Below are 288358 nucleotides of genomic sequence, written 5' to 3' on the forward strand. Positions count from 1 at the left end.
CTCACCTTTCTGAGCTACCTCCAGCTTCGGTGAAACCTGCAGGGCGGGGTGGGGGGGCGAAACGCGCCTCTTGGAACAGGTTTGTCTTTTCCCTGCTGACGTGTTACTGCCCCAGATGAGCGTTTGAAACAAAACCACCCTGTCCGCGCAACGGCAGCCTGGAAAAACTGGTCACGTCAGGGGCGAGGGCTGCATTCCTGGCGGCGGCGGCTGCAGGGGACGGCAGGGAGTTGGGCAGGTATATAAGGGGCCAGCTCAGACAGTCTGAGCAGAGAACGGAGCCTGGGGAGTGCGATGGGCGACGGAGGAAGAGCCAAGCCAGCCCGAGGAGCAGAGGGGCTGCCCGGCTACCTGCCTTCCTCCAGGCAGCTTGGCGCGTGGGGAGAGCTGGGATCCCCGCGCTGCCTCCTGCACCAGCTCTAAGGGCCCAGCTGGCTGCAGCCAAGCTGGGAAACCCCAGTGCAAAGGGGGGTGGGAGGAGGGATCCTCCCTGGACCGTGGCACCAGTAAGTGGCCAGCTGCGTGGGGCAGGCCGGGGCGGCGCGGGTGTGTTTCTCTCTTGTTTGTTTTGTCTCGCACGTAGGTCTGTGCGGCGGAGCCAGTGCAAGCCGCGGCGGGCGGCGGGCGGCCTCCTTGGTGCAGTGGTTCTTAACAGTTCAACAGTTCTCTAGCATAATTGTGAAATGTTTAGGACCACTTGACCCGGGAGGCCCGGGCATCTGGCGAGGAGGAGAGAGCGAGCAGCGGACGGCGGAGCCCTCGGCGGCCCAGGTGGGAGGGCAGCCGCCCCCTGCCAGGGGGTAGTCTGCGCCTGGGACGGGCCAGGCTGGGGGTGGGGGGCCCTGGTGCGCAGGAAAAGGGATCGCGGCTCGAACTGGATCGCTGAGAAAGGGCTGCCCATGCCCCGCTCTGAACCGAGCAGTGACCTGCTGGGGGCTGCCTCGGAAAGGAGCTGGAGTCGGAGCCCGAGAAGCTGGGCTGGACGCTGACCCCCCAACCGGAGCCGGGGCACTGCAGGGTGGGAGTGGGAAAATCCGGCAGCCTTTCTCCAGGATCCCAAGTGGGCGCCTCCCGAGGCGCCTGTGGGTCACTCCAGCCCCAGAGCGGGGAGGGATGCAGCCAGCCGGCTGCCCAAGCGCGACTTTTCTTTGTTCTGAAGTTTATTCGAACGCCCTCCTTTAACCGAGTTCTCCGCAGGCGGGGGTGGGAGTCCGCCCATTCCCCCCCGCCGCGGCGCTGGGGGTGGGGACTGGGCTGCACAGGGACCCTGGTTCACTTGGCAGTTCTTTCGCAGCTTGCCTGGACTGCTTCCCAGCGGCGCTATGCACATTACTGACAGGTGCTGGGTGGCTGGGAGGGAGGGTACCTGGCACATGCAGAGTGAAGCTATAGGCAAATGGACTAGCTTTAATTGCAGAAAGAAGAGCGCACACACAAAATAGGCTGCAAGACCAGCTTATATGGCTATATTTCCCCCTCTGTACATGCCAGATATTCATACATTCTAATATATAGTTATGGATAATGCCCAGTGAAAATGAGAGTCACAAAGAGTAATACTAATGGAAATGTTTTTAAAACGTTATTGTACCATGTGTTGTAAGAACTGAAATGTGGCTAATCGATAAGGAACAACTGGGATACATGCAGAAACGAAAGGGTTTCTGTTGTCTTTCTGTTCTCTCTTAATTCATATCCATGTTCTGTTTCACAGCCATTACGTGATTTAAAAAAAAATTAAATGAATGTACTGCCTATGGAGGGTCTGTCTTCAGAAGTCTGATCTTTACATGCATGTTGGTGTTGGAGACCTGCCAGTCCACCTGTTGGTTCTTTAGCAATCTTAATGTTGTTTTGGACTCTAGCGTCACCTTTCTACTGCTGTACTTCATGTGGTCTTATTTTCAATATATACTGTTGTTTTAGAAATGTAGGGCCCAATCCAACTTTAGTCACAACTCAGGCAAATGACTTCAGTGGGAGTTTTGCTTGAATTAAGACTGCGGCACTGGGAACCCGATCCAAAGCCCATTGAAAACAATGTGTTTCATTGACCTTGTCTGCCTTTGGATCAGGCCCTGTATTCTTAGAATTTAGCTGCAGATTTCTCGGAGTGGAAAATCTGGCAAAGTTTCAGTTTCTAAGACATCATTTTAATTTCAAGACAATTATTTCTGTCATAATTAAATTCTAAGGTTACTCCTCCATATCTCCCACCACCCTCCTTTGTTCATATACATCTAAACAAAACAAAAAGAGGAGGCTTTTATTTAAAATGCAGTGTTACCATTTCTAAGTCTTTTATGGGAAGGGATATTTGCCTGTGGTTTTTAAAACCAAACCAAACACACACCTACATCTGTGGCACTCTGCTTGCTTAAAAAGTTGCCACTGTTTTATAGCAAGCACGCTAGGGTCCCTGTGCTATTGCTGGGGGTGAAATTCTGGCCCCATTGAAGTCAATGAGAGTTTTGACATTGATTTCAATGGGGCCAGGATTTCACCCCTGTGTTGTTTCGGTGGGACAACATCCAGGGGAAACAAGATATCTGAATGTGGATAGGCAAAAGTGCCACGAATGTGCTGCTCCGGGACAGTTTAGAGCAGTAGGTAAAAATCATACCATCTCTTACTCAGAACAGGTTGGGCAGGGTTAATTATGACATAATGGGGTTTAATATAGCTGGAAGTCAGGGAACGGTGGCCCTCTAGCAGTGTTTCTCAAACTGTGGGGCTGGCCTCCTTAGGCAGGCTTAAACAAGCCCAGGTAAAATGGAAAAACAAATTTTGTACAGGACTTGGCAAAGATTGAGCCCCATATTCATTAATCAGGAGATTCCTCATTCACAGAGACAAAAATTGAAATGATCTAGCAAGGAAAAGATTAGCAGTCTATCCCATTTAAAGGTCTGATGATTCAATGCTATTCTATCTAGGTTCTAATATTATGGCACCCATCATCACAGTCCCCAAGCACCTGCCAAATATTGAAAAAGAAACAATAGTACGATTCTGTGCACCCAGTTCTCTTTAACTTCAGCGCGTGTTGTGAATGTTTAAATAGTGCAGGGCTGAGCCTTGAAGTGGTGAAATTATACTTGCAAAACATCGTGGGCCAGGTTCCCTGGTTGGTGGAAATCAGTGTAACTCTGTTCATTTCAGTGGAGCTACACTGATTTACATCAGCTGGGAAATCTGGCCGAATGTGTTTCCTCACCACCACAAACAATGGACCTGATTCTGTCATCCTTCCACATCCAGCCTGCCCACTGAAGTCAATAGGAGTATTGAGTGCACAGAAATGTGGGATGAGACCTCTTGATATCAATGAAGATGCTTCCCTCTTGCTCCATTTAAAAAATATTACCATATAGGTCCAGATGAGTATATTTTTTCTCTGCCTGAGCACAGAATGCTCTGAGACAGCTTGAAAAAAAACCCTGCTGCCTGGTAGAAAAGTGGGTGTTTTGTTTTAAAAGAAAATCTCTGTAACAATGGCAGAGTGAACCTGGGGGAGTTTGTACACACAGAAAGAAAGAGAAAACTTAATGTCCTGTTTTGCTTTGTCAAACTAATGTCAAGACAAAGCTTTCCTGATTACTCATGGGAACTGATGCTTTACTCTAATCCTTTCGGTGGAATCCGGGAGGGTCACTGCTTTATTGGAATGTCTTTTCCATGCATGTTTTACTGTGCATGACATTTTAAATGTTCTGAATTGGATTGATGCTAACCATTGTTCTTCTTTTGTCAGACTCATTGAGCTCCTGATGACAGGCTTGTAGTTTTCATAAACTGGGCAACAAGCCATTTGGATAAACAAACAAACAAAGCTATGCAATGAAATATTAAAATATGCTGGCAACTAGCTCTTCCCTGTGATACGTTGCCTGAGCTAAGTGAAAACTTGAGGGGCATAAGCGAGGGAAATCAGACAGCTACTGCTCTTTTCTGCCTAAACTAGTAAAATGTTGCCGCACAGCATGTCTTCAGCTCGAGCCATTAACATGTAATGTTTGAGACTTTAGGGCAAAACGTAAGCTCACCCTGCTCTGTAGCCAACATTTTGGCTTCATATAATGACATCTGATGTTAAGCACCTGGCTGAAATGAATAGTGAAAATATTAAAAGGCTGGTTATGGCCAGGATAGAAGCAGTGGCAGAGTAAACCTTGGTGCTACCCTGGGCTCGGACTAAAGATGCATTTCTCCTAGCCTGCTGTGCCAAAGAGCAGGAAGTAAAAAACATTCCTCCTTTCCTCCTCCCCCTTTGTGTGGGCTGCTTTTGCTACTGGCGCCTAATATTTTCAGTATGCACAATAATGCATTGGACATGATAGCTAAGTGGTCAGAGATCCAGCTGGCAGCCCATAGCAAAGCTCGCCAAGCCAAATAAAAATAGAATGCCTGAATGAAGAAATCTATGTATTCTCTCTCTCTCTTTCAATTTCTGGATGCTACCCCATGTACGTGGATGACCTAGGCCTTGTCACACTCTGCTCATTCATTAACATTTTGTTGAATGCAAGGCATCCTTGATAGCATCACACTTAAGTTCTTAACTAAGACATAGTCACACCTCTTCAAGCCCTTGAAGTAATCGCATAAAACCATTCTGTTGTTGTTAAAGCTAATAAAAATATTTTTACTTCAAAGCATCTATGAGCAAAATTTTCAAAGGGGACTCAGCGTGGCTGCTAACTCACACCTGCGGTTTTGTGTATGCAATCATTTGCAGGAATAATGATAAAACTTTCATCGTTTTACTGCCTATTAGTGGCATGAATTGTTAGGCCCAATCCAGTTCCTGTTTTCTCACTGGCTGCAAGAAGAGCAGGATTTGACCCATGGGTGCAAAGTCAGTAGGTAGTTATTGATGGCCAGATCCTCAGCTGGTATAACTTGGCCTGTCTCCTTTGACTTCAGTGTAGCTACATTGATGTACAGCAGCTGAGGATCTTGCCCTGAAATTCTCTTTCTCTACACAAATTATTACAAACACAAAATTATAGATGCAAATGGTCCGAGTGTATTCCATTTAAAATACATGAGAGTGGATGCTGACAATTGAGAGCAATGGGGCGGCCAAGGCCTGTCAGCATGATGATGATAACGAGAGAATGCACAGTCAATCTGTGGAACTCTTTGCCAGGGGATGTTGTGAAGGTCAAAACTATAATGAGGTTCAAAAAAGAACTAGATAAATTCATGGAGAATAGGTCCATCAGTGGCTATTAGCCAGGATGGGTAGTGACGCAACACCATGCTCTGAGTGTTCCTAGCATCTGTTTGCCAAATGCTGGGAGTGGACGACAGGGGATGGATCGCTTGATGATTATCTGTTCTGTTCATTCCCTCTGAAACATCTGGCATTGGCCATTGTTGGAAGACTGGATACTGGTCTGACACAGTATGGCCGTTCTTATGAATGATGTGCTGATGAAGTGGGCTGTAGCCCACGAAAGCTTATGCTCTAATAAATTTGTTCGCTCTAACGTGCCACAAGTACTCCTGTTCTTTTTGCTGATACAGACTAACACGGCTGCTACTCTGAAACCTGAGGGTTAATATGTTTAGTCAGGAATGTGGCAATTCCCTGCGTTGGCATCAAGTCATACAAAAATCCAGCCATTTCAGAATTCATATGAGTCTCATTTCAAATGTGCTTATGATTTTTAGACACTATTAATGGCAGCCAATGTGGCAGTGCCCACATTAAGCATGACCCCCAATGCTATCTGGCCTGCCTCCCTCCATCCCTGCCTGGCAGTTAGACACCCCTTAGTCACTGCTATCCTCCTGCCATTCTGGCTTCCCTTCATCTGTATAGTCCCACAGGTTGCAGCTTGCTCTTTGATGGTGGGTATCAGAGTCTGTGTTGGACACTTGCGAGCACCAATAGCTGGTATGTATGCAGCTAAATCCCAAATAATTTGATTCTTCCTTTCTCCAGTTTTCAATCTGATTTCTTTTCCCTGTTCTTTAATGTCAGACTAGTGACTCCATCTTTCTGCAAGGTACAGAAAGCTGGAATGGAAATGTTCTGCACACTGTATAGTATGATGTATTTTATAAGACAGTTGGTTAGAGTCCCCATGTGATGACTCTTAACCTGAGATGATCATATCTGGCCAGAGCTGTAACTCTTTAGTCTCCTTTATGGTAAACATCACTTGTTCCTCGTGTGCTGGAGTTACTTGAATTACCTTTGTCTTTCTTCCTGGAGTGCAACAGGAAGCAATTTTAAGAACATGAGGCACTAAAATTAGAAATACTTCAATGACATTTTTGTGGTAGCCACATGCAGGGAATTCATTTTCCTACCTTGTTTAACCTTCACAATATCATAAAGTAGCTCTAAAGTCTTTTTGATGTCAAGATGAAATATATTTAAAATAATGTTTAGTTCCTGCACTTCATTAATCATGCAGCAAGTTACATTTCCAGTACTGTTATTTCTGAATTCATAAGGAAGCTGGGAGGAAGGAAAAAATGAACCAATACATAGCCCATATACTGTGAGACTGTCAGGAAATGCTGCAGGTAAATGATCTAAGATATCTACTAATACACAGCACTCTACTGTCTCTTATTCCATTCTTTTCCTTTATGCTACTCTGGCAAATGTTTCAACTTTTCCCACTGTGATAGAACAGTAGTTAGAATTACTTCATCAAGCTGGTTAGTGTCCATGGTACATTGTGCTGCCAATTCTTGCAAGTTTATGGTGAGTCTTGTGATAGCAGGTGTTTTTCCTAAAGCCCTGGTTCTTGGATTCATGTGAATAGTGGAGAATTTCCGCTGTATTTTGTCGCAAGTGCACCCTAAAATCTCAGTGACCAGAAGGTAAATAGGAAGAATTCAAATTGCATTTTATTTTTTTAATCTAATGATTTTTAAGTCAATCTCATGATTTGGGGAGGGGTCCTGCCTCATGATTTTTGAATGTTTGGATTTGGCAATACCAAATTATAAAAAATCTGGTAAAATGTAGCTCATTAATGTTAGGAAATCAAGACATTAGATCAGTTCTTTTCTCATTTACACAGGTGTAATTCCAGAATGACTCTAATGGCTTGTGTGCACTGGTGTGACAGAACCAGAATAGAAAGACATTGATTTTGTAGCAGTGATCCATGTCTTTGCCATCTAGACTATTGCAATGTGCTGTATATGGGGACGTAGCTTAACTCTTTTTAGAAATCTCAAGCTAGTGGAAAATACGGCTGTCTATTTATTAGGTGCTGTTTCATGCAGACAGCATGTCATGCTGGTACTTTGGGGTGTGCACTAGATTCCAGTTAGTTTCCAAACTGAGTTGATTCATAGATTTTAAGGTCAGATGGGACCCTTATGATAATCTAGTCTGATCTCTTCCACGACATAGAAAGGCTATAGAATTTCATCCAGTGGTTCCTGCACTGAACCTAATAACTTGTGTTTGAGCTGGAGCATCTGTTTTAGAAAGACCGGCAGTCTTGATTGAAAGACTCCAAGTGAGGGGGTTACAAACATTAGGTTTACCATGGAAGTTCCAAATGGTTTGGGATCCAGTTGCCTTAGAGACTCTCTCACTACCAGCCCCAAGTGAGATCAGCAGGAGTAGTGGAGCTAACAGAGCCCAGGTTTAAAAGAAAGGGAGCACTTGGTGGGGGTTTTCTCTAAAGAATCTTTCGTCTGGAATTCATGCCCTACGTGGTCCACCAGTGTCAGACTTTGTTGATCTTCAGGTCAAGGTGCCAGGCTTATCCATTTGCCCATGCTTTCTGAGTAGGCTTGGTAAGTAGGGGAGGCTACTCCTTTCTGTAGGTTGATTAGAGAGGCAATTTGTATTCTGGAAGATGAAATTAGTTTTGACAGGGATGGCTAGGTCTTCTGTGTTGGATATTTAACCTTTTGGTTCTATGTTTTGAATATGTACGAGTACCTACAACTCTGCCTAAATTTACATTGCCTCATCTCTGTAGTAACGGAGCATCTCCCACATATTGATGCATTTATTCACACAACAACCCTGTGAGGAAGGAAATTATTACCTCTCTTTCACAGATGGGGAATAAAGGTAGTGAGAAGATAATAGCTCGCATCACACATGAAATCTGTGGCAGAGCTGGGAATTGAATCCAGGTGTTCTGAGATCCAGTCCAGAACATTAGCCATAAGAGCATTCTTCCTGACTTTTAAACATATATGAGAAATACTGAGAATAGTGGGTTCCTCTAAAATGCTTTAATGAGTTTAATCTTTCTACTTGCCAGAATAATATTAATTATAGATTAGGGATCTGAGCCCATGGTCCTTACCAGGCAAAACTCCCATTGATTTTAGTAATGTAACAGGATAGAATAGAAAAACATTGACCATGAGCCAAATGTAAATGGTTAAATAATTATTGTAATTAAAACAATACAGGCTGTCTGATGTCTTTACTATCAATATGCTCTTTTCAGTATCAATGTGACCCATCTGCATACTCTGTGCTGACAATTCTAGGAGACAATTGGCCACATTCCCCTCTGTCACAGCTTTGCAACACACGTTGAGTTCAGTGGAATTGTGCAGATGTGACTGAGAGCAGATGTGACTGAGTGCACTGAAGATTCACATCCCAGCTTGCTGTGCACTAACTCACCATGTAGACAAGCCCTTAGGAACTCTCCAAAATCCCACCCATTGAAACCAAGCTTTTCAAATCTGAGTGCTTAAAATTAGGTTCCTAAACCCATATTTAGATGCCTAAATATAAGTGGCCTGATTTTTAGAATCACTGAGTACCAAAAATCCAACTGAAGTCAATGGGGTGTTCTTAGAAATATCAGATCATATGAGTGCTGAAATATGGATTTAGGAACCTCACATTAGGGACACAAATCTGTGTTTGGCTTGGTCCAAATCTGGAAAGTTTGGCTTGGTCCAGTAGAATCTTCAGGTAAAACGTCAAACTCTACTTTGCATCCTTCCAGACTTACAGGCCAAAACTCTTTCACGCATTCTTTGGAATAACATATTCCTTATATGTTCTGTCTAATCTTGTACACACTCCTGTGTCTCCAGTGTGTGACTGAACCTGTGAATTCTTAACAAATAAAGTCAACATATGAGACCATTAACAAACAAAAGAATTATATAAATTCATGGAGGATAGGTCCAATCAATGACTATTAGCCAAGATGGTCAGGGATACAACCCCATGCTCTGAGTGTTCCTAAACCTCTGACTGCCAGAAGTTGGGACTGGGTGACAGGGGATGGCTCACTCAATATTTGCCCTGTTCTATTCATGCCTTCTGAAGCATCTGGCACCCACCGCTTTTAGAAGACAGGATACTAGGCTAGATGGACCATTGGTCTGACCCAGAATGGCCATTCTTATGTTCTTACCATATTTTAAAGAGTGTCAGCATTCACTCATATGGGCACCTATTATTCACCCCTTGTTCAATAACCAGCACACATCTGGCCTGGTGTGAGCTTGAGCACTGACACATGACTGTAATTGTAGATGCTAAATATTATAGTGCTCAATACATTTTGTTTTCTATTATGCCAAGTTTATCCTATGAATTTCACTCCAAGGTGCCATAAAGAATTATTCTTCACTACTTGTTGATCCATAAATGTACCACAGAAAGAGTTTGTATCACAGCATATAACTATGGCAAGATATTTCACAGAGAAAATAAGTAATTTGATGGGTTGCTTAACACTCTGCAGTTGAGTAAATTGATAATCTATAGGAGTTCATTTACAGATTAATCCCAGAGATTATATGTAGTAATATGACAATTGCAGGGTCTAAATAGTGTCTTCTGAGATGCACTTTAAAGCTAAATTTAAAAAAAGTTGTAATCTACATTCCTGCATGAGGTGACTTTGCAGAAATTTTAGATGCTGCATAAAATATGTCCCCATCAGATTGGCTCTCACTGTGCTGTCTAACATCCCAAGGCAGAAAGGCCAACATTTTCAGGTATCTACATTTAGGCTTCTAAATCCACATTTAGGCTTTGTCTACCCTTGGGCCTTGTCTGGCTTTAAAAGATTTTCCACTTTATGCCAGCATAGTTAAAGTGGTAAAGCCACCTTACGGTGGCTGTAGTTAAACCAATATACAAGTGCTTATGTCAGCATGACTTATTCTGGTTTGGTGAAGCAAAATAAACTATACTGACATAAAGTGCCTTACTTGTATAACTATGTCTACACTAGGACTTTTACTGGTATAACACTGTTGTTAAAATAATTTTACCCCAAGAAACATAGTTATATTGGTAAAACTTAAGCGTAGACTAAGCAATAGGTACCTGAATAAATGCCCCTATTTTCACTCATGGGTATTTGGGTGATAAGTAAAAACCAGGCCATTTATTTAGGGCCTTTGGAACCCACCAGTAAAGTTCAGTAGGTAATTGTTACTCTCTGTGTCCAGGCCACAGAGGATGTGCATCATTACACCCCAGATATGGAGGGTGGCTCTTGAGCTCGGTTTGTGCACACTCATGTCTTTGGTTCCCTGGTTCAATCCCTGGTGTTGGACAAGTCAGTGGCCATCACACCTATGTGTGGATATAAGTGCTTAACTTTAGAAACACAAATCTGAACAACTGGACTTAGCCTTTTCTACAGTCACCAGCTCTGCCTGGGCCTTAAAGCCAGAGCTCCGTGGACCTTAACCTGGGTGTAAATTTGACCTCTGCACCCTCTGTGTTGCCTGACAACCCATGGCCCTGCAGGAGCTGATGTTGCCTCTCCCTTCCTTGGCTTGTGTAGTGGAACTAGGGAAAAAAATATCAAGGAGCACAAGTGGTGAAAGCAAAAAATACAAGACTAGAGGGGGCAGGGAAAGCTGCCATACACCCACCCACAGATCAGATCAACTCCCACTGTGCCATGGATTAGGGAAAGTGGTGGGTGGTTCTTTTTGCTCCCCTCAGCAGCCAGGGAAATTTCTGGAGTAGCTTGCTGCAGGATCAGCAGAGGATGGGGAGGTAGCTAACACCCCACCTGGGGACGTAGCATATGGTGACAGCAGACTGTTTGGCCCACAATCAGCAGAGGGGTAAATGGGAAGGACCACTGGATATGAGTCTGAGGAGAGGGACTGAACCAAAATTAATGGGCAGTTTGGTTAAGAGGGACATGTTAGGGAATGGGGAGTGGCATAAAGCCCGTCTGTGGCGACAGTGTTAAGCTATCATTAATTTAGGGTACGATTCATGAAGATACTTAAGTGCCTAAGACCCATTGTTAGGCGCCATTGTGATCCACAAAACTCATGCTCAGCTGCCACCTAAACCTTGTAGGTGCCTATGTTTCTGCCTCTAGTGCCTAGCTCTGGCCTAAACCCCAGAGTGATTCACAAACTGGTGAAGTCAGGCCTAAGTCATGTGTTGGGGCCCACCCGTGGGTGGGCTCAGAGGGTGCCTACTGGATCAGGCCTTTCAGGCAAGTTCATGCAAAGCAGCTGGTGGGGTGAGGCAGGAATAGGGCATCCTTTATAAGCTTTAGCCTAATGGACAGGGTATTCATCCCAGAGGTGAGAGACCCTCAGTTCAACCCCCATCCTCCTCCTGAGAGGGAGAAGAGATTTGAAGGAGCACTGAGCACCTCTCAGGTGAGTGCTCTAACCGTTGGACCATGGGACAGCCTGATGTAGGGTTCCCTCAATCCCTTCTGTTGATATTGTTCCACTTTAATTAAATGATGGTGTAACTGAACATTAATCAGGCCAGAGAGTGAACTCTATAGACCAATGCTACATCACTCACCTGAGAAGTACCCAAGTGCTGTTCAGATCACTTCTTCCTCTCAGGCAGTGTGAGTGTTGGGGGAATGGGGACCTGAACCTGGAGGCTCTTTGTGCTGTGTGAGTACCCTATGCACTAGGCTGAAGGTTACAAGGGAAGGCTTTTTTCTCCCTCTGCCCAGCTACTTTGTTTTGGGAACCGCAAGTGACTTAGGTGGCTGAACGCCTATCTTCCCTTGATTGGTGGAGCTCAGGTACAAATAGGCACCTCCTTGCAGCCTAGACTTAGGCATCTCTTATCAGTGGCTCCCATTGGCTAGCTAATGTGCTGGTTTTGTGGATTGCCATCTAAAGTGCCCAGCTCTCCCCATTCATTACCTAGGTACCTAACTGATACCATCCACTCAGAGCTTGTGGATTGTAGTGTTGTGCTGGTGATTGTCTAGGTGCCACAATGCCTTAGTGCCTTGTTGTCATATACCGAGGGGAACCCATTCCCTGCTAGGAACACTGCTGTTTCTCTCCTTTGTTGTTATTTCCTTGTATCCCTTTCTCTGTTTCTCTCCCTCTTCCTGTCATTGTCTCTCTCCTTTCTTTCGTATGCATCTTCTTCCCAGCTACAACTTGGAAATCTCACCTGTGAGCTTCACTCCCACCTCTTACTCAAGCCTATCTGGAGCATGAATGAAATAGTTAATGCTGACATTAAAAAAGTGATTGTGAGGCTTTAGAGTTAAAACCTCGCTAAAATGAATAGGGTAGAATTAGGGGGAGTTCACCTCTCTGAGACACTGTTTGAGTCTGTGAGCAGACTTAGGTAGCCATCATTGTATCAGTTCATACTCATTTCCTGTTAAGAAGGCTTTTCTTCACAACCACTGGAGCTTACTTTTATTTTGAATAAAAATTGAAATTCTGATGAATGTGTCATGTGTGCCACAAAAATACACCACATGGGTTAGATCTGAAAAGCAAGTAGGTGTTTGACACATCTAACCTAAAATGTTTTAACTCTCTGCATTAGATGCTAGATGCCCACCAGATTATGTGAATGTCCATAGGCAGAGGTGCAAGAACATAGGAAGCCATGCTGTTTTCAAGTGCACATGTCTGTAAACATTGACACAAATAAGCATTTGCAGCCTGAAAATATCTGGGCAAAAGTGGGTGCAGAGTGAGTGGATCTTCCAGTTGAATTGACCATTTGTATGTTTCAATGGCAATATTATGCAAGAAACTCTAATTTATGCTTGTTCATGTCATAGATTCTCTTTATGTGTTTTACCATGCTCCAATGATACCATCACTCCATGTTTCTCCTTTATGGGTTTCATGTAATATTATATTCATTATACTTTGTCTTTCTTTCAGGCTATCAAAGCATCATTCACTGATTCATCCTTTGTCTCATAGGGAAGAGTAGAAGGTATGAGGAAATGGAGTGAATAATGTACACCTGAACTTCAATGTAAAAAGTTAGTAACCCTGAAAAGAGAATTTATTGCTACTGATGCCATTAGAATGAATTCTGATTATTACAGTTAAAAAACATACTTTGTAAAGCCTCTTGGCAGACTTCAATAAAAAGCCACTACATAAATACAAGCCATTATTAATGTTACTGTTATTTCATTTGTTTATTTTATTTTGTATTTTATCCGGACTTTTTCTTTCAAATTCTGATATTTTGGTAGCAAAATATATGATTAAGCAGTATTATATATTCATACGAAGATCCTCTTGCCCATTAAATGATATGGCTTAGGGTGACCAGTCGGCAAGTGTGAAAAATCGGGACAAGGGGTGGGGAGTAATAGGGGCCTATATAAGACAAAGCCCCGAATATTAGGACTGTCTCTATAACATGTATGGATGATTTAGTTGGTGTTGGTCCTGCTTTCAGCAGGGGGTTGGACTAGATGACCTCCTGAGGTCTCTTCCAACCCTAATCTTCTATGATTCTATGAAAATCGGGACATCTGCTCACCCTAAATTGGCTTAGAGGCAAATATCTTACTTTCCTTTTGTGCCTAACTATTCTCAGATAGAAAAGGAGTACTTGTGGCACCTTAGAGACTACCAAATTTATTTGAGCATAAGCTTTCATGAGCTACAGCTCACTTCATCGGATGCATCCGAGTCTCTAAGGTGCCACAAGTCCTCCTTTCCTTTTTTGCGGATACAGACTAACAGGGCTGCTACCTGAAACCTATTCTCAGATATTATTTTTAAAAGCTTTTTGCAGCCCTACAGTCTAAATCGTTAAGAGTTTCAGTGACAGTAATTGATGGTGCAGCGCCACCTGCTGAGAAATGCGAAGTGTAAATAGTAACTCAATACAATAGCACCTCAGATTAGTAACACATGGGGGAACTGAGATTATTAGCAACTCTGAAATGTTTGTAACTCTGAACAAAACATTTTGGTTGTTCTTTTAAAAGTTTACAGCTGAACACTGACTTAATACAGCTTTGAAACTTTACCATACAGAAGAAAAAATGCTGTTTGTAACCATCTTATTTTAAATGAAACAAACACAGAAACAGTTTCTCTCTCTCTCGCTTCTAACTGTGTACTTCTGGCTCCAAATGAGGTGAGTGGTTGACCAGTCAGTTGGTAACTCTGGTGTTCCTCAGGCTGAGTTTCTACTGTATATACATTAAACAGAGAGCTGTCATAAAACTATGGTGATTGGATGTTGATCAATAACCTTAGTTCTAAATTGAGTAGCAAATTGAGATTCAAGTTTCTCTTTCAAAATTAACAACATTGCTGTGATAAAAAGACCAGTCAAAAATCCCCGTCCCTTGCTGGGAGTCAAAGCCACTTGTCTCATATAACTGATAGGTTCTTTTCAGAGGGATAATTTGCTGTTAAAAAGTAAGAACCTGCTCTATTCTTTACCTCTTTATGACAAAGCAACATAATTTTAGTGGAATTGTACACTTTTCTCATTCCAATCAAGTATGTTTAAATATTGAATTAAGAAAATGGAATAGTTCTGTTTGTTCAAGGGATTAACAATGTACAAAGATATGGACAGAACAGCAAATAATACACGTTCCTGTTCAGATGCAGTAAAAAGAATTGGCCAGTCCCTCAAGGGGGACAATGCATCGGATGAGCAAGACAGACATTTCATGAGAGGACCGTCTGCGAGATCTTTCTGGGAGGCGTCTGATGACTTCGTCCCGTGCAATACAATCTTGATTGTAAAAAGTATGTGGACAAAGTAGTCTCTCTCGCTGAGCCTTCCCAGGATCTCACATTCTGTGTTACGAGGTCACGAAGAATAGGAAATGTTTCCTTTATGTGTGACTGGCAAATCTGCCTCCTTCTGTTGTAACTTTTTAGAGCATCTCATTTGATAAAGACTTTTTTGTGAAATATCTGTAGTAATCGTTTAATAACAGACCTCAGGGAATGCCCTCCGGTCTGACCGGTGTTATAGGGAAAGGGGAACTATTTGATTAAGCCCCAGTAAAGAACATCATGTCTCATCCCTATGAATACAGTCTACGCTTACCCCATCTGCTACATATGCCTATGGTTTCCTGGTGAGAGGGTCTCATTCAGCTCTCAGTTAAAAAACGGGATCATCCTAGGGCTGTGAATAGGAGTTACTCCTGATTTACACCTTTGTAACTGAAAGCAGAATTTGGCCCCGGTGACATCTGACATCACAGCCCCCCTTTTAGCTCTACCGCTTTAAACAGTGGGCTTCACAAGCCTGTAGGGACCATTCAGAAAGGAAGTAGATTGCAAATCAATTTGCATTTGCCACATCCAGTTCCGAACCAAATTGTCCTCTAGTTTAAACTTGGACTCGTTGGCAGAGCAAGAACATCAACACCGCGATCGCCGCAGCCCACAGAGGAGAGTTGTGGTCTGGTTCTACGGGCAAAAGAGCTGTTTTAAAATACCGCATGACCTAAAGCCTCCTGCCAGGCTAGTTGGCACCATCTTAACATTCATTGTGTAATATAGAAGTGATTTTGACGTCAACCATTTTTTTCGTGGATACAGTTGTTAAAAAATAAAGGGGGAAGAGCAAAAGCTTCCCCCAAGCTCAATAAGAAGCTGGCTTTATTACCACGTCAAATTAGGAGGTGGTCTCTCTTTGGCCGTTGCTGACTGGATGCATGGGGAACGGAAAGTCCCTCTTTCATAACTATTGTAGTCTTGGGGCTACCTTGTGCCCTCGGTTACAGTCAGACTTGGGTACAGAGTAGGCACTGTTCATTTCTACCTGCTTGGTCACAACTACCCCTTAGAGAAAGTCACCTGGAGAATATTAGAACTGCCAAAATCTCCTCAGCTCCTGAAAGAGGCTCTTTACTGAATGAATCCCACTGAAGTAGGAGGGTGCATTGTACTGAGCTAATGTTTTTCTACAGGGCATGAAAAAGGGCGACGGAATATCCCAAGAGGGAGACGCCACTTTGCCTAGAATGTATTACATGAGCTCTCTCCCTAAGAGGCAGATAAGTACCTGCCGTCAAATTAATACCGTGATTTCCTTTTCTGCCCAGAGGTTAGCTGCCCGTCTATAGCAATACGGAGATAAAGGCAGATGTTTCCTGCGCCAGGGGCCACCTGTTTCCATCCCAGCTACAAGAAAAGGCACCTTCCGGCGGGGCTGTAGGTGCTCTGATGAATTCTCGCCTGGCCAGTCATGTAAACGCCCATGAATGTGAGGTGGGAAGCAGTAATTGATTGTTCCAACCATTCTGATCTGGTCGGATCGTTCCGGGTTACAGGGCCGAGCGCTGTGTCATTAAATGCTCCAGCTGACTCTGGGCAGCGGGAATCCCCCCGGGTCCTACAACCAAGCGCGAGGCAGCAGCTGTGGCCGCAGCGCTGGGACCTGTGGCGCTGGCCCAGGTGCTGAAAGATCACCAGGGCTGCTCCCAGCTCCAATTAGAGTAACTCTCTGCCCCCCGCCCCCGCTCACACGCACACTCTGACTCTCTCTTCCACAACAGGCCCACGCTCGCACTTCTTGACTCTCCCTTCCTCCCTGAGAAAATGAGATCAGATTAACAGGAACCCTTCCTGGAGATAAATATGAGAATCCTGTCCCATGCGCCTTAAATCCTGCCATGATCCCCTGAGCTGCGGATAATCTTTGCTGTTGGGATCTCTTGCGACGTGCGGAACCCAGCCCCAGTACAGGCAGCAAGGCAGAGGGTGTATCCAGATGTTTCAGGCACCGCAATAGTTCTGACCAGTGCCGCGCTTAGGTAAACCTATAGAAGTAACACAATTGAAATAAATGGACCTTCGGACAACACTGGAGAAACCCGTGGGATCTTTACCTCTTTTATTTCCCCCAGTTTCCTATGGGCTGATGCTCAAAAGCCATTTGGTCAGAGGTCATTTAACTGTTAATAAAACTCAGCCTCTTTAATGGTGGGCGCGGTGAGAGACAGAGACTAACACCGTTTGAGTAAGTAGCGTTTAGCTGCCCAAGCGTGAGAGGCATTCAGGCAAGCAAGTGAGGGTTAAACTGGCATGATTAGGGTGACAAGAAATTGAATGGAAGAGCGTGGATTACAAACTGTCTCTCTTTATGACTTGCAAATTAGAATGGAAATTAAAAAGCTCGAACACAGCGATCCCCACGCCTCCCTGACACGGCCAGCTGAGCAAAGGATGGCCCACAACTGTCTTACATTAGGAGATGTCAGTCTTTCCTAACCCTGACCTTCACCAGTTGTTTACAGTAGGAATTTCAATCGCTTTCCTAGTAGATCAGGGCTGGCGACGACATGGACTGAAGCAGGGACTTGCTTAGGAATCTACTTTGGCAAAACAAGATGTAGTGAGACTGGGGTTAGGGATCAATGCTGGATGCCAATTTTAAAAAGAGCCCCTTGAAACTGATAATTGAAAGAGACTCTCTTTGAAGTCATATGTACTGAAACCCTGAGAGAATTGATGGTCCAGGGGTTAGGGCACTAAAATGGGATTTGGGCAACCGGGCCACACACTCCCTGTGCGCCCTTGGGAAAATCACCTAGTCTCTCCGTTCCCCATCTGCAAAATGGGGATAATAGCACTGCCTTACCTCAAAGGAGGGGTGTGAGGTGCTCAGAAGGGGTCATAAAGGTATCTAAGATATTCAGAGGGGCCAGCTTTCATGATGGGTGTAAACTCTAACACGAGGATTGAATCCCATTCACAGCCATGAACGACTGGCTTGCAAACAGTAAGCTAAGGAGAGGAGCGGGAAAATGAGGTAACGGCCATATTTCCAAGTGGAAAGGGGAAGTGGGGAGGTTAACAGGCTAACCCCAGAATTAAATGAAAGGATAGAGCAGAATAACAGCATGCTTCTCTCCAGACTCGCTGACGGATAGTGGTGGTGGTGATGAGTAGTTTACTGTTAATATAATCCTTCACTTTTATTTTTATTTTTACATATTTTGTCAGTGCTAGAGATCCTTGGGTGACACCAGAAGAGATTTTTTTCCCTCCTGGGAGGCAGTTACAGAGAATTTCTTCAGGAGAACCCCCCAAGGAGCTCCTTCCGCCCCTACTGGAGTCAGGGAGAGCTTTGCCTCTGATTTCATCTGGCGCAGAATCCTGAGCCATGAGATTAAATCACCTCTCAGCCATTTTTGCCCTCACAGATTGTCCTCTTACATACAGTCCAGCCATTCTCCTTGAACGTCTTACTGCCAAAAAAGTCTGCCGCTTGAAACTTCAGAGCGTGCGTTATTGAAAATTAAAGACTAGCTAGTTCATCCTCTTACCGGCCTGTCTGCTACTATACGGTAGGCTATTTTAGGTATCTATGTGGAGTGGAGTTTTGGTGGGCTAGGTTCAAACATACCCTGAACAGTTAGGTTTTTGAAGCCCCCAGGAGGAGGAAGATGATATGGCAGGAAGGTTACAGTTGTGTACATGCATCGTAATGCCTGATACTAACTACAGATCACACTGCTGCTCGCGAGTGATTTCTGGCACAAGGGGTGGTACAAAAGCGCCAAATGCCTTCACAATCTTGTGACTTGCTCTGAGAGGAGTCCAAGCAACACGTGGTGTGGGAGTTTCTAGCTCTAGAAGTTGTGCATTGTCGTCTCAGATGTGGTGAGCTTCCCTCCCCCCCCTTCAGTGTCCCTGCAGGAACTTTATTTCTCTCAGGGCCTAACAACCGCTGAAGGCTTACTTTTTTGTCTCAGCAGTTGTAGCATTACAGGCCAATGTTTCTTTTAAAAATCGAGCATAGACTCGAGGACAAGCTAAAAAAGCAGACAGATTGTGAGATTCAGACTTACTGGCTCTTTTCTTACACGCCAGGAAAGCTGCAGTCCCTCGTTATTAAACAAAACATTTATAAACAGTGGAAACAAGCAATGAGAACTGACTGGCCTGTTCTAGATTCCAGCCACTGGGAAAAAACCAACAAAGCAGTAGTTTACTGATGAGGAGACATCAGAGACATTACATCCTGGATCAATAGCTCTTGCTCCATTACACTGCGCCTGTGTATTATATAGATGTTTGTGGTGGTGCGTGCATGTTTGGGCTATATTTGATTAGAGAGAGAGAGAGCGATTAAAATACTGGAGGATAATCTGCTCTAGGAATATATGTTAAATTTTCTGGTTCTGTTGTAGTCGTTAGTAATACTGCCATATGTCACCGATAAATTGAAGCCTATGGTGGCTATAAAATTCTATTCGACCATTGAATTTTGGGATCATTTTGGTATGCTTAGAAAGAAGAGTTGCCTGCATCCTAAGGCAGTGCTTCCAACCTGCTCCGCTTCCTGTAACTTCCATTTCAGTATCTGTTTTTGTATTTTTCACTCCATGCATCTGATGAAGTGGGTTCTAGCCCACGAAAGCTTATGCCCAAATAAATTTGTTAGTCTCTAAGGTGCCACAAGGACTCCTGGTTATTTTTAAGGGATTTGTTGAGTTGTTTTCCTAATTGTGCTTTATTTAACTATGTATGAGCTATAAGTGTCTAGGACTAGTCTTGTTTTGCTTTCCTTTCTTTCCACTTGCTCTGATGTCCTTTTGAATAGCATGGGAACAAGATCAAAGGATACTTTTAGCACCTCCATCCGCCCCATGCAGCATTTGCTACAGGGAAAAGGGTGATTCATTTTAAAAACTCTAACAGAGAGAGAGAGACAGAACATTCCCTCTGATTGAAAACAAACAAACAAAAACAAACCCCGCAAACACCCTACGTGAACTTTAAAGTGAGCCCTATTATCACGTTATTTAAAGGTCTGATAGTGTCAGGTATCATACCGGAGAAAAATATTATGTCTGACAAAATGCTTATATTTTCCTGTGGTATTAATGAGAAACTTGCCCTGGGCTATTTCCCCATCTCAGAGGGCAGCAGATGCGGAAAGTCCTTAGGGATCAGATCTTTGAAATTTCATCAGCATTCATGGGTGACCTAGCCTTTTGAAGCACAATGATAGACATGATAAATCATCTTTACAACGAATTCTAATTATCCTTTATGTGGCCTGGGTGCCTCTTGAAAAGCAGAAATCTAACACTTTTCCTTCATTGCTTCCAGATTTCTATGTGGGTGTCAAACGTGGTTTGTTCTCCTCCTTTCCCTCTGTGGATTGTATGAGTCCCAAACCGGTAAGTGTGCAGGAGTCAAACTACTCTATTAAGTTACACGATTGCCTGTATTGAACTAAATTTAATTCTCTCCCCACTCCCAATGAAATTACGTGGCGCGGTGTAAAATAAGATTAGAAGTATACCATTATAGCAATTAATACTATAATGCCTCCATGATTAGTGTGCTACATTGAATTTCATGGATTTTTGCTCACTGTTGGCTAGATTTCCCTTGGGTCCTCTAGGCCAAACCATTGTATTCTTAGTAAATTAAATGTGAAATCACAGCGATATACTTTAAAAAATCCACTATAACCTGTATATCATATTAATAAATAAATCCAATATAATCTGTATGGCATAACATTATAGCCCTATATGATCGGGGGGCGGGGTGCCTTTTCTATAAGGACCACTGTTAGGTTATGGAAGTCCTGGGTGTCATGTGCCATAAATGGCTTGCTGGGTTTATAAGGAAAGTGTGTGCTCAGTGAATGGACCTTACAGCCATTTAGCGAGAGACAGCACTTTGCAAGGCCAGCCTTTCAGATCCCCTGTGGTGCAGTGCTGGTGGGGGGGGGGGGTGGCAGGCGCTGCCCGGCTGGGATGGGGGCTCTCTGTGCCCCGAGATTCCAGCGCTGCCCACCCATATGTGCCGAGCAGAGGAGACCCCAAGGGGGCTGCCCTGAGAGGAGCGCGGCTGGAGAACAGGCTGATGGGGACGCACAGTGCGGAGAACAGTCAAAGCGCCACGTGCCCAGCGCAGCATTTTGTATCCAAGGGCCGGTCCAGATTCTTTCTACCGACCGGCTCTGGCTCCAGCGGGCCTTGGATCGGGCCACGGCTGCCTTGTGTTTTGCCAGAGCTCTCTGGCACCCCAGTTCTTGTAGCAGGGACACGTTGCTGGAGGGTCATTTTGCACGCGCCCTTCCGGACAGCGCCTCGCCCGGCCCAGCAGCGCAGCGCCCGCCTCCCGGGGATGGAGCTGGATTGCAGCCAAGCTACATAGCCTAGGGGGCGGGGCGGCGGAGCAGAGCCCCAGCCGGCGGCCTTGCCCGCCGAAGCATAACGGGGGCACAAAGCGGAGGGAATGGCAAGGATGGGCCAGGCCTGTTCCTGCTACACACCGGAGTCACGGACTGGGGGTGTGGGGGTCCCGCACATAGGGTCCCATGCTGCTCTCTCCTACTGATGCGGCCACCTCTTAGGTGTCACCTGTGTAACGCGGGCACCCGCCTCTAGCGTTGTGCAGGGGCTCTGGGGCCCTGCATCCGTGCGAAGGTGCCAGGGAATGTCACGCCCCCCGCCCCAGCTGGGCGAGTGCTGGGCTTTCTGCGCCATCCAGACTCTCTTGCGCGTCCCCTCTCCGCGCGGCGTTTGATCCAGAACTATTCACAATGCGGGGCCCGCGCACCTGTGGGAAAGGGGGGCTGGGCTTCTGGCCCTATAAACCACACCGTGGTAACTGGGGTCACGTGGGGGTGCTCCCACTCCTCCATTCCACCGGGACCAGGGGCTTCCCGGGCTCCAATAGTCTTGCAGACGGAGCGGAGTTTACCCGAGGTTGCAAAACTTGAAAGGCGCCAGCGCAGTGGCAAGGTGCTAATCGGTGGGAAACAGCGTCTGCGGGGCTCTGCTTTGGCTACAGAGCTGGAGGGGAGAATTCCTCTGTTCTGTTCCCTTCTAACACTTGCCAGCCCGCAGATGCTCTCCCCCTCCGCCCCCCGGAGTGCCTTTAAAGAGGAGCATGTTTGAAGTGGCCCGGCCCCTGATGGAAATGGGGTTATTGCCGAGGTACGGTAATGGCTGTCTGGTTATCTGCAGCCAGGACTCTGTGGCGAGGAGATAAGATGGTTATTAAGAGACCCGTTTTAATGCTCGGGGATCGCTTTCAGAGCGCCCAAGAAAAATGGACTTTATCTAGTCTATTATTATATACAATCGCGCCGCTGATGTTTCTCTTCAGTTTAGAGCCCATGAATAAAAGCTAATAACTTTCCCTTCTGCCTGTTTATCGCCTGGACACCTGGGGGATTTTTCACTTTGTCAGAGCTTATTAAAGGGAGACTTTTAGGGGTTAGAGCTGGGGGTATTGGGGCTCTCGCCTCCTCAGGGCTCACTTAATACCTGCCATTAATTACTGATGTCGCACACAGGACTTTCAGAGAGCGGCTGGCTAAGCCAAGCCTGGGAGAAGGGCTCATGGTTACTGCGGGTGTAGGGATGGGGGTGGAATTAATTCCTGCTGGGGCTGAGGTTTTCGCTGGCAAAGGGGGTGAGGCTGAACTCCGGTAGGATTGAAGACATGGGGGACTGAGCAGTGGGAGGGAAGCGCATTGCAGGTGGGACTCAGGACATGGAGGGTGAGTCTACACTGCACTGTTAGCCCATAACTGGAACTCATGTTCAAGCCTACCCCCCCCCTTCTGTCTACACACAGGACCTCACAGGGTGGAGGGTCTGAGCCTAGGTCCCAGGGCTCAAACCCTATCGCTTTGCACTATCTATACTTTGCAGCCCCGCTGGACTCATGCTCTGGGAGTCCCCCAAAAGCACTTCACAATCCCACAGGCTGACTTTCTTTGTCCTATGGACAGTCAAGTTTTCCCACACTGCACCATGAACGAAGGGCTAGAAGGCCACATTTTGGAAGGGCGCTAGGAAGTCTGGGGTCTGGGTGGTTGGACTTGGGCCTGAAGAATGTAGTATAGATGCTGGAGCCACAGGTTGTGACCTAGGATTCAACAATGGATTGCAAATGAGTGTAGCCTACCTTAACAAACTCAGGCGCTGCTAACTTTAGTTCTGCTAACTCCGGGCTTACATTGCAGTGTAGACATACCTGGAGAGGCCGTTGGAAGGAGACCTAGGGTGAAATCCTGGCCCTTTTGAAGTCAACAGCATAACTCCCATTGACTTCAATAGGGCTAGGAATTCATCTCTGTTTCCCTGTGGCAGTGAGGACATGGGGATTGTGGTTATGGCAGTAGCCAAGGGACAGGGGCATGACTCTGGATGGAGGGTATGGGGCACTGGAGTAGTAGAACTTTGGAAAATTCACTACCCTGCCCCCTAATAAATGTCCAGCAACATTTGTTACCCTTTCAGGGGGTTTAAACTTCCTCCTTCTGCCCTCAATTTACTTAGATTGTAAGATCTTTGGGAGCAGGGACTGTCTCTTTATTTGAGTGTACAGTACCTAATACAGTTGGGGCTGGGACCTCTAGGTGCTGAGCAATACCAACAATTATAATGTTTATTTATTTATTTCACCGTTCTGATGAAATTGCTTCTCTCTCTTCCCCCCTGGAAAACTAGCAATATTGCCCATGCTCATGTTCCCAACAGCAACCTCATCTTCCTTGGGGAATGGGCCCATGTTTCCTTCCAGACATTTCCCACCAAAACGGGCCCCTGAAAGCATTTGTAAGGAGAGCCAAGGAACCTTGACTGGTGAGATGTTTGGAATTTCAGGAGTATTTCACAGGGAGAAGCGACCTGAGCCTGGTGGGACTGAGGACCTGGGGGGATAGGATGGGCTTGGCAGGGGGCTGATTCTGGGTGAAATTGTGGAGGTTGAGAGAGAGGCTAGACTTGGCCTAAGGGCAAGGGATTGATTCTGGGTGGGAGGACTGAGGACGTGTTCTGGGCTGGAGGGGGGGCTTAAGGCTCTGACTCCTGGAGGACTGGCTTGGAATTAATAGTTTCGGAGCCCATTGAACCACCTCAGTGCAACTCTGGACTCAAACATCTCCCTGAGGAGGAGAGGCGATAGGAAACCCCACATGGTGGGTTTTTCCTTTCCCCAGACACGTTTGACTATTTTGTCCTCATTCAAATTTCCATCCAGCGCCTGCTTCTGGATCCCAGATTCCATAGCCATTATACAAGCCGCTGCATTCATTGGCTGCTGCTGTCTAAAACAGTGATTTTCAAGCTATGGTCTGTGGGGGTCCGCAGACTATGTCTAAGATTCCCAAAGGCGCCCCCCATTCGAAATATTTTAGGGTTCCACAAATGGAAAAAAAGTTTGAAAACCATTGGTCTAAAATATATGCTTTTTAATCAGCTGGAAGCCTGAAATGGGAGACCCCGTATATTTTGGGGGTAACCAAGAGCCAGGATGCTTTTTAGTGCCATTTCCTTTGGCAAAACTTTTGTTTATACTAGCAATTGATTAAACCCGGCAGGACCCAGGGTAGATCCGGTGTCCTATGGCTTGGCAGATGTGTGAGCTCTTACACAAGGAATCACTTTAGGCAGGCGCAGCTCAGTGTAAACTGGGCATCACTGGACTGGAGACTGGCTTCCAGCATTCATAGGAAGGTGTCAAGAGTGTAATTTTGGGGGGGGGGGGAAGAGAAAAGCAGAGTGGTGACAGTTTGGATCCCTTACGGAATCCCGCCTCTGCGAAGGCGTGAATCTCGGGACTGCGCTGCTGCTCCTAAGTACTAGAAATTAAAGGCGCGTAGACAAGGCTGAGCTCGGCGACTGTGGGCCCCCTACAGAGCCGGGCTGCATAGCTTATTCTGCTCACTTGCGCCGGAGACACGCCGAAGCGGGGACAACGCTTTGGGAGTAGTTTGCTTAGGGGGAGAAGTACAGGGAAGGGGATTAATGCGCTGCCTAGCGCCCCTGCCCCCTTGGCCGCTCGCTCTCGCCGCCGCGCGCCGGGGCGCTGCCTGTCCGCCCGTCACCGCAGGCTGATGTCACCGTGGCTGCGAGCCCCGGCGGGGTTGGCTCGGGCAAGGCGTGGAGGGGGCGCGGGGCTCCTGCAGCCCCAGGCAGCGGCGGCAGCAGCCCGCGCCGCTCCGGCAGGCAGGGAAGCTAGGCTGGTTCTGGGTGAGACCCACCCCGCCCGCAATTAGCCTCGCTTTTTATACGGCGCCCGTGTAGGCAGGGCACCCAGGCAGCCGTGCCAAGGCAGCGCTAGGCCTGCCTCCCTCCCTCCTCCCTTCCCTCCCTGCAGGCGACTTTTCAGGAGGAAGCCACCAAATGCAAAAGCTCTGCCTCCAACTTTCCTCGTTAGCAGCAAAGCCGGGGGGTGGCGGTGCGGGGAGCTGCGGGGAGCACCCTGGCTGCACCCCGGGAGCCAGATTTAGGGGCGGGCGGGGGGAGCCTGCAGGGTTTCCACGTGTCCTCTGGGTCTGCTGGACAGGGCTTCCGAGAGCCAGAGAGGCCGAGGGGGGATGCATCTGCCACCGCTTGCCACTGAAGTCGCTCTGAAGGCAGCAGGCACGCGTCTGTGGCGGAGGAGAGGCGCTCGCCCCTTCAGCCCAGCCATTAGAGACCCGTTCCTCGCCCCCGATGAGGAGCGGAGCCAGCTGCTTGTGTGTCTCGGGCTCTCTGGTTAATAACAAGCTTTTAGGGGAGCGGTAGCCCCGGCTGGAAAGTATTTCCTCAGGCGTTTCCCTTCATCCCTTGCTAACTGTCATCACAGACTTCACAGGCAGCCCTGCCTTCCTGGCACTCCCCCGGAGAAATCACCAGTGCATGGGGGAGGCAGGAGAGAGGCGCTCTGGGTCAACGGCAAGGGCATCCTCAGACGAGCCCGATGCGGGCTGGGCGCTGATGGCCGGCAGGAGCGAAGCAGGGGACAGAGGGGAAGAGGCTGCGGCTCTGATGGGACGCTGAGCGGAGCTGCTGCTGCTCGCCCGCGGGAGGAGCCCAGCAGACCAGGTGCGCTAGAGGGGGAAATAAAAAGGAGCGAGAGATATTGGTGGGTTTGCTGCCTGGCTACTGGCTCCCTAACCCCCAGCCCTGCGCAGCCTGCCAGTATGAAGGAGTAACTCGCACCCAGCGTGGTTCTTGGCCATCGCTCAGGGAGCCGGATATTTCAAACCAAACGATGGCTTTTCAAAAATCACCCGATCCCTCCAACGCCACCAGGAAAAACCCCAGCCTGCTGGAGATAGGCGCTCTCTGCCTGGACTCGGACATCATCTTCGGCTTCACCAGCCACCTGCTGCGGAGGAAAGGCAAGGTAAGAGAGACCACCGCGGCTGGGGGTTGTTGGGACAGGAAAGCGCTCGGGGCCAGGGGCAGCAGTGGGCGAGTTGGGTTTGGCTGCAAGCACCGATTTCCGCCCCGTTGTAGACCGAAGCTAAAAGAAAACTTGGTAGGGTTTAAGTGTCTCCTAGTTCCTACGTATAAAGTAAATTCCGAAACGTGCAACGAGCCCACGTGCAGTTTCAGCACCACGAACAGTCCAGGCTGCACAATAAAAGACCAGCAATTAAATCCGGGAAAGACACCACTGCTTAGAAACACCCTTCCCAGGGCTCCTCTATGTCCGTCTCAATGGTAAACGCGCGGAATACAGCAAAGCCACTGAATGATCCTTTCTGAAAGGGATCCGGGCGGCTCCCTCGGATCACCTTGCGTAAAGCGTGGAGCGGTTGGCTTCAATCTACAGGAAACCTTCGAAATGGGGGTGTCTTAGAAATACCTGTGTCTATCCAAGGTGTTTTTAAAAAAGCGCCTGATTAGTTCTAGCAGCATGACTCGCAGCACAGAACCGGAGCTGGAACCAGGGCCCACCCCCCCTTTCCGCTGCAATCCAGCCCGACAGTGTGAGTCGAAGGAGGCTTTTGCAGCCATTACTCAGTCTCATGAAATATTTAAGCAAGTTACTGAAGACCTGCAGAGCGCATTGAGTAGACACGATAAGGAGACCGGGCACATCACTCAGAATCATGCGTGTGTCTTTGTCTCCTCTGCCCCCAGGTTAATGCCAGGGACAAGGTACTAATGAAGCGTTCCCAGCTGTGCACAGTGCAGTGCCCCGGCAGCAGGGCAGCTAAAGGTTCGCAAGGGCGGGCTGCTTGGGGGCCAAAGGCATTGAAGTTTGCCATGGGCATCCCTGAGGCGGTGAGTGGCCAGGTGGGCTAGTTACAGTGGAGGGTCTCCGGCCAGGATCTTTAACGGCTGCTGTAAATTAGGCCTGGAGTGTCACATTTTCCGATTTCACCAGCCTCCCCTGATGGTTGCATTGTTTGGCGTGTGCGCGCTTGTGATTTGCGCGCATAAACTCCGCGGGGGACCTCGCCTGCAGCAGGAGGTGATGGGGAATGGCGGTCATCAGAGGCACATGGAGGGATGCTGGGCTCCCACGGGGAACAAGAGTTTGCAGAGCTGCTTAGTGCACGCGTGAGCCAGCTGGGGCGCCGGAGCTCGCAGGGGAACCGCTGCCGCCCGAGAGAGTCTGGGGAGGTGGCGCATCAAGCGGAGCGTAAGGGAGCTAGCGCGCAGTTGACAGAGTTCAGAGCCATTAAGCGTGCATTTAATAGCTTTCATTACGGATTAAGCGTCTGGGATAAGTCTGCCTGGTAAAGGCAGTCTCCCTGATGAGGCGACACGCATTGTAGCGCACCCTGATCATTGCTTGAGCGCCTGAAAATGCAGGTGCAAATCTGCGGGAGCTAAAGAGCGATTAAAGTTACGCGGCCAAAGAGACTTTCCATTTAAAGACCTTTTATCGGCAGCCCGCATTTCGGGCTGTGGCTCTTCACTCACCTGTGTCCAAAGGTGAGCTGCAAGAGGCGCAGCGCGTTATTATTATAACCCATACTGAGTCAAACACAAATCGCGCGAGTGTAATGCTGGTACATATCGTTGTCCTGTATTTAATGGGGATTATGTGTGCGCAGAGGGGAACCAAAAGTTTCCAACCTGCCTGCCCAAAGTCAAATGCACGCATGCGAGGCAGTCTAGCGGCTCTGCAATGAGGCACAATAAAGAAACCACTTGTGGCTGTGTGTTTCCGGAGCGAACCCCCTCCGCCCCTTCTAAGTGGGTCTGGGGATCGCAGAGTGAGAGCGTGTAGACTGAATTCGCGGGGGACCTGTGCAAGCACATGGCCAAGTCTCTGCCACCGAAGTGCGGAGTAGCACGGGGCCAGCAGATGGCGCTCCAATCACAGGGACCGCTCTTAGCCTGCAACCGGAGACCAGAGTATATTGCCCCAGCTCTCGCGGTTGCTTCATTCAGCTACTTATGCACTGGCAGGGCTCAGACTATCCGGTGCGAGAGCAGTAGCTGGACAGGGCAAGCAGGTCTCAGACACATAAATAGCAAAGACCCAAGCCACGCAACTACCCTGCCTGCGAGAGTGAAGTGTGAAGCCACTGCCCGTCACACTCTTGCAGGTGTAAAACGCATCCAGATCCACTCCGCGGGTCAGAACAGAACCGGCGGGATGCTTGTTGTCCGGGGGGGGGGGGGGAGCGTAGCAATCAGGGGCAAGGAAGGGTTCCACCCGTCTGTCTGCCTGCAACAGAAGTGCTAAGGACAGGAGGCGGAACGGCAGCCGGGGAGACAATTAGCTGCGGAACGGGGATTTCTCCACCTGTCGGGTCAGTTGTCACATGCACATTCCTAAAGAGCTGATGGGAACGGGCGGAACGGTACACAGACTCCAGCATGTGTGTGTGTGTGTGAGAGAGGGGGCGAGAGCGCGGAGAGTCACCTGTGCAAGGTGCGCGAGGCTCTCAAACGCCACCCGAGTACACGTGGCTGGGGCCAGACACCGAGCTGCATCGGGAGAGATTCCTCGAGCGAGCGAGCTCTCCAGGCACGTGGCATAAAACAAACGGCGAGAGGAACTCAAAGGACGAGCTGTGCCTCCTTTCTTGCTAGTTTGAAGTGCAGAGCCCAGGGTTCAATCCCATTTCCTTCGCAGGCACCCTTCCCCCCTCCCATGATGTAGCAGTTTAAAAGCCTGATCGTGAGAGTTGTTTGGAAAGTTTGGCTCGGGCTGCCCCATGCACACTCCCAAAAAGCAACCCCCTTGTCACTGTTGGGGAAGTTTTTATTTGAAGGGACTCGCGTGGCAGGCACCCCACGCACGCTCCGGAGAGTTTGGAGCCGAACGGAGCCTGCAGGGTCAGTGTGGCAAAGAAACGCTCAGACTGTAGCGGCTCCCACCTCGTTCACCCCACCCCACGCGGAGCCCCTCCTCCCCTCGGAGCAGTTTTTCCTAACGCGCTCCAGTGCGCTCGGTCCCTTTCTGCCCCGAGGTGGGGAGCTCACTTCTCCTCCGCCTTCTCCTCCCGCCTGCTCCGCCCGCTGGCTCAGTCCGGGGCTTCTCTCGCGAACTTGCAACCCAAACTTTACTCCTTTGAGTTCCAACAACATGGGAGGAAATATTACGTAGCTCCAGGCCGCCGCCCGCCGCAGCAGCCGCCCTTGCAAGTGGAAACCAAGGAGCCGGACTTTGCAGCCCCCGGTCCCTGGACTTGGCAATGGGCAGGAAGGTCTTTCAGGACAGCTCGGGACTGCGCAGCCCAGTGTAGCTGCAAAGAGCTGGGATCTGGGCGAGCGGGTGGGTCAGGGTCCAGGTGACAAAAACGTGCCTGGTCCGGAACCATGATCCGGGCTGCAGAGAATCCAGGGGGGAGAAGGTGTCTGGGCTCGGAACACCGGGCTGCGGGGGTAAGTTGGGACGGAACTTTTCAGGGAAGGTTAATGGAGCCTGGTGCAGAGCGCGAGAGCTTTCACCCCTGCCCTGCGCGCGCGGATCCCCCGGGTGCTCGGAGTTTGTTGCTCCTGTAGTTGGCCGCGCGCTTGGGAGGCACGAGGGGACTTTGCACGGGAGGCTGTGCGAGCAGCGTGCGCGGGAGCCGGTCAGTGCACCCGGCCGAGGGTTACAGAGTTGACTTTTTGCACCGGTCCGGCCCGGAGGCTGCTCTTTGCAGGGTTCCCCTCCCAGGCGCAGGGGCCCCTCTTTGCAGGCTGCCCCAGATAACGGGAGCTGCTGGCTCCTTGCACCGTCCTGAGTCGTTCTCTCTTTGCAGATCGCGGAGGGAAGCTCTGGGCGAGAGCCGGCCCCGCTGTCTCTGGAGCTCGCCCCTAGGAAGAGGCTGCCGCCTGCCGCCGATGAGGACCGTTGCGGCAGCCGCCCCGCTCCGGAGGGAGCTGGGGCCGTCTCGCTGGCCGAGCTGGGGCACTTCGAGAGAACCGGGAAAGGAGGGTGGTGCAAGAACTGCCAGGTCAAACTGGCCGAACTCAAGAAGCAAGCCGTGAAACTGGCCGCCAGCAGCAGCCCAGCTAACTCCCTGCCGGTAAGCCAGGTCCTTGCCCCCTGCCCGGGCACAGACTCGCGCGGAATGGGGTTGCGCAATCGCATCTGGAGCACACACAGCTGGAGAGCTGTGGGGCCCTTACCTAGAACTCTACACTGTGGCCACCCAGTACCTGGCTACAGCTAGATCTTTGTATACTACGCAAATCTGCGTGACGAGGGCTGTCTAACACATAGCATGTGTAGAGCTGTGCACCCAAGGTTCCTGGTACCTGTCTAGAGCTCAGCATCTGCAACTCAGTGCTCCTGCTATCTAGCTTTCTGCATAGTACTTTTCTGGGTCTCTGCGCTGTTTTAGAGTAATAGATCTAGTTGCTATGCTGCAGAGCTAGATCTCTGCATAGTAAATACCTGTGTCTATACATAGTGCAAGTCTAGATCTTTGCATAGTGCTGATCCAGAGCTGCAAGGGGAGTAGAGGGGGCAAAAAAACCTAACTAGTTTTAAGACTGAGCTTGATAAGTATATGGAACGGATGGTATGGTAGGATTGCTTTACAGTGGCATGTGGCCCATCTGTGACTGCTAGTGGCAAATATCCCTAACAGCTGGAGATGAGACACTAGATGGAGAAGGCTCTGAGTTACTACAATGAATTCTTTCTCAGCTGTCAGGCTGGTGGGTCTAATATATTTGGGGTCAGGAAGGAATTTCCCCTCAGGTCAGATTGGCAGAGACCCTGCAGGTTTTCACCTTCCTCTGCTGTGTGGGGCACTGGTCACTTGCTGATTTAAACTAGAGTAAATGGTGGATTCTCTGTAACTTGAAGTCTGTAAATCATGATTTGAGGACTTCAATAACTCACCTGGAGGTTATGGGTGTATTACAGGAGTGTATGTGGGGGGGAGGAGGTTCTGTGTTCTGCAATGTGCAGGAGGTCAGACTAGATCACAGTGTTCCCTACTGGCCTCAAAGTCTATAAGTCTATGAGTACAGATCTAGGGCTCTGTATAGTATACATCTAGATCACTCTATGTCTGTACTATTTAGCATGTGACTTGAGTCTAACATGAGTGATTTCAGTACTAAAAATGGTTAACATTTCAAAGACTTCAGATTTCAAACTCTTCTTTAGCACAATGAAATTGCAGCCATTGCAAACTCACCCAGTACATACAAATAGCTGATTGCCAACATTACTTTTTGCTGACAGTGTGAGCTGGAAAGTAGATTAAACATTGTGTGGCATGCAGTCAGGAACACACACTGTGTCAGAGATCAAAGTCAGTCCAGACTGTGCAGTCTTTCCTCACACTAAGAACATGAAGTGCCAAAAGTGCCCTTTGTCAAACTTGGTAGAAGTTGGTGTAAGTGGCCTGTGTCTCAGAGCCCCAGTCACATAGTTCTGGAGATAGTCTGAGCTGAAACGGCAACTGTGCTTTACAGGACGTTAATTTGTTCTATTGCAAGATCACTAACAATTGGCAGTAGCACTAAAGTGGCACTAACAATTGCTCATTTCACGCAGGCCATAAAATGCTACCGAACGTTAAACTATGATGTTCCCGATGTGTCTACATATTTCATTAACATAATTTGGAAAGAAAGTTTATGAAGGATGGTTTTGCTGGGCCCTGAATGTCTGGATGCTTGAATACACATCTCTGCTTGGTGGGTTGACTCCTGTTCTTAATCTCACAAGGGCAAATCTTGGTCACATCATATTCTCATGCATTTATGCCTTCTACTAGACATTGATGAATATCTGATAATGAATGAGTGTATAATGCATGAGTGTTCTGGGGCTTTCATTTGCCATATGCATTGCTTTACCTATGGGTAGTGTGTTTATCTGCACAGTCGTCTTCTTCCTCTGTGTATATGATATGCATATGTTAGTTGCATTATATTATTAATATGTTCTTCTAGCAAAAGTATGTGAAACATCACTCTTAAAAGCTATTATAAGTAAAAAGCATATACAATCATGACTAGACACATTAACAGATCACAAAGATTAGGTAGTGGGACAACATAGAACAGAAAACCCTAGTAGTTCATTTACAAGGCAGACAAAATGTGTATTACATTTTTGATAGCATTGGAAGTAACATTGTTTTCCAAACAATGCTTATCTGGATGTTTGCAAGAAGGAGGGGAGAGGTCTGCAGAGGAAGCCAAACCCTCTTGACCTTCATTTTCATTCAAAGAGTTCCTGTATGATCTGCAGAATTCCCATTGAATCTAAATATAGTTTTGTTTGGAGGTGCATTGTACTGTAGTGTCAGTATGCAAAGCTCAGATTATAGTACCTTCGGGCTTGATCTAAAGCCCTGTGAAATCAATAGGAGTCTTTCCATTGACTTCAGTGGGCTTTGGATCAAGTCCTTATTTCTTTAGTGTAAAATGTCATGTGCTTTATCTCAACTGAAGGCAGCACTATTGGACCTCCTGTTGTCTGGATCCCCATGAATGGTGAATAGAAGTTTAATTTCCTATTGTTAAGTGTATGTGATATACTGGCTTTAACCGAAGCATACAATGCCTGAATCCTTATTATTCTTATAGGAGTTTCTGCCTTTATTGGAAAGTAATGGGTTCCTATCTTTAGATAGAAAAGTAAATGGATCTTTGTCATGGGAAAAAATACATATGCTGGAAAGTCAATGGGTCTTGCCCAGGTGTTCAGGTGAAGAGACCTGTCTCCAAAGGCCTGTTTGTGTGGTCTCATTTGTGTAAGTCTCCGGGGAACCTCCCTGATAAGTACTTGATGATGGGTAAATTAATCCCCCTTTTCTTCAGGGTTCAAAGCATGCACAGGAAAGTAATAATTTAATAGCTGTCGCAGTGTTAAAACCTTGACAAACTTGTTCTTAGAGTAATAGATACAAAGAGTGGTTAGTTTATTGAGTAGAGTATGATAATCTCAAAGAGCTGAAGCTGTAGCGTAAAAGGATATTTAATGGTTGAAACTGTATTTTCAAATGCCCACAATACATTTAGTTCAGCAAATAAACTACTTAGTACAGAGAAAGACAACACAATCAACAGCAAGAGTCCCTATTAATTTACTGTACACCAGTGCACTTTGAAGGCAACGGGAGATAATGGTCAATGGTCCCGATCCTCAGCTGGTGTAATCTGGCATTACTCTGAAGTCTGTGGAGCTATGTTGATTTACAACAGTTGAGGATCTGAACCAGTGTGTTGGCAGGTTGAGCATTTTATAATGTTTTATAATGTGCTAGAAAGGCAGCTTTTATTTTGCTTTCTTGTTTAATTACATAACAATATTTGAAAAAGCAGCTTCTCTTCCAGACAGTGGCAAGTCCATACATTGAAAATAAAGATAGAACTAATGACAAGGAACTAACATACTATGGGATGAGTAAACACAAGAAGGCTACTTCTTTGAACTTGCTGTGTGCTCAAAGGATTTGTGGCCTTTGCCATGATAATTAAGGAATCTTTCAGCACAGATTCAGAAAGGTCTCTATACCTGGTACAGAGGCTCTTTGGGAAGGTGGGTGGGTGGTTTATAGATGAAAGAAGGACATAATTATTGATGAAAGAGGGAAGTTGCATTCTCATACATGGTGCAGCTGATAAGAGTTTGAATTCAAATTAGAGTAAAAAGTCAAAATATTGTTTGCTGTCCAAAGGATGAGTTTCTGTAACCTGCCTTAAAGGATAATAATTGCTTGAGAATACTATGATTAATTTAACTTTTGTGTTGCTGCCCTTTGAGTAAAAGGTAACTTAAAATGAGGTTTCAGTGCTAGAGAGACATTCAGTGTCTACTGGTACACATTTGTTGTGTTATCTTTTTAAAGTCCTGAAAGTCCACTGACCATATATGGACAACTGATAAGAAAAATATTAATCTTAGCCTCGGTTAAAACTCCAGAACCAAGTTCTTAAACAAGAAATTTACTACACTCTACACTATCAATTCCCTTCTTTCTGTGTTTTCTTTACTATTTGCTGTCACAATGATGCCTGAAAGTGAACTAAGATGTAGTTTCAATCAAGCATGTGTAGAAGCAAGCAAAGTTTAATGTGGAAGTAACACAGATTAGCATTAAATATTGCAGTATCAGTGTCCGTTTACTGGGCCATGTACTGATTCTGTGTAAAAAAATAAAATAAAAAAGAATGAGTCTTGGTTTATCTCTAATAAAAAGTTTTGTATTTGTCTGGCAGACTAGATGCCTCAGGGAATTGGTAATGGGATACAGAGTCTTTTACTAATGGCGTTTTGGTTTGAATTCAGACCCGGTTGGTAGTGACTGAAAGTTGTTATAATTTGACAGCTGTTTGCTGACCTATAGGAAAATACTTGGTGGTCGCAGTCTCATTCTCATTTGGCAGATATCCTCATCACAAAACCACAGCACAACAATTAGCACTAATTGGCATAGTCGTTGGCAGTCACACAAGAGAGGCCAAGGATTGAATGGGCATGTAGATTTAAATAATAATAATAATAATAATGCTTAGTGTTTAAGATCTTCACAGCACTTGACAAATGTTAATTAATTAATCCATTCAGTGCCCCAGTGAGGTAAGTAAGTCTCATTTCTAAAGAGATGTCAAAGCAGCGTATGGACCTCAGAAAGGAGGGAAACAGGCAGAGGGGTTAGTGTTGGCCTACACACAACAGTTATACCTCTTTACTTATATTGGTATAGTTAGAGCAGTACGGTCCCCAAATGTGGATGCAGCTATATAGATGTAAAGGTGCTTTATACTGTCTATCTATCTATCTATCTATCTATCTATCTATCTATCTATCTATCTATCTATCTATCTATCTATCTCCATTCCTGTATGGGAAGAGGGATAAGCTATACTGGGTTAAGACACCATTATGCCAGTATAACTATGTTCACAATAGGCCCGTAGTTATACTGGTATAGTTAACTCTTTCAGTAAAAAATCACTTCCCTAGCCCAAATAGTTATATTGGTACAAACTATGTGTTTAGACCAAGCTTAAGTGAGGCCAAGAGCACAGGAAGTGCCAGTTTCAGAGCTGGGATTGAAACTGAGGCATCCTTAGCTCCTTTAATGGTAAGAGTGAGTCACTGGAGAATGCTGAGTACCAGCTTCTTGTATTCAGCCTCTTGTATTCTCAAGAGGTGGGCTAGCTATATGTTGCACAAGTTACAGTCTCTGAATGGCCATGACTGTTCTCTCTAGAGGAGGGAAATATAGTAGTCCAGTATTGAGTTGATGAACATTTGTATCATGGTTGGTAGGTCCTTGTCTGAAAAGAAGGGCTATAGTCTCCTGACAAGCAGGAGCTGAAGCACATTATCCTGATTACTGTTGATATCTAGTTATCAAGTAACGGTGATGAAACTAAAAATACTCCAAGGCCTCACACTAATTCAGCAAACAGAAGGAGATACCTTCCACAGAGAGTGTTGTCAGGGTCTTGGCTAGCTCCTCAAAGTTTGTTTTCCTCTTCCTACTAGTAACTCTTTGGCTCTTGCCTGGACTGAGCTCCAGCCAGCTTGGTTTTCATCCAAGTGATTATTTCGTGCAGGTATTGTGACACCTTTGTGATAGCATTAATCATAGAGATGAAGAATAGAGTGTCATCAGCATATTGGTGACACTAGAACCTGGGGCATCACATGACCTTTCCCAGGGGTTTCACATGTATGCTAAAAAAATAGAGAGGGTACAGGTTTGAAGCTTGGGGGCTCAGTATGTGAGGGCGCTTGATGACCAGTTGCCCATCATCACTTTGGGTGCTATCAGAGTATGGTCACAACCACTTATTCAGTCAGTTTGCCAGGGACAGGAAGCTTGGAGATGGGGTAGTCGTTTGTGAGATCTCTGGCTTCTAGTGTTAGTTTCTGAAATATTGGTTGGACTATTGCATGCTTCAGGGATGTAGGTTAATAGTCTTCACTGAAGAAGGTTTAAAGGAGGTCATCAGTAGTGGATCCAGTTGAGCTTCCTTGGATTTCACTCATACAATTGAGCTTACCTGGATAAGCAAGGATCCAATTCACATGTGAATGACCCTCACAACTTCTAGTGCCTCTGAGTGTGTAAGAGATCTGAACTTCTTAAGGAGGGTGAGGTAGCCCTTGTTCTCTGTTGTGAGTTGGCTTTCTTTCCCTCCATATTCAGTTTATCTTTTGAGCTCTTTAGAATGTGGGGCAGTTGGGTCTGGAATTTGGTGAAGTCAGCTGATTATTTGGAATGACTTACCAGGCCTTGACTAACCCGTGATTCATCTTTATTTTGCTGTGGGACTATCTTAACCCCGCAAACTGGCCCCGCTGTAATAGCGTTACCACACATTGGAGGAATGGCATTGGGGAAGCTTGTGCTAACACTCTGTACTTACACGGTGGAGAATAGGGAACTCCAGTTTTGATGTTCCAGTTTTCAGTGCCTTTTATGAGCACTAAATTCCCTTTAAAATGTTTCATATTTAACATTTCAAAAGATGCCTCAGTGTAGAAGGTGCATCTTTGTTAGTAAATATGAGCTACAGGGCATTTTTTGGATGCATCTTTAATATTTAATTCTGCAACACGGAATCTTGCATAGACTTGGCTGTCGAGTGCTTCAGGCTATGAGTTCAGATGTGGTTTTCAGGTACATGTGGAGCCTAATAAAGGGGATAGTGACAATGTCAGATCAAATGTACTGAAATGAGCAACCAGGTAAGCTAGTGTGTCCTCAGCCCTGCAGTAGTCCCCATGCTGTGTAAAAGGCTATGAAAGCTCATGGGACTGAAGCAGGGTTGTAATCAGCTTGCCTAAAACATTTTGGATTGTCAGGCATGCCCTTCTAAAACACAGGTGAGCAGGATTATCATGCAGCGCTGATGCCTGAGGCAACTGGTCTTCTCACAGGGGGATCTGAAATGGGGGAAGTTATGATTCCACAATTAGCTCCTGAGACTGCAGCCTCCTGGGCTGGTGGAGGGTCATTAGTATTGCTCTTGCTCTTTCTTGAGCTAATTTCTTCAACACCCTGGCCTATTAGACAGAAAGGGAGGAAACACATAAACCAGTTAAAAATTGCAGGGGGTGTGAAAGAGCATCTGCTCCTAACATCTGAGGTTACTTTGAACCTGTTGAAATATGTAGTATTGTTTTATTGTTTTTGCCAAGAGTTCCACCTACGTGATCCCAACCAACTTCTGACATGTTAATAGCAAGACTGTGGGAGGCAGTGCTCATCTCTCCTGCTGCTGCAGATTGTGACTGATTCTCTTGACTTGACAGTTCAAGACTCTTGGAATGTGGGCTGACAAAATCACCAAGAGATTTTTCTATACCCAGAGCAGGATCCTCCTCACTTCTTTCTCCATACCCTTGATACACGGACCTCCAACCCCATGGAAATGGCATTGTCTGAGTCCAAATTGCTCTACCTACTGAGAACACACTGAAACAGGAGAGGGCAAGCTTAAACTGGCCTGCTCTTGAACAGATTTTTCCTATGAAGAGACCACTATTTTACACCATCCTTTCTAGAAGGAAGAAACTTTCTACCTGGATTTGTATACAATTCCTGCATGGAATAGTATTTTAGAAAGGCTCTGTTTTCCTTCTTTGAACTGAATTACCTTCATGAGCTAGATCTGGTTGGATGTTACTCAGGTTAAGAGTGAGGGAGGTCTGTGTAATTAAGGTTACCAGGCTCTCTTTTTTTAGTATAGGTGAAAATCTGTGGAACCCAACTTATCATACATACTATCCCCATCCTCTGACCTGGAACCCCTAGTCCTAGAAGGAGTATTCCCTACTTACATTGCCAGTGTAGTCGAGTAAAGAATGTACTGATCAAGAAACTTGAGTTCTGTTCCTGCCTCTGCCACACTCTGTCATCTTTGGGAAGTCACTTAAGTCAGAGTTTTCATATGTGTCTGCTAATTTTGTGTGTCTGTTTTTGTGTGCCCAACGTGAGAAAACTAGGACTTTATTTTCAGAGCTTCTAAGCATCCACAGCTCCCATTGAGTTCAAATGAAGGAAGAATGGTCTATGGTTAAAGCACTGGACTGTGACTCAAGAAATCTGGCCTTAATTCTCAGATCTGCCACAGACTTCCTCTGTGAACTTGGGCAAGTCATTTAATCGCTCTGTGCTTTCATTTCCCATCTGTAAAATGGGGACAATAGTCTCTTTTCCTTCCCTTTGTCTGTATTGTCTTTGGGGCAGAAACTGTCTCTTACTATTTTTTGTTTTCAGTGCTTAGCACAAAGGGGTCTGATATTAGTTGGGGTATCTAGGTGTATCGTAATACAAATAGTAAATAGTAATTAATAATAAAAACTGGCACTGATGCTGACAATCGGATGCTGCAATAGGGAATTTCTCACTTGCAACTGGGTTGCCAAGTCTGGTAGTTTTAAACTGGGGGTGAGGGTGGGGGCTGTCTAGCTAGTGTCACTGGTTGCAAGTGGGTCACTATCATTTGAAGAGAAAAAATGCTTTAGGAACCGGAAACAAAGCCAGGAATCTTAGGAAATAATCCATTAGAATTGTAAAAATGAGTCTGACTTACAATAACTCTGAAACTTGACAGCTAACTAGCAGGGACCCGGCGAATCTGTGGAACAGGAAGTATGGGGTGGTGCAGAGTGTGTCAGGGCCAAGTGGAGCGTGTTTAGGGAACAGATAAGAGCTCAGAAGAATGAGAATGGATTAGAGGTTTAATGATGACATGGTAGTACCTAGAAGATGCTTATCTGCATATTGCAGTGGGCTCTTACTGTTGTATCGTTAGACTACTGTATTGATGAACTATGGTGGATCCTTGCCAGATTGCAGAAACTATTGTACTGTTGTATTCATCCAGTAGCAAAGTGATGCTGTTGTGGAAATGTACTAAAAACGGGTTATCTTGTTTTTTCTTAATAAAAATGTATTATTAAAAACATGAAAAGAGGAAAATATTTGTAGAGATGCACAAAATATTGTTTTCAAATGAATATTACCAGCAAGGGGTGTATGTAACTTTGCATAATAACTGATTTTTCTTCTAAGTAAATTAAAATGAATATAAACTGTTGGTGTAAATGTTATTTTAAAAGATGCTCTGGGTGATGCAGTAGCATAAGTGGAATAGTCTGTATTGCAGGGGGTTGTGTTTGAAGGTATAATGCATGCTTTTATTGAACAGCACACACATCAAACTTGTTTAACTTTATGGTTCATACTTAATTATTGTTGTCCCAAGATTATAAAACCTTGGACACCATCCTTTCTTTAAAACACATCTGTATCTACACACACACAGGCAAGTAGTCCATTTTGACTGACTTTTCTCTAATGTTGAAGTTGCACAAGCTTTAAGGCAGGGGTAGTCAATTATTTTTTGTCAAGATCCAAATTTCTTGGTCAAGGTATACTCAAGGTCCAGACTCTAGAGAAAATAATTAAAACATTACAATAATGATAACAAGTAAATAAAAAGATTTCAGGGTCCGTTCAAAAGCATCTGGCGGTCTGGATTTGGCCCGCAGTCTGCTTATTGACTACCCCTGTTTTAATGTATATAATTAAGAGATGTTCATTTGCATGTAGGAAAAAATGTTTAAATGATATAAACAAAACCGTTCATTTTAAACAGCAACATTTCATGTTCATTTTTGGGTGTTTACTTTTAGCACTTAGAATCAGGCTTTGTTGCTTACATATTGTGCTAATGCAAATTGCATTAATGCTTATGGCAGGATCAGAAGATGTGCCAACACTAAAGGTTAAATATACAGAAATATTCCTCTTCCCATGAATCCTGCCTTAAATTCAGGCTTTGTTCAGTATTCTTGGAATTTAGTAAACTGATCTGAATTTCTCATTGAGATGGAGGCCAGTATTACCATATGTCGTCAGTACTTGTACAGAATTGATTAGAACACGAGACGGGAGTGGGAAAATGATCAATTTTCATTTAGCTCTTAGCAAATCTTCTGCTAACGTTGTTGGGGGATTTTACACTACTCAGTGACTATGACATGAAAGCATTCTGAACAAAACTGAAACTTGATACCTCTATTTAGGGTGAACATTGAAAGGCTCTCAGCATTAACTGTGGAAGCAAAGCATTAGTTCTAGTTTTCACAGCATTCAAAGGATTATGTTTAAAGTGTATCCGATTTTACCACAACATACAAATGTTGAAATGTATTTTGTGCTACCATTAAGGCAGGTAGAAGACTTGTAGAGTTAATATATTGATCAATACTGATCTCACTGAGAATGGACTGATTTTGCTGGAGTGTTTTAATAGGCATATTCAGTTTGTTTTACCCTCTCTTTTTAAGCGTAGAATCATAGAATTATAGCAATGGAAGAGATCTCGAGAAGTCATCTAGTCCAGACCCTTGTGCTGAGGCAGGACTATGTAAACCTAGACCATCCATTGCAGGTGTTTGTCCAACCTAATTCTTAAAAACCTCCAGTGAGGGGGATTCCACAACCTCTCTTGGAAGCCCATTCCAGAGCTTAACTATGCTTATAGTTAGAAAGTTTTTATTAATATCTAACCTAAATCTCCATTGCTGCAGTTTAACCTGATTACGCCCTTATGCTACTTTCAGTGGACCTGGAGAACAATTGGTCAACATCCTCTTTATAACAGCCCTTTACATATTTGAAGACTGTTATCAGGTTCCCCCCTCAGTCTTCTTTTCTGAAGACTAAACATGCCCAGTTTTTTAAACTTTTCCTCATAGGTCAGATTTTCTATATCTTTTATAATTTTTATTGCTGTCCTCTGGACTCTCTTCAGTTTGTCTGCATCTTCCTTAAAGTGTGGTACCTAGAACCGGACGCAGTATAGCAGGTGAGACCTTGCTAGTGCAGAGTAGAGTGGGACAATTGCCTCTCATTTCTTACATACAATGCTCCTGTTAATACTCCGCAGAATCGTATTAGCAATTTTCTGCAACTATATCACATTACTGATTCATACTCAGTTTGTGATCTACTATAACCCCCAGATCCTCTTCTGCAGTACTGCAGTCTAACCAGTTATTCCCCATTTTGTAGCTGCACATTTGATTTTTTCTTCCTAAGTGTGGCACTTTGTACTTCTCTTTATTGAATTTCATCTTGTTGATTTCAGACCAATTCTCCAATTTCTCAAGGATACAGTTTGTCTGATGATGCCCTAGCTTGTGATATTTTATTTACTTGTTATTGATTTTGGGTCTGATGTTGTGAGATGTGAAGCCTCCTACACTCCCAATGAGAATTTGAGGGCACTCAGCACTTCTCATTGTGGGAAACAAGGGTGATGTCATGGTAGGGGGTCTACTACAGGCTATCTATCCAGGAAGAAGAGGTAGAAGAGTCTTTTTTTTAAACAACTAACAAAATCATCCAAAGCATAGGACTTGGTGGCGGTGGGGGACCTCAACTACTCAGACATCTGTTGGGAAAATAACACAGCAGGGCACAGAGTATCCAACAAGTTCTTGGAATGCATTGGAGACAATTTTTTATTTCAGAAGGTGGAGAAAGCTAATAGGGGAGAGGCTGTTCTAGATTTGATTTTGACAAATAGGGAGGAACTGGTCGAGAATTTGAAAGTGGAAGGCAGCTTGGGTGAAAGTGATCATGAAATGGTAGGAGGGAAAACAGCACAATAAAGATAATGGATTTCAAGAAGTCAGACTAGCGTATTCAGGAAGTTGGCTGGTAAGATCCCATGGGAAGCAAGTCTAAAGGGAAAAGCAGTTCAAGAGCGCTGGCAGTTTTTTATTAAGATATTATTAAGGGCACAAGAGCAAACTATCCCACTGCATAGGAAAGATAGGAAGTATGGCAAGAGACCACATTGGCTTAACCCGAAGATCTTCAATGATCTGAAACTCAAAAAAGAGTCCTACAAAAAGTGGAAACTAGGTTAAATTACAAAGGATGAATATAAACAAATAACACAAGTATGTAGGGACAAAATTAGAAAGGCCAAGGCACAAAATGAGATTAAACTAGCTAGAGGCTTAGGGTTAGTGCGTCTGGTGAAGACATGCTATACCAACGGGAGAGCATCTCCTGCTGACATAGTGCAGTGTAGACACTGCTTTAAGTCGATGTAACTTACGTTGCTCAGGTGGGATGACTTTTACACACCCCTGAACAACGTAAGTTACATCGACGTAAGTGGTACTGGAGACAAGCCCATAAAGGGTAACAAGAAAATAGTCTACAAATACATTAGAAGCAAGAGGAAGACCAAGGACAGGGCCCATTATTCAATGGGGGTGGGGGGGACAATAATAAAAAATGTGGAAATGGCAGAAGTGCCAAATGACTCTTTTGTTTCAGTTTTCACCAAAAAGATAAATAGCGACTGGACGTCTAAGATAGTGGATGCCATTGAAAATGAGGTAGGATCAGAGGCTAAAATAGGGAAAGAACAAGTTCAAAATTACTTAGACAAGTTAGATGTCTTCAAGTCACTAGGGTCTGATGAAGTACCTCCTAGAATATTCAAGGAGCTGACTGAGGAGCCATTAGCGATTATCATTGAGAAGTCTTAGAAAACAGGAGAGATTCCAGAGGACTGGAAAAGGGTAAATACAGTGCCAATCTATAAAAAGGGAAATAAGGACAACCCAGGGAATTACAGACCAATCATCTTAACTTCAGTACCCAGAAAGATAATGGAACAAATAATTAAGCAATCAATTTGCAAACATCCAGAAGATAATAAGGAGATAAGTAACAGTCAGCTTGGGTTTGTCAAGATCAACCTAATAGCTTTCTTTGACAGGGTAACAAGCCTTGTGGATGGGGGAAAGCAGTAGATGTGGTATAGCTTGGCTTTAGTAAGTCTTTTGGTACTGTCTTGCGTGACCTTCTCATAAACAAACTGGGGAAATACAGCCTAGATGGAGCTAGTATAAGGTGGGTGCATAACTGTTTAGAAAACCATTCCCAGAGAATAGGTATCAGTGGTTCACAGTGAAGCTGGAAGAGCATATCAAGTGGGGTCCCACAGGGATCAGTTATGGGTCTGATTCTGTTCAACATTTTCATCAGTGATTTAGATAATGGCATAGAGAGTACACTTATAAAGTTTGCAGACGATACCAAGTTGGGAGGAGTTGCAAATGCTTTGGAGGATAGGATTATAATTCAAAATGATCTAGACAAACTGGAGAAATGATCTGAAGTAAATAGGATGAAATTCAGTAAGAACAAATGCAAAGTACTCCACTTAGGAAGGAACAATCAGTTGCATACATACAATATGGGAAATGAGTGCCCAGGAAGGAGTACTGGGGAAGGGGATCTGGGGGTCATAGTGGATCACCAGCTAAATAGGAGTCAACAGTGTAACACTGTTGTAAAAAAAGCGAACATCATTCTGGGATGTAATAACAGGAGTGTTGTAAGCAAGACACGAGAAGTAATTCTTCCGCTCTACTCCGCGCTTATACGACCTCAACTGGAGTATTGTGTCCAGATCCGGGCACCACATTTCAGGAACGATGTGGACAAGTTGGAGAAAGTCCAGAGAAGAGCAACAAAAATGATTAAAGGTCTAGAAAACACGACCTATGAGAGAATATTGAAAAAATTGGGTTTGTTTTGAGAAGACTGAGTTTTCAAGTACATAAAAGGTTGTTACAAGGAGGAGGGAGAAAAATTGTTCTTCTTAACGTCTGAGGATGGACAATAAGCAATGGGCTTAAATTGCAGCAAAAACTTCCTCACTGTTAGGGTGGTTAAGCACTAGGATAAGTTGCCTAGAGAGGTTGTGGAATCTCCATCATTGCAGATTTTTAAGAGCAGGTTAGACAAACTCTGTCAGGGATGGTCTAGATAATACTAAGTCCTGCCATGATTGCAGGGCACTGGACTAGATGACCTCTCACGGTCCTTTCCAGTCCTATGATTCTGTGATTAGGCCCTTTCTGAGTACCGGCTACCAGAGCTTTTAGGTACTATGACAGAACATATCAATGAAAAGCATAAAAACTACTACCCATGCTGCAGCTACTGCATAACAGAAGCCAAACTACTATGAACATCAAGCACAACAGCCAGAAAAAAAATAGCCAGGCTAAACCAAATACACGTGCCTGTCGTGATGTTCACATAGGCTTTGGTAGACTTCCAGAGCTAGTTCCAAAGGTGAAGACCTTCTACTGTGAAAGTGCTATTGCTTGTCCTGGGGAATTCACTTACAAATGGAAACCAGAGCATCCCAGATGACCTTAACTGTTATGATGAGAAAAGGAGTACTTGTGGCACCTTAGAGACTAACCAATTTATTTGAGCATAAGCTTTCGTGAGCTACAGCTCACTTCATCGGATGCAGCTCACGAAAGCTTATGCTCAAATAAATTGGTTAGTCTCTAAGGTGCCACAAGTACTCCTTTTCTTTTTGTGAATACAGACTAACACGGCTGTTACTCTGAAACCTGTTATGACGAGGTATAGGCTGAGAGGCAGTCACTTGTAGCTGGATTCCCAAATTGGCCTATTAAATACCTTCCAGCCTCTGTCTAAAAAACTCTCCTTTATAAGGCTTAATGATGTGGGGTCAGATCCTCAGCTGGTATAAATGGCCATTGAAGTCAACTGAACTTGTCTCATTTATTTGGGAATAATGTGTTACTGCCCCTTGTATCCTAACTGTAAGAAATTGTTGTATGGAAGCCAGTAAGTGAGCTATTTCCATGTGGTTCATGGTAATGGCTATCTAGTATCTCACACATACTACATTCAAAATTATTTTAAGAAACATACTGACTTCTTCCTGTATTATGCCGTCTTCTGTTACTGTTTTTAGAGCGTCAGAGCTGAGTTTAGTTTCTAAGCTGAAATTGGGAAGAAGAAATGTTGAGCAATAGAAATATAGGATGCTCCTCAGGATGACTTTATTTTAAAAGTACTAGCAATGCCACCACATTTTGTGAGCCTTGTGTTAACCGCATACACCGGTTGCAGCAGGGTGTTGACTGCTTGGAGTATAAAAACTATGATTCCAATAAAAGAGAAGGGGCTGAAGACAATTTAGCTTCTGATGAGAAAGTCAAGTAATCCAAATTGAAGGCCAAATTCTGCATGCATCGGTAAGAGGAGCAAAAGTCCCATACTGTCTTGTAAGCCTGTTCTGCACTGAGCCAATTGGTCCTGAGACTGGTAGGAACTAGTCAGTAGAGTGGAGAGAGGGATTTGCTCCTGATCCATGTTAGGGAGCCACAGCGTGGTTTGAAGGATTGGGAGAGAAGATGTCATACAAATGTGCTTCCTCCCTCTCTCTGCAGGCCCCCACAGATCCTGACCCTATGTCTTTGTTGCTGGGGCCACAGAGGTTACTACTAGGCCTGTATTAACCCATGTGGATCTTGTGCTGGGGGAGAAGGTAAGGAAGTGTCTGGATTAGGATCCCGGCAATCTCCTTGCACGAGGGCTGGGGGTTCACTGGAGGACTCAATGCTACCCTCCTATCCCATCACCATGGACTGGGAATTTTCAGATCAAAAGATCCATCTTCTGGCTGAAAATCCAGGTTTAGAATGATCACCTAGGAGTTTGCTGTTCGGGCCAGTAGACGCATTTGGTGTCCAAGATGTATTACTCACTCATGGAGCAATCCACCTTCATTGGGACATCAGGTAAGCACTGCTTTTCTTGATATGACCTCCAGTGCCCCAACTACCATATATGATTGTTGGCGACAGGGAGTAGACTCCACTTCTTGAGACGTGGAGGAGTTGTCTGGCCCCACATGTGCTATACGCCCATCCACCTCCAAGGGGAGACCTCTCTCAAGATCCACATTAATCTCTGGTGAAGTGGCACATCCATTGGCTGTGAAGATCTGGAAAACTCCATGCTGCAGATGGACCATGGGCTAGGATTTTGCCCATAACTTGCGGTTAAAGGTTGGCTCACAACCTCCAGTTAAAATGTTGAGAATGGTGGTGCAGTTTGCATAATTGTGATCAGAGCAAGCAGTTTTTCTGTTTTGTTGTAATAAAGGTTTTGTTGCAAAGAAAGAAGAGTGTATTTGACATTCCTCAAACAAGCTTTCAAAAGGGGAATTTTGTGTGTATGACTGAGTAGCACTGAAATGCTGTAAGATATTGTCCTTTTGTGGGTTTTGTAAAGAGGAGACATAGTTGGAGTAATTGATAATATGCCCAAGGTCTCACAGTCTTGTAGAGAGAGCTTCCTCCAGCAATTATCTCTAAAAATAAAATAAAACCCATTTATTATTGATAACCCATGTTCCACATAAAGAAATACTTCTTTTGATAATGTTAATTTTTTATTTGTAGGCTCAAAAAGAGTCTAGAGTAAGCCAAATGTGGAGGATGAAAAGAATATATATGAGTTAATGTATTAAGTTTACATATTTTTGGTTTGATGGATTTATGGCTTTTAATTACATCTTTATGCCCAGTCACTTGAATTGGGATCCCTTGGGGGCCTTTCTGTAGAATTTCATGCTTATGTTCTTACATCTACAAGATTCTTTAACATATAACCTTGTGTATTCTGACAGCCACTTGACTGGCCTTTGCTGAAGTTGCCTTTTATTCATTAGTTTTAGGTTTCAAAACGTTAACCAAGAGTAAAATAGGTGGAAAATACTTTTGTGATTGAAAGGTTGCTCAATATCCATGACACTGAAGCAGTTTGATGTACTATAGCTATGAAATATAGGCGGTGAGTCGCAGCTCTTCCATCGGGGGGAAGGGAGGGGTTTGTGTTTCCCATATTCTCAGGCTATTCAGGGGGTCTTTGTAAATCAGAGCAGCCCCAGGCTGCTCTTAGCTTATGCACTGGTTACAATAGCTCCCATTGGCCTTCTGCTTGCAGAGAATAGCCAGAACACGATGTACCCACCCCTTCTCTGACATGCCCTTCCTGGGCTGTGAGTGGGACTGGGTAAGAGCCTCTAAGTTTCACAGGTCTATAGTTCTGAATCTTGCAGTGTACATGCTATTACTTCCAGCTGCTGTCAGATATAGGGCCAGGCCTCATCTCTTGACAAAGTAAATCAGGAGTGATTCCACTGAAATTGGAGTATAGAACCAAAGTAAAATGAGGAGAAAATCAGGCCCATTGACTTCAGTAGAGTTACTATTGATTTACACCAGTGTAACCGTGACACGGAGGCCCATTGGTAGGTCACTATTCTGTGTCAGCAATTCCTGTGAGGTTTGACATACTGGTTTCAAGTTAGGTATTTAAAAAGTGGCATGTAATATATCATTTGATATCTGATAACACACTGGTCATTAATGTCACTGTGAAATGTTTGTAACAGGACGGTAGGTGAAGTTATGGATACTCTCTGATATTATGTTTTGGAGACTGAACAGATAAAGGAGGTAAAACAGGGTTTTTCCATATAAAGGGGAAAAAATATGGTGGCAGATGCTCTGCCCAGGAAAGAGGGTTCTGACCTGCTGCCCCCAGGTCAGTCAGTGACTAACCCTCCTGCAGTTTTGTAAGGAGGGCGGTGTGATCCGAAGAGCACCCCATGCCATCTGGTAAGGGATTCCCATATGTAGCAGTGAGTTTCAGTGGGCTGACCAGCCCAGTGTAACCCAACTCACTGTTGTCTTAATCTGTATCTAAAATGTGTTCATGTAAGGTATCATACGCAAACTGGTGACACACAGGTGAATAGTATCATTGTGAAATATATGTATTAACACTATGTGAGGCATTAAAGGTACTCACTAATATTATGCTTTAAAGTCTGTGACCAAACAAAGGGAGTGAAAAAGGTTTTATCCCAGACAGGAGGGAAGGCAGCTGTCTACTTGTCTTCTCTTAAATTAAGCAATGGGAGCCCCATTGACATAGAAATCAGCAGGGGGATGGAAAGTCCACAGGAACAGAAGAACAGCAGAGGTCACCCTGCCTCTAGAAACAGGGTCAATGAACTTTGGGAGATATAAGCAGAGATAGAAAGCCATTTTGGCATCTTTTACCTAGGAAGAAAGGGAACCAACACCTTGTACTTCTGTGGAAAGTCCTGACTGAGAGAAAGTCAGCCATAGCTATAAAGAAGAATGATTGATAAGAAATCTACCTTGAACAAAGACTGTAGCTTGGTAAGTTAAGTCTTACCCAATAGAAAGCGCATTTGTACTTTTTATTTGCTTGTAACCATTTTTGTCTTTATCCCTTTTACTTGAGCTCACTTAAAACCTCTCTTTTTAATTTTGTTTGATTAAATAAACTTGTTTTATTTTTAACCCAAACCAACCCAGGGCTATATTTGAATTGAAGTGGTGGTTAACTCCAGTTAAAGTAGTAAGCTGTGCTTTTGTGTCTTTAAAGGAGCAACGAACCTTATGAACGAAGTTCTCTGAGTGTTCCTGAAGAGGGCTGGACACTTGCGGGGCAGACAGCTTTGTGGAAATTTGGGACTGGGATCATGTTGGGGTCACTCTTCAAGTAGTAACCAAGGCTGGTGGAGACCAGGGGCTGTTGTGTGGTAGGCAGGCTGCTGGGGTCAGAGTGCTGATCCTGGGTGGCACAGCACACAGACCCTCAGGAAACTGCAGGCTTGTTTGCTGGCTGTTGGTGTCCGGGCTGGGAGCCCTAGCAGGAGAGCATTTGAGGCACCTATAGGGCAGGTGGTGACACAGCCTCTTACTGGACTGGGTTGAGCCCCAAAATGTTATCGTAACTGATGGGGAAATCAGACCCATAGAACTGAATCTGTGTCTATATTCCATATTGGTCTCTCCTTATGTGCGTTTGTGTCATCTATATGCCTCATTTTGGCTAATCCAGAATGATTTTCATATTAATTTTTTCACTGGATGAGGAGCATGGTAAGTGTGATTAGTTATATGCAAAGAATAAAAAATGGAGGGTCTATTAGATGTATAGCTGTGAAACAGCTGATCCAGCAGGTGTACAACCAAGAAATGTAAAATACAAACCTTCTGAAAAAAGTTAACCTTTGGACTGACACTAGGCATGTGAAGTTTCAGCCCCCGTGAGACATTTTAAAAAAAGCTGGAATGAATGAATATGGGTTCCTAATGAAAGTGGAATGTCTCTCTTAACCATAGCATCTGTAACTGTGAATGTTATAAAAATTCTCTTTGTCTGTCAACTAGACTGAGTGAATAAGTGATATTTTTGGTTCAGTGGCTGAATGAAAATATCTGATATCTCTGTGGGAAGACATGGCTTTTCTGACGACTTGAAAAGTCTTTAGTGAGCAACACGTTACTACAAAAAGGCTTGATATCAGTGGAGATTCTGCCTTGGCAATAAATGCAGAATATGTAGAAGAGACCCTTAATGTAGAGCCGAGATAAGTATTTGGTCCTTAAAAATGAATACAAATCAAAATATCAAAGTGTTGTTTGTAGAGTTGGGGCTTTCAGATATCTATAATTTCTAGTGTTTTTCTGTTATACTCTGATTTCCATTTTAATTCTTTTGTTGGTCCAAGTTTCATCTGACTTACTTTCTTCTTCACTACTGCAGTGGTACTCCTATTTGCCAGTGTGGGAAACTAGCCCAGCGCATCTCCTCTACTTATAAAGGCTGTACTCCTGCTTTCTTTGATTCTGAGTAGTGAGAGGTGTGGAAGAGATGATTATCTCATTAAGTGTAATGGTACGGAAGCCGCTGATCCACATCCAAGTGAAGTGAGCTGAAAAATGACTATGACTGTGCAGAAAAAAAAAATGCAAACCAGCTAACTGGACAGTCAGCTTTTTTCATCCTGGTTAACAAGACCCTTTAAGCCTATGCTGGAACAAGGAAAAGAGGCAGAGTCTGATCTTGGACTGGTGTAAGCCAAGAGTGCAGTAGCTCATCTGAAGGCAATGGAGTTACAGAAGAGTGAAATCAGTGTATGATCAGAATCAGCGTCAACATAGTCAAAGCATGATGCAAGTCTTTAGAAGGTCGTGAGGGTTGCCTAATGGGTCAGGAGTTGCTGTGTTTGCAGCCAGGTCTAGAGAATGACCTCAGGCAAGCAGAAGTTGTTAGCATTAAGGAGATCGTCAGTGTTTCAGGTGGAGTATTGTATACATTTTCAATGTGATTCTCTGTCAGTTACGCTCTTTGGCCAGATCAACCCCCTTGCTTTTATGCATATAGGGTATAGAAACAGCAGAGGATATGCAGAAATTGCCTATATGATTTTGGAGGGAAAGGACTGACCTTAAGCAGCATCATTCTCTTCTGTTGCCAACTTTGAAGAAGCCATTGCATCTTCTTTATGCTTCTGTTCAGTATTATCTTGTGTCCTGCCTGGCACTTTCAGCCCCTGAGGGTGAGAAGGAAGTACTTGCCAGGTGAACAGGCAGGCGACCAAAGGAAGCATGACTTCTGAGGGAGACATATTGCCATGGGGGATGGGCACCTCAGGAAGTAGCATGAAGGTGAATTCCCTGATATCACAACATTTTCCTGGTGCTCTTGGGATATTCATTCCGTGCATTAGCAATGCCACTCCCTGACAGAATGAAGCCTACCACCCATGAAGTTTTCTGTCTCCATTTTGTGCTTCCATGTTTTTTACCTCAGGAGGACATAATTTAGCCCTAAATTCCTGATAATTTTCAGGGCAGCTATTCATGAAGGGTAGCTCATGCTACTGAAAATATACCCCTAAAGCTTAATGTCCTCTAGTGGGTGATTCAACACAATGACATAGATATAAAGGGAGAATGAAATTGGGCATCCTACTTTTCTGGCTATCTGGTTAGTACTGCAGCGCTGGGCAGAGTATAAAGTATGGTCCTCAGATGTGTGACAGGAGAAGAGAGACTTTGTCACCATATGCTCCATCTCCACTATGAGTTAGATCCTTGAGGGGGAAGAGTCAATGCTCATGTCCGAAATTTAATGGGCGATGGAGAACCCGAGGAATCCAGGTTCTTGAAGTCCACTCCTACTTACAGATCTTGGGACAGTATCATTTATATTTTTCCTACCTTTTAAGAACTTGGTTTGATAAACTTCAAATGTGCTCAGTCACAGACAAGTTAGGTGGGTTTAAAATCACAGGGATAAGTGAATACTATCCATACCAAAATGTTGTAGGTATCACCCTCTGTTGGAAGACCCTATAACATTGGTTTGGACTGTCAAGAGTTCCTCATATAGGGGTTGATTCTTCTGTCACTTTTTAAATTTATATAATTCTATTTGACTGCAGTGGAGTTACTCCTGATTTACACCAGTGTAAATGAGAGGAGAATCAGTGTATAAAATGCTGTGTAAAAGACTCAGTTAATTTAAATGTAAATCTGTCACAGTCTAAAAACACATTCTACAAGAAAATGTATAGCTCTTCGGTTTTCCTTGCTTCTATAAAAATACTCTTGAAAGCAAATTTATGTCTCCTCAGCACTTTTGTTTAAAGACAGGGAATAGAGATATGGAGTTCCAGACAGACATATTTTTGTTATGGGTTGTTTTTGAGCACTCATTTGATGGTAAGTCTTTGTTCAGTCCAGTGCTTTGTCATTAATAACTGTAGAGTAACTAGATATGCAGAGCTAGAGGAAATCCTGTCTTATATGTTCCTATTCTAAGGGAGCCTTAGAAAGGATAACAATAATGCCACTTAGGTTTACTTAGTGAGGTAATGTGTAAACATAGTTACAAATAAAAACTTGCATGATCTCTACAGAAATAGAAAAATAGCTTATGAAGCATAATGTTGCCCCTGCTACATGTAGATAATCAGGCCTGTTAGTGCATGTGGAATAAAATACAAGCTAAAGGAGCTGAAACAATTTATTGCAAGTTACCTGTCTCTGTGGGTGTAGGATTTAGGAAGTTGGCAGCAAATGTTAATGTCAACTGAAAAGGTGCAGGGGCCTGACCTAAAGCCCATTGAAGTCAATGGACAGACTCACAGTGACTTCAGCGGGCAGCTCATTGCTGTTTGGATTGTCTAGGCTCCTGTAGCATGCTATCAGGATTCAGCCAGCTCACCAGATCCTGTGAAAGGGATAGCACATTGGAAAGTGTTGTTGGGGCACTCTAGATTCAGGCCCATCCTCAGTCAGAATCTCATTGAGTCCCTCCCAAGATTCTCTGGGAAAGGGAAAATAGAACTCTCTCCGGCTCACTTTCACTTGCTGAAAGAATGGAATTTAGTAATAACTTTTAAAGAGAGGAAGAACCTAATGATTTTTAAAGGACTGTGGGGTATTCAGAAAGGGTCAAACCTGAAGTTCTTACTCAGCTCTTACTGCAGTCAATGAGATTTTTGACTGAATAATGGCTTTAGGTCTTGGCCAATAGATGGGGAACTGACAGGTGGAAAAATAGGATGAATTTTTCGCAACAATTTTTGCAACAAATTTGTCCCTGTTATTCGTCAAACATTTTTGAAATTTGAATTGTTTTGACCAGCTCAATCAGCAGCATTGTCGAGAGGAATGAGTGGGGCGTGAGAGTTAAAACTCCAGTGTATTAGTACCAGCTCTGCCACAGATTTCTTGGGGGACCTTGGGCAGGTAAAATAGGCTCACATTTTTAAAAGCATCCACTTACTTTTGCATGTGCACACTACTCAGTGCACACATGCAAGTCAGTGAATTGCATGTGCATATACCTTAGCTCACATATAGCCCCTCCATACATGTGCTCATTGGCTTTTTGTGTGCTCAACTTGGATGTGTGCTCTTAAAAATTGGGGCATTTATCTCTCTGTGCTTCAGTATCCTTGATGGTAAAATGGGAATGATAAACTAATGTACAGAGATGTTGTGAAGATCATGTGTTAAAAGTATTCGAAGATATAACGCTCTATATAATGCTTATTATTTATCTTGTTTTATTTTACTCGCATCCCTAAATGGCACTTTAAACTATCTCCCTAAGGATTGTACCTTTTCTTTGGGAGGGAGACCGATGGAGTGAAGTCTCTGTGATTTTCTTTCCTGGGTCCAGGATTTGTAAAGAGACAATCCATCAAAATAGATCACTTAAATCAGTACATTAAAAAAAGAATATAAAGGAAATTATTAAATTGCTCTTGCTATATGCAAACTTTGGATCTGTTTGCCCTGTGCTGAAAGCATCACTCACTTAAGAATTTTGTTTGTAGCAATTTTGACTGGGAAACGAGTGTGTGGCAAGAGTTGCGCTTGGTTTTCTTTTTGCAACATTAGCTTGTCACCAGGCTCTGTCAGTTAGAGGAGTGAAGAATGCTCTTATATGCTTTTCAGAGAGAAATAGTAGCAGTTCTGAGGAGGGTGGAGAAGTGTCATTTGTGCAGGGTAGACCGCCCAGGAATGAGGGAGATTCCATGTGCATGATGGGCTAGTGATGCATCAGTAGAATAGTTGTTAGACCTGTGTACTATCTTGATCCAATTGATATTTTTCCATCTGTGTGTGCCCAGTATTATCAATCAGTCACTGAAGAGAGGGCTGGGCTGGGAGAGGCTTTTGAAAGAAGATCTGGTGTAGAAGACTGTACTCCCTGTTGTCTCCCTTCTGTGTTTGTGTGTGTATGTGTGAAAGGTCAGGCTCTGATAAGCCCCACTTCTCATTTTCTCTTGTGAGGATGGGGTTACACCCATTTCTTTCCTTCATTGTGTTGTGGGAAGGGGGTCTGCCTGGGGAAGGTTATCCCACAAGGGGCAGGAAGAGTGATGGGTGTGAGGTTGTCCGGGATGGAGTGAACATGGGGAATTGGGTGTAACATGGATAGGAGGCAGCCTAGGGAAAGAGGTTGTATGGGTTTTTTTGGATTGTGGGGGAGTGCTCATGCTGGGATATGTCTAGAGAGAGCAGGCATATGAGGGATGACCATGTGTCCGTATGCCAAGCACATGATTGCATGGGGTTGAGTGCAAAGGGAAGATATAATTTTGCGTTAGTGTAGCGTATCAGCTTCTTCTCCTCCGACCTGCTAATAGTTATGCTGTTTCCAGTCATATGGAGGAGAGGGAAGCTGTCCATCAACAGCCACCCTTCAAAAAGCCCTCAGATAGGCCCTATTTGTGTGTAGCACCTTTTGTATATCTTGTTCATTTCATGTTATGTTATGATGGAAATCCTGATTATTTATCTTTGATATTTTCAAGAGCATGATGTCTGTAGGTGCACCTACTGCACTCTGAGATTTGTCATCAAGATTAGAGATGTGTTTAGGAAATTTGTAATGAGAGAAAAATGCTTAATTAAAAATTTCACTTTGGAAGGTAATCCATCTTCAGTTAGTTTGCTGCAAATTGAAAGGAGTCTTACACAATGGCAAGTGGTGGGAAAATACACTTGGCTTTCTACATTTTAAACAGGAAGGAACTTTTTAAATGCTAGACTCACAATAGTAATCAGGGCAGTTATTTGGGAACATTATATTGCATATTGTAGCTGCAGAGTGTTGGGGGTGTATGCTTAGTCTATATAAGATGGTATTCTGCTTTCTGTAACGAATATTTTTAAAACAAAAGAAGAGAGGCTTAGTTGTGACTTTTTGGATCTACAGCAAAAAAATTGATTTCTTTTACACTGAACAAGACTTCCAAATGTAACAGCTAATATATTCTGAGGTCATGGCAGTCACACAGTTAACAAATTCTTCGTTTCCTGAGAGGTACAGCTTTATGTGAAAAGTCTTAAATTCAGAGTCTGCAATAGAATTTTAGCTCTTCATCCCCAATGACCATTATAAAATTGCCATATGCCTAAAAATATGCTCAGCACAACTGTGATTGTTCAAACTCTGAATTCACTCTCATTTTATGACATGATCCTTAGTTTAAAATAAAATTATTCTTCTTCAATAGAGGATGAAAGCCATTTGGTTATATATGGTTCATTATAAAATGTGGTAACTGTAAGTATTTCGAACAGTACACATGCTTTATTTGAGTTTTTATACCACTTTTGGTGAACAGTAAACTATAACATGTTGTCATTTTTGTCATGATCAGTCCATAAAATCAGTTATCTTTCTCTTTGGTCCAACTTATAAACACATATAAAACTGAAGCAGATGTCAGAGCGATAGCCAGGTGTACATTGTAGTGCTTTGCAAAGTTTTAATTGCAGCATGCACATTAACATGTTTAATGGTTTTGGTTAGTAAGTGTTTCTGTCAGTTGTGTCTTGTACAGGTTGTTTAATTATACTCAATATTTTTCAGACTGAATCTTACTATTTCATTCAGACAGTTTCTGAATAAGCTTTCTCTCTGTGAAGTATTTTTTTTGTCATCATGCACACAGCACTGTGGACTTCAGAGTTGCCGTAGCTCTATATGGTACATTGGGGTGAAATCAAAATGTTTTAGATTGTAAATCCCCTGGGACAGATATTGTCTCTTTTCTAGGTTTGTATAGTTCCCAGCACAATGAAGCTCCACTCCCAGTTGGGCCTATGGACAGTACCATATTATAAATATTTACTACTACTGCCAGGTTAGTATAAGCCTCAGCACAGACAGTGTGCTGCTCCCCTGTGTGGTAGGGGAGCAGAGCCAAATTGCTGGTGGAGCCCTGGAGGAAACAGAAGCTCATGCCCCTCCATTGGGCCTCTGGTGATCCTGGCCCTTGTCTCTCCCCTTGTAGGGACATGGAGGCAACTGTTGCATGGGAGAAAGGAGGCTCTGCGGGGAATGTGTGTCTGGAGAGGGGTCTGGGATTTGAGAGGGGCTCAGTCACAGAGCTCAAAAACATTACTGTTGGGTGGGGTGGGGAGCTCTTTGGGATAATGAAGCTGCTGACAGTATGAGACCTCCATGTCAGAGCTGTCAGCCAGCTGCAGCTTAAACTGCACTGAGTGGGGGCACCCACAGCTTCCACATTGTCTCTTCGGTTTTCACTTTTTGCTGGAGACCCCGCCTCCAATGCTTAATTTGTAAGGGAAGCGGTGCCAGGGCTCAAGAAATTAGGTGCCAGGGCTCAAGCCATTTTTTAACGTTCGTAACTGATGTAGCAAGCCCAGAGGTGCCGGGGCTATGAACTGCTAAGCCCAGAGGTGCTGGGGCTCAGCCCTGGCAAGGTCTGGCACAGAATAAGCCTCTGTGGCCACTCCTTGGAGACCCCACTGCCACACACGGCATTGGAGAGACAGATTCATGGACTCTGCCTCTAAAGGCAGGTGGCCTGGCTGGGAGGTCTCCAAGTGGCTCTGTGGCCACTGCCCAGAATAGTGACATGGCAAGGAGTGGGGTGCCCATACCTCAGGATCTCATGACTGTGCCAAGGGCTTGGTGCCTCGCTTTTCTACCAAACACACCATGTGTTGTAGAAATGCCTGTTTGCCTCTGTTCCCTGCACTTACAGTAACTGCATTAATTTTTAAGGTTTTTGTAAGTCAGTGGAAAACTGCATATCAATCTGTCTGTATGTGCTCAATTGTATTTAACTCTTTATAAGCCCAATACCCAGTAATGGTGTTTTGGTGCTTTCAGCGAAGCCATTCCAACAGCAGTTAGCATACAGCACAGATTTGGATTTTGTATAGTGGGGCCTTTGTTAGTTAAATAAAATAAAATAAATAATGGATAAACATCCAGCCTGTCTTTTCTATCAGTACATTTTCTCACCATACAGGTGCCCAAATATGCTCAGCTGCTTTCTGGAGCTCTGAGATGTGAGTGCCTGCGACTGATTGGGTTGTGATTAAAAAGCAGTGACTTTTAATATGCGGTGCTTCAGGGTGAAAAGGAGTCACTTTCATTAATGGTTTCTGGTGTGGGAGAGCAGAAGAGCATTAAAGCAGGGTTTTCAAGGACAGTGAATTGGCTGAGGTGTTAGTGCATAGAGATGTTTTGATCCAGTTGTAACTAGTAGCTGCCAGTTCCTGTTGTTGTTTCTGTTTTGATCAAGAGCCACTGTGTGTGTGGCAGGGGTAGGAGGTGAAGGCAAGGAAAGGAAGTAACTGTTCAAAGTGCATCTCCTGTGGGAAGACAAAAACATGAGTAGCGTGGTGGAATCAAGGTTAAAAAAATTACTTATTTTCCTTTGGTCTGCATAGTGCATCCATCATGTACAGTTTTCCACATGTTGGGTAATGGAAAGTTGAGCCCCAAAGGAAGTTCTCTTTGTAAGTCAAGATGGGATCATAAAATCAATCATTGTTGGGTCACTAATTGGTGTGCAAGATAGGAATTTCCTAAACTGTATGATAAGTTCATTGGCTTTTTGGCAGGGAGCTCTTTAGCGAATGATATTCTTTCCTGGTTCTGTTGTTAACGCAGGAAAAGCATCAGGTCATTTATAGTTACACCCAGATCACCGCTTGTTTTTAAATAGAAGGGAGAAAAAAAGAAGTTGGCTGTCAAAGAGAATCAAAATGTTTCTGACGAAGTTTGTTTTCATGTCTCTGTGGCATAGTAGTAAAGCTTGGCAGCCACATGATAATCGTGAAGATTGATTGCTCTCTCTCTGTTAAGCATCTCACATCTCTGAATTTATGTTAACACAAGCATTATTCCAGCGGCAGCATCTGGCTCATTGGCAGGTTCCACAGACAGTTGTTCTGATGGCTCTGGAGATGCCTTTGGGCTGTCATGTAGTTAGGTGGCTGAGTGGGCTGGCTGTGCTGCTTTGTCATTCCCTTTTTTTATTTGTTTGTTTGTGATGAATGGCTCTTCAGAATATGGGCTTTCGCCACTCTTGCCTAACCTTTACATGCAGGAGCTTTTATGAAATACCCAGGTTAATTTATATACCCGTGCTTCTTTGCTGATCAGAGCTGGAGCTACAACGTCCCAGTCCGTAGCTTCCATGCAAGTTTTCCCTGTGAATCATGGCCTCAGTCTTGTGCAATAAAATGCACATTTTTGAGCATACTGCTGCATAATGAGTTTCTCTGAGAACAGAACTACAAGGATAAATCAAATATTACCATTATACAGTCAGTGTCCTGAGGGGGCTATGTTGGGAGCTGGGAATTCAGGAAGTCATTCAGATTTCTCAAGACGACAATATTTGTGTCTTAGGTAGTAAAGTTTTGGGGTCAGAGCCACAGCTCATGTAAATTGGGATGGGACCATTGACTCCAGTGGAGCTATGACAATTTACACCAGCCGCGGATCTACCCAGACATGTTTTTATTGTACAGTATTCACATTCGCTGTACGTAAAAACACCACTCCTTTAAATGCACTTTGTTTTTTGAGGGTATGCAGGTGTGAATACAAGTGCAATTTTAAGAGATAGTGAAGTGTCCTTTTTATTAAGTAGGATCATTGGGGTCACTGGTTCTTCTGGATGAAGTTCTTTGGCCAGACTAGATGATCATAATGGTCCCTTCTGGCCTTAAACTCTGTGGATCCATGGAACAGCTACGCCATAGCCACAACTGGAGCTGTCTTAGCGACGTCTACATAGCAGCTGAACGGCGTAATTCCCATCTTGGGTAGACATACACTCACTAGCTCCGCTTGAGCTAGCATGCTAAAAATAGAAGTGTGAATGCAGTGGCATGGCTGGTGGCTTGAGCTGGCTGCCTGAGTACAGATGCTCCCCAGGTTACGCAAACCTGACTTACGCAAATCCGAGCTTACGGAAAAACTTCTGTAAGATAGAAATAGGAGTGGTTTTTTTTTTTTTTTTTGGCGTAATGGCTGGAGATACGTTTCTGACTTACACAAATTTCAACTTACGCAAGATGTTCTGAAACGGAACGCTTGCATAAGTCAGGGACCGTCTGTATATACCCAGGAGTTGGGTAGGATTGTACTTGGGCAGGTAGTAGGGTTGCCACCTTTCTAATTACTGATAACCAGGCCCCCATGGTGATGCTCCTCCTCCGCCTTTTCCGCCCCGGGCCCCTGTTACTCGCTCCTCTCCTTCTCCCCTCCCGTTGCTTGCTGGATAGTCTCAAGGAGCCTGCCTGCAGGTAGGAGGTGGCCCCGCCTGAGCAGGGCCGTTGCGAGTTAATGACCTGGTGCCTCCCTCCACCCTGTGGGACCTGGACATTTAGTTTGGGTGCCATTTAGAGTTGCCAGGTTCCCTTTTTGACTGGACTTTCCAGTCGAAAACTGGGCACCTAGCAACCCTAAATGGCAGCTGGACACAGACACCAAAAACTGACTTTCGGGGTAAAACCTGGATGGGTAGCAACCCTTGCTGGTAGCCTGAGCTGCTGCGTTTGCTGCTGTGGCCATACTGCTATTTTTAGCACGCTAGCTTGAGGAGAGCGAGCATATGTAAGTCGATCTGCGCTGGGAAGCACACCTCCTAGCTCCTGTGTAGACGCACCCTGGCTTTCAAGTTTTATCATAACCATATTAGCAAGACATATATACACAGATTTTCTTTTTTCAATGTATATTTCCTTTTTATAATAGCAATAAAACATAGATCATTGAGTTTTTTATTGAAAAATTGAGACAATAAAATCTAGTGCCACAGTATTTCAGTTTTAAAGTGGGAGGAATTTTCCACATTAATTCAACTCATCATCCAAAAACTCTGCATACATTTGTTGCATGAACCTCCACCGAAATAAATAGACAGCTCAATGAAATAAAAATGTTCATAGCTGATTTTGGGTTAGGCTAGGGATGCTTGTCTCCTTTGTAGTCGAAGGAGTTTTGCCGTTGTCTTCAGTGCGACCAGGATTTCACTCTGAGGCTGTAATTTCTCTTCTTAAAGAAACCCTCCATTCACTAATACCGACTGTTTCTTCCTAACATGTGTTGAGTTAGGTTTCTTTCTTCCAGAAGGGCCTAGAAAACAAATGATGATAAAAACATTCCACTGTAATTCAGGGGTTCCCAAACTTGGTTCGTGGCTTGTTCAGGGGAAGCTACTGGCGGGCAGCGCCACTTCCCACAGCTCCCATTGGCCGGGAACGGCAAACCGCGGCCACTGAGAGCTGCGAGCGGCCGTACCTGTGGATGCTCAGGTAAACAAAGCATCTTGTGGCCCACCAGGGGATTACCCTGGACAAGCCGCAAACCAAGTTTGGGAACTCCTGAACTATATGATAAATTCAGGCTTTGAGTAACACAATTCTACACTATGGTATCAGACTATAAGGTCTCCATGCCCCATCCTATGTATTTATTTTGTGTAACGTTTATAGAAGCTACATTAGATAACAGAATTGTTTAAAAATCCTGTAAGAGTGACTAGATGGCTCAGGAGAATGGTAATTCTCATTCTCTGGTTTTAATATGACCCGGGTCAGTTTGGATTGAAAGTAGTTACCAGTTGTTTGGTTGCCTATGTGAAATGTTGGAAGTCTTCATGGAATTCTTTGTGGTCAAATGTCCATGTCACAATAGGCACACCCATTTCAACAATACACATCCTGAAGTGGCCTATGTTATTTTATTCTTTTCCCTCTCTAGCTTACTTTATTGTTGGTTTAAGCAGTCACTGTCACATTTGGTTGTGGCCGTCTTTTCTTTTTCAGGAAGGCTCTCAACAATGGGTTAAATGTTAGTTCCCATAAAGATTGGGTAGCAGCCCTCAGTAGTGTACACTTTGTCTCAGTTCCTTTTTGGAGTTGTTTATCCCTAGACGGTGTGGGGTATTTTAGAGCAGCTAACAAAGAAATCACAGAAATGTAGGGCTGCAAGGGATCTCAAGTGGTCAACTAGTTCACCCCCTACGCTGGGATAGGATTAAGTATCCCTAAAACAATCCCTGATATGTTGCTTCCATTGGAAGAACTCCTGTGCCTGGTAACTCTTTCTGGTTCTGAAAGACTTGATGGATCAGCTTTTGAGCCTCAGAGAGGTTCTTATTTTAAAGCCAATGGGCGAGAGCCTCAGCTGGTGTAAACTGCATAGCTCCTTTACTCCAGCAGAGGATCTGGCTCTGTGCTGTGAATGGGTTCTTCCTTTGGGAGAAGTGTAGGGGAGTTGTATGGGATCCTTATTTCACTTTTCATGAAGACCAAGTCTTATCTAGGGCGCTTCCTTTTTTCTCCCTAGAACGCCCAAAGATGCTGTGTGCCCACAACTGCTCCCATTAAACTCAGTGGGAGTTGTGGGTGCTCAGTTCCTCTCAGGACTACACCCTCTGTATGGCAGTCCTGAAAAGATCCTGGTGGAGTTCTAAAGGATGCTCTGCTGTTGGCTCATGTGTGGCATCAGGGAGACTTTGCAAAGGGGAGTCACTCTGCTTTGTGTGGGACTAGATTCCATTCCACAGAGACTGTGCAGGGTAAGAACTTGAGCTTCTCTACAAACTTTGAATCAGCATTAGTGATAGCTGTTATCCACAAAGGTATTGCAGGTTACCACTCCATGATAATCCCACCTATATAATTTTGATTTACTTCGGCTGGCATAGGAGAACAGCCAATAAGGTAATTTTTTGTCTCTCAGGTAGGTAGGTTCCTTAAAATAGTCCAGACAGCCCGGACACCTCAGTCAGTAATTTGAAGGGGTTACAGCTGAAATTTGGTTTATTGCCCATAGTTATTGTAATTATTATAATTGCTCCTAGACTATGCAGCTGGAGATTAGCATCCAATAAGCTTCTTATGTAAGGATAGTGTTTTTTTTTTCCTCCTGCCTTCACCTGCTGGAAGGGAGAAGCAAACAGCCTGTCTGACCTGGCATAGGATAGAAGTACTAGAAACAGCTTTATTTAATAGGTAAGAAATTATCCTGTGCTGTTCAGTTAAGTGCGGATATGTAAATAAATAATGATAATAATTCTTTATTATTTTATTACCATAGCACCTGGGATCCCTAGTCATGGGTCAGGACTCCGTTGTGCTAGGAGCTGTACAAACACAGAAAAAAAAGAAGAGTTAACAATCTAAGTAAATAGTAATATAACAATCTGGGATTTTTTTATTTTTTGGGGGGCAATCCTAAAATGATAATGAATCCCATTATCCCTTGTTTTCATCCTAAATGAGAGATTTTCTGATACCTCTGTCTACCCATCCTATATGTATGATGGAAAACTTACTTTTGTTACATGGTATCTGTTCCTCCTGAAAACATGGAAGAAATGTCTCTGGGTCTGCTGAGCAATGTGTTTACCTAGTAAACTTTTCATGAAGATGTGATAAAATCCACAGTAGGGAGATAAGCCTGCAGATGGGTGTCATGCCACCCTGTTGTCACCATAACTGGTGCTTCATTAGCTCTGTTGTGGATGTCTTTCCATTTATAATCAAATACTGCTGGTTTACTTTCTCTCACAGAGCATCTGACTTGGCTTTTTAATGAGCCCCCTACAATTAGCTATTCTAGCTGAAGGTACTGAAGTTGGCGCACTTTTATCAATTCTGGTGCCTAGTTATTTGTAACTTGGAATATTGTGTTCAGTTCCAGCTAGTTCCAGACAAACTGGAGAGAATGAAGAGAAGAGCAACAGATTTGAATAGGTGGCTGGAAGGATTCATTTGTCTACATGTGTACATCTTGGCTAGGCAACTGTGAAGGAGTGTGGGGGATTGTGATAATAGACTATGTAAACATGTAGGAGATGAGGAATTATTTAGGGTGTACAACTAGGAGTAAAGGCAGAAACTTAAGGCAAGAAAAATGCAGGCTGAAAAACTTGCTGACATTGAATTGCATGGGTTGTGAATAGCCTCCAAAGGGAAGTAGGGCATTTAAAATCTATCCTGTTGGCGCCTCTGTCCTCCCACCCATGGCACCTGAGCACAAATAGCAGGTCAGTCTGCAAGACTGTAGTCTTCCCCTGGCATGGTGCTGTGCAGAGAAAGTATGTGTGGTCAGTATCCTGCTTAACGAAACTGTAGAGAACAGTCCTGCTCTGAGAGGGGAGAAACTGGGTTGTTTAATAAGTCTTTTTCAGCTCCCATTTGTGTGACTGAGATCATTATCTCCTGGCCAAGAGATTTTCTTAGAAAGGTTCTTTGGGGGATGATCCCGCATGATCTACTTGCATATTTTCCCTTTGCCACACGGGAGGGGGAGTCAGCTATCTGTATGGCACCAGAGGCATCTGGAGAAGGATTTGGCCCTGGCAGTGTGACTGTAATGCCTCTCCACATCACTTAAGACCCGCTGTGGGGCTGTGATGGGAAGGGGTAAGTGGAGTGGCTGCAAAAGGGGTGTCTGAACCACCTCTGAAAAGTGCAGAGCTGTCTTCAGGGGGCGGGCAGGTGGAAAGGCCACGGGATCTATGCTTATGCAGTGGCTCAAAGGAGGAGTGGAGAGGTAGGGTATGTCTACACTGGAAACTTCAAAGCACTGCCGCAGGAACCCTGTGCCAGTCAAGGGACTGGGAGAGATGGTCTTGAAGCCACACATGGGTCATCTGTAGGTTTGGGGAGTTAGGATTCCATCTCCTCCTCTTTTGCCCCCCTCCCCTCCTGCTTAGTTTTCTGAACAAAGTCCAAGTGGGAGGGAGGGGGAAAAGTCTCACCCCACAGAGAGGATGTGATCCCCACCACTGTAAATTTAAAGTCAAGTCAAGCCAGCAAGTCAGTTTTTGCTGAAGTAGTGACACTTTAATTATCGTGTGAGATACATTGTTTCCGGAGATAGACCTCCTGCTGTGCTAACTAGCCATCTGCATATGGCAATTTGTAGCTTCTAGGAGGAATACACAATAGGCAGCCCTGGCTATTCTGAAAGCTTGAACCATTACCTTATATTCCTCAAGTGTTCATTCACTAAAAAAGTAATTCATAAAATGAGCAAGTGAAAGATACATTAAATGGGTATGATGTTATGCCATGTGCTGGCCTTTTAAGGTGAAATTAAATGTATGAGGAGTTGTTTTATGAAAAAATTAGGAAAAATGTCAACTTCCTAACTTTTGGTGTTAAGCGTCCGTTTAGTTGGATTGAGATGGCTTGACTGGAACAACACAAGAGTCTGTATACTGCTGTCCTGTGTACTCCAAGCATTTTTTCCAGAGAGTCATGTCCAGGTTTTCCAAGTTGACATTTTCACTGAGGTAGGAATCCAGAAGCTTTGAGCTGTACAAATAGAAAAGTCCAGATGTCCAGCCGATATAAATGAACATAGCTCTGTTGAAATATACAGAACTGCATCCTTTATACCAGCTGAAGATCTGTCCCAAGTTGTTGTTCATCTCCTACCTCTCCAGTGCCTGTATGAAATGGGATGTTGGTCTCAATCCTGTTTCTTGTCAGAGATGACAAGAAAAACTTCTCAGAACTGACCATCACAATCATCGCTTTCAGCAGAGTCCAAGGACTGAATGGGTAGAGACTAAAATATCCTTAAAAAGAAAAGGAGTACTTGTGGCACCTTAGAGACTAACCAATTTATTTGAGCATGAGCTTTCGTGAGCTACAGCTCACTTCATCGGATGCATACTGTGGAAGCTGCAGAAGACATTATATACACACAGAGACCATGAAACAATACCTCCTCCCACCCCACTCTCCTGCTGGTAATAGCTTATCTAAAGTGATCATCAAGTTGGGCCATTTCCAGCACAAATCCAGGTTTTCTCACCCTCCGCCCCCCCCCCCCCAAACTCACTCTCCTGCTGGTAATAGCCCATCCAAAGTGACCACTCTCTTCACAATGTGTATGATAATCAAGGTGGGCCATTTCCAGCACAAATCCAGGTTTTCTCACCCCCCCCCCATCCGATGAAGTGAGCTGTAGCTCACGAAAGCTTATGCTCAAATAAATTGGTTAGTCTCTAAGGTGCCACAAGTACTCCTTTTCTTTTTGCGAATACAGACTAACACGGCTGTTACTCTGAAACCTAAAATATCCTTTTCTCCCTGACAAGGTGGTTCCTCTGAAGCACATTTTGACAGAGCAGTGTGAATTGTGTACACTGTACAGATTCTAGATCCCTTACTTGCATTCAGTAGTACCTTACTACTCAAACAGTCCCATTGAAATCATTTGTTTCAGAGTAACAGCCGTGTTAGTCTGTATTCGCAAAAAGAAAAGGAGTACTTGTGGCACCTTAGAGACTAACCAATTTATTTGAGCATAAGCTTTCGTGAGCTACAGCTCACTTCATCGGATGCATACTGTGGAAACAAGCAAATGTAGCAAATGGATGTTGCAAGAGCACATTTTCATCTGAACAAAATCAGTGCTGAATTTGCATTGTGAACTTACAGTAAGTCACAGAATAGAGAGAAAAAAATTAAAGGATTACTTAAAACCAACAATAAATGTACAAATTAAAAGTCATCATTTTAAAATGAAGTTATACTCTATTAAAATAAGCATAAAATTGCATACTTGTTTGGATGTGTAGTTTATAGAATACACAGAATACTAAAATTGACTCAAATGCAAGTAAAATATCTGTTTAATTAGATCGTAAAGAAAGGAGATTAAAAGTAATATTTTGTAAGATAGTAATTACTGTTTCCAAAGTAGTCTGGTTCCTGTGTATTGACTTAAATTTAATTGTGATAGGGGATCTCTTTGGGGTTCTGCATTTTGTTTGTGTCTTTTAATTACTTTAAATCACAACCATTACCTTTATTTTGTTTTCTTTCAACTAAATACACTGCAGGGCTTTTTGCTTGAATAGCCTGCCTGTTCACAAACACAGATCTCTGAGCCATCAGCCTCTACCTTTTCACTGTGAGAGGTTACAAGTCAAATCCTTGCAGGGACCTATGCAACAAGATAACAGGAAAGGACCTTGTAACCAATGGGGAGTAGGCTGAGGTGCTGATGGGCGTCTGAGATGTAAATAAACCAGATTGCTCTCATTTCCTGTTTCCACTGTATTATGCATTCCAATAGCACAATTCATCTTTATGACACACACCTATGGCTTTAACTTTACTGCAGGCCACTAAAGTACATTAAAGTGGGCAGGAAATGGAATTAAAAAGAGCTCAGTTGAGGGTTTAGAATAACTAAACACATTGCAATCTTTTTTAGTGTAAGGTGACAACTCTTTTCAAGAAGATTTAACATAGCGCTTCACTTTGCTTATACAAATGAATGTCAGTGTAAAGGAATGCAATATATTTATAAATTAGGTATTCAAATATGCTCAAATCAATTTTCAAAATTCTCTGGGTTAGCTACAGTTAAAACACAAGATCGAGGGCCAGACCTTCAGCTGGCTGAAGTCAGCGGAGCTATGCTGAGGTACATCAGCTGAGGATTTGGCCCCCACACGGAATATGAAATGAATGTTTAAATAAAATTTGCAGACTTTTACCACTGACAGCTGCACAGGGAGGACCAAATTCTCCTGCCTTAAATGAATAGTCCCATTAAAGGTAGTGTGGTACTCATGTGGGGAGAGCAGGCAAGATTTGGCCTTAAAAAGGCATGTAGTTTTTTTTCAAACTTAGGCACATTTTAGTCTCTCTGAAGATGTGGTGCCCAAGCCTCCCTATTCAGAGAGATATTTTCAAGTACATTTACAATTTTCAGATACATTTAGCTTTTTTAAAAAATGGTGACATCTAGTCAATACTTTTCTTGTGAGGGTTTTGCAAGTTTTTTTCTTTACTGCATATATACTATGAAGATATATGGTAGGAGGATTGTGAGTTTACAGCATGGGTTACTTGAAGAAACATAACTCATATTCTCCCTTCCATAGGATAATTAGTGCCTGCCCTGTGATGTCACTTACATGATACATGTGGTTGAGGTTTTTCAAAATGAATCATTCATCCTGCTCTTTCTCTGATTACACTGAATGAATGGCCTCTGGTTTTGCTGAGCACTGTGTTCTTTTTTTCTATCAGTGAATAGATAATTGAACACAATCCTCAACCTTCAAACTGTTTATCAATATAGAAGATATTAGTGGATATTGCACAATGTCATGTAAGGTAAAAACTAATTTGTAAGCAACACAGCAGAAAGCTGGAAAGGCAATTAAGTTAAAAAGTCATTAACATTGATCCTTTTGCACTGAGAAAGTACATTCACGTTCCTTTCTCAGAAAGCATCTTTGAAAAATGTCTTGCACCTCGGTCTATCTTTAAGGTAATAATGATTTAGTTTTCTTCAAATATTTTGCTTTTAAAACAGAGAATTTAGTTTAATGCAGCATATTGTTCAAGATTCACTTGAATTATATGAACAAGGAGAAACCTGTAGGTAATTAGTAAGGATGGTTGCTGGCCGTTTCTCTCATCATTTGTTCACACTACAGGTATAAATGCTCACTGAAAGGATAAGGTTACAAGATGGGTGGGTATTACTTCAACGATTGCAGCTTCTTAAGTGAAAATCCAGATGCTTTTCTTCTTTCTCTCCTGTTGGTTAGCGTGGGCATATGAAGTAAATAGCTGAAGGTAAGATTTAAAGATTAAACTTTTTCTGTTTTGCAGTGGCAGAATAGCCAGTACTGCTTCTTGTGGTTGCCTAGACAAAAGTACCCATCTGCAGACTTTACGTAAGTGAATGCACATATGGGGCCAAAATTTCAAAAGAATTCAGAGCCAGATTTTCAAGGGCTCAGCACCCACAAGTGGGGTCAGATTTTCAAAAGAGCTCTGCTCCTATCAAGGCATATAGGGTACTGACCTTTTTTACAATTGGTCACTTATTTTGATGCCTAGATGGAAGTTTAGGTTCTTCTGAAAATTCTGGACTTAGGGCCTGATCTGATTACCATTACAGTGGATAGGAATATTCCTATCAGCTTCAATGGGAATTCATTCAGCCCCTTGTATTTTACAGTTGTGAGGTATGCTTTGAAACCTTTATTTAAAAAATATTAACTAAAGAAAACACATGCTTTCTTTTTTTGTGGCAAATGGAATATATTGCAGCCTTATAGTCTGCAAATTCATTGGTCCTTGTCAAATTTGATTAGGCAGAAATGCAATAGCTGAGACAGAAATCAGAGAAGTGTGAATTAAAATTACCGATCTCTCTCTCTCTCTTTTTAAGCTACCTTTTCATTACTTGTGCTTGTTGTGAAATTATTTTTATTACTGTCATCAAAGATAAAACCTTAAGGCAAACTTTGGGTCCAGTCTTGCTCATGTTGAAGTAGATGAGATATTTACCCATAGATTTACTGGGAACAGAATCAGGGTATTTAAAATCTACCTCCTTACTTTTCAATCCTGCAGCTGTTGCTTGTGTGAGTAATCCTCACTCAGGTGAGTAGTCCCACTGAAGTGAGCGAGATTACTCATGTGAGTAGGGACATCTCACTTAAAGGTTGGCAGGACCAGGCCATGGGTCTTATTCATGTGAATAGTGCTTACTTCCTGGGACTTTATGGAGTGTTGGATTGGGCTCTGTCTCAGTGCAATTGGCTCTAATAGGACCACCTGTGTTACTCTCATGAGTAAAAGTTTGCTGGATTGTGCCTTTACTACAGGTTGATTATGCCCTTCCAGATTTCACATACAGTAGCAAACAAGCTTAAAAGTGAAATTAGGTTTTCAGAAACAGGGGAAACTATCAGTGTAAACTGCACTGTACCATTCAACTCATTCAAGCATTCTGCAGATCATTACTAATGGTGTACACAAAGTAGCTATAGAGAGGTAGCATGATAGGTGTGACAAGTACTGTGTGGTTTGTTAATGTGCTTTGAGTGAAAGATCAACATATCAGTCTACAGCGTAAAAGACAACTGCTCCATCCTTTGTAGTGTAACAGATTAAAATGTTGTTGGAGCACTGCTTAGTCTTAAATGTTGAGGTCCTTATCATACCACATAACCTTCCTTGTCTGGCTCTTTTCCTTCTGTCTGTGAGGCAGTAATTGTGGTTGGAATTCTCATTCCCCTTCCCCCCTCTTGCTTGCAGGGCACAGAGCACATTTGGTCACTTTAATTTCTTCCCTCTGTAAAACATGTGAGTGTAACTTCCCCATAAGGCTTATTAGAGCTGAGGCTATTGAAGTGGAGATTCACTAGGACTCAGGATTGTCACAGGGTAGTGAAATCCCTTTCATTGGGCTGGCTTAACTTTTAAGTTACGTTTAATGTTTTTAACAGTAACTTGTGTTTCCTTTACCCTTCACACCCATCCATGAGCCAGGTGTTCTTGTCACACTGAGTGGAAAAATAAAAGTAATCCAACTGTGCACAGCTGGTACCTCAGTGAGAAGCTGGAGGAGGATGGGCTGAGCTTCAAGAAGTGATTAGAGAAACTGCTTGAGTAATTTAAATGGCCTCCTGCAACTGCTTGATAAAATCCAACCACTGGAAAGGGGAGACTGTTTTTATAGTGAATTACGATATTTAAATCTACACTACAATACACTTACATGAGCGGTGTAGTGTAATTTCCTAAAGAAGTTGTTTTCTCAAAACATTTTTGTATCACCTTGATTTTGTAACTTTGCACATTTGATTGAACGGGTGTTACTCACTTCACATATCCATGTGTGATGGGCTTCATTCTGTTCTCTCTTACACTGGTTTAAATCAGGAGTAAGTCTATTGAGGTCAATAGTTACCCTGCTGGAAACTAGGCGTAAGGAGGAACAGAATTAGGCTTACTGATTTCTTTACATCAGAAGCACACTTTTGATCAGAAAACATTTTCATGTAGTAATTTGCTTATTTTAAATAGCACTTTAGCATTGCCCTATTAGTCACATAATGCCAGAGCTTGGAAACACTGATGCTTGGGCTTAACTTTAGTCACATGATTAGTCCCACTGACGTAAGAGAACTAAATAGCACTATACCTTGAAAGTATGTGTTTCTTGTGGGACGACTCAAGTGAGTAAAGCTAATCAGGTGTGTCACTGTTCGCGGGGTTTGGCCCAGAGAGTTCTATCCTGGAAACACTTGCTACTGAGCTTAGTACCATTTAGTTTTCTTAGTAGACAGTGAGAGTATGTTCAGTATTTATTTACAGTGCTCAGTAGTGTGTGCAGGATTGTCCCGAGAAACTAGACTTTTCATTTTCTTTATTTGTCAGGGTTCATTTCTGCTTAGGGGTGGGTTAGAAGATCCTAAAATATTAGGTTTCAAAGTAACAGCCGTGTTAGTCTGTATTTGAGCTACATCTGATGAAGTGAGCTGTAGCTCACGAAAGTTTATGCTCAAATAAATTGGTTAGTCTCTAAGGTGCCACAAGTACTCCTTTCCTTTTTCCTAAAATATTAATTGCTCCTTCCTGCCTGATCGGGGGTTCTTTATTTATGTGTTATCTCTCAGTAGACTGGGGAGGGGAAGGGCTTCCTCTGTCATGACTGTGAGCAACTCCTGTAACTTCAAAGATCATTTTAGTAGGGTCAAGCTTCATAAAGGGAGCAAAGCCAAAGTAAAACCAGCACCTTTGAGTCCATAAATCAGTTTACTCATACAATGTACTGGGGACATAATTGTCCAAGCATAGCAACAGAGCTTCTTTTTCATTCTAATGGTGTAGTGCTGTCGGCACTAATACTTTATAATTCCCAAGGCTTAGACATATCCGTGTTCAGATATTCATTTAAGGGACAATAATTTAGGAGCATAATGAAAAGAAGTACAATAGTTAATGATATTAGCTAATGAATGGTGTGATGCTAAATACTCTCTTAACAGCTTCTATCAACAGCAGTGTTGTATTTTGTGAGATACGTTTAAGAAAACATTGCAAGAGTACTCCAGCAGATGATGATGAAATCAAGTCCAAGATTCTGCCTGAGTTGTTAAATAGTGTTTTTGGACTTTTTACATTCAAACTGCAGGGAAATAGCTCCCTTGGAAGAGAATAATAAGCAAAGCAAAAATATCAATGCCAGGATTTTTAAAAACAATTTTTACTGATGTATATTATAATTAAAAATCAGATATGTTGGTCTTCCATAAGCTGCTCATTTCCTTGAGAGCAATCACAGCTTAGCATAAAGTAGCACATTTTTTAAAAAAAAGGGTACTAATCTGGTTACACTCTAAGCGCACACACGATAGGGCTATGTTACTAGCTTTGTCTGCCCTCATCATTAACAAGCAAATTAAACATTTTTTCACTTTTTTTTAATTAAACAAATAAACCTTGGGCTGCTCTGTGATCTTTCATTAAACCCTTAATTGTCTGGAGAACTCAACATGAGTGCTTGGAGTTGGCCAGTTTTGTTGCACAGCATTAGGTATTCAGTAGCAGATTAACAACAGAGCTGGATTTACTCTCTTCACTAATCCTTAGAATAGTCTGTTGGGGAGGAGAGGCAGTTGCGTGTTTTAGGAGATAGGTTACTGTATCTCTGAACTGGAAGCACAGCGATGGGTTTTAAAGTGTCTGGACAGGCATGAAATGACTTTGAAAGAGAAAAGCTTATTTAGTGGAAACAAAATAGGTGTTGCTTTCAAATCAGCTTCTTGGCATGCCCACCTCTGAAGGTTGCGGTAGGCTCCAAATGTATTTTTCATCAAAGCAGTTGTACCGTAAGGAAATATTGCCATCACCTAGATCACAATTTTCAGAAATGTAGTTCCTAACTAACAGAGGAGCCAACTGCGGTCAGTATCTGGTAAACTAATTCTGATGCTACTTGATTATTCAACACTGAGGGCAAGGACCACAAAATATTTACCAGGTCACGCTTTAATCTGTTTAGTGCTCTGCGGTCTAATTTTCATGGCTTTAAGATGATTGCATGCCTTTGAAATGCATTACGATATTAGTAGGGTCTGCACCATAAACAACATTGTTGCAGAGCATGAAAAACATGGGCACATTTCAAAAGGAGAGTTAATTAGAAGGGTAAGTAGATGAGTAGTTATCAAGTGCACCACGAGTTCCACTGTTAAACTCTGATAATAATTTTCATGCTGGGCATTATACAAATGAAGCTCCTTAACACTGATTAATCAGTTACGGGCTGCGAGTCTGCCAGGATACTCAGCTGAAGCCTAAGAGTTAGCAAGATACCTTCACTACAAGTACCACTAAGGATGAAGAGTGAGTTGTAGACTGTGTTTCCTTTCTTCTGTGCTTGTCTTGGACTGATTTTCTTTTTTCTACTTTTTTTTTCCCCTTTAGGACCCAAGATTATCAGCTTTAATTTTTGATAAGCTTCAAGTGCCTGACTATTTACAGAAAAACAGGAATGAAGGAGAGAGCAGATGTGAAATTTGCGCCACCCACCTGAATCAGCTGAAGCAGGAAGCCATTCAAATGATCCACACCCTTAATCAAGCCAGCTATCAAGAAGTACCTGGCCTCCCTCAAAGTTCTGGAGCATTGACAGGTGTCTTACCAAGGATGGTGACTGTGTCATCCCAAAGGGATTTGCCACTTGTTTCTGGGCAGGTGGGTAGACAGTCCGGAAAATCAACAAATCTTTTCTCTGGGACAGAGAGAAAGAAGGGACTTGGATGGCCTCAAGGCACAAGCAGTTTTCCAAACTCCAGTGTTCAAGTAACTGTGGCTCCCAGCGGCCTCAGTGGTGCTTTGAGCTCCGTGACTATCCAGGCTCAGCAATACCTTGAGGGGATGTGGAGTATCTCCAGGGTGAACAGCTTTCTTCCCCAAGCTTGTCTAGTAAGTACTAGCAACTCGGATAAAAAGATTATTAGTTTTTTAGGGAATCAGCTCAAATTGCTTTGAACCATGTCTTGAGAAATTAAGAGTTGAGAAGAGCTTTAAAATGATGGTTTTTTCCAGCATATATAACTGTTAATTTGCTTCTGATCTCAGGTGATAGAACAACCTTTTTGCAAATCTCTTTGCACATATTTCAGCTTTGCCTATAACAGATGGTGATCTTAACTTTCACACACGAGGTGTCTGGGTTTAAAATCACCAGTGGCTAAATTCATCCATGGCGTAACTCCATAAACATCAGGGGAGTTATACCAAGGATGAATTTGACTCATGATTCTGAGTATGATGCTGAACTTCTGGAGCCCTGTTGACTGCAGTGGAAGTTATTCATATACAGTAGGGGAGAAATAGGAACTCTGAAGTTTAATTTATTGTAGGACAGTTACTACTACAGAAGAAGGCTGTTCAGAATGTTCATATATTGCTCTGTGCCCATTAAGGTCATATTTTTGACTCTGAATTCCAGTGATGTCTGTTTTTAAACAACTCCTGTATTATATGCATCTCTCTATCGCTTTTTTCCAAAGACAGATTTTCCATGTTAGAGAAGTTTGTTACCTTGAAAAGAGTGTCCATTACTGTCAAGGTTCCTTCCCCACTCTGAACTCTAGGGTACAGATGTGGGGACCTGAATGAAAACCTCCTAAGCTTACTTTTACCAGCTTAGGTTAAAACTTCCCCAAGGTACAAACTATTTTACCCTTTGCCCTTGGACTTCCACTGCCACCACCAAACGTTTATATGGGTTTATTTTTATTAGGAAAGCGTTGTTTGGAAATGTCTTTCCCCCCAAAATCCTCCCAACCCTTGCACCTTTCTGGGGAAGGTTTGATAAAAATCCTCACCAATTTGCATAGGTGACCACAGACCCAAACCCTTGGATCTTAAGAACAATGAAAAAACATTCAGTTTCTTAAAAGAAGAATTTTAATAGAAGTAAAAAGAATCACCTCTGTAAAATCAGGATGGTAAATACCTTACAGGGTAATTAGATTCAAAACATAGAGACAGGTTTCAGAGTAGCAGCCGTGTTAGTCTGTATTCGCAAAAAGAAAAGGAGTACTAGTGGCACCTTAGAGACTAACCAATTTATTTGAGCATAAGCTTTCGTGAGCTCACGTCATCAGACGCATAGAGAATCCCTCTAGGCAAAACCTTAAGTTACAAAAAAAATCAAAGACAAGAATATCCATTTTATTCAGCACAGCTTATTTTCTCAGCCATTTAAACAAACAGAATCTAACGCATATCTACCTAGATTACTTACTAAGTTCTAAGACTCCATTCCTGTTCTGTCCCCAGCAAAAGCATCACACAGACAGACCCTTTGCTTTTCCCTCCCCCCAGCTTTTGAAATTATCTAGTCTCCTCATTGGTCATTTTGGTAAGGTGCCAGCGAGGTTATCCTAGCTTCTTAACCCTTTACAGATGAAAGGATTTTTCCTCTGGCCAGGAGGGATTTTAAAGGGGTTTACCCTTCCCTTTATATTTATGACAGTTACCAATTTTGTATGATCTGTATTGGTCCTTAAAAGACCTTCAAGAAAACAGACCAAAAGTTGTTTGCTATGTAGGAGACTTACTTTTTTTTTTTTTTTTTTTTTTTTAAGAAAAGTAAAATTTCATACTGACCTAATACCCCATCATTGTGCTGCTGGAGGTGCCCCCATTCAGATGAGATCTATACAAATTGAAATCTACTGGTGGCCATTTAAATATCCTGAAGCAGATTTTGCAAGACTGGAGCTGTTGGCTCTGGACAGATTTCAGATTGGCATACTACTGTATATCAGTCTACATCCTTGTACGTAATCACTGCCTAAGGTTGTTTGGTAGTTTCAGCTGATTGAGCTCCAAGTTCAGCAGAACACTGCCTTCTAAAAACACTGCTGTGTAATATTGCAGTTATAGAAAGACTACTGTGTTTGTATCCTAGAGGGGGCTGACTTTCAGTGGTGGGTGAAATGATCACACACACACACACACACACACACAATCTCTGTTACCCTGATGTAAATCTGCAGTATCGCCATAGAAGTCAGATGGATTTACCCAGTGATGAGCTGCCAAAATCTTAACAACCAGTTCCCTCCTCACCCCATGAGGGGGTCGTGGCCTGCCCCGTCCACCCCCCTCTCTTGTCCCCTGACTGCCCCCGGAACCAGGCAGGAGGGTCTCATGGGCCACCGTAGTGGGTGCCCACCCCACCCTGCCCCATCCCTAAGAGCCACAGGGACCTGCCAGGGGGCAGGGTGGGGAGTCCCAGCGGTGCTTACCTGGGGCGGCTCCCGGGAAACATCCGGTAGGTCCCTCTGGCTCCTAGGGGCAGGGTAGCAAAGCTAGGTGGAATGGTCGCTCCCCCACTGATCACATCAAAAGTGGCGCCTTAGGCACCGATTCCGTGGATGCTCTGGGGCTGGAGCACCCACGGGAAAAATTTGGTGGTGCAGAGCACCCACCGGCAGCTCCCTGCCCCGTGCCTGGCCCCAGCCCCAGCTCACCTCCCCTCCACCTCCGCCTCCTCCCCTGAGTGCCCCCCCCTCGGGTTACCTGCTGCAGCTTGGCTGGCCCTCCTCGCGCCCCCCCCCCCCGCCCGCCCCAACTCACCTCCGCTTCTCTGGGCCTGAGCGCGAAGCCGCCGCTTGCTTCTCAGCCCCCCGGCTTCCCGCGCAAACAGCTGATTCGCGGGAAGGCGGGGATGTGGAGAAGCAGAGCAGGGTGGAGCGTAACGCGGGGGCGGAGGCGGAGCGGAGGTGAGCTGGGGCCAGGGGCGGAATTTTCCCAGTGGGTGCTCCAGCTCCGGAGCACCCACGGGGTCGGAGCCTAAGGTGCCGCTTTTGGCCAGTTGATAATTTAGAAGCCCTTTTAGAACCTGTTGTCCCGCGGGACAACCGGTTGGCCTACCCATGTGCAAAGTACAGAGCTGCGTAGGGCACCAGGAAATTGGGGCACCAAATTTCCTGGTGCCCAACGCAGCTGCGTGCTGCTCCAGCCCCTGCTCCGCCTCTTCTCCATGGCCTCCGCCCCATCCCCCGCCCCCACTCTACCCCTTCCACAAAGCCCCCTCCCCTGCTCCGCCCCAGCCCTGCCCCCACTCTCCTGAGGACTGCAGCAGGGGTTGGGCCTCCTGCACTCACCGGCGGCAGTAAGTGGAGCGACCCGGCCCCAGCCCGCTCCGTGTTGCTGGTGAGTGTTGGGGGGTGGTTCCCTCCTGCCCCACAAGGCTGGGAGCCAGGGAAGCAGAGCGGAGCAGGCTGGGCCTGAATAGGGCACCAAAATGGCTAGGGACGGCCCTGCACACTTTGTTTGAAAGCACCATGTATTGGTGTTTTGGAAATGAAACTTCTGCAAGATTTACGGTTTGTGAGAAATTTTGAAAAATGTGGATTCATAGTTTAAGACCAGAAAGGACCATTAGATGTTTTGGAGTGAAACCAAATTTTTAAATGCTAAAATTCTGGAAATTCTGACTTTTGGCCAGCTCTAGTTCATATACAGGATGTGTAAGAGAGGATCCTTCTTGAAATAATGTGTTTACTACACTAAGGGGTAGCTTTCTATCCAAGGAGCTCCATGTGCTTTACATGTATTAATGAATTAACACTCACTACAGCATGTGAATTAGGTATTATCCCCATTTTAAAGACTGGGCAATGGAAAGGCTAAGTGACTAGCTCAGGGTCACACAGCAAGTCTGTGGCAGAGGTGTAACCCTTCAAGGTTACAGATAAAAGAGCCTCAGAGTGTATGTTCATAGAGTATTATGAGATCCATTATGTATGAACATGTTTTCTGTATGTTAATAATTTTCACGCATGACCAATTTCAAGGACAATATAGTAAAAATATTGTCTGGGAGACAGAACAACTATGAATATTTTACAATAATCTTCAAATCAAAGTGTTCCCTCCTAAATACCCCTCTCAAACTCAAAGTATTGCACAATAATGCCCACCTGTGAGCTGCAGTGTTTAGTGTAATTGCTGCAGTTCTTATATGGGTTTGGAACTCAGATTGTAAACTTTTGGGACTGGGATGCATCTTTAAAGCATCTAGCAGACTTTGGGTGCTGTATAAATTATAATGTTCTGTGTTGCAGGATCAACTATTGGGAAAAACAGTTTGGGAATCAGGACAGAATAAAATGTAGGGGGAAAAACATAGGGAATAAGGTTCAAAAGATGCAGATACAATTCAGTTGTGAGATAGGGTCTTGTGATCAGTTGCTTCAACTGATTGTTCTCTGGTCAACAGTTTTAAAAAAAACTACTGACCAGCTAGAGATGTTCCTTTTGGGGTGATATAACTCTGTCTAAGACAATTGATTTATGTCTGGCTGTTGAAGAGTGTGAATATTATTTTTAATAGCCCTTTTTGTCTCAAAGCTAACAAATTGAATACAATTTCACCTCTGGGGTGAAACGTGACAAAGGTCCAACAATGCATAGCATCACTACACAAAAGTTTAGAATAGGAATGAAGAACTGCACGGGGAAGCTCAGGCATGCCAAATGTGATTTACCTATGCTGGAATTTGGTCAGGATGCTAATAAATCAATGTAAATATATATAAACCTTTTAGAAACGTGCAAATATATGGACTCAGGAAAAGTTACGTCTTTCTGTACATTTTCAGGTAAATGTATTTATATACTACATTAACCAGTTTAATGTAGCTATCCCCAGTGCAGTAAAAACATTACAGCAAATTGTTTTCCCTTGCATTTTATGCCAAAACATAAACAATGTGACATGGGATTTGAATAGAAACAAATGGTACCGGTTATATTGCAAAAATATTGCAGCTTCTTAAATCTTCTAGTTCAGCGGTTCTCAACCTTTTTCTCTCTGAGGTCCCCCTCGATATGCTATAAAACTCCAGGGCCTAGTGGGGGTGGGGAGGCCTCGGGGCAGGGAGAGGGTAGCTGGGGCTGTGTGCAGACAGGGGTAGCTCAGGGTGCAGGGAGGAGGGGTAGCTGGGGTGGTGTGCTGGCAGAGGATAGCTCAGGGTGCAGGGAGGGGGGTACTAGGGGCTGTGTGCTGGGAGGACTCCCCTGCAGTCCCTGTTCCCGGAGGGGTCTGCCAGCCACAGAGCTGGGCCTCCCCACTCGGGGAGCTCTTACCAGCTGCCGCTGCAGGAACAAAAGGGGCTGGGAGCTGATGAGCAGCTTCAACCTGGGGTATGAGCAGGCGACAAGGGAATGCTGCTGCTGCCTGCTCCATGGCACCAGCCAAAGCAGCAGCTGCCCTGCACTGCCCAGCTCTGGCTTCCTGCCTTCAACCTGGCCAGGGGGTGGGAAGGGGGGCAGGGAGGAGAGGTGTGGAGCTGCCACCGGGAATGCCAAGCTCTTGTGCTGCAGTTTGGAAGGTGGGGGATTGCCCTCCATGTCGCCAACTCTGCCCACCATGGGCTCAGGGTTTCTGCTCCACAGGGAGCACCAGGGCTCGGGGCTCTGGCCTTTATCCCCACGCCTCCCGGCTTCAACCCTGCTGGGGTGGGGTGCCAGGGATCGGGGCTTGAATCACAGGGTCTTGCGGCTCCCTTGAAACTGCTCGCGGATCCCCCCGGTTGAGAACTGCTGTTCTCGTTTGCTTTAAAAAATTCAGTGGGAGAACTGGAAAATTGGATTATTAGAAAAATAGAAGTAACATGCAGAATAAGATGACCAAATATATGCCCCTGTTCAGCAAGGTGCTTAAGCACACACCTGTCAGTAAACACATGATTAGTCCAGTTGAAATCTGTGGAATTATTCATCTGTCTTAAGTTATGCATGTGTTTAAGTACCTTGCTAGATCAGCCAGACATGGCCAGATCCTCAGCTCGTGTAAATCAGTATAGGTCTATTGAAGTCAAAGAAACTATGCTGATTTACCCCATCTGAGAATCTGGCCCGGTTATTTTAATCACAATTCAAAGTCTGTCCTTGAATTCTCAGGCAAGAGTCTCCTATTTACTTGAATGGGATTTAGGTGAATACATATGAAGGCAGAATTTCCCACTCAACAAGTGTATCCTAAAATGTACATCCCGATGGAGAATCTTCCTGTTCTCACCCAAGAGGTTTTAACCATGCACTTCCTTTGCTGAACTGATTTTGACAGGGACCTTCCCTGTTCCTATTCATCCAGCCAGTTTCCATTTCTTCTGCTTTGTCATAAGTCACTTGCACTACTTATGTGCTCCTTTATGATCCCCGGATCAACTAATCATTGCATTTGATCAGAACATCCCACTCCCTTTTTTACAATCTTCCCCATGAGAAAGAAATCCAGCTTCAGTCTGGACCTCAGAAAAGTCATCAAATATCACATTTTTTAGATCAGAATCTGTCTAAAACCCAGAACTTTTTTCATCCCATAAGGTGTGAAGGTCACTGTTTTACATGACTTAATTTGGATATGAAGGAGTTTTACATTGGCTCTAACAGAGTGACGCCTCAAAGCATTTAAGCCCATTCCACTAAGATTGTAGTGGTATTTCCAGTAGGACTATAGTAACAGTATTGTCAGAAATAGAATTTCTTATTGAAATTTGCAAAGCTGTTACTTTCATAGAATATCAGGGTTGGAAGGGACCTCAGGAGGTCATCTAGTCCAACCCCCTGCTCAAAGCAGGACCAATCCCCAATTAAATCATCCCAGCCAGGGCTTTGTCAAGCCTGACCTTAAAAACTTCCAAGGAAGGAGATTCTACCACCTCCCTAGGTAACGCATTCCAGTGTTTCACCACCCTCCTAGTGAAAAAGTTTTTCCTAATATCCAACCTAAACCTCCCCCACTGCAACTTGAGACCATTACTCCTTGTCCCGTCCTCTTCTACCACTGAGAATAGTCTAGAACCATCCTCTTTGGAACCACCTCTCAGGTAGTTGAAAGCAGCTATCAAATCCCCCCTCATTCTTCTCTTCTGCAGACTAAACAATCCCAGTTCCCTCAGCCTCTCCTCATAAGTCATGTGTTCCAGACCCCTAATCATTTTTGTTGCCCTTCGCTGGACTCTCTCCAATTTATTCACGTCCTTCTTGTAGTGTGGGGCCCAAAACTGGACACAGTACTCCAGATGAGGCCTCACCAATGTCGAATAGAGGGGAACGATCACGTCCCTCGATCTGCTCGCTATGCCCCTACTTATACATCCCAAAATGCCATTGGCCTTCTTGGCAACAAGGGCACACTGCTGACTCATATCCAGCTTCTCGTCCACTGTAACCCCTAGGTCCTTTTCCGCAAACTGCTGCCTAGCCATTCGGTCCCTAGTCTGTAGCTGTGCATTGGGTTCTTCCGTCCTAAGTGCAGGACCCTGCACTTATCCTTATTGAACCTCATCAGGTATCTTTTGGCCCAATCCTCCAATTTGTCTAGGTCCCTCTGTATCCTATCTCTGCCCTCCAACGTATCTACCACTCCTCCCAGTTTAGTATCATCCGCAAATTTGCTGAGAGTGCAATCCACACCATCCTCCAGATCATTTATGAAGATATTGAACAAAACCGGCCCCAGGACCGACCCCTGGGGCACTCCACTTGACACCGGCTGCCAACTAGACATGGAGCCATTGATCACTACCCATTGAGCCCGACAATCTAGCCAACTTTCTACCCACCTTATAGTGCATTCATCCAGCCCATTCTTCTTTAACTTGCTGACAAGAATACTGTGGGAGACCGTGTCAAAAGCTTTGCTAAAGTCTAGAAACAATACATCCACTGCTTTCCCTTCATCCACAGAACCAGTAATCTCATCATAGAAGGCTATTAGATTAGTCAGGCATGACCTACCCTTGGTGAATCCATGCTGACTGTTCCTGATCACTTTCCTCTCATGTAAGTGCTTCAGGATTGATTCCTTGAGGACCTGCTCCATGATTTTTCCAGGGACTGAGGTGAGGCTGACTGGCCTGTAGTTCCCAGGATCATCCTCCTTCCCTTTTTTAAAGATTGGCACTACATTAGCCTTTTTCCAGTCATCTGGGACTTCCCCCGTTCGCCACGAGTTTTCAAAGATAATGGCCAACGGCTCTGCAATCACATCCACCAATTCCTTTACCACTCTCGGATGCAACTCGTCCGGCCCCATGGACTTGTGCACGTCCAGCTTTTCTAAATAGTCCCTAACCACCTCTTTCTCCACAGAGGGCTGGCCATCTACTCCCCATGTTGCGATGCCCAGCGCAGCAGTCTGGGAGCTGTCCTTGTTAGTGAAGACAGAGGCAAAAAAAGCATTGAGCACATTAGCTTTTTCCACATCCTCTGTCACTAGGTTGCCTCCCTCATTCAGTAAGGGGCCCACACTTTCCTTGGCTTTCTTCTTGTTGCCAACATACCTGAAGAAACCCTTCTTGTTACTCTTGACATCTCTTGCTCGCTGCAGCTCCAGGTGCGATTTGGCCCTCCTGATTTCATTCCTACATGCCCGAGCAATATTTTTATACTCTTCCCTGGTCATATGTCCAACCTTCCACTTCTTGTAAGCTTCTTTTTTATGTTTAAGATCCGCTAGGATTTCACCATTAAGCCAAGCTGGTCGCCTGCCATACTATTCTTTTGACTCATCGGGATAGTTTGTCCCTGTAACCTCAACAGGGATTCCTTGAAATACAGCCAGCTCTCCTGGACTCCCTTCCCCTTCATGTTAGTCCCCCAGGGGATCCTACCCATCCGCTCCCTGAGGGAGTCGAAGTCTGTTTTCCTGAAGTCCAGGGTCCGTATCCTGCTGCTTACCTTTCTTCCCTGTGTCAGGATCCTGAACTCAACCAACTCATGGTCACTGCCTCCCAGATTCCCGTCCACTTTTGCTTCCCCCACTAATTCTTCCCTGTTTGTGAGCAGCAGGTCAAGAAAAGCTCCCCCCCTAGTTGGCTCGTCTAGCACTTGCACCAGGAAATTGTCCCGTACGCTTTCCAAAAACTTCCTGGATTGTCTATGCACCGCTGTATTGCTCTCCCAGCAAATATCAGGAAAATTAAAGTCACCCTTTAATTTTTGCTTCTGCGAGTTGCCGGAAGAAAGCCTCATCCCCCTGGTCCGGTGGTCTATAGCAGACTCCCACCACTACATCACTCTTGTTGCTCACACTTCTAAACTTAATCCATAGACACTCAGGACACTTTGTTCATATTTTGGTTATTCACCAAGCATTACAACAACATTTCATTGTCTGAATATTCTACTTTTGGATACTGTGAACTGCAGGCTACCAGTGTTAGCTTTTTGTTCTCTTAATTTTGGTTTACTTACCTATTTTTGTTCCTACCACTCATGTCCCAGTGGTAGTAAGGCTTTTGATAGGTGGATATGTGGACCTTACAAATAGGACAGTTTTATCTTGGCTGTTTATTGGTCTTATGCCTAGGTCATCCACCAGTTAGAGGCCCCTTCACCTCTCTTCTCCTTTGTCCTCTCCCTCTAATTGGTGCACTTGTAACTATTTATATACTTACTATTTATATGCTTTGTGGATATTTGGAAGTTGTCTCCTAGGGTCAGTCTCCAATAGGCACCCTTCTTCAGAGGTGGGTGTAGTATAATAATCTACCTGGCTTGACAGGGTCATCTGGAACTCATCGGCTTCTACCTGAGCGCTTGGTGCAAATGTAACTCACACACCTGGGTGTGGTGTTCTGTCCCATTTAGTGGTACTGAGACCACTTAGAGAGAGAGATTAATGAGTTTGCTCTACAACCTTAGGTAAGAGCTGTATGGCTTTTAGCTCATGCAGTAGAGCAGACGTGAGCAAATGTTTTGGCCTGAGGGCCACATCGAAGTTCCAAAACTGTATGGAGGGCTGGGTAGGGAAGGCTGTGCCTCTCCAAACAGCCTGGCCCCTGCCCTATATCCGCTCCCTCCCACTTCCCACCCCCACCCTGGGACCCAACCCCTATCCAACCCCCCTTGCTCCCTTTCCCTTGACTGCCCCCCACATCCACATCCCGGCCCCCTGACAGGCCCCCCAGGACTCCCACGCTTATCCAAGCGCTCCCTGTCCCGTGACTGACCCCTTGTCCCTTATCCAACCCCCCCGGCTCCCTTCCCATGCCACTCAGAGCACCAGGACTGGCAGCTGTGCTGCCTGGCTGGAGCCAGCCATGCCTCCACACAGTCTAGAGCACCGGGGCAGGCCGGCAGCTCTCGCAGCTGCGCTGCCCAGTAGGAGCTCGCAGCCACACCGCCCAGAGCACTGGCAGCATGGTGAGCTGAGGCTGCGGGGGATGGGGGACAGCAGGGGAGGGGCCAGGGGGCTAGCCTTCTCGGCCGGGAGCTCAAGGGCCCGGCAGGACAGTTCTGCAGGCTATAGGGGGGAGGGATAGCTCAGTGGTTTGAGCATTGGCCTGCTAAACCCAGGGTTGTGAGTTCAGTCCTTGAGGGGGCCATTTAGAGATCTGGGGCAACAATAAGGGATGGTACTTGGTCCTGCTGTGAAGGCAGGGGACTGGACTCAATGACCTTTCAAGGTCCCTTCCAGTTCTGTGAGATAGGTATATCTCCATATTAAAAGTTTGCCCAGCTCTGCAGTAGAGGCTCATGCACCAAGTTCCAGAGGTCCCAGGTTCAGTACCCCCCCCCCCCCCGACAACTGGGGTCTGTCGGTGTTACACAAGAGAAAATCTTTCAGACCTGTGAGGACTTGACACAAGTAGTCTTGGGCCTGGACTGGTGGATGCACTTGATGGAAGAAAAATAATTTTATAGATGGGACAAAATTTTCTCATTTGTCTAATCATAGAACTGGAAGGGACCTCGAGAGGTCCTCTAGTCCAGTCCCCTGCACTCAAGGCAGGACTAAGTATTATCTAGACTTTCCCTGACAGGCGTTTGTCCAACCTGCTCTTAAAAATCCCCAATGATGGAGATTCCACAACCTCCCTAGGCAATTTATTCCAGTGCTCAACCACCCTGACAGTTAGGAAATTTTTCCTAATGTCCAACCTAAACTACCGTTGCTGCAATTTAAGCCCGTTGCTTCTTATCCTATCCTCAGAGGTTAAGAAGAACAATTTTTCTCCCTCCTCCTTGTAACAACCTTTTATGTACTTGAAAACTGTTATCATGTCTCCTGTCTTCTCTTCTCCAGACTAAACAAATCCAGTTTTTTCAGTCTTCCCTCAGAGGTCATGTTTTCTAGACCTTAAATCATTTTTGTTGCTCTTCTCTGGACTTTCTCCGATTTGTCCACATCTTTCCTGAAATGTGGCGTCCAGAACTGGACACACTACTCCAGTTGAGGGGCTTGAATCCTCGACATACTCTTTAAAAGGCCTGTGAAATACACCATTGCCCCAGCACCTAAGCACCAGAATCATGGCATTCCTGAGTGGTGGAATGCTATGATACATATCGGGGTCATGTAACATGGACAGAAACACCGTGGTAGTAGACGCTTTTCCCTTTTTTTGGTTTAGTTATTGAAACTCAGACATAAAAAGCCATTACAAAACAACTGTTCCATTGAATTAAAAAAAATAGAGAGAGAATTTATAGTATGTAGCTAGAATGCCTAGACTTCTCATGCATTTCATATATGTATATTTAATGGAATTTATTGCTGGTCTACAGAACATGGTGTCAAACCAACTATGTTAATTGAAAAAGATTTATTGTATTGTTAATGTTGTAGCATGGTTCTAGATGGTGTATAAAATAATGCTAGTTGAAATGGCATTAATATATGTATTTAAGTTCCTTTTTCATTTATGTGCATTATTGATCTTACTTCATTGTTGGGGAGGTAATGGATATATAATTAGAATACACTCACAGTAATCAATGATGAGATTATTAGGCTTATAAATAGAATTTTAAGACTAAGATGAGGTAATTTCCCAGCGTAACTAAGAATCAATAATTAGAGGCTTGCCTTGAATCTTAAAGTAGTACTTGTAAGATTAAAAATATAACACTTTTAGAGAAGTAAATCTATGTATATTTCTTAACTGTGTTACACGAAGATATGGTTTATACAGTGTTTATATTTAGTTCTTCTGCAAAGTTAGCCCTTCTTTTAAGTTTGACTCTCTAACACTCTCCCCAGCTGTGCAGCCATGAAGGCTGGCTGCCCAGATTTGACCTTGTTCTAGGGGATGGAGTCATCCTGCCTTGCCCAGTTGCCATATGTTTGCAATCAGGCTTGAGGGAGTGACATCAGAAGATTCACTGAGCAAATCCCTTGTCCTAACACAGGGCAGTAGGTTCTTTCCTGTCTGACTTCATGCTCTTATTTCAGGGCAGAATTTGAAAGAGGCCACATGATGACTGGGAAGGCTACTGACTGACAGCTCAGTGCTGTTGGACAAAGAGAGAGGCTCAGCACCCATTCTGTCACGTCTCTCAAACTAAAAGTGATGTATCAGGGTAGGAACTCAGATGGGATGGTGGTGAGGGCCATGTAAATAGCTGGATGGATAGATAGGGGAAGGGACTCTTCCTCTGATGACTGGGTGGGGAAGGGGCAGTTTGTCCATCCATGCATTGGCGATGATCCCTTGTATCACTTTTGATACCCTCCCCTTCTGACCCTCTCCAGTGACTGGAGGTGGCATGTGTGAGTTCCCGCACCTCCTGCTAACATACCAAGGTTAGAAAGACTCTGGTCTGGCTTTAAAAAGAACCAACACAACCCTGATCAAGAACTGTTAAGTTGCTGTGCATCTGTGTTAATCGAGCTCTCGGGCTGTAATAAATTCCATAAGCTGCTTGATTCTAGAGGGGTAAATAAAGAAGGCACTGACGATAAAGGAGTTGCACTGCACGCATATGAACTGTCCATCCCCTGCCTTGGGACTCCAGTGTTCTTTCTCTTTCATGGCTTTGCGTACTGACCAAACTCTCTTGGGGTGGGCTGACTTAGTGAGGAGTCAGCATGCATGTAGCCCAGAGGGCAGCATAAATTTTAGGCCTGTCACAGAGCCCTGTTTAGTAGCTTTGTGTGTGCTAAGGGCCCAGTTCTCCCTTCAGATGGCCAGAGCTTGTACATTTTTAAGCAAGATACTAGCTGCACAGTGACATGTACTCTGGTACCTGACAGGAAGGTTGGTCCCTAAAATTGTTTTCTTTAAAGTAGTTTAAATTTAACACACAGGCCCAAGCATGATCAAAATAGAAATTAGGAATGAATGTCTCCCATTTTTGCCTTTTATTTTCTTTATTGGGATTTCTATGCTGCTCATGATCAGAATATCTGAGCACCTCACAATATTAATGAGGATGTTCTTGGGTAGGAAAGTATTGTCGTCTCCATTTTACAGATGGAGTGAGGCACTGTGAGATTAAGTGACTTGCCTAGAATCCCATGGGAAGTCTGTGGCAGAGCCAGGGGCAGGCCACCCCAGGTCTCAGGATTCAAAGTCCTGTGCCTTGCATACATGACCATCTTTCTTCTCTTCCCTTTAAAGAAATATCGGGCTATTGGAAGTTTGCACTAATGAAAAGGCCTTTGCTCTGATTTGTCTTATGTGAGGAAAACAAATCCTAAGCTGATGTAAATGTATATTATTTCAAGCTTGTAAATGCCTCCCTTTGCTTTCAACTACCGACTTCTGTCAGGGGAGTCGGCCAAGAAACCATGGGCTGCAGATTTGGGCAAACAGTCCATTTTTAATTGTGACCAAAGTGGTAGTTTAAAACATAGTGAGCAGTGAAGCAGCCACATTTTGGCTTTGGGAAGCTGCATTCATTTCTAATGTGTGTTGATAAAACATGTCAGGTGAGGTTTTCTTGTGGCAGACAGATCCCAGTTATTCAAGCATAGGCTTTGTTTACTCCACTGAGACTGTTTGGAATCCATCCCCGACAAAGTAGTGATTTGAAAATGAGGAATATCCAGCAGGGGACTCCTTTCATTTGGGGCTGCCTTTTCCTCTGTGATCCTAAATCTGAGGGTGCCAGGTTTATACAGGGCATCTAGGAGGGCACACGGGTTTCTCAGAGTTTATTTGACAATGTGTTAATCAGCTGGTAGAGGCAAGAAAGAGATTCCGCTGGATACTGAGTGGCACAGAGCTGATTTTTCCACTGCCTGGGACTGGGTGTGGCCATTTACCCCGGTGTGAAGTCGCTGTAGAATGCTGCTAAATGAGAATGGTAGCATTTTACACCCACTTTGCATGAGCGCAAATGACCACACAAATGGCTAGATTTCTCAATGCCTGATGGTCTGTTTGTGCTAGCTTCAGTGTTGTAGAACAGGCATAGCCATTCCTCCCCAGGGAATGCCCTGGCGGGGAGCCTCTGCAGCAGCTCTGGCCTCAGCGGCATTCCAAAGCAGGGACCTGGGCAGCCTAGAGGAGAAGCAGGCATTTCAGGGGGTGGACGAGAAGTAGTGACTGTGGTGGCCCCACACCCCTGCCATAGGCATAGTTTGACCTCTATATTGGTGGGGACGGGGGGAAGTGGGGCATACACATACGGACACACCCATGTGCATGCTGATACTCCTGGGGGAATTCTGCACTACCGCTCAATGCAGAATTTTGCAGAAATTAATGGTTTTTGCGTATAATTTCCTTTCCTGCACAGAAATGGGCTGCTGGCTGCCACTACAGGCCGTTGAACCTGGCAGAGACTAGCTTGCAGATAGAATACACTGCAGGGGGGTGGGGGGAGAGTAGAGAGTTCCTAGCAGCTGCAGCTTCCAGCATGCCCTGAGGGAAGGAGATGATGGTGCGAAGGAAACTCCACACAAGCCTGGGGCCCCGTAACAGGCTGTTTCTCCCTTTGGATCCCTGGGTGGCAGGGAGAGGGTGTCTGGGCTGGGGGCGGGGGGGGGAGGCACGGCTGGGCTCTGGGCAATAGGAGGAGGTGTCTGGGCTGGGGAGGGGGGCACAGCTGGGCTCTGGGCAATAGGGGGTGGGGCATGGCTGGACTCTGGGCAGTAGGGGGAGGGTGTCTGAGCTGGGGGGCATGGCTGGGCTCTGGGAGGGAGGGGGTGTAGGTGGGCTGGGCATCCCCCATGGCTGGGCTCAGGAGGGAGGGAGTTCAGGTGTATTGAATGGGGGTGTGGCACTCTGGGGGAGGGGTTGTGTGTGTCTGGCCCCCTGGCTGGGCTCTGGGGGGAGGGAGGGGGCAGAGAAACAGGAACTGGGTTGTCATAGGGGTTTCTTTAACACTCTATTCCTGGAGGAATTTTTGTGTTGTTACAGACATACTTGCTGACAGGTATTTTGAAAGAAGGCATGATTATATAGTATTATTTTGACAAATAAAATTTGCAGAACTTAAAAATATTGTGTGCAGAATCTTTAATTTTTTGGCACAGAATTCCCCCAGGAGTAATACTGAAGCCAGTTTCCTTGGCTCACTGGCTCTCTCCCCTGCCTGGAGTGGTACCTGGGCTGCTGGTGCTCGGAGGGGGAGGGAATTTTCCGACTTAACAGGGGAGCCCCAGCTGCTGCTGGCGGCCACTCCAGCACCAGCTGCTGCAGCCATGTCACTGCTGTGCTACAGCTGTGACCACCTCCCTGCTGGGGTGGCTGCTGCTGCTAAGGGGACTCCACATGCCCAGCTCCTGCTTTCCCCCCCCCCCCCATTCCTGTATCCCTTTCTCTTCCCCATCCTCTCCCCACTTTCCCCTGCCCCATACCAACTCCTATTCCACCTGCTTCCCCACTCTCTCTTCCCCCTGTCCCTCTGTAGGCATTCACTTTTGTACAGTAGAGCAGCGGGCACTAGGACCCAGGAGGTGGCATCCAGCTGCCGAGACAGGGACCCAGAGCACAGGAGAACAGATGCTCCGCCCCACCTCCTCTGCTCCCTGCCAGCCGAAACATGCTGGGCAGGAGGAGGGGCAGCATGGGAAGCACAGAGCCCCTCTCCCTCACCTATCTCACTCGGGTAGAGCAGAGCAGGCCCTCCAGGGCAGCTCGGCTAGGGTTGCCAGGCACTGGTTTTCGACCAGAATGCCCAGTTGGAAAGGGACCCTGCTGGCTGTGGTCAGCAATGCTGGCCAGGCTGCTAAAAGTCCGGTTAGTGGCACATGGCTGCCAGAAGTGGCTGTCATGTCCAGTTCCTAGGGATAGAGGTCGCCACAGGGGCTCTATACAGTGCTGCCACCCTGAGCACTGGCTCCGCATCACTCATTGGCTGGGAACTGCGGCTGATGGGAGCTGCGGGGGTGGTGCCTGCGAGCGCAGGCAGTGTGCAGAGCCCCCCGGCCCCTCTGCCTAGGAGCTGGACATGCTGGCCGCTTCTGGGAGCTGTGCAGAACCAGGGTAGGCAGGGAGCCTGCCTTAGCCCCGCTGCGCTGCTGACTGGGAGCTGCCCGAAGTAAGCGCCACCTGGCTGGAGCCTGCGCCACGACCCCCCTCCCATAGCCCAACTCCCTGCCCCATGTCTGAACCCCCTCCCAGACCCTAACTCCCTCCTGGCGCCTGCAGCCTTCACCCCCTCCCGCACCCCATTCCCTGCCCCAGCCCTGAGCCTGCTCCTGCACCAACTCCCTGCCCCAGCCCTGAGCTTGTTCCTGCACTCTGAACCCCTCATTTCTGGCCCCACCCGGGAGCCTGCAGCTCCAGCCGGAGCTCTCACCCCAACCTCCTGCCCCAGCCCAATGAAAGTGAGTGAGGATGGGGGAGAGTGAGCGACGGATGGAGTGCGTGGGAGGTGGGGCAGGGATGGGGTCTTGGGGAAGGGGCAGGGCAAGGGTGTTCGATTTTGTGCAATTAGAAAGTTGGCAACCCTAAGCTCTGCACTCACAGAAATGGGGGGGAGGGAATGGCACATGACCCTCCGCCCTCCCCCACACCTTTCCTCTCTTTGGGGGAGCAATGCCCCCGTGCACCCCCCAAAAACTACACCTGTGACCTCATTGGGATCTCTGAAGCAGAGGCACAAGCCCTAATAGCTGCCCTAGCCTGTGCTGGGGCAGGAATAGCGCCCGTAGACCCTAAGCAAAGGCAGACACAAGCTGTCTCCTCTCCATCCTTGCACCGGCACAGGCATGAATCTGGCCCAAAGTGCATGACCGTGAAGAATCAGGCCCCACTTCTGTGCTCTCAGCATCTGATCCTGCACATATTGAATTCAGTTACAACATTCCCAGTGACTTCAGTGGGTGCAAGGACTGAGCCCTCAATCTCAAACATTAATCCAAATTCTGAGGGCCCTGAGTTTGCTCATGATTTTGAATCTCCTATGAGGTAGCTTGCTGCACTGCTGTGTGAGATGGTGGACAGACCCTCCTGTTTCTACTAAATTCTACCTCTGCTTTTTTTTCTGATGTGATTTTCAGGATGAAACAATAGTGAGGTGTTATAAACTCCCATTTGTAGCTGGCAGTGGTGCCTTTTTTGGGATAACTCTGTATTTGATTCACAGAGAGAGTGTGATGCACATAAAAGGCTGACACTGCAGGTTTAGGCACAAATTACGGGAGATGGTATTCTTGTTAGCACAGCACAGCTGCAGGTTGTAAAACAGCTACAGTAGTGTATTTTAGTTATAAACTAGTAGGGCAGTTTATAACAAGTCCCAGTGGAAACACACTTGTAAAAAGTTTATCCCAAACATGTTTCAGTTCAAATGGGCATTTACTTCATGATACCTTTACATGAGTCTGAAAGGGAGAAATTTCACTTCCAAGGTATGTGCACCCTTTCATCCATGCTTGGGGGAAAGGAGGGTTTACAGTCTGAGAATTACCCAGATAGTGATTTACATCAGATTTGTTCCAGTTAATGGTAGTAGGTCATAGAGTTTTAGCATGAATTGCTTTTGGGTAAAATTATTTATCATTATTTCATGTACAAACAGTAGCTTATATAAGATGCAAACTTGTTAGGCCAAGCAATTTCGACAATTCAATTAGCTGTTACCACTGTAGTTTTAAAGTGGAACTTACTGGATTAAAGGGAACCACCCCCCCGCAAACTCCAATGCAAAACCACAGGCCCAATCCTGCAAGAGCTCCACATACAAAATCCGCATTGTCTTCTGTTGGAATTCTGCATGCAGAATTCTTGCAAGATTGGCCCAGTGTTTGGAAGGAAACTGTGTCCAATTCTGATCTCACTTATGCTGGTGTAAATCAGGAATAACTCCATTAATATGAGTAGAGTTACATGTATGTAAAACTGCATTAAGTGAGAGGACAATTGGACCCATCCACTTTAATTTGTGTCCTTTTTATACTTCTCTCCTAAATGAAGCTACCTTTGGTTTTTATGTTTAGAAATCCTATCTGTTTCCTTTCTCTTATACCTCCATCCATTTTTCTTGGGATTTTCCTTTCTGGTTTTCTTCTACCTTCATTTTATTGTCCACAAATTTATTTGTCCTTCTCTCTTCATCTGTGTAAGCTTTTATATCTCAACTTTTGTTTCTTCTCTGTCCCCAGTGCCAGTTTATGCACATGATTTTACAATTACTATTCCACTGGAACACAGCAACAGCAGGCTAGCTTTATGGGTATTTCTGGGAAATTCTGTGGCCTGTGTTATCCTGGAGGTCAGTCTGAATGATCTCAGTGGTCCCTTCTGGCCTTGGCATCTATGAAACAATGGACAAAGGCCAGTGTCCAGAGACTGGAAACATTCTGGATGAATTTTTGGCTTTGGACCTCAAACTTTTATTAATAAGTTAAGAGCTTGTTAGAGCTGTAATTGTTACCTACTTTAGTTATAGGTAGACAAAAGCTTATGAACCTGGATATCTGATATACTGTATTGTGAAATTATCTACAATGTAATTTTGGAAAAGTCTGATGTATTTGAAACTAGGCAGATGTTTCCTGAGCTCCTCCCATACGGTCGCAATAGAGAGCACTGATCCATGTATGAGTATACAGAGAAAGGGCTCCGTTCCCTGGTGCTCCAGAACCCTAGTGAATGTACCTGCAGAGTGAGGGGTGGGGACATATGACACCATCTTTGGCTTGTTCTGCCCCTTGAAGCAAATTGGATCAGCCGCTCCCTCCCTACCCCCTCGCTTGCTAATCCCTCCCCACTTGATTCTGGTTGACTCCCTGCCTGCCCATTTAGACATCTCCTTGCTAGTTCTTTCCCCATCTATGTTGGATGGACTCATGCTCCTGCCTGCCCCATCTTCCACCTGCTTCAACAGACCTGCTGCAATACCTTTACCTCTGCCTCAGTGGAACTGCCTGTTATGCCCTTAAACCAGCCTGCTCCCTGGTGTTGTGTAAAGAATTACAAGGACTTTTTTCAAACATATTAAAGAAGACAAGTAGCTGGAGTTTGAGCCATCAATTCTGAAATCGTCTTTTTAAACCTCCTAATGGTAGTGATTGATATCTGGCTATTACTATGATTGGCACCCTATGAATACCTAAGATAGAAACCCTCACAGCAGCTCCATCCCAACTCTCCTCTGCTGCTGACTGGGGTGAGAGATGGGGTGGGATGTGTAGGAATGTACCAGCCCAACACTGAGAGGCTATGCAAGAATTGCTAGGGTGGCTCAGTTTCTTCACCTCCCCAGGCCCCCAGGTTCCTGGTGCTCACCCCATACTCTCTTTAAGACTCCCATCGCTGTCGTATTTCAATCTTTTAATTTAAAAAACAAAATGTATGGCCACTATTTGCAGCTCAGAAAATTTGACTTCCAACAGGAGCACCATGGACAAAGAGCACTGCTTGTGACTCTTGTGTGTGCATGTCCTCATGACTGGCCCTGGGATCCAGCAGGTCTTGCACAGGCCAAGAGAGGTTCCCCACAGTGAGGGGGCAGATTAGGTCAGGAGTCCCGACCTGGTTGCTCCAGCCACTGGCCAGCTTTCTCCCCTGCCACAGCACCTTCTAGAGACGCCTACAAAATCCCTGGCAGCCAGTCCTGAAGTGTGAAACACATGGGGTAAGATTTTCAGAAGTGTCGGCCTACTTCTGCTTTCATTGAAGTCAATGGGTGTGTGACTTATAGAGGGAGTGGAGTTAAATCCAATGCTGAGCAGTTGTGGAAATCTCTCCCTTGAGGATTATTCAGTTTCCGAAGGGTTAAGGTTTTTATTTTATTTTTATAAGGAACCATTAATCTTGTGGAGCAGAAGCCTATGGCAGTTAAAATATTCAGTGCAGTCAGTAACACATTATAATGACAAGGTTGTGATTTCTGCACTTGATCATGAATGATTTATGAAAATTTAGTAAACAGCGAAGGCACAGTTCCCTTTCAGCAGCCTATTGAAGTCATCTCCTTGTGCAGACTTGTGTAGTTTAAAAAAAGGCCCCAACAATCAACAAACCTGCTCCCATTCCCCTGGAAAATGATATTTTCAAAATACATCCTTCAGAAGAGCACTGTGGATGAGGTAATTCTCACGATTTAAAAGCAACACCTCCTTTCATTATCTTGCTTTAATCCTTCAGGGCCCATAGTTGAAATTGTCCTGAAATTGTTATCTGTGACAAATTGCAGTGAATGGGAGGTTCCCCAAGTTTTTGTTTTTAGTTTTCCTACCTCAGGGCAAGTGATCCGGACCTGCTCGATTTCCTAATGCCTGAACTGGCATTTCTTGAATCAGCAACACTTCTTTTCTCTGATGGCTGGCACTGGCAGAACTTACTTGTGCATTAGTCCACCTTCCCTCGTACTTTGTTTCTTTTCTGCTTTTCTCTCCTTCCTCTTTCATCTCTGGCTTCTCTCTCCTCCCACTCTCCATTTTTGCCTCTCTACTTGCTTATCAGAGAATGGTCTAGAGAATTTCTTTGCTAGCAGGACCGGTAGACACCATACACACTCTTGTTCTCTGCCTTCCCTAACCCCTCCTCCCCCCTTACCTTTCTCTCTATCTTTCTCCCAATCATATCGCCACCATCCCTTTCTGTACTTTCCCTCCCCTCCCTCTTTGCTTCACACTTAGTTAGAAAACATTCTCTCTAAAAGGCTCCCTGGGCTGGTTGTGAGTGTCCATCTTTGGGAGCATTCCGTGCAGTGTGGATGCTGAGCCTGCCCCTGTGTGAAGCACTTATTACAATCAGTTCTGGTCTCCTGTGACCCATCAGCAGAGCCAAGGAATGGGAAGTCAGTCCCTGATTAGAATCAACACTTCAGGAGCAGACCACTTCTAGTGCCAAACACTAGTAGTGCTTACTATTCTCTAACACTAATAGCACTTTTAGGGCCTGATCCAATGCCTGTTAATTTAGGTGGGAGTCTTTTCACAGATATCAATGAGCAGTGAATCTGGCCCTTAAGGCAACATTTTAAAAGAGCCTAAGGCCCAAATTTCTAAAGGTATTTAGGCATTGTTGTACTCAGCGTCACAGTGTCTAAGTATCTTTTTTCAAAAGGGGTTTAGGCACTTAGGCTGGGATTTAGACTCAAACTGACTTAGGGACTTAGACTCCTAAGTCTAACTGAAAGTCAATGGCATTTAGGCTCCTAAGCCACTTAGGGTATGTCTATACTGCAGTTAAACACCTGTAGCTGGTCTGTCTCGGCTGACTTGGGCTTAGGCTACGGGGCTGTAAAACTGCAGTGTAGACATTCTGACTTGGGCTGGAGCCCGAGTTCTGGGACCCCACAAGGGGGCATGCTGGCTCAGGATGGTGCAAACACTATTTGAAATGAATCCTAAGCTTTGAAGAACCTTTTTGTTTTTCTCTGTCAATATATGGCAAAACTGATGTTACCTCTGAGTTTAAGGATACTAATTGAGTAATTAAAGACTTAATGGAAAGGTATGGATTCTCTTTAAATACATTATTTCACTGATTAATTTATTGTGCATGCCTCCTTCTCATTTTTTTTTTTCCTTTCCAAGAATCAGTGCAGTCTCCTTTGGGTCCCACCTGTCGTTCGTTGATATAAATCTCTCTCTAAGAGCAAAGAGTAAAATCATTTCACTTACTAGGCAACTGCAGGCTAAATTTTCAAAGCGACCTTTTGGGCACTGCAACTTTTGTGTGCTGAACTGGAGTCCCCTTGGGGGGGACTGATGTTCAGCAAGTATAGAGCATCTGCCTTCTGAAAATCAGGCCCCATTAAAGCCTCTCAAGTTGGGGACTCAAAAAATTGAAGTGTCCAGAATCACTAGGCAGTTTTGGAAGTTTAGGCCTGTGGATTTTGAAAGGGGTAAGAGGTGGTGGGTATATATCTGCATTGTTATCCATTATCTGTATAGGGCCACATGCTATAATAGCTTCAAAAAAGGTGTGATAAATCCACTTTCATTATATGCATACTAGACATAAAAATATCTCATTCAGCAATAGAGCTGTATTAAATGAATAGCTGTTAAGAGATGTAACCTACTGTAAGACTAGAAATGTGGTGCAAAAAAAGGTTATCCAGTCAACAGATTCTACTGAGTCATCATAAATCTCTGTTATCTGTTGCCTTGAAATTCCATGAAGTATCATGTTAGCTGTGCACATTTCACTTTTAGCTTTAGATTAAGAAGTGTCTGCCCAGAAAATCCAGTAGTTCATAAATCTTTGCTTCTTCTGTAATACTTTGTAACTTAAATGTATGATTCTCCTGCTAGCCACAAAACACTGTTGCGTAAATTCCAGTGCTATAGAACTCCACGAAGAAATTTCTGTGAAATTCAGTGGGGACCAGGCTTTGGCCCTATAGTTTTAATTTGTAGTAACAAAAGGTGTACATGGAATTTATGGATTGCCTTCTGGAAGATTCTTTCTTGGAGTCAAGTTTCCTAAATCAGTCTGTAAAAATGTTTTTAGTGAATTGCTATGGGGAAAAGCATCAACCACTTAACAAACCCCACCACCCAAACTCTGTAAGCATCTGATCCTTAGACTTCAATGGGAATAGCGGGTGCCCAGAACCTGTCAAGATGCACTTAGCACTTTTGAAAATTGGGCCCGCAATGAAACTCCATGCAGCACTTCAGGTGTGAAGTGACTGACTAGAAAGGAGTTGCTTGACATCTGAAGAATTTTGCCACTCCCACTCTGATGAGAGAAGCTCAGTTTGGATTTTTCAGAGTGTGACAAAGCTGAGGTATTGACTGTAAGTGTGGATGCACTATGATGTCTGTGTAGCAGATAGTTCTTTAAAACTTGATCTGTGGTGGCCTAGAATTTAACATTTGGTGGCATCCCAGGGAGTATTTAATTGCATTTGTGCTGCATTACAAGGCTGTCTCCTTTTCCTGAATTTATTTTAGTTAATTAGTTGTAAATGTCAGAGGAGTATTTCAAATGACAGAAAGATCCTATGTTATCATACATGAAGCAATTAACTCTTCTGACAAATATTTATTGTTGTGTCTTCTTTAATTAAGCCTTTTGTACTCTTGGAAATACAGCGTGTTCTCCCCAAAAGGACACTTTTCCAGCTCTGTGGTTGTGTATTTTTGCAGACTGCCATGGACATCGCAACTAGCTTAATGAAACTTGGCAATGGAAGAGTTAATAGGCCTACATGTCAGGATACTTACATGACACTGTCTGTTTCAGAATACTGATTTCTGTGCCATTTTGGCCGAAAAACCAACCAAACAAAACCCCAAACAAACCAAAACCTCCCCCAAACACCACTGATTTGGGACATTACACTGAAAATGATTAATCCCCAGGCACTCTTGTTCTTTGCACAGATACCATTTGCAGGAGAAATGTAACATACTTGTGCCGTTGAGACCGATGATGTTGGAAAAACAGCAGAGCAGAGGCTTATATAGGTTTTTTATTTAAAAAATTGATGTTTTTACTTGTTTCTCGTTGCTGCTCATATGGAAACAAGTTACAAATATGACTGTTTGTTTAGCTCCTTTTAAACAGATAGGTCTCGTAGTTGATGTGCCACTGAGAAATAATTCCTGACAGTTATAACTGAACCAGATAAACAGTTCTGCCAGCCGCAAAATAACACGGTAAAACAAAAGGGTTCTGCTTATCGTTTTCCATTTCTTCATGCTTGTCAAACTGTTTAACTGTGCATTACCCAGAACAAAGGGTCTCCGTATTACTCTGCTTGTCTGCTGTGGTCATGGTTTTAACCTTCTCCACTGCAGGGTCCTTTATGGCATGCTTGTCCACCTTCATTACTTCTTCCTTGCTGTTCCTATGTTTTAAGCACAGGCTGTCATACATTTAATCTATGTTCATATGTATACATCCGCATATGTATCTTTAAAATTTTTCTTCAGGCAGAAACGGCAACAGAGGGTGGACGGGAAGGTCCTAATGTTCACGTCGCCTCAGGGCTGAACAACTGTGACCAAACTGGAACAGGCGGCTCACTGACCTCGCAGAGTTTGGTTGCTCCTGCTGGGGCCTCTGCTGGTACTTCAGCTGCGGCTTCATTCTTCATAAGGTAGTGTTCATCTTTACAATTTACATAATTGCTAATGGATGTTACGTGGTTATAAATTGAAGGTTCCACTATGAATAACAGTTCATGTTAGATTATGGTGGCAATTGCTGAGAAGGGAGGTAACCATCCTCTCCGGACACTGGCCTTGCACCATTGCTGAGGTCATGTTTTTATTTCTGGAGACCTAATGGGTATAATTACATATAACAAATCCACCACATGATAGGCTTCCTTTGAGCAGGGGTTTTGCTGCTTTATTCTGGCAGAACTGAGAAGAGACGCTTGAACATCATCTACCTCTATTATAATTTGTACAGTCATCAATGTTATGTACGCACACAATTGACATACATTTTCAGAAACTCCTCAAAAGAAGTACTAAAACTTTGTGGATTATTAATGAGATTGAAGCCAAGGCTGTCCCTCTTTATGCCAATCCAGCTTTTGTATGAGTGCATGAAGAACTCAGTTGTGTTATCCAAAATGCTGACATGTACCATAGTATAACTTGTAAAATCAGATGTTGTTCTTGTTCATGCACGTCCAGCTGCTGATCTAAGAATTATTTTGGGGTAGTTCTCTGGTCTGTGCCATACAGGGAGTCAAACTAGATGATCATATTGGTCCCTTCTGGCCTTACAAGCTACATATCTACAAGATGGTGTGTGTGTGTGTATAACCAAAGGAGCAAACCCTTCATTCCACATGCTAATATTGCTTATGAAAAATTTGCTCATAGTGGTACCATATTAACATGCATCCATGTTTGAGCTATTTTTTCTTCCCATCTACCCCAAAGGGTAAGTCTGTATTTTGACATTTGAGATTATTTGAGAAAAATGAAAAACACTCTTTATTTAGGTTGTTGTACAGTAACACAGGGTTTCTCAAACTTCATTGCACCACGACCCCCTTCTGACAACAAAAATTACCACACGACCCCAGAAAGAGGGATTGAAGCATGGCAGCGGGGCCGAAGCCTGAGCCCTGACTCCCAGAACAGGGGCCAAACCTGAAGCTTGAGGGCTTCAGCCCTGGGATGGGGGGGCTGTAACCTGAGCCTTGCTGCCCATGGCTGAAGCCAAAGTCTGAGCCCTGCCACCTAGGGCTGAAGCCCTTGGGCTTCAGCTTCATCCCTGGATGGCAGGGCTTGGACTTTGGCTTCAGCCCCGGGCCCCAGCATGTCTAATGCCAGCTCTGGCGACCCCATTAAAACAGGGTCGTGACCCACTTTAGGGTCCCGACCACAGTTTGAGAACTGCTGCAGTAACATAATATACGCCTGTAAATAGCATTTTCCCCCCCTGTAACAAAAATAGGCTCTCTGGCTAAAAGCTTGAATTTCAAGGTATAGCCTGTAATAAATTGTTAGGACCAACTGGCAGAGTTTTCAGAGTAGGGGTTCATTGTGAAAATGGTTACTGAACTATATTGGTGAAAATGCTGGTGCTCTAATTGCTAATGTTGCTTAAATGGAAAACTGTTGAGCAGATAGTAAGTAAGTTCTAAAAAAACCCCCAAAACAAACTTTCAGGGACTCCTTCGTGCTTTTCAGTTTCTTTTCTATACAAAACTCAATTTGTAACATTCTGTTGGGAAAGTTCAGTGTGTTCAAATGTTCAAGTTTTCAAATAGTATTAAGAAATTTTCATGCTGGGAAAACTCGCTAATATAATGCACACAGAACATCCTTTCTTTTCTCCTTTTAATATCTTTTTGCCAGATTTTCTGATGTATTTGAGTTTAAATGAAGCCTTTGCTTCTTCCCAGGCCAACTTCTCGTGACATTACGCCTCATATTCTTCATAGAAATATCGCTATGATAGGAAAAAGGTATAACTAAGATATGTTTTATGGAAGATGGGGTATCATTGGAAAGGTTATGATTTTCTGAATGTGATGATCCTATTTGTATGCATGTATCATTTCTGTATCTGAAGTTAGGAATATTGACTATGTAATAATTACAACTGTGTTTTCATCTGGGGAATGCCCACCCGACAGTATGCAGTCAGCCTGGAATGGGCCATTAGGAAGATTAGTATCTTCAAAGTCCTATTGATGTCCCTCCTTCCTGGGAAGCTGCTTTGACGCTTCAGGGTCATGTGATCATGTCACCTGGTACTGGACACCATCTTGGACTTCTAATGTTTTCCCTTAAGAGGGGGCGGTGGTCAAACTGGGTAACAAAGGATTCCCGCTATATGCAAATCCTATTTAAGGCTGGGGAGTGAGTTAATCTAGGTTCTTCTCCACTGCCTCCCCGCCCAAGCAGGAAGACTGCTGAAAACACCTAAAGAAACAAAGGAGCTAAACTGGGGGAGGCCAGGGGTTGAGCCCAGGTGATCAAGGTCTAGCCTGTGAAAGGAATACCTGGAGATTTAAGCTGCAAGCAGTGCAGTTTACCTTCAAGAAACTCTGCAACCTGCATAAAACAAAATTTAGGGTGAGAATTTGCTACTATTAATCAGTTAATTTAATGTATTAAGTTTAGGTTCCGTGTTTTGTTTTATTTGCTTAGTAATCTGCTTTGTTCTGCTTGCTATCCCTTATAATCACTTAAAATCGACCTTTTGTAGTTAATAAACTTGTTTTTTGTTTATTCCAAAACCAGTTTGTGCAATTCATAACTGGAGGGGCGGGGACGACAGGAAAAGCTGTGCATATCTTCCTCCACATTGAGAAAGGGAGTGGATTTCATGAGCCTACACTGTATAGATCTGTATCCAGTGCAAGACAATATATTTTTGGGTTTGCACCCCAAAGGAGGTGTGCACTTTAGTGCTGGGCAATCCCTTATCTGAGTCTTCCCACACAGAGCTGATCTCAGGGTCTGTATGCCTTTGCAGCTGGGTGTGTCCCTACCTGTGTGTGTGCTAGAGGAGGCTTGAGGGCCTGGCACAACAGGACAGGGTGAGAGAGCCCAGGGTGGTGGAATGGGCGGGGTCAGTGGGACCCCTGTACATCAGGTGTGGGCGAGCAACTCGTCGCACTTCTCTTCTTCCATGATCCTATTTAAAGACAAATACTAGTCTGAATTTGTGTCCTGTTATGACTACAGATAATATGCTGCTCTACACACAAAATAACTATATTAGAGGGTAATTCACACCCTTCGTTGTGCAAATTCTGTGTGTGGGCATTCTTACTTTGATTAAGTTCAAGTTATTTTGGATTTATTTCAGTGCAAGTTTGTATGTACACAATCTTATGCAAGTACAATGTGATAACTTCACTGCAAACTCCAGAAGACAGAGAAGTAGGACTTGAGGGAGGAAAAAATTCTTACTCAATCTCAGATATCTGAAATCATGGGGCGCAACTGTCCAGATAAATTGCCTTCTCTTTAAGAGTGTAGTTTTGGGGTTTTTTTAACCCTGGTTTCTTCTTTAATGATTTTTATTGGCATGATGCAAAATAAATTGAAGTCAGTGGAAAAACTCCCATTGACCTCACTGGGTTTTGGATCAAGCTCTAAATGCTTTCTATAAATCCATCTTTGTTTCCACTGAATCAAAATTTTACCGATTTAGCACTTAAATTCTGGCTAAAACATTTAAAATCCATTAGTTATGCTGCTTGTTCCCTATCATTATTCCTTAGGAGAATGTCTTTTGTTCAATTGTTAACTAAATAACAGAGCGAGTTGAACTTTTTTTGCAGAATTTTCTTTTTTAATGACTTGTATCAAAAATGAAACTTCTTGAAAAATGATCAGTTATCAAAATTTGCTATGAGGTTTTATTGAAATTATTTTAGGATTTTTTCATATACAAAAACTTTCATTCTCTTACTGAAAACCAGGTTTTCAGCAAACAAAAATGTTTAAAAACAACTTGAAATATGATTTTTATAAAAATGTAGGCTAAAATATTGCAGAAAATTTCCCCCAAAATGGAAAATAGGTTAATTTCAAACCCTGTGAATCAGAAACAACTTCAGAAGCAGTTAAAGCAGATACTGCTGCCCAGGGCCACCCCTTCCTTCCAGCACTCCTTGGTACCAGAACTGGGCAAGGAGATCCCCCTTTTGGGGGCTAGGACTAATGCAGCACCAGCCTCAAATCCCCCCAGCCACGTAATATTTAGGAAAGAAAGCCAGGCAGAGATTGAAGCTGACCTGAGCACCTGCAGAAACAGCTTAATCATGGACTACTGGCTATTGATGTCATTGGAGTATTTTTTTATACTTTTGGTCAGACACCTGGTGCTGATTGGCTGTTTGCTCTAACCGCCACCCGCCTCCTCCCTCAATCTTTTTGCCTCATTCTATTCTTGCCTTTCATACCCTCCAGCTTCCTCCCCTTCCTCTTCTTCCCTGCCCTATGCCCTTCACTCCCTTCCTTTTATGTCCCCTCTCCCTTCTGTTGTCTTTGTGTTTAGCTAATCCCCCTCTCAACTAAACACCATTCTCCCCTCAATAAAACAGAGAGGAATAATGGCACCAACATGTTGTTTGCTATCGCATTGTTCACTCTGCTTGTATGTTCTACTTCTTTTGCCTATCTTGTCTGTCTTGCCTATTTAGATTGTAAGCATTTTAGGGCAGGGACTGTCTACTACCCTGTGTTTGTATAGTGCCTCATGCAATTGAACCCCGTTCATGGTTGGTTCCTAGAAATGACGGTAATAAATATGATTATTAATAATAATTTGTGGGTTTGTGCAAAATCATTTTCCTTCTTTTTGACCAGCTCCCCTGACAGTTGGAATTTTTCACTCAAGTCCTTTTTGTTTAGTTTTGGGAAAAGACCTATTCTATTAGTCATAGAAATAAAGTAGATCAATAAAAGTATGCCTGTAAGCTAAATTTTAGCATATTGCAGATGTAGTTTAAATTACTTTGAAATACAATAAAGCCCAAATAATGAGTCTACCTTTACCGAGGTGAGTAGTACCATTCACTTGAATGGGATTTCTCACATGAACAAATATTTCCAGGATCAGGCTCAGTATTATTGTTCTTAGGGAAACAACATTTATCTCAGTCAGGAAGGCCAACTAGAGGTATGCAGGCATGTTTGGGCAGCCTCTGGTTGGTTCATGGATTTACAGCCCGCTCCAACCTTCTGGCATCTCTGCTGACATTAAAATCTGCATCTTTACTGAGTGTTGCTCTCTCCCCTTTTCATTATTGTATGCTTAGCCATGCCTGGGGGGAGGGGAGAGTCATCTGTACTGTGTTTATTTGCTTATGTTTGTTTCTTACCCCAAATTATAACCCTATATTTGTAAGTTCACAATTAGTTGCTCTGAAGATAGTAAACAGGAGAACATGGCTTCAGGTGGGTAAAAATAATTAAGTTCTGCAGCAAAATATTTTTCTGGGTCTACAATATATGCATGATTCCAAATGAAGATAATTTAAGTAGCCCTTGTACAGAATGCATTTCTTTGGTTAATAAATATGCAATCTGAATCTGCATATTGAGTAAAGAGTTTTTTCATTTTACCTGCTTGCTCAACTTCTTCAAGCTTAATTATGTGTTTTGCTTTTTTATTTATTTTGTTATTTTATTCATCAGCTTGAAATGCAAAAATCTCTGAAGTGGAGGTGCTGAGCATCCAAAATCAAAACCAAATATTAAAACCGTGGATGCAAGTGTGTCAGCAGAATAAAGTCAGTTTTAATCTTCCCTCATCCCTTGCTGTATTACAAGAAAAACGTTTTGACCAATATTGGACTCTGTCACATTCAGACCTGAAGAAGAGCTCTCTGTAAGCTCGAAAGCTTGTCTCTCGAAGCTGGTCCAAAAAAAGATATTACCTCCCCCACCTTGTCTTTCTAATATAAACAAACTGTCAGAACCTGCAGTCTGTAATCAGTGCGAGTGTTACCTCAGTAAGGACTACAAGGTTTGGCAGAAATAACAGATTTCCAGCAAGAAACTGGCAGAGTAAGAAGGCTTTCCTCTAATAAAACAAAATAAAAAGGACAGATTCAGAGCCAACTTCTGTTCTCACTTCAGAGAAGAGGCTCCTGGTATAAGAGGAGTAGAACTGTGTCCTATATTGATCAGATTTAAGAAAAGTACAGTGGAACAGATCTGAAGTCTAGTATTTGTAGAACTGTCAGGGAATGAACTCTGCCTAGCTTTAGCAATCTGAATTTTATAACCATTGCCTGGCTGGCTGTTTTTTTTTTTTTTTTCCCCTAAAGAAAGTGATATGAAAAGCTTTGTTCTTACTAAATGAAACACTTTATAGTTACAGTACTACTAAGTGGGCCCAGTCCTGTTGTCACTGTTTCTTATGGGGGTACCATATAAGGCTGTTATAAGATGTAAAACTTTTGTTGACTGAACACCTCAGGGAGAGGGAGCACTGTAATTTCCAAGAGCAGGAAGGAGAAAGGGAGAGAGGAAGAGGTTAGGAATGAGAGTGCACTGGGGGAGAGGTTAATTGCCTAGTTACCAAAAGGGAAAACACCACTCCCCTGAGAGAAAAAAATCAAGCCCCCTAAAAACTGAAGCAATCGCCATTAATTTGTGACTTCGGCCTGTTTGTGACTTGTGACAGTTGTGGTGATTTCTGTGTTCCTCGATAGGAGTTCTGCTTCAATGAAGCCATCTGTGGCTGGCCCTGACACAGAAAGACAAGACTGAAGTAAGATTTGAGCAGTGCAGGATGTTTGTTGAAGAATCAGAGGGATTTAAACCCTTAGTGTAAGAGGCTGGATCACATGATGGGAGGAGGAACAACAATATATTAAGTAATTCTTCCTAAATCTTTATCTTGGTAGATTTTTGGAATAGCCCGTCTTCTTTTCTTCCTCCCAAATTAGCTTATGAGAGATGTTATTTCTTGCATACTATATGTCTCTTACACTGCTAAGAGCTTTTGCAAGGTGTTTGTATATGTGCCAATTAATCACGTTTGCGTTTGCAAAATGACTTCCATCGAAAGTAGGATAATTAACTGTAGTTGCAGTGTCTTAATACCCATGCTACCATTTTTGTTTTATCAAATATCTTTTTAATTACTGTGTTTACTTGGGTTACTGAATCACTCCATTGTGATATAGGGTAAAATTCTAGGCTCCTAAATAATTTATGCACTTTTTGAGAGTTTTGCCTATAGGGCCCAATTCACCAATATATTCTAATTTTATTCTGGGGTAACTCCATTTAAGTTAATAAAAATCGAGTAAGACAGCATTGAATCAGACTCATTATTTTTCTGTTGCCTGCCTACTCTTGAGTGTGCAAGAAAACTCTCCATTTATATGCATAGTGTTTTTTGCTGTTTACCAGGAAAAATTCTATTCATCAGTCCATTTGCTTATCAAGGTCATAAAATATCCAGACAGTGAATAGTATGCATTATATTTAGAAACTTAGTAGGCTTTTTGTAGATTCAGGATACTCAATCATATTTTAATTCATGTGAGTTGCGGATTAAAGAATCTAATTATTCACTAATGAGCAGTAATGGTACATATAAACCAAGGGTCACTATCCTATTACAGGCACCTGATGGTTCACTGATAACCATTTGGTCGTTAGATTGACCATAAAATACAGTCAATAATTGAGGTTACTCACAGAGCAGACACCTTATCAGCTTTAGGCATGGTGGGACAGCTTGTCAGTACTCAGTATACTGATTGTGCTGTGACTGAGCATATGATTAGGGTATTGAAGCAGTGTGTATCTAATGAAACTTCAGGAAAGGCATAGCAATATTTACCACAACCACTAAATGACTAATGTGTTATTGTTCCAAGCCTCAGATGCTTCAATTAGTTCCAATAAACTGTATCTTGAATATTTATTTTAATGTGATCTAGTGTAGCGGTAGGCTCAGGACTTCAAAAATTGTGTGTACAGGCTTTACACTAGTCTAAATTTGGAATGTTTGGGGGATAGATACAATGGTTATGAAATCTGTATGGCTTTGAATGAAAATCTAATGGAAGGAATAGAGGCTATCATGCCGGTTCCACATTTTGCTGTTTATTTTTGCATTTTTATATTTAAAATACTTTCTGAAAAAGTCAGGCATCACCTATTGCATAAGATTAAAGCTATCTGTGGCAAAATTTTATAGCCCTATATTCTGCTCTTAGATTCATCCATGCAGCTCCCATAGACTTGCATGTGTGGATTTGAAGTCAGAATTTTTTCCTTAGTATAATTTTGCCATATGAACAGTCAAAATGTTCTAATTCATGAAGCCTTCTAGGGAGACTTCATACTGTATCACAATGCTTTATACTATCTGTGAGAAATCAGACCTAAGATCCATTTTTTTTTTACTATTATATTTTTTCCATGACAATACCTTAACTTTCATAAATTATTTAATACAGCGAAGGATGCAAACTGCCTTTTGTCTTTCTGAACTGCTATTGAAACTTCTGTGATGTGACCTTGGAAAGTAACCATAGAAACGTGTTAAAAGCGTTAACCTAAAATCTGTAGTTCACTATGACAGTGATGCAAATTCCGTGAAAGAAGATTATGATGTGTTAAGAATACTAGTGGCAGATATTACCTGTAACCTATTAAACCTGATTATTCCATGACTATCAGTACTTTCAGAATTTAATAGAGTTTTGTGCTTTTTTCCCCTCCAACATTTTTAAAGTTGCTATATTAAAAAACTGTAGCTAAATCAATCTAATTTGTCAGTCTAACTTGCAATCCTATTAAATACAGGCATTATTTTTCTACTGAGTTCATAATACAGTTCACCAGTTCTCTATATTTAATAGCTGTAAACTTTTACTCTCTACCTGGCTGGGGTTGACTGGCATCATAGCTTTGTGCAGAGTTGGTATAATTTAAATCTTCTTGACAGATAAAGTGGATAACTGGGTTAAGAGTTATGTAGATCACTAGAAGGTAAAGGGAATTTTTTGACTCATCAGATACTGAATTAGACCTTTTAGTGCTGGCTTGCTGTGGTGAAGACTAGTTTGTAAGTCTGAAACAGAAGTCAAGGGTAGTCCTTGATATTGCTAAGAATAACAGCAATGGAAGTCCAGCTGAATGAGGGGGAGAATGAAGCTAAGTCACTGATTATTAATTTCCTCATTAAGCACAATCCACACCCAAGAAATCCTAAGCTTTCTCTTGGTATGATAGAAAAAAATAAAATTTGAATTAATTAGCTAGAAAAGCCCAGTACCAGCACATCCCAATTAAAGCTACCCTACTGATAAATATATCCCTATCCCCATGTATATTTCATCTTCAGATTGCCATTTAATAGCAATAATGAGCTAGGTACAGGGCCATTCCTGGGGAGCAGTGACTGACTAGTATTAATGGTCCTTGATTACTACTTGGAACATTAACCCTTTCTCTTTAATCCCCCTGCAATGCCCCAGTCTCTATTGTTGCTGTTTAATTTTTGTTTGGAAGGACATCTTCTTCCTTAAGTTTAATAAACCATAACATTTACACCTGCACTGGAAACTGTAGGACATGCACCAATTTGGCTGTGTGTGTGTATTTTAAGCCACATCCCTGTGGTGTTTAGCACAGTGTTATGCCATCATGGAGAAGTGACAATAGGAAGAGCAGGGACTATAGAATTGTACGATATCTTGTAACATTTTAGGGCAATTTATGAGTTCCTATTTGCGGTGGCAGCATAATACTGTCTATAAATAAGAGCAACAATGGATGTGTTAGTTGCATCCTGTTTCATGTTAACACACGAGGGGGATTCTGTGATGAATCCGAACTAGAAAGTCATGTTTGAATCAAGCAGGCTTTGCTCTTTAAGGCAGAAATGGCTCTCAGAACACCAGACCAAAGAGGGAGGGAAGATCAGAAGCACATTACTGATAATATCACTAATATAGCACCATACATTTACACAGTAAGCCAGGTTTCCTGCTGTGAAGAGCTTGCAGTCTGAGTTTAACAAGGCAAACAAAGAAAATACACAGAACAATAGTTCAGGAAAGGGAGAGTGTAGAGGAGTTGCAGCAGTCAGGAGAAGAGGTAAGGTAGATTCCAAGGCATCAACAGACTGAAGCTGAGACAAAGAGAGCAGTAGAAAAGTCAGAGAGGTTAATGGACTAGAGATCAGAAAAGGACAGTGATTAGACAGGGGTGGGGGAGACTGCAATGCTGGCGGAGAGCAAATGGTGATCAGAGAGGGGGGCTTTAGAGAGATGAGAAAGAGAACAATCAAGAGAGTGACTGTCATGGAGAAAGGGGGAATCAGTCCTCAGCTGCAGATCAGGGTTAACAAGAGGCATTTAGAGCCAGGGGGATTAGAAGGGTCATCAGCATAGAAAATAAAGTCAGTGAGAATGAGGGAAGGGGATCATGGCAAGAGCCAGGGAGAGAGCGTGCCAGGCATCCAAATCAGGGAAATAGGAAGGAAGAGCAGTTAGGATGGAGATAGGGGAGAGGGGTAGCTAGCCAGAAGGCATGGACCGCAAACAAGAAGAAGTGGGATGGGAAGGAGGGACAGGCTGGAAATGGGAAAATGGAGAGAAAGAGGAGGCCAGTGCAGCAAGAGAAGGAGGGGGCACTCAACGAAATGAAACAGCAGAGACTATGTTGGAGGGAAAGAGCCAGGTTTTGGTGAGGTGAAGTAGGTGGAGGTCAAGAAACCATGGAGGAGGTGACCAGATTCTCAAAACAAAAAAAAAAAATGGGGCACTTTTCACACTGGGGCTGGGTGAGAGAAGGGGGGCATATGGATGGGAACAGGCCCCACTTCTGGTGGTGATGCAGGTGCCATCTATCTGTCCCTCATTTTTTGGTGAGTGTGGGGGGTGGCCCCTCGGTGTCTCTGGCCTGGAAACGTTGCGATGTCTGTTCCCCTGGGTGATATGACTGGGTGGGCGGGGGGAATGGTTTCCCAGACTGTCCCACCATGCCCCCAACTGGGAGGGAAGAGTCAGAGGGAGTTGCTGATTATAAAATGAGACACTTAGATGACCTATTGTAAGGCTCCAAATTTCTGGGATTGACTGTTGACTAGTCCTGTCCTGGGTTGGGGGTGGGGGGGAAGAAATGAGACATTGGGTCACTTTAATCATTCATAGGGATGGAGTAGGGACTCCAAAGGGAGCAGGAGGCAGAAAGGGAAAGGGCAGAGGAAGAAGAAGAACCAGGCTGGTAAATATTAGAGTCATTATACCTGGTAGAATGCTTTAAAAATCCTTTGCAAAGTGTACAGCTCACCCATCCAGGCTGGATAAATACCTTGGAATGCGTTCGGTGCACGCTTGCTAGTAGCTCCTAGTAACAATAAATGTCCTGTGTCTTTTTATTCAGTTTTGTGACACAATAAATAAAGAATTAGTACTCAACAAAACACATCCAGTCTCTACAGCTATCCATCCAGTTACCTTATAGATCCTTGTACCTTGAGGCTAATCCCTCAGGAGATGAGGGCTGACTTTCATCAGCCACTAAACACAGAGCAGCCTAGCTAAACAAAAATGAGATTCTGGAGCACAGGATGCAGCCTCCGGGGCTTGCTGAGCTGGTTCAGCCTAACGCCTATTATCTATAGGAGCTGATGCCGGCATTGCTGCTGGGAATACATTTTAAACCACTTGTGACATGTGGGAGAGCTAGATAAAATCAGTTGAAACCAAATGTCTCATAAATATGTGGAAGGGGAAAATCTAGTATCAGAACTCCACGAATTTGAACTTCCAGAGAATGACAGAACGGGCCAGAACAGGGTGGGTATAGTGGAGTCAGTGGAAGGGATTAGCAGTGTTGCAGAGAGGGTGGCGCTTACGGCTTTTTAATTGGGCTGAGCCTGATATATTCAGGAGGAATCTTGAGTCCTATCCTGTGGATATTTGCCCTTATTCGCTTTCTGTTCCCTTAACACTAGATTTATTTATCTAAGTATATTTCCCTTTCCCTCTGTTCCTATATTTCTCCCCTTCCTAACTTCTTTCTTTTTCCCTTTTTTTTCTGCATTTTTGGTCTTTCCAATTTGCCTTTGCTTTTTTTTTTTATTGTGTTGCCTTTTTAACTCCCAAACTTCAGCCCTCGTTTTGTTTCCTATATTTAGGTTTTTCCACCCTTGGCTCAGCAGCAGTGGCAGCTGCACTGATGATTTTGCTTCAGTAGGGATGCAGCGTTCCATAGGTAAAATGATAATCGTGACTTTCCAGCAGGGCTGTAATTTGACAGTTTGCACCTGTTTCTTTTAACTTTATTGGTGACTTTTACATTCTTATATGCAATATATATTTTAACTAATGTAATGCTTCGTTATAACTGACAGACTCGACAGTCATAATGATAAAAGCTGCCTGCTGCTTACTTGAATATTTGATTCTCATTGTTGAGTTGCAGCATGCATTACTGGATAGCTTATCATGTACACTATGCAATCTTCAAGGCAGACTTTTAAGTAACGTGGATTGTATTCTAGATTGCTTTGCCCCTGTTAATGTTTTCAAAAAGGATGCAGTGTATGTTTTCAAATATCTTTATTCACAACATAGTTGATAGACATCACATATAAGTGGCAATGTAACCTTACCCAAAAGGAATACTCCAGCGGTATCATTTCAGTGCTGTTTACTTGATATGCGAGCTGTTCGTCCTACAGAATTCTCTTAATTTCAGTGGGAGTTCTGTACCGGGAACATCCCTGAATTTTTGGGCCCTACAGCTCTTGCCTGTGTTTATCTAAAGCTGTGAGGAAGTCTAAGACAAACTCATTGGAGGGAAACAACAAAATGAAAGTTCTTGTGAAAACAACTTGAGTAGCATGAAATCAACCCAGTTTCAATGCTATTAATGAATCTAGCTACAAGGAGATTGTCCAGCTACAAGTCCCAAAATGTTCTTTCGTAGTGTAGAACATGCAGTGTCTCTTTTTAGAAGAAAAAGAAAAGGAGTACTTGTGGCACCTTAGAGACTAACCAATTTATTTGAGCATAAGCTTTCGTGAGCCTCAGCTCACTTCATCGGAGGCATATGCATCCGAAGGCATATGCATCCGATGAAGTGAGCATATGCATCCGAAGGCATATGCATCCGATGAAGTGAGCTGTAGCTCACGAAAGCTTATGCTCAAATAAATTGGTTAGTCTCTAAGGTGCCCCAAGTACTCCTTTTCTTTCTGCGAATACAGACTAACACGGCTGTTACTCTGAAACCTGTCTTTTTAGAAGATTTTCCTTGTGAAAGGAATTGGTGAGTTCTTTTGCAGTTCAGTAGTGGTCCATACTGCAGAAGCAAATACATCTCTTTAATTGGTTAAGTGCTTTTTCAGTGGGAAAGTTGTCTGTCTTTGCTGGAATTTGAACCTAGGATCCTTGGATCCAAAAAGCTTCAGTGCCTCTCAGCCATAATAATAAAGATACACACGTCACAGGCCTATATATAATCACAAGAGGGGAAGGCTATTTCATTTCTCTGCTAAGTAATATTTTAAATTTGAGTGATACAATTTCAGTCCATTATATGTCCGAGAAGATCCGTTTTAGAACTACTTTGAATTACGTAAATCACAGCAACTTCATATCCTAAGAAGCATCCAAGTCCCTCGTCCATTTAAAAATAGTTCATTGTGTGGGCCTGGAGCTCCTGCCTTTCTATGATTTCCACTGAATCATTTAATACTATCAGTGCCTATTAAACCTGATCAAACTAGGGATAACAAATATCTCCCTAAGTAAGTTGTTTTGCTTGGCAGTATAGATAGTGTCAATGCCCTGACTAAAACTTCGCTGATGCTAGGAAGGGCCCATCATTGTGTTCTCAGATGTGAAGTAATCATGGATCTGGTACAACTTACGGAGAAGAGAAATACAAAGGGTTTAAGGATAAATATCACTGGGTTTTGTATGCTAAAATAGGCTCTGCATTAATACACGTTGACTCGTATCCATACTATGGGTGGCTTAGGATCATGGAAACACTGGATCAGACTGGTCCATCAAGTCCATTTTCCTAACTGACAGTGGCCAGTAGCAGATGCTTCAGATGCACCCATCTTAGCCATATCTTACTCTTCACCTCCTATCACTTTCCCCGCAACAAATGCCTCTGCTCCTCCCCGTGGTCAGGGTGAGTCAACATCAACCAGTCAGAATGCCTTTGCCCTATACACCTGATATGTGTTTGATAAATATCATAGAACATAATACACTATAACAAGTAATTTATTGCCTGAAAAGTCATTTTAGTATTGGCTCTTTTTTTTTTGTTTACTACGACTGGTATTGCAGGGCAAAATGCTAAGTGCTCTGTGTATATAATTACTTTAATAATGAATGGTTAGTTAATACAGTTGTTTCTGTTTCATTACTTTTGAGCTTTAAAATGGCTTTATTGCTTTTCCTGATTGAATAAAAATGAAGCTAAAGTTCTATTTTCTGAACCATACCATCTGTGCAGGAGGCGCCGTTTAAAGGCTGGGAAATAAAGTCCAACTTTTTGTCTAGGAAGAATGCTGGGATTGGATTGATGTAATTCTGCCTGCGTTAGCTTGGTTTGTTTATGAAATAGGGGGATATGAAAACATTGTTGGCTTTGAGGTAGCTAAATTTTCTATATGTAGTTATGTGCTCTACACAAGTTAGGAATTGACATGTATTTTTATATTCAATGTTGACAGTTTTGCTTACATGAAGATTAACCTACACAGGTTTCAACAGTTTGTCGTATGGAGCAGCAGTAAATAGTGAGTATAGAAGTACAGCAATGTGTACATCTGTGCTTATTTCATTTTACAGCATTTGTGAGCAGAGCTAGACTAGGTAGAAGCAGGGCATAGTTACTGGCTGCTACCATGGAGTATAAATTAGCCAGTTTCTCAGTCTTAGCTCTGGTTGTGGAGGCAATGCACAGCAGCCAGAAAGCTTGGACCCTACACTCACTGCAGTTGAGTATCTGGCCCATAATTCTTGATGTGGAAAAAGTATAGATCCTAAGAATAATACTGTGATGATTCCTTAGATCACAATAATCAATGAGAATTTTGCCGTTCACTTCACTGTGAGCAGAATTGGGCCTTTACTGTGTTAACTTAGTTGATTTCTCTGCCATTCTGATTTAGTAGATGATAGCCCCAGCTCCAAGTGAGAGAGCTAAATTTAAACCTGGAAGGCAGGGTTATCCTACCTCATGGAGCAATTGTAAGAGGCAGGGCAGGAACTTAACCTTAAACTGACATCTTATAAATCTCTATCAAACTGCATTAAAGGCAGCCCTTCTAAAAAAGCCACCCTTTGATGCCTTACATTGTGATCCAAATACAGAATTGTCCCCTGAGCAAGGTGACCCATGGAAATAGCTGGCACTAACGGCTTGTTCATTGCTTGACTGACTGGCTAAATAAACAAACGTTTGGTAGCCAGGCCTGCCTGAAGATTCTAATATGAGAAAAGTCTTATTGCCAGTGATTGACTGTGTAAACAAGCAGTCATATTAAGCATGTTTTAGTGGGAAGAGCATAAAACCATAATCCAGGAACTCTGTATCCCTCTGTACCAGTGACTCATTGTTCATCTGTAGACCAGATTGCTCTTAGATTAAGCATTCTATATGAACACTAGTTCACAGCAAGCTAGGGTGTAAATCTATCTCACACAATCTTGCCACACACTAAGGGTATGTTTACAATGCAGCTATAACTCCTCTGCTGGCCCGTGCAAGCTGACTTGGGCTTGGGCTAAGGGGCTGTGTAACTGCAGTGTAGACATTCAGGCTTGGCTGGAGCCCAGGCTCTAGGCCCTGTGAGGTGGGAGGGTCTCAGAGTTCAGGCTGCAGCCTGGGTCTGAACATCTACTCCTCAATTAAACAGCCACTTAGCTCGAGTGCGAGTCAGTTGGCATGGGCCAGTCGTGGGTTTTTAATTGCAGCGTAGACATACTATAAATAGGGTTGCCAGGCATCTAGTTTTCAACCAGAATGCCCAGTCGAAAAGGGACTTTGGTGGCTCCGGTCAGCACTGCTGACTGGGCAGTTAAAAGTCTGGTTGGCTGCCTGTATTTGGGCAGGCAGGGTGCCTGCCTGGCTCCGCGTGATTCCAGGGAAGCTGCCAGCATCTCCCTCTGGCCCTTAGGCATAGGGGCGGCCATGGGGGCTCCACGCGCTGCCCCGTCCCGAGTGCTGGCTCCGCAGCTTCCAGTGGCTGGGAGCTGCGGGGGTGGTGCCTGCAGGCTGGGGCAGTGCATGGAGCCACCTGGCCGCACCTCCACCGTGCCAGAGAGACATGCCACCGCTTCCCGGGAGCTGCCTGAGGTAAGTGCTGGCTGCAGCCTGCACCCCCAACTCCCGCCCGCGCCCCAAGTGCTTGCCCCAATGCTGAGCTCCCTCCTGCACCTGAACTCCCTCTCAGGGCCCGTACCCCCTCCCACACCCCAACCCTCTGCCCCACCCCAGAGGCCCCTCCCTGCACCTTGAACCCCTCATTTCTGGGCCCACTTCAGAGCCTGCCCCCCAGCCCAGAGCCCATACTCCCTCCACACCCCAACCTCCTGTCCCAGCCTGGAGCTCCCTCCCACACTCCAAAGCTCTCGATCCCAACCCCCAGCCCGGAACCTCCTCCTGCACCCCAAATCCCTCATCTCCGGCCCACCCCAGAGCCCGCACCTCCAGCCCCGTGAAAGTGAGCGAGGGCGGGGGAGAGCTAGCGATGGAGGGAAAGGGGATGGAGTGAGCGGGGGCAGGGCCTCGGAGAAGTGGCGGGGCAGGGCAAGGGTGTTCGGTTTTCTGCAGATAGAGAGTTGGCAGCCCTAACGTTAAGTGTCCATGTGACCTTGCTGTCATACGCTAGAAGTTCCATGGTGTACTTTGATCTGCCTTGCTTTGGGCGAGGAGTAGATCAAAGTGCACTAAGGAACTCTTACTACATGGCAACAGGGTTCACTTTGTGCACGGCAGCCTAGTGCAGGTATATTTACACCCCAGCTTGCTGTGAACCAAGGGTTTGTACAGACAAACCTACCGAATACTTGTCAGGATTAACTCACGAATGTTCATACAGTACTTCGAATATGTAAAATGCTGTATAAGTGCTAAGTAGTGAGCATTATCATTATTATTAAGCAAGGATCATTTGGATTCAGGCCCCCCAGCTAGAGGGAATTGGGATGGAGTAGCGAGTACAAGCCCTAATGTCTGTATGATTGCTAATGGCCAGCTGGCTGGAATGCGCGGTCTCATTAGGGAGCAATATCCTAGGGGTAAAACACAGAGGTCCACTGAAATAAGTACAGCTCTGCTGATTTTTTTTTCTCCATCTGTGAATTTGGCCCAGAGATTGTGGAAGAAATCAATTGTTCATGGAAAGGATGAGAAAAGAGGTTGGGAGGCCAGGAAGAGCAAGAGATCCTGAAGTTTTTTTGGAGGATCCAAGTCTTACTGAGCTCTAACATGCAGTATCTCTTAATCTTAATATATCTCATTTATTCTTAATCTAGTCTTGTGTAGACACAGCCTGCTGTCAGCCAAGAAATGAACTGAATATAGAAATCTATGCCACTCAAGGGGTCATTGTGGACAGTTCTCTGAAAACGTCCACTCAATGTGCAATGCCAGTCAAAAAAGCTAACAATGTTAGGAACCATTAGGAAAGGGATAGATAGTATGACAATAAATATCATAAGACCACTATATAAATCCATGGTGTAACAATCTTGGGGTTCATTAAATAACAAACCAGTGAATGAGAGAGGAATAAAACTTTAATAAAACAAATTGGAGAGTGTTTCTGGTGAACTGCTGCACAAACCAAGTGGAGTTTCCAACCCCAGGGCACATCTCCAAATTCCCACACTCACAACACAGTCCCTTATGAGGGAATGTCTCCATATCACAATCTTTCATAAACATGTCTCTACATCTTAAAGAAAAATTAATTCACTCTTATCTACATATATAAAAGCAGTTAACTATCTAATAACACATACATTAAATTCTCAGCCCATCTAGTACATTTCTATAAACCCAATGTGTCAGCTACCTAGAGAGGAGAGGTTACCAGCATATCTTTCTGGAGTGAGTATTTACCACTCACTTTCCTCAAATACCCCTTCTCCAGCAGGCTAGCAAATCATTTTCCCGCTCTGATCCTGTCAGTATCCGCCTTTCATTAGAGTCTGAGTTGTTCTCTTGTTCCTTGACAGTTTCTCCTTCGTGTGTTGATGATAAAGGATCAGTCAGATGGGAAATGCCAGAATCCACATCAGCTGTCAATGTGTTGGATCTTTCTGGGATTACTCATAGATCCTTTTGATTACGTCGAAATGTGCCCCCTCTCCCCCTCCCCCCCGGTCTATATAAGACCTTGGATGCAGCTGTTCTTTAATGGTACTCTTTGGCCCCAAGTATTAGAGGTGTGAGTCCTCAGGCCCACTCTGTCACCTGGGTTCAGAGATGGGAGCTCACACACCCTTTTGTCAAAATAATATTTCTGCTTCCACTTCTGATTTTCTTTCATCTTCTGTATGGCTTCATTGTGATGAGATTTCAGCAAGTTCTCAGTAATTGGTAAATTAGATCTGATCCTTCTTCCCATTAACAGCTGAGGTGGGGAAAAGCCATTCTCCGGAGGTGTACTTCTGTAAATCAATAAAGCTTTATACAAACCATCCCCACTGTCAAAAGTTTTTTGCATAAGATTCTTTACTATCTGTAGACCTTTGCACAAGCCCATTTGATTGGGGGTAATTTGGACTCGATGTTTTGTGATGAAAATCCCAATCTATGGCAAATTGCCTAAAATCTGCACTGGAAAATTGTGGCCCATTATCGCTAAAGACTTTATCTGGAATTCCCTGTCTGGAGAAGATTCCCTTCATGCCGACTATCACTGACTTACTGTTAGTACTGTGCAGTGTGCATGATTCTTCCTCTTCTGCACCCCAATACCATTCATTTTTATTCCCTAGGAGTTTTCTCAAAGCTGCTGCTTTGTGGATAGATTAGGTATGAATTTCCTGAGGTAATTAACCATTCCCAGGAACCGTTGGACAACTTTCTTTGACTGGGGATGTGGCATCATTTCAATGGCTGAAATCTTCATCTTATCAGTTTTTACATCTTTGCTGGAAATAATATCCGCAACAAAAGTCAGTGCTGTAACCCCTAAAACACACTTCTCCCTATTTAGTTTGAGGTTTGCAGCTCTAGTTGCATCCAGGACTTTCCAAATTCTACGATCATGTTCCTCTTTCGTTGAGCCCCAGACGATGATGTCATTAATATATCCATAAATCATATGTCTGGTTTTGTGGTACATTTCTGGTGCTGAAGCTATGCCGAAAGGAAAGCGTGAGGAGCTGTATCTTACAAATGTGCATAGTTTTGAACTTTCTTCAGTTAATTGTCAAAAGTGCCAATAGTGTGGGGACGCATCCAATGTATTGAAATACTGAGCATTTGAAAATTGAGCCATAATCTCTTCTCTGCTTGGTAGTTTGAAATGTTCCCTTTTTATAGCCTTGTTGAAGTCTTGGGGATCTAAGCATATGTGTAGCAGCTGGCCATTACCTTTCTCCACAGTGACGAGGGAGCTCACCCATTCAGTTGGCTCCTCAGTTTTTTGTATTACTTGCATTGCTTCCATGCTTGCAAGCTCAGCCTTGAGTTTATCATGGAGTGCAAATGGCACCTTTCTAAATGGATAGATAACTGAAGGCACCTGCCAGATTGTATGTTCACCTTGCAAGCAACCCAAATCTTGAAACAGATAATGATATTCCTGAAAAGAGTGCCTCATAGCAAAGTTCAGTGTGATCTTGTAGTGAGAGCACGCATTTTACCAGATTGAGTTTCTCACATGCGTCCAGGCCTAAATTTGGTGTCACCCCTTGGCACTACAATGAAAGGGAGCCTATACATGGTGTCTTTATGGTTGATGCTAACGACACACCTTCCCTTCACTGGCATATTTGTTCCAGAATAATCAGTTACTTCTATTTCTTTTGGTCCCATTTTTGGTGTTATTTTCAGTCTCTCATAATCTTGTTCAGACAGAATATTAACCTGAGCTCCTGTGTCCAATTTCAGTAGAATAATTGTTCCATTCACTGTTACAGGCATATGCAGTTCCTCTCGTCAGGCTTGCTAGAGCCCAGTAAGTCTATGAAAAACTCCTCAACCAGATTGTCTTTACTGAATACACTTGATTTTTCTGCATTTGGGATCTGCAGCCTTTTGCATAATGATTATTTTTCCCACATTTATGACAGTTTCCCAAAGCCAACACACTGTTTCGGGCCAGGCTATGATCCACACCTTCCACATGACCGTCTGTACCCAGTCTTCCCCCAGCAGTGGTTTTCATAGCGAGTGGTTCTACTCTTTGGTTTGACCTATTCTGGCTATATTCTTTTGTAGTTAGTACACTGATAACCCCTTCTGGTGAATTCAGCTCTTTGGCTTGTGCTTTCACAGTTTCTGCTGCCCTGCATATTTGAGGAGCTTTTTCTAAAGTTAAGTCTTCTTCACTGAGCAGTCTCTCTCTTAACATGTTGTCTTTAATGCCACAAATGATTCTATCTCTGACCAGAGACTCTGCCAGCTCATCAAAATCACAGGTTTTACAGAGTTTCCTTAATTCTGTGACACACTGCTCTGTGGTGTCATAAGTTTTTTGCATGCATGTAAAAAATGTATGTCTCAAAGGTTTCATTCCTTTTTGGCAGTCTCAAATTTAGTCAGCATTTTACTTAACTTCATGCTTTCACCTTCTTCAAACTGAAAGTTGTAAATATCCAATGCTTCCTCCCCAACAACATGCAAAAGATTGATGTTTTCACTTTATCATTTTTCTCCTCTGCCTCATGACTGCTAAATACAATTCAAATCTCTGAATTTTTTCCAGTTCTCTGCAATGTTGCTTGACAGTTGCAGACTGGAAGGAGGTTGCAACACATCCATTTTTGGCTTTTCCCCCTTCTTAAACTAGTCAAGCTACTATTGTGCTCCCAAATACATACAAAAATCTCTGTGCCTGGTGCTCCATGTGCTTTTCTGGTACCTCCCTTTGTCTCTGCTTTCAGTTGCAAACACAGGAATTAACTTCAAAATGACTGCAGTTTCCTTCTCATTCAGCACTTCTGATGCCATGTAACGATCTTAGGGTTCATTAAATAACAAACCAGTGAATGAGAAAGGAATCAAATGTTAATAAAACAAACTGGAGAGCATCTCTGGTGAACTGCTGCACACAGCCATGTGGTGTTCCCAACCCTCGCCTCCAGGGCACATCTCCAAATTCCCAAACTCAGAACACAGTCCCTTATGAGGGAGCATCTCCAAACCAATCTTTCATAAATAATCTCTACACATAGTACGCCCACACCTTGAATACTGCATGCAATTCTGGTCACCCCTTCTCCAAAAGATATTTTAAAACTAGAAGAGGTACACAGAAGGGCAACAAAAATGATTAGAGTATAGAACGGCTTCTATATGAGGAGAGATTAAAAAAGACTGAGACCGTTCATCTTAGAAAAGAGCCAATAAAGGGGGATATGAGAGAGGTCTATACAATCATAAAGGGTGAGAAGAAAGTGAATAAGGAAGGGTTTTTTAACCCCTTCACGTAAGACAAGAACAAGGAGTTACCCAATGAAATTGATAGGCAGCGGGTTTAAAACAAACAAAAGGAGGTACTTTTCACATCACTCACAGTCAATCTTTGGAACTAGTTGCCAGAGAATGTTGTGAAGGCCAAAAGTATAATTGGGTTCTGAAAAAGAATTTAGATAAATTCATGGAATTTGATAAATTTGTCAATGGCTATTAGCCAAAATGGCCAGGGCTGCAACCCCATACTGTGGGTGTCCCTAAGCCTCTGACTGCCAGATGCTGGGACTGGGTGACAGGGGGTGGATCACTTGACGATTGCCTTGCTCTGTTGATTTCCTCTGAAGCGTCTGGCATTGGCCACTGTCAGAAGACAGGATACTGGGCTAGCTGGACCATTGGTCTGACCCAGTATGGCCACTCTTATGTTCTTATGGATGTCTGGGATTGCAAATCTTTCATTTAACTTGTAGACATTCTCCGAGTTTTGTTAAAGTTATTCTAGGAAGACCAGGCCAATGTTGTTTGGGATTTTTTTTTTTTTAGCAAGTTTTCTGTGCTACATTTCCAATTTTAGAAGCACAGATCAAATACGAATAGCAATAATATTAGTAATAATGCCAACAAAGTTTATCTGTTTGCTGCGGAAGGCTCAGGATAGACTGCTAGAGGGTGTATTGTAAGGACATCCGTCTATTTATTGTCAGTATTGACGAGTAATTAAGGAAACAATAACTGGAACTGCAGATACAAAGACGGGCTCTGTGACTTTTCCTGGTGCTTCCTTTCAAGTTACTTTGCAGTGGAAAGCAGGTAAAAGAATAGCTGTTAAACAACACAGTAGTAATTGCTAAATTTGTTCTGGCATTGTTAGATGGGAATTGGGGAAGAACAAATGAGTATGGTTTTTGAATAGAGAGTAGAAATGGTAAAGAGTAACCCAGATCCAAAACTCCAAAACCCTTTTTTAGTGGGGGGGGATTGAGGGGATTTCAGAATCCAGATTAAAAATTTCTCTATAAATATCTGTAATGGGCCAAACTGAAACACTGCATGTGAACACTTCAAAATGAAGGATGTTTAGTATATGGACTGAAATTTTATGGCTCCAGCTCCTCCCTACCCTTGATCCCCATTGAAGCCTCCAGGAACCACTGCTATGCAAATAATCAACAAAAATGATCTCTGAGAGATATGGATAAATAATATAGATTTGAAAACAGAGTGCTAAAGCTCTGTTAAAAATATAAAAGTAATTACTGGTACTGAAATGTTTCAGAGTAACAGCTGTGTTAGTCTGCATTTAGCTGTATGGAGTGGAAATCTATCAACTGCATGAAAAAACTTGTACAGATACAGACAGACATCATCTTCCTTTATAAGCTATTACCAGCAGGAGAGTGGGGTAGGAGGAGGTATTTTTTCATGCTTTGTGTGTATATAAAAAGATCTTCTACACTTTCCACAGTATGCATCCGATGAAGTGAGCTGTAGCTCACGAAAGCTCATGCTCAAATAAATTGGTTAGTCTCTAAGGTGCCACAAGTACCCCTTTTCTTTTTGGTACTGAAATGTATCTCCTGTAGTTTATTTTTGGCAGTGTGGCTTAAGAGCTAGAATCAGGACTCATGGGTTCTATTCCTGACTGCCGGCGGTTTGCTCTGTTTTCATGGGCATGTCACTTAAACTGTCTATACCTCAATTAACCCATCTACATAATGTATAAAATGGTAAGTTTAAGAATACTGCTGTGAGGAAATGTTTGTAAAATGCTTTGGAATCTTCTGATGAAAGGCATTACATATGCACATAGTTTTAATAAAGCCTCTATTCTAGCTTTTTTTTTTTTATGGTATAGATATGCATTACAAGGGAGTGCAATTACGGCACTTACTCTCACAGCTATAATGTCCATAGCTTGTCTAGTGAACTTAAGCTTTAAGAATCAGTACAGAGCAGGGATCGGCAACCTTTGGCACGCGGTCCGTCAGGGAAATCTGTGGGCAGGCTGGGATGATTTGTTTACCTGCAGCGTCTGCGGGTTCAGTCGATCGCAGCTCCCACTGGCCGCGGTTCGCCATTCCAGGCCAATTGGGGCTGTGGGAAGCGGGATGTGCTGTCTGCTGCTTCCCGCAGCCCCCATTGGCCTAGAACGGCGAACCGCGGCCAGTGGGATCTGCGATCGGCCGAACCTGCAGAAGCTGCAGCTAAACAAACCATCCTGGCCTGCCAGCGGATTTCCCTGACGGGCCACGTGCCAAAAGTTGCTGATCCCTGGTATAGAGCCTTTACTGTACAATTAAATGTCTGAAATGTCACATTAACTTTTAAAAATGTGTATTTCTTTTAGTGGGTAGGGTTTGTAGCTGCGTTTATTCTACAGCCTTGCTCCCTTTGTGCTAAACATTACCTAATTGATCTTCTCATCCTTTGCCTTGTTGCCTCATCCATGCACAGCGGAAAACCTTATATTCTGTAAATTGTGTGGAGGAAGGAGTAGGTTAGAGACTGTCCCTTGTCACTGATATTTGAGTGCTCCTTCATGTGCCATATATTAGTTTTATTTTCTTCCATGACACATAGCTATGAGGAAAGAACTCTCCAGAGTGTCTTAAAAGACAACTTCTATTAAAGATGAAAAGAGTTAAGCAAAATGCAGCCAGTAGATCTCACAGCTAGAAGGAAAAATAATATACACCAGTGTCTCAGTAGCTTTAATTGGAAAGGGAGAGAGGCATGAGCGTGCGGAGTCCAAGGCTTAGTTCCATTGCAAGGATTTTTGATAAAGGATTAGATAAACAACATAAGTTAGATGGGGAAAAGGAAAAGGAAAAGGCTGGGTTGGGAGAGGGAAGCGTGAGAGTATGTGTTTGTAGTAAAGCTCCTCAATGCTTGGAAAACCATCATAGATAGATGATCATAATACTTAACTTTTACGTAATGATTTTCTCCATAGATCTCAAAGTGCTGTATAAAGAAGGATCGTATTGTTAGCCCCATTTTGTAGGTTGGTAAATTGAGGTTCAGAGAGGCTCAGTGGGTCACCAAAGGTCACCCAACAATGTGGTGGTAGAACTGAGAACAGATTTCAGCTCTCCTAATGCCTGCCCCTCTGCTTTAACCAGTCGACTGTGCTGCCTTCCAAGATACAAAAGGACAGAATTTTCAAAAGCTAAATTTTCCCTTTTGCAGTAGCAATTTTGTGGGCACAAATTAGACCTGCAAAAAGGAATGCTGGGCTAGGGTTTGGCTGAAACTTTAAGCCAGATGTTCAGTACTGGTCTGTTGGGTACAAGTTATGGAAAATCCAGCATTTTTAAACATTTCAAAAGTAGTTTCTTATGAATATATACGCTGTTATGAATTTTCCTCAAGAAGAAGTGTTGGTGAATTCTGATGGGGTTTTGCTATTTATCCAGGCCTACAGCCATACCATTTGTGGGCTGTGTTTTGGACTAGTTAGGATTTGGATGGGGGACCACTAAGCAGAATGCTGGTGCTGCAAGAAGTGATGTTGGGGACTCAGTACGTGGCACTGCTCCCCTCAGGTTTGTTGTTGAAGTCCAAGTATGGTATTAAGTGTACTGCACTGCTGGCTTTGGACTGAGATATAAATTACTAAGATTCTGACCACTTGTGCTCTTTAATGGACTGATGGCACTCATTGTAAGAGCTAAGGATAAGGAAAAGCTCACTCTCTTATCCAAATTCCAAACGCCGATAATTACATTTCACTTATCTAAATCCCTCATGCCTTTTCAGCTGGATCCATTACTTTCATCTTCTGAAAACACTGATGTGACTGCTGCAGAATGTCTGTGATGGTTTCATCCCATAAGTGGCTGCATTTCAGCATTGGGCATAAATGTGTGTGCAGGTGGAACCCACTAAACTTTTTTTATAGTACACAAGCACTTCAGGATGCTTTTTGGGTAGAAAAGATGCTCTATAAACATAAGCCTCATAAAAATATCTAGTACTGCAAGTGCCCTGGTCCTTGTTATAATGCTGATTATTCTCTAGGACAGCTATTCCACTTCCTCTCCTTTTCTTGTTTTCTGACTCCCTATGTGGACATGCAGTCCCTGTGCCAAATAAGTATTATACTCCAAATTCTTAGGAAGAGAATATATCAGTACTAAAACACTTAATTGCTTGATCTAACGTATGGCACTGTGCCTGTTTAGATTACACAAAGGGTGGAGATGCACAGTGTGTGTACTATACAAGGGAACAGTCTGAAATTTGTTCTTTCTCCAAATTTGTTCTTTTCTCCCAGACTGCTGCGCTGGGCATCGCAACATGGGGAGTAGATGGCCAGCCCTCTGTGGAGAAAGAGGTGGTTAGGGACTATTTAGAAAAGCTGGACGTGCACAAGTCCATGGGGCCGGACGAGTTGCATCCGAGAGTGCTAAAGGAATTGGCAGCTGTGATTGCAGAGCCATTGGCCATTATCTTTGAAAATTCGTGGTGAACGGGGGAAGTCCCGGATGACTGGAAAAAGGCTAATGTAGTGCCAATCTTTAAAAAAGGGAAGAAGGAGGATCCTGGGAACTACAGGCCAGTCAGCCTCACCTCAGTCCCCGGAAAAATCATGGAGCAGGTCCTCAAGGAATCAATCCTGAAGCACTTACATGAGAGTAAAGTGATCAGGAACAGTCAGCATGGATTCACCAAGGGAAGGTCATGCCTGACTAATCTAATCGCCTTCTATGATGAGATTACTGATTCTGTGGATGAAGGGAAAGCAGTGGATGTATTGTTTCTTGACTTTAGCAAAGCTTTTGACACGGTCTCCCACAGTATTCTTGTCAGCAAGTTAAAGAAGTATGGGCTGGATGAATGTACTATAAGGTGGGTAGAAAGTTGGCTAGATTGTCGGGCTCAACGGGTAGTGATCAATGGCTCCATGTCTAGTTGGCAGCCGGTGTCAAGTGGAGTGCCCCAGGGGTCGGTCCTGGGGCCGGTTTTGTTCAATATCTTCATAAATGATCTGGAGGATGGTGTGGATTGCACTCTCAGCAAATTTGCGGATGATACTAAACTGGGAGGAGTGGTAGATACGTTGGAGGGCAGAGATAGGATACAGAGGGACCTAGACAAATTGGAGGATTGGGCCAAAAGAAACCTGATGAGGTTCAATAAGGATAAGTGCAGGGTCCTGCACTTAGGATGGAAGAACCCAATGCACAGCTACAGACTAGGGACCGAATGGCTAGGCAGCAGTTTGCGGAAAAGGACCTAGGGGTTACATGGACGAGAAGCTGGATATGAGTCAGCAGTGTGTCCTTGTTGCCAAGAAGGCCAATGGCATTTTGGGATGTATAAGTAGGGGCATAGCGAGCAGATCGAGGGACGTGATCGTTCCCCTCTATTCAACATTGGTGAGGCCTCATCTGGAGTACTGTGTCCAGTTTTGGGCCCCGCACTACAAGAAGGATGTGGATAAATTGGAGAGAATCCGGCGAAGGGCAACAAAAATGATTAGGGGTCTGGAACTCATGACTTATGAGGAGAGGCTGAGGGAACTGGGATTGTTTAGTCTGCAGAAGAGAAGAATGAGGGGGGATTTGATAGCTGCTTTCAACTACCTGAGAGGTGGTTCCAAAGAGGATGGTTCTAGACTATTCTCAGTGGTAGAAGAGGACAGGACAAGGAGTAATGGTCTCAAGTTGCAGTGGGGGAGGTTTAGGTTGGCTATTAGGAAAAACTTTTTCACTAGGAGGGTGGTGAAACACTGGAATGCGTTACCTAGGGAGGTGGTAGAATCTCCTTCCTTAGAAGTTTTTAAGGTCAGGCTTGACAAAGCCCTGGCTGGGATGATTTAATTGGGGATTGGTCCTGCTTTGAGCAGGGGGTTGGACTAGATGACCTCCTGAGGTCCCTTCCAACCCTGATATTCTATGATTCTATGATTCATATGATAACTTAAAAGGTTAGGCCCAGTGGTGTTGTCTTTCACTTGCCTTTTTAAATGGACAGCCTTCTATAAGCTGGCTCTTTTGGGAGATATCGCACCTCAGGACAGCTGACCTGTTTTTTTCTAACTTGGCCTTTTTTGTGCACCTTAAGTTATCTATTGGCACTTGATCTGGGTGCCTGAATAAACATGGGATGTGTAAATCCATTCTTTATATCCCGTTCTCTTTCACATATGGTTCTCAAGGGGATTGCTGTAGCAGACTTTATGGAAACAATAATTATTTCATCAGGACTTCATGTATATCTTGATTGTACTTTGAAGACATTCTCGAGAACTGTTTTTATAATTTCTGCAGTGGATCATAGTGTGAAAACAAGGAAATAAACATTATCTTTCATATCAATCAGCAATATGATTAAATAACTACAAGAGCTGATTGCTGCTTGGCTATAGAAAGTAATGCCAAGTGTGGTACCACAGTGGACATACGCAACAGATTGAGTCTCTTTGCTATACAGTAAAACCATATATTTATGACACCTTTAAGTTTTAAATTTACAGTTGCAACTATTGTGCTCCTGAGCAATTGGTTTGTCTCAAATCCTGCTTCAGAATTTAGATATGCATTTTCAGAATTGACTGGGATTTTAGCGTCATAACTCCCATGATGGGATTTGTGCAACTAACTCAGGCTGCACTGCTACTGAAAACTTAAGGGTTCATTATCACTGCTTAGAAAGTCCAGTGGGTATAGAGATTGTTCATTGGCATTTATGATTCCCTGGAGTTTGCTGCTTTTATGTTATGAAGAAATGCAACTGGTCATTGTGCTGATCTCTGTACAGAGAACACAATCTATTGTTTAGAGCTAGGAGATCCGCATGCCAATTCCTGGCTCTGCTCCTGACTAGCTATATAACTTTGTGCAAGTTTGTGCCATATTCCAGAGATAATCCTGGGACGGGGCAGTTATGTGCCACCCCCTTTGACACAATCTGTCTCATAATCTCTCTCTGCTTCAGTTTCTCCATTTGTACAAGTATAATAATTATTGCTTAATAGGTGTGTTGCCAGACCTAATGTTTGTAAAGTACTTTGAGATCCTTGGATGAAAGGTACGATACAAGTGTAAATTATGTGACAGGGTTGGGCCAGATGGCTACAGGAGAGTGATAGAAGGCAGATATATTAGCTCCAGGTTAAGTAGGTCCCTTTTCCCTGGGTAAGGTAACAGAGAAGGTTCCAGAACAATCAGGAACTTTCTGGAAACAATTAAGGCAGACAGGCTGATTAGAACACCTGCAGCCAATCAAGAAGCTGCTAGAATCAAGACAGGCAGGCTAATCAGGGCACCTGGGTTTAAAAAGGAGCTCACTTCAGTTTGTGGTGTGCGTGCGAGGAGCTGGGAGCAAGAGGCGCAAGAAGCGGAGAGTGAGAAGGTGTACTACTGGAAGACAGAGAAGTACAAGCATTATCAGACATCAGGAGGAAGGTCCTGTGGTGAGAATAAAGAAGGTGTTGGGAGGAGGCCATGGGGAAGTAGCCCAGTGAGTTGTAGCTGTCACGCAGCTGTTACAGGAGCCACTGTAGACAGCTGCAATCTACAGGGCCCTGGGCTGGAACCCGGAGTAGAGGGCGGGCCCGGGTTCCCTCCATCCCCCCAACTCCCTACTTGATACCGGAGGAGTTGACCAATAAGCGCAGGACCCACCAAGGCAGAGGAGGAACTTTGTCACAACTATTAACAATAAAATGATTAATACTAGCCTCATACTCATGAAATAATGAATTTAGAGTGACAGGCTTTTGTATAATGGGCCCAATCCAGTGAATGATCCATCTTCAGAACTGGAATGTTGGAATATTTGTAAGGTTGGGCCCAAAGGTGTCAGAACTATAACTTATTGCATCTTTACTTATTTTAATCTTAATAGGGGTACAGACATTAAATTGAGCATCTCTTGGCACTGTTGCAGAATGTGTCTCTGTGTGCTCTCCACTGATGGTCTCTGGGTCAGATCCCACACTCCTTATTCAGGAAATCTGGCCAGTGAAGTTGGGAGATTTACTCGTATAAAAGTGTTCAGATCTGCAGCCCGTGGATACACTGGAAAACTGGTGAGCAGAATGGGTAAAATCCTAGTGCCACTGAAGTCAGTGGCAAAACTCCCAGTGACTTCAGTGGAACCAGGATTTCACTCCCTAGGCATGTGGAACATGCACATGAATGTATCTCTTGTGTTAAGTTCACAGGTTGATTTTTAGAACATATGGGTTTTACTCCAGAGCCTAAGTTTTATTTTGGTTCCTTGATATCCTGCTTGGTGCCATCATTAAGGATTAGCAGAAACCTTGATTCTAATCCCATTCTTACTCACAAAGAACAGAGTTACAATTTTAATTGTACGTTTTAAATGTTTTCCTTCTTCATCTTTTGTGTTTTGAAATTCTGCATTTCAAAAGCAGGATCATTGTTTGGCACATTAAAGCATGTCTCTTTAACGGATTCTCCTTTTAATGAGGAAGAATGGAATTAAGGGGGAAAAAATCTGTCTTGAAGGGATTCTCTTTTATCTGATAGTTTTCAATGCAGCCAATGGTAGAGAGACTTGCACTCATCTGATTTGCAGTCTATTGGAATGTCATTTTTCTGTATCGGGTAACTTGTTAGCACACAAAACATCACTTTCATAAATGTTATCACCAGCAAAGCCCATCTGGTCCTGCTAGTGACAAGGGGATGATTTTAGGTTTTTATGATGTCAGTGAGATTTCAGCAGTCTTGGACTCATCTGCCAAGCTGTTGGGAAAAAAAGTTAAGACTATAATTGGAACTCTGTTGGGGGAGAAATTAAATGAATATCTTGCCAACCATATTTCTGCCCATATTTCCTTCGATTAGTCTCCTGATGGTGTGTCCTTATGAAATCTGATTAGAATGAAATGACTTGATTTGTTAAACAGGCAGTGATGACAATGAACATCTGTTTTACTGCTCTAAATTGCATTGAGCTCAGAGTAACATTGTCCTTTCTTGATATTACTTTATACAGAGCAGCACAGAAGCTTAACCTGTCCTCGAAGAGAAAGAAGTACCATCCGCCCCTGCCACGCTCTCACGACTTCTCTGTCTATGCCACCAACTTTAGTGGCATACTGCAGTTATGCTCTCCCCCAGCACCGCCATGCCTTTTGAGAGCAGTGTCAAAAATCAAGGACAACCCTGGCATTGGAAAGGTAATTCGAGATCTCAGTCTCTTTGCAATTTCCTACCTAATTTTAAGGAGCCATACATTTAAAAGCATAGAGGCAGGGATTAGGTGGCTCAGGGGAGTGGTGCTGGGATACAGAGTCTTGCACATCTGTTTAGATGTGACTGTGAGTAGACTCCTGGGTGGCCTATAAAAATGAGTTGGTGGTCTCTGTCCAGATTCCAGTGGACAAGTGTCAACTTCATAAAAGTGAAACGAAAGGAATAAGTGAGAGGAGAAACAGGTCTTCCGCCTCCAGCCATGGAAATCTGGCATCTTTTAAAAGTGCTAAATTGTCAATTTTGCACTAATTTTACTTAAATAAAATCAGGTAAAACGTAAGACAATTATTTAGAGTTTTATGTATATTTCTGACATGTTAAAAGCACAAGCTACAGTGTCTGAATACTTATTTACATAGGTTACAAGAGATTAATATTTCAAGGTGGACCTAAAGTACCTAATGTGCAGAGGAGAGTTAAAAATGCACCTCAAGTAACCATACAACTCAACATTAACATAAATAAATTGTCTGCCTAAGTACTTTTAAATGACACTCTGTTGTATTGTATTCTGTTAAATCAGTGAGTTGAAGGAGATAAAGGTTTTTGCCAGTGTATTTTTGCTAAATGGAAGTGAAATGTCTGTAGCTTTACCATTCTATGAGACAGGTTTTTTAAGAGGACATTTACAAATGAGAATATGATTTCTGCCCCGATTTTTTTTTCATATATTTGATAAGAAGCTGGCAGATGAATTTTTGAATGCAATAAATTAGCAAGTAGTTTAGTACCTCTTACCTGGGAGTCAGTGATGAGGGAAGGGAGAATTTAAGAGACTGTTTCTACATGTAACATTTGCAGCATATGCCATTTACCCTGTCTGCCTCTTCTCCTGCAGACTTGGGGCTAAGTTGTGGCATTAAGCCACATCCTTGTGTTAGGGATAGCGCAGAGTTACGTTGCCTTTGGGGGAGCTCTGCAAGATATTGTGTTTTATAAAAATACGGTGTCCCTAGAGCTCGCAAATGCTTGCAGGAGCCGTTTCTGTGCACCTTAAAGGGCTTCAGACTGTGCACCCTTCCATAGCTGGCCACCTCTGACAATGGCCCTGCCTTCTTCCCATCCCTTTTGTGGAGCTGGTAGTATTAACTAGGACCACTCATTTTGCTGAGGGGAGTTCTGTTTTGTCCAGTATCCTCAAATAGATAATCCAAATATAACTCATGATCACATACAGGATTCCAGATCAGTAAAATGTCAGGGGAATCCTGCATCTAAGATAATCTTGTACAGATCACTTTTCTGTCCATAAGCAGAGTGGAGCAGAGCAGGGGGCAACTAAACAAAGAGAAAAACCCGGATAGAAAACAGCAGATCCTGCTAGAAAGCTGGACCACTCTGCATAGAACTAGACTGAGTTCTAATATTTAGGATCTTGGGCTTCTTCTAACAAGGGAAGTATGTAACACACTGGCGAAGTGTGTCATATTCCCCTGTAGTCACTGGTACTGTAGACTGTAAAAGATAACATTCTGCTCTAGCCACCTACTCATGGAGTTACACCTTTAGCTGAATGGAAGGGTCCCGTGGTGTGGCGTTGAAGGCCGGGGTTATAAACCTTGGTCATGCAGAAGGCAATTATACCAGTCTCTCTGGCCCTTGATTTTTAATCTGGCCGTATCCCTTTAAGCCAGTGGTCTCCAACCTTTTTACGTGCAAGATCACTTTTTTAATTTAAGTGCAACCCAGGATCTATGCCGCCCCTTCCATGAGGCCCTGCCCCACTCACACCATCCCCCCTCCATTGCTTGCTCTCCCCCACTCTCACTCACTTGCAGGGGGTTGGGCTGCGGGACGGGGTGCGGGCTCTGGGCTGGGGGGTGGGTAGGGCCGAGGGGTTCGGAGTGTGGGAGGGGGCTTTGGGCTCAGCCTGGGGCAGGGGTTAAGCATTGCTGTAAAGCAGTCCTTCACTGGGAAAACTACTTGTAAAAATCATGATTCTGCATAAAGGATTCCTCATTTAACTTAATGATAATAGTCATTGGGCAGAGGAAAAGAATTAGCCCATGTATGTGCTATAACACTTGACGTTTATATCTCCACCCTTCCGTATCAAAATGATAACGAGCAAGTAGTCTTTGGTGGCATTTATCCCATTGCGCTGTAATACTCTTCCTTTATATTTTTCCCCTTTCACCTGCTAGCTCTTTGTGGACAGATACAGCCTCAGGCTGATAGAGTTTTCTGGTGATGGTGACAGCAATGGGAATAAATAACCATTTGTTTCTCCCTCATTTTACTTTAAATAACAATGCAGTTAACAAACAACGAAAGTTGGCAGATGCCTCTAACTTCATTGGTAACTGAAGAATCCTGTCTCCTCTTGCCATCAGTGTACTTAATACTCTTCCTGCTCAACACTGACTTCTGCTTTTTCTTGCGGTCTGGAGAATAATACCAGATGGCTCACTCACTGATGCTTTGCAGAAGCTGGACTCTGGCATGTATTTTTCTTACTGGAACATCCAACATCTGTGTTTGTGGCAGGCTCCCTACTTTCTTTGATGGTTCCAGAGTCAGCTGAGTGCCTGGCCTCATTGCTGGCTGTGGTTCTGTGTATGTGGCTACCTTGGGTTAGGCAGCTGCTAGAGCAGCACTTTCCTTCCTCACTCCTAATTTGGTGCTATTTTGTTTCATATGCTTAGTCTTGACTGAGTTGCCTTTAACTCCTTTAACTTCAGTGGTTGTTGAGGGTGCTGAGTACCTTCCAGGAGGTGCTCCATACATTGCAAGATCCCACCCACGGTGGATAAGATGCATCTGTAAGTTGAAAACCAAATGTTTGCATTTGAGGCTGGATAATTTAAACACAAGCCAGACATGTACAGAAAAGGCCAACTCTCTGCCCTGGGGAGTGTCATATAACAGACTAATGTGAATTTTCACTGGGGAAAGTAATGTGCAAAACCTGTGTTTCCCTTACAAACAAAAAAAAGCACTATTAGAAGCCCTATAATACTATGATCAGAATGTTAGCAACGTAATATTAAATTGTAATATCTGTATTGTGGTCTTTGATGGAAAGCTAATAGGAGTTCTATGTGGAAGGGGCTTTCAAGATTGGACCCTTTATTTACATGATTCAATGAAAACAGCATGGCTAAAACTTTTGATTTTAGATCGATTCACAAAAATTAGAGATGGAAAACAGACCTACGAGCTCATCTAGTTCCCTGACTGCCCCCAGGTTCCAGTGCAATATTCTGCCATACAGCACGTTTTCCAGTGCTTTGATATTAAGTCGTGTAATGGTATAGACAAATCATATTCAGCACTGACCTCAGTGGGAGTTCTGTGTTCAGAATGTGCAGTAGGAATCTGCATATGTGGGTCAAAGGGGAGAGGCAAATGTTGCTGTGAATACAGAACGCTAATTCAACTAGCATAAAAATTACAGTTACTTGTAGGGCAGAACATGGCTGCCATTTGGCACTTCTGATATTACCCAGTGATTTTTAGGAGGCAAAGTGATTTTTAGCTTCTCCACTTGAAACCACAGGAGGACATTTTAAGGTAGGGAAGATGGGGGAGATCATCCATGATGAAGTCACTGTGGCTAAACCAGGGACGAATTTGACCCATTGTAATGACCTAATTTGTCCAGATCAAACCATCCCTGCCCTTCAGTGACCTCAAGTAGCCAGGGCTTTGGTTTTATGTCTCATCCAAAACACATCAACATAGGTTCCTCTAGCACCATTCCAGAATATTTTTAATTCTGATTTGCCCACATCAGTTGTGCAGCACCTGTGTTTTTCTTTATAGGTATGTCATCCCACTGTGGACCATGCCTGACCTTGCTATAGCTAATGAGTTCAGGCGTGACCACAGTTCAAGGTGTTGCTACTGTGATGCCCTGTTAGCAGTCACCACGAGAGCTGCAGTGTAAGAAATGGTGTTGACTATAATTTATGAAGAAACACTTTAATAATGACAAAACATATCTGCTTCTCTGCTGCAGACACTCAGAAGAATCAGCTGGTTTGGTCTTATGAACAGCATGGAATCTAAACATATGTTCTTTAGTGAATCAAGCACATAATAATTAAATGACAGTCATTCATTGTATTTTTTGCTTAGTATTCTTTTCCTTGCGAGATACTTCTGATAAAGGACAGAAAGAACTAAAGAAACATATTACAAGTCGCAAAAATTACATACACTTGGGGGGCAGAATCTCTAAATGATCTTGTCAGATGAAATTTAGCTCTGTGACTGAGCTAGGAGAAAGGTTAGCTTTTTAAACTTCAGAACTGTAGAGGGTTGCAGGAGTCCTGGAAAGGTAGTTGTGGTTCATAGTATTATCAACATATTTACCACTGTTACAGCAAAATGTACTGTATCCCAATATGGCTAAATATTTTTTAAAATAGATAATTTAATTTCAACATCTGGACTCTAAAACCCTTGTTTGATTGTGTATTTCCAAAACTGACCCATATTTTATGTCATGCCTAGCATGGAAAATCCCTGGTGGCTGAGGCCTCAATTCAGCAAAGTGCTTAAGCATGTACTTATCTTTAAGTAGGTGCTTAAGTCCCATTCATTGGCTTCACGGTTAAGCTTGTGTTTATGTGTAACCCTGAATAGGGGTGCTTCCTGAATTGGGGCTTCAGTCAGTGGGACTTAAGCAGCGACTTAAATTAAGCACATGCTTAAGTGATTTGCTTAATGAAAGCTTGAATGTCTGCCTTAGGTTTTTCTCTAGTGACTGTCATTATATTGTAGAATCTAACTGCTTGGTCCCATCATTCATGGCCCAGCTGGGTCCTTTTGCTGGCTGGCTTGATGGAGTTTCAGGAGACGGGGGGAGGTTCCCCAAACCCTGGGAGCTCAGCAAAAACCACTGATCTTATGTGAGCATGTGTGTGTGGAGAATTAGGGGAGAAGCCCAGAGTGCTGAGTAAGCTGTGTTAGCTCAGTTTAGGTGCAGAATGAGAGGCTGCTGTTGAGAATTTGGCCTAAAGGTTGAAATTTGCTTTCAGCCCAACTGCATTGCTCCTATTCACATGAGTGGGAGTTCTGCTATGGGCTGATGGCAACATGTGGGCTATATGTGGATTGAATATAGTACTTCTTGTAAATATATTTATTAAAGCAAATTTCAAATACTTTAAAAAGCATTTTAATTTCTATTTTGTCTTCTTCATTGTTTCCAGTGTTCTCTAAGGGGAAACCGGCCCAGATACACAGACATGTGCTAGCTCTGCTCAACCTAGCCCCCTATTAATAGCCGTGTGGACGTTGTGGCACGGGCAGTGACGTTGGCCAGCTGCCTGAGTACAAGCCCAAAAACCCACTGGCAGCGAACCTGTGCTGCTGTCCATGCCGCAACATCCACCCTGCTATTTTTAAAGCGCTTATGTCGAGCAGAGAGTGCGTGTGTCTGTCTGCCCAAGCTGGGGGGCACGCCCCCAGCTGCAGCATAGACATTGCCTTAGGAGTATCTTTTGTTCCATTCCAAAAACCACCTATTTTCCCTGTTCATCGGAGTTTCATCTGGAGCATGTAAATCTGCCCCAGAATGCAAATCCCTGATTTTACATCTAAGCCTTTGTTTAGAGATAGATGGCCCAATTTGTTTCTGTACCTATAGTGTAAAATTTTATACAATGCCATAGGTGCTAACAAGTGGCTTGAATTTTTAATAATGTCAGGTGGAGGAAAAGTTTAAACTTTCTTAAGTTATAATGGAAAGGTTTCCTTGGGACCTGTGTTTAGTATAATAAGCAATACCTACCCCTCCCAGGCACAAAAAATCCCATTGCAAATGGCATACTGTATTCTGAACAGAACTTCACTCACTACTGAAAAATGTTATGTCGCAAATTATGTCTCTTACCCATGAATCTGCCGAAAACACCAGAGTCCAAATCATTTAGTTGAATCCTGCTTAAAAGGCAATGATCCTATGCAGTATGATTCTTTTAACGGAATCATTTTTCTGGTCTCACTGGGTGTTGTTAAATTTAATGTCAGAATAGTGGGAAAGATGTCTGAAAGCCATTTAATATTGTCACTGGAAAGAAGTTAGATTATGCTCAATTTCTGACATTAATGTGCTACTTAAGATAATTTATCATATTGTGGTATTAAAAAGACATCCTTTTTACAGTGGCTGCTGCATAGCATTCTAATTTGCTATTTTTCTTTAGTGTGGTAGGAAGCCTTTTTCATGCAAAATGTTTTTTCCAGGGTTCTGTTCAACACACTCTTTATAATACTGCATCACTTACAAGAGCAACTTTAAGTGCTTGTCTCTTCCAAAGATCTTGTCAATTTTTTTATGTTAGAATGACAGAATCCTTCTACATGAGACAATTGATATGGAGCATTAAGAGGGAGAATTTGAGTTCCCAAACTGGTGTCTTGGAAAGGCATATTCATATTTTCCTTCATTTTTTATTTGCTTTAGACATTTACTTTCATTTATATGTTTTTCCCAGCCTATAGTCAAGGTACCTCTAACATGATTTACTGATGATGTAGACTTTTCCTAAGTGTACTGTATACAGCACTCACTTGTTCTTACAATAGTTTGATGATGAATAACAAATAGGTACTTAATTTTGCCATCTTTATTGCTGCTTGTTCCTAATGACTAAAGTATTATTTCCAATATACATCATATGTCTTACTAAAAAGTCTTCAGTCTACGTATGCAATTTTGTAGAACCCATGACATACAGATCCCTGCTGAAGGAACATATTAAACACAATGCAGAAAATTATATAAAAATATACTTCTTTCTTTTTTCCCATGTTTAAAAAGGAATAGTTTTGTGTGGTATCATCTGGGAATATAGAATCAATTCTTGCTTAATAGAGGCCATTTTCTAAAGAGTACAATATAGAAGTGCTTTTTTAGGTTCTCCCAAGGGAGCTAAATAGTTTATGCTAGCATAGCAGTTTTGCATATAAATTTGCTATATAATGGTAGTGGCAGAATGTGAAAGGCTTGTAAGAACTATCCACAGTAAACCAATTTTGTAAGGGTTGTATATCTGTCAGTTACAATTAAATCCATGAAAAATATTGGCTCTGAACTAAGACTTTTGTAATTTGATTTACACAGTAGTTGAGAAATAAGCAATTTCATTGGAAAATGGCCAGTAATGAAAATGAATTCTGTGTAATTTCTTGGTGAGAAATCTTAATTCAGAATGGTGTATATATAAATAACTTTATTCTATTAATTTGCTATAACCCACCATTCTGAAAACATTGAACAAAATTAACTTCCCTGTCTGGGCAATGCCTGTTATGAATGCAAGTTACCAGGGAATTTATATTGACTGTTCAAATATGCTATAATGATGTTTATTGCTAAAGACCAAATTGCTTGTTCATTTTAAGGATTATGATACTGTGATCATGCTGCGCATCACCAAAATTTCTAGAATAGATTCCAGTATAATGCCAGTATAATTCCTGAAATATAGACTAATAAAATGTTCAAAGCTCATTTTAATAGCAAGGTCTGGACCTGCAAACTCATACACCAAAATGTTATAATTCTTCTTTAGCATATACTTTCTTGTTTTTCCTTCTTGTTCTGTTTAATTTTAACCTCAACATCTCTGTAGGCTCCAGTCCAACAAAGCACTGAAGCACATGCATAACTTTAAACGTGTGAATATGGTAGATCTATTGACTTCAAAGGGATTATGCACATGTGTAAAGTTATGCATGTGTTTAAATATTTTGCTGAATCAGAGTCTTAATTCCCTTAGTATTCACATTACTAATGAGCAAACTGGTTATTCAGAGAATTAACGTTGTCTTTCCTTGTACATCTCCCTAAGGTTAAACACGTAAAATATTTGGTACCTCTTATTGGTCATCTGGAAAAATAATGGCGTCATTCTCTCCTGACTTGTATATTTTGTAGTCATTGCCTAAGGACACACTTGAAGTCTGTGGCAGACCTGGAAATGGAGTCCAGCATTCCTAGTTCTGTGTCTTAGCCACAAGGCCATCTTTCCTACCTCTTTGATTTCAATCAGCCTTGCTATCTTGCTTGATCGTGTGGCACAATTCAGTGGAGTCATGGATATCTTCCTCCTCTGCGCTTTCCTGTCTGTCCAAAGATCCATTTTCATGACTGGCAGTCGGTAATTCTCTTCTATTAGATCTATCTGTTATAATGCTCCTTAGGAGAGTGTGTTATTGGCTTTGTCATCTCTTCCCCAAATGGCACCTTTCTTCCTGAATTCACCTTTGGAAATCACTTCTATTGGGATGAAAATGCCTGCATTGATGCATCTTCATCCTCGATTTCTACCAGCTTCATATCTCATCAGCTTGTGACTTTGAACTATCTTCCTTCAATTTAGAACATCCAAAATATATACCCTACTGATTGCTAAGATGAGCAGCCTGAGACAAAACTCCGTCTCCATCTTGACCCAGGGCACCAATCTCATATTCACTCGTACTTTCAGAAACCCTAGAGATTTGACTTGACTTTTTCTTTCTTCATGCCTGTTAATCTGTAGAAATATTTCCCATGTTCAACACCGTCTTGACCACTCTTACCCACCATTCCTTTGTCTCAGTTGCTATAATTCCTTCCTTTGTATCCTGCCTAACTTCCAGCTCCTGTCTGTTTTAAACACAAAGGAAAGCCTTGAAGTCAGAACACTGCCTTAGAGTTCTTTCTTGGATCCCTGTGCATTCTGGAATCAAGGATAGACTCTCCCTGATAGGCTTCAGGACACTTCATTGAATTGTCCCACTGTTCAACCTCATTGCTTCTATTTTCCAGCCAACTCTTTGGGTTTACTGAATGTGGGGCTTCTTTCTGCTCCTCTTCCCTGTCTCTCCTCAAGCAGGTGGCAGATTCCTTTTCCTTTACACCTGAAACAACCAATCTGACTTTCTCTGGAAACTGCCTCAAGACTCCGTTTTGCAATTTGGTCTAAGACTCAATACTCTCCTACCTGCCATGAAACAAACACGTCACACTCCCAGAGCCTCACTAATTCCTCATGTGTAACTGTTCTCTACATAATGTGACCTTGGTATCCTATTTCACACTGCGGGCTCAGTCATGCCATTGAGGCACCGACCTGCACTGAAAGTTATGCGTAGCTACACAAAGTTCCCCTAGGCACTCCTCAGCACAGAGTGGGAACAGAGGAGCAGATGGGATCCTACCTGGCCCTGTATCTGTGGATCTGATTAACATGTGGATATGACCTACTCTTTAGAAATTGGCCTATACCTCAAAATTCAGATCCAGTTCCAGACTTCCCCCCAAAACTCAGGAGTGTTTTGGTTCAGAACTGTAAAATATGAGTCCGGTTCTGATCCACCCAAAGTTCAAGAATGTTCAGATCTAGAATTTTGGTTCAGGCCTATCTCTCCCAAAAGCATGAACAACATTTGGGTGTACTGTCTAAAACCATTCAAATGTTCTGTAATATGTTTTCATATGAAAGGCTGTATATCGGGCTTTATGGGAACTAGCATTGTCATCTACACAGGTGGGTTGTTTCTCTCTGACTCTATGGAGCCTGAATTTTGAGCAGCCATCAGCCTTTGTCTGCTTACAAGTCTCCCTTAAATCTGTTCTGCACATGCATAAAATAGCCTTTTAAACATTTTTTTTTTTGCACTCTTCAGCATCCTTCCACTTCATTTGCCATTAGATGGTAGAAGTGAGTGAATTTCAGGTTGCAGATGTTTGCTTTGATAACCTTTCTTTTCCCTGACTCCTACTGTAGGCTGACAAATAGATAAATGTTAAAGGAAAAAAACAAATTCCTGATTACTGTGAATCTTTCTCCCATCCTAACCACTGACATTTACAGTCCCGCCCATTGTTGTACATGTGGCAGGCACACCCTGACCTCATGCCACCCATTTCCAGGGCTTTCCAAATTATTTATTTATTTGTTTGTTTGTTAAATTCTTCATCTCCTGTGGCATATTCAGGATATGTTTATCATCTTCTTTTCCCAAACACTTTTGATTTTAATAGGATTTCCTTCAGCAATTCTGCTGACCTCCTGATTCCTGCAGAAACATGAATTTGGAAAGTTCAGCAGTTTAATATTAACCCATGGTGTTCAAAACCCACGAGATCACAGAGCCAGTTAATTAACAAGATACTAGATTTGCATGATACAGAAGGCTTCATGATTAAAGAAAAATATGAGTTATGTGGATGTGTAGTGGTGTTTTACGTGTGTACTTTATTTTAGTTTTGTTTGTAGAAATCAAATGGAGGTACAACCTGCCCCCTCCCCCATTCTTATTCCTCCTCCCAATCTTTGCAACTGGCCACATAGTCAATACTGACACCATCTCTCTCTAGATGTATATTTATATCCAACTTATAACGTTTTTTTCTACTCAGTGACTTATTGTGACACTGAAGAGAACAGTTAAATGTGATATGCCTTACTTTCTATAAAGAAAAAGAAAGGACAAGAGAAAGAAAGGAAGCCACTAGAAATGTTCAGACCTCAGCAGCATTACCATATGAGTGAAAATGTCAACATATGCTTCATTTAAAGGAATATAAAGTTGGCAAAATCACAGATTGTTCTATGCGTTCCTATAGGGTTGGCTCTGAAATTCTGCAGCAACTTTTGTCTGCTGTTTGTGTGGTCATTGTGAGTACTGCAAGGGAGTGGGGTGTAAAATAGTTTTTTATGGGAATAAATTAGCATCCCTCCATTATTTTTATTGTCCTCATCTTTGCTCAGGGGCTTGGCTCTCTCTTCTTGTTTAATCCACTTTCTGAGGCCTGAAATGAGTATTCTGGAGCCAATATATCTTGTCTTTCTTGTCTTGTGTTTGTCTCTTCTGCTTTTTTCTTTGTCTGCTGTTATCTCTCCTTTTGTCTCCCCTTTTCTCTTTCAGGCCAACTTTCTTCCCTTCCTACTTGTTCCCTCTATCCCACTTCTAGACTCACTGACTCTCATATTTTTACTACTCCATCCAGTGTGCCAATGGTAGTTAATATCCTTAACTACCCCATTATAGCCTCTATGGTGTACATCTGGGGTGTAATTCCAGAGCCTGAAATGGACGCTGGTGCACTTGACTCTAGTTAGTTTTAAATTAACCTACCTACTTTTAAATTAACCCAGTTGTTACTTGTTTGGTATGCAAGTCACTGCTGCACCAAGGTTGCGTTAAATCACTGCTCTTGTGAAAACATTTAATTTTTAAGTGAATAAATGCATTTGACTGTATTGCAGGTATGATTGCTCCAATTCTACATTTGCTCAGCCATCAGTGTGCATAACCAGGATTGGACTAAGGGATTAATGAATTATGAAATATGTATCTCGTGCTGAAAGATGCATTTGCTTTACTTTTCTGTGTGGTGATGGCCTCAGGTACTGAAACGTGGGTTTCTCCTTCACTCCAATTGAGTGGGCGGGCTATATCCTCATGTTTAGCTCTGACGCAATGAACTTGGGTTGTTGGGGTATCAACCACTCTCCTAGTTATGGGTCAAAATGTTTTTTGTGACCTCCAAGCTCCTTCTTCCTGTGTTATTTTCTTTAATCCTCTCCACCCCATGTCCTCACATCTAGATGAGTCTCTTTCCACTGGGAGTGGCTCTCTCCAGAGCACAGCATGCTGTTCCCAGGAGAGTCAGATGGGGTCACACATGAGAGATTCAATGGACTTAATCCTTACAGCAAGGAGTATGCTGCCTTTCTAGTGCTCCTAGATCTTGCCTGTCATAAACTCATATTCCTACACAATAAAGAATTGTACTTTTGGTAGACCAGTAATTGTGAACCTCACAGGTCTCTAGGTGGGTTGACATAAACCTGCTCCTGATCTTCAGTCCCTTGAATCTGGGCCTCAGATGTTATGTAAAACCATGTAACATTGTGCTGATTCTCATTGTGCCTCCTGTTATTCTACATGCCCTTATCACTGCAGTATCTGAGCTCCAGGAAGATGGGCACAAAGAATACTGGAGCGGCATCTCAGGAGGAACAGTCTGTGAAGAAGTTGAATGTGGGGTTGCTGGAGAACTCCTATGCTAGGCAGTCAGGATAGCATTATTTTCCTTTGTTTCTAATATCATATTCCTCTTTCTTCTTAAGCTGCATCTGTATCATAGCACAACCCTTGCAGCTGAGAATATTTACCTTGTCAAACAAGGCGGGTTCTAAACTAGAGGACATGGAGAAAGATACATGAACCAACAAAGTGTTCTGTCATGCTCCCAGAAACACATGCCCGCATCCAAGATTAGCCATGAACCCCTTCCTCCCGTGTGGCTGGTCCTTGCTCATGCTGGCAAGTGTTTACACAAGCAATTCTCTTCTATTCCCCAGGGAAGTTAATGGGCCCACCCATATAAGTAAGAGTTACACAGTCTAGCCCTATATTTTCAGGTGTATGGCCTTTCAACAGTGATGGGTAAGGCATAACGGGAGTAAGGCACAGCTGAAGTAGACAATCACATTAGCTGTCATTTGGATTCAGATGTACCTGGGAATGGGAAAATGTGGTTAAGCTGAAGTCAGTAGTTTTCTGCACGTACACAAAACCAGTTGTTACAGACAAAACACTAAAAAAGAAGGCACCTTCCCCCTCCATTTCTCTTGAAAGCTTACTTTCACTTTAAAAATGAACATGACCCCGGAGGCCAGATAGATGTAGAATCTGATCCATTATGGTGAGAGATTTCAGTATCCTCTGGCTCCAGAGAGATGGACTTGAAAGGCTGACTTGATGCATGTAGCTTTTTCTGAGGGTGAAACCCTGTTTGCTTAGGGACTAGCATGCTGCTACTGGAGGTAACTTGCTGCTGAGGTCATGAGCAAACCAATTTTCCTTTTATACCGGCGCCTCCTGCGATAATAATAGGTGTAAGAGAGAAAGGAAAGTACAGTTTATAGATGCATTTTGAAAACAGCATACATTTTTAAAGTTCATTTTAATCAAGTAATTTTGAAGTGTGGTGGTTTTGGTTTTGGTTTTTTTTTCATCAAGAAGGTTATTTACTGAACATCCTGGTGATATGTCAAGGTTGAGGGAAGCACTCTAGCACACAAAGCTAGCTTCATGCAGCTTTTATGGGGAATCAGCCTTGAAGCTGTCACCTGTAATGCACTTTCCCTTTTGAAGCAGCTGTTTCATTTATTTTAAGGTTCGCTTATTTTCTAGGACTGTCTTTTCATATTCAGATCAGTACCAAAGAGAGAAGAAAGCAAAGCATTGAGATCAGGAGCCCACTTACCAGGGCTAACCTGTTCGGAGGATGCAATATTCCCCTCCATGAAGCCTTGTGTAAGGTTTACTTGAAGGACCTATAAATAGGGTGTTGGGGGGTTTTTGTTTTTTGTTTTAACCTCTTCGTTCCTTTGGAGAAATAGAGGAAAGTTTTCAGGGCTAACTTTTGAAAAATAACTCCTGTGATGCCAAAAATGGGTATTAACACCCCCTGTTTGAATATACGGGGGTGCCACACGCGGTTTAGTGTTCTGAACTGAGTGTGCTGTGCAAAATAGAACTGTAGGCCATCTAAACACAACCTCCAAAATACCTTAGCCTCAACAGTTAATAAGGACGCAGGCCCCAATTCAGCAGGGTACTTTGGGATGTGTCTAACAAAGTCTGTCATTAATTCCATGGGCTTGGATGACCCGTCTACACCTCATAGGGGACAAGGCTCTATCCCTCCTCCCTCCTGTCCTTGCACTGCAATCCTAAATAATGGCACAACCTGCTCAGTTCTCCTGCATATTGGACTGCTTGGGTGCCATTCTGAGCTGCAGTCCATACTGAAGCTCTGCACTGCCCTCAGCACAAATGAGTGTCTTAGCCCTGGTCTACACTGGGGTGCGGGGGGGAGGATTGATCTAAGTTACCCAACTTCAGCTACGTGAATAATGTAGCTGAAGTCGTTGTACTTAGATTGACTTACTGTGGTGTCCTCACCTCAGTGAGTCGACCGCTGCTGCTCCCCCGTCGACTCCACCTGCGCCTCTCGCGGTGGTGGAGTACAGGTGTCGACGGGAGAGCGCTCGGGGGTTGATTTATTGCGTCTAGACTAGACGCGATAAATCGATACCTGCTGGATCGATCGCTGCCTGCCGATCCGGCGGGTAGTGTAGACATACCCTTAAAGGCATAATCTGGCCCTTTACGTTTTGTTTCAGCATCAATTTAAATAAGCTTGGAATGGCAGTTCATTTTCTTTTTGGCTGTTCTTCCTTTTGAATGAAAGGGGAAATGGCTGGGGTTAACTGCTGTTTACACAGAACAAATGTAATAAAAAGAGCCGAAATCTTAAAAAAAAAAAAAAAAAAGACAAAAAGAACCTATGCTAATGTTGTAAATAGACATAATTTGTTAACAACATTATTAGAACACTGTGGTTGTAATAAACTAGTGTTGGAAAGCCTGGAAATGCAGAGCTAAGGTCAAAGTCAACAAATAATTGTCGAACATTAGAAATATCCCCAGTCAGAGTTCTACAAGTTTGACTTTCTTTTCCCACCCACCATTCAAAGGTGTCCTGGTGTTATATCTGAGTCAAATCTGCAGGTTACAAGTGTGTGCTATATTTGGCTTGGTATGTATTTTGGATGGTTGATCAGGTAGATATTTAGGCTCTTTGGGATTCATAGTGGAAAGGTTGCTAGCAGACAGTTACACCTGGACTGTGTAAGGATAATTAAAAGGAGGAGTGTTTGGTTTTTATTTACTGTCAATGGGTGTTTTGAAGTGGAGCAGGCTCAGGATTGACGCCCACTGTACAACTGGGCACCTGGGGACAGATGCTCAGATGGTGTAAATTGTCCCAGCTCCATTGGCTTCAATGACATTATGACAATTTACAACAGTTCAGGATCTGTTCCATAATGTAGAATTAAATGCTGACCAGCTCATACACAGCAGGATTTTCCTGTACTTGGATTAGGACATAACTCTTACCATTCTGCTTATAAACATGTCACACAATGTACATAGAGTCCCATTGGTGGAACACGTCACTTCTCTAAGTTTTGAATCTGCTAGACAGTGGTGCACTGAAGATCTAGGGCCTGCTGCCCTGCATCTTGTGTAGTCATTTGTACCTGTGCAAAGAGCATGTAAAAGACAATAACGCTTCCGGTCTCCAGGGAAGACCCTAGCAATGAGTTATAGCTGCGAAAGGCTTCTGACCATGTGGGTTACAGCAACAGCACTTTTGTATTGGAGGAATTGGACTTAAGGTATGTCAGCGGTTAGGAGGAGAGAAAGTGAGAACTCTGAGGACTTGTTTCATACAACATCTTGTTTCATTCTTGGTTTATTCAAACAGCTGTTCAGGAAGGATTTGTCAGTACATTAGGTCACAAAGTCTGTGAACATTAAGGTCCTGATTTACAAAAAGATCTTGCCACATTCTCCTTTTCTGTGGACACAATTTTTCATTGAGCGTTGATTGTGCCTGCAAATCAGGGGTGTGTGTGTGTGTGTGTAGTCCGTTGGTTCGACGACGACGTTTTCATGCTCTCTCTTTTTGTGGATTCTGGAGTGACTCTGAAGTCCAGCGCATGACACGCATGCTCGTGAGCGGATCGGGCAGACAAAGTAATTGGTGAGCATCTTGGTCACTATAGCAGTAGTATGATGCTTTTCCCTTGCAGCTAACAATCGATTATTTCTGTCTTCTTCAAAGGCTTGAAAAGCTCTGAGTGCTGTGTGTTGCCATGCTGATCTATTTAACTCAGCCTTCTTAAAATAATCTGGTTTTATTGCACCAAAGTGTGTGGTGTTTTTGATGCTGTCCTTGTAGTGCTTTTCCTTGTAGACACTTGATTCTGGTGTCCTTGTGCCAATTCTCCATAGAATTTTTCTCTGGGGAGTTAATATTCAGGCATCCTAATGATGTGTCCAACCCAGTGTAGTTGGGCTTTTTATCAGCATGGCCTTGATGGTTATGGCATTTGACTTTTGGAGAACCTCCAGGTTGATAATTTTGTCCTGCCAGCGGATCCCCATAATGGCGTGCAGAGACCACATATGGAAGGCCTCTAGCTGTTTGATATGCCATTTGTATGGTGTCCAGGTCTCACAGCCATAGAGGAGAGATGTGAGCACAAAAGCATTGTAAAGTTTTATTTTTGTTGAGAGGGTTCTGTTGTGGGATTTCAGGACTTTGTTATGTAGCTTTCCTAATGACTGAGAAGCTTTCAGTATCCTGTTCGTGATCTCTTTGTCAAGAGATCCATCATTAGACATCTAAATGGTAAAGTGAAAGTGAACCCTTTTAAAATTAATTCATTGCAGGCACAAGAGAGGAAGCCAGTGCTGAAAATCTGGCTGTAAGTATATGGAGAAGTCATTCTGAGTCACAGAACTGTTAAAAATGTACAAGTTTTGGGAGCAGGGAATAGTTTGGGGGGTGGGATACTATGCAATTATTTACATTAGCTGTAAGTAGGAACTAAAGCTGTCACTTTCCTTGTAACTACTTGCAGGTGAAGGTGATGGTGAGAATTTGTCCCTCTCAAGGACCACATGACACGTCCGAATCCATGTCTTTTCTAAAGGTAGATCCACGAAAAAAGCAAATCACTCTTTATGATCCATCTGCAAGTGGACCATCCAACTTAGGTCACAGGAGAGGAACTGTTGCTGTCCCAAAGATGTTTGCCTTTGATGCAGTATTCCCTCAGGATGCTTCTCAGGTACTGGAGATAAGCATTTAACTCTAACAACTCTTCCCGTGGGCACATCATTTTAATTCATATAAGAGTTCCTTATTGCTTCTGGGAAATTTTGTTTGAATGAGTTAGTATAATTCCTGGGAAAACATGGTAATTTAATAGACAGTAGATAAACTCTCACATGGTTTCAATTTAGCCCAGAAGTGAAGCTACATCCATGGAGATAAATTTGCTGAATGAATACTTCCCCTGTATTTTTAGTGCTGCTTAAAGGCACAGTCAACTTGAAATTTACATTTTTAACTGAATATGTTGTAACCCTTTTTAAATCAATAGGATTAGGACCCATTGACTTCAGTGCTTTGCTACCTAGGGACAGATTTAAGCATGTGCCTAAAGTTTAGTGCTGTGCGGAGTTGGGACAATGGTTACAACTAACCCCATAAGATTATTATAATTGAAAGAGGGCAGGGAAGATTTTTATTTTTCTCTCCTTTTTCAGGTTTACATTTCACATCACTTCCTGAATAGTCAGTTTCACTGTTTTGTTGACCATGCATGCCCTTCTCCAGGCCCTGCAAGGCCTGTCCTTATGCTCAATAACAGCAGTAGAGCTGAAACTGGACGGGCAGCAGGCAGACATGTGCACAGAAGGAAAGGGGATATGTTTGGTGAGGTTGTAGTCAAGACCACCCAATGGGAGCAGAAAAAAAACTTATAGTAGCTTTAAAACAAAGGATTTTTAAAATAAATCTGGACATAGACCAACCTTTACATAGTTCTCTATCAGAACATTCAATTTTATGAAACTCCAAATAATTCATGTTGAGAATGTCACTTTACAGCTTGAATCAAGAAGACAAATTTTGGCTAAAAAACATTTTTCATCCTTTTTATCTCCGGTACTGGATCAGTGAATAAGCATACTGCGGTCTTAACGTCTGGCAAGTGCATAGGAAAAGGCATAACTACGCACTCAGATGCACAGGGCAATTGCAAATGCCCCAGTAGTGCAGCCCTAGGGACCAGTATAGTCTATTTGTACTGAAAGTTGCAATAATCTGTGTGGGTGGTTGTGCACAGCAGCTGCTGATAGTTTGGGTGCTGCATATGCAGTACAAAAAGGAGATGAGGTAAAATTTTGGCCTGATTGAAGTCAATGGCAAAACTCCCATTGTCTTCAGTCGGGACAGGATTTCACTCTGATCTCTGGGCCACACTCTTCAACACTCTCTTGGAGGGCCTTTGAGGTAGCATTTCTCCGCTGTTTCAAGGTGACTAGAATCAGAGTGGCCAACTTCCACCTGCATCATCATTGCTATTTGCAGGCTTGCTGGCATGTATCTATGCTCATTGTTCACTGTTGTATGGCCTTATATGTATATGCCATCAATTGCTATATTTAATAAATCATGGTATATATTTCAACCCCTTATATACACTGATAAATTGTTTTTAGTACACTTAGGGAATTTAGCGAATTCCCTTTACCAATTATATTATTGTTTTCATAGTAAATGGAAATCAGATACTTAGAAATTCTTATTCTGGGATCTTCAATGCATTTTCTCCAGTATGAATGGCTTTTTAATTTCTACAAGCACTCTTTGGCTGGCTTCATTTCACTGAAGCTGTTACTGTTACTGAAAACCCTTGGCTAAGCTATTATACCAGCAGCAAGCTTGGTTGGATAGTGTTCAATTGCTACATTAGTCATAGAATCGATATTCCAAGGGAATTGGTATAATAGAATTGAAAACTATTTTAGGTTGCTATTGCAGCTTTTATTTTTTAAAAATGGAACATAGTTGCTAAAATAGTAGAAATAATGCCATAAAAATGGGCAAAAGTGTTACGCTTCAGAAATATTGAATCATTCTTTTCATGTAGGAGAGAAGTAAAGAGTGAATTGTGTAACTTATTTGTCTCCAATTGTTCTTTCAGGCTGAGGTATGCTCTGGAACAGTAGCAGAAGTAATCCAGTCTGTTGTGAATGGTGCAGATGGTTGCATATTTTGCTTTGGTCATGTCAAGCTTGGTGAGCTCCCAAATTCGTTACAGTTAATTACTATGTCAGTCTGGTAATTACATACTGTCAGCTTCTGGAACAATAAATCTGGAGTATACGAATAGATTAGAATTTCTTTTTAATTAGCTTTGCCAACTTATCATGGTTTATTTCTACACTGGGATCTTAAATTCTAATTTGAAAAGGTAAAATGTAACATCAGATTAGCTTATGTAGGAACAAGCTTTTAGAGGCATGTTATGATGAAAATCAAAAGATCAGAGATACTTTAAAAATTAATTTGCTTTGGGTTTGAGTTACAAAAATGGCAAAATTAATTGAATAAATACTAACTGATTAATAATTAAATACATACAAATCATTTTTGCATTTGTTAGCTCAAGCTATCTGTACAGCACGTGGCATATAATGTAAATTGGGAGCTGCATAAGAAGAAACTGTTTTATTCTTGAAAGATAAGTTTTTATATTTTCCTTTCCTTTCCAGGTAAATCTTATACCATGATCGGCAAAGATAACTCCACACAAAGCCTTGGTATTATCCCCTGTGCAATTTCTTGGCTCTTCAAGTTAATCAATGAACGCAAAGAAAAAACTGGGACTCGTTTCTCTATTAGAGTATCTGCTGTGGAGATCAGTGGCAAAGATGAAAACCTTAAGGATTTGTTAGCTGAAGTAGCCACTGGCAGCCTTCAGGATGGTCAGTCTCCAGGGGTTTATTTGAGAGAGGATCCGATATGTGGAACCCAGGTATAATGGCTATCACAACATAGGCTTTTCAGCCTGACTTTCCTCTGTTTTTTATTTCCTTTTATCTGACAATGATGATGACAATTTTTAAGATGGTAAAATTTTTTATTGTCTTTAATATATAATCCCCACTCCCATGGTGTACATATTTGTTTCTCTTATCGCCCTAGAGACTTAGTATGATCAGCAAAAAACATTCCCCCCTGCCTTAATTAGTCATTTTCTTGTTTATATTCAAGCTTCAAAACCAAAGTGAGCTTAGGGCCCCAACAGCAGAGAAAGCTGCCTTTTTCCTTGATGCTGCAATTGCTGCCAGAAGTACCAGTAAAGCTGAGTGCGATGAAGAAGACAGGAGGAATTCACATATGCTCTTCACTCTTCACATTTACCAGTATCGCATGGAGAAGAGTGGCAAAGGAGGAAGTAAGATCAGTCACTCCAAATTCGATGTATTTATTTAGTTTGAAATAAATATTTTTATATTTAGATTAAAAATAATATGCAGTATACTAAAAAAGAACCCCCCCAAGCCCCCCAAGCAGTCGATAATGGACACAAACCGTGGTAGATGTGGCTAATATCTTCTTTGTTCAATTCACATGTAGCCCCATTAATATTTAATTCAGGCATTACCCCACACTGCATTCATTATTTCTGTCATTTGAATAAATTCTGCATAGCTAATCTGCTGTGAGTCCTTTTGCTCAGGTGAATGTGTGTATAAATGTTGTTTTGTTTTAGTGTCCGGAGGACGGAGCCGTTTGCATCTGATTGATCTAGGAAGCTGTGAAAAAGTGCTGAGCAAGAGCCGAGATGGGGGAGGTTCCCTGTGCCTGTCTCTGTCTGCCCTGGGCAATGTAATTTTGGCCTTAATTAATGGTGCTAAACATGTACCATACAAGTAAGTAAATTACTGTATACATTGCCTTAAATATAGCTAGTTTTATCTTGCAAAAAAATTATATCAAGGGCCTGCTAATCTATTGCACTATGTCAATGGAAGTTTTGCCAGTCACATATATAACAACATATATCTGGCCTCCAGTACAGTTTTTGTGACATTTATGTTCATGTAATATATGATAAACCCTGGCTGGGATGATTAGTTGGTGATTAGGTCCTGCGTTGTGCAGGGGGTTGGACTAGATGACCTCCTGGGATCTTGCAACCCTGATATTCTATGATTCTATGATTTTAGAGTCCCATAATGTGGTGTTGGTATGCACAGCGGTCTGAAAAATCATATGCATTGTGGCATATAACTAAGTTGGATGAAGGGTGCGTGTCCACTTTGAAAAAATTGCAGAAATGTTTTTCTTTTTCTGTGAAATGTTGAAACTTTGAAAAATTTTGGCCAGCTTGTTGAAAACCAGGGAACATTTTATTTCCCTGTTGTTGTTTTTTTCAAATTTAGAGGTCTTGTTGAAATTTCAAGAAACATCAACCAGCTTTACTGTACATGTAACAGAATGGTGAGGATCGTATCAGTAGTGCTATAAATAATATGCCCTGTTCAGCAGGTTGCACATATGTATGTTTCCAATAAAAACTGTGCATTTAAATACATTTAGGACCATATTCTGTTCCTGTGTGGAAAAGGGAATGGTAACTTGACAAAAGTGAGCATCGATGTGTGCTTTATAGAGTGTGCCTGGCGGTACTGTCATGGTGAGGGAATACATTCACATCTGCAGGGGGCCCAGTCTAAAGAGGACATCCCTGCCACAGACATCACTGGTAGAATTTGGCCTTTCGTACCAGAGTTTAATTGTTGCTTGCTATGATGAGTTGTAAGTTAGTGCCTCATTTATTTCTCATGTCATTTCACATATTTATCCAGTGTGGAATATGAAGCAGGTGCTCTTTCATTTCGTATTAGGTGAAAGCAGGTGTTTTCCGTAGGCCAGTTGCCAGCTGAGTGAATGGACTAGAATAGTGAATGGCCAGAGCCTCAGGACCAAGCCCTTTGCCACCAAACCCAGCTCAGTGAGCAAAGACGTAAAGATGACTTCCTGACACAGGCCACTGGGTACTGGGCCAGTTCTGAGGAGCAACTTATAGCAGCCTCAGGAGTGTTCTAAGTTGTGCCAGTTGCATACAGCCCCTAAGTAGCTTTTCTGGCAACTGTGGCATTCCAGAGCATGATGACTCCTCAGCTGCACTGGCTATGGCTGAAGACCACGTTGGCCATACACCATCTAGTGATTCCCCCAGGGAAATCCTCGGACAGCCAGTTAAGCTAATTTCCCACCGGATTTGTGCTGCCAGAGCAGAGTGGGCAGAATGGAAGCCAGGATCTGGCCCTAAATCTGCACCTAAGCCACACAGAAGAACTATAGCAAATGTCATAATTACTTCAGTGTATGAGCATTGTGATATAGCTGTATCCACCCAAAAAGATGTGCACGTTATGGTATATGCGAGCTTATAGCCACATCCATGGCCACAGATCGGGCTATAAAGCATGTATGAGTGTTTGAGTAATCAGACTTTTCAAATAGGTGGGCATTTAAGGCATCTCTTTTCTCCCCTTGAATAGTGGAACATTCAGTGCACTGCTGCACCAGGCAGTGCAACGTCCAATGGATGGCTGTATTGTCACTTACTAAGGGGAAGCTTTGTGGAATTCTTTCTTCTCAATGCTACAAGGTGTGGATCTGGTGTATGGGCTCCCTCCTCTGTGAAGACAAGGAGGACAGGGAGATTTCTTTGCACCATGCTCCTGGTCAGAATGCCTAGGTCATGGTCTCTCTTTTAAAATGGCAGAGGAAAAATTAGGTGGGGCAGGGCTTAAATGTATCTTTGATGCCTAATAATATAGTTGTTAGGGTATTCTTGGCTGTGTCTGCTCAGCAATATAAAGTTATTTTATTCCTAGTTACACGAACTGTTCATCTGTAGGTCATGTAGGTTAGGTAACATGGTGATGGTGCATTCAAAGTACCAGAGATTAGCTCTAACGAGATAAAAGGTAGTACTGGTAAGCTGTTTGGGTAATACTAAGTATCATGATGAACTGCCAGTAAAGTGAATAGTTCTTGGATTTGCCCAAATTAACAAAGAATTTACACCTCTAAAAATATGCAGGTAGAGGAATAAATTTGTTATCTCTGTGTGTATATATGCTTAGACATGTTTTAAATATGTACAGATCATGTATATTTCAGATCTACCTATACCATACATACATGTACACTATAAAAATGAAACCATAATACTTGGTGTTTTAGAAAAGTCTGCAAAAGGAACTAGAATTCTTTTAAACCATCTTAGTATTATTATTTATTACATAGGGACAACAAGTTGACTATGTTGCTGAGAGAATCATTTGGGAACATCAACTGTAGAACAACCATGATTGCTCATATTTCTGACTCCCCAGCAAATTATGCAGAAACTCTCATGACAATTCAGCTTGCATCACGAATCCACCGAATGAGAAAGAAGAAATCCAAGGTTGGTGTACAAGCAAGCTGCAATTAATTTAATTGAAAATTTATTCTCTGAACCCGTTGGTGGGGGAATATGGGACTTCTAAACAATGAGGACTAATACAAAATGCATCAAAGCTTGGTAGAGAAATTGACAAACGTGTTGGCCCAAAGCTGCTGTTACTCCACTTGATGATTAGTTCTGAAACATTTGTGTTTTAATTTTATGCAAAGGCACGTACACACACACACACACACACACACACACACACACACACACACACACAGACAGATATTCCTTTGATTTTATATGGGATTATTGCAAAAATTCCTTTGATATTATATGGGGCTATTGCTAAAGGTTCAATTTGTTTTAATCAAAAAACAATAAGGAAAGAATGTAAGATGCTAAGATTGAAAGACAACATAATTTTTTGATGTTATGAAACTTATCTGTGGTAAACGTATTAATATAATAATCATATCCTGTTTAAAATGTATATAGATAAGTTTTGTTATTTAACTTCATATTGTAAAGGTTTCCACTAGACACAGTTGTGGTTGATGGTGAAAGCAAAGCAGAGTACATAATGAGCCCAAGATTTCCTCTCTTATTATAAATACATTTAATATTAATAAAGATTTTCTTTTTTTATAATTAACAGTATGCATCCAGCTCATCTGGAGGAGAAAGTTCATGTGAAGAAGGCCATGTACGAAGACCACCTCACTTGAGACCCTTTCACCCAAGAACTGTAGCACTTGACCCTGATCTTCCTGCACTGAGTATTTCTAGTGATCCTGATTATTCCTCCAGCAGTGAACAATCTTGTGACACCGTCATCTATGTTGGTCCAAACGGTGCAGCTTTGTCTGACAGGGAACTAACAGATAATGAAGGGCCTCCAGAGTTTGTTCCCATAATTCCTTCCCTTAACAAAAAGAGAAGCAAGGACAACTTTGCTATTGCTAGAAGTTCTGACAAGGACCATTTTAAGTGCAACACTTTTGCTGAATTGCAAGAAAGGTTAGAATTCATTGATGGAAGTGAGGAACCTATAAAGTTTGCTTGTGGAGAAACACCTGTTGCATCAAATTGTAGTCCTGTGACAGTGATAGAAAATGTGCAGTCTAAACTGATAAATGAAAAACCATCTTCTCAATCTGGAGCGTATAAAAAATCTGTTCCACAGGAAACAATGTCTCCAAAAAAAGGACATAATCTTCATTTCCAGGCTGCTGTGCAAAGGGGTGGCAGCTGTCATGAAAAGAATGCCCCTCACGTCAAAGCGGAACATTCCAAACTGCAAACCAAAGCTGAAGGCAAAAAACTGGGCTCAGCCTCGGATGGCGAGAAAGAGAGAGAGACAATCACAGATTCGCTGAAATCATTGAAATATAACCCTACTAGGAGTCAAGAGCAGAGTAAGGCCACAGCTGAACCTGTGGTGAAAGAAAAGTCCTCATATGTGAAGAGACCTTTACCAAGCCCTGCGCCCCCACCTCCACAACAGAGAGATCAGACCCTCAAGTCCAAAGAAGCATGTTCAGAGTTGGACAATAGCAGTGCAATCCGGACTCCTCCTGTGGGAATGAGTAAGCAAATGAGTAGCAAACCTGAGCACAACTTGGTAGGAAGCACATTTCTAGTTGGCAGTAACACCCAGAATCAATCTGGCGCTATCGAGGTACATAGTTTCCACTCAGCGTTCAAAGGTAAATGTTTTGACCGGGATATACTGACCACCACAGTGACTTTGCAGCAGCCTGTGGAGCTGAATGGAGAGGACGAGCTTGTTTTTACAGTGGTAGAGGAACTATCCATCAGTGGAATTTTAGATAATGGAAGGCCTGCCAGTATCATTAGCTTTAACAGCGACTGCTCCCTTCAGGCTCTTGCATCAGGTTCCAGGCCGGTTAGTATTATTAGCAGTATAAATGATGAGTTTGATGCTTATACCTCACAGGCAAGCTCTACTGGTGTAAATATTGATATTGTTTTGCCCTTTGCTGAGGATCCGTTTTCCAGCAGCAGACGTTCCTCCATCAGTTCTTGGCTTAGTGAAGTTAGCATTTGTACAATTGAAAGTGATGGAGCCCAGTCCAGTGACAGTTTTGTTGCCCAGTCATCTTACAGCTGTAATAAGTCCAAGGAACCTTGTAATTTGGATTTGCCCAATGTAACCACCCCACTGAAAAGCTCCCTGAATGACAGTGGATTTTGTTTCTCAGAGGTGGAAACTGAGAGTATAAGTTCTAGCAAAATGTCTTCAGGCATCAACAAAATCCCCCAAACTTCTGAATTAACCAAAGCATCTCAGATGAAAAGTGCTTTTTGTGTAGCTGATCAGCCCATAAAAGTTAAATCTAGCAATTCTCGAGGTACACCGGTGATAGAAACAATACATTCTAGTCTTCCTAGGAAAACAAAAACTACCTCATCTCTGACTCACAATGATGCCACTGTAAGCTACAGGGAACAGCAGAATCCACACACTATTTTTGAAGATCCCTGGCTGGTGCGCATGGATAGTCACTTGGAAGCAAAAGCTGCAGAATCTCTGCTGTCTCCAAAAGCTCACACATTTGGTACTGATAAGCAGCCAACAAAAGCTGCCCAATACTTCAGCAGTGCAACCAAGCCAACTAAGTCTCAGACTATGCTTGCATGCTCTCAGAGGGTTGTAGATGGTTGTGAAATGGCTTGCAAATCTTCCAATGAAGCCACTAAAAAATCTGAAGCAGCAATGAAAATGCCACAGCTTAAGAGAGGAGCCACCACGCTGGGTGTGATGCCAGTAGCACACAGTAATAGTGCTCCATCAGAAGGTGTGAGCAGGGGAAGTTCTGAAGCTGCCTTTGCTGTTGGCAGCCTGAAAACATCCCTGGGAAAGAAGACTCTGCCACAAAAGTCAAGCATGCTACCTAGGCCAAATGGGACCATACCTCCAACACCTCCTGTACGTAAATCAAGCCTAGAGCAGAAAAATGTGGTGGTCGCAAATAGTGGAGGCAAAGCTGCAGGCCTAGACAGTCCTAGAGTTGTAACAGCAAAAGCTGAGGAAGAGGCAGAATTGCGATCAAAAGCTGGATCTTGGGTTAGTGAAAGTACTAGCAGTAAAACAAGCCTCAAGGGGGACCATTCTTTGCCTAAAATGACTTCAAGTTTAAAGACTAAGGCATCTAAAAGTGAAGCTGTTCATCGATATGAGAGTCACATGTCTCTGGAAAGGTGTGATAGTCTGACATCGGTTGGATCCAAAGCAAACACAACTAGGGAAAATGGCAACGCTAGCATCAACAATGGTAGAACGGGACGATCGGTCCCACGGCTGGGAGTTCCCCCTGTAGCTTCTACTGTGACTTCACCACCATCACATACTGCACCTTTACCCTGTAAAAACAGCCAGGCAAAAAGTACCACTAACCAGAAGGCTCAAGCAGGTGGAAACAAAAACCGCAGCCTTTCTACCAGTGGGTCAAAGTCGCTTAGCTCCTCTGTAAAATCACTGACTCAGTCTATTGGAAAAAGCTCTAGCATTCCTCCAAGTGGGAAAACAATCCCTCGGTCTGTGCAGGGCGTCAACAACAAACCTGGCAGAGGAACTATTATGGGGACAAAGCAAGCAATTAGGGCAGCCAACAGTCGGGTTAATGAACTGGTATCTGGCAGTTCTGTCAAAATGGGGCATTTCAGAGGCTCCACAGACTCTGATAGCGGGAATGACAGTGGTATTAATCTCAGCGATGAAAAATCACAAATTCCAGTGTTGCCATCTCCTTACAGCAAGATAACTGCGCCCCGGAGGCCTCAGCGGTATAGCAGTGGGCACGGCAGTGATAATAGCAGTGTTTTAAGTGGAGAACTGCCACCAGCAATGGGAAGGACAGCCCTTTTTTACCACAGTGGTGGCAGCAGTGGCTACGAAAGCATGATTCGTGATAGCGAAGCAACAGGCAGTGCCTCTTCCGCACATGACTCAATGAGTGAAAGCGGCGTGTCATCACCAGGACGCATGAGGAGTTTGAAGTCCCCTAAGAAACGATCGACAGGTAAAAAATTAACACGACTCAGGCTTGCGTTTTCAGCCATCTTAGAAATTCATTGATATTCTCCTCATATTTTAGGATGTTGAGTTTTTATTGTGCTTCTTAAGTAAACTGGTAGGTCACTTAGTTTGAATTTAGATGCCTAGCCACGTTAAAGATATACCTATGGATAAAAGATGCACTAAATTGTAGATGAATGCTGTTAATTCGTTACAAAATTATAGGCTTTGTAGTTTTTAAAGCAAGTTTTAAAGCTAAATTATGAAAGAGATAGAAGCCTGAGGCCCGGTCTACACTGCGGGGGAGGATGGATCAATCTAAGTAACGCAACTTCAACTACGTGAATAACATAGCTGAAGTCGACGTACTTAGATTGACTTACCGTGGTGTCTTCACTGTGGTAGGTAGACTGCTGCCGCTCCCGTCGACTCTGTCTGCGCCTCTCGCAGCACTGGAGTACAAGAGTCGATGGGAGAGTGCTCGGGGGTTGATTTATCGCGTCTAGTCTAGACGCGATAAATCGAATCCCGCTGGATCAATCGCTGCCCGCCGATCCGGTGGGTAGTATAGATATACCCTAAGTAGCGTAACTGTTTTTGTTCAGAGAGGTGTGACTTCCGTTCACTTACGTTTGTCCTAAATCTTCTAAATCCACCACAAAACCAGAGTGACTGGCTGCTTAACAAGGGCTAAATTCCACCACCTTTATTGACCTTCAGTGGCATTTACTTGTTGGCTTCATTGATGCTGCTTGTGTGGGTAAGTGCTACTGAATGAGAGTAACGGCTTCAGAATCAGGGTTCTAATGTCCAAGTTTTGGAAATAGTTTTTACTATTCCAGCCAGAAATACCATGTTGATTATTGGGGATTCACTGCAATTCATGCAATGATAGCTCCTGACTGAAAGGCTGCTCCTGCAACCTTTAACTTCTAGTAGCGCTATGTGTGGGAGTAGGGTAAGAACTACTCCTCTGAGCATGGGCTTGCTGAATCTGACACGTCAATTGGAAAGGTGTAATTATTGCAGTCTCTGTAGGTGCACATGATACTTGTGCCAGCACAACTAAACGAGTTAAACTGATGTATATGTTGTTGTGCTTTCTGGTCAAAGCAACTGAGTTGCTTTGATGGGCAGTAAATCAGTTCGGAGACCTTGTGCAACACTTGCAGCAGTTCTTTTTTCATAGCACATGAACCTCTCCTACAAATCAATATTAACAGCTGTGTAAAGTTGCACACGTGTTGAGAAGGCATTACTCACTGATGGATTTGTATTTGTTTTTGCCCCAGGAAATGCTTAGAAGGTCTTTAAAAATGACAAATTATTTCTTTTTCAGCTGAAATTGTCTTAGTTGGTAAATTATACCTTACTTTTTGAATGCTTCATACTCTGACACACGAATATATTTTATACATGAAGTGGGACTTCATAGGAGTTTTATTCAATATTGGACAAACAAGAAATGTTTGATAGACCCATTATTGGCCTAAGTATTCAACAGGAAATGTTAGCCATGTTCCTGGGGTAACTTAATACTAACCTGTCAAAGTGGATTTGAGACTTGCTTCTGCTGGATTTTAGCTCTTAGGAAAGCAGTGCTAGAGAAACTCATCCTGGGAACTGATCCTACTCCCATCAAAGCCAATGGAAGCCTCGTCCTTAATCCTGCAACCCCTTCCGTGTAAGTAGTCCCCTATGTCCACATGGAGCTCCAATGACTTCACATTGGGACCACTAGGTACCATGAAGTTCATCTGCTTGTATGCGATTGACTGCATCTGTTTATTGACTTCAGAGGGCTTCCAGCTGCCGGAAGGCAGTTGCAGGATTGGGATTTTAGTTCATGGGGAAGATCAGGCCTGACACAGTCAGATTGAATAACTTGAGGTTGTGGAAAGGATACCCCGTTGATTACATACCCAAAATAGACTAAATTGATGTGGCCCAGCTGCCTGGAGGTCCCATATTTGCAAGGATTCATTTATTAAGAATATTTATACCAGGTAACTCCTTAAGCACATACAGCAAATAAGTGAGGCCTGGTGAGCTTTCACCTCTGTTATTGACCATTCGTAAAGTTTATAAAGTAACTGACCTGATCTCATAGCACTTGACTCCCATGTAGGAGACCCAGGTTTGGAGATGGCCTCAGTCATACTCTTCTAAGCAGCAGTGAAATGTTGCCCTCCTGATGCACTCAGCTGCAGTCAGAAGAAGAGAGGCAATAATTATAAGATGCCATACCTCTGGCTTTCTCCCATGAGACTCCAGACACTGAGGATAATTTTACTTCACTTCTCCCTCAAAGATTCCGTCCTGCGATGGGAAAATTTTGGAAGCAACTCCTTTCAAGGAGTGTAGTGTTCCTCTGAACCTCCATTAAAAGGGAGTCACTAGAGGGAATGTACATTTCTCCCACTGAGCTCTGAATCAGCAAGCATGAAGCTGCTCACACTCCCCATCACAAAGCGACAAAGAGCACAAGCAGTAATATCACTCTTACACTTCAACTTGTTTTTGTGTCATTGGCTCCAGTGATCTGGGGATCAGTGCCACTGGCTTCAGTTTTGCCTGAACATGGGCTGTACACTTGTTGGTTAATGACAGATGCATCACTAAGAACTAGTCTTTCAAAAAGTAGAGGGTGACACATGACTGAAAAAAATGTCTGCATCAATGCGCTCCGCTTTGTATGGGCAAATACCAGCACATGTCTGGGTGCCCATTTTTTTATGGGTACAAGACAGTCTCTGCCTTGTGAAACTTTTGCCCTGATGCATCTTGGTAACAGTAAAAAGAACAGGAGGACTTGTGGCACCTTAGAGACTAACCAATTTATTAGAGCATAAGCTTTCGTGGGCTACAGCCCACTTTATCAGATGCATCGAATGGAACATATAGTAAGAAGATATATATACAGATAAGTTGGAAGTTGCCATATAAACTGTGAGAGGCTAATTAGTTAAGATGAGCTATTATCAGCAGGAGAAAAAAACTTTTGTAGTGATAATCAAGATGGTCCATTTAGACAGCTGACAAGAAGGTGGGAGGATTCTTAGATTGGGGGGAATCTTAGATTCCCTAATGACAGGTTTCAGAGTAGCAGCCGTGTTAGTCTGTATTCACAAAAAGAAAAGGAGTACTAGTGGCACCTTAGAGACTAACCAATTAAGTATCCTTACACCTTCTTGTCAACTATCTAAATGGGCCATCTTGATTATCACTACAAAAGTTTTTTTCTCCTGCGGATAATAGCTCATCTTAACTAATTAGCCTCTCATAGTTTGCATGGCAACTTCCAACTTATCTGTATGCATATATATCTTCTTACTTGGTAACAGTGTTGTTGCTCTTAAATCTGGGAGACCCTTGTTAAGTAGCAAGTGAATTTCCTGGTTCCCTGGCCTTTGCAGCTCTGTTGCATTGTGGAAGTGATGTGCTTGGACACGAAAGAGGAGAATTATGGTTGTAGCATTGCTAGTTGCTGCCCAAAGTGCCAGAAGCCTTCAACTTCCACTGAAATAATCCCACATCATCTTGCAGCTTGGATGCTGAGTTTAGAGGAGGCCATGTGCCAGTCCAGTTGGCCAACAGGCTGTTGTTACGGTAGAAGAAAAAGGGGGGTTGGTTATGCCATGGGGTGGAGTGAGGGTGGTTCTGTAGAATGAAGTGGAGAACCTCATCTGAACAAGTCTTGCTTAGAATTAACCTAGGCATAGAACAAATAGCCTGTCAGAATCATCAAACGTTATCAGCCTCGTCACATTACCTAGTTGACTACTTTTGCCAGAGTGAAGAAATGAATGAGCTCGTACTTGCTCACAAAAAAGAAATGTACTCACTCAATGAAAGTGGGCAGACAAAATTTAGGAAGGCTGGCATAAGGAACTGATGCTTAGATGGCCCTTGGGAGAACTACTACTGCTGTTTACCACCACTAAACAAACAAGGACCGTGCCAAAGCCCATCAAAACAGTAAGGCCCAGATCCTTAAAGCTATTTAGATGCCTAACTCCCATTGATTTCAGATTGCAGTTAGGTCCCTAATAACTTCAAAGATCTGGCGTAACTGCCTTACATTACTAAAAGAAAAGGATTAAAAAAAAGGGTTTCCCCCAAAGTATCCTGAAAACCTATATATTTTCTTTGTTTTGTCATATTTTGCAATACACTAGTACTCCTAGGTTTTGGATGCATAATATCCCATGTGATGCAAAATACTTTAAAAAAAAATTTATTTAAGGTCTCCAGCGTCGTAGACTGATTCCTGCTCCATTGCCTGATGCTACATCCCTAGGAAGAAAGCCCAGTGTCACTGGCCAGTGGGTTGATCTACCACCTTTGCCAGGCACTTTAAAAGAGCCATTTGAAATTAAAGTTTATGAGATTGATGATGTGGAACGATTACAGCGACACAGACAAGAGGAAACTGAGGTCAGTACATATTTTACAACAACTCCAGACAACTTAAATTACAATATACAGGCAGAATCACTGCTTGAATGCTAGTTTGGCATTCAGGAAATTGATTGCAATTAAAGCACTATAATTATTAATTTTACAATTCATATGTTGGGGTGCCCTTAACGTAGAAAATGAAAATAATTACTGTCTACAATTAATTGTGTTCAACATGACTGATGGCATGAACAGAGAACACCAATGAATACATTATGAGAAGACTTTATAATCTTAGCCTGCCTGATGAAACTTTACAGCCTCTCTCTACTACAGGGTCATTAACTCTTTATGTAAATGACATAAAGTATCCTGGTTAGAATTCTATTAAATCAGGGATATTGAGAGTTTAATTTACTTGTAATTGGAAAACAATTCAGTTAATTCTATTTTGGAGACCAGAGTTCTGTATTCTTCTGATGCCTTTTTTTCCCCCATTTTTTCCAAAATAGCCTTTCCAGGATGTTGAAAAGGTAAGAATGCTTTTATATAACTACAAATTCCTATGTCTTAATGTTCTTAAAGAGTTCAGAGTTTCATTTAACATGATTAGACTGTGTTTATTATTTGCACTAGTAGAGAAAATAATTTCTCTACAAACAGTAGCAATTTCAGAATATATTAGAGATGTATGTTAATTTAGAAAAGTGCAATAAATGCTTAACTGATTGTGGCATGCTGTTTCTGTAGATTAGAATGCATTCATGCACATTTCAAGTGAAGAGAATAAAAACGCTGTTAAATGTTACAATGTAATGAGGTGGGTAGGATTTGGGTGGTGCTGACAAAGGCCAGGCCAGGCCAGACAGATTCATGAAGTGGTCTTTCTGTGCCTTTAAAGGGTCTGATGTATTTCAATACCAAGCTGAAGATTTTAGAAAGGCGCCATCAGCAGATTAGAGAAGTGAAGGCAAAACATGAATGTCTGAAGGAAGAGTTGGAAGAGACAAAGTGCAGATTGATGATGGATCCAAATAAGTGGAAAGAAGAGTGTAAGTATTTCGCCAAAGTCACTGTGAAGTCCAGATTCAGCAACAAACTTTTGCACATGCTTAACTTTAAGTAATGAGTAACTTTAACTTATTTAACTTTAAGCATGTGCTTAAATTGCTAGCTGAATTGGGGCCTTAAAGAACTTTGCACAGCAATGAAGTTTGGTATGGTATGGGATTGCTTTGCAATACTGGGGTACTGTAAGTAGAATTCGGAAACTAGCAAAACTATACGAAGACTGAAATAATAATAATAATTAATAATAAATACTTTATATAGTGCTTTATAGCCATAGAGGTATTTTATACCAGGAATAAGTATTATTACCCTCATTTTGCAGATGGGAAACTGAGGTGTTGAAATCAGAGCCTTATTCCAGCAAAGCACTTAAACATATGCTTACATTCTTTGCTAGATTTGCTAGATTGGAGCCTAGGGCTGGAATTCTGACTCAAGTGAAGCTAATGGCAAAACTCACTTGAGCTGAATGGGGACAGGATTTTACCCTAGGACTTTGTTTCTTATGTGGTGACACCAATAACTGCTGACTGAAGATGTTAGATTCTGCATCTGAAATAATTTTTTATTGTAGACAGTTTCTCATATAAACATTTTGGTTTTTCGCAAACAGTTGAGGTGGACCCTCACCTTGATAAGGAGTCTCAGGAGTATCTGGAGGCACTGGAACAAGTGACAGAGGAACTAGAGCAGTGTGTTAATCTGTGCAAGTCACATGTCATGATAGTGACCTGTTTTGATATTGGGATGATATCCGATGTGCAAGATGGAGTTCGAGAAGTGGAAGTTTGAAGGTGGTTTTTCAAGGGACTTTAGGAAGTGGAGCCAAACTGTCCAACACGAAGAAGAAAAAGGATTAGGAAGTGAAAGTGGAAATGTGAAGACTTAAAGCCACAATGAATGTTGTAGAGACTGATACAGATGAGGAATTGGAATGTTTATAAATCATTATGGTGCCTCTATGTGACCTGAACTGTACAAGGATAAAAATAGAAATAAACATTGTTTCTAACAGAGAAAAGCAGAAAAATCTAGTACAAACCAAGACTTTAAAAAACAAACAGAAAACAATGAAAGTGCCTTTAAAATTCATTTGATTTTCATTTTTGTATTTGGTGCTAGAATTAAAGCCAGCAAACCTAAGCAGACCACAAAATGTATTCCTATGAAATATTTTATACTGTATAGTGTATTTATGACTATATGTAAAAAAAACAACATTGTAGCACAAGCAATAAGTAAATTATGTTTTCATACCTGAACTTGCCTTCTTGTTTAATAGAAAAGCTGTTTTATGTAGCAGAACTAAAATTGTATTATAATTGTTTTCTTGGTTAGGATTCAAGATATTTTTATGAACAGTTATCTATTGAAGAAGTGTATTATGGAATTTCAAGATGATTGTTTTATGTTCTGTTTTTGTATTATTCCTTTTTCAGGTCAAAATAAATGTTTGTGTTCCATTTATATATAAATATATATATAACTGCTTAACTACTTCCTTGGTTACTAACCTCTGTTTTCATGGATCCGATCTTTTTAGAGTTGTTAACCGAACTCGAGGAAGTCTAGAAGGGCATTGTGGTTTGTTTTTCTCTGACTACAGGAACTGAGAATTATGTTTATTACCAAAACCATAAAACAAACAAGCAAAAAAAAAAAAAAAGAAAGAAAGTTTTTGTAAATTTTAAGTTAGGTCCATATTTTTATATAGTTTTGACTATAAATAAAGGTTTTTGCATTATGAACTTTTAAGACAAATAGTATATCTTTTTACAGTTTTTCTAAGGAAGGCAAACCCTCAGGATCAAGTTTATACATGCTGCATGAGATTTGTGCTTTTTTGAAGGAGACCACCTAAGCGTGGAAACGATTGATAAATTTGTTGCCAAGCGAATACTTTTGAAAAGGTTTAATAGTGTATGTAATATCACATTTCATAATGAATCATATTTTCTGATCATCTTGCTTTTTATGGGTTTTTTCAAATCCTTTGTACAAATGTGTATTATAACAGCTTGCTTCAGCTTTTATCTGTGAATAAAAGATACATCTATTGTTAAGATTGCTTCTTATTATTTCCATGATTTTCTCTATGCTGCAATACAATGTAAGGAGTGCAAGGCACAATTATATAGGCATTAGGTACTTAAATACATCTTAAAAATCTAATGATGCATGTCTTTCCCCTGGTCATACAGGAAATGTGTGGCTATGCTGGGAATTGAACTCAGTTCTCCTAAATCCAAGTTTAGTTTTGTTAAATATTATTTAAAACACACTGACTTCAGTGGAGCCAGGATTTCACCCAATGGGAAGACTCCTACCCAAGATTTACGGTTTATTGGGCCAGATCCATCTCCACATGGGAGGTGGGTTCAGTTGTCTCCATGGCACCTGAGTCTCAATGTCTTCTGAGTCTGTGCATTGTCTTACTGCTCCCTCCCTCCAACTAATTAGCAGGGAATTTGCAAGAAAGTTAACATACACCTCCTCCTCCTCATTAAATGCAGAGTTTCTTCAGGGGTAGGAAGCTCTGGCAGTGTGACTTGGAGAAAAGTTACAGGTAGTCCAGAGCCTCCAGCAAATTGCAGGGGATCTGGGAGGTTTGGATATCTGGGTGGGATTCTTTATCCTGCAGATAGCAGAGTTTGCAAGAAATTCTACAAAGGGGAACCAGGGTGTTCCTTCCCTCTTTCCCCTTGATTTTCCCAAGGAAATGGTACAGTCCAGCTCATTTTTATTTATTGCACATTGAATCATATTTGGTGGTGCACAAAATATAGATGGAATGTCGGGGCCCAGTTTCTTTGTTCCTCTATTGCTGTGTTAGCTCTTTTTCCAGGTCGTGAAGCAGGTCTGCCTGGATTCTGGTGTAAAGCTCTGGCAAAATGGGACTGTATCCCATGCCTCATGCAGACAATATTCTAAATAGCCAATGCAAGTTAGATCTATAGAGCCCTGGACTGTGAGAAGAGAGACTGATCTAGAAGTTTCAGAGTAACAGCCGTGTTAGTCTGTATTCGCAAAAAGAAAAGGAGTACTTGTGGCACCTTAGAGACTAACCAATTTATTTGAGCATGAGCTTTCGTGAGCTACAGCTCACTTCATCGGATGCATACTGTGGAAACTGCAGAAGACATTATATACACAGAGACCATGAAACAATACCTCCTAGAAGTGGCAGAGTTGTTACAAAGTGTTCCACCCGATCCAGCGCCTGGTGATTTCAGTGGATGCAGGATGGGGCTATACATTCAAATTATTTTTACAATTCTTTTGAAACAATTATAGGAGTAGCAGTTATTCCAAAGATGAATAGCTTGGATTACAGAATCATTACACACAAGCCTATTTATCAATTAAATAAATCTATCCCTGCTATGAAAAACCCACAAAAAAGACAGCATAGAGTCAGCAAGGTCAAATACCTTTTAGCAAAAATGGAAAAACACATAATTGCATAGGTGCTGGAACTAGGGGGGGTGGGGGGGGTGATGCAGCTGCAGCCCCTTGCTTGAAGTGGTTTCCATTATATACAGGGTTTACAGTTTGGTTCAATGACTCTCAGCATCTCCACTATGAAAATTGTTCCAGCACTCCTGTATACTTGGCCAGACAGCAGTACAACCTGGGATTCTTGCTATATGAAGTGAAAAGGCCAAGGAAAGATGGGCTCATAGTTTGAAAAGGAAACAAGGTTGTTTTCGGTGGATTAATGTTGATAGGCTCCATGGTGCTGACTTTGCCAGTATGACTATCCAATGAAGATACATGGCCATATCCCACCACTGATGACAAACTCCTGCTGAAGTGAGTTTTATGCAGAAACCGATCACAGGATATGACCCATACACACAACTGGGCCAGGTTCCAATCTCCATTACACGAGTAATGTAAATCCAAAGTAATTCCTAGAACTGCAATCACTTATTCATGAAACAGAATGAAACCCAAGAATCTAACTAGTACAGAAACTAGCACAATCTCGACTGGGTACGAACCTCTTTGTTCCGCACTCCACGCTCATCCTCAAAAGGTTTATTTTTTCAACTATTACAAATCTTTAAACAACAAAAGCTCCCCCAAATTATATAAACATAAAGGAAAAACTACAGAAAATTATTTGGTTAAATACACAACTGTACATTGTTTGTAGATCACCCCAGCGTCCTTTTATAATTACCTCCATTGCATCTAACTATGCTTATGTTTACCACATAGTAACTACAGAAGGAGCATTTCAGGGTTCCTTGGTTCTGTGTCCACATGCCAATAGTGCCTTTCTGCTCCAGCAACAGCTAAGATCCAGCCTCAGTTTCATTTAGCCTCTGGCTCAGTGACACAAACAATACACGGATGCAAAATGAGGTGAGGCACCATGAATGAAAGTACAAGCTTGTCTTCATGCAAATCCTGCCCTTTGTAATTGTGGACAGTAAATTATCTCCCAATTTTTTTTCAATTATCCTTTAGTTTATCACACTCCTTCCTTTCTAGTTACTTTTGCAGTTCTGGCCAGTTAAAATTGATACAAATATATTCTATGGGTATGATTCAAGACTTTTTTTTGTGGAAGACTTCATTATATAAGGTCACAAGTAGTAATTGCAAAATGAAGCTGGATGGTTTATTTCATTAATTTTCCATGGAGATTTAATGATCTAAGAGGGCCATTAAATTGCATACTTAAGGAAGTGATCTTGTTGAATTTGTTATGGTATAAAATGAAACCTTGGTAACCTATGATGCAAGAAAAATCATGCAAGTTACTTCTGGCAGGGCTAATTCTTTCTAGACTGACTCTTCTCTGTGCCCAACAGGGCTGCTTTGTTCTGTGGCCTGCAATTTTGAATTCCTAACCTCTTCCACATGCTTAATTTCTATCTAAAAGGATTGCCTGAGACTCTGAAGCTGATGATAATGATACTATGTAGCTAAGAGGAGGTTCCATGGTACTGGAAAAGCTCTCTCTTCTAGTGGTGTCCCTAAGGGTGTTCCATGTCAGGTATGCATGCACCTCTTAAGCCCTTGAGTGGAGATTTTAATTAGCGTCTGTTTGGCCCATGCATGAACCCTATGCCTCATTGTGCTGGATACTGAGGCTGAATAGGTGTGTGCAGGCAAACCACCCTGAGCTCCTTCTCAATTGCCTCGACCTGAGATGGTGCCGTAGCGAGTCTATTTTTCGAAGACAGTTGTTGTTGTAGTTATAGTTAAATACTGAGAGGTTTATTTTCTTTCGCTTCCCTCTGGTGGAACTTGTTTTCTGGGCAGGGCATATCTGGTTCTCTAGGCTTGAAACGCCGCCTCTCGCGCTGAGATGCTATACCTGTGAACGATGGCCACTCTAAGTGTGTCTGTTGCTTGGGGGAGTCCCACGTCTCCCAGCAGTGCAGGTTCTGCCTGGCCCTCAAGTCCAGGGCAAGGAAGAACAGGGAGATTAAATTCAGACTGTTAATGATGAAACACTACCTTAAATCAGCTTCTGAGTCAGACAGGAGCACTTCCCCCCTCCCCCCCCAACCAGCATACATCTGTCTCCAGAGAGATTTAGCACCCCATCAACCTTAGTGCATGTGTCCCCTAAGAAAGGGAAGACTTTGGAAACATCAGGGAAAGCTTCCAAAATTCCATTTGAAGGGGTCAATTCACAGTACAAACTGTTGGATATCTTGCAGTCAGCAACACCCTCCAGGGTGGTCTTACCTCTGTCAGTGAGGCGCTCCTAGAGCCAGCTAAGACAGTGTGGGAGACTCCTTCCACTATCCTGCCCACAGATAAACAGTCAGATAAGAATTATTATCTCCCACCTAAAGAGTCTGACTTTTTGTTTTCCCACCCTTCGCTTAACTCCCTGATGGTGGATGTGGTAAATGAGCAGGGTAGACAGCACTTCTCTAAATCTACCCTGTATGACAAAGACCAGAAAAGATTTTGATGAAAGGCTGATTCATCAGCAACCCTGCAATTAGGATAGTGAACTATCAGATGGTCATGGCCAAATATAATTTTACAAATTATAACCAATTCAGAACTTTTATTGAACACCCAGCACAAGAATATAGGGAGCAACTCCACTCCATCATCTCTGAGGCCAATTATTGGCCAGAATGGCTCTTCAAGCATCCTGAGATGCTGCAGACACTGCTGCCAGGTCCATCTCCACATTGGTAGCAATGCACAGGGCATCATGGCTCCAACTCTAGGAGTTTCTGAGAGAAGTACAGAACACAGTGGAGGATCTACCCTTTGATGGCCAAAAACGTTTACTGGAAACCACATGTGGGTCCTAGCATGCTCTAAAGGACTCCGGGCATACGTTATGGTCCCTGGGCATATATACACCTACACATAAGAAAAGGTTTAGTAGGTCACAGATAGCCCAGAGATTGTATCCTGCTCAGTTTCCACGGAACCCTGCTAAATAGAGACATAAATTTCAAAGAAAGAGGGCCGCCCAACTGCCCTCCACATCCACTCAGTCATCTTTAAGGCAACAGTTGATGGGTTCGTCAAGGATTCGAATCCTCCATTGGTCCTCTCCTCCCCTCACTTTGGAGTCTGCTTTGCCTAGTTCCAGCATGTGTGGAGGAAGATCACTGCCCGTCATCATGGGCAAATCAGTAAGGGTCATGACGGAAAATGTATCCTGAATATTCTATATCAACAAGCAGGGAGGAGCAAGATCCCCCCTTCCCCCTTTGTGCTGAAGCCATGAAATTATGAAACTGGTGAATAGCTCATCAGATCCAAATTTCAGTAGCCTACCTCCCTGGTATTCAGAATACTAGAGCCAAGGTCCTCAGCAGGCACTGCTCACAGGACTATGAATGGGAGCTAGACACCCAAGTTCTCCACAGTATATTCCCAAGAAGGGAACTGCCAGAGGTGGATCTGTGCCCTCTTTTCTGCTCACAAGAGGGCCTGAGCCACCAATCCTTGGGAGAGACCTTTCTTCTGTTCTGGAAGAAGGACCTTTTGTGTGCATTTCCTCAGTGCTCCTCATACTAAGGGTGTTGAACAGGACCAGATGGGACAAGGCCAAAGTTATTCTTATAGTGCTAACCTGGCAAAGTCAAGCTTGGTACCCTTAACTGCTTCACCTATGTGTCCAACCATTGCTCAAGCTCCTGACTATTTCCCATCTCCTGTCACAGGATGTTGGTCATGTGCTTCATCCCAAAGTAGTGGTTCTCCACCTCAGGGCTTGGCTCCTCAATGGTTCATGAGGTTAGAAGCCTCCTGCTGTAGAGAAGTACAACAGGTGTTACTGAATTATCGAAAAAGGCCAACCTGCGCAACTAACCAGCAGAAATGGAAGAGATTCTTCCACTGGTGGTGTTGTCACTGCTTCCTGCCTGATTTGGTGCCGCTTTCAGTTATCCTGGATTATCTGTTGGATCTGAAGAAATTGGGGTTAGCAATTAGATTGATTAAGGTCCATTTGGACACAAGATCATGCTCTTGTAGGAGGATTCTCTATATTTGCTTACCCAGTGTCATCTAAATTCTTTAAGGGGTTGGGGCATTTCTACCTGCAGATTAGAGACCCCCACCCCAACCTGGGACCTCAACCTGGTACTCAATTACCTTATAAGACCTCCATTTGACTGAATGGCAATTTGCTTTCTGCTCCATTTATCTATGAAGAGGGCGACCACGTTGTCTTATAGGCTTGGGGAGATTGGAGCACGAATGGCATATCCCCCTTTACAGTATTCTTCAAGGACAAGGTCTCTTTACACCCCCACCCTAAATTCTTATCAAAGGTTCTATCAGAATTCCACTTAACCAATCCATTCATCTACCAGTGTTTTTTCTGAAGCTACATACTTCTCTACTTGGAATCCTGTTTCCATACCCTGGATCTTAGAAGGCTTCAAAGCATATATTTTTGAAACATTACACCCTGATCCATGCCAACAGATCCAATGTGGCACTTGGTTTTGCAATACTGTCTTCAATGCTGGACTCTATTCTGAAGCTTCCTCCTCCATCTGGGGATACTGGTTGAAAGACACCTGAAGTGGAGCCAGCCAAAGGGACACCACTCAAAGGTGAAGAAGAAGTTTCTCACTTTGTGCAGTAACTATGGTTTTTCAAGATGTGTGTATAACACCCACAGACCTCATCGGCAGCAGGCAAGATTGAACCTAGGACTTCTGGAGCTAAATGCACGAGCCTCTACTGCATGAGCCAAAAACCATATGGCCCTTAGCGAAGGCTGTAGAGCAGACTTATGAAGATCTAAATGGTGTCGGTGCCACTGGAGGGGACATGTGCTCCACCACCTGCCCTCCTTCCCCTCTGCTTCAAACTGTTCTCTTGGAGATGTTTGGGTCAAGAAGGAACCGAGGACAGTTTGCCCATGCACCCCTATATAGCCTCAGTGTCTGGCACAAGGAGAACTAGGGCACATGCGCAGGCCTAACGGACATGCTACCTGAAAATCTCTGATCAAGGGCTCGAGAGGTGCATGTACACCTGAAGTGGCGCAGCCATAGGGACACACATCTCGAAGAACTGTACAAATTGAGTAACCCCTTCTTTATCCCCTCTTCTTCCTAGATCCTTCCACCAAGTTTAGGAATAAGTGACCCCAGGTTACGCCAAAACACGTAACTTCTGCAGCACAGCTCTGCTGCAATGCTAGGGATTGCTGTACTAGATCTTCATCTCCTCACTGTCAGAAGGTGAAATTCAGCTCTCCACAATGCGCCAGGCGCAAAATGCCAATGCACTACTCCAGCCCTATTGTGAGGCCTCAAGTGGAACTTGAGTGGTGCATAGTTCTTGGCTGGCCATCTGCACAGGCATAAATTTCACCCAGAGTGAGGGGACTGGGTGATAGTTTGGATCCATGGCCAGACAGTGCGCTTCAAGCAGAGATGGCACATTCAGCAAGGGAAACATTGCACCAGCCCATGTTTTGCAAGCCTGGATGAATAACCAAGTAGTCAGTGAAATTAGTTGTGCTGAAGTCTGGTTTCAGCAGCACCCATCTATGGAACTACTGATAGGTGAGCTTTGGAGATAGAGATTAAAATATACTTCTCAATAGACGGATTTTCTTCCATCTCTTTGCACAGTGCAGGTAAAACATATTTTGCATATTTGTGAAATATTTCTATTTACAGTACTGCCCATCTAATCTTATCCATCTAATGGCATTTCTAGGCCACTCATCACTGTCGTATCTAAGCACCAATACTAATGCAGAATGGAATATAAATATGAAATTATCTGTTCTTTTCTCAGCATGAGAAAGACTTTTCAATTATCTCTATCTCAAGGCTCTAGGTATTTTGATTCTAGTTTATAAACCCTTGTTTTCCAGACACTTCTATTTTATTTTTAACATGATGTGTGAAACATAATTCCACAGACAACTGTTCTGTGTTGTGGCTATATGCAGCGTGTTTAGGCAAAAATGCCAATCACAGGGTGGGCTCCAGATCAGATGTGAAAGCTCACATAACTGGATACAAATTAAAAATGCCGATGCATTGAGGCCCTCATTCAGCAAAGCACTCAAATTAATGCTTAAAGTTAAGCATGTGAGTAATCCTCTCCATATTCACCAACGCACCTAAACATGTGCTTAAATCTCCTTGACTTTGCTGAATTGAGACCTAAGTTATGCATGAATATAATAATAATAAAATAATAAATAATAAATAATATGCTTTATAGAGATTATTCTACTTTTAATACAATCAAATAAACATTTTATTATCCCCCTCTTGAATGCATAATATGTGTATATGTGTGTGTATTGGGCCACATCCTCAGCTGGTGCAATTCAATTTAGCAGCATTGATTCCAATGGAGCTACGCTGATTTACACCAGCTGAGGAACTGGCCCATGATTTTCTTGTTAACAATAGCCTATGAGACAACAGAAGCATTTCTTTTTCTGTTGCTGTGTACATTAACAGACAGAAACTTACGCCAAGACTTTTCCTGATACATCTAATCTAATCCTATCTATCTAGCTAATGTATGAAAGAAACTGCTTTATGCAGAATATGACTTGTAGGATCTGTTGTTTGTGAAATGCGTAGAGTAAGACATCACTCTTGACAAGGTATGTGTTTGTACAGATTTATGACTATACTTTAGGGGGAACTGCCTGATAGAAGTGTGTGTATTGCACCATATGTCTTTAAGACAGCTCACTTTAGACTACATCAGTTCACTTATTATTTCCCTTCCTCCGATCATTCCAACAGGTCAGAGAGATGTTAGGGGAACTTTTAGAAGCACAGGGTGAGCCACATACAGGCTCTGTACAACGTGCCCCTCATATCCTTCCCTTCCAGATTCTTGACTTCCACCACCCACTGCTTCATTTAACTTTAGAAAGGATTTACCAGTGGTTACTAAGCATGGTGCATGTGCCCCTGGCTGAGGTTCTAGCCAAATGTTTTTTCACTTATTGCAAATGTGTCCAGAAATATGATAGGTGCATATTTGATATAAAAAATGAATGTAGCCCCTTGCAACACACTGCCCACATTAACTGGCATGTTGTAGACACTCTTGGCAGGTCGACATAGCCTGGGAAAAGCCAGACTTTCCCCTAAAGGTTAAATTATATACCCAGTTACACTGGTGTAAGGCCAGAGCAACTCTGTTGAGGATCACTAGACTTACCCTGGGTTTACATCAGAGTAAATGAGAGCAGAATTTAACTTTAAAAGCTTACGATTGGTGTCCCTAATTATCAAAGAACTAACTGTGCAACTCGGTCCCATTGAAGTCAATGGGAGTTTTGCCATTGACTTCAATGGGAAAGGGACCAGGCTATTACCTAGCTTTTGACACCATATGTAGTGTATCACCAGCAAGAACAGAGCTTTCAGTCCCGGGGACATACAGGAGTGTGTGATAGGGTATCCACCTCACACATTGTTTGAAAGGGTTAAGGTGGCCAGGTAGACCAATTAACTCCCTAGGCTGCACCTGGAGGAGGAGCCAGGGAGCAGAGAATTGACTGGAAGCAGGCTGAGCTGGACGGGTCTATATAAGTCAGGAAGCTGGCAAAGAAGAGGCTGCAGGGAAGGTGGCTGTAGTCACTCTCTGGGAGATGTGTTAGGGACTAGAGGGTAGTCCATAGCCCTTCCCTAAGAGGAGGGAGTTGGGAGGCTGGTGAAACTAGAGAGGGGGAAAGCCAGGAAGGTAGGAGAAGGCTCAGGGGAATGGCAGCAAGGAATAGCAGGGTAGGCCTTGGCTGCTGACCGGAGAGCCCCTGAGTTGGAATTTGGAATAGAAGGCGGGCCCAGGTTTCCCCACTAGTCATGGGGACATGGCAGCAGACAGATGCAAAGGTCAGTAGACAGCTTGAGATGCTTTGTTGGGGAAAGACTTAGTTACATCATCCCTGGAAGGGGACACGTATGGTGATCTTGCCAGATGGCTGAGTCACGAAAAGGAGGCTGTAGGTCCTGGAGTGAGAAGGGTCTGCAGGGTGAGAAGATGGCCAAGAGGTGGTGAGTGGTGAGGCACCCCATCATAAAGCAGAATGGATGACTCATTGTAATTTGGCTTCTACCACCCTACGTTGTTGGATTGCCCAGTCTTCTGCCCTTCAGAATGGCATGGGCTTAATCCCTTTTGCAGAGCTCTTGGCACAACTCCTGTGATTTGATCTGAAATGCATTTTAATTGATCTGACCTTGTACTGGTAATTCTTTTAGAATTGCAATGTGGCTGTGAGGTGCTCTCGACACTCTAGTGAATAGGCATCATATAAACAAGAAGATATTTTAGAGCTTGGAAAAACTGGCTTTAATTTACAATGCTGGCTTTTCTAGATTTTTCATTTATTGCTATGGCAACATCAGTCAATTTGCCAGCACATGCAGCACAGACAGGCCTTACAACGATACCTCACCGTGAGGGGTGTCACTCATTTTATTAATTATTATTTGTATTATATTTTGTATTGTTTACGAAGGTTCAGGTCATTCTCTTCCTTGGTGCAAACATCAGGCACTGTACTTCCAGAAGGATTTGGTACCGCATCATTGTAACGGCGAGTGGTACTCTTGGGTATGTCTGCCCTGCAGCACTGAGTCTCAGAGCCCGGGTTAGCTGACTCTGGCTCATGGGGCTCAGGCTGTGGGGCTAAAAATAGCTGTGTAGACATTTGAGCTTCCACTGGAGCCTTGGCTCTGAGACCTCATGCTGTGGGTCTTTTATTGCACTATAGATATATCCTAATGATCAGAACTTCACCCCCATATAATTTGTTGCACCTTCTGGCTTGGTGTCTCGCTGTCCAGAGTCACACTCGAATCGCCTTGCCTTTGTTCTGCCATGATAGCTCTCATGGGGGGGGGAATAGAGGGTTGTTTCCTATTGCCTTCCCTCTGAGAGAGCACCCCCAGCCTGTGTCCCTGCCCCCTGGATTCCCCTCCTGGCTGAGGGGAGGTGGAGGGTATGTGATTCCGCTTTGAGGAGGCGGGGACGCAGGCCAGGAGGTGCTCAGGCCCCCTCACCACAGGCAGATGGCGGTTCTCTTATCATGGCCGGGCTGCGGTTCCAAGGCCACCCGCCTCTCCCCCCCACCAGCCTGAGCTGTGTTGGGGAGAGCCGCGTGGGGAGCCTGGGTCCCTACACCCACCCTAGTGGGGAGCCTGGGACATGGGCAGGGGGCTGCTTTCAGCCCTGGCTTCTGGCTTGGCTGGGGGCATGGCCTTGGGGAGCGGGGGCCCTTGGCATCGCTCACTTTGGGGAGGGCTCTGGCACCCTTGGCTCTGGGCTGTAGCTGCCATTGATTAAACTTTGGCTTAACTCTTCTCCATTTTGATGGCATTTCCTCCATCAGGGGTCGAGCTACCCTCCCAAGCCACTCACCCATCCAAAGCTATTAACACTTCCTGAGGCATCAGCCAGTCACCGGGGGGTAAAGTCGACTGCCATTATGGTAACAGGCTACAATACAGCCGGACTTGACCTTACATTATGTTAGTACCTACAGGGTTCAACTGAGATTGACACCCCACTGTGCTAGGTGCAGTACAAACAGGTAGTAAAAGACAGTCCCTGCCCTAAAGAGCATACAGGCTAAATAGATAAGACAGAAAAAGGGTGGGGAGGGAAATAGAGGCACAGAGAGGGAAAGTGACTTGTCCGAAGTCACATAGCATGTCAGCAGCAGAGCTAAAAATTAGAACCCTGACTTCCAGTCCAATGCCCTGCCCAGTAAATCCACTCTAGACCAAAACATAATGATGATCCGCACAAATCTGGTGAACCTTTTTTTAACATTCAAAAGACAGTTTTGTGACACTGAGGATACAGAAATGATTAGTTACACAAAAGGAATGACTCTCACAGCATATTAAGTTTCCTGCATGAATCATTTTTTTTCTCTCTCATTTTGGGTCTTTGTCACCTATTGAGTCCCACCTTTGGATTTTGGCAGGTAAGTGCAGAGCTTAAGTCAGGAAAAGATATATCTTGAGCCCGGATCAGAATTAACATTCGGAAGCCTGTGCATTTAGATTCACACAGTGCAAAAAGAGGAAACCAAACTCCTCACACGTTTTTTACCAGTGCCAAAAAGCTTACACAGCTGCAGCTGAATTAGGACAGGGAAGAAGATCTGAGCTGGGATCACCAAGAACATGTAAGCACATAGGAGCCATGGTGGGAAGCAATTTCTTGCATTATGTTAAGTATCTTTTTTTAAGGGTGGAGGTTGTGCAGGATCACAGTAAGGCAGGGTTATCTTTTGGCATCTCAAGTAAGTTATTGTTGCTACTGCTGTTCCAAAATTTGGGTGTGGAAGGAATTACTTACTGTAGGTAACCATTTTTTAAAACATACTTTAGTCACATACTTCAGTGTTTGCGGAGCAAAACCTCTACATATGGGATGCTGTAAAGTTCAAAGAAGGCTTTGAATTGTGAGTCTCTCTTTGAAATAATTAATTTTCAAAGAGCAAGACATTGTCTTAATTTAAGACAGGAAATGAGGGAAAAGCAGAATTTTCCCTGCAGCTTTTTGGGACAGAAACAAAGGGGAGGGGGGAAACTGCAATAACATAGACAAATAAACATATAAAAAGAAGATGCCAAAGCCTGGTGCATGCAGATTTCCTTGCAGAAGCTGTGTGCAGTGATTACTATAAAGAGCTGTTGACAGCTCCAGGCCTCCCTGATCCTTCCCTCTTCTGATTCCTCCTGCTCAGCTGGGCCTCTTCAGTTCTTGCTGCTGTGGCCTCTTAGGCTGTGTTGCTAGGTCTCTGCCCTGCACCTTGGTGTCTAAAGCATCTGCTGCATTCTTGCCAATTGTTCCTTATTTGTATTACGGTGGTGCCCACGTGATCCCATTGGGCTAGGAGCTATACAGATCCATAGTAAGAGACAGCCCCTACCCTGCCAAGACAGACAAAGGATGGGAGGGGAAAGTTAAACAGCAGGTGAGTGGTAAAACTGGGGATGGAATCCAGGTGTCCTGATTCTTAGACCCACACCCTGTTCCCTAAGTAGTTATGTTTAAAATGATGCTGCCAGTGTTGATATGCCTAACAGACATATTTAATGGTGATCATTATGTATCACAGGTCAGAACCTCAGCTGAGTGAAGTCAACAGAGCTATGTGATTTACACCCGCTGGGGATTTAGCCCCATATTTTCATATTAACTTGTAAGGCCAGAGCATTAGCTTGTTAAATCCAAGTGAATTAATGTTTAAACTTGTTTCGTGGTTTTTTTTCCTAAAAAACAAATATTGAAAAGGTGCATTCTCTTTCACATACCATATCCTCTGGAAAGATACAGCCAGACAGCAACTTATTTGTATATGGTTTATCTATCTGGTAAATATTTAATGGCTGTAAGTAATGGGTTTTGATCCTGGAAACCAAATGCTTTTCCTGGCTTACTAATTCAAGACCTGATAAAGTTGCTTTATTAATGCACTGTTTCCAAGAAAACAAAAGGTAAAACACAATGAATCAGCAAACTTCATTCAGTTATATTCAGGAACACCCAGGGCTCCCTTCAAAATTCATGGAAAAAACTCCCCTTTCTAATATGTGTGCTGAATCTACTAGTGGAATTAACACCAACAAGTAACTGGTTATGTAGCAATATCCCAGGGAGCATGAGGCTTCCACTAGAAGTTTTATTTTTGAAAAGCCCCTATGGTTTTTCCTTTTTTTTTGTAAAGAATTTTCTACTCTAAATAAAATCTGTAGAAACTGTTCTGATTAATCCTACTGAAATGGGCTTCAAAACCATACCATGCGATGTGTCATTGGAAAAGTTATGGTTTGCTGCATGTGATTTTTCCTATTTGTATGCATGTATCATTTCTGTATCTAAAGTTAGTCAATATTCCTATGTATCTGTATTTCAATTGTGCTTACTCTGGGTGACACTCACAACTAGCCTTTTTGTACAACAATGAAGAAACCAGACAGTGCCCATCAGCAAAGACAATGGACCCTGGAAGGAAGAACATAACCTTCCTGTGAATGTTTCAGACAGCCTGTAAGTAATGGCTGCTATGACTCAGCAAGGTATGCAAAGGCCTGTAACCAGGCCACATGACTCTGGACTCCCTCTTGGGATGTCAGTGTTTTTCTACAAACTGAGGTATGGGACAAAGGGTTCCTGCCATATGCTAAAGCTGTACAAGGCAGGGAGTGACATCATCTCTTCCTCACTCCCACACAAGAAGACTCCTGGAAACACATGAGGAACAAAGACTGAAGTGGGGGAAGTGCTGGACCCAGGCCAAAGAGATTTCTAGCCTGTGTATGAAAACCTGGGGATTCCAAGCTGCAAAGCAAGTGTAGCTTGTGCTTTAAGAATCTTCAGCCTGCTTGTATATTCATACAGGGTGAGAATCTGCTAATTCATATCCTGTCTTTCTAGTATCTTAGGCTTAGTTTGCATTTTTGTTTATTTGCAAGGTAATCTGCTTGGATCTGTTTGCTATTACTTATAATCACTTAAAATCTATCTTTTGTAGTTAATAGACTTTGTTTTTTGCTTTATCTAAACCAGTTAGTTTGAATGAAATGCATGGGAAATTGTAAGCGCAAGGGGCCAAGGCTGTTGCATATTCCTCTCCACATGTGGGGAGGGGAACTCTCTGATCTTACACTGTACAAATCCCTGTGCAGTGCAAGATGGTATAATTTGGGGTTTATTCTCTAGAGGGGGGGTGTGCTCAGGGAGCTGAGAGTTACGTTGGCTGAAGCCTTTCTACTGTTGCTTCATGCAGTGGCTGGTTAGAGAACTTGCATGTAACTGCAGCTGGATATGTCCCTACCTGTGTGTATGTTGTTAGAAGTGTAAGACTGGGAGTGGGTCTGCAGCTTGTCACAGCAGCACAGTGAGAGAGGGAGCCCAGCCTGATGGGTCAGAAGACTCAGTGGTACCCCAGTTCCAGGTGGCACCCTGGGTGGAACTCTTCCTTCCTCTCTTTCTATAAACCTTTAGGTATTAGATACTAAAGGATTGACAACAGCGTGATTATTGGGTAAGATCTAAGTTAGCTATTATCCTGGGTATGTGGCTGGTCCTTTGGGACCACAAGAACCCTTTGATACAATTAGTTTTAAATAACCACTCATCACTAAGTCTAGTGGTGATACAAGGACTGGAATATCTAAGGAGATGACTTTTCTGACTTCTTGTTAGCCAGTGTGGTGTTGTGTTTCCAGAAGTTTCCTTTTGTTGCTGGTCTGGTACATCTTATGGAAGAATAATCACCAGTTTTGGGGTGTCTGCCTATTTCTCAGCAGTTTGTGCTGAATTTGGTATCCTCAGTTGTGACCCACTGAGGCACGGTGACAGCTCCATCCTGCTTTCACTGATGTTATCAGCCATTGACTTCAACAGCCACATGATAGGGCACTGTAGATGACATGGTGCTTCAGGAACTAGGTGGATTTTTGTTGTTAATTTCAGATGGTTTATTTGTAATTGTTAATTGTATGTCATGATGGGTATTAATTTATTATTAATATGGATCAGATTGCAGCCATGAAGGTATGGTCTAGGAACACAAATTCCAGCATGCACTTGTTCAAACAGTGGGAAATCTGTAATCTTCGTGTGCAGCGTTTCTCTACTAAAGACAAGACTAGTCACAGACCACCCTTTCTCTGAGCTCATTAGGTTAGGGCCTGTCTCTCTCTGTGTTCATGCAGTGCCTGGCACAATGGGGCCTTCATTTCTACTGGGACCTCCAATTGCTACCATATTAAAAGGGGAGGTTCAAGCTGGTCCTGAAATTTCTGGGCTAGCAAAGGCTGCGAGCACCTGTGTCTATCTTGATTGACTCTTCCTAGATGAAGCCAGAAGGCACTGGTAGGTTTGGACAAGGACAAAGGCATGATCCCTGTGACACTAGGCCTTGAAAAGAGAGGGGAAAGAACATGAGGCTTGCCAGAAAACCTCCTCCCAAATACACAGAGGCCATTGCTTTTCATCTTGTAAAGCTTTTATGGTCAGTCTTTCAAGTGATGTAAATCAAAGACTGATTTTTTTTTTGCATCAGCTGAGGCAATGGCCTGGTATGCGACCAGCGTAGTTTTAATAGTTAAAAAAAAACTTTGCTTTCTCCTTGTCGATACTCCATAAAGAATGGATAGGTTGTTAATTAGTAATAATAAAATTTGATACTGTATTTCTTCCATGTTTCTCAAAGTGCTTTACAAATATTAATGAAGCATCAATAAACCAGTGTTGGGGGGGGGCTTGGGGATTTGGGGAGGGGATTTGAAGATGCTGGGAATAAGGGAATATAAAGGGAACACTTCACTCCCCACTGAAATGCAACCATATATGAGGTAAACCATGGCAGTTACTTAACAATTCACATAAACACTTTATGACCTATTAGAACAGGATGTGCTGGAGAATATGGCCACCAGTTGACAAATCAGAGGGGAATTTAGGTCAACTTAAAAAACAAACAAAAAACCGAGGAGTACTTGTGGCACCTTAGCAAGTACTCCTTGGTTTTTTTGCTGATACAGACTAACACGGCTACCACTTTGAAATAGGTCAACTCAGATTCCCTGAGTTTGGAATGCAGTTAGGACAACGGGGCTACATTAACTCTTGTAAAACGTGCAATGGGGTGCTAATTAGAGCTGGCCAAAACTTGGAATTTCCAATTCACAGCAAATTTCAACGTTCTGAAATTTGGCTTAGTTCTAATTCAGAACAAAACCATTTTTTCCCCCAAGATTTCTCTGAAACCAGAAATTCTGTTAAGTTTTTGTTTTGGAAAGCCTGACACGGGGTCAAAAGTTCATTGTGTTTCTGGGAAACATTTTGGGTTTGACAAATTGGCATTTTTCCCATGAAACCGTATTTAAATGGAAAACTCCCAACCCGTTCTAATCTTAATGACTATCAGCAACCAGGATGCTGATTATAGATATCATGTATAGTACAGCCCCTCTAGCAGCACCCTAACACCAAAATAGAGAATGAGGTCAGAACAAAATATGATTAATTTCAACAGCAGCAAGATGTACCTTGGGTGTCTCCCATCCAAGTACTGAGCACACATAACCCTGCTTAGTTTATAAACTCAGACATCACTTCACAAGAATATTTGGCCACAGATAATTGCTAGGAAATGTTGTGTGATGTTGGGGAATTTGCCTATGTGCACTTTATGAATTCTGGTTGATGTTATGAAACTGCTGTACTTCTGAATACCACTCTATGTGGTATTTGCTGATAGGGGCTGTATCAAGTACCTACCAGACTAGATACAATCATTGGTCATTAGACCTAAAATGGTCACCTATTCAGGTGGAAACACCTTGGGATAATGGATTGGCTGAAACTTGTGGAAACCAGTTCAACCAAGTTTCTCTGCAGGGAGCTGGAGAAGTGTAGAACCAGGTGTTGGCGGCAGAACATATAAAATCTAGGGACTCACTGGAATTTGGACAGGTGAAAAGGGCATGCTTTTGTAGCGGGGAGGGGGGCTGTTTAACTGCAGGACCAGCCAAGGAGAAAGGAAGCTGCCTGGGAGGAGGGAGAGAGAGACTCCATGATTTGGAAGAGAAGCCACGTGCAAGATAGGAAACCTGGATGGCCCTAGAGGATACTGCCCTAAGCCCAAGAACCCTCCAGCATGGTAAGGAAACTGAGGCAGGGAAATACATAGAAGTGTGTTTATTATTTTGTCTAGCTCTATGTATTGCTTATGCTACCTAAGTAAAGAGTGAGGGCTTTTAGAATCCTATGCCATCTGTGTATTGGTTTGCTTCACTTATTGTGTTCCCCTGAAGAGTTAAACAGGTGGGACTCTGAGAGAGGGTGTATTTAAACTATGGGAAGCCTGAGGGGTCAGCACAGCCTAGGCAGTTGGACTGTGGAGTCTCAGAAAAGGTTGCTAGACAGAGGATCTGCACCCCAGAGTGTGACTCGAGACCCCAGCTGGGGCAATGCCTTGACTCCATTCAGACACCAGAGGCTTAAATAGCACAGCAGGCCCAGTGAGGTGGGTGCCAAACACAACAGCCTAGTGAGAGGCCAGCCAGGGGGAGCTCTAGCAGGGATGTGTATATATAACAGATACAGCAATATCCTGGCCTGATTCTCTTCTCACTTATGCCAATTTTATACCCGCGCAAGTCTGTTTACCTCAATGGAGTTACCTGTGATTTACACCAGTGCCTGGTTCATAGTAGCTATATTTTCTCTCTCATGTTATCTCCCTCTGTCAATGTCTTATAGAATCCTATTTTGAAATCTGCAGTGTTTTTATACAAATGAGGCCCAGAGTATGGAAACTGATGCAGCAGACAGTGAAAGGTATATGGAGAAGTATGAATATGGTGAAGTATTAATTTTAATCCTTCACTTTCAATACTCAGTGCTTAGGATGGTAATAAATCAGAGAAATATTTAATAAAACAGACTTTATTTCTGAGAATGATTCAGGGAACTTCTGATTTAAAATGTGAGACTGTTTTGCTTCTCTCGAGGAAAGTTGGTAAATAAGTTTCTCTCAAGCTGGTATGAATAATCAGTAATGGAGAAAGTAGGATGTTACTGTAGCTGATAAATCAATGTTTGTTGGAGGTTACAATCACGCAAAGTAGCCTGGTCATGGTATTTTCTTATCATGACCCCATTTATTCCAGATTCTGACCTTCGTTACAACAGTGTATATGTGAAACAATTACGCTGAAGTTAATGCAGTTAGTCCAAACTGAAACTGGTACTGGTGAGAACAGACTTTGGCCCTTAGACCCCAGTTCAGGAAAATATACCTATTTAAGAAGGGTACTTAAACACCTGCTAAATTTATTTAAACATGAGAGTCAGTGCTTTGCTGAATCAGGGCCTTAGTATGGACTTGTGGAATGGCAGAGAAACAGCCAGCGGTGAATAAGGCCACTCAACATTTCAGGCCAAATCCTCAGCTGGTGTAAATTAATGTAGTTTCATTGACTTTAAAAGGGTTAAGCTAATTTACACCAGTTAAGGATCTGAGTAAGGGCCGGTTGTGTTGCTTTAGGAATAGACAAAGGGCCGTATTGTGTCTGAGTCGCAGTGTGGTCCCTGGTTCCTCCCTGGCTCCAGGGGCAGTAATGTGCACCAGCTCCACACTTGGCACAGATTATTCCTCCTCTGTACTGACCAGAGCGTTAGAAAGGCAGATCCAAGGCTCCCCTCCCTCCCTCCCTGCTTCTGCCCACTTGCGCAGGGGAGGGAGTAGCACCTCTGTGGATGATGATCTTCTACCAGTGCTTAATTTGTAGTGAAAGAGGTGCCGGGGCTCAAACAATTATTTTACTTTCATAACTGACACGCCAAGCCTAGAGGTGCTGGGGCTCAGCCCTGGCAAGCCCTGGCACAAATTAAGCACTGTTTTCTGCATCTCCCATGCTGTTGCTCGCCATATGGGTTGGCCACACGGGGAGATAAGTGGGTGCCTTATTTCCTGTTACTCCCCTGAACAGATGTGTAGGACAAATGACAGTTTTGTTCTTTATGACCAGTCCTAAAGTGAGTGGAAAATTACAGTGGTCTAAGGTTCATTAATGTTTTCCATACTGGTTTGAGTGTTCATGGTAACTGTGACCAACCACATCCTAGCTTCAGATGAGTTGTAGTTACAATTATTTTTTTAAAAAGTCACTAATTGTGCAGGCCATCTGCTGTGTGTGTGGGGGGGAATCCTAGGTATTGTCTTTAGTATGCATAATCCAATTTTTTGTGTGAAGGCAGACTTTAATCACTAGACTAGCAAAACGAGGCATCTGTTTCTAAATTTAAGTAGCTGAGACTAATCAGAGTAATTCAAGTTTTTCTGCAGTAGACTTAATTGATCACTTAATTTCTCTGCAGAAAGGGGCTAATTGTTTATTTACCTATTTAGTTATTTACAGAAAGAAGAGTCTTAGTCATTTTGCAGAGTAATCTTTATTTGAAAGTTATGTACAAGACTTGTATAGAAACCTACAAAATGCAATTAAGTTTTGATTGACAAAACCAAAGTCTGAAGTCATGCTAAATGTAGGAAGAATAGTGCTGATGATAATATCACCAGAGGGTCTGAGCATCCATCAGAGTGTACTTTTGTATAAAGTTGTGTTCAAATACAATTTAGCTTGAAGTGGCTATTAATTCTTCCAATATAAATTAGATTAAGAGTTTTACAGTAAACTGTTTCTCAAGTTTGGTTGGCACTCTTGAGCAGCTTTCAGTTCTCAAAAATGAAAATCAGAGTCATAGAAATGCAGGGCTGGAAGTCATCAAGTCCAGATCCCTGCGCCAAGGCAGAGCCAAGTAAATCTAGACCATGTGTGACTGGTGTCTGTCCAACCTTCTCCTTAAAAACCTCCACTGAGGGGGATTCCACAACCTCCTTTGAAAGTGTATTCCAGAGCTTACCTATCCTCATAGTTAGAAAGTTTTTACTAATTTCTAAAATAAATCTTCCTTGCTGCAGATGAACCCAATTACATCTTGTGCTACTTTCAGTGGACCTGGAGAACAATTGGCCATTGTCCTCTTTAACAACCCTTAACATATTTGCAGGCTGTTATCAGGTCCCCTCTCAGTCTTCTTTTCTCAAGACTAAACATGCCCCATTTTTTTTTTAACTTTCCTCATAGGTCAGGTTTTTCTAAACCTTTTATCATTCTTGTTGTTCTCCTTTGGCTTCTCACCAGTTTGTCCACATCTTTCTTAAAATGGGGCACCCAGAACTGGATACAGTACTCCAGCTGAGACCTCACCAGGTCTGAGCAGAGGGGGACAATTCTCTCATGTCTTACATACAACACTCCTGTTAATACCCCCCAGAATATTAGCCTTCTTTTGAAATTGCATCGCATTGTTGATTCATATTCAATTGGTCATCCACTGTGACTCCTGGATTGCTTTCAGCAGTACTACTGCCTAGCCAGTTATCCTCCATTTTGTAGTTGTGCACTTGATTTTTTTTCCTTCCTAAGTGAAGTACTTTGTACTTGTCTTTACTGAATTTCATCTTGTCAAGGTCATTTTGAATTCTAATCCTGTCCTCCAAAGTGCTCGCAACCTCTCTCAGCTTGGTGTCATCTGCAAATTTTATAAGCATTCTCTCCACTCCAAAGTCATTAATGAAAATATTGACCAGTACGAGACCCAAGACTGACCCCTGTGGCACCTCACTAGATACATCATCCCAGTTTGACAGTGAACCCATTACAGAATGATAATTATGGTGATGCTTTGCTCATATACTATGTAGCACCTTTCATCTCAGATTATTTTACAAAGATCAGTTCACCAAGGGTACCCCTTCACTACCCACTGGATTGGCGGGTAGTGATCGATCTATCGGGGATCGATTTATTATGTCTCATCTAGATGCGATAAATCGATCCCCGAATCGACACCTGTACTCCACCTCGGCACCTACCAAATAGCGTAGCTGAAGTTGCGTATCTTAGTTCGGACCCCCCCCACACCCAGTGTAGCCCAGGCCTTCATCTCACAAAACCCTGTGAGCTAGGAAAGTACTATTAAATCCGTTTTATGGATGAATAAACTGAGGCAAATGATTTGCCAGTGAGTCAGTGGTACAATGGAATAGAAGTCAGAAGTCCTGGCTCCCCCTTCGTTGCTCTAACTACTGGAGAACATTCCACAGTCTAAAGGCAAACTGCCGATTTGGCATTGGAGAGTTGCAAAAAACCCTACAAACCTTTTGTACATACTAGTCGTGCGTTTGATACCAGGCAAAATATTGATATTTCTGTAATTAGCAAGCCAAGCATTTCCTTATAAAACTGGTGAAGTCCACTGAATCCATCAGTTTCACAGTTGAATGTTGCCACTTTCACAGCAAAATCTGATTTCAGTTTTCAGCCTGCCAAAACTGCTTGTTTTCACACACAAAAATCAAGGAAAGAACATGGGTTCGAAAATCAAGTCCCTCACAAAAATTGGCATTTCTGAATTGCCTGCTAGTAAGCAGCCACTTGCTGAAAAGTAACAGTGTTTGTGACATTGGAAATATGGGAATTCAGTGTGCTAAGAGACCATAATAAAGTCTCCATCATATTTAAGTACTGGCTTAATAATCTTTCAAGGCACAGTTCTGATCTCTGACTTGGAAAAGCATTGCTCCAAAGATTGAAATAGTCAAGGTGTTTGAGAGACTAGAAGCAGCTTTCTACTTAAAATGATTGCTTTTTCAAGATTTGACACCCTTTCGCGAAGCAAGGTCAGTCTGCTATGTGTGTCTAACACACCTGTGCTCAAACAGAATGAAAATGAGGCATGGTATGAGCAAATGTGGAAAGTTGTAGCCTTACTGTTCTAGCCTGATTCACCTGTACTTGCCTGAAACTTCTTAATTGATCAATTTGTAAAGTGAGCCTGTTATGAAACTGTAAGCATGTCAACCACCTGAATTTAAGAACAAATGATTACTGTTAGGGCTGTCAAGCAATTAAAAAAATGAATCATGATTAATTGTGTGATTAAAAATATTAATCGTGATTAATTGCACTGTTTAATAAGAGAATACCATTTATTTAAATACTTTTGGATGCTTTCTAGATTTTGAAATATATTGATTTCATTTATAATACAGAACACAAAGTGTACAGTGCTCACTTTATATTTTTTATTACAAATATTTGCACTGTAAAAACCAAAAGAAATAGTATTTTTCAATTCACCTAATACAAGTACTGTAGTGCGATCTCTTTATCATGAAAGTTGAACTTACAAATGTAGAATTATGTACAAAAAAACTGCATTCAAAAATAAAACGTAAAACTTTAGAGCCTCCAAGTCCATTCAGTCCTATCTTTTGTTCAGCCAATCGCTCTGTGTAGCAGGGTGGTCACTCAGCTCTGGCCCTGAAGGGGTTAGAACAGCCCTGGGAGAGGGCTGCCCTGGGGAACCAATAGTAAAAGCAGCCCTGGAGAGGGCTGGGAAAAGGAGTGAAAACACCGGAGTAGCTGACCCCAGGTGTCGCCAGCTCAGTTAGGGCTCAGCTGGCCCTGGTAAGAGGGCTGGGGGCCAGGAGCTGAACAGAGTCTCATGCTAGCCCTGGAGCAGAAGGGCTAGCTGTCTGGGAGCAAGGTACCTGAAGTGGAGCAGTGCTGGGGAAGGGCAAAGGGAGCTGGGGAGCTTCAACCTGGTAAACCCCCAGGCTGCAGGCCTTGTTGAAGACTTGTGAAAGGTACTGGGGCTGCAGAGGGGTAGCCTGGGATAAGCAAAGGCAGCAGGTCCTACCCCCTTGCCAATGATGAGTGGCCTTTACAGACTGCAGTCTGCCCCAGTGAGCGGGTGCTAGATGATGACTGGCAGTAGCCACTGAGGCAAGGTGGGTTTAGAGGGTTGGGGGTTCCCCTGGGAGGGGAGACCCAGAGCGAGGGGGTACTTCTGGGGCAGAACCCAAGGTAGAGAGGCACCGGGGTCTGGGAGGGACATGGGGCCAGTGGCAGGTGAGACACCGGCCTGCAGAGGGCGCTCTGTATGCTGGAAAAGAGCTAATTCCCAGGCAACCAGCAGGACGTGCTGTGCCGGTGAGTCTCACTTCGCTATACTCTGACAAATGAGTTTGTTTACATTTGCAGGAGATAATGGTGCCCGCTTCTTGTTCACAGTATCACCTGAAAGTGAGAACAGTCGTTCTCATGGCACTGTTGTAGCTGGCATCGCAAGATATTTACATGCTAGATGTGCTAAAGATTCATATGTCCCTTCATGCTTCAACCACCATTCCAAAGGGCATGCATCCATGCTGATGACAGGTTCTGCTGGATAACTATCCAAAGCAGTGTGGACAGACGCACATTCATTTTCATCATCTGAGTCAGAGGCCACCAGCAGAAAGTCAATTTTCCTTTTTGGTAGTTTGGGTTCTGTAGTTTCCACACTGGAGTGTTGCTCTTTTTAAGACTTCTGAAAACAAGCTCCACACCTCGTCCCTCTCAGATGTTGGAAGGCACTTCAGATTCGTAAATCTTGTGTCGAGTGCTCTAGCTATTTTTAGAAATCTCACACTGGTACCTTCTTAGTCAAATCCGCTGTAAAAGTGTTCTTAAAATGAACATGTGCCAAGTCATCATCCAAGACTACTATAACATGAAATATGTGGCAGAATGCAGGTAAAATAGAGCCGGAGACATACAATTCTCCCCCAAGGAGTTCAGTCAAATTTAATTAACACATTATTTTTTTAACGAGCATCATCAGCATGGAAACATACACTCTGGAATAGTGGCTGAAGCATGAAGGGACATACGAATGTTTAGCATATCTGGCACATAAACACCTTGCAAAAGTGGCATGCGAACACCTGTTCTCACTTTCTGGCAACATTGTAAATAAGAAGTGGGCAGCATTATCTCCCTTAAATGTAAACAAACTTGTTTTAGCGATTGGCTGAATGAGAAGTAGGACTGAGTGGATTTGTAGGCTCAAAAGTTTTGCATTGTTTTTTGTTTTTGAGTGAAGTTATGTAACTAACAAACGTAGATTTTTTTTAAGTTGCACTTTCATGAGAAAGAGATTGCACTACAGTACTTGTATGAGGTGAATTAAAAAATACTCATGTTTATAACTTTTACAGTGGAAATATTTGTCATAAAAATGTGAGAAGTGTACACTTTGTATTCTGTGTTGTAATTGAAAAACAATATTTGAAAATGTAGAAAAACATCCAAAAATAAATTTAATTGGTAGTTTATTGTTTAACAATGTGATTAAACTTCAATTAATTGTGATTGATTTTTTTGAGTTAATCATGTGAGTTAACTGCAATTAATCAACAGCCCTAATGACTATTATTTGTATTATTAGACTAGAACCAAAGGGACTCACCTGAGAGTGGGGTACCATTGTGTGAGGTCCTTGCAAACATGTAGCAAGAGACAGCTAAAGTTAACAAGCTAAATAGGCAAAGAGTGGTGGTGGGGAATAGAGGTGAATTGATTTGCCTAAGGGCCACTGCAGCGCTGGGAATACAAACCAGATCTCCTGACTTCCTGCCAAGGGTCCTCTCCACTAGACTATACTGCCTCTGCCTACAGAAGCTACTGCTAAAATAAGACTAAAATACTTAATGCTTAAATACTACCGAATTGGTGGTATTGTAATTAGCATCAGCTATTACTGAGTCACTTATTATGAGGTTAACTATGTAACCCAACCACAAGAGAATTCCTAGATTTAAACCATCACTTTGAATTATAGCTGGAAATGAGCTGAGCCTCTGATCCACAACTTGGCAGCTAGCTGGAGTTTCCAAGTTGCCTTCAAATTTAGCTCCACGAAGAGCATGTTGCAGCCTGGAGGCAGGACCGGCTCTAGGCACCAGCAAAGCGAGCAAGTGCTTGGGGTGGCACAATTCCAGGGGTGGCATTCTGGCCACCTTTGTTTTTTGTTTGGGCAGTTGCGCTCTTGGAGCTTGGGGTGGCAAATTCTTTGCTGAGGGTGGCAAAAAACCTAGAGCCGGCCCTTCCTGGCGGTCACCATGGTTTAGATTGCTGTGGGAAGGCCCAAAAGGAGTGGTTTCAGTCTTCTCCTAGCCTGTCATCGATGGAAAATAGCACCACTCTTGCTCAGTGCTGGTGCCTTGACATCTGGAAGCAGCTGAGAGTCCAACAGGACCCCTCAATTGTGAACTTTAATAACACAAGGCACAACTGAAGGAGCAGATGTTTCTGCTCCCTCCTCTTGTTACTTCCCTCAGCTAGCTAGCATCCCCTCTTCTCTGGACTGAATTGGAACTAGCTCTCATCTAAATTCCAGTCCGAATCAGATGCTGCTGTATTAGCCAAATACTGTATCAGCAAATCATTTCATAAACACAGGTTGTTACATGTGTTTGAAATAAACAAGAATCCTGAGCCGCCTCCTCCCTATGTAATCCCCAAAAGCTGTCTTACGACATGTCATTGTGTGCATCTTTCAGATCCAAACATGAAATCTAGCCTGTAGAGATGTTGTAGTGCCTAGAATAGGATGCACTAGAAATGCAGATAGGAATACGTGCATTTATGACATTCTCTGGGGGAGCTGGGATCTATAAATCAATGACTGTTATTATTTACCAGGAACAGAATCAAGCATGGAATAGACTTTTCGATTATTAAATGGAACTATTGGACCAAGTCTTTGAAAAGTCAGCGGTACACATGGCTGGAAAAGTGAGAGCTCACTCATGCATCCACATTTACAAGTAGACACCCACACAAAACTTGTCATCAACAGGGGTTGAGCAAAATGGGACACATCGATTGATATTTGTTCAAATTAAAAAAAATTAAGTTTGATTAGACTGTTCAAAACCCTATTGTGTTCACTTGCACACAGATCTGTGTGGTTTAACTTTATTAGTGAAAATTTAACTTTAAATTCAAATGCTCAAATATCTGATTTATGGGTAGAGGGAATGCAAAGGTGGCTTTAAGTCAACATGCCAGTCCCCTAGGGTGACCAGATGTCCCGATTTTATAGGGACAGTCCCAATATTTGGGGATTTTTCCTATATAAAGCTCCTATTACCCTCGCACCCGCTATCCCAATTTTTCACACTTGCTATCTGGTCACCCTACAGTCCCCTGGCATAAATTAGAGCAGTCTAACTTGCATCAGCTGTGGATGGCTCCAAAGAACAGCTGTCAGGGATTGTTGAGATGCAGGGACACCCCAAACCTGCCCCCTCCACTGGGACACTGGCTCAACACCAAAGGATCTCCTTGTGGTTGGAATACTCTGGGCTATCTCCTCAGCTGGTATAAACCACCATAGCTCTATTGAAGTCAGCGGAGTTACAATGATTTACCCCCACTGAGAATTTGCCCCTTCAACTTTAAGGCTGCTTTTTTTTGCCAGTTGGGAAGCCCAAAGCAGCCTCAACACAGCCATGCACTGGGTCAGCACTTGCATACACTGATTCTTACCTCATCAATTATCAGATCATATAGGTGAGCAAAATAGGTGCAGTTTTCCTTTAAAGGAATTATTTTCCCATGAGATGCCAATGCTGAGCACAGAAAAATCCATCCTTCTCCAACTTAAATAAATATGATTTCTATGGAGGACATTAATAATTTAGCTTCCACAAACACTTCCATTTCTTGAAAAGATCTTAATACATCCTTGATGGAATCAGAACACCTTTTCCCAGAGAGTGTAGTGGATGGATGTAGATGTCATGGGGTCTTTAATTTTCACTCCTTAGATTTATGGAAATGGAGAACCAGGGCTACTCTTTTTTTCCTTCTGATTGACTTCTCTACAGGGGTCTGCCTTTTACATCATGCCAAATGCAGTGCTTGGGGAGACAGACATAATGTTCTATTAGCAGCCTCTGTTCAGTGCAACTTTGCTGGTCCTGTGGACTAAATATATTAAGAAATGTAATTCCCTTATGATGAACTGACGACTAGTACTTGCTTGCTTGGAGAGATGTAGTGGAACATGCAGACTATGGGAAGAGGCTGGAAAAGCCAAACACTCCCGGTTTTCTTTCTCTGTCTAATGCTTGACCCAAGGATCTTTCCTATTAGTTCCAGGATTTTGCTTTCAAAATAGGGAGGGAAATGGAACTTCCAGCACACATGGAGAGCCTCTGATAACTGACTGTATGAAAAGGTTTAATATAACTCTCTCTGTATGATTTGTACTTTAATAGTCCTGAGAATTTCAGAGCAAGACTGAGATCAACAGGCTGTACTATGAGGAATGAGGTAAGATACAGAGAATCAAGTCATGCTGAGTAAGATAATGCAATAGAATTCGAATGGAGCATTACATGATGGAGCTACAGGGAGTGTGACAAAATGGCCAGTGTTTGTATGGTGGGTCCCACGCTTTTCTTGGCAGAGGGGCTATAGTGCCGCCCCTGCTCGTGGGGCACCAAGTGCCCCGCTAGTGGCCCAGGAAGGTGGTAGAGGAGGGAAGTGGGGAAGGGGTCTGGGTTTGCTCCTCACTCTGAGCCCCAGCCCCACCTAACCCCTGCAGGTTTCTTCCCCATGGGTAGGGTTACCCTCGGTCCTTGATGCTGGGGGAAAGAATCACCCTACTCTGCTGGGGGAGGGTCTCCCTTCCTCCAGTTCTCTGATCTTTCAATTCTCAGCCACACACCTCCCAACTCCAGTCCTCTCTCACTTCACCCTGTCTGCCTGAAGCAAGCTTTGTTTTTTTTTAAAGTTCCTGACAGGGCCTTAATTGGCTACAGGTGCTCCAATTAACCTGTAGTAACCTTCCCTCCTCTACAGGGAACCACACCTTAATTAGCCTTGGGCTTATATATGTCCCCTCCACCACTCTCCCACTGCTTCCTGGCATATCACAGGACTATGAGACTAAAAGCAATTTCAGTCCATTCCAGGCCATCCTTAAGGTGTCAAATTATCTAAAATCCAAGTGCAAAAAGCTCATTGTAGAACCATGGAGGGATGCATCTTCCCCCACTGAATCTAAGAGATGAGATAGCGTAAAGAATTGTGAAAATGCGCCATACTTTGTTCCTTTCTCCCCTCAGCCCCTTATTCTGTGTTTGTGTGTCTCATGTCTCGGTGTCCTCTCATATGAACACTACCCTACAGAACTGCACAATGGGCATTTGTGATGGTGCGATTGATCTGTTGCAGATTGCGATGGTGCAGGGTGTCCACACTAGCTATCCTGTTCCAGTTGCACACAATACAACATGTCCATACCCCAAACTCATTTGCTGATGATGCTGTGTTTGGCTGAACAGAATATCTTCCTCAAAGGACATTGCTTGAAACATGAATCCCACCCAGTTTACCTCAATAACCATAGATTGTTCTCTCACATATCTTAACCATCTGAAGAAAACTGCAGCAAGGTGAGCATGCGTAACAACTATCTAAGCAAATTGGCTGGCACTTCGTGGGGAGCAAACACTCAAACTTTCTGATCGTCCCGTTTAGCCCTCTGTTACTGTGCAGCAGAATCCTGTGCTCTGGTCTCGCTCCATTTATCTCACGCCAAGTTGGCTGACACACAATGACACTCAACCATGCGCATAGTAACTGGGATGATTTGATCCACACCGGTGCCGTGGCTTCCTGTGTGAAGCATCACCGCTTCCTCACACTTCTGTCGTGAGGAGGCTACAGCAAGACTGATGGAGAAGATCAGGGCAAACCTGAGCCTACCACTATACACAAACCTTTTTGTACACCCGAGAGAACGCTTGTTGTTGAGCAGCCCATTGTGGCCTCACCTGCCCTCCCCAGGTTTCTCTGCAATGTTGATGTGGCATGAAGAAAGGTCTGCAGCTGACATCAGAAACCAGCCTCTTATAACTGACTGGACCATGTGTGTACCTGGCTTTGATTTGCATTGCTGCTAATGGGCCCTTTTGAACCAGTTTTGAATGGCCCAGGGTCAATATGCAGCCAACCTTCCTACCTGGGCCAATGAGAGGATCCCACATTAGACTCTGGCCAAAGACAACAATGTCCCACGTCACTGACGACTGCCTTTTCATCCAATTTGACGGTGGTCTGAGGGCTCTGCATTTCACTTATGAGGATGCTGCAAATTGACCTGGCAAGTCCAGCATCCAATAAGGAGCAAGAAGACTGCACTCATTGTAACTAATGCAGTAGCATTGCAGTTCCCATCCACAGGAATTAATGGAGATACACCAGTGTGAGAAGGGAATTGGGCCCTATATGCATAAAATATATGTGCTTGTATTTGACAAGTGAAGTATCCTGTCTGCTGTGGAGTACAGAGCTTTAATCAGAGTGGTCACTAGAAGCATATCAGGGGCATTGTGGGACTATGAGGAACAATTGCAGCTGTGAAGGTGAAACACCAATCTGTTCTATCCATCTAGGTATTGCAGCAATACAGTCACCTGACCCAGGATGCAGCAGGAGTGAACCTTGCTGACAGCAAGCACAAGTGCATCTGTACTGGCAAGACTTGTGCGTACAGCGGGTCAGGAATCTTATGACAAAGCAGAACTTTGCTGGAAAGTGCTGATTCATAGCACCTGAAATATTTTGTGGCAGCATCTCGGGTTTGATGAACTTTCAGCAAATCAAAGGCAGGGTTACTCAGTGAGAGTAAGGGGATCAGAATCTCTGGCCCTAAATAGTAAGTACAATAACTTCTTCTGAAGTTAAACTCGTCTCCTAGACTTTTGGAGGTTTACGGCTTGCTCTTGCAGGCTGTAAAGAGATAAAGAAATAATTTCTGAGATTTTCCTTCAGGCTTTTGAAATTCCACAGGACTGACTAAGGTGTGGTGGTGCTACAGAGATTCCAGGCTGTAAATGCTGATGCTGCAGAGCTTTTCTGTGCCAGGAGGCCACCCTGGAAAATTGGCCTATTTTTTTTTATTGTTGTCCAAAAATCCCTTGAAGGGTTTCAACTGGTTTAAATCTCAAAGCATTAACTTTCATCACCACACAAAGTTCTCAGCAGTCAGCCCAGCATTTCTCACTCACCAATATTTAGTGAGACTGTGGGAAAGAGCGTTATCATATGGTCAGAGTCAGGGGGACAAAGGGTGGTACAAACTGGCTCATCTCTGTTTACTTCCTATGGAGTTTTGCCCACCTACACAAGCAGAGAATTTGTCCTGTTCAGATCAATTATATTCTATCAGTGCTTAGAGATCCCAGCTGTAACCAGGGCCTTCTTGTGCTAGGTGCTGTACATACACATAGTAATAGACAGACAGTCCCTGCTCTGATGATAGTAGTCTAAAATAGACAAGGCAGATGAAGACTTAGAGAGAGAGAAGGTATTATTTAGTCCCTCTCTACATATGAGGAACTGACAGACTGAGATTAAGTGACTTGCCCATGTTCCCAAAGGACTCTATGGCTGAGCCAGGAAATGAATTGAGATCACCCGAATAACTAGTCTGGTGCTTTAACTGCAAACCATCCTTTCTCTTCATTATTACTTCCAAAATCTGCTACCGTCTTTGTATGGAACCTTGGGGGAGCTTAACTTGTCAGCTTCAGTCTATCCACCTGGGAAACAGTGCAGTAATACTTACCGTACAGGAATGTCCTGAGGCTTTGTTAATATTTGTGAACATTGTTGACATCACTGAGTGAAGGGTGGTATATAAAATGTAATGCAATAATGGTGTTGTAATATCAAAACCAGAGGTCAATATCTAAGGACAGAGGTTAATAGTAACATTCCTATTGATCAAAAATGATCATTGAGATGCTATATCTTTTCCCCCTTAAGGCTGAGTAATAGTAATAACCCACCAATCATAGTCCATTCAACTGCCAGTTGCTTATGGGCCTTAAAAGATTTTCAGTTAGATATGTCAAACCATGGTACTGTATTTAGGAATTTTCTACCCAGTACAGAATAGACAGGCTGTTGCATAATTCCACTTTTATGAAGTCACATTGGCAAATGTAGGCCAAGATTATTATTATTATTATTATTATTTTTAAAAAGGGTGTTGAAAGTTAGGCCTAGATCCAAGTTTAGGCACCTATATAATGTGACCTGATTTCTTTTAAAAGCACTTTTGTGAATCTGGCCACTCATTTTTTGAAAATCTTCACCTTGGCCTATGCAGGAACCGGGTAGCGGCAGAAACAACAACAAAGCGTATGTGTTTAAAGTTAGAATTTCAATCAGAAATTTGGGTTCTGAAGTAGAAATGTGTATGTGCTCTCTGAGCTGATCCTGTAAGCTCTCCATGCAGAACTCCCCTTCGTGTAACATGCATTATTGTCCTTTGTGAATCTCAAGTGTTACCTTAAAAGTTTTGCAAGGGCCAAATGTTAAGGCTCGGTTCCTAATTCTTGATCCACTATCAGCATGTCTCCCATTAGCTGTTGCAGTTCCTGATCACTCAGCCAGGGTATCATCCATCGCCTGTGATGAAGACTGTACCTTCCTTAGGAAATGTTCCTTAGGAACAGATTTGTACTGGAGATAGTAAAGGTGCTTGATTCTTTGGACAGCTTTTGAGGGACATTAGGAATAACAGTCTACTTTTACAGATGATCTGTCAATGCAGAGGATATTGTAACACTGAGTTATTTATATTGATTAGTTTTCAGAGTAGCAGCCGTGTTAGTCTGTATCCACAAAAAGAAAAGGAGGACTTGTAGCACCTTAGAGGCTAACAAATTTATTTGAGGATAAGCTTTTGTGAGCTATAGCTCGCTTCATCGGATCGTATTGGTTAGGCACTCAAGCTCAAACACAATATAAACCTAAAGTCATTGCTTCTAACCATTCCCCCTATTGTAGTTTGTCCAGTTTTTCTTTATTGGAATTATTTCCTATATATTTCACATTTTCCGGTCTTTAAAAGTAAAATCTATGGGAAAACTTTCCAGGTTTCATCATTCTGCTTTCTAAAATGCCAGAATGGCTTAAGCCAGTGGTTCTCAATCTTTTCCACCCCCCACCCCTCTATTTAGCCAAGAACCCCTGTCCTAATTAGCAATATGGTTGGCCCAGGCTCCTGACACCTGTTTGCAACCTCCATGTGGAGAACCTGTAGCTTAAAAAATAACTCCCAAATACTCACATTCTTCCAATCCGATTACTATGGCACAGCATCATAGAGGGACTGATTCTCTGTCACTTCCACCTTTAAAGGTGCCTGCATAGCAGATAAAATTCATTTCTGCTGTAAACTCCCATTGCTATCAATGGAAGTTGCTTCTATCAGTCTGAATTGGTCCCTGGAGTTCTCCCACATCAGTCCCCAAAGTCATGTAAACCAAACACCCAATTTAACTCTCCTGATGCACCAAGGGAACAAATCGGTTAAACTTTTATTTAAACGACACACTCCCAGATCAGAGGCTGCTGTAAAATAGGTGAGCGCTATGTGTGTCTATAACTAAGGGTGGTTTTATGAGCATACTTTTGTTAACTAACTGCTCTGATCTTGCCTATTTAGTCTTGAAATTAATGTGTAAAAGATGCCCATGAGCAACACGCAACTGAACTGACTATGATTAGGTGGATTATTACTATTACTCACCCCAACAAGTTGCTATCTGTTTCATATGCTCCAGAAAATGTTGTAATGCATGCAAGTGGAATAATGTCCATGTGGGTTGATGTTAAAAATCCCCGTACAAATATACTGGGACTAGAGAGTGAATATGGACTCATGCGTACAAGCGAATTGCCTGTGTTAGGAAATCAGGTGCTCACTGGCAATCGGATATAAACTCGGACCCTCTCACTGTGACTTTTAAGTTTCAAACACTTACTTGTTGTTTACTTCCAGTGTTAGGAAACAGAAACTGATTTATCAGAGCACCATGCTGATTAAGAAGAGCTTATCTGTTGTAGGAGTTTGTTTGAAGTGTTCCAGGCATTTCTCTGAATTACTGTGTGCTGTGCCGAATCCTTTCTAGTAATTAAATATTCAATGTGTACGGTTTTAAAACCTTTAATTTTTTTTTATCTCTTAACTTCTCCTTGGGATTTGAACCCTAGGTAGCCCTTTGTGCATGTACATCCCAGAAAGCCAGATAAACCTCCCTGGAGTTAAAGTAACCTTCTTGTGTATCCAGCCAGGCAGGGTGGAGAACTGAGAGAGACCAAAAATGAATTTGAAAACCACAATTTTCTCTTGTGAATAAGAGGGGGAATTGATTGGGAACTATCTTGTCCACCTCTATCTACTTCCGTCTAGCACAGTGCTCCTGGAGATCCCATAAACCTCTGGGCCCAGGACTGGGCTCCAGTGGTATCATGCAGTATGGTACATGTTTTGATAACTGACTTAAGTTTCAGGACACAATTTATCACTGACTGTCTGGGAGAAAATGGATCCATTTATAAATGTTCATACTGTAAAGACTGTGTTTAGCTAATAAGACAAATCCTTTTTAATCCATTATTTCCGCTGTTTTTAGGAGCAGTTCTAAACTGCAAGACCCAGTTTGTTATCAGAGTGTAAACGAGCCAAACTTGCAGCTGCATAGACCATTAGGTATGGAGAAAAACAGAAAACCAGCCTTCTCTGATTTTACAACAGAGAGGAGAGCTGGAAGGCAGCTGCATTCAAAGCTGTGGGAAGGGCTAGGGGACTATATATTTGCTGATGGGAATGGCAAACCCTTTGGCATGTGATGGCTGGGGAGCCAGCCGTTGGTGTTGGAAGCAGGCATAAATTAAGACAAGATAATGAGAGAAATGCTAAAATGCAGCAGCTTCATGCAGCACCTGCCTTCTGGGTAATTTGGCTGGATGGTACCCCATATGAACCAGCTTTCATGATTTAGTCATGGATGTCACTGTATAATGCTGCCCTCACCCAGTTACACCTGTTGTGGTCTCTGTGTTGCCCAATTTATGCCTATGTGCAGTGTTGTCTGTTTGTGCGGTGAAGCTCACAGCTAATTGCATGAAAGGGACTGATATGCTGCATGGCCACAGAATGGTTCTGGAGACTCTGCCATCACATGGGCACTATGGTCCTCTGGTTACAGAGGGTGTTTTGACATGTATCTGATTGTACTGGTCCATTTTGACCTGGTTCGTGGGTACTGATCTGTGCAGTACCTTATATCTCAGATGATTGCTTGGATCTTTTTGCTTAGGTCAGGGCACCTGGGTAGTTTCTGGGTTCCACATGCCCATATCTCCTGGGAGAGCTATGGAGGGTTCTTGTGTGCTTCCTGTGCTTGGATCTGGGTAGGTGTATCTTCTGGCTCCTGCTGCTCCTTCTCTGCTGAACGTTGGTGGGTACGATGTATAGAGCAGCAGATTAAGGGATATGATAGGCAATCCCTTCCTGCCCACTGTGTTGGTTGTGTGGGGATGAACACATGTCAACATGGGGGGCGGGGTGCAGTGGCTGATTCCTGGTCTTGCTGTGAATGTGACGTTGACTTTCTGTGCTGCCATCATTTAGCAGAGTAACCAGAAACACTCCAACGGTGACCATAATTGCCGTGCATCTCAGTACTGAATTAAGTTGCTGAGTCTCTTTGTTGAGCGAATACATAAAATAAATAAATGAGACTGCATTACTGTGGGGACTTTGCTTATTGACATAAGCTAGTGAGTAAAGCATTTTGGACGAGAACCATTTGAACTCTAGCTCGCAGTGAACACTGGAGGTTTGTATGAATCCCAGTTACAGGCCTTGTAATTAACTTTTGTGCATTTTCTGGGCATGCTGCACCTAACGTCATTTCTCCAATAACTATATTAATACACAAAAAATGTAACTGATGTTAAGGTTGGGACTGAAGAAAACAAAAGGCTTTACACATGTTGACAATTTTAATACTGACAATGCTGAGACTGGCACTGAAGCACAAAGTGTGTAACGTGGTCAGAGCACCTAATGAGAAGATTTCAAGACGGAATGGAGTACCAAAGCTTTTTGGTGCTGACCCTGAATCTGGATCTGCTACTCAGCCCCCTCTGGCCATGTGCAGTCCCAGCTGTAAATTAAATACCCAGAGAAACAGGGTTTTTTCTGGAGATGCTGACAGTCTTAATGATATAGTGCAACTATAACAGAATATCTTCTTGCCGAGACAGTGTGGTGTGGTGTTGTGTGTGGTTTTTTTTTTTTAACAGTAGTGCCTAGAGGCCCCATCAAAGATCAGACCCCATTGTATTATGCCCTGTATCAATGCATAGTGAGAGATGGTCCCTGTAGCAAAGAGTTCACAATCTAAGGAGACAAGCCTGAAAAAAGGCGTGCGAGGAAACAAGTTAGAAATGGCATACCCAAAGTCCCCCCCACACGTCAGCAATAGAACCCATGTCTCCTGCCTCCAGGTCCCCACTTTCTTATCCACTCGATTACACCATCTTCCAGGGTTCTGGGCTACCCAGTTGCCAAGTTCTTTCACATTTGAATCTGAATCTTGAAATAGGAGCTATAATTCTTATGACATTCCAACCATACATTCCACTGAATGTTGCATAGTTGTGAAACAAAAATTGAAGGCCAAAGATTGGGATTTAGAGGCATTGAAGATACTCTGGCTGACTGAAAGAGGGTTCCTTCATGCATGGATTTTTGTCCTCTTTGAACACATTACAGAACATGGCTTGACATGATGATAAAGCTGTTGAGCTGAAACAAAGACGACAACAAAATGGCACTTAAACAGCCTGAAGAATAACCATTCAGTACATAAAACCCAACTAATGAAGTGTGTGAATCTAATGTCTGAGTTAATTTTCAATCATATTTGTTTTAAACCAGCTGGTCAATATATTTTAATCATGTTGTACACTATCAAACAGTCAAAAATCAAAATAAACTGCCTTTTTAAAAGATGGATTCACTTCATTTGCAAAAATGTACTTAGTGTGCAGGAATTTTGATTTTTGTGAGAACTCTGAACTTTCATTTAAATAAGATTTCCATTTGTATTACATTAGAGTTGACAGAGGGGAAAAATGAATAGCCATCTGCTAATCAGTTTATTTCTTATAATGAGAACAAATCTGCAATTTCAGTAATCTAAAGGGCACAGAGAACGAACTATGTGGGGAGCGAGTTTCTTGCAGTTCAGAGAGCTCAAGACCAATTTTCAGGAAATAACAGTTTGCAAAGGTCCTAAACTGTGAGGCGATGATGCTGGTTGAGCGGACTAACCCTGCTCTCATTGAAGTCAATGGCAGTATTCTCCTTGATTTCAGTGTGTCAGGATCGAGCCTGATGTGTGAGCAAGAGCTTCTCATATTCTAGTTTTAGCTTGGGCTAAATGTTACAGGCCAGATTCTTGTTTACACTAGGCTATCGCTACACTGCTCTGGCCTTAAAATGGGAGTAAATTATATTGACGCTACCTGAGTCGTGTAGACGAATCTTAGTGTAAAGCAAGATCCCTGCCCTGCTACTCCAGGTAATACTGATCTGAGGCTCTTAAAGAGTTTTACAAAAGTTAAAACTTGCATTGCCCCTGTAATGTTGTTACATCAATTTACAGATGGGTAAGGGTGATGTAGGGGTCGTTTTGTCTTATCCAGCGTCCCATAGGAATTGGAGAGAATGTCATCTCTGCCTAGTTAAGATTACAATAAATTGTAACAGAAAGCTGGCCTATAAACATAGGCATGGCCAGTGCTCTGCTACAGGTACATAGCCTCGTAAGCTTGAGGATTGCTGGGGGTTGTAGTCTTCAGACATGCTGGAGAGGGGTCAGCTGACTAAGTGTCATGGGACCACAGATTGGTGACTATATAAAGGAAAGCACTGGCCTAATCTTGAGATGGTGAGGGCAGAGGCAAGACTTTGGAGGCAGGGGAGAAAGAGTCTTAAGAGACTGTCGGGAAAGGCTACCTCGGGGGAAAGTTGTGTCCTCTGCGCTCCTGGCTGCTGAAAGCTGGAAAGGCCTCTGGTGGCGGGGATGAAGTGCTTTGTGTTGCTCTGCATCTCTTTGTAATAACAAAGCTGGCCCTGAGGAAACAGCCAAAATGTAGTGTGAACTTTAGTCTACCTTTTCTGGCTGGTGTACCTGCCCACTGGCTTACAGGAGCCCTCAGCGATAGTCACTTGTGTCTGGTGTTAGAATCATAGAATCATAGAATATCAGGGTTGGAAGGGACCTCAGGAGGTCATCTAGTCCAACCCCCTGCTCAAAGCAGGACCAATCCCCAATTAAATCATCCCAGCCAGGGCTTTGTCAAGCCTGACCTTAAAAACTTCTAAGGAAGGAGATTCTACCACCTCCCTAAGTAACGCATTCCAGTGTTTCACCACCCTCCTAGTGAAAAAGTTTTTCCTAATATCCAACCTAAACCTCCCCCACTGCAACTTGAGACCATTACTCCTTGTCCTGTCCTCTTCTACCACTGAGAATAGTCTAGAACCATCCTCTCTGGAATGAGGGGGGTTTGATAGCTGCACAGAGGGCTGGCCATCTACTCCCCATGTTGTGATGCCCAGCGCAGCAGTCTGGGAGCTGTCCTTGTTAGTGAAGACAGAGGCAAAAAAAGCATTGAGCACATTAGCTTTTTCCACATCCTCTGTCACTAGGTTGCCTCCCTCATTCAGTAAGGGGCCCACACTTTCCTTGGCTTTCTTCTTGTTGCCAACATACCTGAAGGTATGTTGGGGGTAAAATAGTGCATCTTGGTTCTATTATAGGTTTTATTGTTCTCTAAATTAGAACAAGAAAAGGTATTTGAGAGACAGAATGGTCCAGTGGCTGGGGCACTGGACTGGCACATAGGATACCTGGCTTCTATTCATGGCTCTGCCACTGACCGATGCTTCACCCCATTTCCCCTCCCACCCTCTCTCTGTCTTGCCTATTAGGATTGTAAACTCTTCTGGACAAGCAATGTCACAGTATGTTTATACAGTGCCCTCCCCAATAGGGTAGTGATCTTGTTGGCTGCTACAGTAATATAAATAAGTTTTTGATTGCTGTCTGGCTGGAGTAGACGTTTTCCTTGTAAACTTGAAGTACCCGATTAAATGGATTTGAAGTTTCCATTGGTTAGAAATTAGTCCATTGGCACATCTGAAAAACACACTTTTTCAGTCATCTCACTTTACATTGGAATGCTTCACGCACTTAAAGACTTTCCAAATGTAGCAATAAGCACACAGTCATAAGTAAGGCAATGGGGGAGAAGAACAATTAAACATGCATTGCTCAGCTCTAATGTCTCTATCCCAATCTGCAAAGCTGGTGTTCAGAGTAACAGCCGTGTTAGTCTGTATTCGCAAAAAGAAAAGGAGGACTTGTGGCACCTTAGAGACTAACCAATTTATTTGAGCATAAGCTTTCGTGAGCTACAGCTCACTTCATCGGATGCATACTGTGGAAAACGTAGAAGATCTTTTTATACACACAAAGCATGAAAAAATAAAGTTTGCACTGGCACTGAAAAATTTCAACTTTCAGATGCTGCAAAGCACCTGCCAACATGCTGGTGCAAGGAACCTTCCAGCTTAAAAGCTCTAGTGGGCAAAATTTTCCTGCCAGCAAGTTGGTAGAGGCCACCACTTTCCTTGCCAGCACACTGTGCAGGGAATTGCTTTCTAGCTCAACTCCTACAAACATTACACTTTAGCAGCGAAAAATGTATGTGCTGAACAGTTACCATAGTGACCTTGCACAGGGCTGCTGCCATTACCATCCCCAGGCAGAATCAAATGTGGGTTACTGGACAGGTCCCTTCTCAGATGAACCAGTCCATGTGATATGCTTCAGATTCTGAAGGACAACTGCAAAACGCAGAAGCTCATAGAAACCAATGCTTGCAAGATCAGCATCGGTCCTGGATCAGTTTCCAAGCATCACATGGCCTAGAGCAGATGGGAAGAAGTGTGGGCCCAGGATTTCACATTTGCTGTTGGATGGAGGGAGGATGGTGGCATCTAGGACCACACACAACTCAGTCCACGAAGTCTTGGGTGCAGATGTCATTATGACCTGCTGTTTAATTGCATGTAATGCCATTTCACATGAATATTTCTGCACAAAAAATAAATCAACCCATAGTTTTCTGCCTATGACATTTTGCATGATGATTGTGATGTATACCCTAGCACATGAATACTTTGGGGGAAAGACAAAACCTCATGATCTGAACAGTGGCCGGTTTTTTCTTACACTCAGCTGCCACTGATCTCTGTGCTAGAAATAAAGTCTGGGGTGCTGGTGCTTTAACTCTTACCAAAGACAGAATCTGATGAGCCTTCAAGTCCAATTGTTGTCTATCTGCATCTTATCAGCACCAGCTGGACAGGGTCTGCTGTCAGACACTGTGGACAAGAGAAGCCTTCCTTATTTTCATCTGGAATGGGGAGACGACCAGAGAAATAATCAAGATTCATAGAGTCTAGAGCGAGGAGGGACCACTGTGATTGTCTAGTCTGATGTCCTATATTACATAGGTCATAGAACTTCCCCAGAATAACATCTACATCCAGATTTGGTGCCTCAAGCACATCTCTGCAAACAATGCTTTTGAAGATCTGCAGCTTTGCAACACAGGGCCAGATTTTCAAAGAAGCTCAGGGCCAGGTTTTCAAGTGCCCAGCACCCCGCCACTGCCATGTGAACTGAACAGATTTTCAGCACCCTACCCACTGAGCACTCGGAAAATCTGGTCCCAACTGAGCACTACTGAAAACCTGGAGAGAGAGAACAAGCTACCCATGTCAGCTAGCTGCTCTCCATCACACTGTGCTGTGGAACTGGAGAACTCCCTGGAAGAACTGACAAAGGTTTCTTGGACAGTTGTATTGTCTGCCCTTAAGGCTAGGGAGGAGCATTTAAAGAGTTAAAAACTGTACCCCACAAATTGTCAAGCTAGAAGTCTCCTGTGGGTATTTACATAAGAATCTGCTGTGAGTGGGCAAGGAGACTTGTTTTCTTGTTGAAACTGAGAGCATGGAGGTGTTCTCACAGGCACTTGTTAAGGAAAATTCACTGCTAAGCAAAAAGCTGAAGACTTTGGAGAATAATTTTACAAGCAACAGCTTTTGGGTATTGAGAATCAAAGAAACTGCTGAGTAAGGTGTGTGGAATGTATTAGTAGCCTTGCTAGAAAGGCTATATTCTGCCACCTAGTTTTATTCAGGACTTTCCCATTGGTTTCGATGAAGATTTACATACACAGATCAGTGACACGACATGACCTTAAAATCATGGATGATTTAACTGTGGATATTGCAAAAGAAGAGTCTCTTCAGATGTTTGTTGCTGCCTTTTGATCATCAGTAGGTAATTTTCCCTCTGATTCTGTAATTCCAACAGGACATTTTTTTTCCCCAGCAAATGTCAGTCTTAGTAGATTAGGGGAGGCAAAGATGGTTATCAGTAAGAGAGGATGAGCCACATAATCTATTTAAAATATTCTAGTTCGTGTAAGCAAAAACATATTTACTTTGGTTTTGGTACAAAATGTCCCAGCCAATTCTGTAACTGTAAGTTGACGTAACGCAATGTGACACAATTTCCTGCTTTGCCGTGTCTGGACAGGAACACTTTCTTTTCTCTCTCCTTTGCTACCCAATTTTAACTGTTCATGGATATTGTTCATGCAACTTGAATGCAGCCATTTTTATGATCCCTGTAAGAGAACCTAGCAGCAATCCATTTCAAAAAGAAGGAAACTTACCCATTTAGTTATCAATTAAGGTTTGGATTTTCTAGTGTGGACTGACCTCTTCATTGCAGAAGTCTTTCTCTTTCACCTCCACACTTTCATTAGCTACATATTTTTACTATGTTATTAGAAAATGAATTGGTCAAATGAATTCTAGGGAAAAGAGATGTTCACTTAAATAGTCGCTAGAGATGGATCCAAATCAATCCTCCTTGACCCAGTTCTGAACAGTCCTTGAACTTTAGGAAAGATCCAATCATGATTATGTGTGGCTTGACCCTCTCTCGGTAATGGAATAAACCAAAGTACCAAATACAAACAGCCATGAACTCGGAAAGTTTGGATCTAGTTCTTGAACTGAACTCGGTCACTGAGGCCCATACTGAGGCTAGTATTTATTCCATTCACATGCATTCTTACCCTGCAAGGTAAATAAGTGATCTTGTCTGGAATCACTCTAGTGTCCCACCACTGGGCTGTCAACAGGTAAGGAGATGGGACTCAGGGATACATTCAACGGAACTGATCAACCTGCAAGTCACACAGCAGTTCTGCCAAGTCCTCCACATAGAATCTATACTCAAATATGCACCAAACCATGAGGTTTGGCAGGACTTCTACCTCTAACTGCTCAAGTGTATTTTCTGCATATTTGAGTAGACATTGGATTTTTGCACTGTTCTTTTGGCATATTCTTGTCATCCCTGTTTAGCATAATCTACTTGGTGAAATTTGGAAGTCTTTGAATTGAAGCTCTGAGAGGATTCATTGCCACGCCAATTAAGATTCAGTAATATATTAGATAGTCCTCTCCTTACAAGCTTGCATTTTACTATCAGTTTAATGTGCATGTGATAATTATCTATTTTGGGGTGACATTTAATAGACTGCAGTTCATTGCTGCTCATTTCATCCTTTTGTATACGGACTGCTGGGAAAGAACCTGCATTTAACATTTTGGGATCTGACAAAAGAGGAGAAAATTATACCCCTTGGCTATAGCCTTTTGATCTTGTATTTTTACCAAGGTGAAAACAAGTGTACGTTAGACATAGGATACAGAGTGTACTTGGGATCATTGCCTTGTTTGTTTTACATTGTGTTCATTTTGTGTTTAGACTATGTTAAAAGAAATGATCCTAATCCTTAAAATTCTGATCAGAGAAGCATTTCTTTCATGCAGGAAGATTTTTGTGTGTGTGTGGGGGTACCTAGCCAAATTCTTTTCTGGACCATTTTGCTTAGACTCTTCCGCAGTTAGAGTTTTGTGGCAGCTGGCAATGCAGTTCAGTGTTTGGGGCTTATTGGACGTAGATCTGAAAGGCTCTGTGTACATTAAATCCACTTATATATCTGCATTTAAAATCTGTTTGTACCCAAATTAAAGGATTTCGGGGTTTTCCATTTCATTTTTCCATTTCACATAAAGAGTATATTAACACAATGGTACTAGTGATTTTTAAATGAGTGTAATTAGTAAATATCTAAAAAGTTATAAGAAAATTAGGGGCCTGACTGTCCTCTAATTTACTCTGGTATAACTTGGGAGTAGTTGAATCTGGTCTACTTTTGTGGCTGTCCTCAACTATCACATATGAAGAGCATGTTACAGGAATGAGCTTAGCTGTATAATACCTGTGGGAGGTGGAGGTGTATTACTATAGACAGGGCAGTGAGGAGCAAAGAGATAAAGTAACTTGCTCAAGATCACAGAAAAAGCCCACGATAGAGCCAGGAATTGAACCAAGGTCTCTTAAGTCGCAGGCTAATAGCTGAGCCACAAGGTCAGCCCCTTTCAGCCTGGAGTTGTGTTGGTGTCAATGAGAGGAGAAGCAGGCCTATTGTATCTAAAAATGGTGTAAAATACCTTTTCTGGTCTTACAGATTGCATTGTGTCTCAGAGGCAGCACACCCGCCTGCAGGTACCTTACACAGTCCTGTGGAGCAAGAAAGCCCTTCCTGATGCAATATACATAATAAAAAGGTGAGCATAAAAGAGGAACGTGCAGCTCCCACATTTGCAGTAAGAAGGCTTGAAAGGGACAAATTACAGCAAGCCTTTTCTCTGTCTGGGAACAAGCTATGCAGCAACAGGAAGCTCTTGCAAGGGATTTTCTTTTGCCTGGTGTTTGCTGAGGGGAGAGTGGAACTGGGTTTCCACACACAGAATCAGACAAGTGGCTTGGAGAGCACAGGCGAGAAATACAGCTTTAATATTTTTTAGTCTTGCACAACATCATTAAAAAGATGTGGTTGCCTAATATGCTCAAACTATCCAAAAATGCATGTTACAAAAAATTGGCCTCTGAGAATGAATCCTAGGTCCAGATTTATGTGGAAGAAAACCTCAGACCAGATCCTCAGCTGGTTTGCATCAGCGCCACTGGTGTTGGTAGGGCTATGATGATTTACATTAGCTGAGGATCTGGCCCCCTGATGTTGCACTGTCTGAAGCCTTAAGATATATTTTATGGGCCAGATTCAAAGCTAATGTGACTTGATTTAGCTTGGTTGACGTCAATGGAGCTACAGCCATTTCAACCATTTGAGGTTCTGGCCCTGTTTTCTTAAACTAATACTGTGTTCTCTTCTCCAGGATTGTTTTTAATGGTGCACAGCCAGTGAACCCCACTGTTGAAATAAGGGTAGAGGCTCAGCTGGTGTAGATCAGCATAGGTCGACTGATGCCAGTGGAGCTATGTGGATTTACATCATTGTAGAATCTGTCTCTAAGTTTTCATCTGCTGATCGTCTATTTTAATAACCTAGTAGGTGAATAAAACATGAAGCTATTAAAACCGTCGACTGCAGTAGACGTCGCACATAGGAGCTTTACTTCCACTAGGGTGACCAGACGGCAAGTGTGACAAATCAGGATGGGGGTGGGGGGTAATAGAAGCCTATATAAGAAAAAGACCCAAAAATCAGGACTTTCCCTATAAAATCGGGACATCTGGTCACCCTAGCACAAATATATCTGCCCTGAATACTGTCCAGAAAGAATTGTACCCAATTCTGTTGACTCTGAGAAGGCAAACTATAGATGACAATAATCCATGCTGATTTAAAAAACAAGACTGGGTAGATCTAGTGCAGAGTGCCCTGCACCCAGTTCAGCTGAAATAGACCTAAAGAAAAGTAATTAATTTTTATAGCCTACCCTAGATTTGCTTTAGTGACGGAGGTTTTTGGTAAGTAAGCAGTGTCCGGTTTTGGAGTAAACCTCTGTACTGTAGATGGAAGATCAAACACTTTTCTCCTCCAGTAAGAAACTTGGTTATTAAAACGTTTCTTCAGAGTAACTTGTCCCTGTCAGAAATCGAAGGTCATAAAGGAAGAAGTCGGAGTTTATTTACTTCCACCCTACTGCTCTAATTAAAGGGCTGAAGCCTGGTATCTCCATTTGATTCTCTCAATAAGCCCCTACAATTTATTCTGAAGAAGGAAGGAGGAGGGGAAGTAGCCATGTCCTCCTGATAGTGATCAAAGACTTTAAAGATCTCAGCAATCTGCTTAGTTTTTATCTGCTTCACTGAGGAAAGAGCAGTTCACAATTAAACAGATGCATTTAAACAGTAACCCCACGTCTGACTCAAACAGAAGGAAAGGTAGGAAGGAATAATGGTGATGACATGAGTTACAGAAAGAACTGACATTAAGTGTGTGTTTTTTGGTACTGTATGTCCTTGTGTCTCTTTTTAACAGGAAAAAAAATCAATCCGGGAATTTTTGGAAATGTGTATTATTGTCCACAGCAGCCGCAGTACATGATAGCTGCTCAATGCATTTTTAGTTGACTAAAATGGTGCTTTGGAGGGGAAAGGGATACAGCGTACAAGTATAGGGTCCAGGCCGCAACATTCTGTTGATCTAGGGCTGGATCCTGCAATATATTAAGGTTTCTTTGTGCTGCCGGATTGGCACAAAGGTTCTATGCCACCATGCTGCTGGGGTCCCACAAGAGCAGGAGGTGGTGATTACAGGCCAGACTGGGCAAGGAGAGAGTGCATGATCTTCACCAGTGCAATGGTGCTAGGGGGTGATTGCAGGCTGGCAGAAGTTAGATCAGCTCTAAGGATGTTCTAACATGTACTAGGAACCCCTCTCCTCAGCTGTGCTGGGCTCTTCTTCAAAGTAGTTTAGGACTGAGTGCTTTACTTCCCAACAGCACAATTGTATAGCCAGGAAAGACTGAATGCATGTGATAGGAAATGAATTAAAGTGATACTTTTTTTTTTACACAGTACATCGTTCACCTGTGGCACTCATTGCCACAAGATACCACTGAGGCTAAGTTCTTCGTAGGCTTCATAAAAGGATTAGACATTTATGTGGACAATGAGAACAGCCTTAGTTACATTCAATAGCATCAAAATGTTGTATTCCCTGAAAAATGAAGTGCTAAGGCAACCTTTAATAGGTGGAGGTTAGAAAGAAACTTCTCCTTTGGGCATGTTATTCCATAACACTCCATTATTAGGTGCCAGCGTTGGAAATTTCAGCTGTCCCTGTGCAGAGGGCCAGCACAAAACAGGGTGAAATTCTCTTGATCGGAGTCAGAGTAGGAATTAAAACTCAGATCTCTGGCTCCTACTCATGTGCTCAGGCCATTAGACCACAACCATAGCTAGAAACTTGCAGAAAAGGATCTTAAGAGTCTAGATTGAAAGTCCGACAACATGGGCCAGGTCCTCAACTTGTGCAGCTCCATTTACTTCAGTGGAGCTATCAGCATTCCCAGCTACTGTGATTTTTAGCACAGATCTTGCGATGTTTAATGTTTTCTTAAGACCACAGCTCCTGAAGTCAAGAGAATCTCCGCTTGCTTTTTATTTTTTAAATGAGAGTTTCTAACCCTCATGGTTGTGAAGAAAAGGTTAGAAATGTGACTGCGTACCCTAGAGACTTTATTATTTACTTCACTTATTTTCACAAATTCAGAAGATTTTTAAACCAGTCTCCTAATTTTTGGAAAGCTGACTCATGGTTTTTGAATGCTTGGAGTAGACAGCACTCAGCTATGCCAATTTATACCAATTGAGGGTCTGGCTGTTCTGGCTTCCTCATTTGTGAAGCTCAAATCTTGCCCTGTTTCAACCTTTCATTCCCCATTCACAGGCCTGGCTCCAGGCACCAGCGTTCCAAGCAGGTCCTAGGGGCGGCAGTTCTTCCTGCTGCGGCAGCAATTCGGTGGCAGCTTCTCTGTTCTGCCAGCCGCAGTGACAAATCATCATCAGCTTCTTCCTTTTGCCGTCTGCGGTGACAGTTTTTTTTCCCACTGCTTGGGGCGGCGCAAACTGTAGAGCCAGCCCTGCCCATTCAAAATATCAAAAATTAGCTATGTCGTGCACTGTTTGCATGCCAGCTTCCATTATTTAAATTAAAGCCAGGTTTGAGAAGATCAAAATTGCACCATAGAATTAAACTTGCTACATTTCTTACAACTGCCAAACGTCCAAATCCATTATTATTTTTTAAATTGGTAAGAAAAACATTGTGTGTCAAATCTGAGCTCAGGGAATTTTAATGGATGACTTAAAACCCTGAAAACAGGGGTGTATAACAAAGACCATTTAACTATGGAGTCATGATTCATGATGCTATATAATACCTTAAAAATACTTAGAGCCAGGCTGTTGGATAGCAACAGACTTTTTAAGACATTCAAAGATTTGCCTTTTATTCTGCTTTGGTGGAATCTTTTAAGTCAAAATTGCTCAGAGGGAACGTGGAAGAAAGCACGGTGGAAGTAAGTAGGGCCCAATCAGTACATATCTAGGTAACTACGATGGGCATTGCAGCATCTCACCTATTATTTTAATTTGGGTGGAAAGTACAAAGCATGCGAGGATCCCCAAGCAGCACTGCCAAACAATGTACTTCTCACATGTGGAGCAGAGAAAGGAAAACTCCTACAATAAGCAAGCATATTGCAGCAAGGTAAAGGCAAGTTGTCTTCTAGGCGGTGCCTATCAACCTTGTTAAATGCTGATGTTCTGTCCTTTTAATTAAAACAAGCTGGCATTTATCGTCTCATGTAATCAAGAAATGGAAGATTTTATAACCTCTTTTTATCTTCCGACATGTGGTGAAAGAAAATATTACTCTGCTTTTACCCAAGCACGTCATCTGGAGGAAGGAAAAGTTTGTCCAGTTTTTACATGCATGTGGCTTTTCATTGTTTGCCTTGTTTGCCGGAACTCCAGCAATACCTGACTGTATCCACTTTTGAAGTGAGCCTAATCATATGCTGTTAGGTGATGAGTACCAGTCTTCCACCGCTCTGTGTGTAATAAACCAACTGTGCATGCATTGTAATGACATGTTTAGCTGAGTGGTCTTACTCATTTTGTTGTGCTTCCTTCGCTGCTGGTAGTTTCAGGCTGCTATTACAGGATGCATTAGCTAGCACATGAATCATTCCCTTTCCCATGCCCCCGTCCATAATCCAGGCTTTGCACTGGGGTGAAATGACAGTCTGCAATGCTTTCATGTGCATGATTTCTTACTATAAACAATATTTCCCATTCCAGGGTAACCTCTATTTTAAATGGTTTTTCTTTCGAACATTCAGTGCAGTATTATATTCATACATCTTATTCATGTTCTTTTTTAGCTTTTATGCCCACAGTTATGTTCTTTTCAAGAGATCCACAGTCACTACTCGAACAATGCTTCAGGCTCAGCATTGCTCATTGGACTAAAGAGTTGCAAGTTCAAAAATGGATTCTTGATCTTTGGGCTGGCAGAGATTGCAGATGTCACACAGGTGGCATGTTCTGTCTCAAGGGAAGCAGTTGTCCTGTATTGTATGGGGATTCCCAGTGATGGTTATGAATGAAGGGAGAGTAACTGGTCTGCTCTTCAGCGAAAATCACAAAGAAATGTATACTGGAGGGGAAAAAACAGTTATTAAAAGCACACAGCAGGTAAAATGTGATCCTTGTGACTGGTGTTTTTAATGTATATGGTAGCCATTCAGTCCAGGGGAATTTGTGTTCCTTGTGACATAAGGATAAAGCAGAACTAAGTGAAGTGATGTTGTGATTCAAAATATAGGGCCTCATTTTCCCTGTACTCACAGCAATTTTATGCTGGTACAACTCCACTGATTTCAGTGCAGATACTCCTGATTTATACCTCTGTAAATTAAAGGAGAATTGGGTCCATAGATCTTTATTTGATCCTGAAGTTAGATTTTTTTAAAACCATTCCTTAGAGATATGCTAAAAGGTAAATACTCCAAACCTCCAATGTCAGCAGTGTTTTATTTTTACCATCTTGAGCAAACTGCTGTCTACATTCTTTATGGCCTGGGATTGAAGAATGCAGTGAGCTGCATGGCATTACTAGTTGCTGCTATCAAAGTAGAAGAAGCTTTTCATTAAGTCCTGAAGGTTGTTTAAAAGTACATCTTTCTGTAAGACAGGAAACTGGAAAGGCTTTTTTAAAACAAGTAACAAAACAAGTAAGCAAACCAACCAACCCCCACTCTCCTCCACCAACCTCTTCAGTGGTTCTATTGACAACTGTCTCTCTTCTCAAGGTTTCTTTGATCTAAAAGTGACACAGCCTATAGCTATTGTGAGGGTTTATCTTTACACTGTTAGTCCTCTTAAGAGCTGGGGTTGGGGATGATGGGGCTTTTCCCTGAGCTAAGATGAAGAGTTCTTTTCCCGGCCCCTGATTACAAGTGTGGAAAGGCCAACTCTGTGGTCTCTCTTCATCACCTTGGCTGAGTTCTAAGATGGAGTTAGGGAGACACTGTGTCAGGCTGTGGGTCCACATGAAAAGTGACCTGCAAAGAATTAAAAACACCATCACCCTGGACTAGTGCTCTTTGTTGCTTCTTTATAGTGGATGAAGAAGGCTGGAAGGAGGGTGGGGTAGCCTGAGTAACATGAGTAATATCATGTCTAGACTTGCTGGTTTTGGTGAAGGAGCTCTACAAGGTCTCGGGGATGTTTATTGTGAGCTCTTAACACCACACAACTCTCTTGGGTGACAGCGAGAGAAACAGGGAGACCCTTCCCTCCTGTTCCTCTAGGGTGTTGGGAGTAGGCCCCGGTCATGGAATCCTAAGTGACAGGTATGATCTAGTGGATTGAAAACAAAGCTGGGCATCAGGAGACTTGGGTTCTGTTACCAACCCTGACACTGTGTGATCTTGGGCAAGTCATTTAATCTTAGCTTCCTCATTTGAAAAATGAGGAAAATAATGTTCCCACTTCTGTAAAGCGCCTACTCTTCTGCACAGCCATGTTAGGCAAATCACAGTCTCCTTCCAATCCCCTCCCCATCCCTTCCTCAAGCCCTGTGCTAGTCTCACGCAGGGTTTTAATCTGTGTTTTAGGTTGAAATGAACTGCGTACATTTACTTTGCTACAGAGTTGGAGCCTTAAACATAAGAACAGTTTATAGTATCCCACACATCAAGTCTGTACATAGAAACTTTCTGCAGTGCTTGCCAGAAAAGAACCCTTTTGAAAGTAACATACTGGATACAAGCTTAAAGGATCATAACGATTTGTAGACTAGTGGAACTGGTCTAAACTGGAGGAAAGAGGAATTTCCCATCAAGGGGAGATTGAAATATTGACCACCTGTAGTTTCTGTTCCTTTCCCATATCCAGAAGAACATATCATTCATTCTAGGTGCACTCCACAGTTTATGTGGCTATAATGAAATGCTGTTTGACTGACGTATCATGCATTGGAGCATCTTACTTAGTGGCTAACATACATCTGAACTGCCCCAAATTTCACTGAAATGGTACTTCATATTCTCCCAGACACAAGTCTGAAACCAAATTTCTTATTTTTCCTATGGATTTTGATCCCATGAATGTTTGGTATTTGGGGAATAGCTATTCTTTGTGGGTGAAATTTACTTCTGGGCAAGAGGGCCAACAAAGGCCTAGACACAATTTAAATCCTCAAATTGTTATTCTCCTGTTTTTTAAAAAGCTTCAGTCATCCCAGTGATTTAGGTGACCAATCACACACCACAAAGAGTCAAAGTGAGTGGTAACAACCCATAGGTTGGGACTGATTTACACAAACTATTCAGCTGCCATAACTGACTGAGTCACAGAAATCAGGACTGATTTGCAATTGGAAAAATGGGATGAAGTCACTGAATAACTTCTTCACAACAAATAATTTGACTAGCTTCACATATCAGGAAAGATTTCTCTCTCTCTCTCAATGTGCCTTGGAGGTCTGTATCAACTAAAATCAAAAGAGATTTACTAGCTTTGTAGAGGTGTATTGTTTAAATTAGATGCTCTAGTTGTTGGAGGACTTTGCTTCTCTTTGCTTGGAGGTTGCATGATATGTTTTGTTTTGTTCAAGTTTAAATGGCTCTTTTATCCTCTGATACAGAAATAAGAAAGGAAACTATTTAAAAAGCCAGCGCCTCAGAGGGTGCAAATTGGTGTAGCTCCTTTTACTGTGCTGATTTACATCAGCTCATCTGGCTCAAAAATTTCAGAGCTAGTCCAAAAACGAACAAAAGTCAATAGAGAGAATCCTCATGTTCCTCAACCCCAAACCTCATTTTCTAAAAGAAGGAAATCAGCTGCTGTCCTGTGCATTCACAGCTCATATTGGCTGATTATGGCTCAGTAACTGACATTGGCTGTGAAGGCAGCCACTTGGCTGGTCCCTTGGCTAGTGGAGAGGAAATATTGGCTGCCAGCTTGCCTGAAAGAGAAGAGCCATAAAATGAGGAAATAATTAAAAAATGATAATGCTGCAAGGGTCACAAAATATTGCAAATAGGAACATATTGAGCTTTTTGGTATGTTTAAAGTGCCTGGTGAGTTGGTTGGCTAGCCAGCTCCCTCTGTGTGTGTGTGTGTGTGTGTGTGTGTGTGTGTGTGTGTGTGTGTGTAACTGGGTTTGCATGTTCGAGGTGACAGGTAAAGGAAAATGGAAATTATTTGTGCCCTTTTAATGTATATAAGGACATGAAACATGTTTTTTCTTTAAAATGTGTTTTTTCCAGCAATTTTTACAAAAGAAATTAGTTTTGTCCCTCTCATTTTTCCTGGAAGACTCTGTAGATGGCTGGAGAACTAGCAGGATTATGACTTAGAACATAAACTCTTTGGGGGTAGGGGTGGGGATCAGGACCATTGGTTTTTATGTTTGTATAGTGCTTTGAACAGTGGGGCCCTGGTCTGTGACTGGGGCTCTCAGGTGCTACCGCAATGCAAGTGATGATCCTGCCTGAGTAATTTAAATCTTGTTCAGGGGGAAAACTGATTATTTCCTTTTCTTGGGCAGATGCAAATTTAAGGATTGCACTACGTCTTTAGTCTGGCTCTGGAACACAATAGTTTTATGAGCCTTGTGATACTTCGTTGTGTTTAATCCCATGTAGTATTTCCCCCAGGTCTGTGGCCCAACACATGGTCCTAACAATGCAAATGATTAATAATAATACTATGACATATTAGAAGTTACTGTGCCATGAAATGAAACCTGAGCAAGTGACAATGGAAGATTGTCTAAAACTTTTGGCCAAGATTTTCAAGAATGGGCGCGTAAAGCCAGGCTTGTCAGTCCATATGAGTAGGCACTTCCGTAACTAGCTTAGTGTTAACATTGCTGAGCATTCAGCAGATCCCACTAGCTTGAGATCCCATCTGAACATCAGGCTACTTGGTTAGGTGCCTAAACATAGACTGAAGAGCTATTAGGCTCCGTTTTTTTGAAATCTTGGCCTTTGTTTTGGTTAGCACCTATTTAACTAAGTTACTGACAAATGGATTAAAAAAAATCTTTTTGGGAGAGAGTCAACCCACTCATGCTTTTAGTTGGAGACTTGTGCTCCATTTCTCTGATGCTCAAAGGACTCTTATAGGAAAAGTTGGGAAGACAAAACTTGATATTCCTGCTATTTTCAAGGTAAGAAACGCCACACAAAAAGTGGGCACAGAGCTGTTTTGTTCAGACCACCTGCCATTGCACTAGCAAGTGGATGAGTAACAGGCACAGATTGAACCTAAGACCCATGGAGTGAAATGCATGAGCCGTGATTGCTTTTGTGAATGGCCCAGCTCCATATATAGTTTGCAGTGGTGTAGTCGCTGTGTTGGTCCCAGGATATATGAGAGACACGAGGTGGGTGAGGTAACATTTTTTTATGGGACCAACTTCTGGGGAGAGAGACAAACTTTCACTGATAGAAGTTGGTCCAATAGAAGATATTACTTCAGCCAACTTTGTCACTCTTAAATCCATAGATAGTCTTCAGTAAATGTGGTTGAGCCATGGTCTCAAAACAAAAATATATGCTCTATTCATCACATTGGATATGTACAGCTGGTTGGCTACCATGAAGTCTGTGTAACTGCCATAAATTGTTACATGTAAATAATCTGATTATTCAATGTAACCTCAAAGGCAGTGGAGCTACTAGCACAGACATAAACCACTTATGTGATCTACACACTAAAAGGGACCAAAAACCCACAGAAGATTGCACACATTATTATTTATATTATTGTAGCATCTCGGAGCTTCAGCCATTGATTAGGACCCCATTGTGCTAGGCGCTGTACAAACACAAACAAAAAAGACAGGTAGTTGGGCACCAGCCTGCCACAACTGTGTGAGCTAATGGCTGCTGGCAGCCACAAAACAGGTGGGCACCCGCTTTTGCCATCTGTTAAGCACCCAAAAGTGGGCACCCAAAACTGGAATCTGGCATGAGCTGAATGTTCAGCACTTAACTTAAAAACACAGTTAACAAACACAAACAATTCTGTAGATGCAAAGAGTTGTTGGTACCAAAATGGGCACCCAGGAATGGAAGTTAAGTTGAAAATTTGACACCTCATGCCTCAATTTCCCAAAAAAATACCGAAGTTTCTAGCATAGGCAAAACAATTAGATTGTACAATGCTTAATTCTGTTCAATGGAGTTTATAGGAATTGTCTTGGAATATGAATGGGAACTTGAAAGGGGTCCCCCCCCCCCAAGGCCTCAGGATCAGTATCTCAGCTTTCAAATGCTTTTTTAGAGCTTGGTGTAGTTTTCTCTTTCTGATCTTTTAGAGACTGATCTTTGTCATTCTTGGGTAATGGAAAAAGTTGGTTGTGTGTTATTTTTCTCTCCTCCTTTTTGCTCCTTGCTGCGGGGAATTGCTGGAGAAGGCTTTTAAAATATAGACGTACAAGGAAACAACTGGAGGGCACAGCAGTTTGAGACAAACCCAGAAACGTTTGGTATTTCTGCCTGCAGCAAAGATTGGCTTGAGGATGAGCCCAGGGGCTCTTGTGGTATCTGCCTAAATAAGTAATTTGTCTTGTTTGGGGAGGGAAAACTGATTGTTTCCTTTTCTTGGGCAGTTGAAAATGTAAGGAGCTCTTCACAGAAAACCTCATTAATCTCGCTCTGGATCGCAATAGTTTTATAGGCCTTGAGATACTTTGTTGTATTTACTCCCACTTAGTCACCTCCACTAGTATGCAATTCCACCAGGTCTGTGGCCTAGCAGATGGTCCTAACTAATGAAAAGAGCCCTTTTAATTAGTCCGTCTGAAGACATTTATTCACATTGGTGGGCGCTCCCAATAAAGTTTCAATGACAAAGATCAGTGTAGCTGGCTTCCAACAGTTGCCATCTGCTTGGTGGCAGAAACTGGCTATGGGATCACTGTTTGTATTTCCCACTTCACTGAGCTGGAAACAGGTTTAAGGCTTGGGGAAGAGAGGGAAAAAAAGTCTCCCGGTTACTGCCTACAGCAGTTTGAAAGCTGTGGTATCCCTGCTTCCAGAACTAGGATTACAACAGCTTATCCTGCTATCTCCAACAACAGTTTCAGAAAGCGGATTTAGAAACCATGCTCATTTCCTCTGGCAGCAGATTTTCAATATTTGAGAATATCTTCAGTTTATTTGCTAAGGCTGTTACGTAGACTGTTGGCCTGCTTCTTAATCTGAGCATTTTTTAAAAAAAATCTCTACTTTACTTTTAATGACCACTACAAAATAATCTAAAAGGATTTAAAAATGCAGCACAGCGTCTCGGTAAGGCCTGTCCTAGGAGCCTAGGAGTTTGCATACTAAAGGAGAGTGACTGCATATTAAAATGGCACCACTTAATAGCGACCTTGAATAAAACTGGGAAGGAGCATGGAATAATAGAGGATTTGCAGGACTTTCTGCTCTAAAATTATCCTCATTTTATTTGCTATGAACTGAGGAAGATGTCCATTGCATATTGGCAAATTAATTTAGGAAAACAATGCTGCCCATAACAAAATGGAGACATTTTATAGATTGCAAGGCGAGAAGGGACCATTGTGCTCATATAGTCTGACCACCTATATAACACAGGTCATAGAACTTTTTCCCCAAAAATTCCTTTTGAAACAGAGCATATTTTTAAAAATGTTGTCTAGTGGTAGGAGCAGGGAACTGGGAATCAGGGATCCTAAAAATTCTTTCTGGCTCTTTAAATGACATTGTGTGGCTTTGGACAAAAATACTTAATCTTTAAGAAACTAACAACTTTTATTGACTACAATGGGCTTTAGATCTGGCTTTTAATGAATGTTTGTAGAGTTCTCTGAGATCAAAGAAAAGTGCTATAGAAGTGTAATGCCTTATTATTAATACATATTATATTAATATATTAAATAGACATAGTATATATTAATATAATATACAAAATAGATGTTAATATAATATATAATATATTATATATGAATATTAATTATATTATATTATACTATATTAATAATGTGAATCAATAAAACATTCTTAATACATAGTTGGATCTGGCTAGCTCAGATGCAGTCTGAACTTTGAAGCTTGTTAGTTCTAAGCCATATATTACTAGGCAAAAAAAATCTTTTGAAATACTTTGTAAATTCTGTTGAGGAACATCTGTGTAAAGTGTGGGTGAAAGCTTGCTTCCCTTTTTATGCCTGGAACTTTCAGTCACAAGTGTTTTTAGGTGCAGTTTTGCACTGCCAGTTATCAGTGGTCAGCTAGTACAATTTCAGATCTAATGCACTTAAAATGGTTTCTCCTTTAACAGACAGCGTTAGTTAGGTTGAAGTAAATATTGTTTTCTGAAAGTCGCTCAGTATTTGAGCTGTTTCCATAAATAAAACTCCCCAAATCACATAGTTTTTATTATACCCTTGAAAATATTTTTCATAAAGTTTTCTGCGTGTTAACTCAGCCATGTGATCTTATTTCAGTATTGCCAACTCCAAATATTCAAAAATCATGAGATTGGCTTAAAAATCTTGAGATTTTAAAAAAATAATACGTTAAATTATTTTTATTTGCCTTCTGGTTTCTGAGCCTTTAGGGTTCACTTGTTTAATGTTTTGGGGCTTTTTTTTGGTAACCATGAGGGCTACATACTTATTTTTTTAAAGTGAAAGATGATGCAACATTGATTTCAGCAGATGGGGCTTTAAAAGAAACCCTAAAACTCATGAGATTCATGATAAAATCACAAGAGTTGGCAACGCTTATCTCAGCGAGGTGCAAAGTACTAGTAACAGCAGCAGCCATCTTGAATCATTCCACTAGTGTGCATTTTTATTGCTAAATTATACTTAACATTCCCAAACATGCTGCATTTGGTGAAAAGATTAACAGCTGTATGTATTGAGCATTTTGCTTAAGGACTTCATTGTTATTATATCCCCTGTCACTGGTAGTGCCCACAATTAATACTTCTATTATTTATGATTATGAACAAGTGGTGTTATAGCGCTTAGGAGCTCTATTCATGGACGAAGAACAGGGTCCTGGTCCATGAATAAGGCTTTTAAGCATTATAATAGCACAAAAAATAAATAAGTGTTAATTGTGGTTGTCACCCGGGGTTATCAGAACCCCCAATAGGGGCAACTTAACTATTTTATTTTATCTTAGCAATTCTGTCTGATCAAGGAGTAATGCAAGTAAGCGTGCTTTTATCTAACACTGCAGTTCATTAGATTTAAGCACACACAAACATAAGCAATAGGTTTAGAACATTTTACTATTTACCTCTATTTTGAGATAGTATTGAGGAATTAACGACAGGTCAGTGCTGGCCAAACGCCTCCCTGCCGGGGAGTAAAGCTATCAGGAGAACTTTTTAGGATGGCTCCCAAGGACTGCTTTTAAATACACTTTATTATTTAAACTTTTTATTTTTTTTTATAAAACATATAGGCTATAATGATTGTATTAAATGATTATTTAAATTTTAATACATTTTTATTAGAGATGTTTAGACTTAAGCCTGTTTATATATAAAATTTATTTTTAGGGTTTTTTTTTTAAATACTGATTAGCAAAACTGTCAGTTATGATCTTGCTTCTGGAAGCCTATTTTTAAATTAATCCTCTAACTATGTGGTGGTCTATTTTATAGTGGCTGAGTGCACATAATATGGTTGCAATTAGCTTGATCACATTCTGGGGTATATACATATACACCCCTTAAAGACAGGGCAACAGTGGGCACTACCAGCAATAGGGAATATAATAACAATGCTAGGCACTGTACAAACACAGAACAAAAAGAACGTCCCTGCCCCAAAGAACTTACAATCTAAGTAGAAGACAAGAGGCATTAGATGGGTACAGACTTAATGGGGGAGTACAAGCTAACAGTGGGATCTTATTGGTCCGCATGATAGGTAGTGGTCTTGGTACACTAGCAGCCCAACCATTGTCAAGGGTGGTGGTTTTTTTGGGTAAGACTCCAGAAGGGTTTTTAAAAGAGGGTTTTGAAGGTGGACAATGAAGTAATTTTGTGGATTTTTATGGAGAGCACCTCCCAAGCATGAGGGTAGTGTGGGAGAAAACCCATGAGGGCTTTGTTTGAAAACAGAAGTGCTTGTTTGAAAACTTAACAAGTGGGCCATTGAAGGTTGGTGTGATGGGCTGTTTGGAGGCAGGAGTCTACCTGTTGATACTGAATAAGAAATGACAGGTAGGGTGGGGATCAGTCATGAAGGGCCTTGAAAGTAAAGATAAATAAGTTTGATATGATAGAAGAGGGAGCCAATGGAGGGATGCAAAGAGAGGGGTGACATGGTTAAAGTGATGGGACAAGAATGTGATCTTTGGAGCTGCAGTACATCAGCAGGGCAAGGTTGCATTTCTCAAGGCCAGAGAAAAGGATGTTGCAGTATTTGAGACATGAGATGATGAGACATGGATGAAAGTTTTTATTATGTGGATGAGAAGGCTGTATCTTAGAGATGTTATGCAGAAAGAATCTGCAAGACTTAGACATTGCCTGGATGTGAGGACCTAGAGAGAAATCCAAGTCAAAGATGACACCCAGGTTACGGGTCTGACAGGCAGAATGGTGGTGTATCCACAGTGATTGGAAAAAAAAGATAGCTTGGAGTGCTTGGGGGTGAGTTGGATGGGGGGAGATTTGGAGCTCTGTTTTAGATACATTTAGCTTGAGCTGATGGATAGACATTCATGAGCAGATGTACGAGAAGCAGGCCGAGATACTAGTTTGGACTGGAGACAGATAGGGAGTACAGAGTTAGATCTGTGAATCATCCACGTTAAGATGGTAGCTGAATTTTTTTGCTGATATTGCTCAGAGTTAAGATGTAGCAGGATAACAGAAGAGGACCAAAGAGGGAGCACTGTGGAACCCAGTTATGGGGTATATAAACTCCACATGGGGAAAGAATGGGTTAAGGAGCAGTTCTGGACTCCGGGGCTCCACCTCACTACACCTGCAGAGCTGGTTCCAGCTGGAGGAGGAGCTTAAAAACAGAGCTGGGCAGCACAAAAGAGCAGCAGACAGGACAGGAGGACAAACCTATACTGATAGTTCCCAAGCAACCCTTAATGTAAGGGAGGAGCCTGCAAGCAGCAGCTACCACAGGCCTTAGAGTATAGGTTCTCAAACTGGGGAGCACGGAATGTATTCTGGAGTGGGGCCTGAGAAGCTTTAGGAAAAAAAATACTGCACGTATTCAGAGCTGGGCATCCAGAGAGCCGGGCGGCTGGCCAGGCCCCCAGCTCTGAAGGCAGTGCTGCCACCAGCGGCAGCGGAGAAGTCAGGGGGCACGATATGGTAATGAGATCCTTACTTCTGCGCTGCTGGCGGTGCCAGTGCCTTCAGAGCTAGGCACCTGCCAGCTGCTGCTGCACTCTGCTCTGCCTTCAGAGCTGAGTGGCCAGAGAGCATTGGCTGCTGGCCGGTTGCCTGAGGTGTGGGACCGTAAACTACTACAGACAAAAAGAAGCAGGGCATGATCAAATACATTTGAGACCCTAGAGGAGGGTCCAGGAAGGAAACCCAGGTGAGAGGTAGCCGAGAGCTTTTTCTCTTGGGCTGAGAGCAGACTGGGAGGCTGAGTCCTGAACTGGGAGCCTGACTAGAGATAGGGGCTGATCAGGGATTGTAGCCTGCCTGAAACCACAGGTGGATGGAGACTGTGAGAGCCCCTGCACAGTGGGAATTAAACCAAGGAACTTGGGTCAGTTTGAAGGTGGGGTTAGCATGCAAAGAAGGCTACCAGCTGAGCCCAGCTCGGCTGAAGATTCGGTTGTTTTGCTATTTTCTGTTGGACTTTAAGTGAAGGACTTCAAGGCCTCGTGGGCAAGTGAGTGGTGGGAGGTGGCCCAGGGAGGCAGGCTTAAAGCAAAGCCTTGATATCTCTGTCTCTCACAGAACCCTGGGTTGGAGCCTAGGCGAGAGGGAGGGCCCGGTCTGCCCTACCAACTCGTCTCACGAAGGGGACACAAACCTCTTCCCCCTGGCGATAAGGGAGATAGACATTGTAAGGTCAGGCTTGACAAAGCCCTGGCTGGGATGATTTAGTTGGGGATTGGTCCTGCTTTGAGCAGGGGGTTGGACTAGATGACCTCCTGAGGTCCCTTCCAACCCTGATATTCTATGATTCTATAAGTCCTGAGGTAAGGGCATGCAGCCCACAGAAGCCTGGACTTGGCTGAAGACTCTCTTTTGTGAGACATTGGACTTATGTTACTCTCCGCATCCTCTGCCTTGGAAGGGGGTGGCCTCAGCTGGTAACATGGCTAGGGGCCAAGTCACCCTCTACTGGAAAGGAGAACACCACTGTGCCAAAGTGACCCAGCAACAGGGGATGCTATAGACAGGGGCAGAGTTATGACCAAAGTACCTAACTTCTATGCAGTACCACAGGTAAGTGTTATAAACCCCCACAGAAAGTTGATGGGGGGGGGGCATGAGGAGGATCCTCTAAAGGACCATGCTAAAGGTGATTAGAGAGGTAGGAGAAGAACCAGCAGAAGATAGAGCAATGGAAGCCAAAGCAGAACAAGATTTCAAGATGGAGCATGGCTGACTGTGTCAAAGACAACTAACAGGTCAAGGGGGATGGGAATGGAGATATGGCTGGGAAGAGATCATTATTGACTTAGGCGAGAGTGATGTCAGTGAAGTGCAAGGGGTGGAAGCTGATTGGAGAGGGTCTAGGCTGGAACTGGAGGAGAGGAACTCCAAATTGTGAATGGTGCATTCAATGAAGTTAGAAATGAAAAGAAGAGGTGGCAGTAGCTGGAGAGGCAAAGTCAGGATATTTTTAAGAGGAGAGAGACTAAAACATGTCTGTATTGTGAGGGGAAAGAGCCAGAGGAGAGGCAGAGGTTAAGGAGATGAGTAAGGGAGGGGATGAGATCAGGAGATGGTTTAGGATAAGGTCACTGGGGCAAGTGGAGGGGTTAGAGGAGGAGAACAGATGAGAAACTCCTGCATCTGTGACTGGAGAGTAGGAGAGGAAGAGAGAAGGGAAAGCAAGCTGAGGGGAGAGAGAAGATTGTTTTGTATTTTGTCAATTTTCTCTTGCCAGAAATTGTTGAGATCCTGTGCAGAGACAAATGGAGGCAGGCAAAAGGGAGGGTGTAGCGGGGTGATTACTGGCTCCAGGCCTGACAGGGCTGGGGCTGTGGGGAAAAGCCCTGTCTGATTAAGGGAGCAGTCACAGCTGTGGCCAGTTCAATCAGGCACAGCTGACCCCCTATAAGAGGCAGTGAGCCAGGAGCCCTGTCAGTCTCCCTCTGGCTGTAGAGGGAGAAGGGCCTGGCTGCAAGGTGCTGAGCAGGACACCCAGATTGCAGCAGGGCTGGGGAAGGGCTAGAGGAGTTGGGAGCTCCAGCCTGGAAAGCCTCAGGCTGCAGGCTTGACTACAGGCCAAATAGGTGCAGGGTTGCAGAGGGGCAGCCCATGGGTAGGCAGTGGCAGCAGGTCCAAAACCCCCTTGCCTGTGATGAGTGGCGAACACTGCAGTCTGCCCCTGATATGAGGGGCTAAGTGGGGACTGGCAGTAGCCCAGACTGAGGCGAGGTGGGATTAGAGGGTGGGGGTTCCCCTGGGTGGGGAGACCCGAACCTGAGAGTGTAGGGGTACTGCCAGGGGGCAGCACTCCAGAGAAAGGGGCACTGGGTCCTGGGAGGGACATGGGGGGGGCCAGCGGTAAGGTGGATCATCGGCTTCCAGAGAGTGCTCTGGTGGCTGGATGTGCTAATTCCTGATGACTACCAGCAGGAGGTGCTGCCGGGTGAGTCTGACCGCTTAGAAGTGGTGGAGAATGCAGGCACATGCGGTCTGCCCCTGATACTAAGGGCCAGGGCAAGGACAGTAGGATTGTTGCCCAGAGACAGAGAAGGTGGAGAAGCAAGGGAGGATGGATCCCAATTACACCGGGGTCATCTTTGCTGAGACTCCGGGTGTCATCCCGGCATGGGCCCTGGTATCAGTGTCCCAGAGGAAGGGGGCTGACATCCTGCAGGGAACCTGGGAGGCCCAGGAAGAATTGTGGAAGGCGCAGGAGGCCCTCCATGGACAGATGGCCCAGCTAGCGAGGGAGCAGCGGGCCCTAGTGCAACCCCTTTGGCGGGAGTTCGGGAGGAACTGCAACGAGCTGGAAGAGGAGACAAGTGCCAGGGCCAGGAGGCCTGGCGCGGAACAAAGGATGTGTTATGCCTGTGGCAGGTGGGGACACTTAAGATGGGACTGTCCCTACAGGGCTGAGCTAGGGGACCTCACCCCAAAACGGGACAGCGCCCAAGCAGTCTGCTGGGTGAAGGAACCTAGGTAGCTGCGGGCGTGTTGCCCCTATGGGCAAAGGGGACACCTAGAGCGGGAGTGCCCTGCCTGGAGGAACATGGCCCAGGGCAACCCAGGGAGGGTTGGCCTGGCGAGGGGGGGAAATAAGAAGGATGCAGAGACCCGGGGCAGCATGGAGGTGGGATGCCTGCTGGGGCTGCCGGGCACCTGGGCATATAAAGAGGAACTGCCCCCTCAGAGGAGCTGAAGAGAAGCCAGAAGAGGTGCCTGTGCAGCCGGAAGGGCCCAAACTGATAGAGGCGGCAATCGGGATGGAGAGATCCCTGCGGGAGGCAGGAACCCAGGCTGTCCCAGGGTTAGTTGCTGAGGGTGAGACCCAGACCACATGGGCCCAGCGGGAGGCTGGGACCCAGGTGGGGGTCGAGCAGGTAGCAGTGGGGACCCAGACCCAGAAGGAAGAGGGCCTGGGGGACTTGGACCTGCGTGCGTAGCTGGAGACGGCGGAACAGGCCCATTGGACGGTGGAGGTGGGGCTCCAAAAAGCCCACCAGTAGAAGGAAGATCTGTCCCGCAAATTGAAAGACAGTGAGGAGAAGCGAGCGTGGCTGGCAGGACATCTCCGTGTTGCACAGGCTTGAGGACCCCCCTTCCCCAGGGTGTGGGATTTTGAGGGAGGGTGTGTGTTGTGGGGTGGTTACCCACTCCAGCCCTGGGAGAGGGTTGGGGCTGTGGAGAAAAGCCCTGTCTGATTAAGGGAACAGCCGCAGCTGTGGCCAGTTCCATCAGGCACAGCTGGCCCCTATAAGAGGCAGTGAGCTAGGAGCCCTGTCAGTCTCCCTCTCCCTATAGAGGGAGAAGGGCCTGGCTGCAAGGTGCCAGGCAGGACACCTAGATTGCAGCAGGGCTGGGGAAGGGCTAGAGGAGCTGGGAGCTCTGGCCTGGAAAGCCTCAGGCTGCAGGCCTGATTACAGGCTGAATAGATGCAGGGTTGCAGAGGGGCAGCCCATGGGTAGGCGGTGGCAGCAGGTCCAAAACCCCCTTGCCTGTGATGAGTGGCATATATACTGCAGTCTGCCCCCAATACAAGGGGCTAAGTGGGGACTGGCAGTAGCCCAGACTGAGGTGAGGTGGGATTAGAGGGTGGGGTTCCCCTGGGTGGGGAGACCCAGAACCTGAGAGTGTGGTGGTACTGCCAGGGGGGCAGAACCCCAGAGAAAGGGGCACCAGGTCCTGGGAGGGACACAGGGGCTGGTGGTAAGGTGGATCACTGGCCTGCAGAGGGCACTCTGGTGGCTGGATGCGCTTATTCCTGATGACTACCAGCAGGAGGCGCCTCCAGGTGAGTCCGAACACTTACAGAGGGTTTGTGCCAGGTGCTGCAGAAATGCAAAGGAAGACTTTATAGTTTAAAGGCTTGATCCACAGCCCATGGAAGTCTAAGCATTTTTCAGTAGGCTTTGAAACAGGACCTACTGCTGTTATGCTGTCATCTGAAATGGCAATTCTATAGAAAATTAATAGAATTTAGAGACCCAGCAGTTACTTTTCATGATACTGAAATGGTTAACATTTTCCTAATGTCAATGTTTTTATTACGTTTAGGGGGCCATCTGGGCTCACTATGGTGCCTAATTTACAAGAACATGACTGGCTTTTCTCAATAATCATCGCCTACAGCACTTTGACTCAAAAGCCCATGAGTTCAGGTTAGGCTGGGTGTGTGTGTTTCATGATCAGATTTACTAATATAATTTTTTCTTTGCATGAGATGTAGAATGGCCATATTAAACAATACAAGCCAGCTTGTCTCCCTCCCTAGAGTATGTAAAAGCACACACAGGAATCCCTTTTGAGGGGAGAAAGTATTCCTCACATTTTGCATACCCAACACGTTTAAATACCGATCCCTTGTCTTTTACAGCATTGTGTGTAATTTAAGTGTTGGTGGCAGCCAACAACCCCAGAAGCTGAAGCATTCTCTTTACTCAAAGAACAAGATGTGACAGATTTGAAAGTATCTTGTCCCCTCATTGGTCATTTTGGGTCAGGTGCCAGTGAGGTTACCTTTAGCTTCTTAACCCTTTACAGGTGAAAGGGTTTTGCCTTTGGCCAGGAAGGATTTTAGAGCACTTGTTAGGGGGCTTATTCCTTCACCCACTTATTTCCCTGGTTCTTCTCGCATGAACAGAGAGCAACAATACCCGAAGTCCAAAGGTGCAAACAATTCGATGTTTATTGGGGTGAACTTCCAGCAAGCATGATTCCAGTTTCCTTCCTTAGTATCCTCCTTCCCAGCTCTGACACCACAAAGCCTTACACCTGTGTCCCTGTTCCCATTTCTCCCTTTAACCAAACAGGATTCCAGTTTCCTTACTCCCATTCCCTGTTCCCATTTCCCCCTTTAGCAAAACATGGTTCCAATTTCTCCCTCACACACACCCACCCAGGCCCACTCACTTCCTCATTGACTACAGATTATATAGTAAAACTTCAGTTCTGCTTAGCTATACCTTAACCAATCATTTTCCTGAAATTTAACTAACCAATCCTAACATATTGTAACATGATTATGTAACCAATTATATCCCACCACCTTGATTAGTTTACGCCCAGCAAAATTAATTATACAGCAGACAGGAACAATCACAGAACCAGACAGAGATTATACAGACAAACAATAGCAAAGTGGGAACTATAATGACAAAACAATACAGAAGTGAGGATTTCACATCCCAGTATTGATAAGTGAGTTCTTACCAGACAGGATGCTGTTTCCTTTTACATTTTCTAGGCACTTCCCTTTCTCTGGAGGTGATAGGCATTATCAGGACAGGATTGTATTCCTAACAGCCCAATAGCACCTTCTTTCAATGTGACTAGTTTGGAATGTGAGGATGTGACCGGTCGCTTCCTAGCTTATGGCTGCCTCTGCTGCTTAGCCAAAGGCCTTAGCCTAAGAACAGGGCCTCAGACTGTCACAGTAAGAAAAGGCCCTTACACCAGCAGACAGTGATTTTGATTCTTTCTTTTATACGTCTAGAACTAGCGAAGTGATAAGAATACCCCTAAATTCTTAAAGTACAGGCCTTTACAGACAGGCCTGAATATCTATATCCTAACAGCACTGTATACAAAAGGTGGTTACCCTTCCCTTTATATTTATGACATTAGCTAATGTAACACACCTGCACCCTGAGTAACTCATGTCAGGCTGCTGAGCAAACCATCAGAGGATAACAACTTTTGGCCACTACTAGAGCTGGCCAGAGAATAACAGGTCTATTTTGTGACAACTTTTGAGGTTTTGAAATTTGTTTTCTTTCTGCACTGGAACAAAACCAAAAGCTTTCAAATGTTTTTATGAAACTGAATTGTGTCAAAACAGCTATTTTGGATCAAAAGGTCAGGTTTGTGATTTGGGTCTGTCTCTCTCTGGAAGTGAGCAGAGTCCATCCCATGAAATGTTTCATCTTTGACGAAACAACATTTTTCGATGGAAGAACATTTAGTTGAAAACGTTTTAACCAGCTCTAGTTACTACAACCTGGCTTGGACTGGAACTGCCAACCTCAGGGCAAACAGCTCTAGAGTCTATTATGAGTTGCCTAAGCCATCTACTTCCACAATCATAAATTGGTTAGTCTCTAAGGTGCCACAACTACTCCTTTTCTTTTTGCAAATTTATTAGTTACTTTTTAATAGTTTTTCAGATGAGAAAACTGCAGCTGTAGGACAAAAGAAATCTTGGCAACATACAAAATGCCAAAAGGGAGATCAAGAAGGCGGTGGTGCTAAGAACAGTACAAAAGAATCCAGGGTTATGTCTACACTTGGAGGGGGTGTGATTCCCAACTTGCATAGATATACTCGCTCTACTTCTCCTCTAGCTAGCACATTAAAAATAGTAGTGGAGCTGTGGTAGCCCAGGCAGTGCTGGCATGGGCTAGCTGCCCCAAGTACAAACCCTGGGAGAACCTGTGTGTATGTGCTTGGGGTGGCTAGCCCATGCCACTGCTCATGCTTTCACAGCTACACTACTATTTTTAGGGCATATCGAGGCTTACCGGGGATCGACGCTGAGGCGATCAATTTACCAGGGGTCGATTTAGAGGGTCTAGTGAAGATTGCTCTCCTGTTGACTTCGGTACTCTACAGGAACAAGATGTGTAAGGTAAGTTGATGGGAAAATGTCTCCCATCGACCCAGCACGGTGTAGACGCTGCCGTAAGTCAGGCTAAGCTACGTGGACTCCAGCTATATTGTTCATGTAGCTGGAGTTGCGTAACTTAAGTCGACTTACCCCTGAAGCGTAGACAAGGCCTTAGTCTGCTATCTAGATGAGATTTATCATGCGTATGTCTACGTGAGCTGGGAATCCTGCCACTAGCTCCAAGCCAATGCTAGGAAATCTTTTCTCTTTCTATAGATATCTCCGTCTGGGTTATCTTTTCCTTTTCTCTCACATCTATTTTGTACATTAAGTATTTTTTAATGTGAGGCACATGCAGAAACTGGCTAAGAATGTAATTTTGGCTTTTGTGACTTATGTTCACATTTCATTTTCCTTCAGATGTTCTGCACAGCAGGACAGGCAAGTTGGAGCCATGGGGTTCTGCCCACAGAACATTACTAATATGCAGCTGGGCACTAGCATCTGGATAGTTTGGCTGAAAGCAGTTTGAATATGAGCATATTAATTCCTTTTTTAACCATGCATGGGGTGGAAAATAGCATGCAATGTGTTCCATGGGCCACTGGCTATATCCTGTGCATGCAAAGAATGGACTCAATGCTCTAGTGGGTCTTTTATAGCTGTATGATCGTTTAATAGCCTCTTCCAGTGTGGGTAGTGCACATGGACAGCTTGGATTCATGGAGGGGAGAGGGGGGTGGAGTACAGCTAGAGCTTTTCTGCATCCCCTGCTCAGAGCAAGGCTGACCAATAGTATACTACTGCTCAATAACCGGATGATGTGCTAAAATTATGACTGAAATATTAAATTGGAATCTGTGAAGTTTGTTAAAGAAATTCAATTTCTCTCAGTACAGTGACACTAGTGGCACATACAATAGTTTTCAGAGGGTGAGTGTTTATCATCATACGTCTTCTGACTTGTGACCACCCTGCCTTCTCCTTGTCTTACACGGTTTCCTTTTCTCCACCACCTCTTTTTCCCTTCTCTATTATTAGTAGGCAGGTGAAGCTACTAGGTTTTCTGCAGCTCTCATAAATTCAACACTTGTGGCTCCTGTGGTTGATCTTTGTGAGGCTGAACACTCGAGCCAGGCTTTCTGGGACATTCTCTGATATAGAGCTCTTGGCTGGTGGCCTGGAGCACTAGTGGAGACTCTCTAACTCGAGGTGCCCTCAAGTTAGGGAAGATGGTGGGTTTTTTCCCCCAAGAGCTGTTTAGGAGGAAGATATGCCTGCAACTCTTTGTAGGCAGGTGATGATCATTCTAAACCCTCAGGCCTAGATCCTAATTGGACATCTTCCCTTGCAGATTGTGATGGCTTTCTTTCTCTTATAGGGCTTGAACCAACTCCTGCTGACCGCAGTGAGAGCAGGATGGAGCCTTTATGCACAAGACTATGTCACAGATAATAAAGTATTCATACAGTGGCCTGTGGAAACATGGTTTAATGCCACCCCATTGGATAACTACTCATTTCCATGTTTGGTTTGAGGTTGTTGTGGCTACAGGGATCCCCTGGTTAGACCTGTGGCCACATCATCATCTTAGCATATGTGCAACATGCCTCAGGCGGCACATGACCAGGATTCATCACCAAATGTGGTCCGCTGGTTGGATCATTCACTTCCTTGGCCCACGCTCGGTACGGACGGGAGTGTGACATGAACTCTGATCCATGCCCCCTGGTCCCATAATGATACTGTGGTATGGCATCCTTTATCTTTTTTTTCTTCTCTCTCCTCAGCTGTTTTCAGTTGAACCTAAATCTTTAATCTACTCTTATTTACACAGTTCATGCTTGTCTGGGTAAGTGTTTGTGGGTTTTTTTTTTTTTACAACATATTATAGCACAGTGTTGTGTTTCAGTCTGCTAAAATTGTTACCTCACAGTATCTGAATGGACTCCATGGGAAATGCTCTGTGTCTATAAACTAGAACTATCTAGGGTCACTGAAAGGGGAACCAGTTCATCCCCTTGCACCAGTATTTTCATTGCAGGTTGCTTTGTCGAGAGAGACAACTGCACTAAGAGCTGTGGAGAAGAGCTTTGTGGCTGATTAGATTGCTGTTTTGATCTTTCTGGGAAACTTGCTTCTTGGAAACTTTAGTTGAGGAAATCTGAGTTGGTGACATGTTTGTCAATTTCATAAATATTTTCCTGGAAATAATTAGTAATTACAGACTAACTTTTAATAAAGCTCTAAATGTTTTATAACTATGCGTCTAGGTAGTGTGAATGCAACTTCTCATGAAATCAACTCCAATAAGACTACAAGTGAAGAAATCTCAATCCATCTACAGATGGATCATAGCATGGTAATTGTTTACTTATGACTAATAAGACTGCAGTTCCAGAGTTAGTTTTGTTGAATCTCTGGATAGTGTTTACTACTGTTGTCTATAGGAGCTTGTTTAATCACCTTGGATGTTACTGTGGCCATTTGGGATATTCATACTTTGGTTGTTTTAGTGCTTGGTTAGTTTGGGTCTACATTGAGCCATATAAATGATCCTTCAGGTTTGGGCCTTGTCCCTTTGTTTACCCTTTCAAACACATACAGTACTTTTTCCTGAGACTGTAGAAATGCACCAAAGAGGGCTGTTCAGATCCAGATCCTGTTAGGTTTAGGTTAGTGTTTTGAGCTTGACTTCAAAGCCAGTGCTAGGCTTAGTGTTTGGTCTTGAGTGCACCAAAATTTTGTGAAATCTTATTAGATTCCTGCCTCAAATGGTGAAAATCCCAGGAGGTCATCTGAGTTACTGAGATTCCTACCACATTTGACTGTTGGAAAGTTCAGCTCTTCTGGCAGGATTCCCATAATTTTGGTCAGTATCAGAACAATTTTTTTTGTCTCTTCCCATCAGTCAGGGCTGACTGTTGCCACGCGTTCTTGTCCAAGTGCATCTTCCAAGATGACACCAATTTGTTTCATGTCCTCCTTCAGCATCTCAAACCACCTTTTTTAGGTCTTCCTCATGGCCTTTGTCCCATGACTATTATTTCCTGTACAGTCTGGCCAACATATCTGACATCTTGTTGTCTCGCATGACCCAGCCATCCCATATTCCTTAAGTTTTACTGTGATGGGGGCTACCTGCATCGTGGCTCATATTGTTTCACTATCTGCATTATGGATCCAACCATGTGTGACAGGTTGGATCACAGAAACCCCCTTGGGACTGCCACAAGACTACTTCTGCTCCTGCTTTCCTGCCCTGTCCGCTTAGGACTTCAGTGCCCTGCCTGGAATAAATCCATTATACCCTGTATAAAGCTTATACAGGGTAAACTCCTAAATTTGTTCGCCTTTTATAACACTGATAGATAGAGATGCACAGCTGTTTGCCCTGCCCCCAATTATTAATACATACTCTGGGTTAATTAATAAGTAAAAAGTGATTTTATTAAATACAGAAAGTAGGATTTAAGTGGTTCCAAGTAGTAACAGACAGAACAAAGTGAATTACCAAACAAAATAAAATAAAACACAAGTCTAAGTCTAGTACCATAATAACTGAATATGGATAAAATATCACCCTTAGATGTTTCAATAAGTTTCTTTCACAGACCGGACACCTTTCTAGTCTGGGCACAATTCTTTCCCCTGGTACAGCCCTTGTTCCAGCTCGGGTAGTAGCTAGGGGATTTTTCATGATGGCTGCCTCTCTGTTCTGTTTCATCCACTTATATATATTTTTGCATAAAACAGGAATCCTTTGTCCCCCTCTGGGTTCCCACCCCCACCTTCTCAATGGAAAGCACCAGGTTAAAAATGGGTTCCAGGTCAGGTGACATGATCACATGTCACTGTAAGACTTCATTACCCACTTGCCAGCACACAGGAAGACTCAGGTGAAACAGAGCCATCTGCAGACAATTGTCCTGGTTAATGGGAGCCATCAAGATTCCAAACCACCATTAATAGCCTACATTTTGCATAATTACAATAGGCCCTCAGTTATATTTTATATTTTTAGTTTTAGATAAAAGAGTGATACATTTATAGAAATAGAATGACCACACTCTGTAGATTATAAGATTTGTAATGATACCTTACAAGAGACCTTTTGTATGAAGCATATTCCAGTTACATTATATTCACACTCATTAGCATATTTTTATAAAATCATATAGAGTGCATCACACCATGTCATTACTATCAGAATAACTAGATATGAAGAATTGCTCTCCCCTCAGGTTTTGGATCTGAGCTGGAACAAAAACCAAAGGTTAGGTAAGGTTCAAATCCAGGGATTAGAATCCAAATTTGGGGGGCAAGGGTTGGAAGAGATTAATCTGACTATAACCCAGTATTTTGACTTTATCTCCAGTTATGGCAAAGATTTTCTGCTGTTTTTCAGGTGGCTGTTAGTTACAGTATATATTTTGTAACAGTCCCTAGTGAGGCAGGTTTGCATTTGCAGGATTATAAGTGAGCTGTAGCTCACAAAAGCTTATGCTCAAATAAATTGGTTAGTCTCTAAGGTGCCACAAGTACTCCTTTTAAATTTGCAAAGGTTCATGGCTAGATGAGCTTTATTTGGTTAAAGGGATTTGATTCTTGGCAGTAAAAATCGCACAACCAAAAACCAACTCCATGAACTCTTTGGGACAAAGTACTGTAGCCCATATCTGTCAATTTGGGAGTTACTCTGGACTCAACTGGCACTTTAGATGTAAACACTTAAAGGCTGTTACTCTTTTTTTCTATCTTATTAATGTAGCAAGGATTTAATCCTGCTTGACCCTTGGAAGCTTGAAAATAGTTTTACATGCATTAGTGACATCCAGATTGGATTAGTGTAATTCCTTGTTTGTAGCTCTGCCAGCGTCATTGTTTTAGAAGTTGCAGCTTCAAAATGCAGCAGCAAGAATGATCTCTGGCACCACAGAAAGGAGCATATTAAACAATCCAGACATCTCTTGTGTGGCTTCCAGATTTAACAAAATTGGCTTGAACATTTGTCTTCTGTTTTGCAAAGTCTAATGATTTGGTCCTTAATTGTTTGACTGAATGCTTGTGCACACACAAACCCAGCCATTTATGAGTTAATGCTGGGCTTCTGGCAGTTTAAAGACAGTATCGAATGCATATAATATAATGAATTTGCACAAAGTGCTTTTTTTCAATAAAATTCCTTTGAGGAATTTTCTTGCAGAGTTTGTTAAATTGACTGCTTCTTTGTTCTAGTTCAGAACATCTTTTCTTTTAGAGTCTATCATGGAATCTAGAATTTGATATTCTAGCTATATTTGGGAACTGTTTTTAAAGTGTAATACTGCTTTTGTGAAACTTTTGGAGCTATTTGAGAAGCAAGGGTCCTATACACACAAAGGACATGCACATGCATGCCTTACTCAAGCAGGACTTCCACTGAATTTAAGGACTAAATATATATATGCTTCTATTCTATTTGCTAATATATTGTCCTTAGGCCCCAATTCAGAAAAGCACTTAAGTGTATTCTTATGTCCCAATGAAGCATGAACTTAAAGTTAAGTATATGCTTATGCACTTTCCTGTATAAGGATGCTTTTCTGAATTGGGATCTTAGCTTCTAACCTTTTTTGGACAAGGATCCTTATCCCACAATGGAGGAAGAAGACTGTGCTGGTTAAAAAACCAACCTAGGTTAGAGGGGAAAATGAAGGCAGCTGTGTTTAATTAAAAAAAAAAAAGGGGGGGGGGTAGAGTAATAACAATGAGAATATAAATCTGAAGTTAGGAATTATAGAAAATTTGATAAGGGATGCAAAGGGACACATGGAGAGTTAAAGACAATAAGGAGATTTTAAAAAAATATATTAGGAACAAAAAGAATCCTGACAATGGTGTTGCTCTATTACTAGATGGAAATGGTAGAATTATCAATAATTTCAATAAACATTTCTGTTCTGTATCTGGGGGAAAATAGATGATGCAGTCTCATGATATAATGCTAATACTCTTTCCATTCCACTAGTGTCTCTGGAGGATGCTAAACAGAAGCTACTGAAATTAGAATATTTTTAAATCAGCAGGTCCAGATAACTTACATCCAAGAATTTTAAAAGATCTTGCTGAAGAGCTTGCTCGCCCATTAGTGTTGATTTTAAATAAGACTTTGAGCACTGGGGAAGTTCCAGAAGACTGGAAGAAAGCAAATGTTGTGCCAATTTTAAAAAAGAGTAAATTGGCTGACCTTGGTAGTTAGAGGCCTCTCAGCCTGACCTCAATCCTGGGCAAGATAATGGAGTGTCTGTTATGGGACTCTTTTAATAAAGAACAAAAGGAGGGAAATATAATTAATGCAAATAAATCTTGTCAAACTAACTTGATCTTTTTTTGATGAGGTTACAAGTTTGGTTAATGTAATATATTTACACTTCTGTAAGGTGTTTGACTTGGTACTACAACATTTTGATTAAAAAAACTGGAATGATATAAAATTAACATGGCACACATTCAATGGAGTACACCTGGCTAACTGATAGGTCTCAAAATTTTCCTGTAAATGAGGAATCATCATTGAGGAGTCTGTTTCCAGTGGAGGCCTGCAGGGATTGTTCTTGCCTCTATGCTATATAACATCTTTATTGATGACCTGGAAGAAAACATAAAATCATCACTGGTCAAGTTTGGAGATGATACAAAAATTGGGAGAATCATAAATAATAAAGAGGACAGGTCACTGATTTAGAGCAATCTAGATCACATGGTAAACTGGGCACAAGAAAATGATGTGTTTTAATATGGCTAAATAGCCACAACGAATGTAGGACATCCTTACAGCGTGGGGGATTCTATCCTGGAAAGCAGTGACTCTGAAAAAGATTGGGGGTCATGCTGGATAATCAGCTGAACATGAACTTCCAGTGTGATACTGTGGTCAAAAGACCTAATGCAGGGGTCTCAAACATGCAGGCCGCATGCAGTCCGTGGAGTTATTTTATGTGGCCTGCCAGCTCCCCATGCATTCCCCCCCCCACCACCATTTACCTGGAGCGGCTCTGGCCCAGCACACACCAGGGGGCAAGGCAGGGAGCCTGCCCTGCCCCCGGTGCATGCTGGGCCAGACCCGCCCCCTGAACCCCTCCTCTAGCCAAACCCCCTGCCCTGAGCCCCCTGCTGTACCCCACACCCCTCCTGCACCCCAACCCCCTGGCCTAAGCCCCCTGCCACAGCCCTCCTGCACCCCTGGGGGCAGGGAGGGGGCAGAGTTGGGGTGGGGTTTTAGGGAAGGGGTTGGAATGAGGGCAGGGAAGGGGTGGGAAGAGGCGGGGCATGAGTAGGGCCTCACCAAAGGGGTGCAGTGGGGTTGGGGCAGCAGGAGGTGGTGGTTGGTGGTGCGGCCCTCGGGCCAATGGACTAGTCCTCATGTGGCCCTCGTGGTCATTTGAGTTTGAGACCCCTGATGTAATGTGATCCTGGGGTGAATAAACAGGAGAATTTTGGTTAGGAGTAGAGAGGTTATTTCCCCTCTATATTTGACACTGGTGTGACTGCTGCTGGAATACTGGTGTTCACAATGCAATAAAGATGTTGATAAATCGGAGGGGGTTCAGAGAAGAGCCATAAGATTAATTAAAGGATGTGAAATCAGTGACTGACACTCAATGCTCAATCTCTTTAGCTTAAAGAGAACGTTAAGAGGGAACTTGATTACAGTCTATAAGTACCTTCATGGGGATAAGTGTTATAGCTGAGTTGGTCCCAGGATATCAGACACAAGATGGGTGAGGTAATATCTTTTACTGGACCAACTTCTGTTGGTGAGAGACAAGCTTTTGAGCTTACACAGAGCTCTCTTTAGGTCTGAAGAAGTCTCAAGAGGAGCTCTGTGTAAGCTCAAAATCTTCTCTCTCACCAACAGCAATTAGTCCAATAAAAGATATTACCTCACCCACCTTGTCTCTTGACATAGGGAAGTAGTACTTAATAATGGGCTCTTCCATTTAGCAGAGAAAGGCATAACAAGATCCAATGGCTGTAAATTGAAGCTACTCAAATTCAGACTGGAAATAAAGTATAAATTTTTAATAGAGTAATTAACCATTGGAACAATTTACCAAGGGTTGTGGTGGATTCCCCATCACAGACCATTTTAAATCAAAATTGGATGTTTTTCTAAAAAAATATTCTAGGAATTATTTTGCGGAAGTTCTATGGCCTGTGCTATGCAAGAGGTCAGACGGGATGATCACAGTGGTCCCTTCTGGCCTTAGAATCTATGTATTTGAGAAAGATGGGCTATCAGAACAGAGGAACATGTTACAATATGTCTCTTGACTACCATATTGCTATCAATGTCATGTTAGGTGTGAATGTACTTCTATTCTACCGAGACTGACTGTTCTGTCCCTGACTGTTCTATTAAATTATTCACACCAGAATGTGAGATCATGAAAGTGTGGTTCTAGAAAACTTGATCCATCTGTATCATTTCCGATTTCCTCCACTCATATATTTGTACTGTATATCTTATTTTGAATCTGACATACAATATGAAGACCAGCGGATCATAGGGATTTGATTTTTGTGAGCCATGGGTCACTGTTATTGTAAGCCCATTTAATGTGCCTAGTTTGGTATTTGACAAGGAGGCAGCTAACAAATATACAACCCAAGCCTTTCCAACAAACAGACCTTAAGTCCAGCTTACTCAGGATGAACTATGTCTACCTGTGGTTGCATTTCCTGGAGTGTGTCACTACAGGATTTCTTAAAGGCACAGTCTACACCATATTTCCTAAAATGCTGTTCAACTGCGTGGCTAAGTTTTGTCCATATAAATGAAGGTAGTTAAGAAACCTATTCCATTGCTTTTCTGTGTGTGGACAGTGTATGTTGACATTTGTTTGGTGTCAAGTTTTTTTACATGGTGACTATTTTCTCATAATGCAACAGCAATTTTCCCAGAAGTGGAAGTTACAGATGCTTTGAAATGTGTGTGTAGAAAATGCAAGAACATGCTTATTTCAACCACTAACAAACCAAGAGTTGCCTAATGCTGTGGGTATCATGTTGCTCTTAATCCTCCATGATAGATTTGTAATTTAAAAAAAAGACTTAAATATTTCTGAAAAATGGGTGGGTATTATACCTAGCCGCAGATGGAGTTTTGCTCAAGTTTTAGGTGCTTTGTCATTCTTTTCTCAGCATATTTATGGAAGGAGGCCCATTATGTCGATGAAGACATTAATTTGAATTCACTTCTTGGGGGAGAGTGTACATTGACTGGACTGTCAGTTGACCTCCTTTTTTAAAACAGGCATATAAGCAGAAGATAAGTCAGCTTACTCCTGATCATTTACAGAGGAAACTCCACTTTGGACAAAACTCCCCCCAGTAATGAAAGACAAGGAATTATAACAACAGTGATGGAGAACAGCCACGCAAATGTACCACAGGATGCCAAAGCTGCTACAAATGGGAGAGGCAAAAAAGCAGAGGCCAGTATTGTCGAAGTCTGTTGTTAATTAAAGTGCTAGTGGGCCAAATTCTACCCTTTGTAACAAGCACACATGAATCACTGGCTTCAATGGGGGTTGTGTAAATCTGAGCAAGCACACGGTTTTGTCTTGTACCCTGTACTCGGAAATGATGGTGAAAGGTTCCCTGGAAGTACTAAGATTGATGGATAGGTAGCATGATGTGCATGCATCAGTGAAAATGACATAAGAATACGTGGGTGACTTATCAACTCCCACAGGAGGCCAGATTGCCCCTTGCACCAGCTTGGGTGCATAGTAGCGGGTGAGGGAGGTGCAAGGAGTCAAGTGATGACACAGCCTGAAAAGGTCTCCTGTGTACTGGGGAGGAAAGGTGCTTCCTGAAACACAGTCCCTCTATGATATTCCTGTGGGGTGGTCCAGTTGCATGCTATCGCCGATGTAGAGTAGTGTCTAAATGACACCATTTAGTTCAATGTGTATAAAATGAAGGTTAAGAAAAAATTGTGTACATCATACCCCCCCGACTTTAATGTATAGATTTTATAGCATATTTTTAAACACATGATCTATATTGCAGCCCTTCACTTAAAATTCCATTCCCCAAAATGACTTTAAAATGTTGCAATAATTCAGTTGGGAAATGTACAGTAAAATTTCTTTCCTTTTAAGGGTTGAAAGGTCCTTATCTAATGTTTCTAACAGTTCATCTGTTAGGTTCTTACCAGCTCAGATTGTGCCTTTTATTTCAAGAGAAATTGCTACAGATTTAATGAAGGGAACATTTTGAAACCAATTTTCAGTATTCTTTTCCTAAAGGGATTAAACTGCTAATGTAAATGTTCACAATAAAGCAATACTCACACATATGATGAAATTCGAGATCCAATCACTCTGGCATTCACACACTTGGAAAGAGTTGATTGAAATTAGTGCACCCTTCATGTGCCCCTGCCTTCTATCTCAATTTGTCACACCATTGTGAGCATCATATAGAAATTTCATTGGATTTTAACTGACAACCCCTTTAGCAGCCATTGACTAGTTCACAGAAATTGTAATGAACCTCCAATTCATGGGGGTAAAATGAAGCTTTGTAAATTGTAGCAGATTTAAAAAGAGACACAAATTTTGGGGGCAAGAGATTTTTCATGGTCTTTATCAGTAGAAACAAAAAGAAACATTTTTTTAATGAAAATGGGGGGAGAGGGAATCCCATCTTTGGTCAGGGGTCCAGTCTAGTTTGTACATGTTCATAATAGATTTTATTTTGATGTTTTGTTAATTTTAAATCAGCCGACAAATTCCACACTGTTGGCTGGAGTCAGATCATGATCATAGATTTTTTTTTTTCAGGGAAATTTATTTTTCAATTTATTCTGAAAACTAAACTTTTCTCCTTCAGCTACTGTAAATGTTAGAGAAAGAGCATCAAGCACGCTGCTGACTTTTATAAAGTTACTTGTACTTCACATATGCAGGTTCTCCACAAGTGGAATTTGCCTGGGTATTGGTAAAAAGCATCACTATTCTGTAACGGGATATCACTCATTTCTAAGTGAGTAAATGTTACGTAGGATTAGGAAGATATTTTGTACAACCAACCAGGAAAATAGCTGGGATTTTAAAACGTCAGGACACAAAGCTGACTAGGATAGCAGGCAATATTGCTGAGGGATGATATTGGGTCTCCCAAGAGAAATGTATTGTGGCTTACACAGCAGGGACACTATGGAGAGAAGCTGATGATGAAAAAGGAGGTGGTTGTTGCTACAGACCTTCAGGACCGTTAGAAAAAAATAGTTTCTGAAATGTTTGTACAGATAAGAGGCACCTGAAAGGAGGCCTGGAGATTGATTGTAGGGGATTTAAATCACTCAGATGTTGACTGGAATAATAACCATACAAAAGCTAAGGAAGGCTGTTAAAGGTACACTAGGATAGAACTGTTTTATAATGCAGTTTGTTGAATGGTCAGTATAGCCTGAGGACATTTTGGATCTATTCCTTGGAAATGAACCAAGTACTTTGATTTAATAAGGTTGGAAAATGGGACCATCTCGGATCTAGTAAACCCTCAGGTGCTATCATCCAATTTGAAACACTTGTTTAGGTGGGAGTGCTAGATGAAGCAACACAAAAGTGACTTTGAGAGATTGTGAAACTCCTCGAGGTGTTTTGATTAGAATTCATTAATTTGTAGCACAGGTGCAGGCCAGCAGTTGGAGGGATTGCCACTGACATTCTGCCCGGTGGTACAGAAAAAACTACATGGGCAAAAGAGCCGCAGATACCACTGTGGGAAACTGGGAAAACCATCTGAAGGCAGGATGGAAGCAACAAGTGAAAGGCTTTTAAAATAAACCTACAATTTACTGTGTAAACAAATCAACTGTATCAATAATTAAGAGCAAAAATAAATTCTGAACATGGGGAACTGTGCAGCATATTTCAGTCTAGGATCAAAGGATTTTCAAATACATTTACAGTACCCAGAAGACATGTGAGAGAATTAATTCACTGGGGGAATGTAGACAGAGAATGAGGAAACAGTGGATTTTTTCTTAGAGAGAAGGGAAATCAGGAGTTGTGCAGGAGAGGAGTATGTTAATCTCCTCCGATGAGCGAGGGCAAGTTAAGACAAGTGTGGACTGAATAGAGTGGCAATGGTTATCAAAAGACTGGATCCTCTTTATCAGTAGAAGAGGAACAAAAGCAGAAAATAAAACCCCTCAATTGATCCGGTACAAAAACAATAGCTAATTGGACCCCACGGAAAGGATTACTGATGAAGTTTAAAAAAAAAAAAAAGGCCTGTGAAAATGCACGTTGGATTTGAAACACTTGTTTACAATACAGATCAATGTTTGGGGTAACAGTATCCAGAGTCTGATTTTAAAGCATTAATTTTACCACAATTGGAACTATGTGCAATAGTAAAAACCAGCACAACTGGATTCTGAAGGATTTAGATGGCTGCTTAAGTTCCTAGAAAATATAGTTTAACTTTGATAAATGTAAAGTAACACAAAGCAGGATTAGACTCCTGTAAACAACAGGACACTCCAACCGTAAAGGCCTTTTTGATCATGATTTTCATAGAAATTATATGAAAGCAAGAACATAGATAAAAGAGAGGATACCTCCCTGTACAGAAGGCAAAATTCTCTCCTATTTCAGTCAGTTTGTGCCACTCAAATGGCTGAGCTCTGCTCCTAAGCGGCCAGCTAAAAATTCCGTTGGTGTGGGGGAGCTCTCAGCTGGTATAAAGCTGGCAGAAGTGGCACCAATGCCAACTGCCTCCTGCACCTGACTCTAATGTAAAGATTGCATCGGGCGTGTCAGGGGTGAGGCGGAGCCTGCTGGCACTCTGTTATTTCTCAACTGGCATAATGTGCCACGGCTGGGGCAGCTCCCTGACTCTGCCCTCCCGCCTCTCCCTACTGCTGCACTGAATAGATGTCAGCACAGAAAATAATCAGATCCAAAGATTTTAAATTCAGACCCCCTCTGGTTTCAGTCTGGAAGATAATGCTGCTTGTTCACAGCCTGCAGCTTCTGGATTTCTTATTAGGAATTTTTCCAGCCCACTGTTCCCTGGACCATCTTCAATTTGCTCACACTAACCCCTTTACATTTTATGTGTACATTACAGAAGCTATATCTTTTATTTGTTGAACATAAAAGGCTGGTTATGTAGAAGCTTTATTTTTCTAGTAAATGTCATGCCTCCTACCTGATTTTTATCTCAGGCAGGTGAAAATTGTGGTTTATTGGGGTAATGGACCAAATTAAGGAGTATGTATTGAATGGAATAGTCATGCTGGTGTGACCAGGAAAAGTATTTGGGGAGGAGTTGTAGAAAACCTGAAGCCATCAGCCTGGTTTATGACTGCAGTTAAAATAAGAAAAGGCAAACAGGATATTGGCATGAATCTAGAGGACCAGAACATGAATAAAAATGCAATACTGTTGCTGTACAAAGTGCGCTTACACTCCATTTAGAATACCATGTTTAAGCTTGGTCACATTTTTCTGTGGAGAACTATGATTGCTTTTGAGAGGGGATAACAAAGGGCAGCCAGGATGATTCCAGGTCTTAAGAGTCTCTCCTGTGAGGAAAGGCTATCATGGAGACTCGATTTATTCTTATTGGTGAAGAGGATTTGAGTCATTAACTGTGTATGGCACAATAGCCTTCATGTAATTTGTTATTTAAATGACTGTAAACAATGATAAACATTTCATTTCTTTAAGGGGCCTTTTCATCCCCTGCACAACTGTTTACCTGGGACCAAAATTATACTTATTTGGGGAGCATTTATTTAAGGCTCTGTGCAGCAGTCTACCCATGTGAAATTAAGGGTGTGATCATGGTGCTGATAAACAATGCCTTGCTTTGCCAACATGTCTGTTGCTTTGTCAGCAGCTTACTTAAAATGATGAGCCTTGCTGTGTGCCCTGAAAATCAATTGGGTGATTTCAAATATTGAACAGCGTGGTTGGTGCTGTATGGATGAATTCAAAGTGTAGAACCACCTGGAGGTGTTTACAGTCTAAACAAACAATGAAAACAATACATAAAGATAACACATTGTCTTTATTTACAATAATCAGCACTTGGTTGCTAAATTCTCATCCATATGTGACTGGTTTGGTCACTTGTGTGATATTGCAGCAACAGGCTTAGACAATCATGTACAGAGATGTGAGGATCAAATAATAATTTGATAATTGCAGTCATGTGAGGGTCCTTATAAAGGGGTCCCTGAAAAACTGCTCATAATGAGGCCAGAATGAGAGCTGAATGAATAACTGACTTTTCAGTTTGTTGGCAATTCTGAAAAATCGAATTTTTTTTTATTTGACCTGAAATGGAACTGAAAATTCCAAATAATTTCAGCAAATCAAAACAATTGACAAACATTTCATTTTGGGTTGAATAAAACATTTTGTTCAATACAGTAGAAGCTCAGAGTTACAAACATTAGAGTTACAAACTGACTGGTCAACCACACACACCTCATTTGTAACCAGGGACTCTCATGAACGCAATCAAGCAGCAGAAGAGACACGCATAGACAGAAAAAGGCAAATACAGTACTGTGTTTATGTAAACTACTAAAAATATGAAGGGAAAGTTTAAAAAAAAAAAAAGTTTGAGAAGATAAGGAAATTGTTTCCGTGCTTGTTTCATTTTATTAGGATGGTTAAAAGCAGCACTTTTCTTCTCCATAGTAAAGATTCAAAGCTGTATTAAGTCAATGTTCAGTTGTAAACTTTTTTGAAAGAACAACCATAATGTTTTGCTCAGCATTACAAACATTTCAGAGTTACGAACAACCTCCATTGTCAAGGAGTTAGTAACGCTGAGGTTTTACTGTTTTAACTTTTGCGTCTAGACATTTTAAAAATAAAAGCAAGGGAAATGAAAAGCTAGAGTCACAAAATGGCTGGCACAACAGCTGCTTCCCTTATAACCTTTAGCCCAGTGGTTAGGGCACTCAACTGACATGTGGGAGATCTGGGCCTGAATTCCCCTCCTCCCCTATGTGATGTGAAGCAGATTTTTAAAACTGCGTGTCATCTCCCACATGAGTGCCCTAGTCACCAGTTTGCAGGGTATTTTGGGAAGTGTATCTCTCAATTTGTCCTGTTGCAGCTGTTCCACTTTGTATAAAATACTAGAATAGTATAAAATACTTGTATTGTCATTGGGCCAGAGAGAGAGATTCTGTTACTCCTGGAGGAATTCTGTGTAAAAAATTAAAAATTCTGCACATATTTTAAAATTCTGCATATTTTATTTGTTGAAATAATATAATCATGCCAGTTTCAATTATTTTGGTAATTTATTTCAAAATACCCATTATTGAGTATGTTTGTAACAATACAGACAACAAAAAAGATTCAGGAAATATTTTTTGATGAATAAATTCCTTACTAGGCATATTAATATAGAACTTTGAGTAATAATTCATTTAAACTACAATACAGAAATGTATTTCCTGCATCCCTCAGAAGTAGTGCAAAGGCTTGGGGGAGTCAGGAGTAATGGAGGAGTTGAGGGAGAGGGAACTAATTGCTGGGAAGGAATCTAGGAGTGAATCTGGAGGGTTGTTGCGTGTGAGTGGGAGAAGGATGCAACCGTTTTTTGGTAGGGGAAGGGATTTTTAGGGAGTTGGGGAGCCTCCCCCATGCAGACCCTGGCTGACCCGTAGCCTTTCCCATTCAATCAGACACATCTGCCCTGTCCCTGCACCACCACTCATCCACCCCCCACTCCCATCTGGCCCTGCAACCCCCCCACCTCCCATCCCCATGTGGCCTTGCACCCCCACTCCCATTCAGCGCCTGGCTCAATGTTGTCACCCCACTAGCTCCTGTGCCCTCACCCCAGTCTGTGCCTTCTATTAGCCCTTCTGAACCCCAATCTGTGACGCCTCCAGCAACCCTGTGTACCCCGCTCTGTCCGTCCCCTCCATATCCCGTGCCTTCTCACCTGGCCCCATGGGCAAGGCATTGTGAGGAGAGCAGTCTCTTCCCCCTCTCTCTCCCCTCTCCGCAGCTGGCTGCTTCAGCCTGGAGCTAGCGGTTCTCTCTTCTGATGCCAAAGGAGTCTCTGGTGGGTGATGGGTGAAATTGCAGAGCCTCCCGATCAGAATGTATTTTCAGTGGGAGTGAAGGAAATCTGCAGGGGACATGAATTCTGTGCATGTGCAGTGGCACAGAATTCCCCCAGGAGTAATCTGTAGCCTGGTGATGAGAGCACTCAGGGGTCTTGAGTCCTGAAAGCCACATGAATTTTAACATGACAGATTATTTCTCCGAAAATTTCTTAAAAATACATTTTTAAAAAAATTATTCACTGTTCATCAAGTGGCATTTCTTATTCTTCTATATAAAATCTTTCAGTCATCTAGTCGGGGAGCAGGAAGAACACCATGTGACTTTAGTGATCAATCACATAGTTAAAGTTATTGTGATCCATAACCTAACCGCTATTTGCCTAACAATTCACTGAATACTTACTCATATCAGGATCAGTTTATGAACGATTTGCAAACGGAAGAAAAAGCTAAATTTGCAATTTTATTTGTTACAAATAATTTGACTATCTCTAATCTTGAGCAAGCAGATAATTCAGACAGCATTATTTCACACTAAGAAGACTGAATGTTATACATATTGTTACCAAGCTGTTTCTTTCAATGCCTTGCATGAATGCACTTGGCTCAACATTCTTTTGGAAAGAGCACAATAAGAAATCAAACAGGTTGGTATAGTATTAACATAGATGTGGCAGTCTTTCTGAGACAAGTGGCCTTTTACTGTCCTACAATTATTTGTACTCTTATTACCACTCCTGTAAATGAGAGTTCTAGCACAAAAGTGTCCTTGAATGCAGTGCAGAAAGGCCTCCTCTAATTAAAAGTTTCCGTACACACACATCCTGTATTGAGTTGTGTGTGTGTGTGTGTGTGAGAGACATATCAACTTTCAAGGAAAGCCATTGTCATTGCTTCTCACCAGGTGAAACATAAATTAGAAATGCAACTGTGACATTGGCAGACCAGGTGCCAGTTCATGCCAAGGCTCAGGGCCTCACTGAATACTGACAAAGGCATAGTTGGAAACCAGTCTGGTTTACTTAGATTAGTATAGCTAAACTAGCTATTAAGAATGTGTTTAGTGTGTAGACTTTATGGAATGCTTGTAGGATGCTGCATGTATTTAGCCTACTTATCATATCTGTGTATTCCATGGTATAAAGTTATACTGAGTGTTTGTATTGTAAACCTCTGTAATTGTGTAAGTCACTAAACAGGGAAAAAGCATTCATTATCGTAAAGTGCTTGTCCTGCACACAAGATGGCCCATTACTACACAGTGCCTCATTTGCCTTCATCAAAGGACAGAGACCTTGTTGACTGCATTCCTAATTCCCTCCAGGAAGGGGAGGCCTGCATAGGACTCCTCATCCCATCAATGTGGAATCTGGAGTGAAGGGTATAAAAAATCCCTGACAAGGAGAAACTGGATCTCTCTTTGCTGTCTGGACTCTGACATAAGCAAGAGATCTCCATGCTGCTTCTCATGGGTCTGTCCTAAAGGACATGTAGAGCTGCTTATTATAGAATCTTTTATATTACCTTTTAAAATCTAAGACTGTAACTCATTTGTGTGTGTATGTTTCCTGTTTTAGTCTTATAATTCTCATTCCTTTTCTTAGTTAATAAATCTTTAGCTAGTTCATTACAGGATTGGCTACAGGCATTGTCTTTGGTTTGAGATCTGAGTACAAATGACCTGGGGTGATTGGTCCTCTGGGACTGGGAGTAACCTGAACATTATTGTGATTTTGGGTGTAAAGTGACCATCTATCATATAATCCATCTTGCCTGGTGTCGTGCTGTCTGGAGTGGCTCACAACTGACTGTGAGTGCCAACCTCAGGTCAGACTGTCAAGAAGCAGGGAAGAGATCCCAAACTGGTTGTATGTTCTATAATAAGATTTCACCAGTCCAGTAACATACTCTTCACTGTATCGCACTATATCAAATTCAAAACATCTTTTCCTAGAGTTTCCAGGCCTTGTCCTATATTGAGGAACAAAGAAACACAGTGAAGATAGGAACTGCCATATTGGATAAGATCAGTGCCCATGTATTCCAGGATCCTGTTTCTGACAATGGCCAGTACAGATGCTTCAGAGAAAAGCATGATAAACCCCATCATGTAGCCTGCCCATAGAGGAATTCTCGGAATAATCCTTGTCAGTTAGCAGTTGGTTTATGCTTTGGAGCAGGAGGCATTCTATCCATTATCAGTTATTTTTATGCTTTCTAATGTAATTGTAGATATATCCATTAGCTGTAGATATATCCATTAGCCATATATGTATGTGTGTGTGTGTGTGTGTATATATATATTATAAAAAAATTTCTAAGCTTTTAAAAATCCCACTACGTTTTGGGGGTTTGTGATATCTTGCTTCAGTGACTTCCACAGACTGATTATGCATTGTGTCGAAAAGCATCTCCTAGTGTCTCCTCTCATATTCCCTCTCTAAACATTCCACCCTGTTTAACAGCACCCTTTGCCCATGCCTATGTCCATATTACTTTTGATGTCACCCTTTATGCGTGGAGTAACCACCCCAATAAGATATGCCAAGCTCCCTCAGCCCTGGTCTACACTAAGAGTTGAGGTCGAATTTAGCAGCGTTAAATTGATTTAACCCTGCACCTGTCCACACGACGAAGCCCTTTTTTTCGACTTAGAGGGCTCTTAAAATTGATTTCCTTACTCCACCCCCGACAAGGGGATTAGCGCTTAAATTGGCCTTGCCGGGTCGAATTTGGGGTACTGTGGACGCGATTAGACGGTATTGGCCTCCGGGAGCTATCCCAGAGTGCTCTATTGTAACCACTCTGGACAGCACTCTCAACTCAGATGCACTGGGTTTAGCAGGCCGTTGATTTCACAGAGGAAGGGAGGGAGGGAGGAGAAAATGAATACAAAACAAATCTGGTCTATTTCTTGTTTTGAGCCACTTCATCTATCTTTATACATCTTGCTGGCAGCAGACCGTGCAGTACAACCGCTAGCCATCATCATCTCCTGGGTGCTCGGCAGAAGACGGTGCAGTATGATGACTAGCCATCATCTTCTGATAGCTGGAGGTTAAAAGACAGTGCACTGCCGGTAGGACTCAATCGCCAAGAGACAAAACAAGGGAAATGACCTGGCTGAGTCACTCCCATGTTTGCCCAGGCACCTGGTTAAAAGAGCACCCAGGACTATGTCGATGACGGCTACCAGTCATGCTGCACTGTCTGCTACCAAAAGGCAATAAACTGCTGCTGTGTAGCAATGCAGTACCAGGTCTGCCAGCACCCAGGGGACATATGGTGACAGTTAGCTGAGCGGGCTCCATGCTTGCCGTGGTATGGCATCTACACAGGTAACTCAAGAAAAAAAGCGCAAAACGATTGTCTGCCCTTGCTTTCACAGAGGGAGGGAGGGAACGGGGACCTGACGATATGTACCCAGAACCACCCACGACAACGTTTTAGCCCCATCAGGCACTGGGATTTCTACCCAGAATTCAAATGGTCGGCGGAGACTGCGGGGAACTGTGGGATAGCCACCCACAGTGCAACGCTCCGGAAGTCGACGGTTGCCTCAATACTGTGGACACACTCCGCCGACTACATGCACTTAGAGCATTTCTGTGGGGACACACACAATCAACTGTATAAAAACGCTTTCTACAAAACCGACTTCTATAATTTCGACCTAATTTTGTAGTGTAGACATACCCTTTGTCTCCACGTTCAAGGAGCTATTCAAAATCAGCCTTTCCCATGAAGTGTTTGACTCTAATGGCTGCTCTCCACTTTGTGTGCTCTAGTTTTATTACCCTCCTCTCTCTGTCTGAAGAGTATAGGGACCTATTTTATGTTTGGCATTGGTCCTCCACGGTACAGCTCCATCAGCATTTATTGCCGCCTTAGATGATGATGATGATGATGATAATAAATGCTACTTGTTCCTTTTATCATTTGGATTTTTTTTTTTTTTTAAACAGGGGAATGGTTTGTATCCACTTTAAAACTCAGTTACTGTACTGGTCTTCCACAAACCTTGCACACTTAATGGCCAAAGTCTGCCTTCCTTTTACCTGAATACACAATGGCAGCAGGGTACAGATGCAAGGAGCTTCCTTGCTCCCTATTCTGTAGCCCAAGTAAAGGCGAGGTGGAACCGCAGGTTCTGTGCTCAGGGGTACATGGGCTGCTCTCTCTACTCCCTCAGAAGTATGGTGAGGAGTTCAGGGATGTTTTCTGTGAGGCAGGACACCTCTCCATGCTCCCTCTGGTGGCATGTAACTCCACACTGCCCTTTACTCTGGGCAGTGCCTCGGTGGAGTTGTCGAATACATATGCATTTGTTGATGAACATTAAGTTTTAAAGCTAATATTTAGCTCAGACATCATGGTGATGGGTGAGGATATAAAAATCTAGATAAGCAACTAGTCATAGACAAATCACTCACTAGTTTGGTCAGTATCTGTACTCATCTGTGGATACCTGGAATTTTTAAGGGGTAAGCCACATAACTGATGAAAGGCAGTATAGAAGTGTCAGCTCTTCAAAAGTAAAATATCTGGGAAAAATTGAAGCAATGATGTGTGTTTAGTGATTTACTTAATGGTGAGGTGGGCAGTTGGAGTCTGATCTTGCAAGATGCTGAGTGCCCTCTACTAGAAGTTGTGCATGCAGAGGGCACTGAGAACCTTGTATGACTGGGCTTCTAGTTATTTTTATTTCTGGGTTTTCCATCTTTACTGGAAAGATGATTGGTGCCATTTGGCACCTACAACTATATTGTATGTATAAACTACTCATGCAATGTGGCCTTGGTTTGTAAAAGTCATCTCAGCACCTCCTGTACATCAGGAAGGTTTGTGAGGAGGATTTGAGAACTGTAAGAAGAAAAATTCAGAAAAGTTATTTTGCAGCTATGAAAATAATCATTGTATTAATTAGCCTTCTTATCCATTTTTCTTTTTCCAAGGTCTCAAAGTGCTTAATGTCAACTAGGACATAAAATAACATGTTGTTAGAATAAAACAAATACACCAGTCTTAACAAAAACAATTTAAATTGTCACTCAGCAGATCCAGAACCTGATTGTGCCACCTTATTCCAGGTGAGTAGTACTTACTGTGGGCAAGATCAAGCTTTCAGACTCAGCCCTGAATATGCAATCACATGTAGAAGGAAGAGCACTCAGCAGGAATTGTGAATCAGAGTCACAAGTCCTTCCTTACTCTGGTGAGAGAATATATTATTTCACCACTTTTTGGAATGCAATTTAGTCCCTTCCTTGCACCTGGTCACTTCTGCTTGCTGGTGCATTGGAGGAGCAGAGCAGTGGCCCAACCCACTTCCTATCCACTTCATTGGAGGAGTATCCAGCTCTCCTTCCATTCTCTGTCCTTCATCTGCAGCCTGAATGTGGCTGCAAAGGTGGGTTGCGTGGTTTTACTTCCTCCGTATTCTTGCCATGTTAGTAAAAATCTAGCACTCTGTGAATAGGAATGTGACTAGTCATGGAGTAAGGCACTACTCAACATGAGTAGAAATGGCGAGTCATGGAGTAAGGTATTATTTAACATGAGTAGAGGTGGAAAGACCGGGCCCATAGACAGGTGTTCAATAATCAAATAAGAGAGGTTATCAGCCAAATTTATATTTCCAAATTAAAATGAGTTAATATTAACGACCAAGATAAAATACAGTAAATGTTAACTATTAATGAGGCACTAGTCAGCAACCAAGTGCAGAATTGGTGAATAACAGAGAAGCACAGAGGCTATAAGGAACTAAAAATAATGCAGATGAATTGAAAGAGTAGCAATTTAAATAATCAAATTACTCCTCAGGATTAACTGTATGTAACTGATAAAGTGAGATTTAAATGGCACAACAGAATTTGTGTCATGAACCAACAAGAATAATCTACATTATAGGGTCAGAAAACTCTATCACAAAGGCCCTGTGCAATGATATAGTTGAAGGGATTTATTAATTATTATTATTTTAATATTATAGGAGAGATGGTAATGATCCCTATAGTATCACTTTTCATTATAAATTTTTTTGCAGGACTCCTCCCCCCCCCTTTTTTTTGTTGTTGTTGCTGATGAAGCTCCAACACTTCCTTTGAAATCTGGCAGTGGGAAAGCCCTTGGTCTAGAGAAGTGCCTTTTCTTTGACATAGGCATTTTCATTCAGGTTTGGCTGAATTAAAACCAGTTAAAAATCACCATTTCTCATTTGAGTACTTCAGGAAAATTTTGATAGAGAGAGCGAGAGCGCGCGCCAGGGTGGGCTCCCACTGACCACTCATGAACCAAGCACATGGCACCAGTAGCCCATCCCCTCTTTGTAGTAACAAACTTTTCATGCTGAAAGCTAATGCAGTTTGTCCCCCAGATCAAGTGGGAGAAGTCATTGATGGAGGGTAAGCGTCCAAATCCTGATGATGAGGGGGTTGTTATAATTGTACATAATGGAATTTGTTTTAACCTGTTTTCTTAAAACAAAACACCCCTCCCTCCTAAGAAATATAACTATTAAAAACAATATTTAGGTGGCAAGGTCCAGATTTGAACGTTAGGAAACGTGAGACTTACAGTTGCCTGTTCAATGTGATTTCTGTCACTTGTGCATACATCCTATGACACAATCTTTAATTACATGATTGCATGCTATTTTTTCCATAGGACCCTGCCTCAGTCAGTGCACAGATGGACTCACAATGGGGCAGACTTAAGGTTGAAAGTTAAGGATTTCCTAACTTGTAAATGCTTGACTTTGCAACTTAAATAATTTTTTAACATAGGGGTTTTTTTTTAAATGTAGCATTTTATATTGTGCTAGCACTCAGGGGCATTAACCATATTGGGGACCCATTGTGCCAGATACTGTAGAAATATATAGGACTTAATTTGGTAGGTGCTGAATATTCTAGCAGTGATCCAGCAAATCACTTAAGCATGTTCTTATCTTTAAGCTTGCAAGTAGTCCCAATAACTTAAGCATCTGTTTTAAGTGCTTCTCTGAATTGGGGCCAGAGAACTCAGTACTTTGCAGGATTGGGGCCAGAGTGAATGACATTCCCCGCACCAAAGAGCTTACAGCCTAAAAAGGAGGGGAGTTAGAAACACATTTCTCCACCGTCCACCATGTGTGGCTGAGCAGGGACCACTTACGATAGCAATTTCTCTGCTCCTTGTGCCTGGCACAACAGCAACACTGCTTGTTCCTGTTCCCCTGGGAAAGCAAGGCCAAAAGAAAGGGGAAGGGATAAGGCAGAGTTGTCATCCCGCTCCTCATTCAGGGCTGTGGCTTATTAGCCACAACTGAGCTCACAAGGTTTTGTTTCTAGAACTGATACCAACGAGCAATTTGCAATGGATTGCAGTATTCAGTTGTGGGATACCTGGCTATCAACCTGATTAAAATAAACCTGGGTCTGACAGTGACACTGTTGCTGATATTTTAGAGGTGTTCTCTTGCCATATTCAGTTGAGGGGGCCTGTAACAGGGTGATCTGCCCCTTCAAGGCCTGGCACTGGCAAGTCAGCTCACCCTGTGTGATTATTAGACCCTGTTGGGAGGGGTCAAGTGTTGCCTATAAAGGGCTGAGAGAGCTCAGTTAGAGGAGAGTTGCAGGAAGGAGGTTGGCTTCTGTGACTGGCTCTGGAGCAGAGAGTGGGGCACAGTGAAAGTCCTCTAAGCCCCTGTAGCCTGTGTTGGTTAGGGGGGATAGTTTTGTTATTTCAAATAAAAAATTCCAACTAACACCCTGTTCCCTGAGGGAAGGGCCTAGAAGAGACTTGGGTGGCATGTTAGTCTTTCCTGGACGGGTGGAGGCAGGCCAGGAGACCTACATGGTCATATCCTGCCATGAAGTTTTATATGAGTCCCTCCCATGACTTCAATGGGAGTTCCATGCAGGGGGGAGAAGGCCAGCATAGCTGGTCTGATTAGTAGCTGGTTAGTCAGGAAAGAGAAAATGGCGGCAGCCACTGAAGGTTAAAAGTTAGAAGGTTTTTTTTGTTTTTGTAAATCCTGCTTTGTGACAAGCCTAAACCGGGAGTGGAGTGCTCCTGGGGCTTTGCTTGTGTAAGGGGACTGTTCAGTGGGGGTTTTAGTGGCTATCTCCCAGTACTAAAAGGGGGAAGGGTTGATGGGGAATCAGGACCCTGAGACTGACAGCCCCCAGGTACAATGGGGAGAGGCCAATGCTCCAGGTCAGCTTGAATGACAGGGCGGGCAGGCTAATCAGAGAGTCAGGATCCCAGGGAGGTCCCGTCCTCTGCATGAGCTGGATTTGCCTGGGTCAGACAGAGTGGGGCCTAGCTAAGGAGAAAACAGGGGCCCAAGCTGAGCTGGGGAGCAGAACTGTGCCAGATCCAGAGGGGCCAGAAAAGCAGCCCACGAAGCAGGTCAGTGCTGGGAGCAGAGTCACAGAAGCAGCCTGCAGAGCAGACCTGTCCTGGGAGCAGAGCTGTAGCAATCAGAGGGGCCAAAGAAGCAGCCCAGGGAGCTGGAGGCAGAGCACCAGCAGCAGTGCAGAGACCGAGTGGTGCAGCTGGGGCTGGAGCAGTCTGGAGCTGGGTGTGGTGAGCAGCTGGGGAGAGCGAGGGGGACCCTGGGCAGCGGGCCCAGCACAGGGAGACGCCTCAGCCAAGAGGCTCTGCAGGCTAGGCTTGGATCGTAACCCTGACAGGGCGGGGGCAACACTGGGAAGAAGGATCCTACCACTTAGAGCCTGAGAGCGTGTGGCCACCACCAGATCAAGTGTCCAACCCACAGCATCCCTGCAGCACAGCCAGGGCCTGACAAGAAGGCCTGGGACTTACAAGGAACAGACTGTGAACGGCCCGGACATTTCAGAGACACTGTTTGTGATGTTCCCTGCCATAGAGCGGGTTGTTGTGTTCCCTTTAACCTTTCCCATTTTTCCTTATTCTTTTTAAAATTAATTGTTGATTAAATAACTTGCATTTGCTTTAGCTTGTATGTAATGGTCAGTGGGTCAGAGAAGTGCCCAGTGCAGAGAGAGTACCCCGGAGTGGGGACACTGAAGCCCCTGTCCTAGGTGACCACAGCAGGGTTGTGGGTCGAGCCCCCCAGGAATCCTGGGCCCAACCTTGTTGGGGTTACGAGGACTCTGCCAGACAGGAGAGTGGAAGGGGAGCCCTCAAGGGCAGGGAGGCCACTGGGTAAAGGAAGTGGGAGTGAGGACTCAGATCCTTTCGCTAGCCCGGGGTAGTGCAGAAGCCAGGAAAGTTCCCCACAATAGTGGGACTATTCCCCCGCTTACACTTGTAAGATTTATGAGCTGAGTTTTGGTCTACTAGACCCTGCAGTACTTAGTCTGATCTGAAAGGCCTGCCAAGAAAGAATTACACTGATACAATGGAGGTACAACATAAGCATATATGTAACAACACCTCTGAATCGTTGTCCAGAGTGACTTGCTGTTTCCCTGCTGTTAGGTGAACAATTTTAAGTTGTTCCCATATATTATTCTGAAGTTGAGCTCAGATCCAAATGCACCTAAATGGCCAACTTTTCTCACAAAGAAAAGCACCAGCTGGTGGAAATTCTTACTGTGATGAAATCAGTGAGAGGTTGATAGCAGTCAGCACCTCCCAGGATTAGGCCTAAAAGCAGGTGGGCTTGCTGCTAAAATTCCTTTTAGCTCACTTTTGTGGCTGAGTTTAACTAAAGGAAGCTTTTATTCCTCCATGCCTTGATAAATGAGTCTTTGTAGCATGATGAGTGGAACTGGAGAAAGAGGTTCAGGTTTCAGGAGTGATCTGGTTCAGTGTAGCACCTGAGGGCTCAGCAATTCAATCTGAATCCACGCTGCCACCCCTTAAACTCCAGAATCCCAGCATGTTACACCGGCCACTCAGCATTGTTAATAAATATCTTTCCTACTACAGTTTTGCCTCCCTGCCATGTCCCTTGTTGTTAATGGAACAGTCTTGAGCAGAAACAGGTGAATCATCAAAATAACCAACAGGTAAATGTAGTTCTCCCCGCATAAGCAAAATGTAGCTCTGTGGAGGCACATACACATTGAAAAGCGGGGAGCCCAGGTACATGTCCTTGTGGAGCATCATGATTTTTATCTGTAGTGACAACTGGCTAAATTAACAAAGTGCCACCTGCCAGAAAAAACTAAAAGCACAGAAGTACTGTACAAAATGTTTGGCAATTTCATTTCTCCTATCATGTATAGTGAGACTGAACCATCCTTTGGGTCAGATGCAGAAATACAGAATGAGGGTCCAACATAAGGTGAACCTGGGAGCACAATCTGCAATGAATAATTTATTAATTGAATATAGCCCTACTTCCTGTTCACTAACATTTTTCATAAAAGTAAGTGTGTGTGTTTGTTCATAATCAAATCTGTTTTATGCAGACACTTTGCAGACTGTCGGTTATTTGCTGCAAGAACTGCTTTGAGTCTTCAGTATTTGTAATTCAGAATGTACAGTGTTGCCAATGCTCACAGCTTCATAGATTCATAGCTTCCAAGGCCAGAAGAAGAATCTAGTCTGACCTCCTGTATAATATGGGCCATAGATCCAATTGTTTTGTGAGTCTCACAATAATTGGTATTTTTCTAAAAGTCATGTGAACACTGAAAAATCTAGACTTTTCAAATTTTTTTTAAAAAGTAAGTTTCTAGCCCTCATGATTGCAAACAAAAGCATGAAATTGTGACCCCTAGCGCATTCCAGAAGCTCAAAAACAGAAGGCAGGTTTATTAACACACTGGTCCCTCCCCATAAAAAAGTCTTTAAAACAAACTTCTGGCTTTAAAAAAAATCTTAGATGTTTTGAAGCCTGATTGATTTTTTTAAAATCTCTTTTTGGTTTGGCAATATAGTTCTTTTGATTGCCCCCCCCCCCCCCCCAGATTATAGTATGGCTTTCTCCCTGATTGGGAGAACATAACACGATCAGGTGTTCAGGGTGAATATGTGCATTCAAAATTTTTGTTCCGTGAATATTTTGCAATATTTAGTGCTTTGAACATTCCTGCCAGTGAAGCTTTTTGGCAGGCAGTAGATTACTTGTAGAAGGTGAACAAAATAGTCAGAGAAAGATTAGATAAAAAAAATTAATCAAATAAAATTTTTGGAACAATTGCTAAATAAAACCAAGATGAAAGGCAGAATGGAGTGGGCTGTAGGAAGAAAGTCTTTGAGTGCTCTGTTAAGTGTTACTTCAGTGGTGACACAGGTTGATTTCATATCTACCAAAACAGCTTCTTGCAGTGGGCATAGTGTGTGTCACTACAACCATAAGAAATTATTTCTACTGGGGCAGGAATAATGGCCCACAGTAAATCAGCTTGGTTACAAGATCTCACAGGATATAATTTACATGAGTTCTTATGACAGACAGAAAAGGAACCCCAGCTGTCACCGTACTTGTGGAAGCTGAGATCTGATTGGAGTTTTTTGTAGCGTGTGACCATTCAGATGATATGGAAGGCAGATTTTCCAGTGTAGTATGTCTGCTCTGTATTGCACTGCTGGCACAATCTGGTCCCTACTGGCATTTTATAAGTAGCCTATCTGATCATCCCTATGTAAGAATGATCTTTCAGTGGCATAGAGCCAAAGTAGGGATTCGTATGTTATTTCCCCACAATGACTGCCAACATACCAGTGAAAAAGAGGGTTTGTCTGGGACACTGCTGTGACCTGCTGTTCATTGGCTATGTCCTCCAGGATCCTTGCAATACACAGTGAGTTAGAACAGCCCTGAGGCTGCTCTAAAATGGTGCAGCAGAGCCAGCCTTGCACAGAGATGCAACAGGATCAGAAGAGTGTGAATGTGGGAATTGACTTGTATTCTGCACACTTCAGCTACAGCCACAGGTCCGGCCTACAGCCTTTCACTACCAGGCTGCTAGTGCAAATCTGTCCCAAGGCTAGTAGTGACTGAAAGTTGATGATCTGACTGCTTAGCTACCCATGGTGAAATGAAAGTGGTGGTCAGTTTTTTCCCCATTCATTCCTAATGTTTTAAAAAATACTGAAAGAGACGTAGAGGTGAAAGAAGATGACAGCGAATTATGTATGAGTTAGTTGTGCAATATGACAGCAAGAAAGGCCATTCAAAAGTACTATGCCACAGAGCAAAAAAGGCATTAAGGACTGGTGTAGACTGCCACTTAAGTCGATGTGACTTATGTTGCTCAGGGGTGTGAAAAAGTCACCCCCCTAAGCGACATAAGTTACATTGATCTAAGCACTGTCCACACTGGTGCTATGTTGAGGGGAGATGCTCTCTAAGAGTTAGACTCTAGACACCTGATCCAATGCCCATTGAAGGCAATGGGAGTATTTCCACTGAATTCAGTTTGGATCAGGATCTCTGTGAGTGAAGAATCATAACTGCATTCAGTTCTGGGCATTTCATTACCAGAATGGTGTAGACAAACAGCAGTCAGAGATGAGCAACCAAAATGATTAAAAGGTTGGAAGGAGTGACTTATTTGGAAAGATTTAAAGAGCAAAGTCTTTGTCTTAGCAGAAGATGGAAAAAGGGGCGAGGGTGAAATGGTGGGAAGTAGGATAATTGGCTATAGAGATTTCATTGTTGAAAATACCAAGAAGGGAGATTATTCATCTTGGCACAGAGGAGTATATGGTAACAATGAATAATTAAGAACAGGAAAACTTGGGCTAAATATTGGAGGGAAATATCCTGACAGTGAGACATAGAGCCCAGATATTACATGGATGAGCATGGTATAGTAATAGATTTATACAGCTGTGGAACAGTCTTCCATGAGAAGTGGTGGAAGACTAATCACTGGAAATATTTAGAATTAAAGTGGAAAGAGCAGTAGAAATATATTGAAGAGAACATGCCTGCACTGCCAGGCCTGGGCTTAATGGCTAACGAGGTCTTTTCCATTTTCCTGAAAGAACTGCCCCAAGCACTGAAAGAACCCTGCTTGATTTCTAGGTCCCAAGCTGAGTTTGCAGGACCAGCAGTTGCAGAGCTAATTTGATCTGGAGTCTTTGTGGGACAATAAACATGGAATCCCATGATACCGTATTTAAAGTGGTCTCTTTATAGTGGGACTAGTCCCATTGAGGAAAAAGTGGTTGAAGTACTGAGAGACCTATGACAGGTTTGAAGGATATGCCTCAGACTGAAACCCCAGAGAAAGATTCTAGCTCTATAGTTGGAATTTTTATCTGGGGTTGGGGTACCACAGTGTTGGATGTGAGCATATAGCAAAACCAATTTCACTTTTGGCTGTTGTAATTACAGCAAACCTCAGTGCCAGAAGCTCAGATTCCAATGTGGTTCCAGTATATCCATAGTTATGTTATCTAATAGTTTATTATTCAAAGACTATTTGATGCTTAATGGCAACAGAAATGTGAAAAATGCAGCATTTGAAAACCCCCTGGGGAATCAGATTTTAATAGTCATGTCACAAGTTTCTGGCAAGAAGTGTGTTTGTTATTTTTGTAATAGGGGAACTGTTTTTAATCCCCTCACACACAATTCAAAGGAAAAAATGAGGACCTGACAATCCACAGTATATAATTAAACTAGCAAATGCAGAATTTAATTAAATTCTGCTTCAGTTATAAAATGCTGGACTTCCTAAAACCTCAGAAATCATTATTGATCAAATACTCCACCACTTCTGGGTTTGTCATCAGCCTAAAGTAGTGAATTATTCATAAATTCGAGCTTAATAGAGTAATTGTTCTTTCTGATGACCAGTGTCTATGTGAAATGTCTAGACATGAGTTGCTTTTATTTTTTGGTGACTGCACACCAGCACTGTGTTGCTAATGCTATCTGCTTGTCACTCTAACAGGCCAAGTTCTGCAGTCCTTGCTCAGGCAAAACTCCCAATTACTTTTATGGAAATGGTGCCTGAGGAAAAAGGAGTGTGGATTGCAGGGTTAGGCCCAATGTGGAATCTGTGGTAGCCACTCCCCATGTTATACATTTCAAATTAAGAAGCAAACCACTCACAATTAGGCTTCATCTAAAACAGGGGTTGACAACCTTTCAGAAGTGTTGTGCCGAATCCTCATTTGTTCACTCTAATTTAAGGTTTCATGTGCCAGTAATACATTTTAACGTTTTTAGAAGATCTCTTTCTATAAGTCTAGAATATATAACTAAATTATTGTTGTATGTAAAGTAAACAAGGTTTTTAAAATGTTTAAGAAGCTTCATTTAAAATTAAATTAAAATGCAGAACCCCCTGGACCAGTGTCCAGGACCGGGGCAGTGTGAGTGCCACTGAAAATCAGCTCACATGCCGCCTTTGGCACGCGTGCCGTAGGTTACCTACCCCTGATCTAAGAAAAACCCTAAACCCCTCCAAAATGCAATAAAAAACATTTTCATTTACCACAATATTTACATATTTTGCATTATGCTAATGCAAACTGAAGAGATTTAGTCCTGCCTGTGGCATATTTTAAAAAATGCAATTTGTTAATCGCCTTCGAGCAAAAATAAAAATCAACAAAAAAAATATAGCCCTTGGTAGGCACATAAAATTTATCACCTCTGCTCCACTCATATAGTTTATGAATCAATACACCCTGAGATTATTTGGTAGCAGATCTAGTCATTTCAAAATAGTCTAAATTTAAGGTTCTCCCTTTTATTTTATTCTGTTTTATTTGGCAGTTTGTTTGCTGTCCGAGCCAGTGGGCATAAATGATTTGTGTGTGTGGGAGATGAACTGCCAGTTGGAGCGTGACCAAAACAACAGCAGCTGCCAGTCTCCCAGGATTCACAGTGGGTAATTCAAGATTAACTGCAAAAACTATTTGTCAAGTTTACTTCGAAAAGTTTCACCTCAGAGTGTGAGATCTCCCTGCATAGGACAGGTCATGATGTGTCCCTCTAATACTATGATTTTGCAACAATGGCTGTTGCAAAACAGTAAAGCATTTATTCGGGTATATGATAATAGCCCTGCTGCTTGTTTAGAGTTGGCCAGAGAACCATGGTGCTGCAACAGAATAAGGATCTTCATGCTCTCTCATTGCATTCCTAATTGCTATGGTACCTCCTTAATAGTGATGTAACTTTTCTACACTAAGCACCAGTGATAATACTGTTGTTCTTGTCAAGCAAACCCTTCGCTTTCTTTGTAACCTTGTGCAGCCTGCTGGTGCTGTATGTAGATATTAAACGCAATACTGCCAAAGTACTCTATGTATCTTTTTATTGGAATTTTGTATCCCTCTCCTTCAATCTTTCCTGGTTTTCCATTCTCTCTCTTAAGGATGCTGCACTCCCAGTAATGATGGAGTTTCGATTAAACTTTTAATTTAGCCCATTAAGTTCAGAATTAGGCAGGACATGTGAGACTGTTTCCCATTCATCATTGACTTTGACGCCTGAGCATAAGAAAAATTGTGGTAGCTTCTCCCTCCTTTTCTGTGGTATAATTCTACATTGTTTGCCTGTCCAAAACGCCAGCTCCAAGTAATTAGGGAAGGAATATAGAACTGGGTCTCTAAGCTAGAGGTCCAGATGGAGCAGTGGGCAGGGTGCTTATTATATTCACAAGGAAACTATGTGAGGAGACATCCTCCTCCTTGGGCTGCAGAGCTGCTCCACAGAGATCACGTCGGCTTTGTGACCTTGGTGTATCCAACAGGAGGTAGTGGCAGAGGATCTGTGCAGCAAAGCCTGGAGGATCTGTGCTGCAAGCAAATGCTTTGGCCCCCCCGTTCCCCCAGCCCTCCTCTGCCTAGGTTCCTGAATGGCATCATCGCAGCTGGCTCTCTCTCTGCACAATGGAATCAGATAGATAGATCCCTCTGCCATGGGTTACTCTGCAGCTGTGATGGAAGGAGCTAGATTTCTCCTTCACTAAAAATTACGTATAGATTTTGTTTGCTCTGTCAATGACACACACTGATATATGGAGAATATAGGTCGCTATAAGTTGTGTGGGCTGGGAAGGATGAAAGATTGCAGCCCTGGTGTGTGAGGAAGCCTGCAGCAGCAAGAAGCTCAACCAGCAGTTGGTGTGATACAGAGGATAAAATACAGCCTTGGGCTATCATAAGTCTGTCACGTTGTCCCAGGATCTCTATGGTATATTGTCAGAGCAGGTTTTTCATGGACAAATCCTTCTCACCACTCCCACTTCAGAGACCCGGGTTACAACAAAGTTTCTTGCAAGATCTTGCAAATTGAGTAGTACTATCATTTAGTCATTTTCAAAATAAATTCTCCACACAGATGTCTTTTTTAAGATACCTTTTGGTATGTTTCTTGAACAGTGTTGTTATCCAGGGAAACTTGCTACAATTTCACATCTAGTTGTGGCATTGCACTTCAAAGTAGGTCTCCCCAAAATGGGTAACCTTCTAGCGTCTCTTGCTGTAAAAACACAGACAGGAAAATAAGATTTTAAAATACAGAATGGAGGAGAAATACTTTAAACATAGCAGTAGCTCAAAGTGGCTTGTTGGTTCTTCTTGGGGAGAACTTTGTAGCTTGTTTACTATGCAGAAATCTGTCTCTCTCTTCACCAACTGCTTTGCAAGATGTCTGCTTTGCCTAAGCATTTCCTCTTGGTTCTTTAATAAGATTTTGCTTCCCTTCCAAGATCGAGGAGTTTTGTTTCCGTGTTTGTGATAAGCCACCTGCTTCATTTTTTACAGCACGGTTTTTACTCCTACCTTCTATGTCATGTAGTAACCTTTCAGAGTAAGCAGGCCTTGCATTGACTTCTGCATCCCTTCTGCAATATGTAGACTGAAATTCTTCAGCATAGGTTGGGTAAGAGGAAAACACTGGTGGGAAAATTTACAGAACCCTTCTGTGCTGTAACACTTCACAGTTCAAAATATCAGTTATAAATGTTGATTGGTGCCTTAGAGCTGAAGTACCCACAGCTGGGATGAATACTTTGTTGATCCAGATGCAGTGGAGTCATGCAATAAACAGGTAAAGCATTGTACCTATAAAGCACCAAAACAATTTACACCTCTTGACAACAGCAAGCCTTTGTCAGGGTCAAAAAGTTTTTGTTGCTTTCTAGTCATTATTTCCCACATGTTTGTGAAGTGTTATGAGCCGGGTGTTCAGAACCAGTGATGACTGAAAAAAAAATGGGTTTGTTTAGTCTGGAGAAAAGAAGACTGAGAGGGGACACAATCACTGTTTTCAAGAACATAAAAGGTTGTTACAAGGAGGGTGAAAATTTGTTCTCGTTAACTTCTGAGGATAGGACAAGAAGCAATGGGTTTAAATTGTACCAGGGGAGGTTTAGGTTGGAATTTAGGAAAAACTTCCAGTCAAGGTGGTTAAGCACTGGAACAAATTGCCTAGGGAGGTTGTAGAATCTTCTTCACTGGAGGTTTTTAAGAACAGGTTAGACAAACGCCTGCCAGGAATGGTCTAATAATTACTTAGCCCTGCCTTGCGTGCAGGGGACTGGATAACCTATTGAGGTCCCTTCATGTCCTACACTTCTGATTCTATGTCATTCTTACACTAAATATAAAGCCAGCAATCAGGTTTGCAACAAAGTAGGAATCAAATTAATTCTGTTTACTTTGGTGTTTTGTTTTTTCTCCGAACCCATCTATCCTGGGTGTGATATTTATAGAATCACAGGATTAGAAGGGACCACAAGGGTCATCTAGTCTAACCCCTGCCAAAATGCAGGATTTGTTTTGTCTAAACTATCCAAGACAGATGGCTATCCAGACTCCTTTTGAAAACCTCCAGCAAAGGAGCTTCCATGACCTCCCTAGGCAGTCTGTCCCATTGTCCTATTGTTCTTACAGTTAGGAAGTTTTTCCTGAGGTTTAATCTAAATCTGCTATGCCGTAGTTTGAACCTATTGCCTCTTGTCCTGCCCTCTGTGGCGAGAGAGAACAACTTTTCTCCATCTTTTTTATGTTAGCCTTTCAAGTATTTGAAAACTGCTATCATGTCCTCCCTCAGTCTCCTCTTTTCCAAAACATACCCAAATTCTCAGCCTTTGCTTGTATGGCTTGCATTCCATCCCTTTGATCATCTTTGTCACTGTCCTCTGGATCCTTTCCAGTTTCTCCACATCCTTTCTATACATTGGTGACCAAAATTAGACACAGTACTCCAGCTGAGGCCTAACTAGCACCAAGTAGAGTGGTACTATCACCTCCCATGACTTGCATGCTATGCCTCAGTTAATGCAACCTAAAAGTGCATTTGCTTTTTTTGCAATAGCATCACATTGTTGACTCATGCTGAGGTTGTGACCCACCACAACTCCCACATCCTTCTCAGCAGTGCTGCTGTCAAGCTAGTTATCTCTCATTCTGAATTTGTGCATTTGTTTTTTCTTCCCTAAGTATCAGTATAGTGATGATGATCTTACATGAGCTTCCAGATGGGCCCCAAAGCAATTTCTAACTGATTGTGCAAACTTAATATACACTAGTAATTGAAGTGCAGCCACTGCTGGGCTGAATTGCAGCAATGATTACAGCATAAGAAATGTTAGGTGACAGGACATGACATGGCATGAGGACTACCATATCCAGTTGAAATTACAAAGGGAAGTTAGAATGTAAATTGCCCATGTTTGAGTGTTTTCTGCAAAATCAAAATTTTTGATGGGAAAATTTTGTTTGCAGAATTATATTTATTTTTCAGTCAGGAAAATGAAAACAAAATATTTTATGTCGGGTCAACTAGAATAAAACAAAATGTTTTTATCAGATAATATTGGAATGTATCACCTCAGTTCAGTGTGAATCTATCCCCCTGACTGGCCATGGTGCCTCATGGGAATTGAAGTCTGGATGCCTCGTGACTCTGTTATCTCCTATGGGCTTCACTCCCTAGCTGGGCTACACCTCCCATAATACACCAGGGTCTCCCTCTGGCTCAGCTGCCATGGTGCTTCACTGGAGGGGTAGTCCAACCAGGAAGCGTGGCCCATAGAGGAGAATGAGGGCATGAGGCATCCAAATTACAACTCTGATAAAGCATCAAGGTGCTCAATATGGACACCGGTTTCAGAGTAGCGGCCATGTTAGTCTGTATCCGCAAAAAGAAAAGGAGTACTTTGGCACCCTAGAGACTAACAAATTTATTTGAGCATAAGCTTTCGTGAGCTACAGCTCACTTCATCGGATGCATTCATTCTGATAAAATGAGCTGTAGCTCACGAAAGCTTATACTCAGATAAATTGGTTAATCTCTTAGGTGCCACAAGTACTCCTTTTCTTTTTGAGGTTTCAGAATGGTAGCCGTTCAATGTTGAACTGAACTGAAATGTTTAAAGAGAGAAGGTGAGTGAGGTTGGACCAACTTCTGTTGATAGGAGGGACAAGCTTTCAAGCTTCACAGTGCTTTTCCTTAGGACTGGGGAAGGTATCCAGAGTGAATCCGTTATGCTTATCAATCTGTCCCACTTTGTATTTACCTTCCCCAGACCTGAGGAAGAGCTCTGTGAAGCTTGAAAGCTTGTTCCTTCCACCAGCAGAAGTTGGCCCAATAAAAGATATTACCTCACCCACCTTGTCTCTCTCCTGTCTCTCTTCAGCACAGCTACAACAATACTGCAAACATGAAATGTTTACAAGTTTATGAATCAAAATTTTTCAAAAACTCTAATTTTGTGAAAAAATTGATATTTTGGCTTCTCACCCTGATCTGGGACCTAAACAAGTGCCGAAACATTGGAATTTTCCAAGGAACAGAAATCTTGATTTTTTTTTGGATCAATGCTACTGCTTCACTCTGCTTAGCCTGTAAAATCTAGTGAGCTCATTGTTCCAGGTACCATGGCTTACTTTAATTAGCATCCTATTTATTAAAAATTCAACCTTGAAATACATCTTCCCTCTTGGATATGAAGAGATATATAGGAGAGGCAAGTGATTCTCATTGCACTTTTTAATTGGTGAATACAATTCATGATTCTAGGCTCGCTCACTGATTTGATAGTTAGAGGTCTGTCTGGGCTTTATTTATAAGATTTTCTTTTTAAAGGATTTAAATTGTGATTATACAAATTTGCTGAAGGTGAAAACTTGTTATATGTAGGCTCAGCCTGGGAGCAGTGATTTGCCACATATGGTTTAAATTGCTTTAGATGTTTCAGATGTTTAGGATTTCATTATGCAGTTAATTCTTTTGTGTGATTTCAGTGCTTTTCTGCACCTCCATTTTTGGACAAGTAAAATTTGCTGGACTTTAATTCATAGCGTGCTTTAATGCCTTAGATCTTTTTTTATAAAGACAAAATGTTGCCAAAATACTAGTGTGTATACATGATAGCAATGTGTTGTGAGGAAGTTTACCACAGTTAATTACCGCAGTTGAGCGTATGGACTATGCATGTTACACAGATGGACTGTATGATACCCAGATACTTTAAGTATGCAAATTCCCATTGAAGTGACAGAGCTTAATGACTCTCTTGGATTGAAGCAGCTACAATCTATTGTATCAATAATCCAGGGATTAAGGAAGCTCTAATTGTAAATATGATGCACAGAAGAGCGATTTATATTTGGGACAAGTTTAGCACAGTTCCTTGCAGTCTAACTTTCTGCTCTCCCCAGGATCCAAATTTGAATCTCAGCTGTGATTATGTTCATGTCACACATGGGGATCTGATTTCCCCCCCGCCCTCCTTACTCACACTAGAGTAAACTAGGAATAATTCCATCAGTGTAAAGTGAGCAGAGAACCAGTTCCAGTCTTTTCAGCAATGAAAAGTAGTAACTGCTCATAAGCCTACCTTGCTCAGTGTCTTGTATTGTATGTTGCTACACTCATCAGCGTTACATGCTTCTTTACTCTGACCTACAATGATTAGGGACTATAGGAAAATCACATCTAGGGCTCTTTGTTTTCCTCTTTAAACCCTACATGTAAACATGCTCAGAAAAAATCTGGGTTTGAAGCTCAAATGGGGTTAGCGTTAAGGCCTCCGTTTTTATCCTTAACCAGCCCTGTCGTGTTAAGGTATTGCAGCATGTGCTGTATCTGATGTGTAACCTCACCTGCCAATTGCTCTTCCAGACCTAGACATACGGTAATAGGGTGAATGAATGGCATGTTAACCTTCACTGGAAATTTGCTTAGGTTGGTTAAGTCAGAGCATTAGCACACTTGCAATAATTAGTTTGTACTCTATATGGAAGAGCTGGATTCTGCAGGACCTGCAGTGCATGTATTGTAGAGGGAGGTGCTCGGGAAGGGGGATATCAGGAGTTTTCCTTCACTTGTTGGCCCATATAAGGGCCAGGCAGAATTGCAGTCTGTGCACGTAGGTGAGCACAGGGACAGCTTCACCTCCACTTCTGTGGACTTATACCATCCTAAAGGAGATAGTAAGGTGGCCTCCACACTACAAGGGGACAGGATGCTTTCTGTCTCCTGTTGCCCCACACTGCCTTTTACCCAGGTGCTCCTAATGGGCACAGGAGTGAAAGTAACTTAAAGGATTTACCGGTACTCCGGAGTCCTGAGCAAGGAGCGTGGCCTTGATTGGAAGGGGCGTGGCCTCAACTGGAAGAGGCAGGGCCTTTAAATACCCGGGCCCTTTAAATCAAGATTTAAAGGCCCCAGAGCTCCGGCTGCGACGGGGAGCCCTGGGGCCTTTAAATCACCCCCAGAGCTACCAGCTGCAGGGGCAGCTGGGAGCCCCGGGGCTCAGGGGCGATTTAAAGGGCCCCGGGCTCTGGCCGCCGCCACCGCAACGGAGCTCTGGGCCCTTTAAATCACCGCCGGAGCCCTGCCGCCGCTACCCCGGGGCTCTGGCAGCGGGGCTCGGGGGGGTGCTTTAAAGGGTCCGGGGCTCCCCGCAGCGGCCAGAGCCCCTGGCCGTTTAAAGTGCTGTCGGAGCTCTGCCGCCACTGCCCCAGGGGAGCCCTGGGCCCTTTAAATCACCAGCCTGGGGAAGCCAGTCTGGCACGGCATACTGGCTCTTGCTGGTACGCCGTACTGGACAGTACCGGTTTACTTTCACCTCTGAATAGGCATAATCTAAAAAAACAATGCCTGCTGCTGTGTCTATTGCAGTCAGACTTTGGTATCAGATTAGCATTCCCAGTAAGTAGTTTGTAATACTTGGGAGACACTGAACTCAGCCCTGTGTGAGTGACTACACATGGGTATTACCTAATTCTTAAAGTATTAAGATAATTAGGAAATGTGATACTCCACAAAAAGAGACAGCTAGTTGTGTTAAAGGTATCAAAGATGTTCTGTCTCCCATGTCAATTTGAACAGTGCTCTTGGCTACTACATTACAGTAATCAGCTTAGCTAAATTTGTTTTGCATGTCTGATGTTAATGAGCGATTGGTTGTTATTCTTTTAGGGTGAAATCCACTGAATCTGCATAAAACAGGAGCCCTTGAGCTCTAGGCAGGTGGAAGGCAGAGGGCCCAGCGTCAGGCAGCAGGGCTGCTTTGCAGCACCCCTAGAGAACAGAGTGTTAAGCTGGAACAGTAAGCATATACCCTCTGTGGCAGTTGCATGGGGTGAATTTGCATAAACATGGATTCTCTGACCCTCCAGTAGGCCCATCATAGATTTCCTCTCTTGACTAAGCAGGGTGCATAGGTGACTGCTCCACTCCTGATCCCCGTACGCAGGGTGTGCAGGGTCTCAGCTCTTGTCAGCTCTGGTGCTTTCTATGAATGATGAAGAAACAATACATAAAATGATGAAGAAACAAAATCTCCACATTTAAACACATTTCAGCCAGATTTATGCAACACCATGCAAGACGGAATTTCAGAAAAGCTTCTTTCGGATGCTTTAATAGATGATTCAGATTATAACCCATCCTTGCAAACATGCCATTTCTAATTGATTCCATATGCTCCCCGTCCCTTTCCCTCCCCCTCCCTACTCTTGGGATCGTTCTGTTCAGCCTGGAATATGCCATTCAGCAGCGTATCTAGGCCTGGCTAATGTTACATTGCATAAACAGGAAAGGGTCTAGGACTGGATGCCATGTTTAAAATGTGGTGTGAATAATCTGTGGCTTTGCAGCTCTTCATTCAAAGTAAAGCCCTGGTTCAGTCTGACACTGTTGTGGCTGCCAGAAACCTGTTGGAGTGGCTCTGATCATGCAACACAGTTAATTCCTCATGGAGAGATCAAGGTTACAGCTCTTGTATAGCAGCAGAAAGCCTGAGAGCTAATAGGATAGTACCAGAGAGGCTGCTTGAGAAGCAGCAAAGGTGCCCACCCATCAGGGCTACTCTAGTGCTTGATAAACCGTAACTCATTGCTTTCCTCATTCATCATTAAAATGAGATTTTTATGCTAGGTCTGTAAAATGCCATCATGGTGAATTATTTCAGCCAGGTTACTGAGAACAGCGGCCACCTTTTATGGCATGGAAGTCCGGGAAAGACTTCTAAAGATTATTGCTAGTTTACGGCCCACACATTTTCTCTGCCCCACCCTCTCTCTCTGTCCCTCCTCCCACATACTAATCCTCATTTAACATCATGAGGAACTGATGAAGGATGCCAAGGTCATTTCTGTGCCAGCAAGATTGCTCATATATGGCCAGTCACCTCTCCATGCTGAGCGTTCCAATATTGTATTGTGTATCCCACCAGGAGGTTCACAGACGTGGTACAACTTTCCCATAATGGTTCTACTGAAGCAACTGCAGTCTGCAAGGTCAGGTGCAGTGGCCAAGGCAAAATCCTCCTCTCTTCTCATTTTCAAGGTGTGTAATTGAAGATTTCCTAGTGAACTGTCCTTACATTCTAATTGTGTTAATTTGGAACTGAAAGGCAATATGGTGCCAAGAAATGAGCACAAAGATGGGAGTCAGGAACTACCTTTGTCACAACCCTCGTATATGATCTGGGGCAAGTCACTTCACCTTTCTGCCTCTCTTTCCTCATCTAAAAGCGTAGAAAAATAATACTTAGTTGTGGCCCAGTGAGGTTAATATTCATATGACACTTAAAATAATAGTTAATATGTTCTTCATTTGTATTCACATTAGCTGCTCCGGGCCCCAAATATGATCAAGATCCTAGTGTGCTAGGCACTTCACACACACACACAGTCAATGACAGTCCCTGCCAACAAAGAGTTTGCAATCTAAATAGACAAGGCAGAATTACCCCCATTTTGCATTGGGGAGCTAAGGCACTGAGAGATTTAATCACTTAACCAGCCTCACCCAGGAAATCCATGTAAGTGAACCCCTATCTAAGTAGTGAACCCCTATCTCCTGCGTCCCTGTTCAGTGTCTTAATCACAAGACCAACCTTCCTCTATAAAGTGCTGCATAAGCACTAAAGTACAGTAGGCCTGTTTTAAGGAACCACTGAGGGAATCAACCATTTGGTTGCTCAGTAGAGGCAATTCTTTTAATAAAGATGGAGCAGCGTTGTACTCAATAGGTCAGATACTCCACCACATTACTCCAGCTTTATACTGGTGTCACTCTGTTCAAAAAGATGGGGTCACACCAGTATAAACCAGTTGTAACACCAGGGTGCATCAGGCTCAATATATAGAGAGACTTAAGGGGCTTTCTCTTAAGAAAGAAGGCTGTCTAATAAGTGTGGTTTCTTGTATATTTGTTTGTTATTGAGAAGTGGAAACGGACCATTTAAAACACTCCTACCCACCCATATCCACACCAACATTCGAATGAGGTCTGATTTGGTTTGGATGAGATACTACCCATGATCATTTAGGGTCAAATGAGCCATCCACAAAAGTGTTCTACCTACAGGTATGGATGCCACGCCTCTTGCTCTTCTTAAATCCTGATTTCAATCAATCAGGAATTTATTGGACTGCTTTGCCAGATTACGGAAACTAGTTTGTTAATGGACCAAGGAGAGCAGATGGGTAAAGACATAGGAGATTGAAACCATGTCATGTGCAGCATGGCTCATTTATGAATGGGGGAAAGTGATTACTGGGGTAAGAAAAGAAAAATATCATGTGCATTGATGAAAATGTGTTTTTTGTCATTCTGCTGGAGTGATTTGAGGTGCTAGTAAAAATCCTGCTTAGTGAAGAGATCCATGTTTATAAACTCCCACATATATAATGTCCATTTAGTATCGAAGTGGACATGGGTGGGCACTGGAATAGAATCCATTAAAACTTGTCTGACCATCACTAATGAGGACTGACCTTTGCAGCAATATATAAGGTCAGTTTATTAAAGCAGGGGCAGAACAATCTCCAGGCCCTTGGTCAATGTAGGTTGCTCGGGGCTGAGGAATTTCTATTTAAAATCTCTCTTCAGGTGATAAAGACTGATTCAATAGAGATCAGCTAATAAAGAAAGTGCTGGAAGCTACTATTAAATTCTAGCTTCTGTCAGCTTAACAGCAAAAACTTTTAATGAGGAAACCATTAAAGTTGACCTAATGAATCAGAAATGCTTTTCCTTGCTGGCTAATTATAGAGTGCCTGGAATATCTTCCGACATATGTAATTTAGAAAATACTGATCTATTGAGTCTCCTTGCTCTCAGAGGAAACCTGTTGCATGGCAGTAGGTGAAAAATGCACTTTATAGCTTTCCTGAGAGGATGTGGGGCTTGACCCAGATTCACAAAGGAACCTCTGTGGAACAGGTGGGATGAATACAGGGGAGGCGGGAATTCCTAATGCTGGTGGCCGTCTATCAATAGCGTTTCACATAAAGCATTCCAGTTACAGAGAAACACTGCTGTTTGCAGCAGAAGGATTCAGCTGCCTGGCAGGGAAAGATTTGTGCATGCATTTGGTCTAAAATAGAGGCCTGTATATAAATGGCTCAGTCAGTGTGCTGGAAAACATAAGAAAATAGCCTTTTGGCAATGGGAAGATGAGATAGCTAAAAGGAAATTCAGAGGCACTAGATGTCATTGAGGGAAGCTGATCACTGCTTGCTTGAACTTTTCTGACACTGGCAGCAATATTTTCTCTCCCCATCTCCCCCACAGTGTAATATTACACTTTTGAAAATACAGCAGTATGCAGAGTGGGCCCATCGCACTAGGCACTGTACAAACCCATTAAAGAGACAGTCTTGTCCCCAGAAGCTTACAAGGCAGACAACAGAAGGGGTTGTTATCCTCATTTAACCAATGGGAAACTGAGGCACAGAGCGATTAAAGCAGTTTATCCAAGTTTACACAGGAACTCTGTGGCAGAACCAAGAAGTGAACCAAGTTCTCCTAAATCATAGTTCTGTAGCTTGACAACACGAGCATCTTCCCCTTGTGTTACTCTGGGTGTTGCACAGAGAGAGAGAGGATTTTTTTTGAATACCCTCTTTATAATTTGTTTCCTGTTTCATTTGGGGCTCTTTGCACCCCAAGCTGAGTCTAGAATATTTCCCTTCAACTCTTCTTCCATGAAACTTTGAAGCATGGCGACTAACATATGGCTAGGGGAGCCTGCATAGAACTCCCTTTGGGGAACCATCAATGCCAGCCCTAAATCAGGCAGTTTCCTCTTCAGAAAAATGAGCCTTACCCTCTGCTTGCGGCTGATGTGGTGCCCTGGGTCCTAGACCATGTTCTCCTGAGCTACTTCTAGCTTATTAGTAAAACGGTATTATTATGTCAGCTAGTACCTTCTTTTCTCTGTAGCCATGTGTTCTGCGGAAAGGGTCTCCACACCAGCCCTTCATGGGCCACTGGGGACAGATGCAGTTAAAGAGAGGTGGTATGTGGCATGAGAGGATCAAGGTGACCAAATTTACACAAATCCAGTGACCAACACCGCACAACTGGTGTGTAGTCACTGTGACGGCTATTGAAGGGATTTGGCTGGAATAGTGGTGATGGTAGGGCTGCATTGTAGTTTTCAATATTGCCAACCTGAAGTATTCAAAAATCATGAATCAGGCCCCCTAAATCATGAGATTTAAAATAAATAAAATGTTGGGTTCTTTTTCTTTGATGTATGGTTTTTGAGCCATTGGGATAGACATAGGTCATGTTTTCAAGCTTGTCTCTGCAACTATTGTGTGTAGAAATTTACTTTTTTAAAAATGAAAACTGAGAATCTCACATAATAACGTGACTCCGGGAGCTTGGACTTTAATAAAAACACTAAATGTTGAGAGACTCATAATAAAATCCCAAGAGGTGGCAACAGTGAGTTCTACATGCAACATTCCCCACCAATCCTGCACTCTAGTCATTTAGAGGCCTGTTCCTCAGGTTTATGCAAGTGTAGTGATTTATCAAGTCCATTCTTAATCTTCTAAGGAGATTTATTTGCCCTGTGTAGTTCATGTGTATATAACTTCCCAGAATTTCTTGCTAAGCCTTCTGGTATTGTTTATTTATTTAGGACTGGTTTCAGGCTATGGGCATTAATAATTTGATGACTGAGCTTTCCTAACAGATGGCTTTATGGTCTGTATCAGTCACAAACAGTTGTATGCAGGTCATAGAAATCTCTCATTTTATTGAATGTTCATCTACATAAGGGAGTAGAAAGCCCATCTGAGAGGGGAACCAAAGGAAAGCCTCTGAACAACATCTACTGTGCCTTCAATCTATGCTATAGTGCCTTACATAACTATATAATTAGTACCATCCAAAGGAACCACCCAGTTGTGTGGCTCACTAAAAAGGTTGATATATCAATGGCTTATGTGATACCAGTGTGTGTGTTTTCAGACAGTACATGCTCTACTCCTCAAGAAAACATCAGCCCACTAATATTGCAGATTTAGTGGACTTGTGCAAAGAAGTAATGAAGAACACCTGATTAAAGAAGTGGTCTGATCCAGTGGCCATTGAAGTCAGTGAAAAGACTCTCATTGACTTTGGTGGGTATTGGATTGGGCACTATGGAGCCCCCTTTTGTTTCATTACTGGAGAAAAACAGGGATTGCTGTAAATGATATAAGGGATCCTGTTATGTGGGGTCCACCTCACACAAGCCCTGAGTGGGTTTATGTAGATTAGAAGGGGCCAGTTAACCATATATACTGCACCTGGAGGGAAACCAGGGACTGATAAAACATAATGGCAGATGAAGCCCAGCTGAGGGAGGAGCTGGGCTAGGATTATAAAACAGGAAGCGAGAGCAGGGAGGGGAGCTACAGTCACTCCCTAGAGGAAAAGGGAGTTGGTCAGGGATAAGGAGGAGATCCAAGGAGAAGCTAAGCCCTGGGTGCCTACCTTGGACTATGGAGCCTGGCAAGAGGTTGAGAATGGTGAAGTAACCACAGGGAGCAGAAAAATCACCAGTCGTAAACCCAGATATAGCCAAGAAGATAGAGAGGTGGGGTAGGAAGGGGTCCAGGAAACAGCAACGGGGTCTGAGACTGAGCAGACCTGGATTGCTAGTCATAGGGTCCCTGGGCTGGAGCAGTGAGAAGGCTCATGTTCCTCTCCTAACCATGGGGAAAATGGCTGGAAACTTGGAAGTGAAGACACTCTGAGATTGTTCACACAGCTTATCTGGTGGGACTCCGTTTCCCTGAAAGAGGGGGTACGATATAATGAGCTGGCTGGAGGGCTGAGTCATGAAAAGGGAGCACCCTGAGTCACCGAGAGCAAGACTGGCCATAGTGCAAGCAACTGATGGAAGGGGGCACCAGATGGGGTGATAGCTAATTACCAGCCACAAGGAGGCACACCTGTGGTGAATGGACCCAATCTCAGAGCTGCTTTTAATTTCATTATCTTCTAGCACAAGAGAGAATCCAGCTCTTTAGACAGCAGAAGGTATTCAGGACAGAAGTACTAATGACATCAAAGCAGTGTAGATTAAATTAATCTTGTCTAATAATCATGTATGAAAGAAAAACAGATGCAATAGTGCTATGTAGGATCCCTCAAGTCTAAACTTGGTGAGCTGGTTTATAAACCATGCACTGATGATAACGTAATGGTTATAAAAATGCTATGCAGTGTGATTATAAACAAAATAAATACAAATTATAAAATCTGTTGTTCTATTAAGAATAAAGGATTTCCATGGTAAAATCAAGTTGCATATATGGTCTTTTCTCCTAGTTAATCATTTGGAAATACCAAGGGTCTGATCCTCATCACTTATACTTGACTGGCATAATCAGTTGCTTGAGTAACTCCTGTTAACGCAGTACGCTTATATTTGGTGTAGCAGAGAGGAGACTTTGCTTCCTATTGTCCAGTACATATTATCTGAGAAGAATGATGCAGTACTTGAGCTGCTTATGATGTAAGAAAAGATATTTGAAGAAAAAACAGAAATCTCTCCATTTTTTCCCTTTAAGTTGCATATAAAGTTATGCACACATTAGTAGATTTCAATGAGTGTGGGAATGTGCAGCAAGGTGTGTGGATATATGCTTTCCTTGCACCTGCTACATTTTGCTTTTCATATGTCACTACTACTGTCACCAGATCATGGTGAGTTCTCCATTATCTGATGGCTTGCCTTATTCGGAACCACTTAAAAAAAAACAACCAAAACCCTCTTCCATAAAATGGACCAGTTCTAAAATGACAGTCATTAGGAAAATCCACTCAAATAAGGTGCTTGAATGGTAGTGACACTATAGTCTGCAGTATTGCTCCGAAAAATTCAAGTGCTGATTAAATCAGAGTGCTGGAACCTGATTTCTCTCCCAATCAATAGAAGCCAAAAAACATGTATGGTTTCAGTCAAAAGTGTTTTCAGTGGCTCAGAACTGGAGGAAGTACTAGAAAGAAGTCTGACTGTGTCCAAATGCTGACACCAAGGAGAAAAATACTTGCCTAGTAAACATAAATTCAGATAAAGAGGTTGGTGAAAATGAAGACCTGTTGTTGTGCTCAGAGGCTTGCAGATGTGTAAAATACAAAGTCTGTGCTGAGGAAGAGCTGGAGATGTAAGTGGGGTGGGATAGCTCAGTGGTTTGAGCATTGGCCTGCTAAAGCCAGGGTTGTGAGTTCAATCCTTGAGGGGGCCATTTGGGATCTGGGGCAAAGATTGGGGATTGGTCCTGCTTTGAACAGGGGGTTGGACTAGATGACCTCCTGAGGTCTCTTCCAACCCTGATATTCTATGATTCTATGAAGTGTTACACTAGAGCTTAGATTGTGATCAATTGGAAGCCAATACAGAGCATGGAAATTAATAGCAATACAAAGATGGTCTCGGCAACTTATCTGTATTTGTAAACATGAGACAACCTTTGTACCAGGGTGAGTAGTTATATGACACCTTAAGCTCTGGCTGACTGAATAAACCAGAATCCTGCCCTATAACACTTAATAAGGTCGGGGGAGGACTGAAGTCTAAAGTTTTTGGTTTGTAGAGGAATATAACAGAACAATTGGGATGTCATCCCACTCAGTCCCTCTCAATGCTTCAGGATGTCTGGAAATCTGGCTGACCACTTAATGAGAGGTTTCAGCTTGCCACATGATCCAGTGTTTGAAAGAAAGCCATGCAAGTATTAAACTTTTAATTGATTTCATTAGAAGGCTTCAGTGTCCTTCAGGGAAAATGTACAGCTTGTACAAAGTAGTGCCCAACACTGCATGCTGTCGAATCTTCACTTCCATTTCTCTTGGAAGGAAGTGATTAGTGAGCTGTCAAAGAACCTTTTTTTAAAAAAAAATCCTGATGTGTCCGGTCTTGCTGATATTTCTATCAAGCGGTTCCATGATCATTACAGAAATACTGCTTACTGTGAAGGTACTCATCAGTACCAAACACACACACTGAGTGTGATGTCTCTCTTTGATATCTGCTCCTACGGGTGTAGATGCTCTTCCACCACTAGAAGTGTGATGCATAGGTGATTCTGATAACCCCTTCAAGAACAGCTGGATTGGTTGAGTCTCCTTTCTATATATGGATTCGTATAGCCTCCTTTCTAGGCTATTCATATAGCCTCCTTTATTTTCTTCTTTTTAATCCGTGGACAGATTCCAGGTTGCACAAACCCAGAGCCTGATCCTGAAAGGGCCGAGCACTTGCAACCCCACTGGGAGATGTGGATGCTCAGTTGGGGCCTGGTCCAATGTCTGTTGCAGTCCATGGAAGGATTCCCATTGACTTCAATGGATGCTGGATTAAGACCCAGCGGTTCAGCTCCTCTCATGATCAGACACACAGATGCCATTTCCAACAGCTTTCAACTGGCTGCCATGTGCTCTCTTTGAATAATTCTTATGTCTGAATGGGGCCAGGGCAATGCGTACAACAAGCAAACGTTTTGCTGACTTTGCAAGTAGATATAAAAGGGGAATAGTGGCATTGCACCCACCCCTTTCTAGTATAAACAGCTCAACTTGCAATATGACAGCATGAATATAAAATATTTATACCCTGCTCAACTATGCAATGATGACTGCAAAGAACATCACTCCTTCACAAGCTTGTCAATGTACTACTCATGCTTTGTACTGTTGATGTCTGCATACAGTATATTAAAGTGTATGCTGTGTATTCTAATAAGGGCCCTTTTCATGTTCAAAGTTATGTCTCATTGATGCTCAGTTTTTGTTGAAGTTACATGGGAAAACTGTGTTGATCTTCACCATGTAAAATGTACATGACAACTAAATAGGCCAACCCTATTCATACAGTGCTTTTATCTTGATTTAGATTAGACTGTTAGTAAGCTTTTCCCAAATAGTTTGTATGAAATTCACAATAGGAAATGTTCTGTCAGTTAGACTGAGGTATCCTGACATTAAGATATGTATAGGTTTTGTGTTCAGCTCACTAGACAATGTCTAGTCTGTAGGGATTACTAGTATCATTAATACTTTGTGTTTGACTCTTTTTTTTAGCTAACAACATTGACTTGGAAGCTGCAAACTGTGCACACGGCAAGCCAGCTCTTCAGTCAACATCGCTCCACCCACTTCAGTAGCACTACCCCAACAGACATCCAAGAAGGATCTGGTTAGAGCTGTGTGCATAATTGTTTTTGTTTGTTTGTTTGCTGGCTGAATGAATGAATGAAAAAAAATACTTTCAGTTTGAACAAACAACATTTTTTCAAATTTTTGGTGAAACAAAAAGTTTAAAATTTTCACTTTGGGTCAAATGAAATGTTTTGCTCAACCCAAAACAAGACCCTTTAATTTGATTTCAGGCATTTTTATCAGATATTTAAAATGATATTGAAGGAAATTTGGCAATCCCATTCACAAAACGGGTGCTTCTCTTATGTCCGATAGCCCCATGATTAGAGTGCTCACCTGAGATGTGGGAGACCTGGGTTCAACCCCCACTTTGTCTGATTCAAGCAAGGATTTGAACTTGGGATTTCTACATTGCAGGTGAGTACCCTAACCATTAGGATATACAGTATTCCAGGGTGGGGAATCTCTCCTGTGGAAGCTGTTCCACTTTGTGTAAATACTCAACTATTCATTGGAACAGTGACTGGAACCCAGGTGTCCCCCTGTCCCAGGTAAACTCCCTAACCTGCAAGCTGGTTTTGAGCCTAAGGCCCTTTGAGAATCTAGCCCGAAAAACAATTCGGGAGGTTAAAACTAGAAGTAATTTGAGACATTAAGCAAATTTGACATGACTTCACAAATAGCTTTAGTCAACCTAAAGATGCCGGTTTTGGTGAATAAATTATTTGTCCAGAAAATTTCTCCCAGCTCTAATAATACTTCCCTTGTCTGTATTGTCTAGTTAGGTTGTAAGCGGTTTGGGGCTTGATCTCTCCTACTCAGTGTGTGTACAGCACCTAGAACAGATGAGGAATGAAGTGCTTTTCCTAAATCTTCCAATGACCTCTTTCTTTCTTTCTTTCTTTCTTTCTTTCAGTAGTTATGAAGTTTCCATAAATGTAATAAAGAATCTTTTTTTATTACCCAGATATCTGGAATACTAGATCTTGTACCTCTCTAATATTAAGGAATCAAAGTGTAAAGTTGTATAATGTCAATGGGGATGATTGTTAATCTAGTTTCAGAGCCACTTGATATATTGGCTTTTTTCAGGGCAAAAGGTTGTTTTTGCATCCTGTTTTTCATCTGATGTTTTAACTCAAAAAGTAAACCAATCCAAAAGAATCTATTTGAACTTTGCTTTCTAGTAGTACAATACACTACTTTAAATAATACTCAGGATACACCACTTCACTAAACTGCTTGCAGTTTGCACCACACTCTGGCATGTTAAGATCCATTAATATTCTGGCTATACATAATGGACAATTAATACAGGTTACTTAATATTGGGTGGCAAACTACATAGGGTATTTAACAGTGATTGAAGTTCATTGTACAGTGAGCATGTACAAAGAAGCATCTTTGACTAAAGTGAAAACAGGTGCAGGGTGGAAGTTAGGCATTGATTTCTCTCTGATTAATACAGAGCCTCAACTGGGCATGAACACTCTAAACGCTGGGAAAAATAAGGGTTGGTGTCGCCCCAAGCCCCCCTACCATCTTCACACAAAACCCTCTCAGCCTAGTTTGATGGTGCTGTGACATTACACCCCATATTATTCATAGAAATATGGTTATGGTATGATTATGGCATAACTAAGATATACTTTATGCAAGATGGCTCATGTAAGATATCATTGGGAAAGGTATGATTTACTGAATGTGATTATCCAATTTGTACGCATGATTCTATGACACCCGAGTAAGAGGAAGGCATACCCCTAAAATGCAGATGTAAACCCACTGGTGAGTGTGTTATGCTTCCCCTTCTGTGCCTGATCCACAGAGGATGTGAATTTATTACAGCCTCTAGCTAATAAGGCCGCTTCTGTAGTTCAAGCTGTAGATCTAAAAGTCTCTGGTTCATCACACGGTATCAGCGAAGATGGCAGCTGTCACAGAATTGGGGACTTGCCCAGCATTTGAGCTGCTGTGGACTTCAGTCTGTAAAAGCTCCCAGTTACAATGCCTAGCTGAGACTTGAGGTCCGTGGGTCAATTCACAGTATTGGCTGAGATGGATACAGTCACACAGATGGTACTGTGGAACTCTCTGGGGGATGAGACCCTGCCAAGTTATGTTCAGGATCTTCTTTATGTGAATGTCTTCAGGAGAATTCCAGCTTCAAGTGAGGATTTGCCTTTTTCTATACCAAAATTAGGATTAGCTGTTTGAATCAATGTGCTGGGAAAACAGAACTGATTGCTCTGAGACAGAATTGCAGTTTGAAGCAAGGTTATCACCATTTTATGTTAGTGTTGTGCAAATTTATCAATGCACCAGAAAGACTCAAATCTCACTGTGAATGAACGTGAAAAGTTCATACCCAAGCAACATAGGATTATCTGCCACATCAAGGACTGAACCCATAGCAGAATTGATTTAATTTCTTGTGAACACATGACAGTATTTGTTTTTATGGTTAAATGATATACATAACCTTTGTACAGAACTTGGGTATCTTTTCATACTTTCATTAGTAAAGGTTTGTAAAGTGATTTGAATGGTAGCTCTGTCTGTTTATTGCTCTTCTTGGCACCCTTCCTGTCTTGCACAGAAGCTACCTTATTTTAGTCTGGCACTCAAGGCCCTGTCTATTCAGGGAAAAGTTTCATCTGGGACCTTTAAATGGCCTGAAAACCAGTTTGGGTCAGACCACCTTAAAACAGGTTTATGTTATGGGCAGGATTCTCTCTCAGTTTCTGGCTTTTTTGTGCCACTCAAGAGGTGTGAAAAGCTGGAAACTGACTGCAGCTGGCCAGCAGAGAATTCTTCTGTAGGATGGGAACTCCCTACTGGCATAGATGTGCCAACTCCAGGTTTTACACCTTTAATCTCTACCTTCCAGAATAAGGAACTCATTGGAGGTGGGAGATGGCATCTCGAGGTAGGGTAAGGGCCATAGAAGAGCAGAGAAGCTCTCTGCCATCATGACCATCTTGCACTTAGCATCTTAGGAACCTAACCCAGCTGTACAATGTAAAGGTGCCTATCAGCAGCTTCAAACTACCTCAGGGCTGGGCTTGGACCTGGGAATTGGGCCACTTGGTGCAGGAGAGAGTCTAGCCCAATGGAACGAAATCTTTAAAACTGGTTTAGCTTAAATGGTTTTCAATCCAGTTTGAAAATGTCCCCACTATAGACAAGCTCCCAGCCTCTGATGTGGCAGTTAGACATCTAATAGTGAAATTTACAGTACCAGTAACACAAACTTTGAAAACCCTTGCACAATGGTCACCCTTCAAAACTTGCCAATGGCCTTGGATAAGTGGCTTCATGTAATCTGTCTCACAAATACCCATTATAGTTCATTAAAAAATTACACTAGTGCAAATTCTGGAGGACAATAGGGTTGCACCCTTATAACTGAGAAGAGAATCTGGCTCATTTGTATGTAAGGTGACCAGATGTTCCGATTTTATAGGGACTGTACTGATATTCAGGGCTTTGTCTTTTGTAGGCGCCTATTAACCCTCACCCCTGTCCCGATTTTTCACACTTGCTATCTGGTCACTCTATTTGTGTGCAATATAAACATCTCTCTCTTTCTAGTAAGATATATGGCAGTATTTTAAATATATTCTAAGTATTTTGAAATTAGCTATTTTCCCAGTAATTAAAATATAAGATGACACAACTTATTGTAAACACATTTAAATGTATTGAAAATATCCTAGTTCATACTATTTAATTTACTTTCAAGAGCATGATACCCTGGTTGTTTGTTTACAATGTACATATGAATGGCTTGCACAGAAGATTTTTTGTGCCATATAGTACACATAGGAGTACAAACATAAAAAATCTATAGTGAGTTGTTCGACTTCTGGTTTTTTGCTATGTTTTAAGGGCTCATGTTACCTGTGAAAGCAGGTAGCACAATGGAAAAATGAACAGACAATCCAAATTGTGATTAAAATCTGATTTCAGGCAATTTCAGTTATCCTCTTTTCATGCAGAGGCCTTTCTGCTTTGTCCTAATTCTTCTGTCCTTGTAGCGTGAGTTTGTGTGATGGCACTGGTGTCCCCATAGTACAGCCCTTCCATTGCTGTGTATTGCTCCTGAGTTGCACTGCTTCTTCACTCCTTGAGCAAGGTCATTCTTTGTAGCCCCAAAAGGACTGACAGAGGACTGAGGAAGCAGTCTTTAACTTTTGCTGTTACTGTTCCAAGTATATCTGTGCTGGGATATTATAAATGCTGGACTTGCAGCAAGTTCTCTTGTATTGTAAACTTATTTCACAGTGACTTGAGGCCTCATATCAAACCTATTTCATCTTCCCCCTCTTTGAGTACAGCATTTACTTCATTCCTCTTCCTTTCCAGGGCCCTGGAGAGCCCGTGAGAGAGCCTCTACAAAGTGTGGATGTGTGGCATAGCGTCCCAGTTGTTGCAAGCACTTTAAGGGCAATGTCTAGGAAGTGAGGCATGGGCAGATGCACGGGAACAGCTGTGAAGATCACCTTGTCTCCCTGAGGGGGATGGGCTATGTAAGCTATTGGACTGAAGTAACCTCTATTAAGTAGTTTCACAACTGCTCATTAACTTGGACATAGGATTTCTTTCCAGGCCCCTGCACATCTCCCCAGTGCCTGGCCTGTCTACTTAGCCAGGTACTGGGGTCAGGATTTTAACCCTAAAAATAAATTTGTATTAAGGTGGTCCGCAAAGGAGGGGAAAATATTGTGCCATTTTCTGTTTTTATTAGTGATAGGTAAAGCAGGTATGATATAGGTTTTTTTTTTTAATATCAGAAATTCTGTCCTTTTAAAGACTATGATGAATGGAGAGTGGGAGAACTGATTACAAGCTGAACAAATGAGCGGGGGAAGGGATTTCTAGATAGACTGGGTAACGCCTCTGATATTAAATGGTGTTACGAAAAACTATTAACATTTTAGAGAAAAGATATTTGTTAAAGAATTGTTATCCCCCATGCTTCAGGTTAGGTGTCAGAAGGATGGCCTAGGGGCTGGGTTGCTAGCCTGGGACTTGAAAGTTCTGGGTTCAATTTCTCGCTTCACCCTGGGCTTCCTGTCTGACCTTGTCCCAGTCATGTAGCCTCTCTGTGCACCAGCTCCCCATTTGTAAAGTGCAGATAATAGCACTGTCCTTCCTCACAGGGGGTTGGGTGATACTCAGATATCTCTGCCTTAGACAGAGAGCTCACAATATCATCTAGGGATACTAGACTTGGGCAAAAACTGAGCAGAGCTCCCCTCACGTTTTTTTTTAAATGTTTTTTAAAGCAACCTCTTAGGCCTTTTCTACAAATCATAAAAGAGCACAAGCCTAGTTTTTAAAAATGCCTCTGCAGGTCAGCTTTAAGAGAATACAGTTGGTAAGGGAAAAAATTCATCATGCAGTAAGGCTTAGGGTTTCCTGAATTAAAGGTATTTTACCTATGATATGCTCAGTCATCAATATGATATGATATACTCTGAGGTAATGAGACAGATTCTCTACTGTGTTACGGGCCCTTTAGATTGCTCAGGCATCGCAAAGGGACTGTGATCTGAATGCAAATGCCTAGAAGAGAATTCCACAGGTGGAGAGGAACTTGTTGCTGGTCTAAAGGTACTGCAACTAGGTCCTGTACCTGTGCCCAGCATAAGGGGCACGTCTGGAGCACCTGGGGAACATTGCAGTACAGAGTTCCATATGACAGTCCTCCACTGGTGATGGGCCACATTATGGACCGTACACCAGTAGCACAACTTAAAGTAGTCCAGCGGCTGCTCTAAATCATGGTGGAGCTGGGGCTGGCATTGTGAAGCTGGGAAGCCAGATACCTCCGCTCTACTTTTTGGTGCTGAGGGAAGCTCTGCACTGGAGAGAATCTAGTCCTATAAAACACCTTCCATATGAAGTTCTAAAGACCGTATGGACATAGTATGTGATGCTTTCTCTATACCGCACCGTTAAAACAATCCTTTAATACAGTCACTTCAGAAGTAAGTCTTCCTTTTACGCTGTGGTCACCTATTGAAATATGCAGGATTTAAAACCCCCCCCCCCCCAGATACACACACAATACTCTCCGGGGAACTGCCCCAAAAGTGTAAGAATCAAGAACGTGTAGTATTGAAAACCTTGCACAGCTTGGGAAAATGGATGCATATCTCCTCTAGGAGCTTTGGGGAAAATATTGCAGATAAGCATTTAGAAGTGTTGGAAAATCAACATGATTATGTTAGCCTCCAATCCTAACCTGATCTACTTTCACTAATATTGGCTTAACGTTGTATCCCACTAGAGCTCACAATGGCAACTGAATTAAGCCACTGTACTTAATTTTGATATATATTTTCTAAGAGAAAAAGAAAAATATGTTATATAGAAGTCATTACATGGGACAATACCCATTCTAGGTTTTTCTCCTGTCATGGCTCCAAACTAGTTGACCATTATATATCAATCTTCAGTGTAACTCAGGAAAAGACAAATCAGACGTTCCACAATAAAAATATCAAAACAACATACTGAAGAGGTCATTAATTTTACAGCAACGTCCATATATTGATTTTACACTCTCCAGGTAGAGTAAGGATAAAGACAGCATTTCAAAATTGGACAGAAATTATTCTACGGTGTTCAGAATTAATCATTATGTTGTTTTTTCCCAAAAAACTACATTAGGCATGGATATAATCCATAAACCTCTAATGTTCTCTATTTATCAAACTTTTCTCTAGGCAGCACTACTGATGAAGCATTATATCCAAAGGTACTGTAAACAACCTGAAGCTGATCGAGGAGACTGACTGACACACCACTGGTAATGGACAGCTATATATTTTTGGGAGATAGTGAAGTTAAAAACCAGCAAATTTAAAATTAAGGAAATACAATGCATGACGGCATATGGTTGAGGCCAAAAACTTACCAGGATTAATACAATGTATGTGATGTTTAAGTGAGTAACAAGAACATCCATAGTTTTAATAGTAAATATTAAAATAATAATTTAGGAAGGGATACAAACCCTCATGCTTCGCACCGTAAACCAACCTCTAGGGGCTTAAGATGAAACTTTACTTGGGCATAGACTGCATGGTTCTTGCATCTTTCTCTGAAGAATCTGGTTATCGCCCATAGTTAGAGACCTGATAGTGGGCCACTTGTATGAGTCAATGTGGCAATTCCTGTGTTCCCGGAAATGTTAGATTCCTACTTTCCTTTATCTATTCTAGAGTCCTAGAGATGACTTTGTTCTGTTTAAACTGTGCAAAATGCTAATGAGGGACAAGACACTGACAGGCACTAGCTGTGCCATGTTGTAGTCAGTCCAACGGTATACTGCACAGTCCTTATTCATCATCCTAAAAAGGAATGGCATTTGCCTATTTATAACTGGTCCTATTAGCACACTGAGCTGAAAAGAAAGCCAAAAGAGCCACTGGAATATTTAGAATTTACATATTCATGAGACTTAATTAGCAAGTCATAGGGCATTTTGGGAATAGGTATGCACAGCCTTTGCCTCCTTTTTTTTTAAATAAAAGGGGAATTAAAGGCAACAGCCCAAGGCATCATATTTTACATTTGTCTTTTTTATAAGGTAATAAAATTCTGCACATTGTAACACAGGTGGGTGACTAATTGATATGAATGTGGGGGATTGGCATCCAATCTAGAGACCACTTAGCTTTGTTTAAATTTGTTTCTATTGTTGACAGCCACGGCAAAGTCTAATTAAGGGTACAATCAAATGCAAGGATTTTGTGGTTTAGGTGGATCAGTGTTGAAGCTTAATAGGTAGTTTTATTTCTAGCATTTTTTTTTTTTTTTGGCAGATCAGGACTTAGATACAATTGTCCTCATTCTGAATTGATTTTACCCTTGAATCTCAATAGATTTTACACCCTACTTTATATTTTATAGGCTGGAATGACACAACTTTTTTGACGGGGGCTTTAATATATGTGTTAATTTGGTATCTGACATTCAGGAAATGACGCGACCACAACAAAGATGATGATTGCTTTTTACCAATTTAAATGGACCCTGACATGGGATATTAGGCCAGCCATTTATGTTACCATCCTAAAAGCATCTGTCAGTCAATGCAAATAGCACAACTGGTAAAGCCAGGAACAGCATAAACTGTATGTGAATTTAAGCAATTAATTTTCATATTTTCGAAGAGAAAATAGACGGAGTGGCTTTGATCTCTGTCATTTTCCAAGAGGGAGACCCCAAGCAGTTCCTGCTAATTTATTTTATGGCTTCCCTGGCCTAGGAAAGTATTAGGTTGTGCAAATTAAACAATTCACCTGGACTTCCTGGAAAGTCTCCAGATCAAAGTTTTTTTTTTCTCACTGACTGAGTTTTGTAATTTACTAATTTCACACATCTTGTGCTTTGCTATGAGTCTTTCTCCTTACACAACATAGCCTTAAATTCTTCACTACTCTGTAATTTTAGAGGGAGGCTGAGATGTGTGTTCATTGTTGTTCTGCTGAGTTGTTGCTCGGCATATGGAGAGGCACCTAGGATGATGAATATGTAAGATGAGAATAACACCGTTGTAGTCACAAGATATCAGCTTTGTCGCTGACAGGTTTGTTACACTGTGGTCTTGAGCTAATTTAGGCCGGTCAAGGATTATCATTTCCCTTCATCCCAATGAGGTTCTCAAAGCCACAAAGATTCAAAGCTGTTATTTAGGTATTTTGGAGTACTGTGATTATATTTAGAGAGGAACAAATACCTCTACATTCCTGCTCTTCCTTATCATTACTGTGACAGATAGAGAGAGACACACACAATATGTTGTCCTAGAATTCATGCTGTTCTGGTACCTCTGATGTCTCTTTGAAACCCAAATCCTTCCAAAGACATCTGGTGTATAATAAACACTTCAAAATCATTGGGTGATGGCAGCGACACAAACACATTTATCATAATATTTTATGACTGTTCAGAAAACTATCTAACAAAGTTGTCGTGTGAACCTGAGCCCTTTGTGTTACACTGTCGTGTGAAAGCTCCTGTGCCGCATAAGAAGCGGGTTCTGTTAGCTGGAACTATTGGGATAACATATTCTTGTGCCTTCTGATAGTTTAGAAACGGAACCTCTCTCTCTTCAGAGAAGCAAGTTACAACAGAACAAGGAAGTTCAGTCCTGAAATCTGTGACAATGCCAGTAACTAGAGCAATTTGTGTTTGGAGAGTAAATGTAATGCGGTTCTGTCAGCTGAGTCTTTGAGAATTTCAACCTTTTTACTCAAACTCCCTCTCACTGATGGGTTGCCATGTGCCCATATCTATTTGCATGCAGTAATACAGAACTCCTTATGATTTCCTTTTACAGTATAATCTGTCCTGTTGTACTTTTTTTCATGTTTTAAAAAATAAAACATGCAGAATGATATAACTCTCCAACACATTATTCCAACCTGTGACTCCTTGGGAAGAATGAATGTTGAAAGCTTGGTCCTGAAATTCCTTTTAATGATATGTTTCAGGAAAACATAACATCTTTATGATCATCACTATGAGTAACTGCAGGTGGTATGATGCACTAGATGCGATGTAAAAGATGGACTTGAGTATATGATCAGCTGGTGATATAGTCAAGGGATTTTAAATGATGGAGTATTTATCCAAGACTTCTATGTTATTTTCTATTGCTGGATCACAATACATATTTTAAAATCAGCAATCCCTCTTTTCAGGACCAAGTTCACTATAAATGCTTTGTGCCTATGTGTGTGTTTGAGACTCAACCCATTCCCAAAGAGAATTTGCTGCAGATTTCAGTGCTGGATATTAATTTCCTTGGTGTTAAAGGCAACACCCTTAGAAAATACACAGATCTGTTTCTTCCCACCGATCCCCCCAGCCCTCTCCATGTAAGGTTACTGTGTACAATCCTATTAATGCAAAGAAGCTAAATGTAAATAACATTCAGATGATGGTTTACAAAAACAACTCCTTGCCTAAGGAGGTTGCGGCTAGGATATAACAGGGTTTAAAAGAGACCTGGATAAATTCATGGAGGCTAAGTCCATTAATGGCTATTAGCCAGGATGGGTAAGGAATGATGTCCCCAGCCTCTGTTTGTCAGAGGGTGGAGATGGATGGCAGGAGAGAGATCACTAGATCATTATCTGTTAGGTTCACTCCCTCTGGGGCACCTGGCATTGGCCACTGTCGGTAGACAGGATACTGGGCTGGATGGACCTTTGGTCTGACCCAGTATGGCCGTTCTTATGTTCTTAATGTCCTCAGCATGAGAATATTTGCAATGATACAGAGAAATGTGTAATACTTGGATGGTAGAATGCCAAATATATGAAGCTAGGTGGCATTTTGCAGTGAAACACACACATGCTAGGGGCTTTCCATGGTAGGTGAGGAGACCTGGCTATTAGAACTACAGGATCTATATGTTTTTTTCAAGCTGGAGAAGCCTAGGCAACTGCATTAACAGTCACTGCTTAAGAAACCTTCCCTCTGGGTTACTGTCCGTAACGTGAGCAAAAAAACTCTTATTCTGCTAATTAATCAACTCTGCTGATTGGGGAAAAAGGGAAGGGATGTGCGTAAGGTTGAGTGTGTTCATTATTGGTACCATTCATAAAAGTGTGGATTTGTGCCTTGTGGAGTGAATGTCGTGTCATGTAATGGTTCTCAAACTTATTTGATTATGCCTCCCTTCTTTGTGTCTCTAGTCATTTACCACCCCTGCTCCTGCCACACAAGTACATATACCGCTGCCCACCTCTGAAGGCAGAGCCACCCTTACTTCTCCTCTGCTGCTGGCGGTGGCGCTTCCTTCAGAACTGGGTGGCTGGCCAGCAGCTGCTACTCTCTGGCAACCCAGCTCTGAAGGCAGAGTAGCTTCTCATGCCCCCCCTCCCCCGAATATGTTCTATGCCCCCTCCCCCCCCCCGGTGTAAATCAGGGGTTCTAAAATCTTTTTTTTAATGTAGAGCTCATTTTGTTGAGAGAGTCTCATAGACACTGCCCTACCTGACAACAGCAACTGCTTACATGGAAAGTACTCGTTTCTAACTCTCTAATGTGATAAGTATTTGTATCTCCCTGGAAATAAGTTCATCTCTATCTAATTTTGCTCTACATTTCAATTCCCACTCCATCTGTTCTCTCACTCCTTGCTTCCTGTACATGCTTCCTCAAGTAATTACGCTGCACAGTGGCTTTCGGAGGGGATGGAACCTGGTTGTAAAAGTATGGGTCTGTACCTCTCAAGTTAAAGGAGTAACTCCATTACTGTGTAGCAGCAGTTGGCTCTGATCCTTTTGTGTTGACCCATCACTAAAGTGGGAACTAGAGCTGCTTTGGAAAAATGTGGTTTCAAGGATACTTTTTTTCTTTTCTGAAAAATTTCATTTGTTGAAATTTTTCATTTAGTTTAGTGACGATTTCAAGACACAAATTGTAACAAATTTTTAATTAAAATTGTTTAAAAATTTTGGTAATGCTTCTCTTTCTCTCCCTCTGGCTTTTTAAATTGTTCTTTTTTTTTTCCTGCTGGAAAAAGGGGAAAACATTAAAAAAAGAAAAACAAAATTTTTCAAGTTTTAAAAAATGTTGCTTGGAACCATTACTTGGAAACATGAAAAATATTTTGAAGAATTTCTGGGGCTGGTCAAAATTTTTTGAATGAAACATTTCGCCGTTGAAAAATGGGGCTTTGTTGAAATAAAAAGTTTCTGTGGGAAAAGATCAATTGTAGGTGGAATTTTCTACTGGAAAAATAAAAACAAAATATTTTCTTTTGATATTAAGCTCTGCATCTGCCTAAGCCAGTGTAGTGCTCATGGGGATTGGAGTTCTGGGACCCTTCTGTTCCTGTTTTCTCCTGTGGGCCTAGCTCTGTAGCTGAACTACATCTCCCATGATACACTTTGTTTTTTCTTTATGCCTTAGTATTTTGAAAAATCAGAAAATATTTACCCTTTCTTGACCATCTCTAGTGGGGACCTATCACAAGACCACTTTAAGAGAGAATTGGGTCCACGAGAGATGAAAAAAAGCAGAGAACAGGAAAGGGGGAGATTTTCTCCACTCTGTCCTTCCCAAATCTCTTTACCTTATGTGTTGGGTTGACTAGCCCTTGTATTTCCCAAACAATATCTTTCATTACCTACTAAAAATACAGGCATGTTGCTGGTAGTGACATGAGATAATGATTTATAATCCTGAGAGAGAATAGCAGTAGTAGAACTCAAGGAAGTTTGAGTTAGACATTAGAATCACAGAGTAAGGGAAAGCTCTTTCCCCAAAGGCTTACAGTCTAAATAGACAAGCCAGACAATGGGTGGGATAAGGGAAAGATTGTCCTCATTTGGCAGAAAGAGAACTGAGGCATAGAGAGATTAAGTGATTTGCCACAAGATCACATAGGAACCAGGGCACAACCAAGGGGTGCCACAGCCCCTCCTTGGCCATAGATACTACATATCTCTGTACAGGGCATGCCCTGGGCTCTGCAGCTGGGTGTGCCCTCCGGCGCTCCCCCAGTGTCTGGGGCAAGAACTGGGGCGGGATGAATTTGGGATCATGGCTGGATGGGGTCAGGGTGACCAATTCACAGCAATAGGCCCCTGTCCAGGGGCTCTGGCTGCAGGGCATGAGTAGGGCTCCAATGCCAGTGCCCAGTGGGAGGAGCTAGTCCCAGGCCAGGGGCTCCTTTCCTTCCCGGCTGCAGAAGCATCCTCTGAGCCAATAGGTCCAGCATTGGCACCTATGCAGGGGGCGCTCAGTGGCAGGTAAGTGTGTAGGCAGCCTGGAACGCTGCAGCTGGGACTGGGCAGAGGAGTGTGGGGGCCAGGGCTGCTGAAAAACCAGTGCCTTTTACACTAGAGTATTTTCCTTCTGTTTTAATCAACAGCTGCATCTGCCCTAGGAGTGTTCCCTCACAATTTTATAAGAAGAAAAAATAGGTGTGAAATACCCTAACCAGAAGGGACATTTTATGTTCCTTTTGTGGTTTGTTCCGATAAAGAAAAAATCTTCTTCAGTGTGGAAGAGGTTGAAACCCCTCATTCAGAAGTAAGAAAGTAAGTATGAAAATAACAGTTCATATATATTAGCAAGTCATCTGCTTGTCTTCTATAGCTAAGGAGAACATATCTCCTGAAAGAGAGTGAGCAGGAGCTGTAAGAATGACTTTTGCTTTCAAGTCCAGCATTTTCTTTTAGAACATAAAAGGATTCAGACAGGCATTTAGTGTTATGCGAAATCATGTCCCATTTAGTCCCTTAGTGTTGCTTTCTGTATAATTACCTTTTTGTTTGCTCAAAGTAACATCCTTCACAGAAAGGAAATGTGGTGATTAAAGTTGTGGTATAATAATTCTATAATTTATTTCTCTTAATATAATTAGGTGATTTTTTTAAAAACGTACATTAAATTCTTTGTTCATTAACTTCATTTCAAAGCATGGAGACTCACTGAGGATGGTCATTGGTCAAATAGACTCAATTAATGCTCAAAGTCAAGAGTATATTATGCTGACAAAGTCCTGGTTGGATAGAAACATTCATTCCTGATTAAGAAAACCTTTGTAGCAAATGAAATTATAGTCCAAGAAATCTGATTGTGTCTGTGCTTGAGTGAGGTAGCGTCTCA

General features: G+C 42.8%; 1 protein-coding gene across 2 annotated transcripts; it reads left to right on the forward strand.

The window, feature by feature from the left end:
- The first annotated feature begins 25605 nt into the window (after positions 1-25605).
- KIF26A (kinesin family member 26A) lies at positions 25606-162025 on the forward strand. 2 transcript variants are annotated; one of them, XM_074956332.1, is made up of 16 exons: positions 25606-26331; positions 30143-30409; positions 72148-72648; positions 96776-96942; positions 127406-127589; positions 144120-144329; positions 146253-146346; positions 146824-147086; positions 147326-147509; positions 147828-147987; positions 150380-150542; positions 151183-154570; positions 158813-159003; positions 159480-159500; positions 159869-160019; positions 160652-162025. In XM_074956332.1, the coding sequence occupies exons 1-16, from the start codon at positions 26197-26199 to the stop codon at positions 160828-160830; spliced, it is 6258 nt and encodes a 2085-aa protein (XP_074812433.1). In that variant the 5' UTR covers positions 25606-26196; the 3' UTR covers positions 160831-162025. The 2 variants fall into 2 exon arrangements, with proteins under 2 accessions (XP_074812433.1, XP_074812434.1); XM_074956333.1 differs by lacking the exon at positions 25606-26331 and adding an exon at positions 29673-29780.
- Positions 162026-288358: the final 126333 nt, after the last annotated feature.

Source organism: Natator depressus, chromosome 6 (genome assembly GCF_965152275.1).
Source record: "Natator depressus isolate rNatDep1 chromosome 6, rNatDep2.hap1, whole genome shotgun sequence".
Classification (NCBI taxonomy): Eukaryota; Metazoa; Chordata; order Testudines; family Cheloniidae; genus Natator; species Natator depressus.

Excerpts from the sequence above, each read along its gene's own strand:
- KIF26A (XM_074956332.1), top strand. The coding sequence starts at position 26,197 with ATGGCTTTTCAAAAATCACCCGATCCCTCCAACGCCACCAGGAAAAAC. Across the intron at positions 147,988-150,379 it reads GCTAAACATGTACCATACAA|GGACAACAAGTTGACTATGT; the intron begins GTAAGTAAATTA and ends TTTATTACATAG. Across the intron at positions 154,571-158,812 it reads CCCTAAGAAACGATCGACAG|GTCTCCAGCGTCGTAGACTG; the intron begins GTAAAAAATTAA and ends AATTTATTTAAG.